The 288,358-nt window shown below is 44.0% G+C and overlaps 6 protein-coding genes and 2 non-coding genes across 9 annotated transcripts; 3 read left to right on the top strand and 5 right to left on the bottom strand.

Annotated features, from left to right (window-relative positions):
* The first annotated feature begins 15,880 nt into the window (after window positions 1-15,880).
* NANOS1 (nanos C2HC-type zinc finger 1) lies at window positions 15,881-16,654 on the top strand. The gene has a single exon (XM_075717979.1). The coding sequence runs from the start codon at window positions 15,881-15,883 to the stop codon at window positions 16,652-16,654; it is 774 nt and encodes a 257-aa protein (XP_075574094.1).
* Window positions 16,655-23,298: 6,644 nt separating this feature from the next.
* Window positions 23,299-59,341, bottom strand: EIF3A (eukaryotic translation initiation factor 3 subunit A). Its single transcript, XM_075717370.1, has 22 exons — window positions 59,260-59,341; window positions 55,100-55,290; window positions 54,763-54,899; window positions 51,436-51,599; window positions 49,941-50,140; window positions 48,781-48,989; window positions 47,613-47,784; window positions 46,478-46,582; window positions 45,570-45,668; window positions 44,748-44,864; window positions 43,520-43,705; window positions 40,403-40,750; window positions 39,750-39,854; window positions 37,858-37,971; window positions 37,452-37,574; window positions 36,302-36,455; window positions 35,077-35,261; window positions 33,223-33,311; window positions 28,201-28,982; window positions 26,577-26,751; window positions 25,967-26,136; window positions 23,299-24,590 (listed from the first exon to the last, which is right to left on the bottom strand). Exons 1-22 carry the CDS (start codon window positions 59,306-59,308, stop codon window positions 24,346-24,348), a joined length of 4,119 nt encoding a protein of 1,372 aa, XP_075573485.1. The 5' UTR covers window positions 59,309-59,341; the 3' UTR covers window positions 23,299-24,345.
* LOC142594499 (small nucleolar RNA SNORA19) lies at window positions 45,069-45,201 on the bottom strand. The gene has a single exon (XR_012831451.1). It is a non-coding gene; the product is annotated as a small nucleolar RNA SNORA19 (small nucleolar RNA).
* LOC142594500 (small nucleolar RNA SNORA19) lies at window positions 45,865-45,988 on the bottom strand. The gene has a single exon (XR_012831452.1). It is a non-coding gene; the product is annotated as a small nucleolar RNA SNORA19 (small nucleolar RNA).
* Window positions 59,342-63,249: 3,908 nt separating the features above from the next.
* DENND10 (DENN domain containing 10) lies at window positions 63,250-73,294 on the top strand. Its single transcript, XM_075717585.1, has 9 exons — window positions 63,250-63,295; window positions 63,877-64,073; window positions 65,694-65,773; window positions 67,324-67,472; window positions 67,664-67,775; window positions 68,132-68,232; window positions 69,412-69,519; window positions 70,094-70,188; window positions 70,893-73,294. Exons 1-9 carry the CDS (start codon window positions 63,250-63,252, stop codon window positions 71,067-71,069), a joined length of 1,065 nt encoding a protein of 354 aa, XP_075573700.1. The 3' UTR covers window positions 71,070-73,294.
* Window positions 73,295-78,140: 4,846 nt separating this feature from the next.
* Window positions 78,141-91,513, bottom strand: SFXN4 (sideroflexin 4). The gene is made up of 14 exons (XM_075717899.1): window positions 91,475-91,513; window positions 91,329-91,418; window positions 88,972-89,046; window positions 87,988-88,014; window positions 87,840-87,894; window positions 87,042-87,067; window positions 85,567-85,617; window positions 85,416-85,481; window positions 85,232-85,300; window positions 83,787-83,877; window positions 82,004-82,119; window positions 80,927-81,012; window positions 79,719-79,833; window positions 78,141-78,519 (listed from the first exon to the last, which is right to left on the bottom strand). Exons 1-14 carry the CDS (start codon window positions 91,511-91,513, stop codon window positions 78,442-78,444), a joined length of 984 nt encoding a protein of 327 aa, XP_075574014.1. The 3' UTR covers window positions 78,141-78,441.
* A 2,270-nt stretch (window positions 91,514-93,783) lies between these two features.
* PRDX3 (peroxiredoxin 3) lies at window positions 93,784-99,128 on the bottom strand. 2 transcript variants are annotated; one of them, XM_075717295.1, is made up of 7 exons: window positions 99,081-99,128; window positions 98,944-99,010; window positions 98,695-98,836; window positions 97,618-97,753; window positions 95,707-95,810; window positions 94,481-94,646; window positions 93,784-93,974 (listed from the first exon to the last, which is right to left on the bottom strand). In XM_075717295.1, the coding sequence occupies exons 1-7, from the start codon at window positions 99,126-99,128 to the stop codon at window positions 93,921-93,923; spliced, it is 717 nt and encodes a 238-aa protein (XP_075573410.1). In that variant the 3' UTR covers window positions 93,784-93,920. The 2 variants fall into 2 exon arrangements, with proteins under 2 accessions (XP_075573410.1, XP_075573411.1); XM_075717296.1 differs by having other exon boundaries at window positions 99,093-99,128.
* A 9,192-nt stretch (window positions 99,129-108,320) lies between these two features.
* GRK5 (G protein-coupled receptor kinase 5) lies at window positions 108,321-281,660 on the top strand. Its single transcript, XM_075717417.1, has 16 exons — window positions 108,321-108,372; window positions 186,622-186,717; window positions 223,522-223,634; window positions 232,373-232,450; window positions 252,351-252,451; window positions 255,400-255,492; window positions 258,554-258,617; window positions 259,159-259,299; window positions 260,437-260,627; window positions 265,479-265,516; window positions 266,341-266,430; window positions 267,711-267,919; window positions 277,068-277,205; window positions 279,650-279,787; window positions 280,620-280,751; window positions 281,562-281,660. Exons 1-16 carry the CDS (start codon window positions 108,321-108,323, stop codon window positions 281,658-281,660), a joined length of 1,773 nt encoding a protein of 590 aa, XP_075573532.1.
* The last annotated feature ends 6,698 nt before the right edge of the window (window positions 281,661-288,358 follow it).

Genomic DNA, 288,358 nt, shown 5'->3' with positions numbered 1-288,358 from the left:
ACAGACAGACAGCTCCAGCCGCCCCACAGACAGATAGCCCCGGCCCCCACAGCACTGCCAGCAGCCTCCCCACACCGTCCCTCAAGGCTGCAGGCCATGGCCGCCCTGAGGGCCTGAGGGGACCGGGAGGAGATGCCCCGCTGCGGCAGACGGCCCCGGCCCACGGGTGGGCTGCGCCGCTTCAGTGAAATCAATATCACATCAACTTCGTCCAGTCCGCACAGTTCCACAATAAATGGCACAGGGTACCAACTGTATCCTTTAAGCACCTTCTGTGCAAAAGTGTTTGCTGTCCTCCCATCATCCTGATTCAGAAAGATTACCCCATCTGCTCTGAATTGCTTCAAACTGTAATTTTTTTTTTTTTTTCCTGGCTTCTTGTCACATCTCTCTCTCCTCCCTTTTTACACATTATCCCCCAGTTACACAGTATCCCCCGAGTAAAAGCCAACCCAGATTTTCATATTGCACACACCTTTTTTTTTTATTTTTATTATTATTTATTATTATAAACCACTTCAGGACTCCCACTGTCCTGGGATTAGCCCTGCTAGATAACTTGTGCTTTTTTTGCAGCCGCAGAACAAAAATATTATGGTTACATACAAAAACAGGGCTTTCTGTCGGCTAACAGCCACGGGAAGGGAGGAGGGCAGAGTCCGGCCACCGTCGCAGCCAGCGCCGCCAACATGCTTCAAACCACGCTCAACCCGCTGCCAACGTGGGCAGCTTCTGCGTCCACTGTCTATAGCTACAGTAACTTAACGACGAAGTTATGGTTGCAGAAAAATTGCTTAAATAATGACAGGTTGTCACGGGATGGCCGCCACCCAGAAAGAGCAGAGGGGCACCTGCCCCGGAGCGGGGCGGGCGGCATGGCTGGACGGGCAGCCAGACCTCCCGACTCGGCTCCCAGGCTCGCTTGCAAGGCTCGCGTTCCTCGTTCCTAAATGCAGGTTGATTTCTGACCTTAAACTGCTCTGACAGGCTTCCCTGGAGTATCCACTGTGGTTTCCATGGAAGTCTCCTCTTTACAATGAGATAAAAATGTGTCTGATCTCTTCCTAACATGTTAGCAAACAGTGAAGGAAAACAGAAGCCTACATGAGAAAATATTTCAGCTGTTTTGCAAAGACATAAAAATCAGTGATACCAAAAATTCCATATTAAACATCTTAAAGATCCATCCCATGATCCCTCTTCTCATTATGAAGAATATTTTACAAAGCAACCAACCTCCTTCAAGCAGATGCCTCTATCTGTAGCTAGTGAGCAAGGGGTATAAAGCATTTCAGCAGCGTTTAATAAAATTCCAAAGATTTGGGTGCCATTTGCCACACCATATAGCATTTACAGGAGTGGATCTCTCCAAACAACAGATTAAAGATGGGCTGGATTTTTTAAACATCTCTGTCCCATCTAAAAAGCTTGAAATGCTGAAAGCGTGGTTACGTTTTATCTGACGTGAGTCCGAGAAGAAATGGGAAGAGGGGCAGGGATGGTGTGAGCCAGTAAGTAACACAGAGAAAACCAATCACCACCACCTAGACAGTCCAGCACAGATTATACAGCTCAGTTCTGGATTTGCACAGATCCTGTATACATTAAAATATTAGCATAGTGTCTCCGGCAAAGTTAGTTCAAGGTAAATCAAAGACTCCCATAACCGCTTGCACAGGAGTCCTGGAATTTAGCAACAATTAATTCAATTTCTATTTGTTTCATTTTGTAGTAACTTTGACCCTCATGTATTATTACATTTCAAAGCACATTGAACGTCTTTGAATTCCAGCGTTGTGACGTTTTGTGACATTGTGGAACAGCAATACAGCGGCTCTGTCTGCTGTCTTAACTGGTAACGGTAAAAAAGAAGGGCTCCTGGCACTTGTTAAAACTCCACTAATAAGAAACAACCCTGTTCTAGGAAGGATTTCACCTCTCTCTTCATTTGCAGATGAATGAAAACCTCCCTTGTTCCTGTTCCCTCTTTTGCCAGCGCTGTCATTTCACTAGCATTCATCCACACCACAGCGACGGCCATGATCGAAGTAACTATCTAAATGAAACCATCTGGATTCTGTGCGGGTGAATTTATGTTGTGAGTTTTTCATGAGTGACAGCACAATATATCTGAGTCAGATGAACCTTGGCATGTGTCAGAATAAAATAGTGAAATTTTAAAAATGTCTCACAATTTCTGGGAAAAAATCAGAAATGTTAAAATGAGCAGTTTAAAAGGTTTTATTTCAACAAGGTCAAGACACTCCAGCTTTATAGTTCTGACAGCTACAGTTGCTGAAACAACACTAAGAAGCATTTTGAACTAACCAGAAGGTTTTAAAACTGTTGTTCAAATGCTGATGAATTCCACATGTGTGAAACACTTACAAGTATACTGTATTCAAGAGGATACACTTTGGTTCCAATACACATGTAATGCGTATTTAGGCTCTCAGAAGCATCATAAATTTAAAGAAAAATCCAACCAAATCTCAGCACACTTCATTTTTTATCATCATTGCTATTTTATAACCTTGCATAAAATCCGTTCAATAATACCAGCTTTCAGTAGCATGCACTTTCAGTTTTTATAACATTTGGGGTTTAAACTTAGAGGAAAGTTGTTTAGGAAACAATGATGTTTATTCACATTCTCTTTTTACCAAATGGGAAGAGCATTTATATTCATCTGGAAAGCTATAATAATTTGGTACCAGGACAAAACTGCTGAGAAAATCAAGACAATCCCTCCAGAAATTTGAATGGTAGAGGAATCTTCTCACAACTAAACATACTTCTGAACAAATATTTTGGCTTTCCTCAGCTGCTCAAACAAAAATCCAAGTGCCCAGAATTGGCAAATTACCTGAAAAAAGGTAACAAATGGATAAAATATTTATATAAAAAATACCAAAAAAAACCCCAACAAAACCAAAAGTAATAAAATCCCAGGAGAGGTCCCCCACCCTGGGGCTCCCCACCTTCCTTTCTTACACCAGGGGAAACAAGGCACAACTAGAGTGCATGGCACTCACCCTTCCCTAGCAGCGGGAAGTTATGACTGTGATTTTTGCTCATTTTGCCTGAGTAACAAGACAAAAAAGTGGAATATGTTGTCACTATGGCTCTTCATGTCTCAATTATCTCAATAATATGATTACAATAGATGAATAAATAAGGATAGAACTAGCAGGAGCCCTCCCATTAATTTCAGTGGGACAAGAATGTCAAGAGCTCGTCTTTTTAAAGGATCGGGATCCAGGGGCATACTGGAAATCTGCATTTATATTTGTGCATGTAAGTTTACATCTTCTAAGTGGCCTATAACATCAGTTGTTCTGCCTATTCAGAAAATGGGATTTAAACATTTTTAAAACATTTTTTTTTCTCTGTGTCTCATCTCTACATTCTTGCTGGCCTCACCTGGCTCTGCTCTTACTTTCAGGTCCTTAAAGCAATGGCTTTTCCTGATCTCCTTCCCCAGCAGTAAAACACATTTCCTCATCACCAGTCTTGCCCACTGCTAGCAAGTATGTCTTTGGTTATCTGCACGCCAGCAACAGCTTGAAACGCAAACATATCCATTTCTCCCTCTAGCACTGACTCTATCTTCAGAAATCTTGCTTTTTGCATGGAAGCTTCATAAATAAAATTCCGTGACACTGGATTATGCCTTATTTTAGTTAGTCTGCTACTGGAATGGTCCGGAATGGTCCAAAATGTTCCAAATGGTCCCCTTCATCCTTCCAGCAGCCCAAGGGCCATAGTAAGACAACAGTGCCTAAAGACAGGGTAGGTGTTCACAGAAAGTACATCCTACTGAACTAGCTTGGTATCTTTTAACCGTAAGATGGTGAAGTGTGTTGATATATGTACTAATGTCAATGCCACAAAATGCTGCGTGACACCCAACCTAATACACTTCACTGATTGAGAAACTAGAACGGCACAGAACTAACCTGGCACACAGCAAGTAACCTGAAAACCAGCTGACAAATCTCCAAGTGTAATTGTAAACAAGGAATCATCACCCGGTAGTTTCCAAGAAGCTCCACGGTGATCTATTCTCAGCTATGTAACATCTTTACTGGAAGAAGACATGAAAACATGATCTAACAAAGTTACAGATGACACAGAGAGGCAGAGTGATAACTGAGGGAGAGGATTTATCGCTGCCAGGGAGCTGGCCGGGTCGCGTGGCGGAGTGGAGGCAAGGAAGCCCCATGTGCTTTGGTGGGACCAAGTCAAGTCCCACGGCTCCACATGCACAAGAGGCAGGGCTTCGTCTTGGGAGGCAGAGACACCACAACAGATTTGGGGATCACAGTGGTTCATCTGCTAAGCACAAGCACAGTCACTACAGACAGGGAGACGTTAAGTACATTGTATTAACTCCTTCCTTGGCACTCAGGCGGCTGCTGTCAGAGCTCCAGCAAGCCTGGCAGGGACCCACGTTTGCTCCTGATGCCTTTTTGGGGTGTCAGCCCCTGGCATTGCAGCACAGCCGTCAGGCGCCGAGGGTGGCAAGGCAGCCTCCGGCGAGCACTGGCCCCGGGGAGCGGGAACGCGCTGTCCCTCCGTCTGGACCACGGCTCTCGCCCTGCCTTCTCAGGGCCCTGCTGTGATTTAAAAATATCCTTTCCCAGACTCTTAGCAAAGACACAAATCTTCTGGTTTACAGTTTAACTCCTTGGGCAGCACATGATACAAATTCTGAAAACCGACAGGCGCAAGAGGCCATTTAGACACCAAAAACATATAAAAACCAAGGGCTTTGTATGGAATTTCAGACTGTGTCTTTATTTTAAAAAGATAAGGAGAGGGCTACGCAGGGAAATATCATCCTTCAGTATCCACCCACTACAAGCTACTGTCAGAATTAAAATACTGAGCTAGATGAACCTTTGGTCTGAACCTATTTTTATGCTCCTACTCAGTCATACACAATATTTGAGTATTGTACTGTAGCAAAGAATGCAAATCTTCCTGTGCTCCTGGTATTACTGGTGTAATTCCCGCTGGAGGGCCGTGTTAAATTTAGAGCCCACAATTCATAAAGGATGTTGACAAGTTGCAGAGAGTTCAGAGAGGAATATGAAGGAAGGAGAAACAGCCTTTACAGTTACAGATCCAGGAGCTCAATCTATTCAGCTTATGAAGAGAGGAGGTTAGGGATGAATTGGTTAAAGACTATCAATGTTTGCAGGGAGAATGAAATTTTGAGATCAGGGTCCTCAATTAGCATAGGAAAACCTTGACATTCAAAACAGGCAAGTTCTGACTGGAAAGATGGGGCACATGTTTAACAGTGTAAATAATGCATTTATTACCGAAGCCAGAGCTGGAGCAGACAGGATGATTCTTCATTACAGGTTATTTTGAATAACATTTGGGTGGGTTTTTTTTCCTAAAAAGACATGCTGAAATTCAAACACGTGCAAACAGAAGCAGCCTTGTGCCCTGTATCATCCAAGAAAACAAACAGTAATGCTCCCTTTTGCTTTTATAACATTGACAGTCTTTTCTCCCTTCTATCAGCAGTCCTGGCAGTAATTCCAAGTGTGTAGCGGGTGTGCATGTAATCCTGATCACAGATCCTCCTGGAAGATCAGGTCTGCGTTTGTGCAAGCACCAAGTAGCTCTCTGGTCTCTCACCTGCATGTGCCTTGAACCATAAAATAACATCGGCGTGGTGGCACCGGTGCTTCGGCTCCCCACCGCCTGACGCCAGGAGCAATCGCACCCATGCCGCCTCCACCAATGCCTCCTCACCTCTTCCTGGTGCCTGCCAACAGTGGAGAATCCTCCAACACACCCTGGTCCAAGCAACTTCAACCAGTCCTTAATTATCCATTCTGTGTTTCCCTAATACCCCATGTCAACTGCCGTCACTGTGCTTTAAGCCCATTCCTCTGTGTCCTATCCAACAGGATCATGGAGAACAGATTATTCCCTTCTTTGAAGGTGTTTAAGACCATTTTCATGCCTCACTGCAGTCTCCTCCCGACTCGACAGCACCAATTCTTTCTACCTTTCCTGAGAGGTCACAGCTCTCATTAATTTTACCGCTGGACTCACTCCAAGTGCACCTTCTCTTGCTTGAAATGCGACCCCCCCAAACTCAACACAGGGCTGGAGGCGTTCCACAAACACACACCAAAATCCCAAGACCTGTCACGTGTGTCTGAGAGCAGAACTTCGCCCTCTTTTAATCCCATCTCATTTATCAGCAATATAACGTTTTGCACATTATCACCCCAATTATAAAGGCTTGTAGGTGATAATGAGATTCCACTGGATATATTCCAGCAAAGCACATTCTAGGTTTTACTAACTTCATTAACCAAGAAAAGCTGGTTAATGGCTGAAAAGTGCAATGATGCACATAATCATACCAGTTGCTTTGCTACTACAATTATATTATTAAGATGGATCTTTGAGGTACAATTTCCATGTATAATTAGTGGTTTATCCCTTCAGGAAAAAAAAATCAAAAGCACCCAAAGGTTTGAATAAAATAGTTCTTACTGAAAACACAAATGAAGTCATGCTCTCAGGGTCAGACTCGGAATGGGATTTGTGAGAAAACGGGAGCACAAGAATTTGGAAACTTAACACCCAGGGGACGTGAAATGCTGAAGTGCAAATTGCAACCCACTCGCACTGCTGTGCACAGAGACGTGCACACGGGAGCGCCCAATCTCACACGTCATCCGTGGGCATCCGTGCCCAGGGCTCCCAGGGGTAAGGAGCACAGACGGGCGGGAGCCAGCTACGCCCCAGCCCCTGTGCAGGAGGGACCCCATAGTCCAGGGAGTGAGGGAGAGCCCTGGGGGTGGACAGGGTTTGTGTCCCAGCCTAAGCTGTGAGCATGGGCATGAGATGAGCTGGGAGAAGGGCACGGCCGAGGAACAAGGGAGAAGCCCTTTGGACGCACACGCCATGGTGGAGAGCAGCGAGAGGTGGCCAATACCTTCTGCGCACGTGGTCCTGACCAGGCACGGGGGTGGCTGCCAGTTGCATGAGCACCATTGTACATCAGGGGAAACACCAGCCCCACCACTGCCCCGGGGCCTCCCCAGGGAGAGGGCTCTGCCACGGGACCCCCCTTCTCACCTGACACAAGCACCAAGCCTCAGAGCAGCAGGACCCGAGGCGCACAGCACTGCAGCCCAACCCTCAGAGTTCTCCAGGAACCCTCCCCAAACACAGATGTGTTTGACCCGAGATGTTTACATCAACAGTCTGAGGGGCATTCACCTTCTTGCGCAGCATGAAATGCTCTGAGAAACAACTTGCTGAGATTGTGTCTCTTTTCCCATGAGCTCGGAGGAGGTCAGACTCCAAAGCCCAATCTCCTCTGCTCAGCTGGAGGATACACCCAATGTCCCCAAACATGTTTGCTGGAAATCTCAAGGTGGAGGTGCTGAATCTTTAATGAAGGCCTCCTTTCCCCAAAATCTTAAGTCTTGGACTTCTGAGAAGACAAAAAAACCCAGAATATATCAGAAAAGTAAAACATTTAGACTGATTAAAAATTCTTTCCTGTTGTTTTCTTGACTTCAGTATTCTTCAGTTGTTTCACTGTTTTCTTGGTCATGACTGTTCTTCCCAACCAAGACAACTTCAATTTCAGATTAAGAAAACCAGCACCACCAAGCAAGCAGAACAAACCCTCTGTTTACTCTTTTTACCAAATAACAAAACAGAAAACGAGAGGGCTAGTTTTCAAGTGCAAGCCTGATTTTCTCGGTTGCTTTTCTCTTACAGTTAAATCATACTTATCAGCCTGACAAAAACCGCAATGACTGTTTTTCACTAGGAATTTTTTACAAATTTAATCAAGTTGTCAGGAGAAATAGTATTATCCTCACCACGTGAAATTAATATATCAGGAACTTATCTACTGTCTTGCATGTGTGTATGACATTTATATGGATCAACTAATATATATATGTCTTCTGCTTGGTAAAATTTCACACAATAAAAAAAATCTTCAGAACTGAATTTGCGGTCGTCTGAAAGTCCTTGATGTGGCTGGCTCTGCCTAGGAGCTTAGCAGGAGCCTTTGCTGGATTTAATCAGCCAGGCAGACCTCAGAAATTCTGCTGGAATTCTTGTCGCTATTAGAAATATGCACTAGCATTTGCTAATTCAGGTTCGGAACCGATTCAGAAACTAAAAGCAATAAATCCTCATGCAAGTATCAAGCTCTCTCAAGTATATCCTGCAGCAGTAATTTTTGGAGAGGAGGAATACATAAAGGAATGTAGAGTGTCTAGCCAAAATTTTATTTGAAATACGCTTTTCAATGAATCCAAAGACTTCTCCAAAACGGAAAGCCTCTGGCTTTTTCCCAAATGCATTGGCTTGGCCTTCCACTTCCATGACCTCGCACAGGAGACAAGAAAGCATGGGCAGCACGTGAGGCAATCGGTACGTAAACCCTTGGCCACCCCCTTTCCGTAAGCAGGAGTTTCATCCCTGAGATCAACTGAACAGGGTTTTACCCTGCATTGCAAGTCTCCATGCTTTAAAAACTCTTCAGTCTCCTGAAATCTAACAGAAACTGCCAACTTTGAGAAAAACTGCCAGTACTGTAGCAAGGCCTGTAACGGTAATGGTAATGGTAAGCACGTACTTAAGTGTTTGCTGAGCTGGGTTTTCATTTATTATTACCCTGGAGTAAAGCGTGAAACAGCATTACATGCAAACGAAGCCGACCGACACTTCAAATTTAGATGTGTGAAACCTCCGAAATACCAGACCCTCCAAGAGGCACTGACAGCACGGGCCCCTGACACACAGCTGCTGGGGCAGACTCTGAGAGAGGCGCACGATAATAACCTGCCAGCCACAAGAAGCTCCAAAGATGAAACCCTGGCTGCAGTGGAGACCGGTGAGCCAGGATTCCAACCTCAGTATTCCAAAACGCACAGGCCAGGTTGCAGGCTGGTGTCGGTGGGTGCAGTCGCATCGGCTTGCGGTCAAGCAGCTCAGCGTGGATCAGAGAGCCGTCGGTCCCCAAACACCCATCCCACCTTGGTCGCTATACCTGAGTTTGAGCTATCCAATAATAATAAAGCCCAATAATATAGCGTTTGACTTCATTCATTGTAAAACTGTAAAAAGAACACATTTTCTCTGCTATTTCAAGTTCACAGGATCTTTACAGAAGAACCTGCCTTTCAGTTTCAACATGAGTCTGATTTGCTGTAAGAAGGAAACCTCATTCAACATTTAGAAACCAAAATGGTGATAGCATTTATTACACTTCCCTGATGTATTTATAAAATGCATAAATGCAAATTGTTCTTAAACAAAAAACCCTTTCAGTTTTCATAAAAACTGTTTGATTTTCTCATAAACAGTATATATGAATTTCTATGCTATTCTGACATTGTTCTCCATGAGGTATTAATGCGAGTTATATATATCCTCAGGAAAAATATGCTTCTGCTGATAAACTTGATTCTTGGCTTGTATTTGTGTTCTGCGGTGGTTTGGATAGGCAAGTCAAAACCCTGGCTGGTTGTCTACAACCCTTACATTCTCCTTTAAATTCCATGCATTTGCAAGAGCTGATAGCAGAGCTGATGGTGTCTACTGCTTATCAGCCACGATAATTAGAATGGATACATTTTTGATTGTAGAAATAGTCTTGTAATGGATTTTTTTTTTTTTCTGAACAGCTACTATTTCCAGCACTTTCAGCAGTGCTCAGAATTTGGAGATTTAAAAAGGTCTGTGTCCAGAAAACACTTTACCTCCTGAAGACTAGCTCAGTTTTGGCTGACAAACTTTTTTGGGGAGAGAAAAATCAGTTTCTCTCCGCTCTGCACTGTCAGCCCCCAAAACATGAAGTCTCTCCTCCTGCTATTTGCTGTCAGCCCTGGCAAGGGCTCGCCTGTCGCCTCGGCAGCCCCCATGCATGCCCCCGTGCACGCCTACCGCTATGGCCACAGCCCGGCTGATGCTGCCAGACTGCAGTTCGGGCTCTGCTGAAGGCTCAGGTTCAAACGCTACAGGAGGCAGAAGATGCCATTGCTAGAGATAAAACACAGTAGGGAAAAGGATGTCATTTCACCGGAAAATCGAGCACTCAACAGTCAAGCAGACCCATATCTAGATTGCCCATGTGACTTTCTGCTACGATGTGCACCTTCCTTACATGATCGCTACTTGGATTCTCCATGCCATCCAAAGCCCAGCTTCTACAGTGCCCAGGTTACGAGCTAGCTTGTCAATATTTTACTCCAGGTCTTTCAACTGGTGGCATTTGTCACAGTCTGTAGTTAAATAGGATTATTCATTTCTGTATGGTTCTCTAGGAGCTGGTCTGGAATCGCAGCCCCAGTTCTTGCAGCCCTGTTCCTCACTTGAACCTTGAACAGATACCACTGCTGTCACGGAGAACTGGGAGGTTTTGCTAGGTGCCGATACCAGCGAGCCACCCATCTAGTTCTGCTTCACTGGGGACCTACACCACCTCCTCTGTTTTCACACCCATGAAATGGAGACTAACATCATGCTGTCTCTTCACCAGGCAACGATGTGCTCTTGGAAGCACCTTAATTTTTTCCCCTCAGCTCTTTCCAGTTGTCTGCATGCAAAGAGGTGGGGTGGCAGTTCTTAGAGAGCTGGCTACTGCTGTACACTGCTCTGAAATTTTCAATGGCTGAATCAAATTAAGAGACAGCTAAAAATACATGCCGTTCCCCACCAGCTCTGTTTGCCCAGGTAAACATTTGCTGCAGTTGCCTGAGGACTGTCATGTAACTTCAAAACGGCTGAAGATGACACATCCAGACAGTCACTCCTGCCTCCAGCGCGGCGCATGAAAGTTGTGGTCTACACCGTGGAGAAGTTTGATACCCTGGTACAGAAACACCAACGTGTTTGGATATACAGAAATAGCCTGCTGTGCTCAGCACGGAGCAGGGGAAAGCGAGACCGCCACCGCCTCCTTTGCAGTCGAGCAGATTTCCGCCTCCTCGAAGGATCAGCTGCTTCCACACAACAAAAACAAAAGCCCATCTTCAAAGAAATATTCTGCAAACCAAAGCCATGTTTCACAGCTGGCTTTTACTTCCTTAATCCTCGAACCCGGTGTATTTTTGCCAGTAAAAAGGGCTAGAGTCATTTCATTAGATTTCTTAGCGATACTTTCATGCCAGCTGAATACCTCCTTTTCCCAAAGCCCAGGAGCCACCGAGGCCGGAGCCCCCCACCTTCCCTGCACCAGCGACACGGAGCAGGAGCTTCCTCCCCAGAGCCCCCCGCCCACACAGCCACCCTGCTGCACTGGCAGCGCAAGCCCTTGTGCACCGTTCCCTTTCTAAACGGGAAACACTGGGGAAAGCGGTTAGCCCATGGGCGCATCGAACATTGGCGCTGGAGGCTCCCTCTGAGCAGACTCCAAGCCGAAGCTCTGCTTTCATGACCTGTGTTTGTCTCCTCTGCTGAAACCTAGCTCGCCCGTGCTAGTCCCACCAGCTGCTTCCAGTCTTCTGAACAGAAGGATCGCTCTGTGCTATAAACTTCAGCTTTGCAAACACAAGCATCAGCCGTGAAGCCAAAAGCGTTAGATAGGCTCCCCGAACGCTGGGCTGGGAGTCCAACCAGCACAGGGCGTATCTTTCCTGCCTCAGCAGACACCTAACGTATTTTTAGTGCTGTCACAAACAAACCACTCCTTGATGCTCCAGAGCGGGGGAAAAAAAAATCATCTAAAAGTGGTAGAGAAGCTAATATTTTAAAAGACCCGTTCGAGAACTCACCAGCCTCCTGGGGGAGCTTGTCAACATCTCCCACATTAAATAAAAGTCACTTTAACATCCACAGGGGTTTTAAAGAAAAGCTGGAACATATCAAAGCTGCCGGCATGGCAAGATTCATAACATGCACAATACATCAACGCTTACAGACGCTAAATCCTCCCCAGCCTCAAGGGAGCTAACAGCCCCCCCGGAGTAAGCTCTTTTTCCTAATGTATCTCTCAAACAAGCCACTAATCTTCTCTCTAAACCTGACAGCTGTCCTGCATGCATTCAAACCCCCCCTGTGCTTAAATCCTTCTATCGTTCTTGTTAAATGACTTGTTAGATCATTCTTCCTTTAACATGAAGAAAGAAGTCTTTCCTCCGACCCTATACAAAGACCTCACTGACCCGCTGTTGGCATGCATGAGAGCGGCACCACCTCGCTTTGGTCCCCACCCCAGTTTCGGAGGCTTCCTGGGGTGACAGCGATGTCCAGGGACGCCGCACCCCTGGCACGCAGGGGAGCCCTGCCCCAGACAAGCTCTTCCCATGGCGTGGTTTGGTGATCCAGAGCACCGCGGCTCCATCCCTCGGGAGCAGGGTGCCACGTACGCTGGTGTCCACTACCATGGCTCTATGGCTCCATAGTTTTCATATATATACACATATATATGTTCCCAGGAGCAATCCTGGGCTCAGCAAACTCCTGCGGCCGGCAGGCGCTCCCATACCGGCCCCCCCCCAAGCAGATTACTCACTCCCAGCAGATCCGATGGCTTCCTGCGCTCAGAGCTGCTTAAATCTGTAACATGGCTTCTTGCTGCTCTGAGGGACTGCAGAAAACTTCCCCCTTCGCTGGGCAGAGTTTGGTGGTGAATTCACGGTGCCAACAGCTATTTGTCATTTCTGCTCCAGCCGGCAGTTCTCCAGGGTTGCTGTGCAGTCTTGTCACGAAAACTCACGTAAGACACGATCAAGACAGCTGTGGTCTTACACTGTCACAGCCCTTACAAGGGTTGCCAAAAGGGTAGTTTGGGATAGAGTCAGAAACAGTCCCAACCTCCAGCTGAGGACAAAGCAGTAGTTTTTCTTTCAGTTCTCAATGTTCCAAATGAAAAACATTTTCAAAGAACACTGAAACGCCACTGCTGCATCCTTCCTAGAAGCAGCTACTTGTCCATTAGCTGTACATGACCATATTTTTTGTTTGTTTGAAACTGTCTGATGAAAGAGTTTCACCGAGACATCGATTTGTTCCAATGTCAACAGCAGCATTCCCTACTCTTGCACCAGCGCTGTGACGTGCCACCCAGCGAGAGAGGTCGGCTGAAGTCGGATGACGCCTGACAGCTCCGCAGAGACCCAGCCCCTGAGTCGAGCTGAGTCGAGCTGTCGAGCCTTTTCTCAACACCTGGAACGCAAGGGGCCATTTGCAAAAGTCTGGACAAGGAAAGCAGCGGAATAACTTTTGCAATATACCTAGTTCCGCTTGGATTGCCGACGCACACGAGCTCTGTCGGAGCTGTCAGTCAGACGGAGGGTGCTGTTACTGCAGTGCTGGTGACGGGTACCTGTCCTTCACAGTATTTTCCTAGTGCAGATATTTTTTATGCTGCTCCGTGTTCTTCACCACTCCCTGCATTAGCAGCGAGGAACAGGACCACTTTCCTCTCTGCCTCTGCTACTATACTCCCTATAGCATGAAGTGATTTGAAATTACTCACTCCCCAAGATTTCCTCTTAAAATATCTAGAGAAGAAGATGAGCAACAACAATTGCCCCAGGATGTGATGCTCGACCACTTTGACTGATCACCCTGCGCTGCTTCATCCATGTTACCTCTGCCATTCCCCGCTGGCTCCAGCGCAACCTGCAAGCGCTCACCCCTCGTGCAAATCGGGGCATCCATTTGTGTTCCAAGAGGCAGTGCCCCTGTGCCTCACTGGACAGGCCCCAAAATGCTCCACTGAAGAGAGAAAAGGCCTGTCACGTAACTGCATCTCCGAGAAGGGCTCGAGGCTGAGCCTGACGCCGCACAACTGAAACGTCCCTGCAGTCACCTGGTGCAGAACCGAGTCCCACCACGAGCGGGACTTCTTTTGCAAATGTTTTCAGTACAGAAAGGAGCCCCGTTTTCCAACCAGAGCATTCAGGCTCTGAAATGCTGCTTCCAGCCAGCTCTGCTCCCTGCAGCCGTCCGCATTGGTCCTTGGTCCTTGGTCCACCCACTTCCCCGGCACTTCACGCGGCTGGAGAAGCGTATCAAGGCCTCGCGGCGCAGGGAGCCGGCCCCTCGGGAGGCATTTCTGATATCTGAGCTTATGAAACCTGCCGATTTCAGCTGCAAGCAAACCACACTGTAACGCTGCTTTACCTGCCGGGGGAGCGCCTGTCAGACCTACAAATCAAGGCCCTGCACAGGGGAGACAGATTTACTGCTGACAAAACTGCACCCACCGTGCTCAGCCCCGCAGCTCTTACCAGGGGCTGGAAATTAATAGGATTTTTAATTGCGTCTGCGTTTTTAACTCTTCTTGCTCAAATGGGAGATCATGCATGTGATGCTTCCCAGAGCAGCTGGTTTCTGGGGGGCCAGACCAGATGGGAATCGTCAGGGGCGGGAAGGGAGACTTGCGTCTCCCCGCCACAGCCCCTCGTCCAGCAGCACGGCGGCCGCTCTGCAAGTGCCCGTCAGAGGGGCGAGAGCTGGGCCACCGAAACCCGGACTCGTCAGACTCGCTGGGTGGGTGCTGCAGGATGGATTCGCTGGGTGGGTGCTGCGGGACGGACTCGCTGGGTGGGTGCTGCGGGACGGACTCACTGGGTGGGTGCTGCGGGACAGAATTGCTGGGTGGGTGCTGCGGGATGGACTCGCTGGGTGGGTGCTGCGGGACGGACTCGCTGGGTGGGTGCTGCGGGACAGAATTGCTGGGTGGGTGCTGCGGGATGGACTCGCTGGGTGGGTGCTGTGGGATGGACTCGCTGGGTGGGTGCTGCGGGATGGACTCGCTGGGTGGGTGCCGCGGGACGGACTCGCTGGGTGGGTGCTGCGGGATGGACTCGCTGGGTGGGTGCCGTGGGACGGAATCGCTGGGTGGGTGCTGCAGGACAGAATCCCTGGGTGGGTGCCGCGGGACGGACTCGCTGGGTGGGTGCCGCGGGATGGACTCGCTGGGTGGGTGCTGCGGGATGGACTTGCTGGGTGGGTGCTGCAGGACAGACTCGCTGGGTGGGTGCTGCGGGACGGAATTGCTGGGTGGGTGCTGCGGGATGGATTCACTGGGTGGGTGCTGCAGGACAGACTCACTGGGTGGGTGCTGCGGGACGGAATCACTGGGTGGGTGCTGCGGGACGGAATCACTGGGTGGGTGCTGCGGGATGGACTCACTGGGTGGGTGCTGCGGGACACCCGTGCCCGTCCTGCTGCCCGGGGTCCCTCGCACAGCACCCACCACACACCACGGACTCGCAGCCATCGCATAGGTCAGCCCCGTCCCTTTTTAGGGTTGACTCTACCAGACCGGTTCCAAAGTGCACGCAGCACTCGAGCGAGCGCACGTACCTCATGAGACCCCCTCCAAAACTCTTATTAGCTTCAGACAATAATAACCAAACCCACTTCCTGAGAGGGGTGCAAGGAAGGAATCGCCCCCACCCCTTACGAGTTACTGGCAGCCACGGGAAGGCACCTGCTGCCCCTAAGGAGCTTGCCGGGTGCGAAGGGCTTCCCGCTTCGGGCTGCGGGTCACCGGGCCGCTCCCGCCCCGCACCCCTCCGCCGGCCCTGGCCCCGCCCCCGCCCCGCCCGCACGTGCCGCCACACCTGCGCCCCTCCCCGCCGCCCGCCAGCCAATGAGCGGGAGGGGGGCTCTGGCCGGCGACCAATGGGAAGCGCGGCGACCGCACCCGCCCCCTCCCCTCCCGCCACCGCCCCCCTATTTGAGGCGCGGCGCGCGGCCGGGCGCTCCCAGAGGCGGCGGCGGGAGCGGGAGCGGCGGCACCGGGAGCGGCACCGGGAGCGGGAGCAGGAGCAGGAGCTCAGGCGCGGTCCGGGGGCGCGGCCGGGCGCCCAGCGCAGCCCCGCACCGCGCTCCGGGGAGCCGGCGGTTCCCGGTCCCCATGGAGGCTTTCCCCGGCGGCAAGCTGGAGCAGCACCGGCACCTCCCGCCCGTGGAGCGCCTGCCGGGCGGCCGCTACGGCGGCCGGAGCCACAGCGCCTGCGGGAACGTCTTCAACTCCTGGAACGACTACCTGGGGCTGGCCACGCTCATCACCAAGGCCCTGCGCCCCGGCAAGGGCTTCGGCGCCGAGCCCCCCTCGGTGGTGGTGGCGGCGGCCGTGCCGCCGGCCGAGGAGGAGGAGGAGGAAGAGGAGGAGGAGGAAGAGGCGGCGGGGCCGTACTTCGCGGGCGCGCTGGACTTGCACGACCTGGACCTGTGCGGGCATCACCACCACCACGACGGGGAGGGCCTGCTGGAGGAGCGCTTCGCCGACTTCAGCCCCTTCCCCGGGCGCGGCGGCCCCGCCGCCGTGGTCTTCGACTGCTCGGGGGAGCACCCGGGTCGGGAGGGCTCGCCCCACGCCTGGGGCGGGCTGGTGGTGGCGGGGCGGCTGCCGACCCACCCGCGGGCCGCCTCCCGCCTGCTCAAACCCGAGCTGCAGGTCTGCGTCTTCTGCCGGAACAACAAGGAGGCCGTGGCCCTCTACACCACGCACATCCTCAAGGGACCCGACGGCCGCGTCCTCTGCCCGGTGCTGCGCCGCTACACCTGCCCGCTCTGCGGCGCCAGCGGCGACAATGCCCACACCATCAAGTACTGCCCGCTCTCCAAAATGCAGGCGGCCAAACAGCTCAAACACGCCCGGACCGCCCTGGGGAAGAAGGGTCGCTAGGCGCCGGGACCCCGCCCGCTCCCCGCGGGTCGCTGGCCGCAGCACGGCCGCGGGTGGGGGGCGGCCGGCGGGCCCCTCTGGTGCCGCCGGCGGCGTCTGGCCCGGCGCCGGGCCGCGGGAATGGCGCAGCTTGCTCGCACTGTATTTGTTTATTGTAAGAAAAAAAAAAATATATATATGTGATTTTTACGGAAACGGATTTACGGCGAGATCTGACTGCGGGGGGGAGGGGGGCACACGCGGACGGACGGACGGACACACGGCGACGGGGAGGCGGGTTAAAGCAAGCGGCGGGCGGAGAGCGGGGCCGGGGGGCCCCGGGGGCTTGCAGCGGGGCTGCACCGGCCTCTGCCGCCGGCCGGGCCCGGCTCTGCCCCCCCCAGGGCGGGGGAAGCGGCGGCGGCCCCGTCCCGGCCGTCGGGGGCTCCGGCTGCCCGGCTCAGCCCGGTGCTGCGCCGCGGGGGCCGGGCAGCAGAGCCGGGGTCTGGCCGGTTAATAGCAGGGTGTTTAACGAGGGTACGCCGCTCCGCCTTTCGGGTCTTAAAACAGCCCAGCGATCCCTTTGCCGATACTAAAACCGGGAAGCGAATCGTGATCAAAGCTGCATTTGGTAACTTGCTTGACGATTAACACCTCCTCCCCGAAATCGCAGCGTCCTACCTGGCACGATGGGAGAGCTGTGCCCCACGGCCACCCTTGAACCATTCCACTAGCAAGCGTGGAGGGCGCTGGTCTCGCAGGTCCCGTGTCCGATACGCAGCTTTAGGGAAGGTCTGAGAGGAGAAAGCATCAAAGTGCTTGTTTGAAAACCTAGTGACTGGGCCCAGGTGCGAGCTGAGCCCTTTCTGCTGAAGGAAAGGCAGTGAGCATGGCAGAGTGAGCTTTAGCGCAGTTTGTGTTTGTGGTGGAGAGCGGGGAGGTGATGGGAAGCCTTTGGAGAGAAGAGAGCTGGACAAAGCAGAAAGCCATGACTGTAGCAGAAGGGGAGGTGACATATTTTCAAGAGTTGAGAGAATGTGGCTTTAACTCGCTGCAGGGTGGGAGGGATGGACCCATGTGGCTAACAAATATCCTTAATGCCACATAGACTATATAAAATCTAAGGTTGATGCTGGACCCTAGGTGATGGCAGTTCCTTGGTACCGAGTATCAGAGACGGCTATGCTGCTTCTAATCTTCAGGAGCTCAGAAATGGCTCTTACTGTGACTCGGAGGCAGGGGGAGGAGCAGCAGCAGGTTTGTAGTTTGCTTGGGAGTCCTCCGGAGCCGAAAGGCAGGCGCCCAAGTTCTCCATGCAGAGAGGGTTGCGCCGTAGATGGCTTTACTGACACCTGGGACGTGGAGGGGTGCTGGGCCTGCGAGGGTGGCCCTGCCAAAAGCAGGGAGGTGAAGAGAGCCTTGTGCAGAAACTGCTGGGGCATCCATCACTGGGAGGATGAGGTGGGAGACAGGTCCTGATGGAAAACGGGAGCTCAGAAAGCGAGGGGTGACAGAGGCCTGTGTGGATTCCTTTTGATAAGCTGCTCAACAGGGTGGGAGATGGGGGCAGGAGAGGGGGAGAGCAGGAGGGTTGAGAATGGAGCCAAAACATATGGGGTGGGCTGGGAAGGAGGGCCTGGGGTTGGTCATTCATCACTGCTGTTGGCTCACAGCTGCAGCCATTAGGAGGGAGAAACTGATTTTGTGTGGAAGTGTTCTCTTGAATCTTCATCAAATGGCTCCAGAGATGGTGTCAGCTCTAATTACCAAATGTGACGGGGCTCACACTAAATAACACTTCATAGTGGCTGCAGCTACCCTCTCCTCGTGCCAAACATCGGTTGCGTTATTGCCTCTCGTTCTGCGGGGCTCGCACCACGGGCTCTTCTAAGCTGTTAGAAGTTAGGGGCGTTTGGTTTTGTGGTGCCTGGTCCACATGGGTTGAATCCATATCCACTGCGTGTTAGAACCAAGCTCAAGTGTGATGCTGCGGGAAGAGTTTTCTTGTGTACTTTTGTTACCTCCTTGTGGGAAGTTTGAAGATTGGTGCGTACATTTTAATGCAGTTGACTGGTACTGGACACAAAAGCAAGAAAGATGTAAGAGAAGCTTTCTCAGGTGTTCTGTGAGGGGTAATTCTGGCAGGGCTGGATCCCCGGTGCTACTCGAAGCGTTTGCCATGCACCCACCCCTCCTCTCTGCTCTGTACATTAAGGTACTGTGTAGAAACGGCCCTATTGTGACGCCTGGAAATTCGTCCAGACACAAGAAGATCCCCTGCCTTGGATGGCACCAGCCCTTCGCGGTGCCCGTCTCTTCCCTCTGCCTGCGCGAGAGGAAATCTGCCGCAGGAGCGGCCTCCGCTGCTGCCGGGCCCCCCTGGTTCCTCTCTTGTCCTATGCGCGCTTGCAGCCTTGCTGGGGGACAGCCAAGAGCTGCCTTGTCACTGTGCGGCTTTAGGCATCTGGTCAAAGTCTTAACAGGTAAGGCTTCAAAAGAGCAGTTGGGAGGGGAAAAAAAACCAGCCCAAACTACTCCAGAGAGGAGATGGCAAGATTCAGAATCAGCAAAAGGCAGCCTGAGAGAGAGCAAGGCTCTTCAGTTACTGTACGTGATCATTCAACAGGACAACTTGCCCTTTAAACTTCTGCGAGTCAGTGTCGTATAAAGACTGAACCTTTAAGGACATTTGGGGCTTTTTTTTTTTTTTTTTAAAGTAAGCTTCTGCCATTTCTTGTGCACCAGCACACTCCTTGTGGCACTGAGTAAGCAGAGACATGCTTGTTCTTGGTCGCTCTGAAAAGCTTACTACACTAGATAGTGCTGTAGTGTCACTTCGATTCCTTAAATTACTGGAAGCAGTTTACATTAGTAACTTAAATCCTAGGAGCAGCGAATAGCTGAACCTGAAAGCAGCCCAGGCTGGAAGCTGTTACATGCTCCACAGAAGACATTTAAGAAAAGCAAGCCTGATACTGTTTTCATTTATGCTACAGGTGCCCACGAATCAAAAGATTAGGGCCACTCATTTAAACCAAGTATTTTATCTTCAGAGAGAATCACTTCATTACAGGGAAGTATTCCTAAGCATGTACGTGGTGGAATCTTTTCCATAGTGATATTTTGGTAAGAGGAATGAATGCAGAGTATTGGATAGCCTGTGATCATCCTCAGCTGATACTCATCTTGGCAAGAAGCAAGCTACTCTAATTAAAAACTGCTTTCAGATGCATAGATAACTTGATCCAGCTGGAGTCGGGTAAGTCTGTACCCACCTCCAGTGAAAGCCCTGTCTGGACAGAGTTTGCTGTCAGTCTTACTGCTGACCGGAGTGCCTCAGGTAGCTGCCATAGGACAAAACCATCATGGCTATAAAATGTCTTTACTTCCCATACATGTGCCAGTTTGACCCACCAAACATATAGGTTAATGTATACTGGAGGTAGTCTGCTAATCGTCACATGGGGAGGAAGATAATTCCTTCTAATACGCCTGTAGTCTGGGCAAAGCAGAAGAGGGATATGCTAAATCTTCAAATGTGGAAAAAGATGTAGCAAAGCCAGTAAATCGTCCTCCTGCCCGAGAGTGAAAGGACTAACAAGCTTGAATTGCAGTGAGGGAGACTTTGATTAGCAAAAAGCAGTGCAATAGCTTGTAGAATCTCCAGCCTACCGTAACTAAAAGCATCAATAGTTCTTTTTCAGAGCAGGCCCAGACAAAGTGCGGAGCGTTTCGGTTCTAGCTGGTCCTGCCATGGCGAAATAGGAAGGATCAGGTGCTGCTGTTACGCCGCTTGCGTGCCTACTTCTCGCAATTCTGCAGTAAACCGCCCAGCATGGGTACCTGCGTGATGGGTACATTTTGAATCTTGCATTTCACTGGTCTAACACCTTTACGTTGTAGTCTTACTCAATTTAACAGTACATTTTAGTTACAGAAGGAAAACTTGCTTAAATGTAGCAGTTCCCATCAATGACTGCAGCCCATGGGTATTAAACCAACAAAGATACGTTTCGTTCGCTGCAAGATGAGACTCTTAGTGCTCTTCCAGTTTAAGATTGCCTCCTGGCTGCCCACCAGCCCACCTGCTCCATAGCTCCCGGTGTCCTCCTGATCCTGCCCATGGTCGCGCCCAGGCCGTGACTGTCCCAAGGTGCGGTTGCGGCTGTGCCCAGGCTGGAGCGGCACCATTTCCTTCATTGCCCCTGCCCCGGTCTGCCAATTCCCATAAAATACTGAATTTAGTTTTTAGAGCAAAGGCACTTTAGAGAAAATACAGCTAAAATGTCTGTACCCTACTTCTCCTGAGCAGGGCAAGGGTCCCCAGCCCTGCCCACCAGCTGGGGGTCAGGCTCTGGGCTGCTCCTGGAGTAGGAAAGGAACCGAACTGGTGGCACCTGGTCACCCGCCTTGCTCTGCTCTGGGAGAGCTGTCTTAACCGAGCAACATTTGCATCCGTTTAACCAGCAGCAGCCTTAAGTTCTGCCTTCTAAATATAGCGTGTGCCAGTTTGTATTCTTCTAAGGTTCGCTGAAAATTTTAGATGCTTAACTGGACGTGGGTCAGTCAAACGCAGCAATGCTTGACAGAGAATTCACTTCATCACCATCTTCAGGTAACCAAACTTTGTGCTAATGTATAATTATGGCAGTAGATGGAGGTTTAGCGGTTGGATTTGGTCAGTATTGGTTTTTGATCACTGTAGTTTAGTGTTCTGTCTAAAATGATCAAGCAGTAAAATAAACACACTGCCATGTCTGTAAAGCTCACATCTTGCAGATCTTTTCTCAAGCTGCCCGGTCCTGAGAATTTTACATGTGTTGGCCATGCTATCACAATCTCAGTGGAAGTTAAGAGGTTTGGGAACAGAGCCTTAGCTGGTGCAGTGATCACTAACATTTATCCCCATGTAAAAATGGCTTCGTTTGGATAAAATTAAAAATACGTAACTGGAGGTGTACTCTCTCACGCTTTAGTGATGACTGGAGAAAGGCAAATGTTGCACCCATCTTCAAAAAAGGCCGGAAGGACCATCTGAGAAACTACAGGCCAGGTGGTGTCACTTCAGTCCCTGGGAAAATCATGGAGGAAGTCACCTCAGAGCAAGTTTTTGGGCACACGCAGGAGAAGGTGACTGGGAACAGTCAGCATGGATTTACTGAGGGTAAATCATGCCTGACTCACCTGCCTTCTACCACAAAATAACTTCATGGACAAGGGAAGGAGCAGTGGATGTTGTTCGTCTCACCTTTAGCAAGGCTTTCAACCCTGTCTCAACCAAGATTCTTGTGCCCATGTTAGGGCATTACAGCCTAGATAGCTGGGCAACCAGGTGGGCAGAGAGAGTGGTCGGATGCTCAGGCTCAGCACTGTGGTCAGTGGGCTGGGCTGCACCTGGAGGGGCCTGGAGGCAGCGGGTTTGTGGATGACACCAAACTGGGAGGACCGGTCAGTACACGTGGGGCAGGGGTGCCATCCAGAGGGACCGGGACAGGAGCCTGGTGACATTCTGCAAGGGCAGAGTCCTGCACTGCCAAGGAAGGAGCCCTTGCAGTGACAGGCTGGGGGGTGGCTCAAATGCCTCGGGCGCCCTGGCAGGCATAAAGCTGAGCAGGAGCCAGCAGATCTCAGGCTGTTCGAACAGGAGCCAGCAGATCTCGGGCTGTTTGAACAGGAGCCAGCAGATCTCAGGCTGTTTGAACAGGACCATAGCCCGCAGGTGAGGGAAGAGAGCATCCCCCTCTACTCCACAGCCCTCATCCTGACTACTGCCTGCAGTTCTGGGTCCCACATCCCTGCCCCATACAAGGGAGGCGTTGCTGAACTGGAGCAAGTTCAGCAGAGCCCCAACGAGCTGGTCAGGGGCTGGAGCAGCTGCCTGGGCAGAAAGGCTGGGGGACCAGGGCTTGCTCAGCCCAGAGGAGGGAAGGCTTTGGGGACACCAGCAGCAGCCAGGCAGTGCCTACCAGCAAGTTATCAGGAAAATGAAGTCAGGCTCTTCACAGCAGTGCATGAGCAGGAGGATGAGAGACAATAGGTAGATGCCAAAAAGAGAGAGGGTTATGCTTTTTCACTGCGGGAGTGGTCAAGCATTGGAAGAGGTTGCCCAGAAAGGCTGTGCAGTCTCCAGGAATGATCCTGTAATCCTATGACACAGAAGGTAAGGACGGCAACAGGTAGCTGAACAGCAGCAGCACACGCTAACCCAAATCCAGAAAGCGCTCTGTTACTGGACAGCTGCCATGCTCTAGTTCCACCCTTTATAGGACTGTGTGAGGCACAAAGAAACATTTTTGTTTGTTTGTTTAGAAAACACTACTGTTCTGAAGGAATTCTGTGACTCAACAAGCAATGAAGCGACAGGCTCCAAAGGCACAAAGATCTGGCCCTCACAAGATGACTATGAGAGCAAGTTTGTCCCGAGAAGTGAATCAGACCTGGAAAGCTCAGAAGAGGACAGGAGAAGGCCAAGAGGAGCATTACAACTTTTGTTCACGCACATCAAAATAAAACCAGGTTTCTCAGGAAGAAACCATCCCAGGTGTTCTCACATTCTCCTTCAGCAGGTACAGAAACCCGTTTGCATGCAGGAAGAGCTGTTAACAGCTGCTTGCCATTAACATACACTGCAGGAAGTTACTAAAAAGTCAAGACACCATAGCAGCTAATTCCTTAAGTTGTTTATTTATCATTGAAGAAACACACAGCAGCAAGTTCTGTATGGGCTTCGGTATGACCGGATAGTTCATCGCTGTTACCAGACCCCAAAACTGAAGTCAACACAGCCATTACTACAAATCACTTTTTTTGGAAAGGGAAAGAATTGACCCTGAAGACAAAGAATTGGGGGAAAATTCAACAATTTCTCCAAAACCACACATTTTAAATATGACAATACTTATAAATCCTTGAAAGGCGTGAATTATCCAGTAATGGAAAAAGCGGCTGTGATATTGGCAACAGAAAATACATAGCCATATGCTTACCAAAACACTGAAGTTGTAAAAGCCTGAAGTTTTGTGGTTGTACACTGCAGCAGTATACATCACTGGAACAATGACGGCAAAATGGCCTCATAGGCGTTAGGTATTCAAGTAAATCTACAGAAAATATCCCAGTGTAGCTAATGCTCATAATGTTTATTGTATTTAATTCCAATTTAAACAACTTACTGAATTTAGGTAGTGATAAAATACGTCTCAGAAACCGCCTGCCCTCAAAGATACCTATGTAAAAGAGGGCTTTCATATTTTTTTTTCTATTTTTTTGGCTAATTATGGAAATCGATTTAGCTCTGCTTTTCCAATAATTCCACTGTGTGAACAGAGGTGTTTTCAAATGTGTGTTCTGTGACGACAATACCCCATTCCAAATTAAGACAGACTAAAAATAAAAAGGTCAGCCTGTTTTGGTGTGAGATAGAAGCAGTACTGAAGACAGCTGTTGGGCTTGCTTCTTTTTATTTTAGCAACAAATGACCCATGAAATAAGCATAATTTGAAATTTCAAAAACTGGCATTCAATTTCCAACCTTCTGCTGTGAGTTTTGTGCATGATCAATCTATATGAGTAAGTAATTCAAGCTCATGCTTTCATGTTACCTCAAAACATTTGTTAAAGAATTCCAATTCAGAATGTTTATAAGCACAAATATAATCCATGGATTCGATCAAATCAAAGCTAAAACATTGGTTAAACTCTGTGATTTTCACTTAACGTCGTACAGTGGTCCACCCCTCTTCATCTGTCTCGTTTTTAGTACGGCGAAGGGGCTCACGCTCCTTTTCTGTCTTCCAGGAACCTTTCTCCTTCTCCCCATCTCTTTCTCGATCTTTTGATGCTGGTGGGGGAGCAGAGGCTGGAGGAGCAGCAGCAGCAGCAGGAGCCGATCGCCGAACTGTTTCGCGTTCTTCTCCACGTTCTTCTCTCCTATCATCAGCACGCCGCCATGAGCTTGCTACAAATACGGAAAGACAATAAAACAACCTTTGTCATGCTCCACCAGCAGCCTGCAAGAGTTTAAACAAATTATGCCCGGCACCGACAGGCTGATTTACTGATTCTCAATCTTGCCAAGAGGTAATATGATGATGACAGCCAAGCGCACAGTTTAATTTGATAATGAAGTAATGGACAGGAACTACTCAAGCCTCTTTTCAGATTCAGGATTGTTGTGAGCAACCCAAGCATCATCTTTAAAACACAGTAACTGTTCTACTGATGCACATGGGTTTATGATGTAAAAATATATTCTTATGTTATTATCAGAATTGAAAGCACAAACGTGTCTCCTTAGAAATGACTGCACCCTGAAAACAGAAAAATCCTAACTTAAAAACACTCATGGAAAGTTTAGGAAAATGTTTAGGTGTTCATTGTCTCAGAAGACAGCAAATTACTCCTCAGCCTACAGAAATCAGAGGTGTAAACGGCACTGGATTACACGACTCCCACTGGTAACAGCGCTCACCATCCTTTACCGTATGAAAAATTGTTCATTTCCACCAAGAGGACATTAAGAATTCTACCCCAGCTATGTGTGAACAAACCTGCATCAAGTACCAAACCAGAGAGTCAAACCCTGAAACTTCTTGATATGTTAAACCCAATAAATCTCCACAGTGAGAACCCTCAGCCTTTCCGCCAACGGAGGTCCCATAGGACATCCTCTGTTCCAGCCCGCTCCCCGCCGCCGCCTGCCCGGCAGCTCCCTCCCAGGTCAGGAGCACCCACACCCGGGGCAGAGCGCACGTGAGATTCTGAACGTGGGAACGCCAGAATTGGAAGACGTGGTATCTCAGGCTAAATGTATTTGCTGCTACTGTATTTTTAGAATACAGCAAAGGATTAATAAATGTACATAATTAAAACAGGTCAATGTATGTAATTAAAACAGGTTATTCATCCAAATCAATACCATTAATAGTGTGAAACCCACAAGGCCTTGTTTGGAAATATTTCCCTCACATTTTAATAGTTTTAAGAAATAAGCCAGACATTACTTTGAGATGTCTATCTTGACAATTTAAGTACAAGAATTTCATTCACCCTGAACATAATCCTAGTATGGAAACTGCATACTTAAAACCTTATCCTTCTACTGCAGACGTCAAATGCTGCTAGGATAGAAAAGAGTACAACTAAAAAAAGTTAAGATTCAAGGAAAAATTCTCAATTACACTAAAGTTTCTTTCTATCACTTTACTTATGCAAAGGGAGTTTAAGTGGCTGAGAAGGTAACTTACTCCCATTTTACCACGTCCTAGCACTGTTAGAGTAGCATGAAGGCCCTATAATGAATGTAAGCCTTTAGGAACACCAAAATAAACATACGTTCTTCACGGTCAGATCTGAGTGGTGGTCCTCTTCTGAGGGGTGGATCTCTGTCATCAGCACGTCGATCTCTCATGTCACGACCACCTCTATCCCATTCTTCACGACGACTTGAGTCTCTCCAGCTAGAAGTTTCCTCAGCTGGTCCTCTTCTCCAACCAGCGTCATCCCTTTTGCCATTCAAAACATAAGACTAAATGTTAAGATTTTAGCTTTGCTACGGAAAGAAGCCATAATAAATCACAAAGCAGATATTTTTCAGGCCTAGTAGGTCTCTATTTAACTTACTGACATACTTCCAAAACCTTTTCTGTTCTTCTGGAGCCTAACATGAAATTCTCTTGATAACAGGTTAAAAAAAAAAATTAAAAGCAGTAAAGCATTTTGGAATTCCTTCTGTAAACAGTTAACCTCATCTTAAAAATAAGAAACCAAAAAGCCCCCAAAATGCCACTATCCATTTACTGCCTTAAAGTGATTAATTTCATACAAACCAACCAGTGTTCCTTTCGTTAGGCGATGTTGCATCATTTCTTTATCAGCTGGGAATTTTTTTTTTTTTTTTTTTTAACAGAAACATTATGGAAGTATTTAAACAGAGAAGTCAAACCTGGGACGCCTGAAACGATCTTCTCGATCAAAATCTCTCTCTCTGTCAAATTCACGGTCTTTCTCGTTTTCATCACGATCTTTGTCTCTATCCCATTCACGGTCTCCTGGAGGTCTGGAGTCTCGGGGAGGCCCCCAGCTATCCTCACGAGCTTTTTCTCGTTCTCTCCATCCCCCTATAAGTAAGAAACACAGTCAAAGGAATTTGTGACTGACCTCTGATCTCTCTGTAGACAAAGAATCCTTTACTTCCCTCACAGAAACTGGTTCTTCAAGTTCTGATCCCTGAGGATCCAACTCAAGATGCTTGTAAAGAGCGTGCACACTGAGTGGGAGCCACAGTCAAAACACTGTAGAAACTGCTTAATGTAAAGACAGTAATATATACCTCATCTATCAGCACTGCCTGTAACAGTGTAGCAGAGCTGGTTACACCCTGCAGTTTTCAGTCAGAAACCACAAACTCCTCAAGGGTCTTGTGCAAAACAAATGCAGGAAAAAGTGAAGGGGGTAGCTTAGACAGCAGATTCCTTTGTGAAAATCTGCAAGTGTGGAGATTTTAGGCAAGCACATTTTTAAGAACTTACTGCTTTCTAAAGCACTACGTTAAAATGTGACTACTGTTTACCATCTATTTACACAGTGCACCCTGCAATATCGTTCAGTTATTTATGAATGGGAATTCTTTATTACACAGCCTGCTTTTTCTTTAAATGGGAAAAAGGAGAAAGCTATTGGAGTGTAAGTACCAAGATTTACAATAACTTTTCTACGGGTTTGGATTGCAGAATTAGCGTAGTTGATGTGATGCCTGTGAATACGTAAATCTGAATAAAAAGAACCAGGAAATCAAAATCATATCTAAGATTTAAATGTCATCAACAGTTCTGAAAAGAATCAGAAACAGTTGTAGTAGTCACCATCAACAAGATTTGAGACTAGAAATAAACTATATGAGAATAGGATAATTCAGATTGTAAGGGACCTCAGAAGGTCACCTCGTCCAAACTCCTGCTCAAAGCAGGATTTTCAAGAAAGGTAGACACAAAAAAGCAAAAAAGGAATGGTAAAACCAGGAATATCTTTCTACACCAAAAAAAGCTTATCAAAACCAGACCCACTTGAATGATGTATCAAAATCCTCCTTAGAAGGAGGTTAATGTCAGACTATAGAGGGGCAGGGAAAGAGACCAAGATGTGCTGATCTAGTGAGGATGCTTCTCCCATCAGAGCATTCAACTTGTGTACTTTAGTTTTGCACATAGGTAAATTACCAGCATTACCACATGACCTTTAGCTATCTTCCAGGCAAGCAGTAAACACTGCTGCATTTTTTTTTTTAATTCAACCAAATTAGAAGGTTTAATTATACTAAGTAAAGGAGTGTCCACATTAACCAAATTAATCCAGACGTTTTCAGAGTTGATTCTCCCATCTCTAGGATGGCACCAAGTACATTACATCCTTAATTGGTTTAGTGTGGTCTTGGTAATGTTAGGTTAATGGTTGGACTGGATGATCTTAAAGGTCTTTTCCAACCTAAACGATTCCATGGTTCTATGATCTATTATGTACTAGGTTAACACACGCTTTGGAGGGAAGATTATTATATTACTACATTTTACCTGGTTTACCAAATGGTCTCCAAGGACCTGGCCTTGAATCATCGCCGCTACGCCACGGACCCCTGTCATCATCTCGTCTGGAGAGCCTGTCATCATCTGCACTACGCCATGGTCCCCTGTCATCATCACGCCTTGACATCCTGTCGTCATCCATCCCACGCCTGGGACCTCTGTCATCATCCATCCCGCGCCTGGGACCCCTGTCGTCATCTGCAGCACGCCAGCTGCCCCGGTCGTCATCCAGCCCGCGCCTGGGTGGCCTGTCATCATCCAAAGCCCGCCTGGGTGGCCTGTCGTCATCCAGCCCACGCCTGGGTCCTCTGTCATCATCTGCTGCACGCCAACTGCCTCTGTCATCGTCCAAGCCGCGCCTGGGTGGCCTGTCGTCATCCAAAGCGCGTCTGGGTGGCCTGTCGTCATCCATTCCACGCCTGGGTGGCCTGTCGTCATCCATTCCACGCCTGGGACCTCTGTCGTCATCTGCAGCCCGCCAGCTCCCTCTATCATCATCCAAACCACGCCTGGGTGGCCTGTCCTCGTCCAATCCACGTCTGGGCGGCCTGTCCTCATCCCCTTCGCGCCTAGGTGGCCTGTCCTCATCCCCTTCGCGCCTAGGTGGCCTGTCTTCCGTTGATTCTGTAGAAGGACGTTCCTTTTCTTCTGCAGCACCACGTCGTGGCAGATCGTCCCCTCGTCGCGGCAGATCATCCCCTCGTCGCGGCAGATCATCCCCTCGTCGGAAAGGTCTTTCATCATCTCTTGCTTCTCCTCGACGCCAATCTCTATAAAACCATAGGGAATGAGCAAAAAGTAGAAGCTGACATCCAGGAAAGCTTTATGTATTAGATCAACAGTAGCAAACCCCTCAAGGCCCTTTCTGAATGTACCCATCTGATGTGTGGTTGCGAACACATTTACAAAGCTTGCCGTTTTCAAATGCACACATTCTAATTGCTTTCATTGCTATGGGAAAGCGGTAGGTCACCATCCCTACTGCTTCAGTCAAGACTGAACAGTTTATTATCTCCTTCAAAACTACAGTTTGAAGGGGATAGCTACAGTCCCCTGTTGGTTATCTGCTGCAACACAGCAAAGAGGTTTGGCTTCTACACCAAGCCTTATTTGACAAACTCGAGCTAGGTCTCAAAGAACCAGTATTTAAAAAACCCCACAACCATCAAGTGGGTAACCCCCCTTCACACAGGTGCCAACCCTACAGTCCCATCCCTGTTCCCATACGCTGTGGCACAGTTCCAGCCCAACAGATTGGCAATACTTCCACTGACAAGTATCCACCGCTAGGTAAGGCAGGACAACGCAGTGAACTCATGACTCAATCCGCTGCTACTCCCTGGCAGCAAGCGGGGTGGGCCAGGCTCTGGCAGGCTATCGGTGCTTGCACAGTCTCTCCTTACTAGGACATATGTGGGAAGTAAAGAATTGGTGAGAATTTTCCCTGGCTTATTGAGTCATCAGTTCATCTTCGAAGTATGTTTGGATTTGTAATGCTGAAAAGATCAAACACTGCTGAACAACGGTTAGAGCCTTCCACTCTTGTCACTTCTCTGGACACACCATTTAGTTTAATGTCTACAGGATTTTACGCATATATTTAGACCATAAACCTTGGCTTTGTCACCAGATTAATTTCTTTATCTCAGGAAATTAACCTTCCTAAGCTAGTTCCTCAGCAATAAAAAGAAACAAGCAATAGTACATCATAGAGATGTACTGGTACCTGCTTCTTGGCAAGAGAAGAGAAACTGCACTGGAGTTGAATCTCATGGATTAAAAGGAAGAAAAAAAAAAAAAATCAAAACCAAACCAAAAAACCCCCACAAGTTTAGAAATCCGCTATGCTACTAAAATGTAAACAAAAGCACAGCAATGATTTGCTACAAAACAACAGATGTAGGACTCCAAGAGGTGAGAACAAAGAGGCAACAGTTTGTGACAACACTGCATCTCAAGATTTTTGAGAAATTGTGAGCAGTGTATTTCCTGTTTTGGAAGAATAAGGGAGACTGCAATTACCATTGAGCTGTCAGATAAAAACAAGGACATGGACATTGTTAACTTCCATTTAGACTCAAACTGGATAATAATCATCTTTGAAAAGTCTGATTATTTTGACATAAAAAACATGTAGAGAAATGGTTATGAAGTTCATCAAATGGATAAGTATTTAATGCATTCATACTTAGGCACTGTTTCAGGGTTTTAAGGTTTTTAAATCTATTTTTTTAACTATTATTTTTAAACTATTACTACTCTATTTTTTTAAACTATTACTTGCAGATGGAATTATTCCTCTGTTGTTTTTACATTTCTTCACTTTTGACAACTTTAGCGTTCATATTTCAGCTTTCATCCTTCTTTCCCTCTCAGCAATCCTAACTCCCACTTTAAAAGTTTACTGAAATGAAGAGTCAAACAGCATCTGATAAACTAGTAAGAACAGAGGGATGCATGAATATTAAGAATATTAAGAATGGCAATCACGGGTAGTAATGCAATCCAGTTTCTATTACATAACCCATTTTTCAATTAGCTTTAAAAACCCTACACACAGATCTGCAAGACCTGAAAGCACGCAGGCAGCGTTCCCAGATAAAGCAGAAATTTGCTGGCAAAGTTCACACTAGAGTGTCTACCACTGTTACAGGTTTATAACTTGAACAAGAAGTACCACCATAAGGTGACTTTTTCTACTAAACCAAATGGCTTTTAATTTAACTCCTACGTAGCACTTTGAGGCTAACCTCTTTTTCCTGCAATTGCAATATTGTAATGCTTTTTTCATAACAGGACTGACTTTCTTCTCTTCCTTATAAAAATTTTATTACATCTACCCCAGAAAGATCATTAGTTTTATTTTCCTCTTTTGTTTCTTACGATAACCACCTTTCTTGCACAGTGAAGGAACAAAGCAAATACTCGCAGGCTAGTTATAACTCATAATAAAGCCACGAGCTGTGCAAGATACAGACAGCCCTTGCTGGACTCTTCTGCCTTTCTGTAATCTCTTTTTTTTGTTGTAACTGAAACCATGGTATGGAAAAGACTGAGAACACTGGAACATGCTGATCGCCTGGAATCCAGCGCTCTGGGGATTGCTGCATAGTACAACTGGTTGCTCCATGACTGTGCAGAGCTGTGTACCAATATGGCACGTACAGCAGGACTGTGCCATTTCCACGAGAAGTTGTCTGCAACACAAATCTTGTAGCTTCTCTCCTTGTACTAGTATCCATAAGGACTTTTTAATGCATATATCCAATAGCTGTACTTACAGCTAGATACACGCTGCAAATAAAAGCCGATGCTCTGGCCTCTATGTAATTGCCTTTATCGCTCGATTCAGAAATACATTTTGGAATGACTTCACTCACTCACAGTTAGGTTCGCGCTGCTGTCTTTGTATCCAACACATTTTCCCTTTAGGGTTAAAATCCAACTGAAGGTAGACTAGGGGCTACTAAAGAATGCAGAATTAGACCTTTCTTCTGCAATTTTCTCTGAGCGTCATCACTTTTACTTTATTTCCCAAGTTCAGCAAAAAGAAAATAATTGAAAAACACTGCTTTACTTAAAATTCCATGGAAATACTAATTTTAATTTTAGTGTTCCTCAGCATATTCCTTTTAGTAAAAAAGAGAAGGAAAGTTTTACCGAACATGCTACATAATAATCCAAAATACGCCTAATTTTATCTCCTGAGCAGTCACTCGGCTCAATTTCTACAAAAGTTGAATGAGAAACAACTAAGACAACACTTATTCAGAAAATCTCTGTGCTATAATGATTCAAAAATTAATGTGTGTCACTTGTATCATTCTGTTGTGGAAAAAAATATCACACTGAAGCATACAAATAGATGCATTAAACAATTCTGTAATATGTTAACAGTTAAATGCTTCACCCGAGAGTTTCATCCAATTTTTGATTTTTCAATTCACGAGAAAGCGGATCACTAGCAAGAACAGCAACACAGCTTTTAAGGAAAGACTGAAAGACTTTTCTGTTTATTGAAAGATGATACCTTTCAAATATGTTGGAAGAAATTACTAGAGAGAGAAATAGTAAATTCATTTCCTACCACTGGAGTCAGAGTAAGCTGCAATGAATTTAAATTGCTGCACTGGAAATTAAGGTTAGACATTTATAAAAATCTATCTACCTGGAAGGCTAATTAAGCAATAAAACATACTGCCAGTTGGAACAAGCAGTGGTATCTCCATCAGCACAGGCTTTTAAGAACAACTAGACATGCACCACCAGAAATATTTTAGGTACAGCTCATCCTGTTGTGGAGCAGAGGGATGGACAAATGTTGAAGATCTTGTTTTCTACAACTGCGTAAACAATCTCCATTATTAGTGAACATATCCAGAACTCCTAAAATATATAGATGTGAACAAGTGGTTTGTTTGTTTGTTTTTTAAAAAGTACAAAGTACCTTCAGAATATCCTTCTCTGTTCAACACAGTCTTTCAGAACTTTTGTTTTTTACTTTATGGCATGTATTTTCCGCTCTGACTCACTCTGGGACTTGAATAGTTTAAGACTCTGAAACTTGACTTTACTGTTGTTAGACATTACTGTCAGTTTTCTAAATGGGAAATCTCAAATAGTTTCATCATCTAGGAACCCTGAGCCTTTGTTTATCATTCTTCCCCATTCTGTACTTATACAACTGACACCAATGTTTGAATAGGACAGAAATTTTTAATTTAAAAAAGAAAACAAGTAGGCAAGCTTTTTATCAGATGCAGAAGGTGTCTGCTAGCTTTCACATATCTAAGCTAAATAAAACAGGAACGTTATCTGAACGCGGTGTCAAGATAAAACCTCTCTCTGATTCTGAGATCCTTGAAAAGCAATTTTTTAATAGAAGGTAATTTTCAGAGATGTAAAGGCATGAGATATTACTCAGTTAGTGCAGCTTTAGCAGTGGCAATAAAAAGGGAGCCTACACATTTTGAGCCCAATACTACTGGTGCTTAGTAGCCCAATGATTACCTTTCCACTGGTGCTCGTCGCCATTCAGATTCTGTCTCACCACCTCTTCTCCAAGAGCTTTCAGACTCCCTATCACCCCAACGAGATTCCTGTATGTCAAAAGAAATTAGGAACATTCTCTCTGAATACTTTAAAATGAAGATTTTCAACAAACAATTTACTCCTTTCAGAACAGAACTATGTCATTAGAAACTCACTTTTTACACTGTAGAGAATACTGAAGGAGTTTGAATAATTAAGTATGGTCTTAACTGACTGTTGTTTCTGGCAGAGTTTAAAAACAATATGGTCCCCTTTGTGACACATATTTTACTAATAGGGTAGGATACATGCAAATACACCAAAAAGTTTATGAACAATAGCTACAGGGAGCCATGGCTACCACCTGTTAACACAAAAAAGATGTTTTAACAGTTTCACTTTCCTGCTGCTTAATGACAGTAGGAATGCATTAAAAAAAAAAAAATCTGGTTTTGTGCTTTCTAATCAGATCAGAAAATGTAACTGAATAAACTGAAAGCTCTCTGTAGCAGAGACCGTTTTGTTCCAGGTTTATACAATGCTTTAACATAATACCTCAATGCACAGAACAAGTGAGGTATTTGTGATTCACACAAGGTTGCTTAGATGCAGGGCAGAGCAATAACCAATATATTTTTTTAATAAAGGTAAAATGTCTCTCCCCATTGCTGGACAAAGACAAACCATTTAAACTATTTCTAACACAGCTGTTTATTCCTTAATTCCACTACAAGAAGCAAATTAGGTAAACCATATAAAATATCTGATTTCACATACACAACCTCTGGTTTTAAACTGCAATTTGAAAAGTGTTTTTGTTTGTCAAAGTCTACACATCAATATGGAGAAATACACAGGTTGCACAAGATCTCGCATATCCACTACTCCACAAGTGTCTACTCAAATGTTTTTGACAACCTGATTGTAGAAATGACCCCAACAAACAAGAGTGAGCAAAGACAGAATCCCAAAACTGCAAATGGCATTTTTCAAGTGGTACAGATATATCTCTCTCAGAACCTGAGTCAGCTTTTCTGTATAATCAAGTGCCCATGGCTAGGAGTACCTCTTATGTGAAAAACACTGGTGATGATAGCCTATCAGGTAAATAATCAAAGCAATTTATAGAAGCTCTGACCACTTATTTTCACGTTACTCAATGAAGTATGCATTAAACAAAGACAATGCTTTTGTCTATGGTGGATGAAATTTAAAACTAGTTCTCTTACTGATAAGCCTTGAAAAAGTGGGAGCATAGAAGGTTTGTGGTACTTATTTACACTTTTTTAAAAATCATTAAATATTTATTTGCAAATAACTTTCACTTTGTTTCCTGTTGTACTGGGATAATGATTTTCCCCAAAACTTGTATTTGTAAATGGAAAGTGGCACACACCTCTTGTTTCTACGTTTTAGGTTATGGCATGCTGCTTATAAAATATAAAACTATGCTTTTACGTTTAGTCTGAGATTTTCCTTCGGTATCTACTCTAATTCCTGACTTTGGCATGAGTCACTACACTTGCTTCCAATACAGCTTTCCTCTTTTGCATTAATTTTATTCAGTATTTTAGTCTTTATTTGTTCAGTTTTTGAACAGCATGGAGATCTTGGTAGTTTCTTTGTTTTACTTTATTAGACAACTACTGACTCCAGATCCTGACAGTGAGCTGAAACTAAGTGACAAGCACCTAACTATTAAATCAGCCACTTACGCTACAACTTAAAAAAAAAAAAATAGCCTACGATTTTACAGTGCTACCCTCTTCTTCCAAATAATCTACAGAAGGAGGAGAAGTCAAAAAGAAAACAAACCTGCAAGTATTTACCTACCTTTCTTGAAAATGGGTCATCCAGACCTCTCCTTTCTTCTTCTCGACGACGCTCTCTTTCTTCTATCTCCATTTCTCTCTGACGTTTTTTCTTCTCTAGTTCTTCTAGCTTTTTGAGATGTTCCTGGTATTCACGCTGTTGCTGCTCACGTTTCTCACGCTCAATGCGTTCTTTTTCCTCACGCTCTGCAGTTAGGAAAATAAATAGAACGTATTACCAAAATAAATTCCATTATTTTACTGTGTGCACAGAAGGGTTACAAAATACAATCTCTCCCCTTTGACTCCTTTTTGAGAGAGAGAGAAGTTGGGGGGGGGTGTAAATAAGCATTTCACAGGATGTGTTTAACCATCAAATCTGTTTTCTGGAAGTATCCTAACTCCAAAGCAATAGGAAAGGAAACATTGACATATCCATTAACCTGACATCCTTAACGACAGCTGCTAGCAAGGAAAAAAGAAAATGTTCCAATAGCTGTACGTTTATTTGACGTACAGACCACAAATGTGCCAGCTAAAACATCAGTAGCTGCCTCAAGCATGGTAGAGGATCCCTGCCTTAGAAAATGTTTAAAAAAAAAAAATCAGCTAGCAGTGTCAGAAATTTGATATTCAGGACTGCTTGGGTTTTGTTGGTTTGATTTTTAAATATTGCACGATTTTGAACTCTGACACATAAAATCTTCATCCACCAAGTGACAAGTAGGAATGAAATTTACCTTCTAAAGCCTTGAAACAGGCTACCAAAGCAATTCACAAAGAAAGGTGTGTGAGTCACAATTCTTGAGTTCTTGATCTGACACCAGTGTTCCCTTTCTACTCTCTTTAAGATGTGCCCAAACAAGTGGCCAGAACTCAAACTCAATGACTAAAATCAAAGACTCAATTTTTCATTAGCCTCCCTTACTTTATCTCCTCCTCTATTCATGTCTGGGAGAAGGGGGGGGGGGGGGGGGGGAAGCGTGGGACAGGAAGCATGCATTTGCTTTCATTTTCCCTTCCTCCTATAAAGCTTTACCTTCATCTCTATGCTGCATGTGTAAGCATTCAGAAAGTAAAAGGTAAAGATACAGTGTCTAATAGCAACAAACACAGTCTTCACCGCTGACTGAACATGAAGAGATTTCCTCCAATATAGTGAAACAGGGAAACCAGAATTTAGCTGCGTACACATCTGGAACAGGTCAAGGATGCAAAAGATAAAATAATCATGTTCTCAGTTATACCTTTAAGCAGCTGTTCTTCTCGTAATCTTTGCTCTTCTTCCTCCTTCTCTCTGTAATAAGTAATGCGTCTCTCCTCTTTGCGTTGTTTCTTGCGTTCCTCCAAACGATTACGTCTCTCTTCTGCTAACCGCTCCTGGAACTGCTTGAGTTTATCCTGAAATACAAAGAATACACATGAAACCACCAGAACTGTAATGTTTAAGAGCTAGACAGTTACACAAATTGCTAAAGAATCCTGCACAGAAGCACAAACCAACTGCAACGTATTAACTTTGCTCCACTGAAAAACAACTACCTGTTTGCCATTTCAACCTTTTCTGCAATAAATTTCACATAAGGGAATATACTTAGAAGACAATCAGCATGCACAATTTTAGTCCTTCATCTGCTTTTTCAGGGAAGTAAATACGTTACCTAAAATTATCTATAATGTTGCAAAGAATCATATGCAGTTACTTCACATGTTAAAATACATATTTTGCCTTTTTTTTTTTAAACCCATACTCACCGCAACATAGCCAAATAATCAAAGCTACAAACAGCCTCAGCAAACGTAGAACTTTAAAAATGTAGAGCAAGGAACAAACGCACAGTTCTTTCCCTGTTCTCATGCTCTAATTTGCTATTAAGTTTTGCAAACATAAAACATAACTTGGAAGTACCAAATACTTGGACTATCAAAATAATCTCCAGATTCAAACAAAATGATTAAAAAAGCAATAGACACTTATTCATGTCTACTTCTCAGCTTCAATATTATTGTCAGTATTATTCCATCACCACAGTAAGTCCAAGTACTTGTACAGATACAGCTGGCTGCTCATATGCTACCCAATGATCTCTTACTAATAGCTGTACTGAAATAAATATTTTAACTATCTTTTAGACAACTATTTTCCATACACGCTATTCCACAAGTTGTCAAAAATTGTAAGTGATAATACCTAAGAATGGGTGCAAGTTTGGGTTTTGGGGGTTTTTTTTTGTTTTGGGTTTTTTTTTTCTTTTTAGTCAAAGCAGAAAAACAATTCCATCATTCTGAGCCATTCTAGATATTAATTTGTTTCTAGTTTTCATGAAGAATCATGAGTCATGAGTTTAGTTCCTCACTTTAGGGTAGTATTTTGTTACAATACCGTATCTCACGTACCTCGTAAACTGTTCGTCGTGATGCTTTGAGCCTGGCTTCAAATAAATCTCTATCCTCCAACATCCTTGACAGCCTGTTCTTATGCTCAAGGGCTTTCTCACGCTCCAACTGCAAAGTGGTGATCTAAAAATAGGTAATATAAAAAGTATTACAAAGTAAAATCTTACTGTATATTTGTATTCAATCTACCTCAGCTACTAGAAAGAGAAATTTTTTCCTCTTTCAGATCCAAGCCAGAAGAAACTGCTGTCCACTAGCACAAAAAAATTGCAAAGTTAACACTTTATTCTTCATACCAACTTTTTCTCTTCTTCCCTTGAATGGAGCTGGGAAAAAAAGACAGTGAAAACCCACTATTTTCCATTCATTGCTAATGGATTTTATCACCTGAACAAAAAATTCTTACCCTTTCTTCTTCCTGTTGCTCCCACAGCTCCATATCATGCACCCTTTGCTCCTCATATGCAGTCTTTATTAAAGGAATTTCTTCTAAGCGCTTCGCTCTTTCAAAATAGTCAATCTAAATAAAGATAACACACCTTTAGCATGTCATAACACAAAGACCAAATCTGGAAGACTCAATCTTCAGCATCCCCCAGAGAAAACCCCAGTATCTGAAGGCTTCTCCAATATATCTGATCTATTATTGTTACATAAGAGCAACTACATTGGACCACATCAAAGGTCCACCTAACCAAAAACCTACCTCTGGCAACTAAGTGTACTCCTAGGCAAGGATGCAAGAATAGAGGCAGGCATATATAAAATACTCTCTCAGCATCATCAATTTTCAGCTCCCAGGATTTCCTGATTTAGTAGGGATTGGTGGATTTCTCCTCTTGTCCTTTTGAACTCAAAGAAGCTTTTCATATACAACAACATACTCTGGAAAGAACTCCTGTGTGCCTATGGCTCACAGCACGAAGACCCACCTTCTACCTACAAATAGTTCTGAACACAGCTCCGCCTAGCTTTGTTTGATGCTTCCTAGTTCACTATCCCTTGCACTCAGTACAAGAACTGCTCCCTGTCATCAGCTGTTGCAACAGGTATGCTGTTATAAACTGCCACCACACCCTCTCTCCAGAAGTCTTTCAGACATAGGGGTACTAATTTACATAGACATTTCTTACACAGAAGCCAATTCACATCATTGATAATTCTTGTTGGCCTCCTCTCAAACTTCCAGTTCAACTGCATCCTGTTTGAGATAAAGAGACTAGAACTGCACACAGTGCTCAAGATGCAGAACCACGAAGTTCTCACTGCTGACTAAGAATGTTAAGTTTGGAGTCCGTGATTTAATATGTAAAGCTAAAGATTGGGGCATTTTTTTTTTTTCCACTTTCCCTACATAAAATATTTTACATCTAAACTGAACATCATTCAAAGACTCTTCCTTTTATCCCACAGCTGCTAAGTTTTCTTTGGTGAAGAACTTTTTACAAAGCTTTTTTGGAAAATCCAACTTAGTTACACTAACCAGATCACCCTTACTCATGTGTTTGTTTTGACAGCTTCAGAGAACTCCAATAGGAAGCCCAAGCTTACAATTCTTTTATAGAAACTGTGCTGACATTTCTGGGTAGATCATATTTACCCAGATGACGACAAATTCTACTGCTACATTTTCTACTACTTTGCTCAGACTTACAGGCTTGCAGCATAAAAGATCCTCATTGGAACCTTTTTAAGCAACTTGCCACTTTCTAGTATCAAGCCAGTTTTAAGTGACTTGAATTACCAACTGTATCATATAACCTCCATTTCATTCTTAAATACTGTTGGAAGTCCTGGCTGAGTTTCACCTTGCCTAGCTATATATTTCTATTTACTACAACAACACGTTCCTCACACTTTTATAGTCACCCAAGTTTCAGGAAGATACTATTCTGCCATCTAGAAGGCCTCTAGAAGTGGAATTTCCTCTGCTTCACTGAGGACTAATACAACTAAGTAAATTTAGCTTCTCTGTAATGGCCTCACCTTCTGTGAACACTTAATCTTCCCTGAACATTCTCCAATTACAAGTCTTCCCAACTAAGACTCAGTTCACGTACAGCTTAAAGGGTCCTTTTTCAAATCAACTCCACTAATTAGAACAGATTTGTGCACTGATACTAGCAACTCAGTTGTTTTTAACACATTTACCTTTTGTTAGTTTCATACAATAACATTTTCAACACCAATATTATACACATGGGTCTGCGTGTATATACATAAATATGTATCAATACAGGAATTCACAATCACTAAAGTGTTGTATAGACATGGTTTTGTACCCTTCCTACTTTGTACCTTTTTCTCCTGATTCTTCAGACGTTCCTGAAGTTCCTTCTTTTCTTTTTCAAGCTGTTCAACTTGTTTAGCCATAATGAAGTCAGGATCCAATTCTTCAAGATCCTACAACCAAGTAAAGTTATCAATACAAAATAAAGCAAACATTTTTTCTGTTATAGATGTTGTTTGTTTATTTATTTATTTAAGCTTCTCTGCAGTTTTCCTCTTAACTTTTAAAGTAATTTGCTTCAGAAACAGTCTCAAGTTTCTTCTCCTCTCTTCTGGATAACTTGTATTTTATTTTTCAAGCTCTCAAAAATCAAGATACAAATCCTTTAAACTGAGACACAGTCCAGGTACTACAAAATGGGATCTGAAGGTTTATTCTGTATTTCAGATATTGTTTAACAACAAGGCAGAGGGGGAAACTAGCTGGATTTAATTCCTCCAGGTACAGAAAGGTCCTATCCAAACTCAATATTAAGGTTTACTTATGCTGTTGAGCAAATTAAGTATTTCAGTGTCAAACTGTCCGTCTCATTTTTAAGAGAGACTGCTTATAAGACCAGTTACAGTATACAACTAGTAAAGAACATGAAATTCGGGCAGCCTAGCAATGTAACCAAAAGGATAAAAAAAAGCCCAGAAAACTTCAATAATAAATTGTCTACCTCAATATCAATATCTTTAAATGCTTTGGCTCCCAGTTCAGTCTTCTTAATCTGCTCCAAGCGCTCACGAACAGTCTTCTTTTTGATTTGTTCATGCTCTTGCAGGATACGCTCCTTCTCTCTTTCCTTTGCTTCCTGGCGCAGTCTCTCTTCTTCAGCTTTGCGGACTTTTTGTAATTCAGCTTCACGTTGTTCCAGTTCTTCTTTTTCACGCTGAATGTTTAAACTTTCAAGGCGCTCTTTTCTTTCCTCTATCGTTTGACGACGTGCAAGAATACGCTGATGCTCCTTCCTGGAATTTTTCAGGAAGGCAGTAACTGCCAGCTGATGTTGTTCTTCCTTCTCTTGCTGAATTTAAATTAAGGATAAGACAATGATGTAAGCAGCACCTCTTTAAAAAGGCAGAAAGCATAACAAATGCTTCTCAAAGAAAACTCAAGGTTAGTTTTATTCTCCAAACTTGCCAACTGCATGGAAATACAACTGTAATGGCAAATCTAATCACTCATCCAAGTGGCAAAACAAGGTAGTATCAACTGACTAGAACCACATGCAAATGGAAGAATATTGTCTGTATCAGACAATATTCTACAACACATCTTAGGTATGATATTTTCATCCTTTTTTCTGTCCAAAACTATTGCTCACCTGTACGCTAGTGATATTTAAGACTCTAACTGAAAAGGGTAGGGCGTCAACCTTGTTTGTCTCCGCATGAGTGAGCAAGTATACTATCACATGTACTGTACTTCACCAAAGCTCCCTTGTTTTTAAAGTGTTGGTTTTTCCAAACACACTAACATAAGAGAAAAATAGCCTAATTGACACAAAGCACTATCTGGGGGGATGATAAAAAAAAAAAGATGAGTCAACAATTTAGGTATAAACATTGTACATAAAACAATTCTAATGAAATTATAAAAAAGCACTAGACTTCTAGACACTAGCATATAAGACGATTCTTTAAGCAGCCTTCTCACCCCCGCCCCATCCTCCTCCAGAGTACCTATACAGCTCTTCGCAGGGATTCATGCTGTACACATGAAGAGGTATAATTGTGCCAGCTCAGGGAGCTGCCCATTTTAATCAGTCCAGCAAGCAGCAAAACACTGCAGCCCAATCAGCCTGCTACACCCCCTCAGTCATGCTGCTCTTGAAACGTGAGCTAGCTCAGAGGTATTTTTAGTAATCCGTCACTTCTAGGGCATTCAACAAAAACACTGAAACATCCACACTTTGTTGCAGATTTGCAAGCACTTAAAGATAAACAGAGGTGCCAGAAACACAAAAATGAAAAGTTTTTGATGAATTTAACTATTTTGTGAATTACAACAAATTTGACAGAAATTAAGTTTTTAAGCACCTGAAAAAAGTGAAAAGTTTTGATCTGAATAGCAAAGGAAAAAAGGATATCAACTTGTTCTGCAGCTTCTCTAACCACACAGATCGATATTAACCTTGATACGGTACTCGAATTTTACAAGTGTAATTACTAGAATTTATGTCTTATTCAGCTAATTGTACTAACATGTCAAGTATAAGACTATTTGTCATTTCTATCTATGAATGTACAGATAAAGCATGTTTTTTTCTTTCAAACCACCAATCCATCTGTCTAACACCAATCACTAAAAGAATCTTCTTAGGGGAAAACCTACATGGAAGTATTTTTATCTTAAAAGCTATGAAACAGCTAATATATGTTCAAGCTAACATAAGTAAGCTAGCATTACGTGTCAAGATACAGTCCTACTTTGTGTGTTTATATTTTAAGAATATTACTTAGTATTTCAACCCGGATAAAGATTCTAACATGGCCATCCTGCTATCAGCCTTTATTCCATACGGAAAAATTATTTGGTATGTTTGCTACGAAATCTTTCATAAATATAAAGCAAAAGAAAAAATTACCACTGCTCTTTTAAGAGAAGTGAAGGTTTAGCTTGCCACAACCAAAGCATGCTGGAAATCCGAGAGTGATTTACACCTTGCTCCAAAGGGCTCTGGAGAACCTGAAATGTGAGCTCATCGGTGAGTCCAACCTTGAAGCCAACAGCCCCAGCGAGGAGGACAGGGAGTGACAAGGACAGGTCAGTTCTTGAGTTGTGGGATCTTTTGTTCATGTTTTTAGATTCCACTATGAAGTTACATTCCAGGTTCTTCACAACAGCAGTTTCTCCAGGAAGAAGAAAGCAGGCTCTTGGATTTTCAAAAACGCATGCAAAATTTTAAACAAATCCTAGCTCTGCAGTCCCATCTATGGGTAAGTTATTATTTAGTATATCCTAAACCTGATATATGCAAGACTGGCAATTTAAATTCAGGCCTCTTGTGTACATTTTGACATGATTTTAGTTATGGCTAAGCACTAACTAGTTGAGTGCATTTAAGAATGACTTCTTCTTCTTCACAAGCACAAATAGCTGACTACCACCAGGCTGAAAAAAAATGAAATTAAAAAGTACATCTAATGTGAGAAAATACATTCTTTGAAATACAAAGCTTTGAAATAAAGTTATTAGCTTGTTTCTACTTAATCCACAAGTATATAAATGCAGCCCATCATTACTGTCAAATCAGATCAGAGATCGTTACCACAATGCTCTGAAAAACAGAGCAACACACTTCTGAAAATAAACAAATGTACAAAAGCAACAATCGCCCCCTACTCAAACCCTTGCAATGTCATGTTAAATTAGTCATTAGATAGCTCAGTGCCTTTCCTAAGTCAAGAAAAGGTAAACCAAGTAACTCCTTGGTGTAATATTCAAGTATGATCTCACAACTTCAAATAAGGTTGTCTTGCTAAATTGGAGAATTTAGATCTATTAGAACAGGTGAGTATGTAACAGATGCAGAAGGATACTTTGTCATTAATAAATACATTAATGCTACACTACGTGTATATATTAACACCTCAAGTATCCATTATTTGTTCTGAAGGGAGGGGACAGCAGTAGCAATACTGATTACCACTGCACTGCAAATAGATTACTGGAATAAGCAGTTGATCAGCTAAGCAAAAAAATAACAAAAGGCTGCGTAAGGACAACAGATAAGCATCACACAACATTGTTTGGGTTTGTCAAGATTTTCAGAAGGCTTAAAATGACTTACCAGTAAGTGAGGAGGCTTAATGACTGCAAGAGCCTTAGCCAGAGCTGAGGACATAGCAGTCAATTGATTTCTAATTTGCTCAGAAGGCATGCTTTGTAGTTGAGGGCCTAGTGGAGCATCTTCTCTAGTACTGTAATTCAAATCCGAGCCAAAACTCAGTGTCCGGGTAGTATGATCAAGGCGAACCTTTTTAAAAAAAAAAAAAAAGAAAGAAAGAAAGAAAGAAAGAAAAGGCTTGTATTATTTATTACTTTTAAATAATTTCTCTGTTGCTCTGCCTGTGACCAATGAGTCAACAAAAGCTCTAAGCAGAAAATACTTTTTTTTAAAAAAAAAGTTTTAGCTATACCAGAAATGCCAAATTAGTAGAAGAAAAATAGCACTCTGAATAAAATTTTGTTTAATTTCCATGATTTAAAAAAAAAAAAAATCACTAGCAGAGGCTGAACTTTTAATCATCCTATGAAATGAGCACTGCAAGACAAATCATTCTTGCCTCTTCCTCCACATTAGCAATACACAAAACAAGAATCCTGACCTTAATGCAGACAATTTCAACACATCTAAAATATAATCTAAAGTTGTGTGTTAACTTAAATGCATTAACTTAACTTTATCTAAAAACCTAAATGGATAATTACCAAGCAATCTCAACTAAAAACCTAAATGGATAATTACTAAGGGATCTCAACTAACAACTACTTGTATCTCATGACTAGCTTAAACATTTCATTACAGGCTGTCGTTCATTCAATACAGACAACTTTACCAACAATGCAATCTTCAACAGCAGCTGAAACATCTCAGACATTGGTGTTTTACTTCAATCGCTTGGTTAGACAAAACCCAACATCAGCAACTGCTAGCGCGTCTTGCACAACAAATTCAGCAGAGTCAGAAATTCGCATCCCTGTTTGTTAGAGTGGCTTCAGGATATTCTGGACTAAATGACTGGGGCTCACAGGGCAAGTTTCAGCACATTTTATTTCAAATTTTACTTCTACTGGACTTATGTTAATGGTTGTTGACCTAAATAAAAAATACACACCAGAATGCAAATAATCATCAGTTCTTAATATACTGTCACACACATCATTTACTCTAGTTTATCTCCATCTATCAAGAATCCATTGTCTTCCTTGGTTTCAACATCAACCAGTTAGTTTTCATCCAATGTAATACACATGAATCCACACTCATTTTACAGAAATCTTTTTACAGCACTTACTTGTAAGTCACAATGTCTGGCTGCATCAACAATACTACGTTCCAGCTGGAAAGCATCAACAAAAGGAACTAGGCTAGCCAGACGAGCAAATTCAATGCTTTGATAAATCTGGGCCACCTGTATGTGAACAGAAACATCAGGTATTCTTCCTCATTAAAAAGAGATCAGAAATAAAAGTTGTTGTACGGGCTTTAAAGCTAACTTAAATTGTCAATAAATGAACTTATACATATTAATACAATTACAAATACCCTTTCAGGATTTTATTTCTGTACTGTATTCAAACTTAACCTAAGATTAAATGCCATTCCTGAACGGCTTCTTTGTATGAAGGAGACTGGCAGCAGTAACTACATACAGCTATGCTGCTAATTAGCCTTCAACTATTTCTTTAGCACATCAGAAATAACACTGCTCGTCACTTGTAAGGAAAGCAGGTCAATGAAATGTGCATTTTATAAAACACCTAGACACAAAAAGACCCCAAAACCGAAATAACCCACCCAGAGCTTACCCCCAAAAAAAGTTTTAAGAAACAAATTACCTTACGTAAGACATCATAGATCCGTAAGGAAGAAAATCTAGGCAAGAGGTTACACCACTGTATGCAACCACTATGAAGTTAGCTACTACAGCTGTCCCTAAGTGATGCACAAACCTGAAGATACAGGTTACAGACTGGAAAAAAGTATTCAAAAATCACAATGGTCTTCTATTTGATGGAAAACATTTACTTCAGCATGGAGGTTTCCAACTTGACGTTCTTCCAAAGCATTTCCTAACTTACGTATACTTATGAACATACATTTTCTTTACTCATACCTGCTGCAGAAGGCGAAGTATGGTATTGTTTTGCAGGTGGGGAACATACAGCTGCAGCTCAGGTTCCTTTTCAGCTTGGTCTTTCACCCAGTTCAGAACCTATCAAAATTCTGAAAAGTTACTCTATCTGCATCAACCCTTAAAAACTTCAACATTAAAGTACAAAGCACGGTTCTTAAAATATTTCCAGTTTACAGCTCATGAAACAACAGCACTTTTGTCCAGATACTACATTGTTTTAGTGAAGGGTATCTTTTGATCAGAAAACTTTTATTTATAATGGATAGTTAACATTTTTTGTATGAAGGCGACTGACAGTACTGGCAACATTTACCACACTGCTAATTTACCTTCAAGTTCTTTTTAGCACCTCAAATATCTTTGTTCCCACTATTAAAGAAAAAGAACATGATGTGCTTCATCAATTGCAGAATTCACATTAACTTAATCAACAGCTCTCACATTATTTTACCTCCCAATACTCTGCATTTTAATAGTAAAAAGTCATTAGTATATTTTTCCACTTCCCACACAACCCACTTGCACACATATGCACATGTGCGCACACACAGTTTTCTCATTTCTGCATCTTTAAACGAAATTTAACTCGGTATCATCTCCACCAACAAGACCTTCTGATTCGTTCCCCAAACTCTGCACCTCTGTAGTGACCCTCTGAACAGCACCCTAGAGACCTGAATGAATTTTCATTCTATTTCAATAATCCAGTGTACTATGTATATCCGATGTTACGTACATGTCATTGTAATGGAATTGGACCAAATAAAGCCTACCATTGAAAATTCTGGCAACAGAAAAAGCTAGTTGGTTTTTACCACAAATCATTATTCAAGTAACAGACTATTAATCAAGACCAATTACTGTACACACAGAACTACAAAACCTACCTTGCTGACACGGCTACATAACTTGAGTGGGTGAAAGTCTACTTCAAGCCAATTGTAAAGTTCTTTCACTTCCGGAACAACATATTGCACTACGTTGAACCTTACCTACAATCAACAAAAAAATACAAAGATCTCAAAATAAATACAATATTAACAAAAAGTTATGCTTTAAGAATTTTATGTTCAAGAAGTTAAATAGGACCACATGTACCTTTTAATATAGGAGACTACTTGTTTATTACAGCATTCTTAATTGCAGTGACAATAACCCTACGCTACATCACTTAACTGTATTTAAAAATGGAAAAGTAGACATAAAACATATAAACAAGATAAATATTTAGACTACAGTACCACCCTCAAACTTATTAGCCATTTCTAAGACACAAGTCCTACTACACCGATGTAGGCCCACATCCAAACTAAAACCACACATCTCAGTTTGTGAGTAAACTTCTTAAGCTTTAAATTGTGGTTTTAAGGCAAACTGGAGAGGTACCAGAAGACGAATTAATGCAAATTGTAAAATGAACCTTGAATGTAAGTTTTAGGCCTGCATGCAAATGACTGCAAGAAACTCAAACGTCCTCTGAAAACACCTAACTATGGTTGAATGCCTAATTTGTTTATGAATATCCAGAAAGGTCTGAAGATGGATAAATCTAGCCTCCCTTCAAATTAAACACAAGGAACTTTTCATAATCAGTGGGCTGTAAGGACCTAAGTATCTGATATCTGACCCATGCTTATCCAAAATACATTTAAAACAGAAAAATAAACATTTGGTTCAGTTAATTACACACCTGAGAGTAGGGAAAAAAACCCAAAGTTCTAGCTCACAAGCCTTTTCAGACCCCTCAGTTTCAAAACAACACTCGTTGCTTGGGTGACATAAAGGACAATATTGAATCTGACTCTTTAGTGCACACAAGCATTCAGGCCTCCCGTTATTGGTGCCATTTCCAAACAGTCCTTCTTGTGAATCTGAAATTTTAACACTATACCGTAAGTCATATAATTAACCACACAACTCTTTTAACTTCTAAACTGCTGTCCCATAACTAAGCACAGAAGGAAAACAGCCCCAAAGAGGACTCGATGTTTCAAAGCTGCTCATCTGAGCACCACTACCTACCATATCATTAATGAGACTGCCACGTGTAGGTGGGGCCTGAAGACCCAACAGGGTTGCCAGACGTCGCTGTTTCTCAACAATGATGCCATCCATATCCAGAAGGCGAGCAATATCAGTTCTCTCAGGAGTTATAGGAATTGACAGAGTAGCCAAAAGGACACGAGTAGACATCCTGTTGACAAAGTATAACCACAAAAGATGAACTGCAAGAGAACACTAATTAATGCCTTTTCATATACGTGCCAATTCAAGAGCAGGAATGAATAGCATTCATGATGCAAAACTGTGTAAAAATACCAGCAATAACAGAAAAGACGCCAACTGCGCAATAACAGTACAGAACGCAGTGTTCTTCAGTAACCAGCGGAAAGATTTTGATAACATCTTCTCATTACTTACATATGTGTGTATATACATATGTATATATACACAGAAACGATAAAGAAATTTAAGCCGCCTCTGTAAATATCCAAATACTGTAAAATAATGAAAGCAGCGCCTTTAAAAATTTTAGCTGCAAATCCATACCAGTCATTTTGATTGCATTAATCTTTTTAAATTTACTGTGCAAGCCAGATGTACCTTTTGATGTAACGATACAAATGACATTAAATATTTAAATTCTGACGTTAGTACCCAAATGAAAAGCAATATAAGAATTTCCATAGAGTATTTATTCCTACCAGATTCTGATTATATAAAGGCCTGTACATGACCTTCAGAGGTTAATGCAGTCAGTGATACTGCATGCCTCAAAAGCCTTGCCAGTATCATACTTGTTACCAAAATATTAAAGGCCATTTGGCTATACAGACTTTTATATATTACGGAAAGTTTATACTAGTTATAATGAAATCTTGTGAAGTAAATACCACCACTCAGAAGAGAAAAAGGAAGCAAAAGACACATTATCTTGCTTAGCTTCCCACTCAGTAACAGAGAAGGAAGCTTAACTAAGGCGATCCTGATGTTTACATTATTTACACTGTAGCTTTGTAAAATATCCTTCTTGCTCCACATTTATTTTAAGGCAATTAGTACAGGCCACTAAGCAGAGCTGCTCATAGCCATACATGTCATCTGCTTCTTTTGGGGTACAATTTAGTTTATGTTTGAACCTATGGGGTTAAAAAGAGAATCTAAGATCACATGAAGTATCTTTCCCCACCTCTGCATCTCCTCTTGTGTGAGGTTCTTTCGCATTTCTCTTGATAAGTGATAAAGTCGGTGAAGTGTGGATGCATGAAAAAGAGCATTTCCTGATTTCCAGAAGACAGTTGAAACTTTGTGATAGTAATTTGCCATCAGTTGTGGTTTGGGTGGTTTCTTAGACAGTGCAAATAGCCCATGAATATCCTCCACTGCTTTGAAAGCTTCCTAAAAAAACCCAAATACACTACTTTTAGGAAGTTTTTGCAATACCCAAAAAAGGGAAAAATACACATTCACTAAAGGTTATAAGACTATAATATATTTAATACCACCGAAAGCAATGATCTTCAGTTGCACCAGCTACACGAAAGGAAACACTTCTTTCCTAATAAAGAAATTATTTGGACATATTGCAAATCCATTAACTATCTGCTTAGAATTTGGTAGTTAATGATCAGTTTGCATAATTTTCTGAAAACCGGTTTCTTTCAGATTTTCAAGCTACAAACCAAGGGGGGAAAAGACCCCCACCTACAGAATAACAAAAATTTTACTATTTTACTATTATACCAATTATACTATTTACTGGTTTTACCATTTTTCATAAAATCAATTTTGTGATAAAAAATGGGTATAGTTTTCCTAAAAATATATATAATCTTGGAAATGCCTTACACGTAATTACTTACATACCTAAAAAGGAAACAACGCAACAGAGAACATTCTCCAAATTCACAAAAGCAAAAAATTACAACCTTGGCTTTTTAAGGAATTTAACATTAGAAAGGTTGGAAAAGCAAAGCACCTCTTCGAAAAATTTGTTTTGATAGTGCCCTCACTTCCCAGTGATCTAGTTCATGAGAATGCAAGATGGCAGAGGTGAAGGTGTCATCATCAACTTCTCATTTTCACAACTCAAAACGACTTCAGCCACTTTACCATTTACTACTACCAGCAGAAGCTTGGTTTGAAATGCTATGCGAAAACAGCAATCCCAGGAACATCAGACTAAGCATTCAATATACATGTAGTACCACATTCTAGATATTAAAACTTTATTCTTCAGCTATTATCCTGTCTTTACCTTGGAGTATATACCATGAAACATGATCTGCATGGAACAGATTCTGGAAAGGCTGTAGACTACAGTGCGATTACAGGAGCCCTGCTGCATACCTGCCACAGCTCCATGCTAATAGCACTGTCAAGCTGCACAAGCCTGGTCTCCAAGTGCATTGACTGGCTGTCAGGATTGTTGAGGTTGATTGCTGTGCTTTGGTTATGATGACGCTGGATCTGCCCCAAATGCATCCGCAGGTTATCACAGAGTTTACGGAACTCAGCTTTACGTGTGTACTGCAGGCAGAACTTAAAAGCTGCAAAAATGAACAGTATAAATCAAGAATGCTCGCTAATGGTGACTTCATGGTAGTTCTAAATGGCATTCAAATATGTAAATCAGTACATTTAAAGAATCTTCATTTACAGTCCAAAGACATCTCAAACAAGATGCAAACTATCGCACATAATGAATAAATGACAATGCAGAGCATTCCCATCTTGACCTCAAAAAATGAACACGCTTCTACCTAATTAAGCTGAAGGAGCAAAGGGAGTACTTTGACTCTCTTTAAAAATGTGCCAATTTAAGCAGTGATTCTAGCTTTTATTTTGAACTAAGTGCAAACAAAATTCTGTGAATGGCATAAATTCAGGTTTTGGCTTTGTAAAACGTGGGAAAAAATTCCTAAGTCATCTAAATATGGTAAAGTTACATGAAGTTTTCAAACTGGAAATGACACAGAAGAAAATTGTCTTTGACCCCATAGTTCCTCTCAAAAATCTGTTGTTGCTTTGCCACTGTCACTCTGAAAATTCTAAAGTATCTCTACCAGAAACAGGCAAAAAAGGAAGTCCCGACACTGTAGCACCCTTAAATACACTAGAGCACCTAGAACTCATCTGACAGTCATCTTTCCTAATTTACTTTCACAATTTGAATCCAGAGTTAAAAATCTAAGAGTCATTTTTCAAAAATACAGAGCCCTAAGTTATACATACAAAGACATTTTTCTGCTCATCTCTCACCCTTAAGAAAAGATTAACATGCAAGTATTCATTCTTATAAATTCAATTTTTACAGAATAATGCCAGAAAGAATCAGACTAGGCTTCTTCCTATTACCTTCTGCATAATATTTTGCTGAGTTACGTCTGTGTCAAAATTGACAGTGCATTGTAATTTTACAGCACCTTTTTGTGTACATTAGTTTTTGAAGTGAGCTCACATGGAATACATTAATGGAAGACACATTTGCCATTCTGGGTAACAAAGTGAAAACATGACTAATTTTGATCAGTAAGTTAGAAAAAAATAAAGACACAGCACCAGTAATTCTCATATTATCAGTATATCCAGGAAACAAAAAAATTTTTCCTTGCAGGTTCTATTACAAGAAAGATCAATGTCCAGAAACCTCAGTAATTTTAAGGAACCTCTGTAATTTTAAAAATAGTATGTGTGCCCATTCATATGCTTAAGAGATTAATGTATTTCCAACTCTGAAGCAATATCCAAATGGAAATAACCTTTCATTTTCTAGTTTTACAGGATGTAATATATAGAAGTCCTAGATCTCATTATACTTTAAGTTTCCATCTTTTCAGCTTACCTTGCTGTGCAATATCATGGTACAGGCGTTCCACTCGAGAATTATTTCGGAGAAGATCCAAACATTGCCTGTATGATTCCCATAGGAATTTAACCCAGGGTGTCAAAAGCAGTCGGTCAGTACGATCCTGAGTGTCTTCTCCACTTACAGCACTCAAAAGAACGCTACAGTCGGAGGGGGGGTAAGGAAAAAAAAAAGTGGTTTATTCCCCACAATTCTCACCAACTTTTCTTATCAAGATCTAAGATGAGACTGGATAAATCTGAACAGCTAACTGGTCCTGAACAGCCTACTGCTTACTTTCAAATTGGTCCCTCAGACTTCTCTCTTTTCCTTTAAAGGCTGTAGATAACTTTTCTTGCCGTTAAGTTTCAAACTTTGGCCCCTGTACATATGACAGACATGTACAAGCTCCAGAGATAGGAGACGTCAGGAGCTTCTGTATCATTCATGCGAGTAAGCCAAAGGAAACTAATTCCAGGATTGTCACCTTCCCTCTTCTACCAGGGAGCTGCGCACTGTACCTCTGTTAGATTCAAATATCACTGTCTACTCAGATACTTTCCTACTTGCTGAAACTTCCTTTTTAGTCACCAGCAATGCTGCCAGAGAGCTTGCTTCTTCTTGACATAAGACACACAAGCAACAAGTGCCCTACGATCTGCAGACATCGAAAACTAGAATACTTAAAGTATCAAATCCTTTAAAAATTCTGACATGAAAAAGATGCTTAAAGATGTCAGAAGGTATGATAATCTTGCATTTAGGGGCCATAACTGCATTTCCTCACTCACAGAAATACAAGATTGGAAAGGATTCCCAGGACACTGAGACAAATTCAGTACTATGGCCCACATGATCCCTTTCTGCTAAACAGTCCGCCCAGCATGACAAACTTACAAAGAAACATCTTCCCTAAGCCTTCATTTTTAAAATCCTTTTTGAACTATGCTCTTAATATAAACTCTCAACTCTTGTCACTCTCTTCTACTATACCGCTTCCAGTTCTAATTTACTTCCTTGAGCTCTAGTACTACATACAATATTAAAGATGACATTTCACCAGTGCCTTCGCCAACAGATCAAGCAGCGAATCCAGCAAAAAAGTATGAGAAGTTGAGAAAACAGGACCTAAAAAACTCTAAAGAAACAGTGGTTGTTCAGATAAAGAAGTGTGACTGAAAAGACACATTTTCTGGTCCTCAGTTCTATAAAAGAGAACAAGGAAAAAGAGTGGTTGGTCAATCTTCAGTGTCTAACTATTAGTGGGATTCCTCTGTAATGAAGACTATTTTCAGGCACTGGAAATAACAGGAATGGCGCTGCCATCCTGGAACAACGACTGAAGACAGGTCTGTACCCTTTTCATTATTTGCAACCAATGAGTTGGCAACTTCTACCAGAGAGCCTTGCTGTTAACATGTAAATCCACAGCCTTCTACTCCATGTTTTTGTGAGTTTTATTTGAATACTATAACTCTGTTCCTCACAGTCGCCTACACAAGACAAAATGTCCTCTACTTTGACAATTTCTTCCAATTTTCTATCACCAGTAAATTCGACTGACTTTTTTTGTTTCTGTGCCAAGATTTTAATTGAAAGAATTCCCACTAACTTCACTCTTGCTTCCTATCTCCTTTCGTCATTACATGTCATCAGTTTCTCACTGGGCAATGTCTTAGTCCCCTTCCAATTAAACTGCAAAACATCCCTTCTGGTATGGTATCAACAGCTTTACTTTTCCCCAGGTTAGATCTCTGGCATTTCTTGAATCTAAAAAATTAAATTGCCAAATAAATTCTAACGTAATCAGATGTCATCTACCCTTCGGCAAGCCTCTGCCGAATTTTATCTTATTTTTAACTCCATGTACTACTTCCTTCCTTCAAAACTCATACTAAAGACCTGAATCTTATTATGATCAAGATAACAACACATAAGCAACTCTTCAGACCAATACTCAGTCCTGCATATGGATGATGAGAAAACACACCGTCTGCTCAGATGGGTATCTGCAGAGCTTTAGTACCCAAAGTATCTGCTGATATTTTTAAAAACTCTAGGATAGAAATTATGCTGTCACCCAACATGAAGAGAAAGCTGACTTTCCCATTCACCTCAGAGAGGGTAATTTCCATGCTCTAAAAACCTATCTTTTTTTTATTCCAGAATCAATATTCCTACAAAAATCAGTAGCAAAGTATTGCTTTAATTTTCAGACCACCCCTAGGATGGCTAATCTCAACCCACCTCCTCAGAATTTTACCACCATTTTTCTTAGAATTCTCCACTTATGGCTGAAGATTCTTTTGTTATTTCTTTTAATATCTTCTGCAAATTTTAATTTGGTCTGGCCTTCGGAAATTTTAATTTATTCCCTAAACTTTATGATTTTTTTTTGAAAGGGTAAGGACAGATGGCCTCTTCCAAACTCAGCTGGAATTGTTTAAAACATTTCTTCACCCCCACCTTGTTACCCCTCTTCCACAGATGTCACACATACATACCTGTACTATCAGAGTTAACATGAGCATTCCCTAAATCAACAGATTCATCTGAAGAACATAAACATGCAATCAGAGCTGACCTTGCTTTGCCTGAAGCAGATTAGGATGTTCTCCCACAAACCATTCTGACAGCAGAGTAGTGACTTCTCGTAGAGCTGTAGAGTTTTTGCATCCTAACCTGGCACTACTTGCTTAAGCAAGGCTTAAGTGAAGGTCTATACAGAACCTACAGCAGATATATTTACTGAACCTTTTTTCCCCATTCCTTCTACATTCTCATGATCCATCCAATTAACTATAACACTCTGAATTTACTTTTTACACCCTTTCTTCTATTATCTCATCAGTTACCCAAGCAATTAGAAAATAACATTACCTTTTGTTTGTACATGCACAACGTGGTCAGAAATACTGGAGGTTATTACATACAGGAATTAAATTGGCCTAATATAATTAATAGCATTTGTAGATCAACTGATAATGAGCAGTTTTCAATAATAAACTTGCCAATACCATTACAGATGCAGATCTGAGCAGACACTAGAAAGTGGTGACGCAGCTCCTAGAACCGCTCCTACTGTATCTACGTTTTCTATTCTTTACTACTTAGTTTACTTTTCTTTACTTGGACTTAGGATTTTGCTCAATGCAAAATACCGTTCCTATTTTTTTTTCCTACCTTTAGAACCTCTAGAACACCACTAGTATTCCATTTCAAATCCATCATCTTTATATATCAGTTCTCTGAATTGCCAAGATCCTTCAGGAAAATAAGGATACTTTGCTGTGAAGTGCTACATTTTAAAGACAGGCCACCTACCTCTCTGGAGTTTGAATGTTATCTAAGTCTTCTATGTCCAGTACCATCTGCTGGGATTCTTCCTTAGCTGCTTCTGTTTTTTCTTCAGCTAATTTTAAATAGGCTCGAACAACATCTTCCAAAGATTTGATGTTCACCTACATCAAAGGGAGAAAATGGGAAGATATTTCCACCCACAATAGGCAGCAAGTATTTAAAATGTAAATGCTACAAAACCAGGAACATCTAAAAAGCAGATTAATTCTAACTCGAGACCAATCAGTTACGTTTAGATCATATCAGCTGACATATACCATGCTTGCTACAAATAAAAAAAAATAAAATTCAAAAGCCATACCTGCTGGCAGATATTCTTGTACTGGTACAGTCCTTCTTTTGCCAGATGACTCTTGCGGAGATCCACACAGAGTTCCAGGTACTTCAACATAATTGGCTCGTGGATTTTCTGCCATGTTCGGTGTTTTTTACTTTTCATAACATCATAGAGAACATCAAGGGCAGGCTGCTTTTTGCCGACCTCAAGGAATTCTGAAAGTAAAATCCAATTAGCAAAAGACTTGCAAAGGAGAAGGTGATGTTTTTACACTTGACACTGTAAACTTTTAGAATTTAATCAACTCTAACCAATGTTCATTGATGGTTTGATTTAGCTGGCCGTATCAAAAATGTTGGCAGATGCAACTGCAGTGGCAGTTTTTCAATGACATAACTGGCAAACGAATGCAGACATCTCCATTAACATGAAAATTTCAGGATGGCAGAGATGTGTCTCCATCCATCAAGGCATGACTGGGCACTTCATACATATTAATAAAATATACACATCCAGTTTTAAAGCTAATTTCATCAAGAAGGACAACTAATACACATGACGAGGCTTGTAGAACAGCACCTACCAATGTCATTCAACAAGATGCAAACCATCCAGTGAATTTGACTTAAAAAACAGTCCTGCCCTCAAGCCAAGAAAGAAAGAAACTTCACTCAGAAAAGTTGTTTGGATTTCTTTTTTTTTTAAACTCAGAGTGGTCTAGAGATTCAGTTTATAGACCAGTTACACTAAAAGCTGCTACGGTCCAACTGAAGGGTCAGATATCTTTTAAACCAGGCTTGCTGCTGAAACCAGTGCCCTGTTTATTCACTCCCTAAGCAGCTGCTGTTACTAACAGGATCCCTCAGCATCACAGCAACTCCCATCTGTGATATACCACACTTTCTGCTCAGTACAAAATACAGCAAACCACCCAGGAGCAAACACCTGAAGCAGCACTGCCAGCTACCAGCATAGAAACAGGCCCTACACTAAAGGCACTCTTAAATGCAGAAAAGCAAGGCAAAAGAGCTCTGAGAGTGGAAGCAAACAGGTTTAAAAGATAAACAAAAGTTGAGAACAGCTAAAAGGAAATGTGTGTATTCTTAAAAGGATGAGGGGTGGAGTCAGTACTTTCCCTGAAGTACTTCAGAAATCATTACATTCCTAAAGAAATAATGGCAGAAAGGACTAAAGTAGGGGGCCTGCCTCAAGATGCTCAGACATCAGACAGAGCTTCTAAGTTTTAGAATGCTAGAATTGAAGTTAAACGTGGCTAAAAGATGTATTTTGAAAGCAGCAGGGCTGTTTTAATTGAAGGACCACAATAGCACGTATTTGGGGCTTAGTTTATGTAAATAATGAGGTTGCGTAAGATGAGCAAGTTACTTTATAGAAAAACATACTGTTACGTTTAAAGATAATTAAAGTTACAATGTGACACTATTCAGCAGTATTTTTTTTTTTACTCACAGAGGGAGTTTTAATAAAGCTATCCTCTATCCCATAATTTACAGTGTTATTCTATCTCAGTGCTGCTTTTGAAGCAATTACTGCTCAGCTTTACGATTTTTTATTTATGAAAATAAACTTGAAAGGCAAGTTTAATCTTGCAACAATGCCAGGCCGTTCCAACCACAACTCTCAGTGGTCGATAACCAACTGGACAAAGCACAAAATTAATTCATATTGTTTTGAAACTTTTAATTAACTCTGGTTAAGCAAGTTCTTACCAGCCAGTCAAATAATTAAGGCTAGTTTAACAGACACTGTAGTAAAAGCACACACAAAGTGAAACTGAAGAGTCAAATACAGCACACATCACCATGCCTTGCAGTAGAAACTGTAAGTTAAGGAAACAAAGATTTGTAACAGAAAAAATGTAAAGCCTTAGCCCCTGAAGAGCTGTCAGAATTACAATTTTTCTATTTTTTTCTGTTGTACCACTTAAAATGCTAAAAGGTATCCAAAACGGCAACTGAAGCTCTGAGAGGACATGAACTAGGCGATACACATTGACCACTTGTCTACTGCTAACCCAAAATTCCAAATTAAGTTTGCGAACTGAGAAAATGTACATCATTACAGAGGGTGACAAAGATGTCACGCATTATCAAATATCTTTAATAGAGAGCAAACCCAGTATCTGCAACAATAAAACACTCCCAAAAGTTCCATCACGCCCTTGACTACAAAGCAATGCCAGATATGAACCACAGCTAAGGGTTGGCTTTGACCTACATGTATTGTTTATACGGAAAAACAGCCTTCCTTACATATCTGTACATATTTACAATCATTCAAGCTCTTTTTATTTCCAAACATCATCTATGTATATATTTTGTGTTCAAAAAATGGGTAGATGTGGCACTTCGGGACATGGTTTAGTCTAGTCTACCCTTGATTGGCTTAGAGTAGACGGTATTTTAGGTTAATGGTTGGACTGGATGATCTTAAAGGTCTTTTCCAACCTAAACGATTCTATGATTCTATATTGAGGTCACCAAGAACCTGAAGCATAAAGTGCTCCTAAATGCTCACTTAAGCCCTACGTATAAAACGCAAACACTGAAACTCTGGAAACTGCGCTGAATGTTCCAATTTGAAACTTCAGTTTAACATTAAACTGTTTCCTGTGACATACAGCCTCCCTTACGCACGACTTCTCACCCTTCCTTATACTTGGACAAGGTGAGATTGAGCCCCTGCAGTCTGCAAAACGACGTCGCTTATCATGTTTTCCATTCAGTCTACTGAGACTCAAGAATTGCTAGCGTTTGTCTAGAGAACACTCCCTCAGTTCAACTCTACTCCTTCAGTTTGTTAGAATTTAGTAGGCTTGCAGCAGTGCAGGAGGTGCGAATTTAAAGCTGCTCTTCAGGAAAGCAACAATAAAATGTCAGATTTAAACGGTTTAAGGTCAATAGTCCAGCAATGTGACTTGGTCACCAAGTAAGTACAACGTACTCTACCCAAGAATTCTGAAGCTTAATTGAAGTTTATATACTATGGTATGTATATCTTTTCCAGTAAAAGGACTGCTAAAATACAACTTCATCTTTGGAAGCTGACTGAAGCTGATTTTATCTTTCATCTTTTTATCTTTGTCTTTTATCTTTGTGGGAATTTTTACAATGAACTTTAGAGGAGAATACCAAGTACGTGAATTACGTATGGTCCCCAGACTATGCGGCCTCTTCAGCTGTCATTTCAAGACCCGTACATCATCTGTAATTTTTGGATGTCTTTAAGTGTCATCTGCCAATCAGCCCTGTGACAATGAAGGGTCTAAATGGTCTCGCTAAGCGCTTGAAATAGGATACTATAAAAAAAGAAGCGTCAAAGCCATATATTTAGCCTGAAAGGAGACAGCTGATAAACGTAACCAGTCCAATTTTATATGTGGCAGTCAGCGAGAGACAGCTACAGTGCAGTCCTCCTTGGTTTCTATTCCAGGGGTAAACTTATGCATCGGCCTGTGCAACATCCAAGAAGTTTAATGATTTGCATTCTCACCAGTCACATGAAGGATGGGACTACTAAATACGAAGCCCACAGGGAAAAACAGGCCCCGGGATCAGACCGGTTTTGAAATCATCCCAGAGCGGGTGCGAGATCCGGGCCGGACACCTCACGCCAAGCCTCTGGCCAGCGGGGAGCCCCTTCCCGCCCGCGGGCACGGCGCCGGCTCGGCGGCGGCTTTGCCGCGGCTCCACGGGCCGCAGGGCCGTGGGCTGAGGCGCCGCGGGGCCCGGGCCGCGCTGCCCTCGGCAGTACAGGCCCCCGCCGCCGCCGCGACCCCCCGCTTCGCCCAGAGCCTGCCCACCGCCTCCGCCCGCGGGCGGCCGGGGGCCCCGCCGGGGAGAGGGAGGCGGAGCCGGGCCCGCTCCCCGCGGCCGCCCGGGCCTCGCCTCCGCCATGCGGCGCGGCCGGCGCCGGCAGGCCTCGGCCATTTCCTCGCGGCGAGGCGGCGCCGCGCCGCTCCCGGGCGGCCTCTCCTCAGCGCCAAGGAGGCGCCGGCCCAGGCCCCCGCGCCGCGGGGCCGGCAGAGATGCTCTCGGGGCGGGCACGGCACGGCCCGGCGCGGCCGGGGCGGAGAGGAGCGGCGCACGCTGCCCGCCACGGCGGGGAGGGGAGGGAGGAGCGGGAGGCGAACCGGCGGCGGTGGGGGTGCGGCCCACACTGACCGTTCGCCCGCTTCAGGGCGTTCTCGGGCCGCTGGAAGTACACCGGCATGATGGCGGCGGCCTCTCCTCACAGGGCGGCGGCGGCGGCGGCTCGCTCCGTGCTCCAGCCAGGCAGCCTGCGAGGCCGGAAAGGGAGGGCGGCCCCTCGCCCGCGCGCGCTGACGTCGGCGGAAGCGGAAGCCCCTCCCGGCGGGGGGGCGGGGCGGCTGCTGGCGGTGGGGCCGTGAGGCGATCGTGAGGGGGTCGTGAGGCGATCCCGGGGAGCGCGGCCCGGCCCCGGCCCCGGCCCCTGCCCCTGCCGGGCCCCGCACCGTCGCTGAGAGGCCCCGGCGGGGAACGGCCGGCCCCGGTGGCTTAGCCCGGAGCCCGTCGGAGCGAGAGCCGCGATGGCTGACGGCCCGAGCAGCGGGGCGCTCGGTGAGCCCTCCGCCGAGAGCCGGGCTTCAGGCTGACGGCGTGGCCGGTTTCCGCCGCTAGTGCCCAAGTGACATCCCGGGCTGTGCCGGGCACCCCGGCGGAGGCTGGGGGACCGGGGGGTCGCGGTGCAGGCAGGCGGCTGGTTTGCCGCAGAGGCAGGGGCCGGTCCCAGCGGGTTGCCCGGGGCTGGGTGCCGCCAGCCCCGCGTACCGGTCCGTTCGAGGCAGACCCTGGCTTGATCAGCCCCTCGGTGGTGGCGGCAGCCCTCCAAATCGGGGAGCCGGCTCGCGGAGCTCCACGAAGCCGTTTGGCTTTTGCATCAACTCAATTTAATGCAGAAGAGCGTTTTGGCAAAGAAGCTGAGCCTTTGCTCTTGACAACTTGCTCAGCCGGTTCAGAAATTGCACTTTGGGGCAGCTAAGGACTTGCAGAAAGGCCCTTCTGTGTGCACGTAGTTGTCATCAGCTGCAGATTTCATTCTTAAAAATTTGGGAAACTACTTCAGAGGAACTCAGTCGTTCCTCTTAAGTGCAATAGTAATAGCAATATTCATATGAGTGTAGATGTGATAACTACTAGTGCCAGTGTGTATTTTTCAAAACTACTGATGTGAAAATTTCTCTTGGCATATGGAGAGACAATGGAAGCTGTATAAAAGCATGTGAATTATACACAAAAGTCCTGTAACAGCAGCAACAAAAGCAGCAGAACAGTAGCAAGCGAATGTGTGACCGATGGGATATTTTGGCTGAGTAAACAGAACAGTGCATCTCCACGTAAGGCATTGAACACAGGACGCTTTTCAGTTTTTCAGCAGAAATGCCCACCTCTGCAGCTTGATCACTGATGACATTCTGACTGTAGCTGTGACCCTCTGCAGACCCGGCTGTCTCACACTGGTTTCTTAAGTACATCTAAGTACGATTTTTTAAAAAAATACGTAGGTAGATGGAGAAGTCTGTTGATGATGAGTAAAGACAGCTTGTTCTTGTCTTTTGAATTTCTGTTCTGGAACATTCCATTTTGTATACTTGTTGCTTGGTTTCTTTTTGCATACTCTTCACATTAACCATCCTGCATGGCCACCAGAAAGTTTCATAACCATTATACAATGCATTTAAAAATTTAGTGTTGGCTTGTAATTACAGTTTATTGCTAAACAGAAAACCAGTTAAAACTAAGAACAAGGAAGACACGGTCACTGCATGGAAGCTTTAGTAGCACCATCAGTGTATCCATGTAACACCGATCCCTTTCCACTCTATTGCATGAGCCTCCATTCTAGAGTAAAAAAGGAGGAGGAAAAAAAAAAAGCAACTTTGCTTTTTCAGGCTCTCTTCACTTGGGAGTTTCTCCATGTCCTTGTGTCCTTGGTCCTCTTTGAGATCCGGTGACCGGTGTTGTACACAGTGTTCTCCATTGGGCCACACTATTGATTTACACGACGGTATTTTAATACATCCTGCATTGTGAAACGTCTCTGGCAGGCTAGATGTTTCTGTTTCAAACCTCGGTTATGCATTCAGTAGAGTCTTCATTAAGCTATTTATAGTGCTGAACAAGTCCTTTTCTTGTCTTCATAAAATTAATTTAGAACGCTGTCAGATGAGCACCAGGGACGCCGCCCAGGTCTGGCTGGCAGCTCCCCAGCATCTGCAGGCTGCCTGTGCCACGTTGCCCGAGCTGGTGCCTATCCTAAGGCCTCGCAGCCTTCCCTGGGGGGCATCTGCGCTCTGGCAGGGGACCACAGGTGTGCTGCCTGATATTTGTTGCTGGTTTATAGCAGCATTTGCTATCTGGGAGCTCAGTCCACTTCTCTGAATCTCTCTGAAGTTCCTGGAAGCCCTCCAGGCTTGAATTGGATGATTTTGTGCCAGGAGCAGCTTTTATGGTCTGACTCCTCCTGTCTCTTTCTACACAGTAGCTAGGTATATTAAATGTGCGTACTTTAGCTTTACGCCTTTATGAAAATTGTATGCTACACCGCCCTGTAGCGTGTCCCCTAGCCAGGCGTGATCCTTGACGGGCCTGGCCTCTCTCCCAGGACTGCACGTTTTCTTTAGCAGCTCCTGATGCTCCTGTAGTCATCCCAGGTGCATTGGAAGTTTCTTCTTCCTAATCAGTGGCTGCTCTGTGCCGTTAGCAGAGTTTGCACACTATGGCTTCCGTTTGTGGTATTCAGGTACCATTGTTCATCCAAACTTGGAAACAAGATCTTTTAGTTTTTGAGCAAGGCCAAGTGCTGGGTCCTGCACTTGGGTCACAACAACCCCATGCAACACTACAGGCTTGGGGAAGAGTGGCTGGAAAGCTGCCTGGCTGAAAAGGACCTGGGGGTGTTGGTCAACAGCCGGCTGAACATGAGCCAGCAGTGTGCCCAGGTGGCCAAGAAGGCCAACAGCAGCCTGGCTTGTGTCAGGAATAGTGTGGCCAGCAGAAGCGGGGAAGAGATCATCCCCCTGTACTCGGCGCTGGTGAGGCTGCACCTGGAACACTGTGTCCAGTTTTGGCCCCTCAGTACAAGAAGGACATTGAGGTGCTGGAGCGTGTCCAGAGAAGGGCAACGAAGCTGGTGAAGGGTCTGGAGCACAGGGCTGATGGGGAGCTGCTGAGGGAACTGGGGTTGTTCAGCCTGGAGAAGAGGAGGCTGAGGGGAGACCTTATCGCTCTCTACAGCTACCTGAAAGGAGGTTGTAGTGAGGTGGGTGTTGGTCTCTTCTCCCATGTAGTTAGCGATAGGATGAGAGAAAATGGCCTCAGGCTGCGCCAGGGGAGGATTAGATTGGACATTAGGAAAAAATTTCTTCACTGAAAGAGTGGTCAAGCATTGGAACAGGCTGCCCGGAGAGGTGGTGGAGTCCCCATCCCGGGAGGTGTTCAAAAACGGGCAGACGTGGCACTTTGGGACATGGTTTAGTGGGCACGGTGGTGTTGGGTTGATGGTTGGGCTGATGATCTTAGAGGTCCTTTCCAACCTTAATCATTCCCAGTTTTCCTTTCATTAAAAAATTATCCAGCCACTGAGCCAAGAAACATAAAACTAATTATTACTCGACCCTTAACTGGTTTAGTGGTGGACTTGGTAGTGTAGGTTAATGGTTGGACTGGATGATCTTGAAGGTCTTTTCCAACCTAAACGATTCCATGATTCGATGTCGACGCCTAGAGTGACTAACTATTACGCTGTATGAATATTCCTCGCCTTACCCAGGCCGCCTTTCAGGCACAAACCAGCCTTTGCGCACGCTCTGCGGGAGCACGGGGAGCCCCGTGTTTTGGGGCTCAGGGCAGGGGTAGAGCTTCTGGCCGTGACTTGTCAGGCGGCTGCCGGCAGGGCCACGTCGCCTTTCGCTAAGTTGTGCCCCGTGACTTACAAAGCGGGATAATAAAGGCGATGAAAAAACCCTATGTTTTTTTCAAAAGTCTTCTTTTCTTTTTCCCCCCTCAGTTGCTGCTGGCGACCAGGCCGGCAGGCAGCGGGGCGGGCAGGCGCGGGAGCGCGCAGCAAATGGCGGCCGGGGGGCGGCGCGCGGGCGGGGCGGCGGGCGGAAGGCGGCGGGGCGGCGGCGGAAGATGGCGGAGGCGGAGAGGCCGCTGCTGCTGGCCGTGGGGCTGATCGGTAAGGGCCCCTCCCGGCCCTGGGGAAGGACCGGGGGGGCTGCTGGGAGGGCCGGGGGTGCCGGGTAGCAGTGCCCCGCCGAGCTGCGGCCGCAGGGCCTGTCCCGGCCGGGCGCTTGCCAGCCTGCGGCTGTGGCAAGGGGTGCCCGCTCGCTGAGGCCGGCGTCTGGGTTTGCCTGTTACAGAGCTCAAACGTGCACAGCTCGGCCAAAGTGTCTTAAACTCACGGCTTCTGAGGTTTCTGTTATGAAATCAGAAACAGAAAAAGCAGGGAAGATCATAAATAAGCTGGTTCGGGCGCTTGTTGGTCAATACCTTGCTCATATGAATGTATATTCAAACTCCTGGTTCTCTTTTGACCTCGTGAAGCAGGTCAAGAGTGGATATTTATGAACATTTAAAAAATAAACCCCGTAGCACAAGTGCTGCCCTACAGCTTAAACCGTAGTGGCAGAACTGGATGTCTGGGGTCAGGGTAAGGTGGAATTTTAATCTGATTCCAGGAAACAAACCTGATTAACCCATCAATTTACTTCCTTGCTGCTGTTTGGCATTCTCACAGTGAACATCTTTCCACCATAGAAAAAGACACCAACGGAGATGCTTTGTGGGTTTGGTGTTATCCGTCCGTAACAGCTGAACTGAGGAGTCTATTGCTGCGAAAGTGCTGCCTTACAGATGAAAATAAATTGCTTCATACGTTTGTATTTGGCCAGTATAAAAGATTGTGGTTCTACATCACAACTGTGGAAGTTCAAGATTCTCCAGCCTTGAAAAAGGTAGGACTTGTCCCATTGGGTTTTTGGTAGAGTGCAGGGAACACTTCTGCAGAGCTGCTTCTGGCAGTTTAAGCAGTGTTTTCCCATTGTATGCTGTGAGAAAGGGAGGGGATTTGAGGTTTTGTGCGCTCACAAATGTAGCTGTTACCCAGCTGCCTAACTGGCTGCATGTTAAGGTTTTCACCAAGATGTATATTGGATGGAGGTGCAAAGAGATTGAGATACTCATTACACAATTTAGATTCTGTGTATTAAAATGGAGATGCTATTTCATGCCATTAGTTACTTTGCATTTCAGGTTCAGCAATTTGTTCTCTCTCTTGCTTTTTTTTCTTTTTGTCAAAAAAGCTCTGTAAAGGGTCTTTCATAGTGTCTGAAATCTTCTTCATACAGAACTCGATGATTTTTTCCCGAAGGGTTGAGTTACATAGGTACTTTCGGTACTTTCTTTTCCGCTGCATTGATAACTGAAAGACTGCAAATATGCTTGTATCTTCTGTACTTCTGTTATGAAGGTCTTTAAATTGTCTGTTAAGTTTATTCAATTTTCATGTTTCATGCTATGTCTGCAGACTTTCAGCCTCATGCTGTCCCAGCCCACAATCATGTGATTAAATGAGTATTAAAAGAGTATTTCTGTTTGTGCGCCTGCTATCCGTGAATTTTTTTCCGGTCTCTTTCTAAATATGTTGATGCTGTCTGCCTCCACAGCCTTCTTTGGCAGCAAATACTGAAGTTTCCTACCTGCTGTGGGGAAGAAAAATGTCTTTCTCTCTTTTAAAATAATCTCATGAGATTAAAGGAAAGCAATTCTTATAGAGTAGATTAAGCAGAAGATAGTATGGCTCAATGGAAATGAGTCACGTCAGAAATACGTTAACCAGGCCTTATTCTGCAGTTAGTATCTTGAGTCTGCTGCTGTCGTGGTTTAACCCCAGCCAGCAGCTCAGCACCACGCAGCCACTTGCTCACTCCCCCTGCCCCAGTGGGATAGGGGAGAGAATCAGAAGAGTAAAAGTGAGAAAACTCCTGGGTTGAGATAAGAACAGTGTAATAATTGAAATAAAGTAAAATAGTAATGAAAATAATAACAATGTAATAATAACAGTAATAATAATAGACAAAGCAAGTGATGCACAATGCCATTGCTCACTACCCACCGACTGATACCCAGCCTGTCCCCAAGCAACAATCGCTGCCCCCCAGCCAACTCCCCCCCGTTTCTATACTGCCCATGACACCATATGGTATGGAATAGCCCTTTGGGCAGTTTGGGTCAGCTGGCCTGGCTGTGCCCCCTCCCAGCTTCTTGTGACCCTGGCAGAGCATGGGAAGCTGAAAAGTCCTTGGCTAGCATAAGTGGGACTTAGCAACAACTGAAACATCAGTGTGTTATCAGCATTCTTCTCATCCTAAACCCAAAACACAGCACTGTGCCTGCTACTAGGAAGAAAATTAACTCTATCCCTGCCACAACCAGGACAGCTGCTATCACTCACTTTTTTTTTTAATTGAAACACCTTGTCAGAGTACTGCAGTAAGTTCAGTAGTGTGAAAAAGACTGTTCATGTGGGGTCATTAAATAAGATGTCTGTTTTTCTGTGCATGTGCCTTATCCAGGTGACCCATTTCTCCATTGTTCTGACAGCCAAAGACTTCAACCCAGAGAAATACGCAGCCTTCACTAGGATACTGTGTAGGTCTGTATAAAAGCTGTTTTGAGGTACTGCTGTGTGCATGTTTAGATCTTGCCAAAGCAAAAGATTAAATTTCATTGTGTTGTGTTTGCACTTGTTCTAGCAATCTGCTGGAAACTCAGTCCTACAAACTGTGAATCAGATTATATAAATCCTTGATTTGGGTTTCTCTTGATTCATGCAGTAAGTGTTGGGTGAATGTGAGGTGACCAGTAGGTTTTAATGTGTCTTCTCCAGACACACGCCACCACCACCCACCCACACGCTCATTTTCTCTGAGAACATGTTTTTTAAAAAGTATAAACATTTGGGAAGAGGTCAGTGCTGTGTAGTCAAAGGTCACCATGTGTTTTTGTGGACGATTTCCGTATCTCCACATCATCTCTACTACAGATGCTTCTTGCAGCTCCTCTGAGCTAAGCACAGCACCCAGGGATGTTTTGGCTTTTCCTCAAGAAAGATGAGAGCCCTCTGCCTCTCGAGGTCTGTGGCTCTGGCTTCTCCCTTCTGCCAGCCAGACTGCCATCCTCTCTTCCCTTGTCCCGTTTACTCACTTTCCTGCATGTCCCCATTCTCATGATCTGTCTCTGCATCTTTCTTTGCTTTTCCTTCAGTTCCCAAATTAGTTGGGTCCCGGTTCTTGATACCAAGAGTATTCCCTGAGATTTTGCAGCTAATTGGATGCAATAGCGAGGTTATTCTATCACAGCCTTGGGAATGCCGTCAGGCTTATCAGTTCTGCAGGGTACTGGAAAACTGAGATTGTTCTCTTTCACTGATATATGAAATACTTGTATTTGCTGTGGATCACAGTAGCTGATAACTTAGCTTTAATACTTCATTTCAAATCCAGGATGGATTCTTCTAAACATAAAAATTGAGTTTCAAATGTGACATAGCTTTGACCTATAGCTAATATGAAAAATGGATAGTTGAGAGCTTCAGTGCTATTCCTGAAGTACCTTAAGCTATAAAATCAGTTATGGTGTCTCTCTGCTGTCTGAAAGACAGCTAAAAGTACATGGGTTTTGTTAGTGTGTGCTTGTTTTGTGGTGTGTGTGGGTTTTTTTATGAGTATTAAGGACATATGTATATTTTTCTTTCATCATTTAACAGAGTACGGAAGAATGTCTAATGATGCTTGGATTAAAAAAATGAATAACTAGTCACATGGTCTGCATTTAATAACAGGAGTTACTGTAGTAGTTGCTTTTTCATGAAGCAGGTACCTTCCAAGTCTGCAAAGAATCCTTAGTCTGGACACCTGCTTACACCTTTGTACTATGTTTCTATATTGGTAAATATTGGTTATTTCATAAAATAGGAAACTCAAATAAAAATGCAAGGTAGTTTTTTATCCTAAAAGAGAGACATGTTTTTGTGTGCATGTTGAAAGACTTCTAGTTCAGTATTTAAAACCTCAACCACATGTCCAAAATAAGAATTCTTGCCAAATATTGCTATTTGTGATACTGTGGGTTTTTTTTTTTGTGTGTGTGTGTCTGCTGGTACTGTTTGCAGTCAAAATACCAGACTCTCTTCTTTTCACACAGAATCTACTTGAAGCATGGAAGTCCAGTTAAAATGATGGAGAGTTACATTGCAGTCCTTACAAAGGGGATCTGCCAAAGCGAAGAAAATGGGTCTTTCCTCAGCAAAGATTTTGATCCTCGGAAGGCTTATCTTGCTGGTTCCATCAAAGGTTAATTAATACCAGAAATCTCTGTTCTGATTTATTTTGTACAATATAAAATACAATCCAGTTTTCATGTGTACTTCAAGCAAATAGTGTTAATGGTATTATCTGTGCTGTTACTATTAAGCTTCTTCAAAAAACAAATGATAGTATCAGCATGTGTATCTTCTATAAAATAATTTTCCCCTCTTTTCTAGATATAGTATCTCAGTTTGGAATGGAAACAGTTATCTTATATACGGCACTGATGTTAAAGAAGCGTATTGTAGTGTACCATCCTAGAATAGAAGCTATCCAGGAGTTCACCAGGTACTTTGTCAATCCCTACCTCCCCACCCACCCCCAAAAGTCCAACAGATTTTTAACCTTTATTGAGAGAAATGCCCCTATTTTAGGGAAGGAAATCTTTTTTAAACCTGTTTATTGAAATCCTGCTAAATCCCTCTTAAGGCTTTAGCCCTATGTTCATCAACTCAGAGAAATTTAACTGTAGAATGAGTGATAAACTCTGCTTGCACTCATAGTAGCAATCTCTGTAGTTCATGTATATGCATGCCAAATGAAACATAGTCATACTAGTTCTTTCTTATGACGTGGCATTTCATACTGTGAAACTTTAATTAGTATAAGTAAAAAACTACCGTGTGTCAATCTAATTTCCCTAGGACTTTGCCTGCTTTAGTATGGCATCGACAAGATTGGTCAATTCTTCATTCATATGTACATCTAAATGAGGAGGAAGTGGAAGCCTTAAAAGCCTGCACAGGTAATGATGATTTATTAATCAAAAATATAAAGAAAATTTAATTTCAGTTTCTATTGCTGTAAGATCTTGCACCAGTGCTCTTTGGGGGAAAGAAGTGGTTGCTTTGATATTAATGCTATTGTTCAAAGTTAAACAGCATAATTTTCTTTAGAAAAGGCAAATCAACTAAAAAAATATGTTAGAAGATAACTAGTTAATCTGGTGTTTCTGGGTGGATCCACATCAGTCTACCCCCTAATCACAGGTGCAAAGCAGCTGTGAGACTTTTTTGATGTTGTGTTCAGAGGGATTGAAAGTCTTACTGCTGTACAGAAGCAGCTCACTTTAGATAAGCTACTTTTTTTTTTTCCAACTTCTACACATAGCTAATAACTGAATTTTTAGAATTTTTTTTTTCCAGTTCCTACCTCTGAAGTTCCAAATTTTTATTCTGACTGCTGCCAGCGAAGTCTCTGGCTCCTAATCGCAGGTAGACTTTACCAGCTATGTAGGAGTTTGACCTGTGTGACACGTTGCTGTGTACATGTAGTACTTAACGTATAATCCAGGAAGAAGCCCTTGGTTTATGCAAAGGTTGGCATGACACATAATGTGGCAATTAAGAGGCTTCTCTATACAGAACAATGAGCAAGAAGACTACTCATCTTCAATATTTCTACTGCATTACCAAGAGTGGCTGTTTCAGCTCACTAAACATCTTCCACAGAGAAAAGCTGCTCTAAGTTTGCTCACCTGGCATGCTATAAATAAGAAAATCTGCTGGTTTTATTCCTCTGTTCCAATCTAATACTTAGTGACAAGGGGCTCTGGAGTGGAGATTCTTTTGAAGAGGAAGTTCAGTGTCTTTTTCATTTGCAAATGAAGAATTTTAGTAGCAAGGTAGGAAGAGAGTTTGAAATTTCAAATTGATAACCTTTTTATATTGGTTGGAGTGTTAGTGGTTCATCCATGTTCAAGGCAATTTTAGAAGTGGATTTTTAAGCTCCTTGGAGGTGAAGCATTCTGCTGGACCCACTTGTTAAATGACTGATAATAGCAAGAGAGCAACCTCCTGGGTCTGATGAGTCCAATGAGTGTCAAATACTCTTAGAACAGACTTTAGGACTGTGACTATTCTCTAATATCTTGGTTTTGTTTTGTTTTTGAAGATCCTAATCTTGCCAAAATTCTGCTCTCTAGGTTACATTGCTGGATTTACAGATTCTGAAGTGAACAGTAGACCAGACCTCTACGATGTGCATGTGAATTTGGCAGATAGCGAGATCACTATTTCCCCTGTAGTAAAAGGTTGGTTGCTTTTTATATTTTTGGATTAAGAGGCCGTTTATTCCAGAGTTGATAGTAACTGCTGAACCTCGCTGTAGGTCAGGCTATGTTGATCCTTCTTCCATCCTGATTCTGAAAAGCCGGTATGTAAGCTTCTGTCTTTCAGTCCTGTTGAGACCCTGGAAGACTGGTGAAAGTTGAAAAGACATGCTGCTTCTTCCAGCAAATGTACAACTGAGATTTCAAAACATCCATGTTAAACAATTACATGGAAGAGACATTAAGCTGAATGCAGAGATCTTACATGAGTCTTTAGAAAAATGTTGCACTAAGTACTTGGAGATTGGGGACTATTTGAAAGAAAAGCTTGTGTGTTGCTTGTCATCTTGCTGTTCCTTGTCATCTGCTTAGGGCTGCTGTAGAGGCAGACAATTTGCCTGTGCTGGCATGGCTGTTGATATGTCGGGTTACTGCCTTTATCAACAGATTTCAAATGGCAGTCATGAAGAGGACTCCTTGTTTTGGTGTGTTACTCGTATGCATTTATCACAGAAATGGTCATTTTATGTGAATGTGTGCCTTTTTTTTTTCTCAGAGGCAATGACAATGGGAAAACTTCACAAAGAAATTGCACAACTAATCGTTCAATCTGCAGAAGATCCAGATAAATCAGACAGCCAAGTCATTAAGGTTAGTATAATTTTTTTATTATTCTTAAATCTAGTTGAGTTACTTCTATTGCTAAATCTTGGTGGAAGTGGGGAGTAGGGGGAAGATTGTCCCTGGGAATAAGTTGATCTCTTGTACCCTCTGCCTTTTTACAAATGAGCATTTTTATTCTTCATACAGGTTTTTAAGGATGATATAATTGGTTTATATTATCTCTTGGGTAACCACATTGCTGAAAAAGCTTCAGAAATTGTATTGATTACAAGACTTCCAGTAAAATTAGTTTCCTGGTTTTATTCTACAGAGCACCTGTTTTGCTCAGCACCTTGTTGATAGTATTGTCAATGCCTTTGAAAAAGTCCTACTGAGATATGGCTTCTCAGCTATAAAGCCTGATTTTTATGATGATGGTTTTTTTCAGTTCTTCCCATATCTCATTATTAGACATTTCACAACTGAGTGACTTAGTCAAAAGAGCTCAGTTAGGCCAGCAACAGGAGCCTGTGGAGTGGCAGTGCTCCCTTTATTCAGCATTGCACAAGAGTATACTGAAGAGCTGTTCAAGTTTGCCTTAAAATAAATGGGGTCTTTATTTAAAATGAAATATTTCTTTACTGTTATTTTCTTTTTGTTCTGTATTGATTTCTTTTTTTAAATAAGTGTATGTTAAAACATTATAATACCTAATAGTATATTTATGGTTGCTTGTTTTTCTGTTCTTCAAGGATATTTCTCTGAAGACAAAAGAAATCTTGGCTACTTTAGCCTCACTTACTGAAGTTTCTGATGGCAATGAAAAACCAACCCTTAACTCTGAGGCCCTGAAACAAAAGCGATTTCCACCTGCTACAGAAAACTTTCTTTTTCATTTAGCAGCTGCTGAACAAATGCTTAAAATCTGATTTTGATGTGCTTCAGTGTTATGGACCAACTCAAAAATACTGTCTTTGCCATACAGATAGGAATACCTGATACTTTATATAGAACAATTACAGGTATAAGAGTGAATGTCATATTTACCGTGATATAATGCAGAATATCGGAGCTTGATGGAGGTGTATTTGGGAACATTCCTGGTGTCATTATCTTCCCCAACTGTAACTTTGTATATATGGCTCCCATCTTTCGTATCACAGTGTGGGTGCATATGCAAGTAGCACATGCCTGTGTGTCCACACTGTGCCAGACATTATTGTAGTGGCTGTCCTGCAGGTTCCAGATGTTGGACAGCTCTGTTCTTGTTCTGACTTGTCTTCCTGGGGTCTGGATCACGGGCTGCAGCACACGTGCTGTAAAACCATCACGGTTCGGATGTGCTAGTCCCTGCACAGGCATACACTGAACATGCGGTTGGTCTGAGTGCTCATTCTGGGCTTCCAGGTGTGTCAGCCTGTCAGATACTGCTCTTGCTCTGGACTGCCTGATACCTGGAAATCCCAAATAAATGGGCAAGTTCTCTTCTTTCTACTTGAAAGTGTCTAGGTGTAAAAAAAAAAAAAAAAGAAAAAAAAAAGATGTCTGGGAAAATCTAGACGTGGTAGCCTTAGGTATATAAAGGAAGAGGTATTTTAAAGCTCAAGTGAGAGTTGAGCACCTCTTTTGGACTCTTGCCTTACAGGTTTTCCCCCCTTTCACTCCATCCCATGCCTGTGATGGAGGGAAAAGAGGACAGGATTACTACATTTAAAATGGGGCTTCCTAGAGGGGGTCACAGACAAGTGCTGCTGTACAGCTGGAGTCATTTAAGAAGTTGTTAGGGTTCTCAGCTGAGAAGATACCTGGCCATTCATTCCTGATCCATTTGACAGAAAATTCGCTGAGTTAAAGCCTCATGGACTAGAAATGTTCAAATGGCCAGGTACCACAGATGGAGCATCAACCTCTTAAACTGCTTGAGCTGTAGCAAGGGTACTATCTGATGGTGCTCTGTGTAGACTAAATGTAGATGGAAACTTTTGAAGTAATAGTGAGAACTGGGAAATAGTTTAGAGAAAATTAAAATTTCCCTACTTGTTTGGTTGCATAGCCATAGCTCAAGAGATTGATTTTTTTTTTTTTTTCCCCCATTGAGCAGCCTGAAACTATCTGCTTTGTAATCTTCTGAGAAGAACTTAGGTTCTTTGTAGGGAAATACTCTGAGCCGAACAATCTGTATTTCTTCAGAACTGTCCACAACAAATCAGTCAATTTTGCAGTAGCACTTTGTTGTAAGAAAAAAATAACCTTTTCCTGGCCTTTGTACAGATAGGCTGTAGTGTGTGATTTTAAATAGAGATTTTATACTTATGATTAAAACTTTAGTAATCAATATTTATATTGTTAAATAATTGGATGTTTACTATTCTGAAACAGAGAGCTCATCAAAAACTATGTGCAAGCAATATTGGTTTGGGAAAGGGTGGTCCTTTTGCTATACATCATATGTTAAGGAAATTTATTTTAGAATGTGGGTAAGGAATGTGACATCTGTGTATAAAATGGCTAGTTATTATAGTCAGAAAATGAAAGTGCTTCAGAATAATCCCCTATTTTCAGGGGTGTAAAATTCTACTTTAAATACTTAGTCTGCAGTTTAAATTCTGAACACAGAAGAGCGTGTGGTTTTTTTTTTTTTTTTAAACTTCTGAGAAAAATACTGCAATTGCCTTCGTTTACCTGTAAGTGCTCTACAGCTTTTTTTCCTCCATTTGCCCGTTAATGTTTTTTCCTAATGGTTCTTTAGTATTGCTGCTTCTGTTTTGGGACTTCCACAATAATCGGAATAGCAGAACTGCAAAATTATGCTGAAAATTCCATTCAGGACCTGCTTTAAAGTCCACTGAAATGGAAGTCTTTCACCAAGAAAAACCTGAACATGCTTTCAGTCGGCTGTTGTAACACCACATGGTAACGGTGAAGAAATTCACATAGTTTCTTATTAACAAAAAGCCTTAAGATTTATCATTCAGGTAGTATGGGTGTTAGAGGCAACCACAAAAAGCAGAGAAGCGCAGTTACAAACTAAATCTTGAATGCTTCCTTTGCTTTCTGTTTTGGAAATGTTTAAGTTGAAAATCTTGTTGTTGTGTTAGATCCTGTATTCTGACGTTTGTGTGAAACAAATGAAATATAATTTTGCACTTAAGGAACTGGACTCATAGCATGCTTCTGTCTATTAAAGAAAGCCTGAACAGTCTACCCTTTAATTTATGTAAATGTATTCTTGAATAGTTATGACCACTGAGTCACAGGCTTTGGCTCTTAGTTTTTGCAATAGTGGGATTAAGCTACAGCTTGATGTTTAGGTCAGAAGTGGAATACTACCCATTCAAACAGTTTTGTCACCTGTGCTGATTTTCTGTCAGTGCCAAGACAGATGTATTGGCCTCCTTCAGCTTCAGTACTGTCAAAAGATTGTCCTGATGTTCTTCCATTTTCTTAATGCCTTTTGACATAGTTTCCTCTCAAAAAGATTTAGAATAAAATAGGGAAATCTGAAAGGTCAGAACAGGGAAAGATTTCTGCTTATCTCTCACTTCCCTTTCCCCAGGATGCGTACAAGCAGACTGTGTGTGCAGTTGCTGGTTTTGCAAAGTCAGATGACATCCTTTGTTCTTCCTTCTAGAAACAAAGACTGTATAAAATGAAATCGTCATTCCTTGTTCTCATCTTACTGCCTTTCTGTTCTTGGATAAATATGAAATGGTGAATGATGGTACCTGTCAACCTGCTAAGAGACATGCCTCCAAAAGGCATGCAGCACGTAGAATAATTGAAAGCCTTGAATTCAAATTAAAATTGTAGTGCTGCTCCTTCCTCAGCTGAGGCAAAAGGTGCTCCCCGAGCACCCCGCCTTGGTCGTTGCCCACGCGAACCAGTTAGTGTGATAGCATTAGCGTAACATCTGCACTACCTTTGCAGATACTGGAATGTAGGTAGTGAACAGAGCAAAGGCTTGCGAAGGGGAGCAGGATAAACGGTCGATCCCTTCAGTTGTGATTTTGCTGAGTAAATTGGGCTAGTCCCTTAAGGCTAACTCTGTTTTTAATGCTTTCGTCCCTGGGGTTTTAGTCCCTGGTGTGAGCTGGTCTGCCTTGTTTCCCCCACAAGCAAGTGTTAGGGGGAATGTTCTGATTGAGAGCAATACTGTGCTGTGTAACCTGGACAAAAATGAATGCAGGACACCTGACAGCATCCATCTTAAAACTGTGGGCTGCTTCTGCTTTCAACTTCTGACTGCTTCAGTTCCCCAGCTACTGAAAAGGCTAATGATAATTTGTTAATAGGGTGTTGTGAGATGTCATTTGAAGCAGCTCAATTTCTAGATAAAAAACCAAGCCATACAGCTCCGTGTAGGCAGTTCACAGCTGCCTCGTTGTGCCTTACGCCCTTCCCTAGGCAGCTGTCTGGCCTCAGCTGAGTCAGAGGGGTCTGTGGGCAGGTGCCATCATTCCTCGTAGCCGCCGAATGATGTGAGACTCGGGAGGAGACTCCAAAGACTGGGCAGCAGCTCCTTCCCGAGCAACACTGCGGCACGTGGCACGGCGTTCGCTGTGTGGTAGGGAAGGAGCCGCAGCGCAGGATTCCCTCCCCGCCTGCATCCTTCGTTCCTCCACCCCTATGGCCTGCGGGGAAAAATGGCATGGCTGTGTTACAGGCTTGGGAGTAATGCGGGGACACGAGCTCCAGCAGGGGAAATGCTTTGATCTCAGTATTTCCTAGCATGGGAGTGGCTGGTTTGCTGGGTGATTTTTTTGTTTGTTTGTTGTGATTTTTTTTTTTTTTTAAGCTACGTTAAAGGAACATGGAAGCCTTATTGTATATTCCTAAATTTCAAGATGACAAGCTGAGTAGGTGGGGAACTGCTAGCGTATTGTGCTGTACTGAGACTTAAGTCTTCCTTGAAGCTGAAAGCTGCCATCTGTTGTAGTTTACCACACCTTAAACTGGTTCCACCACTGTCACTGAACAGGCTGGCCGGTGCTGAAGGCAGGAGGCAGGCCTGCCTTGGGCTGGTACCTTGTTAATCCAGTCTAAGTTACAAATGGGAAGGGTGTCCTGTAGGTGCTGACTCTCCTCCCAGTTCCTTCAAACACGATGCTCTTCTGCTTGTCCCAGTCTTGTTCCCCTCACTTAAACCTCTGGACTAGCAGGTCGCCGGTCCTGGCAGTTCTGCTCTCATAATGACTTTGTTTCAAGACTGAGGATGCCAGGGCCTTTTTAGCATCGTATTTTCCCTGCCCTGATTCAGGAAGCAGCTGAATCACCCAGGCTGACAATTTAAATGGCAGGTGCCTGCCCTCCTCTTCTGGAAGATTCTGGCTAGGGCAATAGAACCATTTCTGAGAATGGGGGAAAGGAAAGAGGTATTTAATAACCCTGAGCGAGCTGTGTTTAATATGGCAAATTTCAACTCGAGTATTCAGTAAGAAGCTGGTAGAGTTTGATAATGGGCAGCTGTAATAACAGACACTATTACCAGACCCATTCCATCGGCCTTACTCACAGAGTTGTAATGACATCAATTTGCTTAAAACATCCAAGCGTGGTGCCAGAGAATTTATAGCTTGTCTAGTTACCATGACGATTCAAAGTTCCTGAATGTGTTATCTTCAATTTGTTGGCTTTGCTCTACTGTCCGTTGTTTTGGTTTGGGTTTTTTTCCCTCTTTGCTTCCATTGTGGTTCATGTAACTAGCATTTATTGTAGCCATTCTTAAATTACGTTTAAAAAAAGGAGTGGGGAGAGGGGTTGGTCTTCATTGTAGTGCCAATTAATGTTTACTGAGAGTGGAATTAGACCCCATCTGAGTTTGCCTTTGGTATGTTATTGAAATAGAATTCATAGAGAAATGGGGTTTTAGAGAATTTATCTGTAGGATGTTAGTGGTGCCACTGTTATTAAAGATTTGGAAGGAGACAAACACTTCACTGAGAGGCAGGCTGAGACTGTAAGCCTGTTCCACCTGACCCCGTGGTATCTAAGGAAAAGAGCAGGGCAAGCCACCTTCTCCCTAGCGTCCCCCCAGCTCAGGAGAGCCGAGGCTGATGTGATCTCTCCTTCTTGTGTCTCCTTTTGGCTGCCGTTGGAGATGACATTTGGCTAGGCAGGCCTTTGGTCTGACACAGTATGTTTGCTTTTATATTGTTGATCCTGATGGGATTTTTTTTTTTTTTTTTTTTTTACTATGTACTTAAGCACATGACCCACAAAGGCAAGGCTAAGTGTTGAGTTCAGTAGGTGTAAATGATCCTTTACCTTTAAAAATTCACTGTAGTCCTCCAGTGGAGTAGCACAAACTCTTTGCCGCTCAGGTTTGGCAACTTACAGACATCCTTCTTCCTGGAACAGCTTTGCAGCGCGTTCCCCTCAAGTTACAGGTCCTTAGGGCGGGCTGCTACTCCCCTGTGCTCTCTCCTTGTGTGACCCTCCCCTGCAGTAAGTTGTTAGAGGAAGGCTCAAAAAAGGCAGAACTCAAACAAGAAACTAAACGCAACCCCCTACTTCCTGCTTTTGTTCAGTGCCAAATGCACAGCAGGAACTATTTTCCTGCAAGAGACCAGGCCTGCTGATTTTCCTTACTTTGCTCTGTGCTGTTGTCTTCCTGTAGGGATGGAGTGGATTGGGAAACATTTGGTTCCCTCACACCATGAAAAGAAATCTAATCCTCCAGCAAGAGGAGAGCAGTGACCAGTCTGTTGTGCTCTAAGGAAGTTATATTATGGCAGACTTTGGAGGCTGTACTTGTAGAATTATTTCTGTGAAAGTGATTATTACACTATTTAGTGCATACTTACCCCTGTCACACACAGCCTTAGCAGCACCTCACGTAACGTGTTCGGTCATCTTACAGCCACCTCTCCTATGACCCCCATCTATAGTTATCACAACCACAGGGTCTCCTACCACGCTTGTGGAGCTTCTTTCTACTTTGTTCCCCCAGGAGAAGGTCTGATCTTGATTTTGTGGCGGGTCAGTAAACCATGTGAAAGCAGCTGTAGCGGGCCAGACCAAAGATCTGTTCAGCCACATGTCATATCCCAGCGGCCACCAAAAGTAGACACAGGAAGAGAGTGAGAGCAGGCAAATAAGCTATTTACCCCTTCCCCTCTCCAGTAGTATGGAGCTTAGAACTTCTTTTGCTGGTGTAGTTTCCATGAATTTAGTATCTTTCAGTGGATTCCCTTTGACAGAAATGCCTCTTTAATTCATGTCAGCTTTTAGTGTCCCTTTGGTAAGAACTTCAAAGTTCACCTGCATGCTGAGCTATCTGTCACTACACCCAATTCCACTCCCAGTGTTAACAGTTCTCACAGCCCAGATGTGAAGCTGGATTATCCCCTCTGCCAAGCTCATTACTTTTCGCTTATCCATTTGGTATTTCACCTGGTTTTACATCTGGTATTGTAAGCTCTTTCTGCAGCTCTTCACAGGCAGCACTGGTCCCCTGAATAATTTTGTATGATCAGCACAACTTATCACTGCACTGATCGACAGTCTCAAAAGACAGCTTTTTGTTTGGATAAACACCGTCACCCTGCAAAAGTGGGGATTCCTCTTTGTCTACCACAAGGTCAGAAAGCCACAGGACTTCCCAGTAGTTTCAGTGTAAAAAACAAGTTCTAAAGCTCAAGGGGCATCAGGCCTCACAACTCCTTCAAGGACATCGAGAAAGCCAGGAGTCACGTTGTAGCCAAGTTTGACACCCGGTTCCTGAACATCTCTTAAGTAACTAAATTTAACCAATATTACATTGCCATCAGGGTTGCTTTGTCTAATACCACTTTAATGGCTACCTCACTTGTGCCTCATCCTTGAGACAAGTGTTACTAAATACAATGAAACATACAAAGTAAGTATTCCGACAAGAACCAGCTTGACTTTACCCAAAGGACTACTGATGTTAATGCCTTTACCAGCTGTGTTCCTGGAAAGCAGCATTTCAAAAGCTGCAGCAACAGCAGAACAAACTTTTGTATTCAATAGTCTTTTAATTAAGAAATCAATGGACGAGGAAGCATACAGAACACAGTTTGTGACAAATGCTGTGTTACAGTGCTTTCTGGTACAAATATTTCCAGCATTAAGTTAAATGTACATATCTGCCTGCGGGCTGGGGCTTGCAAGATCATTTTGCAAAGCCTGCCTCTTTACAGACCACACCACTGTACGCCGAATCTGGTACGTACGCCACCATAAATTCACGATTCGGTCAGTCACATATGCCAATTGAATTTGTTGATGCACTCAGAATTTACTTCAATCAGAGCACACATTTATATATAAAGCCAATCTCTAAATTCCTCTATTGTAGAATAACTCCGTTTCTTCTGTAGATGACAGAATTTCCGGTTCAAGGTCTGCTCGCTTTATCTGCAATGTACAGAAAAAGGGAATCAACACCACCATATCCTGGTAAGTATACGTTAAGAGCACTTGACTGCATTGAACTTTGCACAAATTGAAATACTGTATTCAGAAGCAAGACTGTATGGGATTTGGGGTTCTTTGTTTATTTGGGGGTTTGAGGGAATTTTTTGTTTGGGGGCTTTTTTTGCTTCTCTGACATTTTCTACATGTGCATGCATAAGGGAAGAAATATGTTTTATTTAATATTAGAGGTACTCCTGAGATCTGAACGGAGCATTAGTGACGTTATCTCCATTCACTGTAGAATCATTTAGGTTGGAAAAGACCTTTACGATCATTGAGTCCAACCGTAAACATATTTGGGTGACTCACCCAGGAGAACTTCTGCTGTGGGCTGAGAATTGGGAAGCTCAAAGGGAACCAGCCAGCCATACTCTCAGCGCATTTCTCCCAAGTCCCCTCATTTATGTTCAGTTTATCCTTGTTGCACTAAGAGATTAAGAAATCTAAAAAAAGAGATTACAGTGCCAGAAAGTTTAGGCAAATAAAACACTGAAAATTGCAAGAGCCCAGTCTGTGATTTTCTGAGAATATCCACACAGTGCTGATAAGGGAGAGGAAATAAATGGAGAAAAGAACCCCAGGCTCCTCTCTCACTTGGCCTCCTCCAAAGCCCAAGGTTCAAGGGCTACATCCTCCATTTAAAACCTGCCAGGAAGGCGTACTTTCCCAGGGAACAGATTACACTTCACAGTTCAGTAAGGCAGGGCGAAGAGATGTTGCATGTGAGTTGGTTTACCTCTCCGATGAGCTCATGCTGACTTTGCATGAAAGAAAAAAAATTCTCATCTACATCCTTCCTTTCTGCAGCAGGACTGAAAACAGTGCTGGAAGAGCCTTGGTTTTAATCTTTAAGATAGCTCTCCTGACCTTGCTTGCTTCAGACTGTTGTGAAAATCTGATAAATCTACATTGAAAAGTATAAATATAAATAACACACAATGCAACTTAGACCTAGCAAGTCTTATAAGCCTCTGCCTAGTACACGGGCCTTCACAAGCAGCCTCTGCGCTGCCCCATTTGAGATGCACAACCACACTAATCCTATTTTTCCTATATGGCCTTAAGACTGCTGGCCATAGTTATAGAATGATTATTTAATATAACAATAATCCTAAATCAACTCCCATGAAAGGACTTACCTCCCCACATTGTGGGAATATACTAAGTGAAACTGGTAGCATCCCTGCTAGTACTGACGTAATCATAAGCATTCTCACCGAAGCCAAAGCATGTGGAGTTTTTGCAAATTTTGCTCTGTCCAAGACATTGAAAAGTATGTATGTCAGTTTGGGCTCGAAAAATAATCTGACAGCAAGACAAAGAGCATTAGCTACTGTTTTAGTGGTTGAAATTGCACTGAAATTAGCAATAACCTAGGCTTACAAATCCTAAAGATGTTTCCTTACTTTATTTCTTACGTTCTTACTCCTAACTTCCTGTTCTTTCCCTTTGTTTTGTATTTAGCTGCAGTATTTTCCAAGCCCAGATTGCCAATACAAGATTAATAAAATAAGCAGCAAGATCAAAATGCCACAAGAAGAGAAGGTGCGTTAGAGCTTTAAAGCATTTCAGTTCTCTATCCCAGCCAAAACCAGGACATTGACTAAGATTTTTCTTGCATTACCCTCTTTCCTTTTAGATTTTGTTCCTCTTGGCAGTCTTACTTGGTCTCGTAAAAATTTATTACTTGATATGTATATAAAATTTTATATTACATCTGCATTTATGTCTTCTGGTAACAGGAGTCCCTTAAGCTAAAAAAGGGGACAGGGAATTGATTGAGGCAGTACCAAATTACATGACATAGATGATCCCTACCAATAGCTCAGGGCAGGCTAAGAATTCTCTCATAAAGCATACAATGAATTCTTCTTATGATATAGGGTTTCTAAATGTTGCAAAAGCAAGAATATGTTTTACAATATATGGAAAACTATTTGGAAGTTGGGATACGGTTTTAGTTGAAATTCAAGTGCCATATTACCTCTTCAGAAATAACAAATCTAAGCTAAGTGCTGTCAACAACCTTGACACCAGACACTGGGACTCAAATCAAGTTAGGGAACCTAGGTGCTGGAAACAGCCTGTCGGGAGAGCACAAACATGTTTCCTGCATGGGAGCAAAGAGGAAACCCTCATAGTTTTACACAACCTGCTGCAAACCCTCAAAGCATGGGTGCGGACATAACCAGATTCACTGACTTATCTAAATGAATCACAGTAGCTGAACAGAAACTTCCCAGATAATCAGTTCTACCATGAAAAAATTGGCAAGTGGTAACAGCCAGACTAAAAACCAGAATACACACTGACCAGGCACCCCCAGCCCTTTTGCAGCACCTCCTACCTTTCCACGAAGTACATAAGCACAGCTGGCAGGAAGAACGCTGTCCCAAACAAGACTGCTCGTGACAATGCTGTTTCTTTAACGGCCTCCAGGGAGAGAGAGAGAAAAATAAATGTTGTTAAAGCAGTGCCCTGTGCAGCTTCAAATACTGCATGCTTCTGTGAGCACTTTTTTGTCTAATACTCTGGAGCATCAAGCAACAGGTTAATGAGGGATAAAAACATTGGTTAGAGGAATTCTTTCCTAAACGGAAACTAAACTCCTACAAGTGGTAAATATTCCACTTGTGACTAAGGAATACCTTAGAAGGGAGGTGAAACTACTGATGTCATATCAAGTTTTCCTACCACGATAATAATTTTGCTGAGGCTTGCTTTTTTTAAGTTGTGCTGAACTTCTTCCAAATGGTTATACCTTCTGGGCATCCTAACTATCCTGTGTCAAATCTGAAGTTCTCTCTCCGGCTGTCCACAAATCTTTATGCTCATCTAGCTGTTTCCTCCCCTCTGGACAGCAGCCTAGAAAAGGAGGGTCACTGACAGCACATAGAACACAACTCCTTGCTCTAGTTCCTGTGCCAGGCTCTACAGTGGATGTTGATGAACAAGGCAAGGAGCAAATACAGAGTTGGCAACCGGAGCCCAAGGATAAAATGCACTAGCATGCTGTAGATCAGGGCATGACCCTTTGGGAGGCACAGCCTTTAAATGATACTGCCACCACAGAAGGTGCATGTGGTATGTACAACACAGGGCTTTTCCTGGAGGTGTCCCATCAGAAGAAGGTCCAAGAGTCTGCTTCTGAGGTGAGCAAGGAAAGCAGAAATGCCTGTGCTGGTGTCTCTGTGGCTCAACTCTGGCACTCGGTATATTGGGCTGCGGAGGCTGGTGACCTTTGAAGACACAAGACAGGTGCCAGCCTGGTTCCAGAGACTAGTCCAAGCCTACCCAGAGATTCAGCACCTGATCTGTGTTTCCTCATTTCAATATATCCAACTCTATCTACTGTCAGCATCACATTCAGCTCTTAGCAGGGAATGAAAGGCAAGTCAAGAGAGGCCTCCACCCCCTCGCCTACCTTCTCACCAGCCTTCTGTGACACTCCTACAACCTTGCCGTTCCTGTCCATCACTTCAATTCCATTCTCAAATTCTGGGCTTCTCGCCACCGCCACAGTAAATGCAGTCATCAAGCCTGAGAGTTAAAGAGGATTTTGCTTTAAAAGATCCAAAAGGACTATCTCAATAGTAACATTCATAATTATGTGCATTTTGCATTTCCAGTTCAACAGTTCACAACTGAATAACCTGGCAGCTTAAGAGACTGCCCCATAAAAATCTACTTGGGATCTTAATTTTTGTTTCAGAAGTTTGAGTGAGATTTTAAGGCCCAGTCTTAAAAGGTACTTTATCATTACGGACTCAGAGCTTTCAATCACTGCCATCCAGGTCAAACCAAGAGTACTTTGTTCTTAAGCTAAAGGGGAGGGGTTTGTGTTGTGGGTAGGTTTTGTACTGGTCAGCACAAAATCTAGCACAGAAAAAGAGGACCCTGAAGGGAACAGACCTGAAGTAAAGGCTGCATTCCTTATTTGAAAAGGAGGGTGCCAGAGGAACACTGGCTCTAACATGTTCCATTATTGCATTATGGCACTTCTCTGCCCAGCTGTGTGTCTGTCACAAGCAGCAGTGCTTCAGCTGGATCCTAGATGAGAATGTTTCCGTCTCCTCCAGACCCAGCTTTACAAGGTACCTGAAAACACCCATCCCACAGTCAGTCACTGAAAATACAAGCCTAAACCACTGGCATTTATAAAGGCCGTACCAAATGGAAGTTAGTCATCTAGCTGGTTTTCCCCTTTCTCTTTTCTAGGCCAAGATCCAGGCGTAACAGGGCACAGTCTGGCAAACTGACCTTGTTTGAAATAGTAGATTTCTCTGTTAGTTTTTGGCAGGGTTGTTCAATAAAGACATCAGTGTAACAGATGGCACTTTTCAAATGCTGGACTAATACTAATCAATCATCCTCAGGTTCCTCTCTATATTTAAGAAAATGGAAGCACATTTTAACACCTGCTCCAAGGGAAACAAGTCAGAAAGCTGTTATGCAGATCCTCAGAAAGATCTGGGTAGCCATCTCACATAACTTGGAACAGGGGAGATGACATTTGTTTTAATTTTACCAGCTTCCCTCTAGGAAAGGCCAAAAATTTCTTTAATGGCATTAGAAAAAGTTAATGACATCAGATAGTTAAACTTGTCCTGGTGCAACTTCAGCAATGCCAGTAGAGCTGCTCCAGTAATGAACTGAGTCCCGTTACCTTGCAAGGTTAATAATATTCTGTTGTAACAACACCTACTTTCTACACTGTCAGCAGTTAGGTAGCCAGCAGCAGCCTCAGCCCGATTAAGGAAATATGCCAGTGCACACCCAGCGCTGTGTTGCGCTCTGGTGTCGTATGTGCCACACCACGTTGTGCCAGTTTGAGTGCTACTGCCCTCCTGATCCCTCCTGGCAGTCCTGATGGTTTCAGGTATAATGTGCAAGCCAAAGAAAAAATGCCAACTGCATCCCTGGAGATCTTTGGAGAAAGAGTTGCACATCGTGCATACAAAGGTCAGAAGAGTGCTGAGAGCTCTAAAACTATAAAAACCAGCAAGCATCAAATAGAGGTCAGCTACACTGATCAGTGAGTGCTCACTCTCGCACAGGAAGGAAAGTACCCAGCACAGGCAGTCAGAGAAGGCAGCTTGGAAACTGTCAGGCCTCATCTATGCAAGGGCAAGAAAATTCTATAGTCAGATGGGGGCAGCAAACAGCCCTCAGAGCAGCTGCAGGATGTACAGTTTCTTTATGCTCACCAAGAAGAGGAGCAGGTAGAAGTTTTTTGACGACTAGTTGAGTTAACGAACTCTTCAGTGTGTGTCGATTCATGAAGACAAGAGGAAGAGCCTAAGGCATTGAGAGGAAACAGGCACCTTCTTAAAAAAAGTGCGCAGTATTTCAGTATGTGCAACAGTTTAGGAAAATAAATCTGCAACTTAGTACATAGCTACCATCTATAAAAATAAACAAATGCCTTGATTTAACATTCCAACAACCATCTATAAAAATAAACAAATGCCTTGATTTAACATTCCAACAAAATACATATGTTCTCTAGTTATTGAAGGTATTTGTAATCAGTCTTTTAGACAAGAATACAAAATATTATGATAAAAAAAAAGCATTAAACATTATTACATATAGGACAATAGCAGTGTGAATACAAAGACAGAAAAAGGAAAACAATTACCTCTGACTAATATTCCTTGGACATCTGTCCCAACTGCCTTGTGACGCATACTGCTCTCTCCCCCAAACAGAACAGCTGGTGCGCTTGTGCATTCATTCCTGATTCTCTGCACTTTCTATATTCCCGTAATACACTTGCAGGAAGTTTCATTTAGGACTAAATGGCCAGGACACCAGCTAGTGCTCTGAGTCTCCCTTGCAGGACAAAGGGGAAGAACTCCCACATTCACCCACGGGCATAGCTGCCTCCTCAGACCTCTGTAAAGTCCTGAGCACTGCGGGCCCAGCTGTTTTGCCTAGTGGACAGAGGTGAAAGTCCACCTAACAAAAGCAGGGACAGCCATAATTTTATGCCAGAAGGTTCAAAAAAAAAAAAAAAAAAAAAATTCAGTGTTTAGTATGGAGAGCAAGGAAATGCATTGTAGGGGCATCTACACTTGCAGTGAGTGTCATGAGGATACCAGCGCTCATTCTGATGTAGCAAACTCTGGAAACTGCAAGTTCCTATTCTAGCCCAGCACAGGGCTAGCTAAGTACCCCTCAGCTACCCAGCCCTCCTGGACGGCTAATTAACCTGCATTCAGTGCAGTATTTTCATGGCTATGCTGCTTCTGGGATCTGAGCTAACTCTATCCAGGACAGATGCCTGCAGTTTCCCCGCTTTTTTAGAGCTAGACAGATCTCTTCCACAGCACCACATCAAAAAATCAACTATAGCAACCCAGTGAGTTATTCTGTGTTTGTAAACCCTGGCTGTTTTCTCTCACCACCCATTTTCTAAGCTTGCAGAATAATAATGAAAAGGACAGAAGAGGAAGCATCAGAGGAAGCCAAGCAAGGTACTGGCTGACAGATGATCCCAAAAATTCTTGTTCTCAGCAGTTCTGAGGCAAGACATTAAAGTAGAGCATTAAAGCACAATCCTGAAGGATATCTGGTAGTGTGATTATCTCAGCACCTACTCCTTCTCAGGAGAGCTTATTAGGAAAGCAATCATTAAGCAAATACATACACCAATACATGCTGCATAGGAAATGGCTCCCAAGCTGTAGAACATCTGCTTTTGTTGAAGTGAGTACTCCTGAGAAGGACAGAAGAAACATACTCCATAAGAGCATTTGTAAAACACTTGTAAATCATGTTCAAAATGGTCTCGTACAATTAAGATGATTTAAAAAATAAAAATCAACACATACTTCAGCCTTTGTGGTACCATTTCCATTCAATAGGGTGAATCCTGTGGTATATGTGTGAAACACAAACTGCAGAAAGGAGAGATGATAAGCAAAAATGAATTTGGGATTGAGACTAGAAGACTTGTAAATGTACAAAGAAAGAGTTCATTACCTGACAAAAAAAAGTTTGTGTTGCCCGGAGCTGAAGAGATGAAGCAATAACCTAAGAGGAAAACCCCACAAGAAAATTAGGTTTGATGAGCCTAGAAGTTTTTGGTGAGCAGTGGTGGCCTTAGAGCACAAAGAGAACTGCTATGTTACTATTTGCAGCAGCAACAAAGGCTCCAGTCAGCACCTGAAGCCATTTGCCTTGATTCTAGGCTAACACACTTTCTTGCCAAAGATGCGACATACTCACTTTTTCTATCCAATATAAAACACAGAGACACAGTGATTAAAACATTGTGTGCGAGAATATTTGGGCAAGATGCTTTCTTACCCCAAATAAAAAACGCGTTTGTACCTGTGAAGCTTAAAGAGATGCAAATAAAATAACTAAGATGATAAAAATGTAATTAAAGTAGTGAATGAGAAAGGGTCAGATTGTTTTGGCTAGTGGGGATATAAATACTAGATCTACCTGTTCCCAGATCAAAGATTCTAGGATTTACTTCCCAACTGAGACAGTGAATAAGAACTTCTGTTTCAGTAAACCACAGCCTTTCTTGAGGTCTGGCCTAGCAGGTATGAAGCACTCTCAAAGTAGAGAGTCGATCAAGATAGGGCAAATATTGAATAAGAGGAGGGCATGGAACATCCAAAGCCTCAGAGGAGGATCATTCGTTAATTCAATATTAGTGGATCAACTACCTTTATTATTAATGCCAGCACTGAATCTAACCACATCTGTGAAAGAGCATTAAGCTGGAAATATCAAAAAGAAATACTTCTGTTAATTCTATTACTGTTCTTAATGAATTTCATGAAAGTCTTGATGGCTGTTATGCTTCCTAGTAGTGCCATAGAAGTTCATGCTGTAATCTCTGTATGGAATGACGTATCTCAGTACGTATACTCATATGCCAAAACCAAAGGTGAACACATCTAAATAAACAAACATGCATATAATTGCAGCTACAAATTTTACGAAATAAAATGGTGCAATTTTTGAGCACTTAACACGTTTATTTCTATATCTTTTGTAATTTCTTGACCATACCATTTCTTACTTGCAAACGCACAATCTACACAAGAAAAAAATCATATTCTGTGTCTGAAACACAGAACATAACGTCTGACTCCTTCCTACTGCAGTTCCAGTTTTTTGAGGTTAAACAGACCAAAACCAGGCCTTGCTCTTAATGCCTAGTGAATTTCATCTTGCATCAGAAAGCTGACTTTCATGCATGAACAATCTCTTTGAATACTGCTGAAGGAAGGTAGCTAACACGTTTGGACTTCCAATAAGATTCCCTAAGGGCTCAATTTCTACATTACTCAGCAGTTCCCATAAAATAGATGTCATTTAAAAAGTTTGTGCTGAAAATACAACTAAGAAGCCTAAAACCTTCTATTCCCTCCCTCCAACGCCTGGCTTTGGAAAAATGTAAGCCCTGTGATACATTAGCATCTTTCATGATTACTCACCAATGGAAGAGAGATGGGCAGGAAGGCTAAAAAGAAAGAAAACTTTATTTCAGTAAAAATAACTGCTGAGTCTAGATTTTGAGCAGAAAATTCCCCTTACTTTCCCCCTCTAGTTTCAGCTCTAAGTAAAACACTGCCCACAAAAAAAACACCATTCAATTCTAACCTTTGTCTCCCATCCCTCACTGAAGAAGCCAGAATATCCGGTCACAACTTACAGCCAAAAGAAACCCTTGTGAACGCCACTCAATGTGGCTACTCAGAACTATATAACCGAGTTTTGAACAGAAATTGCTTCTCCTCTACTCAAAAAGAGATAGGTGGCAACACAGGCTGTCACAGCTGTGAGTGGTTATATGAGTAAATAGCCCAAGTATGGTTGTATCTGATTAACGACCTGTGCTGTCTTGGCTCCCTAAACATCCCCCCAGGCAGGCTTTACCTGCTACCACAGCAAGTAAAATCACACAGTAGCCACATTCATGAAGTGAAAACTTAGCTTATAGTAGGTTGTTTTACATGTGAAGGGATTTGGGAATTCATTCTGTAGTGACAAAAACCAGAGACAGGTCAGACCTAGCTGAGCAAATGAACTGTGGGAAAAAATCCTCAGGAGGACCGTAGGAATAAATAAATCTTCAACAGACATGACAATGCAACTAACAGAAGTTAAGAGGTCTACTTGTTTTTCTATATGGAGAAGAGTATCACTGTAGTATCACAGTGGCTATTTACTATTTAGCTATTCCCCTCTGATTCTTCAGTCACATACACAAAACTTCTCTTAAGGGAACTTACCTGGAGGTCTAAACAAAACAGGAATTATCTTGTCTGTATCAGGATGTACACTGGACTTAAAAGAAAAAAAAAAAGTTAAATTAGACCACCTTTGCCACACTTGAATAAGAAAGAAAAAAAAAGATTTCTAAGTATTTTGTAAACTTACCAGGCTTAGCAGGAAGGCTTGTTTCATCTAAACAATTTGAAAATTAGGTTAGTATCGAGCTTCAGAAGAGACTGGGTAAAATCTTCTTTCTAAATTTATTTTATCTTTTTTTTTCCCCAATAACTTACTTTTATATGGAATGCCATATATGTATACACCCCTTGAATGATTTTTTCCCTGAATTTCTCTCCATATACTCCTTGTTGAATATAACTTACTCACATCCCATGTGCTGTGTAACAGCACCAAAGTACACATTATGGCACAACAGAAAGTTAATTTTAAAAAGTTAAGCTAGTAGGTATTTTAAAACAGAAAAGAACAATTCTTAAATATGGCTAAAAGCCTAAACACTTATGTTAAGACTTCAGCTTTTCTGGAATCACAGAAGTTTTTATTTCTCCTTTCAGACTTTGACACAGAAGGTACCAAATGCCACATGGGAAGAGCCAAGCCCATACTGAATCAAAAGAAAGACTCCACCTAACAAAGCAAGAGCTCAGCAGTACTTTCCAGCAATTCCATGAGTAAGTTTTCCACCCAAGTAGTGCTACTGCTCATTTTATGAGATGTGAAACCAAACCAACCTGCCCTCTACACGATGATCCAACATCAAAGATTCAAAATGAGCTCCATAAGTATTTTACGTATTTATCACCTACCTATATCATCCCAGCTGAGGACAGACAGGCTTAAAGCAATGATTCCTAGAGTGATCTGAGAGCATCTTTTAAACTCAGCTATATTATACACAACCTAGCATTCTTCAGGATAATAATACTGCAATTTGGCAGCAAGAGTCATCCAAAGAAATCCACATGAGATTCATAGATTAGAAAAATCTCTGTAGCAATGAGTTTTTCTTGTGTTATCCCTTGTATCTGAATCTTAGTATTCTGTCTGCTAGATCTGATACTAATAACAACTATTTCAGCCATGAAAAAAAAGACATCTCTATTTTCTATAAACTGTGCTCCAAAATACCTGACCATTCTGTATGGGCTCACTCAGCGTCTTTCCACTGTTTTGTAATAATAACCTGGTTCTTCTTATTTCATCCTATATTTGAGAAAAAAACAAACCAATGAGGAAAAAGTAACTCAGATTCCAATATTCTACAGTGCAATGTATCGGTTATAAGACACATTAAATACAAACTTAGAATGTCAAGCTAATGTACCTGTCCTTCACCAAAGCAGTTAAAGCAAGAACGCACTTCGACACACAACTAGTTCACAGTCATAAAAACTTTTAGATTATTCAGGCCCCCTTCATCCCTGTAAATATCAATCCTTCAGCCCATTACATAAATGCACCTGAACTTTAAGCACATGAAAAACCTCACTGAAATCAAAAGTGTTATTCTTGTACTTAAAGTTATCCCGCTGTGCTGGCAAATTCAAAGATTTGCCACCAAAGCAACCATCTGATATCCCCACAGGCACCTAGATGACTATTTTAAAATGAAATTCCAAACCAGACCTTTAAAATTACCAGAAATGAGTCACACCACCACTAGATGTTCCTGCACGTTCACAAATGTGTGATCAAGTTTTGCATCTTCCACTCTTCCTTTAAACTCGGCTTAAGCTTTTAATTATGAAAAACAGGTACACTTAAACAAAGAGAATAATACTGTAACCTCATGTAGTTATCCATAGCCTACATAAAAAGCTGCCCATCTTAGGAGAATTTATGAGATAATTTGACTTTTCTTCAACAGGCGCATCTCTATTTGCAACAGTGTATTTTAATTCAAGGAGGTGTGAACTAATCCCAGAGCTCAAAATCCTTGAATGTACTGTGAAATTTTATTGTTGGTGTTTACATACATATAATGTACATTTACTAAATTATATTATTTGTACATGTAAATATATAGAGAGATAAGTATTCATACTATATATACACATACATAGAGATAGATGAGTAGACACACACAACACATTAACTCTGCAGGTGACGAGGAAATATCTCACATACACACATTTTGACAGTGTTCTTTTGCTTTAATTGAGCTTTCCCTTAAAAAATAAATTTAAAAAAATCAGTCAACAAAAATTCCCTTAACATACTGACCAACCAGCTGACTCTCATACAACATGCTGTGCTTTTTTCTTTGTCACCCCTGACAAAACCATACAAAAGTGGATGGACAGAAAAGCACGTCTTCCCCAGAATTTTGCTGTCATGACAGTTCCTGAAATTTAGAAGCTACGCTTTATCACCCACAACGTGTTTAGTGTCACACTTTGAATAATTAATGTTAAAATCATAATAATCATTCTCTGGCACAAAAAGGCCCTACAAATCCGGTGTGCTCTGTCTTAGAGGAGGATTCCTTTCTGTATAGCCACTTGGAAGAGAACTGAAGAGCTTCATGACCTGCAGATTAAGCTGCACCACAAGGACAGGTATGTGGATTAGCAAGCACATATTCTGGGTGCCTGCAGTGCAGTTCAGCAACCCTGTCCTCTCCAAAGCTGCGACAGCTCCCCGTCACAAGTCCCCGGCAGCCGACTGTTTTTAAGAACAGCCTGCCCAGCTGCTCACTTCATCTCTCCCATCTTTGGGGGTTTCCTGATCGTTGACTGGGCTAACTCAACTGCTGGCACAGCAGCCACGGTCTAGACGGGACTGCTGAAACGGCAGTGTCTAGACATGCCCTTAGTTTTATGTGATTATGTATAGAAATGCATATACATACGTTGGATTTCTTTTATATATATATATATATGTGCATGTATTTTATGGTTGGACTGGATGATCTTAAAGGTCTTTTCCAACCTAAACGATTCTATGATTCTATGATATTGTTTTACGCCTTAGCAAAGTCAAAGTTCGTAAGGCCGATCGCTAACCTTCCCATTACCAGCCAGGTTTTGGAGCCGGAGCGGAGGAGGCCGTGCCACCCCGCAGAGCCCCGGCACCAAGGGCAGGGGGGGCCAGCCCCCCCCCGCCCCCATCCTGCGACCCAGGCCCCAAAACACCCGTCCGTCCCTGCTGTGACCCCTGCCACCAGCCACGGCTTTCAAAAAACAGGCAGACGTGGCACTCTGGGACATGGTTCGGTGGGCATGGTGGTGTTGGGTTGATGACTGGAATGATGATCTCAGAGGTCCTTTCCAACTTTAATGATTCCTAGTTTTTACTTTCATTATAAATAACCCAGCCACCAAGCCAGGAAACATGAAATTGCTACTCTACCCTTAATCGGTTTAGTGTGGACTTGGTAGCGTTAGGTTATGGTTGGACTGGATGATCTTAAAGGTCTTTTCCAACCTAAACGATTCTATGATTCTATGAACTCAAACGCGACGAGGCCGAGCCGCGGTACTCACGGAGGACTTCAGGAGCAGCAGGGGATCCAAGACGTCCGCCCAGAGAAGAAACCTCTGGAAAAAAAGACTGACGGAGACACGTTTCAGGTGCTATTTCGGAGCCAGCCCGCCCCAGCCGCGCCGCCCCGGCCCCCCCGGCCCCTGACCTGTCCCTCCGCCCTCCAAAATCGCAGGTTGGCGTCCATGGAGCCGCGGCACCGGAAGGCGCTGGGGGGGACGGTCCGGCTGCTGCACGCTCCGCCCGGGCACGGTGCCGCCGCGCCGGGATCCGGCCCCCCCCCCCCCCCCCCCCCCCCCCCCCCCCCAAATGGCGCCTGGGCCGCCCTCCAGCCCCGGGGCGCCGGCTGGGCCCGGGGGATTCGCGCCCCTGCCGCGGAGGAGGGAGGGAAGGAGGCAGGGAGGGAGGGAGGCAGGCAGGGAGGGAGGGAGGGAGGGAAGGAAGCAAGGAGGCAGGGAGGGAGGCAGGGAGGGAGGGAAGGAGGCAGGGAGGGAGGGAGGCAAGGAGGCAGGGAGGGAGGGAGGGAAGGAGGCAGGGAGGGAGGAAGGGAGGCAAGGAGGCAGGGAGGGAGGGAGGGAAGGAGGCAAGGAGGCAGGGAGGGAGGGAGGCAAGGAGGCAGGGAGGGAGGCAGGGAGGGAGGGAAGGAGGCAGGGAGGGAGGGAGGCAGGGAGGGAGGCAAGGAGGCAGGGAGGGAGGGAGGCAAGGAGGCAGGGAGGGAGGGAGGGAAGGAGGGAGGGAGGCAGGGAGGGAGGGAGGCAAGGAGGCAGGGAGGGAGGCAGGGAGGGAGGGAGGGAAGGAGGCAGGGAGGGAGGGAGGCAAGGAGGCAGGGAGGGAAGGAGGCAGGGAGGCAGGGAGGGAGGGAAGGAGGGAGGCAGGGAGGGAGGGAGGGAAGGAGGGAGGCAGGGAGGGAGGGAGGGAAGGAGGCAGGGAGGGAAGCAGGGAGCTGTCGGCTGGGCCCGGGCCGGGGAGAGGCAGCAGGCGGCAGCCCGGGTGCCCCCTCAGGGCAGGCCCCGGGGCCGGGGGGTGCGGGTCGTGGTTAGGAAAGGCCTGACCGCCTTTTCCCCTTCCATCGGTTTCCCCCTGCGCGACCCGGGGAGGCCGAGTCGAGGAGCAGGACTGCAGAGACCCCCCCCTGCGTCCTCCGCGTTGGCCTAAGATGACCGAGGTGAGAGAAGGAGCAGGCAGGTAAAGGATCCATCCCTGTGTCACTGCCCTGCGGTTTCACAGGCACAAACCGCTGCCGCCGACCCCCGCTAGCGTGTTACTTTGCATTACTGGGCTGCGCAGGCATTTAACTTCACCTATTGTAGGTCCAGGAGATCAGGTTTATTGGAAAAATTGTGTGGATACTTGTGGACTTACACAGAACGGACTAAAACACTGGTACTGGAAAGAGATTTGCAAGTACTGAAACCTGGACCATCACCGGGCACCGCACGATGTGAGGCTCGTTTTTTCATCCTTCACTTACACTGCAGCATTGGTACCTGTTATAAAGCTAACTTAGGAAACAGCCACTTTGCCAAGGTGGCTCCCTCGTGCTTCCATTTATCTTAAATCCCTTCCCCTGCTCAGCAGATGAAAAAACACAAACCCATTCAGTACTGCATGGATTTATCCAGACCTCCAGCAGCACGCCCACTGCTGTCTGTGGCCCACTCGCCTCGGTACGCAGAGGCAGTGCCAGCTGTTACTGTGAACAAAGGCATAGAAGAGAGTTTCTAAGGAAATGCAACTTACCCGGTTTCTTCAAAATAGAGAAATGGGAATCTTTGGGGAAAAAGTGAAAGAAAAGCAAAGCAACACACCTGCTGCTAGTCAAGGTTAGGATTTATTATTATAGCTAGAGATATGCTACATTGTTTTCAAGCAGTACATTTCACCTTTTAAGTTTTTCCTGGAGACAGATTCAAGCACGTAAGCAATGCATTAAATGACAGAAGAGCGTCATTAAGCTCCAGTAAGTACGCTATTGGGGTTCAAGTTTTTACCATCTCCCAAGCAGAATGCAAGTTCTTCATGCTTGTTAATGCTCCTGTGTGGCTGCACTGCATCTTTGACTGTATGCAGGATGAAAATGGCACATACATTTACATTCATTCGAGTTATAGTGCATTTACACACAAAACCAGGGATTTTTTGTTACATTCATCTCTTCCTCTGCAAAATTCATTAAAAACAAACCATGTGTCAAAATTCTATTTTCTGTATTGTCCCCATTGTTTCAAGCTCTTGTTACAGAATTTAATTTTTCATGTGAGAAAAGAAAACATGGGATGCTTTCTGGTCCAAAACTAGTTAAGGAAAGAAGAATACAACTGTATTTTGTGTACCAAGAAATTCATGAAAGAGAAATTTAGGTCACAGAAATTCATGAAACAAGTTGCAAAAGGGTGGGGGTGGGGGGGAGCCTTAGTTTTTACCCTTCTTTTTAAAACAAGACAAGGGAGTCATTGAAATATTTCAATATTTAATTTCTTTTTAAGCATCAGAAAATGAGAACTTTGATTTTAATTGGTTTTTTATAATCACAGCTGCTTTCTTGATGTCTTCAGTCTACGGTAACTAAGAGTCTTGTCCACATATTTCAGTATTTATGTATGCACTTTCTCAAAATATTCTTTAGAAGCTTCTGGGCTTGGTTTGATCTGTCAACAAAAGAAAGTTTAGCTATTATATGCTATAACTAAGATAAAACAAATTACAGATTTGACATTTTATCCAAGAAAATCCATGCATACTTTATAAAAGCAATAGGTTATTTCTGTTACTGCACTCGGTTGAAAGATGAAAACCTAAATGACGTACAAGCTCCTACTTGCAAATATTAAGTATATAATACATTTTTCCTGCTAAATATCAAGCAGGGCATTAAGTAAGTAAAAAACCTGAAGACAACTGGTGGAGAGTGCAAGACAAATTTAGAGTTTTAAATACAATTTGTGTCTGCTAAAAGAAAATCAGTGACTTCACAGAAATTGCACATTTAGTATCATACCAAAAGAGTAAACTGGTCCAGCCGATATATTACAGATTTATACAACAGGCACAGATTCAGTCAAGTACCTCACATTAAAGTGGTTCTCAGCCCTTCAGACATGCAAAAATACGCTAGCGTCTATATTTAGAAAAGTGGTATTTAGCAGACGCTTACTGTGGGGGAGTCTGGAGTCCAGTTTGCCGGGCAAACCTCTCCATGTGTTTCCACGTACTGGAATGCTTTCACCAAGCGGAGGGTCTCTTCCACGCTACGACCGACGGGGAGATCATTGATACTTAGATGCTTGATGATCCCGTTTGGATCAATGATGAAGAGACCTCTGTAATTGAGCAAGAATTTAGGGAACGAAATTGCATTCCAAGACTGAACACAAGAAACTGGATGAACTATTTCAGCAAGGCAGTTATTCTTAGATGCAGATACCAGAGTTAGGAGTAGCAATACAGCGTTCCATATACTGTTTGTTAGTGCAGTGATCAAAAGCCAAGAACCAGTCAACTGGTATAGTGGTGTGAAATTACAAAGCATGCATAAAGACTATTAAATCGAGACAGATGTATAACAAAGGTAGAACTTCTAATTCCACCTATATTTCAAAGTTGATAGCTGGCATCCTTCCCATGTATATTTGATAGGAAAATCCGAAGGTATTGAGTGAAGTGTTCCTTACGCATTAAGCTACTGAATTAAATCCTGTTGCATATAAACATTTGTGAAAACCAAAGTCCCAGTCCTACCATATTAATGAACTTAATTTGTCAACAAACAAATGTCAGAAGTTCCTGATCCAAAGAGATTAGGAACCAAAGGTCTCCTGAAGACTCCTACCCAATCCAATGGATCTCAGGGACCACTATTTGCTTTTAATAAGTATTCCCATGGTGGAGAAGGAAATGTCAATTTTTTTATTCTAGATAATTATGGGACTGACTGTAGTAGCCTCTACGACTACCGCTTTAGAAACTTCTCACACAGAAGTTAAGACAGTCTCTTCTCCCTTCAGAAGAAAGAAAACAAAAAAATTAAAAAAAAAAGGGGACAGACCTAAATTGTGAAAAAAATGTAAAAAAAAAATGTAAAATGCTCTTCTATCCTACTCGTTTTCCTTAGTGACACAGAGTTCTCCCACGCACTCAGAACAGAATAGGTGGCTTTCCGCTCATGCACTCCCAAGAGGCCTGCAATCATTCTTAACTTAATGGCCATCATGGCCACATGCCCTTTTCCTAGGGTGGGATCCAGCAGAAGTTCTGCAGGAAAAGTAACATCTTGCAGTCTTCATTTGCTCCTTGTGCAGTTTCCCCTGCAGGAGATAGTATGGCTCACGTTGATTTAGACTGGGTTGTGTCATAACCGAGTTATCGGCAATCATGCGTTACCTCAGCGCTATGCCAGGTCCTTCCAGCAGCACACCGTAATCACGGGAGATTTGTTTTGTGAGGTCTGACAGAACCGGAATATTCATTTTGCCCAAACCGCCGCTCTAGAGAAAGAGAGTAAGATTCCATTTTGTTACAGAACACTTTTTAGGATTATCCTGCTTGAGTTGCTGGATTCGGTGCTCTTGAGGGTGTACTAACAACAAAACACGTTCATGCCATTTGCACCATGAAAGGAACCACGGGGAAGAGGTGGGGGGTTGTTGTTGGTTTGTTTTGTTTGTTTGTTTTTTTAAAGTAGTCAGCAACATTTGGTTTCTTTGGAACATGAAAACTTCTTTTCCACTGAGCATTTCAGAATTGCTTATTTTAGTGGTCAAAGGCTACCTATGACAACAGTCGTAAGTCTTCAGAAAGATTTCCCTTGTACTCTATTCAGCAGCTTTGAACACAAAAATTCCTGCTGCACATTTAAGTGATCAGAATTAACCAAGATGACCATGGTGGGGAGGGAAGGGAAAAGCAAACCTGCATACTATGAACAGACAAAACACAAGGCTTCTAACAGCCACGCTAGGTATGTCAGAGTTCTGCTGTTCTATTTAGTGCGTGTATTTGTTTTTTCCTCCCCCAAATCAATTTAAATAATCTTTGAGAGTTAACCAAGATTTCTTTCAGTTTTGCAACATACTGGAACTGCAACAGAGATAAGCTCTCTATCCTTGAAACAAGCCCGGAGTTTGTTAGCTTTGCTATTCCTGGCATCACCAGTGAATCATTGTGTAATCTCAGTCACTCAGCCCCTGATCCTGCAAATGCTCGTCTGCAACGGAGTTCCCATACGCAGAGCTCTGAACACAGATGTTGGAGAAACCAAAGCCTTAGCTTCTCCGGGTGTCAGCTTCCCATCTGCACCACCACAGAATTTTTTGCACCCTTTGCAGCGCATTTTGCTACATGTGCACCGAGCAGTGCCTGACTGGCGTACGCAGAACAGCTTTGGCATAAAGCGGTGAAGTCAGTCCACAACCACATTTTAGAGCTTTGAACAACACATGCAGAAAATTAAATGTTCTCGATAGGCTCAGCCGAGCCATGTTAGACCTAGCAAACTCTTTCTCCTTCCCCTGTACGGTACGACAGCAGAGCTGTGCACCTGGAGGCAGCCCAGCCTGCGAGCACTACTGCAGACCGCTGTCCACGCGACCACGTGGGTAACGACTGATGGCACAGGAGCTTCCGCACCTTCCTGCCACGCTTCCAATTCTCTACAACGAGCCAAACCAGCTTTGGTTCTTTATGTGATCAGGTGCTTTATGTGATCAAAAGCGTGCATTTTTATATACATGTGAGAGATGCTCCTCTCCAGTAAAAGGCCGTCTTTATCACTTTCTTTCCCCCGAAGCAAGCTGAGGACCTCCGCTTGTATTGCGGAAGTGGAACCATTTCAGCAATAATGCAGGAATAATGCAAGTGCTCCAATAAGCTGGTTGTTCTTCTGCTTGCATTGAAGGCCCCCACTGTTACATACTGGTTAACAATAACGACTAAACAGCTGCTGTCCATTTTCTGTGAGGGTGCGCACAAATCATCAGCTCTAACAAGCAGCTTAGGACAGCGACGTATACTGAGTTATGTGTCTTTCAAGATTAACATTTAAGTATATGATGTAACCTACCAGACTATCAAGAGAGCAAAACAAAGATGGACACCCCCCCCCCCCCCGAATTATTAGGGGAAAGAGCAAGAAAACAAAGATTGAGGTCAGAATTATATCACGGAATGTAGAAATTAATCACTTCGCATATCACTTTAGGTGGTCTCTTGAAATCGGCATTTGCACAATTGTTTATTCAGCTCTTGTGAAAAGAAAACAACAGAGAAAGCCCCAAACAGCTGCTCAATTCATACCTTCCGTGGCGTATTTATCCAGGCCAGATGACAAAAATGAGAATCCACGGAAACTGCCACCACTTCACAGTTTGCATCATGAAATTCATTTGCTTTGTTGCTGAAAGCCACAATTTCTGTGGGGCAGACAAAGGTGCTGGGTGGGAAGAGAGAAGAGGCTGTAATGATTTTGCAATCTTTTCAGAGAATGTTTTAGAAAAGACTCTCCTGTTTCTAGGCACTAATGCAGCAGAACGTTTTCTTTGGCCTGATAATTTTAACCACGTTTCCCGCTTAAGATTACCTTCAGTCAGTCTCAAAGCAGCAGCCATAGCCATCTAGCTGGCACACCAGTTGTCAACTCTCAGTTCTAGACAGATTTTTGCAGAGATGGAGAAACAGTCTCTGCCAGACACTCTCCAGAGACAGAGTTTTTGGAAACTATAACAGAAAGGACTGCGGGTTAAATTCTCCCCCACGTGCCCAATTACACCAAACTTCAGCAGAGCTGCTCAGGATGCTCCTGATGATTCCAGTCATTCTGGGCAGGCTCAACCCCACCTGTGCACCTTTTGCTCTGCAGCTGTCTAGCTGCAGTTCTAACTACATCTAACGGGTAGATGTGGCACTTCGGGATATGGTTTAGTCTAGTCTACCCTTCATTGGCTTAGAGTAGACTTGGTAGTGTAGGTTAATGGTTGGACTGGATGATCTTAAAGGTCTTTTCCAACCTAAACGATTCGATGATTCTGCCGGCCCTGCTGCTTAAAAGGAGGGAGGCTGCAACGCGACCGTGAACTGCAAGGCAATGCCCTCGCCCCTGGAATCTGACTGTAAGAGGAACCACGCTTGCAAGGCCACGTCTACCTCCTGAAGCAGTCCCGACAGCTAGAAGATGCTCTCCAGCCACCAGATCCACTGCTTTAGCACACAACGGCCATTTGCCCCCAAGACTTATCGTTCACAAACAGACACATCTGCCTCGCAAGGCTAGATAAGGTGAAAACAGCCGCTTTAGGCGGCGATCATCTGCAGTGCTCCTGATGACCTTCAGCAAAGGCTGGAGGCCCGCCTGAAAGGAGAGGAACCCGCACTCACAAGTCCAGGGGGTAGAAGAAGAGGACCAGGTACTTCCCCTTGAAATCATCCAGGCTCAGCTCCTTGAACTCTCCGTTAACAACAGCCGTTCCCTTAAAAAACGGGGCGTGCTGGGTAACCGCTGGAGCGAACCGCGACGAGCCTGAGGGGAGAGAAAAACAGAGCTGCGGGCCGGGCCGGGCCTGGCCGCCTCCTCCCCGTTCCCGCCGCCCTGCCCGGGCCAAGCCCGTCCGTCCCCTCCGCACTCACCGAGGCTGAACTGGCGGCGGGCGCAGGGCAGGGGCCGCGCCGTCAGCCTCCTCCCGGCAGCGGGCACCTGCGGGGGGGAGACAGGGAGGGTCAGAACCGGGCAGCGGCCGGGGAGAAGGGGTGGTGGGGAGGGTGACTCGTTCACTCACCGCGGCCCGCAGGAGCCTTCCCAGCGCGGCGGCCATTTTGAGCGCGGCTGCGGCGGGCGGAGCCGGGCACGGAGAGGGGCGGGAAGGGCAGGGGCGGCTCCGGGGCCGCACCGCGGCCCCGGAGCCGCCCCTGCCCTTCCCGCCGCGGGCTCCGTCCGTGCCTGGGAACGGGGCGGCGAGAGGAGCCTTCCCGGTGCTGCCTGTGGGAGCTGGTTTTGGCGGGTGCTGGCACAGACCGAGCAAACGGCTGCTGCTCAGAAACCTGCCAGGCGCAAGCTTTTCCCCTGCGGTTGGCTCTGACCGTATTCAACTCGCTCAGATTAATAGTTATGTCATGATAATTAAACAATTACACTGGAACGGGGTTGCCCGGAGAGGTAGTGGGAGGCCCCATCCCTAGCAACATTCCAGGGCAGGTTGGGCTCTGAGCGCCCTGAGACTTGTGGACGTGGCGCTTTGGGACGTGGTTTAGTGGCCATGGTGGTGGTTGGGTTGATGATCTTAGAGGTCCTTTCCAACCTTAGTGATTCCTAAATTAATTAAAAAATAATCCAGCCACCAAGCCAGGAAACCTGAAATTAATTATTACTCGACCCTTAATTGGTTTAGTGGTGGACTTGGTTTAGTAGTGGACTTGGTAATGTTAGGTTAAGGTTGGACTGGATGATCTTAAAGGTCTTTTCCAACCTAAAGGATTCTATGATTCTATGGTTAAAGCTGTCCCTGCTCACTGCAGGGGGTTGGGCTGGATGGCCTCTAAATGTCTGTTCCAACCCAACCCATTCTACGATTCTATGATAGCCATGGGCCTGCTTAGCCCCTCTCGGCTGTGAGCTGATGCAAACCGAAGTCATCGCCCGATTTCCCACACAAGCACTCATTGCCGCTCATGGGCAGTGCTGCCTGAAGCTGAATGTGTGCCTGTGGCCTCCGTCTGCCCGGGAGGGTTGACCCAGTTCTGTTGGCTGCACGGATCACTGCGGGGAAACCACACTGGGCCAGCCCTAGGAGCAGTGGTTGGGGTGTACATTAGCTCCAGGGGACATAGGAGAGTCGTAAAACCCCGTCACAGGCCTCCTGTCTCCTGCCAGATGAAAGCAGCGCAGGAAAAGTGTACAGCTTGTGGAGGGGGCCACACCTGATACATACAGACCTCTTGCCCTCAAGCTGGGGGCTTCGGAGGGTCTGCTGCTGAAACCCAAGCTCCCACAACTCAAGCTAAAGGAGCGACTTTAACAGAGTCAGTCGAGCAGTACAAGGTTTTGTCAGGCTATTTTTGTTAAATAACTGATGGTGGCCCCAGCAGAGACCACCTTCACCAAGAAGCCATCAGCTGCCTGCCCTGTTTTAGGCCACGTGCTTTGGAGCAGCACAAGCGGCGTGCGCAGCCCAGAGTACTGAAAAATCAAACGCTTTCTAAAAGTTCAATTTTTCTTTTCTTAGCTTCTCTTTGTGTGTTTCTTCATCTCAGTAGTCAAATCGAGTTGAACCCAGTTTCGCTTCTGGGCTTTGGTAATTTCTGGTTTAATACTCATATTTGTAAGTATCGACAGCCTTTTATGAAGGGGAGATCCCACCTTGTGAACTAGAGAGAAGTCTGGCTCCACTAGCAGGGTGAGCTCAGCCATCAGCAGCTGGGGCCAGGGCCAAAGGCAGCCTGAGCAATGTCAGCTACATCCCAGGCCCCTGGGATGAGCTCAGTGGATCTATACTTCTGAAAGAATTAGCAAACTTATTCCCCGTACTGATCTGTTTGGCACGGTCTGGTCAGCTCAGTAATAGTAAACTCTCGGAGCCTTCAAAAGTTGTATGCAACCTGCCCGTTAGCGTTGATCACTGGCCGGTATTGTCTTTACTATGCCCAGAAACTGTTTGGGGCAGTGTTAGCTGGTGTCGTCCAAAAGCATGCCGAGACCTTTCTGAGCCTGTAACATCATCACCAGTTTCAGTTGCTACTGCCTTTCTGTGGCACTCCTGAATTTTTTAATCCAGATGTAGGCAATGACAGCTGGAAATGTGGCTCTGATAATCGTCTGAAAAACTGTAGTGCTGAGCAGAGCAGCCAAAATAACGTTATCTACTCATACATGCTCAGAAATACTGGGCGGCTGGCTGGGCTTGTGTTGAAGATGGAGGTGCCCAAAAGGAGATGATAAAGATGGAGGTGGTGTGCATGAGTGCAGGAGATGAACTGTTGCTATAGCCATGGTGAGATGAGGGGGAAGAAAATGTGGATGCTAAAGGATACAGATACCCCAGCATGGGGTCCACCTGTGTAGTAGCCTAACTGCTTCCTGCATCCACTGATTTCCTTGAATTCAAATAGACATCGCTAGTGCTTTTCATTTTGAAGCTGTTCCCCTCAGGCTCAACACCCTCTAACAAGCTCCGCGCGTGCGTTTCAGCATGCGTGCATAGGTGTGTGCAAGCGCAGTGCGGGGTCAGAGAACTGGCAGGTTCTGAGCTAAGGAGCCTGCCGTGCCCTTTGCTTCTCATTAGCACTTTGCTAAGGGAAGCCTGAAGGTGGGTGAGAGAGAAGTTCAGTTTTGACTCTTGCCAATGAACCAGGGCTGCTTGAAAGTGTGGGCTGGACGGGGACTCATCTGGGAAGGTCACTGGCTGAGCGAGCGGGGCCGGCTGGCTGAGCTACCCGGCTTATTTGCATGTCTGTTGCCTAAAAGTTAGGGGCATTCTTGCTTAAAAACCCCCTCAGAGCCTAAAAGTGGAAGCGAGTGAACTATTTGTATGTTAGAAAATACGGCAGATGCAGTGTGAGTGAGCCGTGCTGTAGCCTGCAGCCCTGGGAGGCGGAGGGGGAAGGAGCGGCTGCTGAGAGACGTGCCCGCAGGAGAGGCTGGGGAGGTCTTCGAGCCACTGCTGAGGGCCGCCAGCGGAGCAGTGAGGAGCAGAGCTGAGCCCGGGACGCCCGCAGAGCAGTGACTGTCGGTGAAGAACAGCAAAAAACCATCAGCCCTTGCCTGGGTCGATTCCCTGGACAGCAGCGCAGAATGGCACCTCTGCCTTCACGGCTGCCCGCCTGGCACATCCCCTCGCATGCAGAGATGTGCGTGCCCAGCCGAATCCCCGCAGCCGGGCAGCAAAGCGTGCACCGGGCGACGGCTGGGCCACAGCGGCTCCTGTGGGAGCTGTATTGTGGCAGCAAGAAAAGGGCTATTGCTAGGATTTCCTGAGGATGGTTGTCTCACCCGCAGATGATTATTCACAACTTCTAAGTTGATGTATTCTAAAACGATGTCCTTCCCCCCTCCCCGGAAAGTTATATTTGTTTAAAACTCTTTGTTTAAACACTTGGCTTGCAGGTGGGGAAATATTGCTCATGCTTTGTTATGAAGGCAGCATAATTCAGCTGCTCGGACTTCTGGGCAAGAGCTTGAACGACCGCCATTTAACAGGGGGTTTATTTTCCATTTTGCTTTTCACTGGGCGTCCCTACAATTTGAAGATGGACCTTGTCACTGCCAAAGCACACCTGGCAAAAAAGTTGCTCCTTTTTCCTCAGCTCTGGCTCTGGCACAGGCTGGAGCAGCTGCTAAACCTGGTTCTAATTGCCATCCGAAGGTCAAAATAAATCTACCGAGCGGTACCATATGTGCAGCTTTCTCCGAATCTTGTTGGTTGTCTGCTTTTCTGTCTCCTACAGGCCTGTGCCTGGCGGGACAGGCCCCAGTCTCGTATCTCATCCTGCAGTGAGGGGGTGCTGGTTCATACTGGTACGGTGCGAGCTCAGCAGTGCACGGACATGTTCACATGTGAAGGATTAGAGTCTTTAAGCCATATTCAAATTGAGACATCTGAAGTTGATGAAAGACTCTCCAGGGATTTCAGCAGGCATTAGGGAGAAGTTTGTATTGCTACAAGGTGCAGAGCAGTGGATAAAGCTCTTGAATGGGTAATGGGAGATGTAAATTTTATTTTTGCTTAGGATACTTACCTGCCCGCTCTCACTTTGTGCCTCTTTTTCCCTATCTGGGAATAATTAAACACGCCTTTCTGGTGAAAACTTGTGAGCTCTGTTGATAAAAAGTGGTAGATAACGCTTGTGTGTTGTTACCATCGTTTTGTAAGAATTAGTTTTTAAAGAGCTCTTTGAAAAATCATCATTAACACAACAAAATATTAGTGAAAAAGTAGCTGCTTCTCTCTAAACTTGATGAAAGGGATAAGCAAATCCCAAACCAGACTTCCTGCTGCTGTGGGTCATTGAATGGCAGATTCTGTGCAGAGTACGGGATGCATACGTCTGCTTGTTTAACAAATAAAACCTGCTCATCTTCTAGAAGGTTATTTAATTCCATGTGCTTAAATGCTGCAACAATCATTTGTCCTCTACCTTGAGAAAAGAGATAACTGAAAAAAAGGTTTGAAAATGGAAAGAAACAAGAGAGGCATAAACATTTTTATCTCAACCAAAGCAAAAAGTTCCGTTTAGACAACACGATGCATCACCCCGTGGCTGTTGGTAGATGGCAGCCTCCGTCCTTACGCAAAGGGGCTCTGGAAAAGGTTACGGCTGCCCGCAAATGCTTTCTCATAGGCCTGTGTGCTCCCACCTGCTGATACCGAATCTCAGCAGGAGGCGAAAGAATTTGCCCGTTTGTGGGAGTACGCTTCAGAAGCGATTCCAAACACAATCCAGCTTAGAGCTAATAACGAGCAGGCTTTACTGCATTCGTTGCGAATTGTAACGTGGATTTAGGGGATAGCTGCTGCTGTTAGGGTGCGTTTCCAGTTGATAAGTACAGGCAAAAGCCTTTTTGACGTCTGGTTCACTTGGGGTCTCACCCTGACGTTTGAGGCAGGCTGTACTGAGGCCAAGTGGTTTCTCTCTCCGGTGGCGGGATGAAACTGGGTGTGTTGCTGCTGTGTTTCTGGCTGGAGCCGCATGAGCCCACCCTGCCGATGACTCATCCCTTGGAGCGGCTCGGAATATCACACTCTGCCTCGCTGCTCTCCTCTTCTTATTACACTGATGCATTTGGGTCTCGCACAGTGTTGGCGTTTCATTTACAAACCTCTCTTCTCCCATAAAGGAAAGATGGCTGCCAAGCCTGCTTTAATCCTGACGTTCAGCACTCAAAAAGGTTTTTTTCCTGAGCCTTTCCTGAATGACTTCGGATGAAAATGTTTTATTTAAAAGCAGAACAACCAAACACGTCAAGCACCTTAGAAAGCACATTTTTCAGACTTTAACTGGGGTTCAGTAGCCTCCTTTTTTTTTTAATCTTCCAAAATTGGCTGCTTCTGCACATGATTCAGACTAATTTTTCCCTTGCACTGAATCGTGATCTTCAGGCCAGCAAAAAAGACCTGTGTTCCTTCCCTGCCACCCTGTCTTTGAGTCCACGCTTCAGCATTTCAGCAGCAGAGTTTACAACAGTGAATAGAATAAGACAAGCAGTGGAACGAAACGAGACTCACAGGTGTCCTGTTTCTTTCTCACTCACTCCCAGAGAACCCGACTGCTCCATTAAATCAGACGTGGATGTACCTTGAAATTAAAGGACTGTGTGGTCACAAGAGAAAACGGATATAAATAAATCTACCTCTCCCTAATTTTTTTTTATTTTTGTTGTTTTCGTGAACCCAGGTGTTCCAGGTGACACAAAAATGAAGACACCGACAGCTATGAAGAAGCCATGAGGTAAGACTCCAAACGCTGCAGTGGGTTTTGCAAAGACCAGCTGATGATGGACTTCAAGGCACGTAGGTCCGTGCAGTGGCACTTGCTCTGGCACCCATGGGGAGCCACCTCCAGGAAAGGGGCCATCCATCTGAGGCCTGTGCTGAAGCAGACCCTTGTCAGGTATCAGCGGTATATTCAGGCTTAAAAAACTGTAGTGGAAAAGAGAGATGCAGTGAGGATCGCTTGCCTTGATTTTGTTTTTCAAAGTAGGGCGTTGTGCTAGTGAACGCACCTCATTCCATGTCCTAGTGCACCACGTTGACTCAGATTTATTGGAAACAAGTTTTATTTTGTTAAATACTCTAAGAATCATGAAGAAAACCCACTCTGTTGTTCTTACCAATAAACATGAAGTCAGAATTGCTGCTCTCCGTGTAGATGTGTAACCGAGACAAACATGTTATTGCAGAATCTCAGCAGCCCGGGAGCAGAGCTCAGCTTTCCACTCCCTGCACTCAGCTGCATTTAAGTTATGTGACTGCTCCTAGCCCACTTCAATGCCAAGTCATCCAGCTTAGTTGAAATAAGCGCCCTGGCAGCAGCACAACTCTCTGTTCGATTGCTGCCCCTGTTTCTGAAGGGACCGTGTAACCGTGCCTTTGGTTGCCAGGAACGTGAAGTGCTTCAGAGCTGCGCCGCTCACGAACACTAGGTAGCCCCATGGGATTTACGAACAGCACATAGATCTGTTGCAAATCTTTTGGTAAATCTACTTACCCATTCAAGAATTAAATAAACACTCACAAAGTATACAGGACAACATCAGCATGCTGGAGTCATACTTCTGTCCCACAGGGCAACGCTGCAGATGACTCTGTGTATATGGAGGTATGTATAGATATTAGATAAAAGCGGAGCAGTAGAGCTGTCAGGTGCATGCGCTGATTTCCAGGTGCAACTCAAACTTAAGATCTTCAGGATCTGTCCTCTTCATTCGGGCACCTGTATGAAAGTTACACACCAAACACAGCCAGTGCTTACTGTGGAGTCTCCCATGAAGGTAAATCCCTCCCCAGTGAGCAGCCTGATCCTGAGATGTGGCAGGCACGCTGATTTCCCATTGCTGCCCGCAGAAGGTGAGCTGACTGCTGCAGCGAGTGCTGCTTCACAAAATGGGGGGCTAAGACGCATGTGTTCGTTTTTCCTTTGGAGAGAGGGGTTGCTTGTAGCATGAAAAATGTTCTATGTAATAAAAGGTGTAAACGTGTCTTCCAGCATCAGCCATGTTGTGATGCTGGTGTTGTCCTTGTGATGACCATTAGCGGGAGGCTGGGCAGGGACGTGACATGCGCTTAGCACCTGAGCAAAATTTGCTCTGTTTACAAGCGGGCATCAGTCCTTGCACAGAAGCAGTCAAACAACGAGCAGGGTAGACACTCCTTAGGAACCCAATCTCTATGCTAAGGCTCTGGTTTCCAGGAAGCAATTTTTCCCTTAAGAATTATTTAATCAGAGAAAAATCTTCCGGTACTTACAGACACAACTGCTGCTATATAGAACTTGGCATTACAGAGAAATTAACCACAACATAGCACGGCTTCTGGAGGCTGAACATTTTCTGAAGTGACAGGAGGGAGGATGTGGAAGACTGTCCATAGCAGTGCCACCTGCTACGCACAGTAACTTTCAAAGTTCTAACCTTTGGCACTGAATCGGGTACAAAAGGCCTTAATTACAGCCATTTTATCCTAATGCCCAAGGTATTATTCATTAAACGCACTTCTCATTTATTTCCTGTGTTCAGAAAGCGTGTTCTAGGCAGTCTGCTAGTCCTGCTATTGCAAGTCATTTCTGCCTGGCTGTAGAAATAAATATGGTACAATAAAAAAAGAAGAAAAAAGTAGTGTGTGTGCTCCACTTACAAGAAGGTGCATGTTAATTTGATTTGCTTCACGTGGATTTAATCAATGCAAATACAGATGAGGGAAGAGTGTTAGTGGAGTAACGGGTCATTTTTATTCCTCTTTCTTTGCTCGACCTGCTGAATCGATGTACCCTGTTGCCAGGAAAACCAGAATCATGCCGACATGAGCATCTGTCTTACATAGACAAAAGAGAATTCATGTTGTAATATAGCGCATAAAATTCACAAACTTTCCACAAGTGGCTGATGTCTCGCGCAACAGCTTATCAGGATAAAAAAAAAAAAAAAAAAAAGGTGCAGCAGAAAATACGGGATTCCCTCGGGTACTTCCTTCGGGGGACTTTTAAGATCTCCAGAAAACCGAAAAGCCCGTGCCTCCAGCCCGGGGAGAGAGGCGTGCATCGCAGGGCTGCGGAGGAAGCCTGCCTGCCCTCGGGGAGCCCCTCGCTCGGTGCGAGCCGCCGAGGTACGGGCCGGGGAGCCCCGGGAGGCTCCGGGCAGGGCAGAGCCGGGCAGGGGAGCAGCGGGGGGCTCCGGGCAGGGCAGAGTCGGGCAGGGGAGCACCGTGGGGCCCGGGCTGGGGAGCCCCGGGGGGTCCGGGCAGGGTAAAGCCGGGCAGGGGAGCACCGGGGGGTCCGGGCAAGGGAGCAGTGGGGGGCTCCAGGCAGGGGAGCGCCGGGCAGGGGAGCCCCGGGGGGCTCCGGGCAGGGCAGAGCCGGGCAGGGGAGCAGCGGGGGGTTCCGGGCCGGGGAGCCCCGGGGGGCTCCGGGCAGGGGAGCAGCGGGGGGCTCCGGGCAGGGGAGCAGCGGGGGGCTCCAGGCAGCGGAGCCCTGGGGTCCCCGGGCAGGGCAGAGCCGGGCAGCGGAGCCCCGGGCAGGGGAAAGCCGGGCAGGGGAGCCCCGGGGGGCTCTGGGCAGCGCAGAGCCGGGCAGCGGAGCCCCGGGCAGCGCAGAGCCGGGCCGCGGAGCCCCGGGGTCCCCGGGCAGCGCAGAGCCGGGCCGCGGAGCCCCGGGGTCCCCGGGCAGCGCAGAGCCGGGCCGGTTCCGCCGCCGCGGGGTGGCGCCCGGCACCAGGGCTGCGCCGCCGCCGCCGCCGTGTCCGCGCCGCGGGGATCCCCCCGCACGGCTCCGCGCATCGCCCCGCGGCCTCCCCCCGCCGCGCAGAAACCGCCCCGCCGGCCCGGGACGCCCCGGCCCGCCCGTGCCCGCGTCCGCGCCCTTGCCCTCCCCCGGGCGGGCGCTCGCCGCCCCTCCGCGGGCTCTCGGCTGCGCGGCCGCGGGGCCGGCGCCAGGTGCGGCGGGGCCGCCCCAGGACTACACGTCCCGGCGTGCCCGGCCCCGCGGAGCCGGCGGCGGGGATGGCGCCTGCGCGGGGCTGCGGGGCCGCTCGGCGGTGCCACACCCCCGGGGGAGGGCGGCAGGAGCGCCCGAGCCCTCAAACCGGCGGGGAGCCCGCGGGGCGGGGGATGGAGTAGCGGGGCGCGGCGCGGCGGGGGCAGAGCGGCGGGGAGCGGCCGGCTCCGCCCGGGGCAGCGCGGAGGGGAAGGGAGGGGGGCAGGGACCATGCGCGGGGGGACCGGGCGCTAGGGGCGGGTGGGCGCCCGGAGACTCCGCACCTCGGGAGTGACGTCCTGCTGCAGTGCCGCTGCCCGAGCTCGTCAATGGAGCTGGAAAACATCGTTGCCAACACCGTCTTGCTGAAAGCCAGGGAAGGTGAGAGAGCGGCGGGAGGGGAGGGAGGGAGGAAGGGGGGGGCCCCCGGAGCATCCCTGGCGCAGTCGCCCCCTCCGCCGGGCGATGCCCGCGGGGCTGCGCGCCGGTCCCGCCGGCGGCGGCTTTCGGGGGGCCATGTGGCCGAGCCGGCGTTGGAAACGGCCCCTCTGAGCCCCCGGCGAAAAGGAAAACAGCCCTTTCCCCGCTGTGCGCGGAGGTTTGGGAAAGGAAGTGAATGAGATTGCAGAGATTACAATAATTCACCCATCTCTTCCTTCCCCCTCTCCGCTCCCCCCCCCCCCCCCCCCCCCCCCCCCCAAATGTGGTCCCACAGATTGTGCTATTTCAGCGCCTATTGTTAAAGGTCAGCTGCAGATGCATTCATTCAGAAGGGCTTAGCAAATCTGCAAAGAGCTTTCCGCGCCGTGCGGTGAGACCGGCAGGATGGTAGCGCTTCAGCGTACGGCCATTGCCTTATTCGGCGTTCTTAGGTGATATCATGTCGCTGCAAACATGCCCGTTGTCGAGAGGGGGGCTGTCCCCAGCCGGAGCCGGCCAGAGGGACCGGGGGCTCGGTGTCTGTCCCCCCCCCCAGGCTGCGGATGCCCCGGGGAGCCCCGGCGGCGGGGCCGCCTCCCGCGGCTGGATGCTCGGAGCGATGCCGGTGCCGCCGGCACGGAGCACGGTGCTGAGCGCCTTAAAAACGCGCTCGGATGCCGGCTGCGCTGCGGGGCTCCCTCGGGCATCTCCCCTCCCGCCCCCCCCCGGGAGCCCGCAACCCCGGTCACCTCCAGCAGCCCGGCCCCGCGGGGCTTTTTCGGGAGGGGACGTGCTCGCCTCCCCCCGCGCCCGAGGGCGGGTGCCCCCCCCGGGGCGCTGGCCGCCGGGGGGCTCGGGGCTTGGCCCCGCTCCCCGCGGAGGCCCCGTCCCCCCCGGAGCACCCCCGGGCTGGCGGCTGAGCCCCAGGCACAAGCACCACGGCTCACGGTTGCAGCATCGCTTGCCACGATGCGAGCGTTTTTCTGCGACCCGTTTTTATCTGCGTACGTATGTATTGCCTTGCTGCCCGTTTAAAACAAGACCCTTTTCCCAAGCCTTTATTCGAACTTCTGTTCCCTGAAAATGCTTGCTAGACTGGGCGGGTTTAGGTGCGGTGTAACCTGCAGCCTCTACCTTTTTTTGGGTCCCCCCCCCCCCGCTGTCCTCCGAAGCGCCTGGAACTGCCCCGCAAGCGGGGCCGGGGACCGCTCGGGTGGACTTGGGTTTTGGTCACTCTGCGGCTATGGAAGTAGGAGTAAAGCAATATTAGTTTTGTAAAAGAAATAATTCAAATAGTCCTCCCCTGGAGCGATCCTTTTGCTGGGAAAATAGTTCAAATTGTAAAATAATGTTTATATAACTCATGGGCTCTTGAACTTGTGAGGCTTAGCTAAAGAGTAAAGTCCCGAGATCCTCCCAAAAAAGCTCTATAAATAATGAGGGCAAAGGTGTTACTCCGTTCAGCAGATCAGTGAATTACAACTTTCTGACTTCTGATGGAGAATTTTCTGTTGTCATTTTTAATGTTGTTTGGGATGCAGTTCTTGCTACCAGCAATACAATACTGGGTTAGATTTCAGTAGACTTCAGGAATACTTTGAAGGACTGGTATTAATTACAGTTATTGTGTGTTGTTTTCAGAGTGCCAATATTTTGCAAGTAATTTTAAATGTGCCACTCAGTTTTATGGTCTTTTTCTACCATCCTCAGCAAGATGGTAACAGTACTGTTGTTTTATTGTGTTAAAGTCGTATTAAAAAAGCTGTTAGCTATAATCCAAATGGCAGAACTTTATCAGGATTTACTCCAAACTATATTCCAACTTTTCTTTTAACCATGTATGAAGCTCCAACAACATTTTGTTTTTGTTGTTTTTGAGGCCTGGTGCTTATTTATTTTGAAAGTTTTCTTGGAGGGGGTGTGAAATTTTTTGAAATGAAGAACAAAGGACAAGTTAGGTACCTGACATCAGAGCCGCAAGTATTATGTCTGTATTGCCTGCGCTTCCACGTTTTTAGTTATCATCGCAAGCTGCTGTGAGTAAAGTGTTTCTAAAATTTGCAAGGAATGATGTAGGTGGATATCACTGCAGATGAAGAAGACGGGCAGCATACGGAAGACCAAGAGTAAAAGGAAATTAATGTATTGAGGATTATGGTATCTAAAAATAGTCCTGCAGACTCCATCAATAGATTTAGCTGGGTGAACATGTAGCCAAAGCCAAGTAAATGCATGCATGTTTCCACTCCTTAAGTCAAAAGTAGAAGCTATATGAGCTCAGTTACGTGGTGGTGGGTGCCTGCAATGTGGTACTTAATGTCAGAAGAAGGAAAACGATGGGATCTACTCTGCAGACGTTAGTAAAAGCAGAAATTTTATCACAGTTGCAAGGGGAACGCAAATCCAGTATCGGTATCAAAAAGGAAATTTCAGATTAGTTTCGAAGGGAGGTTTAGGTAGACCTGCAACGTTAAGTCCAATGGTGAGGACTTTTGTAAGGGACTCGGAAGTCGGGCTGAGTGACTACCACAAACATTTTCTAGCAAATATTGGTTTACATTTTGCAACTAATTTGCTTTGGCCTTGCTAGCAGTTTTTCTGTGGTCTCTTGTGTAAGTTCTTTTGTGACTAAGTTGTACGAAAGCAACCCCCCGATGCAAAGTGAATTTTTAGCTGAAATACCAGGAAGCAACTTTTATAACTGTTATACAAATACTTGCACTCAAATCCTGATGATTACAATGAGAAGCACACCCAGAATTAACTGATGCCATGTGATACATGAGTAATCTTATTAGAGCAACAAAGAGTAAATGCAGTTCACATACAAAAATGTATTTCACTGAACAATTTTGAGCAGAGAATGAACTTCAGGAAATCTTAATCTTTTTGCAGAATGTGAGGGTTTTGACACAAAATTACACATAAGTTACTTGTTATACTCAGAATTCTGCCAGTCTGAACATGTAAAAAAAAAATGGAGTTTTATTGCATTTGAAAGTTCATTTATAATTTATTAGGAATAAATTTCTGCCGTTTCCTCAATTATCATTTCTCATTTCTTGGATGCAAAATCCCATTTCACAAATCACTAGTCCCTTTTAGGACTGAATAGCAAATACATCTGGTTTAATTATAGGAACCAAATAGGTATTTGGGACCATCTCGTATTGCCTGGGGAAAAGGATAAGCAGAGAAGGGAAGACAAGAAAGATGAGAACCATAAAAAGAAAAGCCAAATAAATACAATTGCAGTCATTTCAGGTTGAGTAAGAACCCCAAATTATGAGGTGGTGAAACATTTATCTGGATCTTTTCATTAGCCTTCTTGTTTCTGAGTTTCGGCAATCACGTCCGAACCACGGGATCATCTGGCCATTGGTAATGGAGATGCACCATGCTGCTAACAGCGAATCCAGGTCGGTGAATGAATCCCAGTTCATTTTCCCAGTTTAAGGTTGTTTGACAGAGGACGTCATCAGAACCAAGGAGCCAGTGGAGGGGTCCAGGACAGACCGAGGACCGAGCCTCCCAATGTTTCAGAGGAACTTTAACAGCCCTAACCCAGAGAAGCTTTAAAACACATCTGTAAGAGTCATGCCTGTCAGAAGCAATATGCTGATAAAAGGCAAGTCTTTCAAAGAGGCCGATGATTAAACTATGATGTTTGTATGAAAACCAAACAATATGGTCAGATAAACATGACCAGGATATGGCAATTACCTAGATACTCTTCCTCATGATCCATTCCTTCCCAGCCATAAGATCAGTCTTCCCTCACGTTACCTGCTGCTTTCTTGGACAACCTGAAGCACATTTCAAAACCCAAATACAACTCGACTCTGAAATTGCAAAATCCTTTACAAATTTGTGCAGACAGACAATCCCCACCGCTTTAAAGTTTTAGTGATAACTAAAATTAGTCATCACAGTTACTAGTTTTAAAACAGTTTGGAAGATAAACTATTGTTTTTCTCAGACCTGGGGCTTCTAAAGTGCAAAGTTTACCATATAAACCTGGTAAAAGGAAAAAAAACCCAAACCTTCAACCACTAAAGCACAATGCAAGTGCTTTTTTTTTTTCTTCTTCCCCTTTTTAGGTAGACTGGAATTCTAAAATAAATTTATTTATGGCACCCAAGTAGAGCCTTTGATCAGCCTAGCCAAAAAGGGTGACCTTCTTTTATATATCTCAGAATGTTTTGGTGAGTGCACACTGATGCCATAAAACATGCAAAATGTGCCTGTTCATAAATTGCTATATTTTTAGCTTGCTTTTGCAGGATGATCACAGGAGAGATTTGTGCATGTCCTTATTGGCAAAAGACTAGCAATAAATCCTAAACAAGAAGCGTGATTGCTTTCCAAGAACTTGGCTGCAGAGCAATTGGAAAAAGGGCAGTAGAACAATGAAAAGCATATTTTGAAGGAAAGAAGGTGACTATAGCGACAGCCAAAACCCCATGGAGAATATGATTATTGCAGCTTAACTTTTAGCAGCTTCATTAACCGGTGCTCTGAATGTAGAATCTAAGGTCCTGTCCTCTGTCCCTTGATATAAAACCAAAGTATTTTGTAAGGAAAATGTTGTCTCTATAAGCAGAGGAAGCTTGCATGCAGTGACTCGATTTAGTTTTCTTTTTGGAGTTCAAGAGAAGCTCTCACCACTGCAATAGCTTAAAAAAATTTTTTTAAGTGGAATCAGCCATTACTTCAGATGTGGCAGAGTGCTTTTAAGCAGTAGTTTAAAAAAATGAGAGTCCTTTTCAAGCCTAGAACCATTTTTTTCTGGGGGGAAAAAAAAGTTGCCCCAAAGAGTCCAGAATATTTCATTATGTTCTAATCAAGGAAATAAAAAAAAAACAGGATTCTTCAGGCCTTTGTGAAAATAATGTGTAAGTCTGAACGGCTTCAAGATCTCTTTTTGCAGAAGGGACTTATTTCTGTAGCCATACCTGGCTTAGAGCAAGTATGGGGGCGTGCGTAGAATTGGCTTGAAATCCCTTTCCATGTTTTTTTTTTTTTATAGCAGGGCTGCTGCACAGCAAGTTAGAGCTGCTGTAGCTGTGCCCTTGGTGGGCACTCTGTTCTTCTGGGGTTCTCCCTGCAGCCCACTGCACCAGTTTGCAGTCATGGGCAGCAGGTCTCGGGGTGTGGCAATGCTGGAGAAACCAAGAGCTCTTCCACCCAAACTCCTGTACTGAAGAGAGAGGACTGCGCCCTTTCACGCGTGGTGTTGCTGTGGAACTGTGATTTTATAGGCTAATTGCTATCTAGCTTGTTGGGTTTGTAAGCACTTTAAAAAATATTTAGTCCTGAGCTGTGATGGTCTCTCAGGTTATTAACACATAGAAGCTATTAGCTAGTAAAACTTCTAGAACAAGTGTTAACTATGGAGGTTTGAATAGAGCTACTTACATCTGCTCCATTAATCTCATGTGATTGCTTTCCTCAAGTGCAAAATCGTAAATCTAGGAAGAGACTGCCTGTATTCATTATCAATATGTTCCTTTTCTGAGAAGGTTTTAACTTACTGTTGCAGAAATTGTCCCTTCAGAAAAGAATTTTCAGTATTTATACGAGACATAGGCATAATTTTGTGACTGTGTCTAGCTTTTTGTATTAATTAAGAATATTCTGAGATAACTTGGGCAAAACTATCTGAAAGAGGTGGCTTTAGGGATGCTCTACTGAGAGTGTTACCAGGCCAGCAGCGCTTGGAGCAAACCAACATGTGTCTTTGTGATGAGGAGTTCCAGAATGAAAGCCTCAACCGCAGCCTTGCCCTGAGATGGCCCTACCACAAGCGTCCATGCCTTTGTCACCAGTGGGGTGGCGGATGGGTGTGTGCTGCCCTGGTTTGAAGGCACTGCAGAAGCAGCAGCTAAAGAGGAACGCAACAGCTCTGACTTTGCCGTTTCTAGGCCCTGGGGTATGTTATACTTGTTCGGTGGTTGACCTTGCTTCCTTTTTCCTTTATACCTGCGGACTGTACAATGGGTTACTATTGGGGGGAAGAAAAAAAACCAAACCCAAAAAAACCACCCCTGCATCATTTCAATCTGACTTCTTGGAAGATGAGCTCCCTTTCCAGGTACTGCTTTGCTAGCTAAGATCTGCTGATGATCTCTCTTTCCCCAGCTCAGAAGGTGAACATCTGCGTGCTGAGGACTTTGATGCTCGCAGTGAAGGGTCTGAAGCCCCAGTCGTGTATTCAGACTTATTAATACACATGTGCTCTGAGCCTCATAAACTCCAAAGCTGACTGCTAGGATGTAAGCAGGGTCCTTCTGCATGTGTAGAGACAGAAGTTGTATTTTCATTGCTTGGCTGACCTTACATATTTAGGCTTATAGCTGATTCTTCTCCTATATTATTTTCATGCCAGTGTTACTCCGTGAATGACTTCTGGTTTGTATTGATCCAGAGAGAGCTACTGAAGCTCTAATTTAAGTGCAAGTAGTGGTGCTGAAGTCAATAGGATTATTTCCATGGCTAAAATATCCACAAAATCACATCAGGGTCCATATCGGTGCATTGAAAAAGTTTAAAAGCAAATTATTTTATCAAAGCAGTTACTGCCTTTATAAAATATTACTCAAAACCAACCAAATAAACAAGGGTTCCCTCTTCCTTTACAGATGGATAGAAAATATCATCCTTCCTTTCTTTTTTTTTTTTTTTTTTTTGTCAATGAAAATGGTAGCTAAGGATCTAACTCATGCTCGTCTATGAGATCTTCCTCTGGATCTCTATTTCAGAAATATTCTGTATGCTGTACAAGTTTTCTGTGTGGCAGTGGGTAAGAAGAGAATCGATTGCTCCTTATTTTTACAGGCACATAATCTAAACAATAACAAGATGATATAATCCTAACATTTCTTTAAGACCACAGGATGTGAAATTAAATTAAAAGACCAGGAAAATAAAGAACCCTGCAGTTTGATTACACTCAGCTGGATTATCTTTGTAATTATTTTGCTTGGATGATTTAAAAATGCATACTGCTTTGTGAGAAAGATTAGGCAGGGAAACCAAAATTAAAGTAAACATTCTAAAGAAAATATTGCAAAGATGATGGGTATTTTTTTCATTTAAAAAAAGTAGTCGACAGAGTTGCCTGTTAAAATGAAAGGATGGGACAAAACACAGGTGAAGGGAAAGATGGATGAAGCTGCGAAGTCTGTAGAACTGGCTCAGCTGCTTTTAGTTCACATAATATCTCTTCAGATATAGTTGAAGAAACTGTGACAAGCATTTATTTGGGGAAGAAGGGCAAGCTAAAAGGAGTAGAAATACACACAATTACTTGAGACTCACTTTGGACCTGGGAGCGAATAATGCAAATAATATTAATGAAGGAAGGGTGGCTGGCTGTGCTTTAGGATGAAAATGGTTATTCACAGCTAACTTCTCAGTGGCACAGTGAAGGCTGAAAAATTTATATATCCATCATTTCCAGCACCTCCAAGTGCATTTACTATGCATGAGTAGTCCCATGGCCTTCAGGGGGGACTGCTTGGTGGCTGGAAACGCAGCTTGTTTGTGCTCAGGGTTCAGTCAGTTCTCCCTGCTGCAATGCTGTTCCAGTCAGTAAAACTGCACCGATATAACTGAAGTGAAACAAACTACTAGGGAAAGGCCTACTGTGTCATTTTGTCCCTTGTCTTCCATGCACTTTTTAAGGTTTGAAGCAGTTTTGGTATAAAAATGACTTAATCTGTGGGTCTATCTCTTGAAGTTGTTTTTGCAGTCCAAGAAATCTTGATTTTTCTGGTTAAATTTTCCTTACTCTAATCTCCTTACTCCTAATCCCTTTTGTACAGTTTTCATTCTCCAGTTATTTTCTGTTTCTCATCAGCTAGCATCTTGCCAAGTTTAACAGCTTTTGTTCTTTCCTCCTTCCAGCTTGTCAGCTTGGATGGTCTACCTCAAAATTTTGTGCAGTCAGTCCTCAGGACAAGTTCACTCGCAGCGGTGGGTTCCTAGGAGGTGCGCCTAGAGATGGAGCTGGTCCTGAATCCGCTCCCCATCCTGGCCACCTCAAAATCAGCTGAATAAGCTGGTCGAATGGGGAGGGACCCTAGGGCAGAGACAGTACCAAAGAGGGAGTTCCTCAGGGTATTTGGGTAGTTTCCATCAGTGAGGTTGCTTATGGAGTTCCTGGTTGCGCTGAGGATGCCAAAGAGGCCCTTAATAAGCAGTAGCAGCTATTTTTGTGTTAGTTGAGTATTCTCTTGGGTCCCACTGAATGCATGATTTCACGATGAGCTTGGCTTTTCCTGGTAGGCTGAAGTTGTATTACAAGTTCTAGAAGTTACCTTATTTTTGGTACCATACCTCTTTTGCCTGCCTACTCAGAGAGCCAGTCTCTACCTTGTGTGGGCATGCAGCACGGCGACTTCAGGGATGCTGTTTACTAGGTCCCAATGCTCCTGGACCGTTCCCCTTTTCCTAGCATCATTCTCCCAGTGAATACATTTGGCTGGTTTTGTTTCCTCTCTCTGTTGTAGTAGTGTAAATTTTTCTAGACCGAAATTCCCTTATTTTATTCTTCCCAATTTTCTAATCTGTCTAGTTTATTTTCCCTGTCCTCCATTTCTGACACCTTTGAATTTGAAAAGTCTTTGATGTACTGTTTCAAACGTATTTAATTAGATTGAATTAAATGTCAGTTTACTGGACACATCTAAGACTTTTTGTGTATTTTCTCTCTCGTATTATCCTCAGTTGTTCTTTGGTCAGTGTTTAGTCTATGTGACAAGGCTCCTATCTAAAATGACTGAATCCCCCCCCCACCCCATGCATGTGTTATGGGAAACCTTCATGATTCTATAGGAAGTGTTTATTTCCAATGAAAGGTTTAGACTCTGCCTGAATGAGCTTGCTCCCTCAGTTCTATCTAGCCATCTAGTGTGTCCCAGGGAAGGGACTGCCTGCCAGAATGGAGAAACTCTGTGACGTTACAGTTGCGCTCACTTGGCAGCATCTGCAGAAGGCACTGATGGGGAATCTCATCTTGTGAAAAAAGTAAAAAGGAGCAAAATGCAGCTGGAAGAAGAGGAGATTCAGAAACAAAGGGAAGATGTCGGTGATGCCAAGTGAAAGCAACACCAGTGAGTCCTCAGTGACGCTTCTGTCAAAATCCCCCTGTAGACAGCACAAGGGAACTGGCATCTGTGACAAGCAGATGAATTGGGAAGAAAGGACGCTAGGCTAATACATCATTTAGCCAAGGTTGCCAAAATATCTGTGGAAGATATATATTTCATATTGGTGCCGTTCAATGCTTCTCATTTTATTTTGTTTGGGATTTCTGTTGATTTCGTCTTCCCATTGCTTTCCTTCCTGCTCCCTCATAGGTCTAGTTTTGTTTCTTACTGGGGCTGAAGGTTAGACTGGGACTTCCATTCGGCCAGTGTGCCTTTTTCCATCTTCAGTTTTGGTTGCTATTGATTTCTTTTTTTATTATTTCTTTTTCAGTTCTCTGGGTCTCCATGAAGTTGGTTGCCTTTGGGTCCAGCAGAAGACATTCTAGTGAGAAGCAGGCTAGGAATCAGCAGGGTTGCTTTCTGTAGGGGTGATCTTGCTACTTGCTTGGCAAACCTTTCTCCAGCAGATATCCAACGGGACAACCTGCCTTTCCTCTTTTGTTGAGAAGCATGGTGCAAAAATGCAATTGCTCACCCTGTGAGTTTTGCAGAGGAAATTTTACTTTGCTAACAGTTATGGAAAATTAAGGGAATCTGAACACTCAGCCTTAATCATCTTACCATCAAGTAAAGATTAGTTGTCCAGTGCAACATTTGGAAGCAGTGAAGAAGCTTACAAAGACAGGAGTGGAGACTAATCTATGAATAAACCCTTTCTTTCTCCTTCCGTAGCAATTCCACATCTACATTTCATCTCTGAATCATGATTTTGAGTTTTCTGAGGATGCCAAGTTATAAATCGTATGTTGACTGAGAATTCCTCAGGAAGCACACATCTGGGAAAGCTTGTGCTTTGTTTATTTCACCAGCAGCCGAGTTTTAGGAAGAAATATCCAGATGACTTACGTATGATGTAAGCTTCTCTCAAGGTTACAGTACACCTTTCCTGGAAGCCTTGTGTGTTTAGTGTGCATCTCCTTTCACTGTTTGCTCAATGAGAGACAGGAATGGCGGGGAAAAAAAAACCAACCTAGCTCTCTGCTTTGGGGAGCTGGTAATAGAACAGAAAAGCATTTGGAGTAAAGCTCCTTCTTGCCACGTGTCATTGACACTGAATAGCAGCAGGTGCCTGTGGAAAGGCACGGATAGAATGATCCTTCCCCAAGCCTTTCTTTTCAGCCTCCCACACTAGGGACTTCCTGAGCAGAAGGTGGCTTTGCCCTATAGTACTTAACAGAGGGGTCTCTCCTTTATGAATTTATTCAATCCATTTTTTGACTACATTTATAATTTTGGCCTGAGCAGCTTCCTGTGGCAATGAGTTCCATCATGTAACAAAAGCACGCAGACTTCCCCACATGTGTACTTCATGAGGGACTCTCAGCTGATGTATGACTTATGTTTTGGCAACCTCAGAAAGCAGTCATTGTGAAGATGTGGAAGTGTCTTGGAGGGGAAAGAAAGGGAATTATCCACAAATCAATCAAATAATTCTGTTGTTTTTTTTTTTTTCTTTAACATGTTGATTTCATTGCTTCTGTCCTAATTTCTATTAGGTCATTCATGATTTTATAAACCTTTATCATATCCCTTCAGTAATGTTTCTCCAGGCTGAAAGGTCCAAGTCTATCATCTTTGTCCCTTTACATCTTCTAATTCTGTATCCTTTTCGAAATGGGTGACCAAACTACGCAGCGTGTGTGCGCACCATGGGCAGTGGCACAGTGATGCTGACCGCTTCATCCTTTGTTCTTGTCACAATCTTAACTTGATGTTTGTTTGCTTTTTTCCCCACTGTCATAAGTATTCATTACTGGGCGTACTGACAGCGACCTCAGAAATTTGTCTCCTGAGCTGCAGTGTTTAATTTAGACCTCATCGTTTGGTGTATATAGCAAGAGTTGTTTTCCTTCACGTGCAATACTGTGCTGTCTGACACAGAATTTAATATCTTCCCCCGCTCCCCCCCTCACTCTCTAAGTGATTCAATACTGCAACATACTCCTGCAACTCTTTGCAGGCTGTTTGTTACAACTGTCCTGAAGAAATTCATCTTGGCAGCAAATGTCATCTTGCTATTTATCTCTTTTCCAGACCATTTATGAATACGCTGAATAGTCCCAGTCCTATCACAGATCTGTGGCACCCCACTAGCAGCCTTGCTCCACTGTCAAACTCTTATCCCCGATTTCCCATCTTGTCAACTGCTGCTGACTCACACCAAGGTCTCTCCAGGAACAGTTTAGTTTCTTAAGAATCGTTGGTGAAGGTGACTGCCAAAAAAACGCTGTTCAAAAGGCACCTGCCTGAGCAGCTTTGACTACAGCACCCTGTTCCAGAGGTGGAGAAGAAAAGTGAAAACCTGTGAATGAGAAATGTTGGAATTTGCCAGCTGATGGCAGTATTCGAAGGAGCCATCCCTGTGACATCTGGTGATTGGCAAAAAAATCAGGGTTGCACCAAGGGCTGAAAGACAGGTCCCTGGTGAACACGGTTAAAATGGGCGCTGTTTGTATTGACCCATCAAATCTCTGTCCATCTGAGGCTGTTGTAAGGTCAGCGATCACTTCTAGTGCCATGGAGGAGCATGATACATGCCAGTAGGCCACTGGCCACAATGTGCTTAAAAAAATAAACCCAACCCAAATCTCCCACCCTGCCCCCAAACCCTACCAATCCTGGGGGGAGGGGGGGAGAAGAAAAAAAAGGTGGTTTCAGGTAATTATTCTTCAGGACCTGTACACTAAATGCTTGCCCCTGTCCATGCATACGTGCACAGGATCAACCTCTTTCATGAGAAAGCCTAATCTGAAACTCTAGCAGGTCTTGGGACATTTGTTATTCTGGCTCATGCAGACCTCCAGCTGCAAAATGTTTATTTGGCTGTGAAAAGTCTATGAAGTAACGAGCTTTGATGGATTCAGCATATTGTTTTCTCTTCCTTTTTTGGGATGCTGTTTGCCTCCAGCTCTCATGGGGAAGACATCTCTCTTTCTGTGTATCATAAATATCCAACGCCTCGAGTGACTGCCAATGTGTGTAGCACAGGTTTGAGCCATGCTCTGCTTGCCACCCTTTTGTGGCAGTCTGCACTGCAAACAGATTGCCTAAAAATCATGGTGCAATATGACTGCACAACACTTTAATGTTTAACCTTGCTATGATTTCAAGTTGCTAATAGCTTATTCTTGCTTATTAGACGCTTACAGATTGAATAATACCATGATACTGGGATTATTCGTGGAGCCAAGTGAAGGAAGTAAACTCTGGCTCCGTGAGCATAGTTGGGAAAGCAGAGAAAGAAATATATTATTTCTTGAGTGACCTCTCTAAGACCTGCTTGTTGTGGTTGGTATAAACAAACTGGTAATTGGAAAGTTTAGAATAAATAGAAGGCAGCTTTTTAAAACTTATGGATGTGCTATGTAAATGACCCTTCCAAAATGAAGCTCAAGTCTATATGTTACAAATCCTTTGCAAAGGGATTGTTTGAATACATTTTTAAGCAAACATTTACCAGCTGTGTGAAGGCATGAAGCTTGTTTAGAAGCCCAGAAATATTTTACAAGGTGAGGACAGAGCATGCTTTTGTTCAGAGTCTCTGGCCTAAATTTTCAAAACTACTTAGTAATTTTTTTATATATACATATTTTGGTTTTTAGATACAATGAGTTGAGAAGGCATTAAAATTGGGAATGAAATACTGGATATTAAGCTCTGTTAAAATGTGTATTCTATGCAGGGAAGAGCCGAACGTGAGAGTTCTGCCGTGTTTCTAGGGCCAGATACCGAGGAGGGCAGGCAGCAGAGCTTAGATCTCTGCCCTTTGGTAATCTCCCTGCTTGAGGTTATTGCTCAGATGTTAGGATGCAGCATCGCATTTCGAAAGAGGGAGCGCAGAAGGCTGCAGTGCTGCCTGTGCGAATCTGCTAGTGCAGGTGCAAGCTGAAGATGCCATCCTACCAACACTAAAGCAGGTAAATAAATTTCAGACGTGAATAGTCCCATAAGGTGAACAATTTGTTGACAGAGGCAATTTGAGCAATTGCTCATCAGTGAAAGTAAATGTTTCACATCCCAGGCTCTTGCCTGCTTGTGTAAAGAAAGTCACATTTTGTGTAAGTAGTTAGAAAGCCTGATGCCTAATTCCAGCAGATAATTGTGGGAAGACAGTTTTTTAAGGAGGTTTTTGCTTGTCTCATTTAAAAACTTGATGAGATTTGCAGACGCTTCTCTTCACTAACATAAATCTGCACTATTACCGTTGGATCTTTTAATCTGGGCTGATTGCAAGTCGCAATGAATGTGTGTTTTTAAAAAAACACGAGTGATGTATTAGCTTCTCTAATATCTCATTGCAGACAAAGTTTCATTTGATCTTAGTAGATGAAGTTCAGCTGGAGGATAAAGCTAATTTTTGGGATTGCGTAATTTTACGCAGGAGTGAATTTTGCTTTTTATAAGTCTTACTGTTTTCCTCTGGGGAGGGGAAAAAGGGAAAGGAACAGCTTGACAGGAATCAGTTGTTTTGATTTAAGAGAACGTGAGGAAGTGGCATCTTCCAATAAATACAGATTTTATTAAAGTTGAATACTGTGACAAATAGTTTAGACTTAGAACTTCAGATTTGGTATGTAAGCAGAGCAACTCCGCTGAGATTTGTGTGCATTGCTAAGATTAATGAAATATACTTTGTAAAGAAGGGCAATGATTCACTGAGTAAAAATAGGCAGCATCTTAAAGAGCTTGTAAACACAGCTATTAATTTTAGGACTAGAGTCTTATACTCTTTGTCTTAGTCTGAGAATAATGCCACTGCACTCCATGAAACTATTCAGTGGGTACAAATTCAGCTCTTAAATAGATTTTTAAATAGATTTGGAAGTGGCTGCAGTTGCGTTTTTGTTCGCATGTTTTGTCCATCCTTTGAAATATCTTTATGATACTTTTACTGTATAAAATATTAATCTCTTCCATTTTAAGCCATCCTCTATGCCACAAACCCTGTTTGGTACATTTGCTGCAGTCAGTTAGTAATAACAATTACAAAAGGAACCACAGCTGATGTGCCCCTCCTTTTCTACCTACTTACCTCAGGGTTTTGCAGTCTAGAAAGTACTCCTTGGTGTGAGTCACTGAAAAGATCTTGTGATTATTTTTTTTTCCTTTATTTTTTTTTTTTCCCTCAGTGTTGATTGTGCTTAAGGCTTAGTCTGATGCTGTACTTCACTCTTGATTTGAAGGAAGGAGAATGACTTTCCTCTGCTCTTTCATAACCTCAGGTCTTGTCATTTTTATTCATTCTTTTCAGTATCAGAGAGAAGCTTTCTTTGGCTCGACGCAGCTTTGTGGCGATCTTCCCAACAGCTTCTGTCTTATTCCACTGGCTTGATCTTCTGCGTGAAGCATGTATTTGTTTTCTTTCAAAGGAAGGAAGCCTCAAAATTTGGGCGGGAGCCAAAGGCTTAATTCAAGCTCAATGGTATTAAATTTTATTTAATGGAACACAGCGAAATCACCATCATTTTCTGTTGGACCCACTGGCCATGGGTGTCTTTCTTTTTGAGCTGAAAACACAAGAAAACATATTTAGGTGCCAGCTCCTTTCACTTTTGACAAATAAGCCAAAGGCCCAGCTTACTGCTTATACAGGAATATTAGTAATATTAGATCACTTTGTATCAATGGTGTGAGGACAGAGATCACAAATACAGTTTGCTGTGGTCTGTCTGCATCAGCGACGTTTCCAGGCTGGAGCAAGCAGGTGGTATGGCAGACTGGGTATAGAGACTCGCCTGGAAGAAGTTCATGGAAAGCTAGAAGTTGTGGACAACATGAAGATCGTTACCAATTTTCCATCCTGGGCTGCAGCTGATGATGGGCACTGGCACAGATGTGAGCTTTGGCCATTCTCAGCCTTGGGGTCTCTATGAAGCCCTGTCTTATTGGCCTTGTATACCTGATGTTCTTTAAAACACTAAATATACTTTTTTGTATTCCTCTGGGAAGTGGGCGGGTACATCCAGAGCCATAGAACTGTGTGAGGTCTGTAGGGTTTTTGAATTTTCTCCTCAACTTTTTGATTTACTGCTTTTACCATTCTTGCATGGTCCTGAACCTCTGTTTTTAGACTAAAGACAAGAATCCATTAACTCATCCCTATACAGTAGCCTGCCTATAGGAAGAATCAGTCTAGTTGACCAGACTGGTGTCTGGATATTTAAAACATAATCAAATGCCTAGACTTCCATGACAAATTCTGTAACAACTGGCATAGACCTGATGGTAATTTGTGCTCTGACTCTACCTTGTTTCTAAAAATGAAGCAGTGTTATTTGACAATGTCGTGGTTTAGCCCCAGCCAGCAACTAAGCACCACGCAGCCGCTCGCTCACTCCCCCTACCCCAATGGGATGGGGGAGAGAATCGGAGGAGTAAGAGTGAGAAACACTCCTGGGTTGAGATAAGAACAGTTTAATAATTGAAATAAAGTAAAAGAGTAATGCTAATAGTAACAGTATAATAGTGATAATAATAATAATGATACACGAAGCAAGTGATGCACAATGCAATTGCTCACCACCCACCGACCGATACCCAGACAGTTCCCGAGCAGCGATTGCTGCTCCCTGGCCACCCCCCCCAGTTTCTATACTGAGCATGATGTCATATGGTATGGAATAGCCCTTTGGTCAGTTTGGATCAACTATTCTGGCTGTGCCCCCTCCCAGTTTCTTGTGCACCTGGCAGAGCATGGGAAGCTGAAAAAGTCCTTGACTAGCATAAGCAGTACTGAGCAACAACTAAAAACATCAGCATGTTATCAACATTCTTCTCCTACTAAATCCAAAACACAGCACTATGTCTGCTGCTAGGAAGAAAATTAACTCTATCCCAGCCGAAACCAGGACAGTATCCACCCCTTATTCTATACCATCTACGTCATGCACAGGCCCTCCCCTTTCCAATGTGTTCTAATTAATCACCACCGCTTTCCCTATCTTGATATACACACAGATATCATTCCCTTCGTCTATGGCCCATCCCTCTAAAATGTCCATTGAGTTCATTTAGCCCATGACTTTGGGTTCCATCTGTCATCACAGTCTTTCAGAGCAGGAGAGGTGCTGTGCAGTGTTGGATTGTTGCATGCTGAAGTCAGTTCTCATTCCAACATGGTTTCATCAAAGTTCATTTTCATTAAGCTGGGCAATTCTTACTGCAATACCATTGATGCGGCATATAGCAATCATAATATATAGTATTATATACTTAATATTAACCTACTATATTATTATATTAACATGCAGTTAAGAGATAACATATAGTTAAGAGATAACATACAGTATTATAAAGCAATTAATATTATACAATTCAGTTCATTGGCTATTTTCACCCAAAATCAAATTCCCTTGAGGTACACATTGGGCTTCCCCATCCTTTCGCATCACCCACCAAGTGCACCCAGGTCCTTGAGCAAAAGCAATCCCACGAATGGGTTTGCCTTTGCCAGAGGGGGAAGTAACCCAGACTGTCTTCCCCAGCATATTTTTCATGTGCACTACAGGAACTTTATCTCCTTCTACAGTACGTAAAAGTTTTGATTGGGCAGGGCCAGCTCGATTGGCAGATCCCCTGGTGTTGACTAACCAGGTGGCTTTTGCTAAATGCGTATCCCAATGTTTAAACGTCCCACCACCCATTGCTCTCAGGGTAGTCTTTAACAATCCATTGTATCGCTCAATTTTCCCGGAGGCTGGTGCATGGTAAGGGATGTGATACACCCACTCAATGCCGTGCTCTTTGGCCCAGGTGTCTATGAGGTTGTTTCGGAAATGAGTCCCGTTGTCTGACTCAATTCTTTCTGGGGTGCCATGTCGCCACAGGACTTGCTTTTCAAGGCCCAGGATGGTGTTCCGGGCGGTGGCATGGGGCACGGGATATGTTTCCAGCCATCCAGTGGTTGCTTCCACCATGGTGAGCACATAGCGCTTGCCTTGGCAGGTCTGTGGGAGCATGATGTAATCAATCTGCCAGGCCTCCCCATATTTATATTTCAGCCATCGTTCACTATACCCAAGGGGCTTGAACTGCTTGGCTTGCTTGATTGCAGCGCATGTTTCACACTCATGAATAACCTGTGCAATACTGTCCATAGTTAAGTCCACCCCTCGATCACGAGCCCATTTATACGTTGCATCCCTTCCTTGATGGCCTGAGGCGTCATGGGCCCACCGAGCTATAAATAATTCACCCTTATGTTGCCAGTCCAAATCCACCTGAGCCACTTCAATCTTAGCAGCCTGATCTACTTGCTGGTTGTTTTGATGTTCTTCAGTGGCCCGACTCTTAGATACATGAGCATCTACATGACGAACTTTTACAACCAGGTTCTCTACCCGGGCAGCAATATCTTGCCACAATGCGGCAGCCCAGATTGGTTTGCCTCTGCGCTGCCAGTTGCTCTGCTTCCATTGCTGCAGCCACCCCCACAGGGCATTTGCCACCATCCATGAGTCAGTATAGAGATAAAGGACTGGCCACTTTTCTCTTTCAGCAATATCTAAAGCCAGCTGGATGGCTTTCACCTCTGCAAACTGACTCGACTCCCCTTCTCCTTCAGCAGTTTCTGCGACTTGTCGTATAGGACTCCATACAGCAGCTTTCCACCTCCGATGCTTTCCCACGAGATGACAGGACCCATCAGTGAACAGGGCATATTGCTTTTCATTTTCTGGCAAGTTATTATACAGTGGGGCCTCTTCAGCACGTGTCACCTCCTCCTCTGGTGATATTCTAAGGTTTTTTCCTTCTGGCCAGTCCATGATCACTTCCAAGATTCCTGGGCGACTGGGGTTTCCTACTCGAGCCCGTTGTGTGATCAATGCAACCCACTTACTCCATGTAGCATCAGTTGCATGATGTGTAGAGGGGACCCTCCCTTTGAACATCCAGCCCAACACTGGCAGTCGGGGTGCCAGCAGGAGCTGTGCTTCAGTACCAATCACTTCTGAAGCAGCTCGAACCCCTTCATATGCTGCCAGTATCTCCTTCTCAGTTGGAGTATAGCGGGTTTCGGATCCTCTGTATCCCCGACTCCAAAACCCGAGGGGTCGACCTCGAGTCTCCCCTGGTGCTTTCTGCCAGAGGCTCCAGGTAGGGCCATTCTCCCCGGCTGCAGTGTAGAGCACATTTTTAATATCCTGCCCTGCCCGGACTGGCCCAAGGGCTACTGCATGAACTATCTCACGTTTAATTTGTTCAAAGGCTTGTTGTTGCTCAGGGCCCCATTTGAATTCGTTCTTCTTCCGGGTCACTTGATAGAGAGGGCTTACGATCTGGCTGTAATTTGGAATATGCATTCTCCAAAAACCCACAACGCCTAAGAAAGCTTGTGTTTCCTTTTTGCTAGTTGGTGGGGACATAGCTGTTATTTTGTTGATCACATCCATTGGGATCTGACGACGTCCATCTTGCCATTTTATTCCTAAAAACTGGATCTCCTGTGCAGGTCCCTTGACCTTACTCTGTTTTATGGCAAAACCAGCCTTCAGAAGGATTTGGACTATTTTCTTTCCCTTCTCAAAAACTTCTTCTGCTGTGTTGCCCCACACAATGATGTCATCAATGTACTGCAGATGTTCTGGAGCTTCACCCTGTTCCAGTGCTGTCTGGATCAGTCCATGGCAAGTGGTGGGGCTGTGCTTCCACCCCTGGGGCAGTCGGTTCCAGGTGTACTGAACACCCCTCCAGGTAAAAGCAAACTGGGGCCTGCACTCTGCTGCCAAAGGGATGGAGAAAAATGCATTAGCAATATCAATTGTGGCATACCACTTAGCTGCCTTTGACTCCAGTTCATATTGCAGTTCTAGCATGTCTGGCACGGCAGCACTCAGCGGCGGTGTAACTTCGTTCAGGCCACGATAGTCCACTGTTAGTCTCCACTCCCCATTAGACTTTCGCACTGGCCATATGGGACTGTTAAAGGGTGAGCGAGTCTTGCTGATCACTCCCTGGCTCTCCAGTCGACGAATCAGGTTATGGATGGGAATCAGGGAGTCTCGGTTGGTGCGATATTGCCGCCTGTGCACAGTTGTGGTAGCAATCGGCACCTGTTGTTCCTCAACCTTCAGCAACCCTACAATCGAAGGGTCCTCTGAGAGACCGGGCAAGGTGGACAACTGTTTAATTTCCTCTGTCTCCAAAGCAGCTATACCAAAAGCCCACCGGTACCCTTTTGGGTCCTTGAAATACCCTCTCCTGAGGTAGTCTATGCCAAGGATGCACGGAGCGTCTGGGCCAGTCACAATGGGGTGCTTTTGCCACTCATTCCCAGTTAGGCTCACTTCAGCTTCCAGTACAGTGAGCTGTTGGGATCCCCCTGTCACTCCAGAAATACAAATGGGTTCTGCCCCTCTATAGTTTGATGGCATTAGCGTGCACTGTGCACCAGTGTCCACTAGAGCCTTATACTCCTGTGGGTCTGACGTTCCAGGCCATCGAATCCACACAGTCCAGTAAACCCGGTTGTCCCTTTCCTCCACCTGGCTGGAGGCAGGGCCCCTCTAACACTGGTCACAGTATTCGCTGTTCACTTCCTGTAAATGTGAATCAAAAGTCCCCTGATCAAGGTCGGAAGTAAAATTAGCCCTCTTACTCTGTCTCGGGAACTGCTCACTGGAAACTGGAGCTGCAATTTTCCTGGGAGAACCGCCTTTTCTAATAGTTTTTCCTTGCAACTCACGCACCCATGCCTCTAAGGTTGAGGTGGGTTTTCCATCCCACTTTCTCATGTCCTCTCTGTGGTCACGCAGGTAAAACCACAGGGTGCCCCGTGGTGTGTATCCTCTATATCCTCTCTCTTGAGCATAGGGACGTTGACTCCTAATGGCTGAGACACTGGTCCGTGCAGGTGGGGAGTAGGACAGATCCTCTCTGAGTTGTTGGAACTCTTGGCACAGTTTTTCCACAGCCGAGACACAGGCCCGTAGGGAGGAAGAGAGCTTTTCTTCGTAGTCCCGGAGTTGTCTAGCCACTTCATCCACCGTTGGTGCCTCGTCGTCTTTCCAGGCTAGTATTGCCAACGAGTTGGAATACGATGCTGGTGCGCTCCGTACCACCTTCCGCCACATGGATTGTGTGCACCTGACTTCATCTGGGTCTTTGGTTAACCGCTCATCATTCAGGTCACTGTAAATCACCTCCAGCACGCCTAATTCCCTCAGGTACTGGATACCTTTCTCTACGGTGGTCCATTTGCTTGGGCGGTATAAAACATCCTCCTTGAAGGGATACCTTTCCTTCATGCTTGACAGAAGTCGCCTCCAGAGGCTGAGCGGTTTTGCCCCTTTTCCAATTGCTTTGTCAATGCCCCCTTCCCTGGAAAGGGATCCCAGCTGCTTGGCTTCCCTACCCTCTAAATCCAGGCTACTGGTCCCGTTATCCCAGCATCGGAGCAGCCAGGTGATGATGTGCTCGCCTGGATGATGACCGAAATCTTTTCGCATATCTCGCAGCTCACTCAGGGATAGGGATCGGGTGGTCACCATCTCATTTATGGGTTCTTCCTCCTCTGGTTCTCGTGATGGCCCTGGTTCATCTTCATCCCTTACTAAATGAACTGATTTCCTCGTGTATTTTTTCTTCTGTATAGGGGCAACTGATACCGGCGCAGGTTGGTTCTCTGGTTTAGCCGCAGTGTCTGTCACTGGGGTTTGTGTAGCCGCAGTGCCCATGGCTGTGGTTTGAGTAGCCGCAGTGCTCATGGCTGTGGCTGGAGTAGCCACAGTGCCTGGGGCAGGGGTTTGAGTAGCTGCAAGGCCTGTAGTGGGGGTTGGAGTAGCCGCAGGGCCTGTAGTGGGGGTTGGAGTAGCCACAGTGCTTGTTGTTTTGTCATCAGATCCAGAGACCTTCTCTTTCTTTTGAGGGTACTGATTAGCGTTGACCATGGCTCGATAGGCATGGGCCAGTCCCCAGCATGTTGCAATGATTTGTGTCTCTCTGGAGCTACCAGGGTGACAACATACTTCTTCCAAATACTTTACTAATTCTTCAGGATTCTGCACTTGTTCAGGGGTGAAGTTCCAAAACACTGGAGGTCCCCACTGCCCTAGGTACTTGCGCATACGTTCCCACACACCCTGCCACTCATAACTATCCAGCCTTGGGGTAGATCTCTGGATGGTATTTTTAAACTGCTTACTGACCTTTATCAAAACGGAAACAACATTCCCAAGAATTATCAATAGAAGTATCTTAACTGCCCAGGGGTGTTCAAGATACAGGAAAGTTGTTGTAATGAAGGAAGAAACATCATAGAAGAAAGCAGCAAAGGTGCCATTCTGTATTTCCTCCACAACAAGCCTCTCAGAGTAAGAAGTATAATTGCTAACTCTCTCTATGAGGTAGTACCCGAAGTACAGTAGTGACTTCTGTATGAAACCCAAATACCAAAGAATGCTCAAGGTCAGGGCTTTGATAAGGAGCCTCCCAAGCAAAAGATCATGAATCACTGCAGAGCATAGCACACTACACAAACTGACAGCAAGCTTTAACACGTGCTGCAAAAAAAAGAACATGGTGCAGATCAGAAGAACTAATATCGTGACCGGCAACTGTTAACAGACTCCTTAATACACTCTGGTTAATCTGTTGTTATCTCAAACCCTTCGAGTCCCTGTTCGGGCGCCAAAAAGGACTGTCGTGGTTTAGCCCCAGCCAGCAACTAAGCACCACGCAGCCGCTCGCTCACTCCCCCTACCCCGATGGGATGGGGGAGAGAATCGGAGGAGTAAGAGTGAGAAACACCCCTGGGTTGAGATAAGAACAGTTTAATAATTGAAATAAAGTAAAATAGTAATGCTAATAGTAACAGTATAATAGTGATAATAATAATAATGATACACGAAGCAAGTGATGCACAATGCAATTGCTCACCACCCGCCGACCGATACCCAGACAGTTCCCGAGCAGCAATCGCTGCTCCCTGGCCACCCCCCCCCAGTTTCTATACTGAGCATGACGTCATATGGTATGGAATAGCCCTTTGGTCAGTTTGGATCAACTATTCTGGCTGTGCCCCCTCCCAGTTTCTTGTGCACCTGGCAGAGCATGGGAAGCTGAAAAAGTCCTTGACTAGCATAAGCAGTACTGAGCAACAACTAAAAACATCAGCATGTTATCAACATTCTTCTCCTACTAAATCCAAAACACAGCACTATGCCTGCTGCTAGGAAGAAAATTAACTCTATCCCAGCCGAAACCAGGACAGACAGGCAGCTCCCTTTCTGGCTAGGGGTATTCCACATACCAACCATTACAACGTAGTGAGAAGTGATGGGAAGCGACCTGTGATTGTGAACGTGCTGTCACTTATAAATGTTCCTGTCTGTAGCTATCTGCATCGGCCTGTGGGGTTATTCTACATGTTTTTCATGAAGACATAATAATATTGTGTATCTTGTAGTATTGCAGAGGCTTGTTCCTTTGCCTAGCTGTGCTCTGTTTAGAAATTATCTGGAAACGTTTTTTTCTCTGGTAACTATTTAATCACAATCGAAACATTAATCACATTGCTGTGCAGCCATGCAGGGGATATAAGGTGTTCCCGAGTGTCGTGGACTCGTCACCTCTGCAATCCCTTGCAGAGAAGTAAGCCAGATACAGATAACTTACTACCCTGCCTCCACGAGGCAGAGAAAATACACTTTCAGGTGAGCCCTGGGGTTAGCAAAGACCGGGCTGTGACTCGGGGCTTGTCCTCCTCTGCAGCATCCATACAGCTGCACAGCCCCTGCCCCTTCCTCTGGCTGAATATTAAAGTTGTAATCCAATCCTCGGTGGATCTAACTCCTCTTTCTTCATCCTGGCTTTGCTTGCAATCCAGACGGAGCTGCATGGGGATTGTCCGGTGCCTTGAGTTGTTTGAATGTTTGCAGCCCGCTGTAATTTTGCGTAAAGCTCCCTATGAGGATGCTGTAACTGGGCTTTAGGCAGGGCGAACGGTGGAAACTGCTTTCCCTCTGCTGCATCACCGCTGTCATGCGGTGCCAGGTACCCTCTGGCCCGGGCTGGGCACCCTTCCCCAGCAGCCGAGGCGCTGCCAGCCTGGGCAGGGGCAAGGCGAGAGGGCTCAGAGGCGCGGCCCCTTCCTGCAGCCTCTGGAGAACAGGGAAAGTCCCGGCCTGGGAGACGTAGCAGGGACCCGCGGCTGTTTAAGAGGGGGCTTGGGTCAGTAAGAAGGTGAGCAATTTTGTAACCATGAGTAAATCCTGCACCTGGAAAGAGGAAAGGACTCGGGAGACTGAAACTGGAGTGGGAGCAGGCCACCAAGCACTGGTTTGAGGTGTGTATAGCACTGGCATATAAGATTTTATTTTTTTCATCTTGTAAGTCGTGATAGACGAGGCTAGAGAACAGGAGAACGGTCTCTACCACCGATTAGCTTTGCGCATCTGAGTCAACTGTTTAATCCTTCGTGGTCAAAATCTCTTCTGCAGCAGACCTATATTCTGTAAAGCAGCTGAACTCAAGGATCTAATAAAGGGGATATTAATGCAGGTGTTTCTGTTGCATGGAAAACAGAATATGCAATTAAATTCCCTTGTGCTGTAGAGCTGCATGTGTTTTTTATTTTCTGTGTATAAATCAGCATGTTTTATTGGTTTTGTAGTAATTTGTAATATGTGGATGAGTATATTCTACAGTAACTTACCCTAATTATTCAGGAATCATCCCCTACTTAATTGTTATGACTAATTTTTCAGCCTGGTTCTTCTATTAGCTGTGCCATGCAAGGAAGCAAAAATAAATGTGTGTCATCACTAATTATCTCATGGAGCAATCATGATTAATGCCACACTAATGTCCAAGCAGATCAAGGAACAGTCCTATAGCTGACATGCAGGCAAATTTCCCCTTGAAGTCACTGTAGACTTTGACTGATTAAGAACCTCAGGATTAAGTCCAGATCTTTCTTTCTTCTCAAAATTAGGTAATGTCACTATTCCAGGTGAATTCTTTCTGCTTCTTCATGATATTTTTTTTGAGATGGCTGCTTTCTTTGTTGTAGCATATCATGTTCTTCCTGAGATACTGAATGCCAGGCATGCCTCACATTTTCTTAAGTATCCTTATTTGATCTCCAAAATTTGTACTTTTTTTTTTTTTTAATAGGAATGGCTTAAATTCTTTAAAATTGTCTGAAAGCTCTTGAAAATCCTGTTTTGCCTTCTAAGTTTTGGCCTGCTCTGTGCTTACATGTGAAAGGGAACGTGTACACGCTTTGAAGTTGATACTACCAACTGCAACGTTTATAACCTTACAGTAAACTCATAATTTTTGTGTTCAGCAATAGTTAAAGCATATAGGTATGAAAAGCCTTATGTAGGCACTTAACCTTCTCTTGCAAAGTTAGCCGCTAAGGGCTATGTCGACATTTCACAGAAGTAGCCATTAGTGTTTCCTGTCCTCCTTATGAACTTTAGAAATATTCATTGTTTACTCCCAACGATAGTAGTACTGCAGATGCAGAGTCCTTTAGTGCTACTCGGTATTGGCAAGCGCAGTGAGAGATGATGCAGGCTCTTCTCTGAGCAGCATAACGTTTACCTCCTCTAGGGAGGCAGGGAGGCAGGGCGCCGGGGTAGGAGAGGCACCTCGCATGTGGTCGCACGGGGGGTCTGCGCAGGAGGCAGCAGCAGAGCGCAGGTCCCTTGAGACCTGCTAAGCCTCACCCTCGCTGACCTCAGCTCCCTGTTCCAGCAGGCATTTGCAGCCCATGAAGTTAATTCATGTTATTTCACCTCACCTCTTGACTATAACCTGCTAAGAAAGTTGTCCTCTCGCGCAGCGAAATTCTGCTTGTTCAAATTCTTGCAAATATTGCCGCAACTGTGAAAGCGTTCTACCATAGTTGCCATGACATGATGTTGTAGGAAAAAAGTATATGTTGGTTGTAGAGAGCTGCTTGTTTCCTACAGACAATTTACCCAAGCAGATTAATATCTGAGATTTTCCAAAATATAAATATGATAAAATACGGTGGAAAACAAGAACTCCTGCTACTGTAGGTGCCTGTTGAACTCACAACTAAATTAAGATGGAACATGCTGGCCACCCCATATGAAAGCAGTGGGATTCAAATGCTTGTTGATGAAAACCAAAGTCATTTACAGAAAAACCAAAAGAACTTCTCTGGAAAGCACTGAAGAAGTAACTGTTATGTGGGAACCCACAGCTTCTCAGGACTTTCCCCCCCGCCCCCTCCCCCTCATCCGTACCTAAAAATTTATCCAAGTATATCATTCATCAGCAATATTATGCTCCAAACAATAAAGCTCCTTCCTCCCATTGAACTAAGTTTAAATATTTTGGCTCTGTAGGAAACATACAGGTAAAATGTTATCTCAACTTTTTATAAAGAGTAGCAGAAATGAATACTGTGTTGAGACACTGTTGCAAGTCGGAAGGCCAGCTGAAATACCACCACTCCAGAAAAAAAAAAAAAAAAAAAGTCAATGTGCACCTTGTTTAAAACAAATGGTTTCAAAGCTGAACCTAATAATTTGATGATGTGTGTGCATTCCAGCAACACAAGTCACACGCTGAAATAGCAATGTAGGCTTGCCCTGTCAGCTGGCTTAAAATTTCTACATCTTAAGTTGGGTTCATGCTGCATAAATTGGCTTTTCAAATGCATTTAAAAATTGCAATCAAAATATTTGGTGGCAAAATGAATAAGTTACAGATTAATAAAGCAGAAGTGAATCACACTTGTGATGTGGTTTTTCACCCCCGCTGATATTTCTCCTAGTCACAGCACGTGACCAATTCCTTGCACTGAATTCAGTGGTGACCCCTCACATCAGATGCAGAAGGTATAGAAGGAAGCGAAGAAGATTTTGGCTTCATTAATGGCCTCTTCTCTCACAAGGGGTTTTGGGTGGCACTGGAAAAAGCCAGGACTCTTCAAGTCCTGGGGAAGGGTTTTGGACAAACATCATCACCTCTACTGTAGCTGGTTGAAGCCATTATAATGCGTTCTTCACTTCCGCCGGGCATTATGGTTTTTTCCAGGGTCCACAGAGCAATAACCATACTGCTGGTCACGCGCTTTGGGGACACTTAAAACCTAGTGATGGGCAATATACTCCCAGTATGGTATGGCTCCAACTAAACGTGCCAAATGTGGCCAGGCTATCTCCTGATCCATGACGCTAGGCTTTTGCCATCTCTTGCAGTAGGATGTATGGGACAAAGCGGTTGCACTGAGCTTCACCCCCTCCTCTCTGTCCCCGTGTTATGTCCCAACGTGTGAGCCTGGACAGTGCCAGCATCTGCTGCGGAGAGCCGTGGCTCTCCCCTGCTCTGCTGGCAGTGCTTCCCTTCTGCTCCGTAGCAAAGGGCCGGAGCAAAGCATGGCCAGCGGGCCTGTGGGATCACCGATGGCCTTCGTGGCATCCAGGAGAGGAACAGGTGAAGGAAGGTTCAGTGCTGGCTAGGTTGTCCCGTCCGCTGGGGTTTGAGGGAGATTACCTAATGCCCTAGTATTTTACACGCTGCAGCTTCAGTTGTGCAGTAAAGTCCCTTTAGGGTCAGGTCACAGCTCCCCAGGGAGGTCAGATTGGCCAGGTCACGGGGAGGGAGGTAGAAGGAAGAAAGACATTGAGGTGCTGGAGCGTGTTCAGAGAAGGGCAACAAGGCTGGTGAAGGGTCTGGAGAACAAGTCTTATGAGGAGCGGCTGAGGGAACTGGGGTTGTTTAGTCTGGAGAAGAGGAGGCTGAGGGGAGACCTTATTGCTCTCTACAACTACCTGAAAGGAGGGTGTAGCGAGGTGGGTGTTGGTCTCTTCTCCCAAGTAGCTAGCGATAGGACGAGAGGAAATGGGCTCAAGCTGCGCCAGGGGAGGTTTAGGCTGGAAATTAGGAAAAATTTCTTTACGGAAAGGGTGGTCAAGCATTGGAACAGGCTGCCCAGAGAGGTGGTGGAGTCCCCATCCCTGGAAGTGTTCAAAAAACGGGTAGATGTGGCACTTCGGGACATGGTTTAGTCTAGTCTACCCTTGATTGGTTTAGGTGGGCTTGGTAGTGTAGGTTAATGGTTGGACTGGATGATCTTAAAGGTCTTTTCCAACCTAGACGATTCTATGATTCTATGATTCTAAGAGAGAAAGGTTTGGGACCTTTGTTCTCAAACGAGAAAACTGCAGGCTCCGCATGTTCCTGGTCTGGGAGTTTTAATAGTATCGCCGTATTTAGTGGATTGTGCCTGTGCTCAGAGCAGTGAGAGGGATTCCCCTCTTTTTAAGTACAGCTACGACTTGTTACTAGTTACAGTTCATTACCGCGTTGGCTTCCATGAGGCTGTGTCAAATACTGGCATGTAATGAAAAAGTGGCGATAGTAAGTTTTATTTGCAACTTGCTCTTTTAAATGGACTGAATGTTTTCAGACCGTTTAGTAATGTTAAGGCTAGCTAAGCTTATAATCCACACAGGTGTCTCCCTGTGATCTGTATAGATCGTGAATGTATGGCTCCCAGCAATAATTACTGCTAGTGAAATATGGAACTAATAAATGTCTCCAGTTAGCGGCAAATTGAAGAACATATCTTAAATAGTAAGCATATTGTTTGAACTCCCATAAGGGTAGCAACGTGTACCTGTAGGCTTGGTTAATAAATAATTATGCTGTAAAATTAAACATATGGAAAATATTTCCTTTTCTGTTTTCTGATTTATAACTTAATTTAAACATTTAGGGACAATGTTCTTTACTGCAAAGGAAAATAACTTGTGTATGGGCAGGTTATTAAAGATACTTGATTTTTGTCTATGAATATGAATTTGTTCCCCAAACCCTTATGCGTGGGGAAATGTATGCATATGAATGCTTCATCTAGCTTCAAAGTAGAACTTTGTGACTTCAGAGTCAGCCTCTGAAAGGTGACTTGCAAGTAAAATCTGTAAGAGTTTCAAGAATTCATCTTAAATCGTTGTTCCATGAGGCAATCATCCACAGTCAGTCTGCATTAAGGACTAGTCTGGGACCTGTTTCCAAAGTGTATGAACACCAGTAGGTTTTGCCAGTTGGCAGCCTGGGACCCAAAATATCTGTTACTTCTTAGCGCAAGTACACCATGCTGCAGTCTGTGATTTCAAAGTTAGTGTTTGCAAATCATTTATGAAAACTTTCTTTTGTTTCATTTTGTAAAGCTTTGTAATTCAGCTGCTGCCCAGAGTGTTGTTAAGCTTGAGGGTATTAAGTGCTGCAATGGTTTTGTTTTAAAAGCACGTTTTTAATGCTTTTTAGGTGTTTTAAACTCCAAAAGCATTCTCAGAATGTGGAATATTTATCATTTCCAAAACTGAAGCTGAAATAAACTGTGGGGTTTTTTTTGGTTTTTTTTTTTAAAGTAAGTAACACAGCTCAGGCTCTGGTTTTCTATAAAATCTTTGAAGTTGAGGGGATGTAGCAGGCTTCCATATTTAGGACAAAATGTTTTGATGCTGCTGATGCTGAAGAGGGAATTCTTTCTTAAATACTTTAATGTCTGTTTAACTGGCATTCTGGCATCATTACCGTACATCGCTCAGTGTCAAGTCAGGGTATTATTTTATTTGGTTTAGTATATGTGTTTGTGCAGGTCATTGCACCTCCTCTTTATGAATGATACCATAGACTGGGTTTCTTAGCCTAAGCGTGGCTAAGACAAATACCAGTGGAGTCTGATGGAAAATGTACAGCCTTAATAGATGTGCTGTTATGCCCTGTTGAATTTTGTTGTTGTATTTATTTTGCTCAGAAAGAGAAAACAAGTAATTAGCCAAGAAAGCTCACAGCTGCATAGCATACTCCCCTCTCTCCTATATACACACAGTCTATTGGTATACACAAAACTGGCACTAATGAAACATAAATAGATCCTTTTCCTGTGTGGAAAAGACTTTTAGCATTGAATGGGAATGAAAGCAATAGAATTCTTTGGCAATCCTAGTTATTTGGGTTCCCAGTTTGGATTTTGGGCTCTAAAGCCCTTTGTGGTTCCATACGTGCTGCGATGTCTCCACGGGTTTGCCTGGGGTTTTTTTGTTTTATGTGTTTGTTTAAACCTGTCTGGAGATGGGATCCTGTTTGTGGATTTCTTTAGCCACGTTATTTGCTGCAAAAATCTAAACTTGCATTGAAGTTCCTGTTTCTAGGTGGCTAGGGTTGTTAAAACCCTACCCTGAGCATTTTCAAACCTCGGTCAGAGGCATCCGATCTGGTGTTTGCCTGGTGTTAGGGGAATCCTGAAATCATCGTTGTGAGATAAATCGATTGCCTCTGGGTCGTGTCAGGAGGTGCTTCGTTCTTGTGCCTGCGAATGGCGGTTAAAAGAGCCCCCACTGATAACGCCGGCTCCTTGCCGGGGCTGGACCACCGTGGGGCGGGCTGAATACGTGGCTTAGCCACCCCTCGACGGGAGCCTCCCGCCAGCCCCTGCTCCGGGCTGCGGTGAAGCCGGCTGAGCTCTGCTGCCTGCTGAGGAGCGACGCAGCCCAGCCTGCCCTCCGGGCTGCCGGGCCGAAGAAGTGCTGTGAGTCAGCTGGCTGCCAAATATGAGGTGAATTTTATCGTCTTTCTGCAAGCACTGTACCTCGGGAGCAAAATGACTTTTTTTCCACCCAAAAACTCCAGGAGAAACCTTGCCTTGCGCAGATGCTTGAACAGGCAGCTGCAGCCCCTCCACGTGCCAAACGTCCTTCTTCTCCCATGGATTTCAGGCTGCATCCCCAGCGTGCTCTGCTTCCAGCAACCACCCCTTGTTCTGGAATCAAAGCTCCTCTTCCTCCCGGCAGCCACGGAGCCTCCGTCCGTCAATCGTGACTTTCCACCCCTAAGATCAAAGCTAGGTCCCAGCTTTTTCTTTTGCTCTTATCTCCCCCCGCCGTTTTAACTTCTCACCTCAGTGCCTAAAAAGTGTTGCATGAGCGGCTTGGCGGGCTCCGAGCTGCGCCTTTCGGCACCATGCTATCGCCCGTGCGCTCCTCCACGGCACCTGCGCCCCTCTCCTCCTGAAGCTAAAATAGCCGCCCGCTTGCAGACCTGGCTGTGCACCAGGTCTCGGCCATTGGCAGTCACGTCTATTCTGGTCTCTCCTGCTACTCTGTGAAAAATGCCATCACATCCTCTGTCCTTTCTTCACCTACGGTTGCTCTCAAGTTTATTGTTTTGAGAAACTATCAAGCCATGCGGTGAAGTCGTGGCATTTATCTCTATGCCTCCATAGCATTTCTGCTCAGAGATGCCTCACGTTCCAGGCATAGCAGGATCTTCACCGTGGTGCCCTGTGCTCTTCAAGACCTTGAATGAAATTCAAATAGACTTTCTGCATTTTATTTTAAAAGGGGGAAAGGCGATTTGGTTTCAGATAAGACAGGATGGGTTGGCTTACACAGACTGCATGAAATGTGGTAGAATCCTACCCTTCAATACCCTCCCAGTAGGAACAAGCTAATGAATTCCCCATTGCTGTTCTCATAGAGCAACTCGGAAGAAAATAGTTTTCTCGTTTAGTGCAGTCACCCTTGCTGAGGCGGCAAAAACAAAGCGCGAAGGGCGTTTAAAAAACAGGTAGATGTGGCACTTCGGGATATGGTTTAGTCTGGTCTACCCTTGATTAGTCTAGAGTGGGCTTGGTAGTGTAGGTTAATGGTTGGACTGGATGATCTTAAAGGTCTTTTCCAACCTAGATGATTCTATGATTCTATGATTCTATGTTCCCTTTCTAATTCTTCTGTGCTTTTTTGTTACAATTACCTTTCTGTTCAGGCAGTCCCTTGGCATCAATAGGAAACCTCCTATTTGAACACCTTTGAGAAGTCCACGCAAGTGGTTAGGGAAGTGCTAGCCCAAGCTCAGCCGCATCTTTCCTGCTATCTAGCAGAAACCCCTCCTTCAGACTTTCTGCACACTGCGTGGAATTTCCTCTCCTGTCTGGCTGAATTTTTGGAGAGGCTTAAACATTGGCAGTGGCTCCGCAAAATTTTTCTGGGGAACTTGGTAGAAGTTGAGCTGAAATGGTGAATTATCATGAAAGTAAAGAACACAACATCGCGTCATTCCCCGTGAGACTCGGTTTCCGCTGTCACTTTGCCAGCATTGTGGCTCTGTGTGCGTACCTGGGGCTGCTGGACCCCCAGCTCCGCAGAGCTGCTCTCGGTGAGTCCCGAAAGGTTTGGGCTCTTGAGGCTTAAACAAAAAATCCTTGTCTCGGAAAGCCTTCCTTTTCCAGGATGTGCGCTAGTAGACTGCAGCAGGGAGGTGGAGGGTAGCTTATAGACAATGATAAATTTTCAAGAGGTCTCTCCTTCCTATAGGCGGGGGTATCATGTATAGGAATCATTAAACTGGCCCCCAGACTGTTTGCATTTAGTGGTGACGAATCTGAAAGGTACCAGCGACTAAGTTAGATAAACTTTGAAATGCCTAATTGTTCTGTTTTTCAAACGCACCCTCACAGTAATGTTCAGTGCTTCAATAACAGTTTCCTTAGAAAGTTCAAAATGTTTTCTATGTCACGACGCCAGAAAAAATAACCTGTAGGGAAACAAAACAAATATGTAATTCTTAATGGGAAAAGGTCACTTTTCTATCCCTTCCTCCTACCTGCTGGAAACAGTTGTTTAACTGTGTGTGTTTGGCCATCTGAAGTGGTGCCCCCTCAAGCTTTTCTGTCTGCGTCTCCCTTTTGGCGCGGGGAATTTCGGTCTCTTATCGTAGCCCTCGGTTCCTTTGTGTATGTGGAAACAGCTGTTGCCACATATTTGTCGTGAAGTCATGAGCGGCCACGGTGCGCAGCCCAGCAGCGGCGAGGAAAAGCCTCGCTGGCCACGGCAGATAGTACCGTAAGGGCAGCGGTGGGTGCGACGGGCTCCGCGCAGCGCCGGGAGCCTTATCTTGCTGGGAACGCGGCCAGGCTGCAGGGAGCTCTCGCCCTGTTTTCTGTCTTCAGGGGGCTCGTGTCCCCACCAAAACTTTGGACCTAAAGCGCAGCGCGCAGTCACGTAAGAAAAAACCATCAGGGAAATCTTGGATCGGGGATAAGACGAGGACGTAGGCTGGTGTTGAGATCTTAATTGTGTGTGCTTGGCAAGCTGATAAAGTGGCTGGAGCCTAATCAGAGGCCGGCCCGTCGGCTGTGCTGGGGGACAATCCATGTCCCTGGGACACAATGGGAGGGGAATTACGCACTCGCACGCACACAGAGGGAGGAAGCCTCCACTTGACAAAGTGCATGTTTTTGCATGTAGTTATTTTCTTCCAGCTTCGCCACTGTGCGTTCGGAAAGAGACTGCAGATCTCTTTAAAAGTAGTCAGAGGAAGTGAAGCTACAGAAAGGAATCAAAATGGCTAATTGCTGAACAACTGAATTTCCATACTGTCTCTGTATGACCCGTGTGTTATACATACAGACAGACCCACAGCAATAAGCAGTCACCTATGTAACAGGTAGTTGCAGAGAATTAGTCCCCTTGCACTAAAGGCTGAAACCACCCGAAATTCCTGGGGGAGACACCAATAGATTTTTCCCCGGCTGTGATTCCTCTTCCTTTGCTGCAGCCTTTCTTGGGGCCCCTAGCTGGCCTGACTGTGGTAAACTCCAGTTCTTACTTCTTTATCTCAAGGTCCGCGAGCTCTTCTCCCAGTGCCATCGCCTCTCATTTGCCTCACGGTACAGTCTGACGTGTACATAACCTTCTCCTTGCTTTGTGCCGTTTGTAGCGCTTGATTCCTGTACAAAACCCCTCTCTCCTTATTTCCCCACAGGCATCTCTTCAAGGAGTATGACCTTTTATCTCCTGCCACTTGATACGTTCACAATTAAAAAAAAAAAAAAGTGATGTTTTGCAGAAAGCTACAAAAGACCACGAAGGTTTAGGACCTCTTGTAAATGTTTTATGATAAATACTGCTCAGGAATCTTTTGAGCACACCTGCACGACATCTGGCTCTCCCGTGAAGGCTTCACTTGTTTGCCTGAAGTGTTTTACTTTTTAATTACATATATAATGTGGACTGTTTGTGTATTGTATTAGGCACATAAGAAGTGTAGGCAATTGTGCCTAAAAAGAAGTCACGTCTTGGACCGTATTACTGACCTCTATAATCTGGATATTTTTTGTGACAAGAACTAGAGCTGGATGACTGAGGAAGGCGTAATGCTTTGACTGTCCCATAATAAAATATTTGGCAAGGGGTTTTTTTTTCTTGTCGCACTCGCCAGGGATCACCGGACAGCTGAAGTCTGACGCTTAGCACGGATTTTTGATGTGTTTGACCCAAACACCCACGCATGCTTCCACATGCTTCCTAATGATTTGCTAGAGATACAGCCCAGTCCTGCGTTCTCCCTCTGAGAAGCTGAACTGCCACACCAAGTGACCTTCTGCAGGCACCTGGACAAAGGAGGTGTTGGAGGCGTTCAAAAAACGGGTAGATGTGGCACTTCGGGACATGGGTTAGTCTAGTCTACCCTTAATTGGTTTAGTGTGGACTTGGTAGTGTAGGTTAATGGTTGGACTGGATGATCCTAAAGGGCTTTTCCAACCTAAACGATTCTATGATTCTATGAAAGTAGCTAGAGAAGCAGCTAATCCTATTCTTAGCTCGGCATGCTAGTTATCTGTGAGAGGACAGCCTGCCAGAAATGTCTGGTGACATATTTGTCCAAGGGAGGGAGGTTTTTGCCAAGATGCTGTGGGTGCTGCTGCGTGGAGTTGAGTTGAGAGGGCGAAAAATCTGTGAAATGTGAATTCAAAAACACAGCTGTTGTTAAAGAAATAAGGGGCTGTTCCCAGTAACACAGATATATTCAAGATACAGATATTTTTAAAAAATTATTTTTTAAGTATCAGGAAATTAAACAGTAAATGCTGCGGTGTCAGCCAAAGTTAACTCTACCTAATACTTTTGGCTTGGCCACCAGAGGTGGTAGCAAGCTGTATGTGCAGTTAAATGCTGTTTTTATTTCATTTCATTTTAAACTTAAAGCCCTTTATGCAGGTTAAACATTCTGGGACTTGTGCTTGACTGTCACCCAGCAGTTTCGGCTGTGTATGCGTAACCCGGCGGTGAGTACGTGTTACAGTTCTCCCTCTGTGCCTGGTCTGGAGCGGTTATAAATTTGTTAACAGCTTCAGGAGGAGAGCCTGGCTTCGCAGCTTGCCCAGAAGCAGCGAGGGTCGCCCTGCAGTGCCTTTGCTGGCTCAGGGTGGCAGCTGCTTACGGATGCTCATCAGATTTTCGTAAGCCACTAAGGAAAAAAACCAAACAGCAATTTAAGAGCAATTGCAATACCTGGCAAAGAGCTGCTCTCCGTTGTCTGAAATCAGGGCTGCTTCGTTGGAGGGCCTTCTGGCTGCCGTAGGCTCTGCCAGGCTTCCCGTGAGGGCCTTTGAAGCACCCATTTGCAGGCACCCACCCCGCACCGCTGGGGACTCCTGTACCAGGAACTCCCCGGCGGGAAATGCAGCTCGTTCACTCGGTGCGTTTCCAGTGACCCCGAAGTCAGATGCTTAAGGCAGGTGGTGTGAAGCCTCCCCTGAGCTGCCTGAGCCCGTTTCTGCCCACCTGCCTTTGGCTGGGTGCAGAGGAGCTCTGCTGTCACGGCAGGGAGACCTGCCTCCTCTGCTCCCCTCCTTCCCTGGGGAGATAACTCTCCGGTGATGACTCCACAACATGGGTAGCAATTTTTTTTCTTTTTTTCTCTCCTATATTTTTTAGCAGTGGACGCCAGCCAGGATTTAGGCTAAGCCTGTAGTGGTCAGGATGACCCCGGCGGGCATGGGAGGGGATTTGGCTGTGGGAGTCCCTCAGTGGCAGCACTGTCTGGGCTGGGGCTGATGCTGGCAGGATCCATCACGCTGGAGCTCCTCCTGGAGGACCTCAGTCCTGTAGTGCTCAAGCTTGAAATCTTCAGGTGCTCCTGCTGCAAACTGGGTGTGATTCTGGTGCTGAGGGTAACACAGCTATTTAGGGTGTGGTGCCATCTGAAAGGACATCAGTGTGGAGACAAGAGGCGACTGTGGCTTCTTAAAGCCATGGATTTCATGCCTGGATATAATATAAAAAGTCACTTTAGTTCAACAGAAAAATATTTGGACCCACTAGGCAAGGAATTGTTTTTTATTATCTGTATCTTGGGTAACAAATCCGTTCTGATGAATGAGGACAATGTCAAGTCCATTGTTGTTGGCACCCAAAAATAATAGATAAGTTGCCTTGGGCAGTTCTAGTGGATGATGTCCAAAGATGACAGGCTTTTGTTGCTGATAAGTTCAAAGTAAATGTAGTTTTTTAGGTGTATAGGAGAATTGTTGTTACTTCTGAGTACTGAGTGTTCCCAGTCTAGTTACGTAAGAGAAAACAGTGACGAAGTTGGCTTGAAGCCTTCTTCAAGGTTTATTTGGATCACAAAGAGAGTTCCCTACTCTGTAAAAAGAGAAAACTGGGTTGATTTCACACTTGAAGCCATTCACTATGAATGTCTGTAGCAACACCTGGCAGAGGTCCCACTATCACAGAATGAAGGCACCAAACTGTGTATCAAAAATACAAGAAGAGCAAAGCAGCCAGACAGGACATCTCTGTCAAGGCAATTGATGCCCCATTTATTCAGCCCTACAGTATGTTTTCCTTAGACATCCTGTGCCTCCTTCAGGGTTTGGAAATGAACCATAACAACTTGTTCCCGCAGACAAAGCCTGGTGCTCGTTTATGCTCGCCAGGTCGAGCTCTTCATTTGCGTGCGGGCAGAGATCCTCCACTGAATCAGCTTATTGCAGGGGGAGCTTCACAAGTTAAAGCAAGATTAAAAAAATTGCACTCCTGCTAATGCGTAAACATGAAATGAAAAGCCAAGTGGTTAGGCTTTAGAAGTCATGGTTTGGGCTTATTGATGAGATAAGTTTTCAGGCAACTGACATTTTTGTGGTTTACCTAGATTATAGCTAGGTCTCACCTAGGGAAGTATTAGCAGTATTTAGGGAAGGGGCGGGGGAGAGGTTCGGTTCTGTTTCGTGCCCAAACTCCATCACTGCCCTGCTGAGCCTGTAGCAAGGCATCTTTCACCTTTGCCTCTGCTTCCCTGTCGATAAAATGACAATGAACCCGATTTCCCACCAGGATGGATGCATCGTAAGACATTTTGGAAGTGCTTTAAGATCTTCATAGGAAAGCTTATGCTTCTACAGAAGAATAGAAGGTGTTTACTTCTGTACGTGGTTGTTGCTGTGATACATTCTTCAGCTCTGTGTACCTCTGCTTTTTGCAGCAGTCCCTGCTCGTAGCTGTTTCTCCTGTTTCTGCCCTTGCAGGAAACAGGGCCCTCCCACATTTGACAGTCATTCTCTTCACCCTAGAGTTTATATGCAGTTTAACTCAAAGTCAATTCAATTGTGCATGGTCTTCGCTCCCTTCCACTCAGTATTGGTAAGGTGGTGGGAGATGAAGGGAAGACGTCTTCGTCTGCACAGACACATGAATGGAAACTTCTGAAAGCAGGTGGCCAAAAGTGATGGGGTCAGGAGTAGGTTTGAATACAACAATAACTTGAAGGCTCTTTTTGACACCTCACTAACACTAGTTAATAGGCATTTTTGCTCCAGCCTTTGAATTTCCTTAACCTAGGGTACAGATACTACTTCACTGATCTGCTGTGGAAGTGCTACAGTATTTGTGGCCAGTTCTGGTATCCACAGCATCATCCTTCATTCCACTGCTGTGCACATTTTCTGTGATTAACTGGCAGAGGGAGCCCTGGCCAGTCTGAGAGCTTTCTCTTGCTGTTTACTATCATTATAATAAGATATTTGACCCATACAATAACAGCATTAGCATTGGGTCCAAACCAAAATCTTTGGATTCAAAACGCTCTGAACTTTGGGAAATGGTCAGACCCAAATTTTGTGGCTTGGCTCAAGCTCTGAATGAAATGAAACCAAACGTGCCTGGGATTAAAAGTCCTTTAGAGTCAGAAGCTTTACTTTCTTTTGAAAGAGTTTCATTTTTTTAATCTCCGTTGTTCGCAATGCTTCTTAGGACTTTGCAAATGCAAGCTGGGTTTCTCTACAGATTTTTCCCCCCAGATCCTTTCATATATGTGGATACATAGAGGAAGCCGATATTTTTCCCTTTGATTTTTGGTTATGTTTTCACCTCTGCAGTGAGAGGAAGAATTAACACAGTCGTAGACTTGATGTTTATAGGCTTCAAGCCTCCTTTTTTTTTTTTTTTGTGCTGTGTAGATAGATGCATACTTTTACATGCCATTCTTAGGAAAAATACTGGTGATACGGTTTTAATTTTAAATTGGTCTGACATCTGAAGCCAAACATCTTAAGTGTCCATCTAATGCTTTCCCTGTGTCCACCTAATGCTTTCCCTTTGGAGACTTGTGTGCTATTGAATCTTTGATACACGAGGTCCGCTGCATGCCAGACTCTGTATTTTATAGATAAATCCTTAGTGTTTGTGTGGTGTTTACGGAAAGCATTAAATGCTACCAGACAGCTAGAGAAGGACTCGAGGGCCCTGGATTGAACTTTCTTGTTTTGATACTAGTTTGTTACTTGACAGATGACAGCCTAATTTCCTAATTGTTTATTTTTGAGAAGAGTGCGAGCGTTTTCAGCACTCCTCTGCAGCAGCAGCTAACTTCTGCCTTTCCAAAACGTCAGATCATAGGCATTTCTCTTAACCTTTCTGTTTACCCCCTTTATAAACAAACATTAAGGGGACCTCCCCGGGAAGTTGATGTTTAAGTCCTTTGAGGACCTCAGCTACTGGATCTGCACAAGGGGGAGGTGGCAGACGCTGACACGTCTCAGGGACGCGCGAGGCTGGCACAGGCAAAGAAACGTGGGCTTCGCTTTCCTTTCTCCTGCCTGGGTCTGCAGCACTACTCATGGCTCCCCCTTCTCCCTGCCGAGAGCCTCCCCATCAGCCTGTCTGTCCGCAAAGCCGCGCACGGCCGCCGCGTACCTTGAGTTTCAGCGTTGCCCCTTTGCTGTGCCAGCTCGGAGCCGCGGTGGGGCTGGCGCAGCACCCAGCCCCGTGGTGGGCTCCGCTCTGCAGGCGCCCTGGCAGCCCGGCTGCCTCCCCGCCGTCCCCGCTGGGATGGCAGGAAGCTCGGCAGAGAGTCTTGCGAATGCTCCGTGGTCGGGAGAGACCGCGGAGCTGCAGCTGGCGGCTTGTGGGCTGGACCTGACCCGCGGCGGGGCCTGGCTCCGTGCCTTTTCCTTGGACAGGATGGGGAACAGGAGCTTGGGCACAGCAACCCCACTGCTGCTTATTTGCAGCAGCTGAAGACCTGGCCAGGCTAACTGGAAGAAACACAAGACATTCCTGAGCTTGGAGGGGATCCATAGCTCAATTATGGGCTTAGGATCCTCTCCATATTCTTTATTTCAGTGTTTGTGAGGTTCATATTTGTATTAACTTTAGAGGGCTGTCAGGAGGAAGCCAGATCAACTCAGAGAGATCGTGGTTAGTGCTTCTTGTAACGCTGAACCCAAGTGCTCCAGTTTCTTGACATTATCACCACTGGAAAGAAAAAAACAAGGCAAAAATAAGGAAAAACCAGAGTTTGGTACATTGTGTTGATAACGTGAGGGTGGTAGACATTCATAGGCATACATTCTAGACATACCTTTACATGTCATGCCTGAAGAAAAAATGATTTCAAAAGTGTGCTTCCTAATGCATCATCCAGACCTTACAGCTGAGCAAAACAGCAACGGCTCAGTCAACTCATCTGCGCCTAAAGATAATACGATCATATTTCACGTCATTTTGGGGTGGTTTTTTAGCAAGCTCTGTGTGCATTGCTTAACATTAAAAGGCTAAGGTAAATTATTTTCCTCTAGAAATGCCAGCTGCGATAAATCTTTCCTCCTTGCCACTCCTGTAATGGAGGGCTTGGCATTGTAAAGCCCTGAGCTGTTGACTCACCTTGCTTGCAGAAGTGCCCATCCTGCCAGCTCAGCTTTCCAGTGACCAGCGCTGCTCTGCGCTCTCCATCGATGGTCCTGGGATGCTCTACCAGGGACCCTTCCTGAGCCTTCACGAGGCCGTGCTCCCACCCCCGTGACCTCCAGCTGGTCTCCACTGGCATCCGAGGGGGTATCTTGACACTTACAGCTTTTCAGGGACCCAAGCTAGCATCTGCCACATTAAACTCCTCTCTCTCATTATCCGCGGCCCCTCGAAAACCTTCTTTCAGCTGAATGGCCCATATTTTAGGTGCAGGCTGTGCCGTACCCTGTGAGTGCATGGTGTGTATATGTACTTTGTGGTATGTGCTGATTGAGCTCAGTACGGCTGCTCTCTGATACTGCTTTATACCATTAGAAATATTTGCTTGTGCGTAATGTCCAGTCCTAGTTGTCATGTTTATTCTGTGGCCGCCGTTGCCGGTGGGAGTCAGGCGGTACCTACAGGAGTGCTTTTATGCATTTGTACATTTTTAAAAACCGAGTGCACCCTGCTGTTTGTCCCTGTCCCTAGGTCTCTGCCCAGGTCTCTGTAGCCAGCGTTCCCTTACACCAAGCTGCCTCGCAATCCAGGCTCATATTCTTTCTCCAGGCTGCAAACAAAATGCCCAGCTCCTTTTTGTGAGCTACTCGCCCAGCTTCCCTTGCTGCGCTGGGTGAGCGAGGGCTTGGTAGTGCCTCATGAACTCACCCTTGAGCTCTGGCTGGTAGGGACGTTTCAGTATTATTTAAAAGAAAAAAAAAAAAAAGAGGGGGTGGAAGATAGTCAGGTTCTGCAGAGTGAGGCTGAACTGACAGTATTAAATGCTTATTTATGCTTTCTTCTCTGTTACCGCTGGAAAACGAGAATGTGAGGGTGGAGGAGAGAAAAGGGTTGTTTAGCGGCAACGCCTTTGTGCAAGCATGCAGCAGCCTTGTGCTCGAGTGCGTGGCCGCGAGCGACCGGATGCGGTGTGGTTCTGCCTGTGGTTAAGCCGCTAGGTGCAAGCGGCTTGGCCACCACCAGCCCCACATTACATAAAGGTCGTCTGGCCCAGGGTTAATTCTATTGCTACCAGACTTTGACGAAAGTAAATACATGAAACATTATATAACCCAAGGGGGAGAAGGAGGACGAAAATTATGGTGCCCACAGATCAAGTTGGGAGGGTTATGTGTGTTGGTAATGAGTAATTTAGAACATCTGCAGACTTTTTATTATTTTTTTTTTTTAAGTGTTTTCCATTTCCCTGCTTTGTGGTAGAGCCTTTTTTAAAAGGCCTGAAGGCAATGTTGGATCCAGCAATAGGTGAATTTAAAGGCTTGGATGCCTTTCATTTAGCCCAGCCCCAAGATCCAGCATTCAAAATCAGAATCCAAATTTTGCTTGAATCATCTCAATTTGCCAAGCCTATGTACATAAGGAAATTCACCCTGCCTCCTCCCAACACCCTTCCTCCCACCCCCCCCCTCAAAAACTGGAGTGTGTAGCTATAGGGAGAGACCTGCCATTTCCCGTGTCAGCGTTAGCCGGCTGATGGAGTGTTACCTGTTCTCTACAAAGGAACGGCAGTGCAGTCACCGGGGTGGACACAGCTTCTACAGGCTGGTGTATCGGCTCTGCCGTTGAGTTTGGGCATGCAGAGACCCCCAATTTCACTCTCTGCTGACACTTCCCTGCTCCATCCCTGCAAGCACGGTAACATCAGCAGCATTTACAGTGTCTTTTCCATCCAGGAGTGTTTTAGGATTTTAGGAAAGCTGTAAAAAAAAAAAAAACCCTCTGCTTGCAGAAATAGGTCTACAGGCCATTCTGGAGCATAGCAGATCCCCACTGTGTGGAACAGAGCCAGCTGGACCTCTTTAATATTCAGCTTTCAATTTTTTTTTTTTTTTTTGTTTTGGAAGAACTGATCCGTATTAGATATTTGAGCATTGCATTCCTTTGTTGTCATCTTTCAAGAGAGGAAACATTTCTTCTTCCACATCCTTAGTTTAATCAGAAGGCTGAAAATAGGTATTTGGGGATTCCGGTGTTATTTATTTTTCCCTATTAGGAAATGAGTCACGAGTAAGTGACAACACCATCTCCAATCAGAGGGAGTCAGCGCTTGTGGATGCCAAGGACTCATCTGCTAATTATGACTTCTAACTGCACAGTCTTACAGCCATTCTCTGAACCTTACCCTGTTTCAGGGGTTGCTTTTGCCTTTTATTATTTTTCTTCCCAACAAGCTGAAAAGGGCATTTTACCCTTTGTCAGTGAGGACACATCCTGAGAGGTCCTGAGTGCTTTTTCATCCCAGGAAATTGAAGGGGTGCCGCAGACAGTCAGCATTGCTCAGCACTCCCTCCATCAAATACATCGTAGCAGCCTCTATTGGCAGAAGCACTCATGAAATTACCCATCAATATCTCTGCCTTTCAGCTGCCACATACTCACTGCACTGATAGAAAGTCACGTGCGTGGGCCAGGCTGGGATGGCTTTACTGGAAAGACGGCTGAAAAGTCATTTCTCTTCCCTGGGAGGCAGGGAGTGCTCGGGGTATTCTGCTTCATGCCAGTGCCACTTACAGCCAGGTCTTGAAGTCCTGTTAAGTTTAGCATACGTCTCCAGATGTATACCGAGCGCTGCCTTAAGATGCTAAATATTAAAATTGAATGCAGAAATTCAGCTCTGATGTTTTATTTGTTGCTCAGGACCTTTGCCTCAGCACTGTAGTCCTTTTTTTGTTATGTTATTGCTCTGATATGAAGTCATTTGTTCTCCCCTCAGTGCTAAAAATCAATTATTTTTAAGAGCAGAATGAACTTTATGTTAAAAAACATTTGCTTTCTGCATTAAGAAGTATAACTGACTCTAATTCTAGGGGAAAGTTATGTTGGCTTTAAGGGAAAAGAGAAGTAATTACAAATAACTGTGCGCGAAGCCAGATGAGATTGGCTGGATCTTGAGGAAAATGTATCTTAATCCCTTGATCTGACAGTTGCCTGGCAGTCAGAGCAGGAAAAGAAAGTCACTGGGGTTTTTTTCCATCTCTGTGAGGTGGGAAATGCACATCCTACTTCAGAGATGGAAAATGAACAAATAAGTCTACTGGGCAGCATGACAATTACACACACATTCTTTTCTTGAGAAACTGCACATAGTCAGGATATTCTCGGTTTCTGATAATACGAGTATCACAGGCTCTGCCTGAGTCTCCTCTGGATCTCACGTGTGTTTACATAAGTGCTGCGTTACTAAGTTATGGAGGTTTTTACTTTGTGTAGTGTGTTCATCGTAGCTGTCACTCTAAGACCTAAACAAAACTGGAGCCCTGCCATCCTTGTGCTGTGGAAAAACATAGGAGTAAACTGTTTATGACCAGATAGTTTTCAGTCTGAGGCAGCAAAAACAAGTAACAGGTAGAGAGGAGGGATGGGATCTGTTCAAGCATCCATATGTCTGTGAATTATGTGTGTACGTGCATCCCTTGTTTGCATAGAGGAGGAACAGATGCATTGTACATATTGTCTTTTTCCATTTTTTTTTATTTTCTCAAGTTCTCATCATCCAATGGCTTGAAACCGTGGCAGGGCAAGGTGAGACATTGTCCTCTCTTCTTTTCAAATCCCAAGGCATTCCTTACCATTCTTGTTTTAGACCAGAGTTTCTTCCTCTCCCTCTCTACCCCCCAAATGGGGGCTGGAATTGCATCCCCCCAGTACAGATCACAGAGAGCTTCCACAAAATTACCAACGCCACGTGTGTCTTGGGGCTACAGAGCTAATTGCCACCTTCTGAAGCTTTGCTTCCTCTTGTAAAGAGCGAAGCTGTGGTTAAGCTGTAAAATAGCAGCTTGAACAAACGTGTGTGAAACTTCTGATGTGCACAATAGTTGCGTATAGAAAGACACCTAAGGAAGACACAGGTTTCCAGGAATCAGGGTAGTATGTCTGGGATCCTTTCCTATGTACCTCAGCTCCACAACAGCCTAACCCAGCAGCTCTTTGACAAAGCTGTAGGTTTATGTGGGGTGTTGGTGTTATTTTCTAGCTGCACTGATGCTTTTACTAATGCTTTTACTAATGCATTTGTTTGAGGCGATGGGGAGAGGCAGACTCCATGAGAGGGGATTGCTAGAGGAAATGGGGGAAAATCTCTGTGCAAAAGTATGGTTCATGAAACGTAATACATTGAGACTGTGGCTAGTACCTGATAGCTGCTTGCAGGAGAGCAGTCCTTGGGTAGAGGGATTTCAACTGCATTTTTAAGTGCTTGGGTTTTGTCCCTTTTCCATGTTCTTATAGCTCCTGTGGCTTCTCATTTTATGCGGAATATATAAACCTCCAAAGAGTGTGTTCAAAATCATCCAGTTTAGGGGGCTAGACCATTACTTACATTCTGTAAATGTTTTGTGAAACCTTGTCTTTGGTTCCTCTCCTCTCCACTGTCCCCAACTCAGTAAGCCTGGAGAACCCTTTCCTGCGTTACTGTGTCTGGTCCCTGCCACTGCCACATAATGTCCAAATACTCCCTTTCTAACCTGATGGCAGTCCGTCTTAAAACTGCTTAGATTTTTTGCCTTCACTGCTCTTACTGTTCCAGATTCTAAGTGCTTTTCTTCTTTTTCTAACCTGAATTTATCCACAGCCACTTCACACCCATTTGTTCCTGTGCCAGAACTGTCGTCTGACTCAATCCATCCTTCTCTGCCCTCTTGCTTACCCCACTGATAGGCTGGGATGGGACTCATGTTTGCAAATGCTTCGCTAACCTGTTGTGGTTTCCCTCAAATGCCCTGACCTGGCCTAATAAATGCACGTCCTCTGCACTGAGTTTGCAAGGGCTCAGGACGGAGGCTCGTCAGGCTTGCTCTGTTTGAACTTTTCTTGACCTGCCCGCAGCTTTCTTCTACTTGCTTTAGTTGTAACAGCAATTTTTCCAATGGGCCACATGTCTATGGCTAATTTGTTTTATTTATCTTTGTGTGATACCACCATGGTTTTATGACTCTACCATAACGACGTAGCGTAGAGAAATACAGGCCTGGTATGATAACAGGAGCCTTGGGAAGTGGAGACGTGGGATGTGGTGTAGAGGAGTACAGGCAGGGGATGGTAAGCAGCAGGGCACAGGGGTGGCACTGGAGACCCCACAGCCATTAACAACTCACCTGTGGTCAGCTAAAGAAAGGCAGACCTGGAGCCGGGCAAAACTGGTTTTAGAGGTAACAAAGAAATGGTATCTAGCACACATAAAAGCCATCGTATATAGCAAATGCAGATGTAACGTGGAGCTACAGACCAATGAAGAAAGAGTAAAGGTGTAAAAGCATGTTAGCAAACATATAAGAATGACCTCAAGGAGATCCTAGCATGAGGAAGAATTAAATATCAACATGAACATTATATTCCTGCTGGGGGAGGACTCTAAGTGATGGGGGATTCATTGAAACACCCCCCCACCCCAAAAAGCCAGAATGAAACCTCCGGCCTTGGGACCCAGAGAGACTGGGAAGGGGAGAGGATGGCACCAGGAGGCAGGGTAGAAACCAGGGCGGGGTGTGTGGGTATAACAGTTCTCACCGTGCTAATATGCATTCCTTTTCTGTAAATAAAAGAAAATTAAAAAATAGATCTGGACTCATACTGATTAGGGTCTTAAGACTTCAGTTATTCTAACAATAAATACTTGGCCTTTTGTATATATATGAATATATATACATACATTTATATATATGGTGTGCTTCCTCTTTACTGATAAAACAAGTTGTTGAGTGTAGCAAAATAATCAATCACGTGACATCGCCTTTCAAATTAAGGCTTGGGCTGTAGGCTTACGGCCTAGAGACAATAAAGGTCTACGGTCTGGTATCACACACATCCCACCTAAATAATTCACACGCCCTTCAGCCCAGCCTTGGCTGCCCGTAGGACCCTTGGATGTGAATACACGTATTGGGTCTCAGGCTGGGATTACGCATGTGACGGCTGTTCGGGGTGCAGTGGAGGAAGCGTGAAAACAGAAGACCCTGCAGTGGCTTCCATGGAGGCCCTGGGACCACGCTAGGGAAGTCTCTGTGCTAAGGCAAACTAACTCTTCTACAGCCCCTTTTCCCCAAGCGAGATCTAGGTGATACGTTAAAGTTTCCCTGCTTATAGTGACCAGAATAAAAACCTGTGTAGTCTGCTGGTAGGTGAGAGCTAGGCAATTTGCTTGTGCTTTCATGCCAGATGGATTAAATATTCCCTGCGTAGCAAAGCCCAGCCTAAGGGCTAGTCTGTCAAAAGGGCAGGCAGCACACAGGAGGCAAGGGAGCTCTTGACGATGCTGTGGAAGCACGCATGGCCTTCAAAAATATGTGTGTTGTGAAATCGAGATCAGATCCACGCTTGCTCTTTGCGGCTGTTGCCGTGAGTCAGACTCTGGCTGTTCTCACTTCCCCACCAAGTCTCCTGCAGCTAAAAAGAAAGTGGCTCAGGCTGGGAGGCAAGAAGGGGTTCTCCTTCAGCAGCGCCAGGTTCCATGCGGCGGGCAGGTGGGGTTCTGCTCCGTACCTCGTTAGATGAAGATGAGTGATTGCAAAGCAAGCTCTCTTTGGAACACATATGAATTGGTCACGTTTTTCTAATTCCTCCTCTAATGAATCTTGTGTCAATAGTGGAGATGATTACAGTTGTGGGGGAGAGAGGGGAGATGCCATCTCATACATTTGATCTTGGGGAGCCTATCTGCTCTTATCTTAGGTAGCAGAATAGGATATATGGCACTTGACCACTGTGCTGGGACTCTCGGGGCGAGCAGGTCAGATAGGAACCGGTCTCCTTTCAAAGCGATTGAAGGGTTCCCATTGACTTCAATACGCAGTCATCTCACATCTTCAGAGCACACCTCCTTGCTGAGGGCAGCCTGATGCTCATCTTCAGGACAACCTGAAGTGCCTTAGCACAGCGCTTGAGCAGACCTGTGACACTGGATATTCCCCATCTTCAGTTTCTCCCACTCTCAGCTGAGCAGAAAGGTGAAGCTCCCACTGTAGTCTGTGGGGCAACATCAGCGCAGCTTCTTAAAATTCCCTGAGGTCTTTACTTGCCCAAGTTTTGTCCTAGATGGCCATAAAATTTCAATGTTTGATTTTGCATTTGGTTTTATGACTTTTGCTACATCATGGGCTGGCAGATGTTGAGGGCTGAGGTAACTTGTCTTCACTTACTGTGTTGAACACTAAAAGGAAATAAAAATTCTTGTACTTCAGGCTTCAAAATGCCCTTTAATGCAGAAGGAGAACCTCGGGTACATTTAATGCATTTCATCTACAAGAAGTGCTCTTAAATGATGACTGCATTAAAAATATTTCCTAAAAATGCAGTAGAGAGCACTGGGTATTTATCAACAAATAAAACTGCAAATGAAAGAGGCAGCTTGTTTGAGGTTTATCTCTGAAAATTACTGAAGCGTTTACAGAAAGGTTTTGTCAGGTAATTTACATATTCATGAGCTGTAATTTCTCCAGTTGCTGTATTTAGTTGATAATTCCTTTTTTAATACTGTAATTAAAAATTTTTGATCTAGGTTATGCTTCAATTGTTTGCTCAAGTGCACCAAAACAATTGGTGTTTTGTTTACTTGTTGTTTTAAATACAGCTATTACATGTTAAAACATCAGTTGTAAGAAAAATTTTCATACCTGACAAGTTTCTTGAAGGACCCCCTAGGTAGTTAGACTCTTGACACTGCCATGTGAGAAGTCTGCAGCTACAGAGATGCTTAGCTTTCATTTGCCCAGACCAGTGCATGCACTCACAAAACAGGGTGAAGAAAATGGAGGCACTAAATGGAGCAGGAGGTAGGTGCATATAAATCTATTTTAAATGAAAATTCTTTAAAGTTTTGTAAAGCTGTCTGTCCTGGTTTCGGCTGCGATAGAGTTAATTTTCTTCCTAGCAGCAGACATAGTGCTGTGTTTTGGATTTAGTAGGAGAAGAATGTTGATAACATGCTGATGTTTTTAGTTGTTGCTCAGTACTGCTTATGCTAGTCAAGGACTTTTTCAGCTTCCCATGCTCTGCCAGGTGCACAAGAAACTGGGAGGGGGCACAGCCAGAATAGTTGATCCAAACTGCCCAAAGGGCTATTCCATACCATATGACGTCATGCTCAGTATAGAAACTGGGGGGGTGGCCGGGGAGCAGCGATCGCTGCTCGGGAACTGTCTGGGTATCGGTCGGTGGGTGGTGAGCAATTGCATTGTGCATCACTTGCTTCGTGTATCATTATTATTATTATCACTATTATACTGTTACTATTAGCATTACTATTTTACTTTATTTCAATTATTAAACTGTTCTTATCTCAACCCAGGAGTGTTTCTCACTCTTACTCCTCCGATTCTCTCCCCCATCCCATCGGGGTAGGGGGAGTGAGCGAGCGGCTGCGTGGTGCTTAGTTGCTGGCTGGGGCTGAACCACGACACTGTCAGAGAAACAGTAAACATCTTCTGGAGGGTCAGAGAGTGTCCTCTGAAGATGTAGGGAATCTGCAAAATGGATGTAGAAAGGTGAAATTAGAAGTGAAAGCTGATGCAAGCAGAGTGCAGTTAAATGCATTGCACTCCTTGAGCCTGAGGCGTGGCTAGCCAAGCACGTGGCTGCGCAACACTGCCCACTCTTCACCTTGCGTGGGTTAAAACAAACGCAGGACAACCACAAACCCTGCTGCAAGACACCCAGCACACTTCTGAACTGGAAAATGAGCAAAACAGTCAAGTACAGACTGTGGCTTCTAGAACAGGAAAGGGCGGGATGGAGGAGGAGATGGAGGAGGAAGCAAAAGAAGGATGAGGGCAGTGAGGCAGCAGGCAAGTTGGTTGCAGCAAAGCCCAGAACCACCGATAGAGTCCATCCATTCTTCTTTTGCCTTGAAGTAATGAAGATTTGTGTCTATGTGTGAGGGCAACAAAGGAGAAGTTTCTTCAGCAATCCATTCTGCAAATGTCCCTATCTAGTAGTCCCATGCTTGGGACTGCAGGCTGCTGTGATCTGGTTGGGACATGGAAATCCTAGTCCACAGGCAGTATTAAAGCAAATGAGATTCCAATTAGAACAAATACTGAAAACTGTGAAATTTCCCATGGACACAAATTGTGCAATTTCTTTTTAGAAAAGGTTTCTCCTTTCTCACAGTTTGTCCTTGGTTAGTATTTCAGTGAAATATTTTGATGAGGCTGAGCTATTTAGCTTTCCACCTGTATCAGCTGGTGTTCAGTTATTTGACTTTATAATAACATAGAAATCTAAATGATGAAGCTAAGATGATGCATTTTGACCTTATCAAATTGCAGTATTCCAGACTAGTCAAGTCTGAATGGTTTTGATAATTTTTAGTGAAAATGTTGACAAATTATGTACCTTCTTATGGAACACTTGGGTTTAATGGAAGCATCATTTCCCAGTGGGAAAATGTGCCATCAAACAAAAGGTCAACAGCTGCTGGGCTGGAGAACATGCTAGTGGACAATGGGAGGGGAGGGAAAAAAGACACATGTGTCATGGACACACACATACGCTGTTGATGAAATCAATTTCAATTTACTCAAGTTGTTCTAGCGTCACTTTCAATTACATACGCCAAGTAGAAAGCTCCAGCATCCAGCTGTGGGAATCAACAAGACAATTGCACAGCAGTCGTGAAAAGAACAGTCAGCAGAGAAATTATTTGCATTTGCTTTTCTTGACAGCTGATATTTTCCTGATAAATTGCTGCCCTTTGTTGTTCTAGTTGCTTTCAAGAATCGACCCACTTAAGGGGGTGGTAGCTTTGCCCACATTCCTGGCTTTGCATTGGCTGGCACAGGTTGGGGATGAAAACAGGAGGCTGAGACAGGAGGAGGAGGTAGAAGAGGTAAAGTTGGCACGGTAATTAAAGGTGTGCTGTAGAAAGGGTGCTACTCTGACGATGGTGTCATCTAGAGCTGTGAGTGCTCAGGGTTGCAGTTTGCCATTCAGAATAAGTGGATTCGGAAGCACGTTGGTGGTAGGAAAGAGACTTTCATGTCTTGGCATAAGCTGATGGCCATCAAAACAAATAAGCCCGTTGAGGCTGCAGGCTGCTGAGAGACACAGAGGAACTATAAAGTTAGACATCTTCTTCCTATGTAGTGTGGGTTTGTGCCAGTCAGAGAAGAGGACAAGAGAGACTGTCAAGGCAATTCCCATTTAAAACTCTAAACCACGTCTGTGGCTATGCCGTGGGATTTCTTTCCTTAGTGAGCCCCAGGAAGGAGGATGTAGAGGGAAACATTGGCAGCAGGATATGCAAAAGGTGCCCGTTTCAAATATGCAAAATTGTTCCCCCAGGATTTCCCTTCAGTGGGGTTATATTGTTGTTAAATGGCTCGTTAAATAGGATTTAAATGGCTTATTAAATGGGGTCCCCAGCTGGGTGGCTGTTAGTGGGCAGACTGGTCCAATTATTCTGGATTTGCCCTCTTCCTGCAGCAGCCCTGCCCTGTCTAATGCTGATATTTCAGCAAAATTCACTTTTGCAAGAATGTTATTCTAGCCTTGGATCTGGGCCAGGCCTTTATTTCTGTTAATTACAGATCAGTCATTCTTTTTCTTTTCTAAATGTTGAAAAAATGTGTTTTATGTGCAAGAATGGCTGATAAGTGATACACCCACAGGAACATTATATTTTTCTAACATCTGCCTTGGTGTTCTTTCCTTAATTTGCCTGCCGCTGTCTTTGTAGAGGATCTGTCTCCTTCCCCTAGCTCTGTTCCCTGCCTTTTAGATGTTTTCTTTCTCTTCAGCCACCCTTAATTCCTACCACTGGCACATCACAGTTTATTGCTCTTCAGTCCTTTATCAGTTGGTGACTGTGAATTTTCTCTTGATTTCGGTCATTCTGTGTAAATCTTCACTAGGGGTTTAACTGTAAAACCTCCCTCCCCTTTCTACTGCATGAGTGGGCTCATGAAGGGTAGTGGTGGTCCTGGTGAGACCAGAGCAGGGCCAAGAGTGGCACACCAGGAGCACCACAAGTACCATCTAGCCTGTTTCAGTAGGTAATCTTATTCTTAGAGCCTCTTTAGGGTGTTTTCTGTGTAGTATCTTCATGATGTCTCCTGTTTATCTCAAAATAACACCTTTGGTCATTGAATAAGACTTTTATGAGTGCTGAAGTTAGCGCCTGGGTTTTCTAAGTTACACTGAAACAATAGCAGGAGGCTCTCTGCGTTAAAATGATGGTCTGCCAGTCTGAACTGGCTTTATACTGGTGAAGATGTTGCGTGTCAGCACTGGTGGCCCTGACTCATCCAGTCCTCTTAAGAATAATCTTTGAGGCATTGGGCAGCATGTTCAAAGTGCCTCCGTAGGCACAGAGCCCGCATCCCCTCCTTGTCACCGAGATTTAAACTACAAAGTGCTGAAGTCACCACACACGACGACCATACTACGCAAGTCATGGTGTATGAAGTGCTTGTTGCCCTTTCCCTGTGACTGAGTATTCATTATGGTGCGTGGGCTCTCCTAAAGTGTGTGCCTTTGGTTCAGGAATGTGATGCTGAAATCTCAGCAGGTGTTGAAGGCAGCACCATAGGAAAAACACTTCCTTTGTCTGGGACCTGTTCCTGCTGCCGTACATCTTAATGGGGGACCAGCAACCAAATGCTCTCCTTGAAGTGCTGAATCTGTCAGCAGGGGTTGAGCTGGATCAAGACAGCGCAAAGCACCCATTTTGCCCTCAGGCCCAGGGATGAAAACAGACCTGGAGGGAGCTGGGGCACTAGGTGCAGCTTGTCACACTTGAACTTTTCATGTGGGAGCACCGCTTTGTTCCTTAGGCTTACCAAATCGGCAGAAATGGTGTTCCTTCCCAAGACGACTATTGAGGAACAGCCTAATGGCCTGTCTTCTTCAGTCTTGTGTCTGGTGTCCTTTGTATACCAACAGCATTTCCCTTCAAAATAACCCCTGTAAGAGACAAATCCCTGGGCAGCTTTAGCAGGTTGAGCTGGTTCTTCTTCACTCCGCGTGCTCCACTTCTTCATAATCAGCCTGAAATCTCCCTGGAGAAGTAAGGTCCACCTGCATTCATCCTGCCTGCCATTTCAGACCTGAGACTTTATTGGTTTTTTGAGTCCCATATTTTAAAACCCCCATTGCCAAATCTGTCCTAGCCTGGGAGGTCTGAAGACACGTCTTTCCATGGGATGACGTATGTTTTCTGCATACGTGTGGTGGAAGGAAGGCCCATTGCCATGCTGTGCCACAGATGAGGAGCTGAGATGAGCAGTCACATCCGACTTGGCACGCCTGGCTGGGGACAGGCCTGGAGGGGACCTTGCCGTTCTCGACGGCGGGCCTCGGCGAAGGCTGCCAAAAAACCACTGAGGAGCATGAAATCTGTTTTCTGGGGAAAGACCTCACACCTGGAGCTAGAAACACAGCTCTCCTTCCTGATCTTTTGTGGCTGTGGCCATCGCGTGTCTGTTTGAACTTGCTGCCATCCAGCAGCGACTGTGCGAGTCGCTGCTTCTCCCTCCTGGTTTATCTGGGCTGCAGCGGGGAGCTGTCATAAATCCTTCACCAGGCTCTTTGAGCTTGCTGCGGGAAGTCTCCCTTGCATCTGCCTGCAGTGAGCCGCTGTGGCCTGGCTGAATGTGGCGTGAAGACATCAGCGGAGTGTGGAAAACTCCTGAGAGCTTCTGGGAGCAGACGGGACACCGCTGCTTAATGTGAAGTGTGAACAGAGCCCCGAAGAGCTTTCAGCTTCTCTGTTGTCTGTGTGTGGTACCCATGTCTCAGCCGAGGACAGGCTGGGGATGAATTCACCCTGACTGTCACTCGGCTGAGGTGAGAGTGGCACCAGAGATGAATACGATGCATAGTGTCATCTCCACATTCAATAACAAATAAGACCGCACAAGTTCTTGAAATAGCCCTGCTTGGGTTTGCATCAGGGCATTCAGGAGAGTCTCAGCCAAGGATGGATTATGGTGGCCTGGAAGCTTCCTCACTTCACTGACCAACATCCTGCCTACGGGATGCAAAGAGCTCTCTACGGGACACAAGATGCTAATAAATGATGAACAGGAAATTAACAGGAGTGCAATTATGTTTCCCTGCAGGGCTTCACATAAACATGCTATGAGAAGCGTACTTCTGTGACTCGGGAAAGGTATCGCAGCTGAGGGGTTTTAGACGTACGCCTCTGCACTGCTCCTTCAGGCATTGCCCCCTAAAGCAAGCCCAAAGGGTGTGGAAGGAGCACTGCCATCTGGAAGGCAAGCCCTTGGACAGGGAGGAACTGATAGGCCATCTTTTGCTCTGAGCTGTGATTTCGAGCAAAGTCACCACCTCAAATACGTTATCTCCCTTTGCCTTTTTGACCATCACACTCACAGACGTGCTGCAGTGGGGTGCTTTGGAGGCCATCCCAATGGCTGTGTCCCACCTTCTTGGTGGTGTTTGAAGGGTCATGTTTCTCAGGGTGTCCTGGACATGTGGGTTAAGAGAATACTTGGAAATACCCAATACATACATATTTGATTCTGTACATCTTGAAGTACTGTAACTCCCACTTTCCGAGACAGTTATTTCGCAGCTGCACAACGCTTCACTCTTTGAAGTATGGCAACAGTAGAAAAAAGTCTGAATTTAAACATCTGGCTTTGGAAGGCCTGAAAAATTCACGTGATTCACAGAAAGGGTTTTCTCGATCAATACCTGCTAGCCCTTGACCAGGGTGTGGGTGGCCAGCGCTGCCCTTTGAAACTTCATGTTCTGCGTAGCGTTTGTTCAGTCATGGCCTTCGCTCCGCAGCGGGCACATCTCATGGCACTGACCAACGTGTCAGGAGAGAAGCTGGGGAAGCACTACGGGAAACCTCCTACGCTGTCAGGAGGTGCAGTGCTTGCAATGCCTTTCTCTTGCAAAGGCAAGCGAACTGGAATACAAAAAGTATAACCTGGTGAATGACTTTACTTATGGGATTTCTGTAAATCAATGAGGGGCCCGTCTGATGCCCTGTCCTTCCCGCTATCACTGTCTGCATCTGTCATGTTCTGGGGAAACAGGATCTCACCTGTGGCTGAGGGGATTTTAAAGCAGAAGGGAAATGTGGAGATGGGTACAATGTGGATTCAGATCTTCCCCTCCCCGGATCTGCACTGTGTTGGTCCCGTCCTAAGGAGCAAATTAGAGCAGCCCAAGGGCTGCTCTGCTGAGGTGTGCCTGAAGCATAGGTCTCTAACAGCTGAGGTGCAAGAAGAGCAAGTGTGAAAGAGATGCCGCTGTGCTGCTGTGAAGGCTCTGTGCCCTCCTAAGATCTCCGTACGTGAGGTAGATTTTTCCACTATGAGGCAAGCCAGCTTTTGGGCAGCTTCTTCCCGTGCAGCGGTACACACACTGCCCTACTTCAGGGGCTGGGCTGGCCCCGGATTTTGAAATGTTAAAAACATTCATCTTTTATTTCTCTTGCCGTTCAGTATTATGGGAAAAGATGTTATCACAGCTAATCCGTGCGGTGTCTGTGGAATTTCTTGGCCTGTGAGGGTTTATATTGCATTCATGTATTCCATGAATTGGGCACAGGTTTTGCTTCCGACAGCAGTAGTTTTTTTTCAAGGGCATCCCAATAAGATGAAAGTGTGGTCGCTGACAGAAACCACAGTGTCAGACTACGGTCTTGAGGATGTTTTGGATGGCTCTGTATTTTAATTCTTGATTTCCCCTGGCATCTAGACAACCAGCAATTTATGTGAAATCCTAAGGGGAGGGAAAAAAAGGAGAGCTGGAGGAAATGCCTTAATATAATTGATCGGAATATTTTGGAAATTCATATGTGCCCTTTTTTTAAAAAAGGGGTAACTAGAGAATAGACAAAGTAAACTGCATAAAATCATACTGAAGCTTTAGCATCACATTTTTTCCTTGTTGTTTCAGTTTTCTAAACATATTCCTATATGCTGAAAAGAACAAAGCGATACTTAATGGTTGAAAAATATTAATACGTAAGAGCAGTCAACCCAGGGAACTCACTGCTGCAGCTTTTTGGCAGGGAGTCATATTTTTGTAGGAAGATTTTGAAAAACCTTGGTGCTATCATGATTTATAAAGTTTGTGGGTTTGCGTAGGAAGAGTAAGAAAATGAAAATGAGATCTTGTACTACAGGATATGATCTATCATTTGTCTTTCCCCCAGCTTCATATTAAACACTTCAGTAGGCATTTTCAAATGCTGTTTTCTGCAGTATCAAGCAGAAACAACGAACGAATGTTGTGATCGAAGCTGAGAAACCTTAACCGATAACTTACAGCTTTGTACGTGAATCATCTGAAAACCACATCAGCATTGTCTTATGTATATCAAAGCTGATCATTTACTATATTGTTCTAACATACTTGCCCCAGTCTATCTAGGCTGGAGGAAAACAGGAAAGGAGGAGGCTCTCCGCTGTAAATGAGTATCGTGTTCCTTCCTTTGAATTGCTAAAACATTTATGAATGAGCTTTGACCCTGAAGTAGGCTGAGCTGGTAAGGGCCTTAGAAGTTTCTGTTTCATATTTCATTCACAATGTTTACCTTTTGTCTAAGCAAGGGTTTTTTTTTGCTTTGTGGAATATAATTCTTCCATGAGCCCATAAATCAGCCCTGCTTCCTGGTCCTTACAGCCTCTGACAGCACATGCGAGGTTAGCTGTGCTGGTATGTAACACCAGAAAGTCCGAGAGGAAAAGATTCACCTTTTGTCTATGCGTCCTCACTCGGGGTTTAAGTGTACAGTCACTAATGTTTCTTAAATTCTGTAATGTGATACACCATCTTCACAGACAGGCATCACCTTCTTCAGGGGTCCTGCCTAGGCTTCATGTACAGAAATTTCTAGTACAATATTCCACCAGGTACAGTGGTCCAGCCACGAAAATCACTGGCTGTACTTGCTGGCATACTGACAGCATTCCCTTCCCTCCAGATTTTGTTACAGAAAACTGGGACTGAGCTATTATATGTGCATCTTTTCTAACGCATGTTGTCTCTTCCTGTGACCAAAACTCGCAAGTGATGTGCAGCTGTTATAACTTTACAGCTACAGTGCCTGTAGAGGTGGCACGTGATGAGGTGAAGATAAAACAGACCCGAGTGATGCTGCAAAGCAGCACAAAATAAGTGTGAAACAGCATTGCGCGTGAGAGTATGGGAAAGCTTATGCACAAACTTAACTTTCGATAATCCTGGTTAAACGTACACCATAGCGTAATCAGATTGTGCCATTGGTCTGTTGTTGCTGTGATGATATTTGTAATAAGCAGCTTTTCTCAAAAGACTGGTGCTCGTCCAAGTGCTGTATTCTCTGGGTGCATTTCCGAGGGTGCTGGGGTATGTCTAAACTGGGCAACTCAAGGTCGTCTCCCAGTTCTTGGATCCCGGAGGAATGAGGAGCGGACACAGTGAGGCTGAGAAGCTCTGCTGCAGAGGGAAACACGCTGGGAGGTGAGGCTGTTGTCCCTCTGCTGACGCTGGGCACGTCTGCACATGGAGTGGAGCACGATGCAAAGATCCCCGACCCCACACGGACCAGGTGTGCTGCAGGCATACAAGGAGCAGTGCCACATCGGGGTGGCGGTGTGCCCAGGCTAATTAGCGGGGGCTCTTAGCTAGCGCGGCTCCGCTCCCGGGGAGCCCTCAGTGTGCCTGCTCTGCCCCGCGCTGCGCCGCACGCTTAGGGTACGGGTTCACACCGAGCTGATCTGCAGCACTGCGCTGAGCCCCATACACGTGCCCCTTTTTTCTCTCAGGAAAGCAATGGTTAAGACTGGGTATAAACCCCCCTAATTTAACCCATGGGTCTGTCTGGCTTAAAACCTGCACCACAAGCAGGATGTAGGTTTTCTAAGAGCTCCTCAGAGCTCACAGGTGTGACATGCCATACAGAGAGCTGTCAGCGACTCCCCTCCGACACAACCCTTTTTACATCTGACCTGCTTTTTTCAGATAATGGTGGTTTTTGCCTTGCTCAAACAGTCGGGATGGGTTAACAGCAGAGCGCCCTGCGTGAGGCAGCTTTCTGATAGCCAGGACTCAGCAGCTGAATTTCTGTAATAATCCCACCGGCTTTAATCAAGAGAGGAGACTGCAAGAGGCTTGTAAATTCCTACAGCAAAAATTCCCCATTCTCGTTCGCGGAGCAGATCTTGCCTTCAGTGTGCTTATCTCCCTCCCTCCGTGTGCAGAGCCCTTGACGTCAATGGAAGATACGCTCTTTCAGGGCGAGTAGAAGACTGAGGTCACGCTCTGCCCTGCAAACGGGAGAATTATGTCCCTGGCGTTGAGGCGAGAAGGCTCTATGCTTTTGCACAAAAGCAAAAAGACTTGAAACAATGGCATGCATAGAAAAAGGTGGTGGTAGACGGCTCGCAGGAGAGATATTTGGAGCTGTATCAGCAGGCTGTAGAAGGATGCAACTCTCAGTTGCGTTTAAAAATGTGCTGTTTGGCAGCCGTGAACGGTGTGGAGGCTTTTCATTCATTCCCCCTTACGGATCTGGAAAGGGACATCTGTCAGCGCTGAACCCGAACAGCAGTCAATGGCTGCAGCACGCTGTGCTCATAACCCAGGACGTTTAAATCAGAAACCTAGAGGTCAAGCTCCGCACCTCAGCCATCAGTGGCCTCAGTGATATTTATAGATTACATTACATTTACTGCAGCTTTTATGAGTAAAAGGTACTCTGTATGGTTAAATTAGTAGAGGTTAAGTGTGACCAATTGTATTTAACCTAAAGATGGATGTTGCTATTTGATATTTTTTTTTCCCTTGTATTTGAGAGGACCAAGTATATAGGTTTAAGAATCTCTGAAGAAAAAGGTTTAAGAATCTCTGAAGAAAATATTAGATTTCTTATTATCAAATTCCATTTATAAAGCTCCTTTTGTTGAGGAAGTGCTTTGCAGAAATTAACGTTTTACCTGGCATAAACTTTGGAACAGTATCTAGCTCATGCAAATGAAATACTGCCATTTTCTGCAAAGAACTGTTTATTCCTTCTTTGCAATAAAGGAAGCGAGTTCCTAACTCTGCAGGAAACTTATCGCTCTGCGAATGAGGTTTGTAGTTGTACAGAAATATACCATAGTTCATTGAGGCCAAAAGCCAAATGAGGTGACCAAAGCCGAAAGAGGTGTCCCGGGGTGCTCCCCGCAGCGCTGCGAGGGAGGGTGGCTTCTGCAGGGCAGTTTCCTCCTGGGGTTGGAAGTCAATCAGCATGTGGCTCATGCCATGAAGCCTAGAGCGTAAATGGGTAGTTTGAATTGCTTTCATTCTGTCTCATGTTGCTGCCGAGGCTGTTATTATTCACCATTTACCTTCTCAAAATATTGAGCCAATTAGAAAAACAAATCTCTCTTTTGGTGAATGCCCAAGGGGGAAGCTGTAATGATGTGTGTTCTCCGCAAGCCCTAATCGCGGGTGTCTCGGTTGCGCTTGGGACTGCCGGGCTAAGCAAAACCAAATTCCTTTCTGATATATTTTACGCCTCGGCCAAGCCACGCTGGGCGGCTGCTTTTGTCCGGCTTCACAAACTGGGCAGCTGAGGCAGGTCAGCACCGGGATGGGAAAAGCAGCAACAGGGAAGGAAGAGATGGTGCTTGGAGAACATCACCCCGAGCGGACAGCAAGTGAAGGTCCTGGCTATCGGATCGGGCTTCGTTGCTTACAAACTGTAACCTGCTAGTGCATTTATTGAAATGGTGGCTGTAATTCCGAGTGTGAGATACAGACAGATAGACAGAAACAGACAGATGTTTCTGGGTTTTTTCCTTGTTAATTGTCAGAGAGGTGAGTCATGGGAATTATTAAAAATAACTGAGACAGGACTACTCCTGAGTGCCATCAGTTAGATTAAATATTAATCTAAGGTCCTTGTGTTGAAATCCTACATTTTTATTGTTTGTGTTTTCTTTTCTGTGGTGAATTAAGCGACAGAAAAGTTTGCATGCGGAGGGTATGTATGTTGGGTGAGAGATTTGAAGCATATGAAGGTTTTAGTATCAAAAGTCCAAGAAGCTCCTATACTTTCATTTACATGCCAGCATTTTTGACCCCATGCATAATGACAGCACATTGCTAACTTTAGTGAAGCCCTTTATGAAACCCATCTGATGGTTTAGACTGCCTGCTATTAGTACTGTTTCATACATGATAAGTGGTCTTGCTAAGCCTTCTAAAATGAGTATAACAATCTAACTGGTGCCCAATGGGATATCCATCTTGTGTCTGACTACGAGGAATAAATTATGCTCTTATACTGATAATTGCTCATGCCTGGATTTGAGGATTACAGTCCTGCGATGCTGGTGATTAGAACTGGTCTCCGTCTTTGTGCACAGATGCTCCCTGTGATCCATGTCAGTGTCTGCCTCAGCTTTTCTAAATTGATTGCTCTTTGCAAAACAGGGTAGACACAGTATCCAGTATTTCAGGCAGCTAGGACCTGATTTAAATTCTGTACAAGACAGGGACTGGAGAACATATCTTCTGATGTCCTCTAGGTAGTTTAAAGAAGCATTCTTGGGCAGTTTTGGTGGTTCTGAAAATTGGGTGGGTCTTAGAAAAACAATATTTAGGAAGAAATAGATTCAGAAAATTCAGAAGTATTAAAAAAACTGTAAAAATTCACATAAAATTTAAAAATAAGTCTATTCTGAACTGAAGAACCAGAGATAACTATGAATTTTTTCTCTTTAAAATAATTTCTCTGCGTTCCTTAACAAGAATGGTGACGAAGCAACATAATAAGTTATGCTCTATGCTTCACTGCCTACTTTCTCACCCTCAGCTTAAAAATAACAGCTCTGTAGCACCTTCTGTTTTCTCATGACGTCTGCACACTCTTTATGAATAATCTTTAGGGGGAACACTGTGCTTGATCTCTGATTGGGATTTTCCCGTCTTACCCAGTGTTGACTTAACCCTGCTTCCACAGAAGTCAAGAGTAAAATGCCCATTGATTTCGGTGTGAGCAGATTTTGACTTTTCAGAAATGCTCAGCCATATGTGTTCTCATTTTGGAAGTATCATGTGGTTGCATTTGGCCCATGTCGTGTTTTAGTCACTCAGAAAGAACATGCGGAGTTCCAGCCTGTCCTCACCTGCCCTCGAGACTGCAAGAGCTGAGGGCCTTAGGGAGGTTTTGGGGGCCAAAAGTTTTGCCGTTGTCCTGTTGTGGGGTTTTGCTTGCTTGTTTGTTTTTCTTCCCAAATTTCAAGAAGACATATTTCTATTCTAAGCTAAAGGGAATGCAAACATTTCTAATTTGCTGTGAAAAATAAATGTGAGAAAAAATGTTTGAACTCAGCCTATAGGTTTCATTCTGTATGATATAATGCAGTGTTTTAAAAGGGGTGAAAACCAGTTTAGAATCAAAATTTAAAACAGTCTATTTTAACCTTATTGAAAACCTTTTTAATTTTCTTCTTTACAAAAAAATAGTTATTAGAATTGACCAATCTGTGAAACATTTACTTATGGCTGATTGGTATTTTCTGGGGTAAAAATGTTCCACTGAAAATTTCCGTCTGGTATTAGGGCTTCCTGGTCTTTAATGTATTTACACCCATCGATATCAAAGGGAGGCTTAGGAAATACTCTTGCTTCATGTTATGTGCTAGGAACTGATTGAGGGCAAGATGAAGGGCTCTGACTTGAGATCGTAGGTAGCTTTAGCTAGGATGTATACCTGCAGTCACGGTTCATAGCCTGGTGTGATAATGTGAATTTCGGCAGCTGTGAACTAGGAGCCCAGCCCCTGAAATCTTATGGGTAACAGCCCCTGGCAGAGGGGCTGGGGGAACAGACCCGTATCTGCTTCAGCCATCTCACCTGAGTCCCTCTGTGATCTTGAGCTGGAGCCCTGAGTTTCACAAGGTATTTATATAGCCTAACTCTTTGCTTAAAATGACGTGAGAAATCTGTGCTAGAAGAAGGACTTCAAACTAATCCTCCCTGGGTCTGAGGTTGATGTCCTTTCCTCTGGATTATCTTTCCTAGTAGCATCCCTATCCTCCCATCTGCTTAGTCATTTGTAAGGTAAGCTGAACATGCTAGGGAGAGCTCTTCCCTAGTGAAGGGTATAAGCAAATTAAGGAGACAAATGCAGTTAATCTGTGCTTTCTCCCACATTTCTTGTGCTGTGTCCTGCTGTCACTGTGTGTTCTCCACTGTAGTCAGTGAAGGATTGGCATGGGACATGCTACAGCCTTTAAGCATGTTTCCTGATCTAGATCTGCCAGTTAAAGGATTTGTCATCCCCCTAATGTAACTGCACGTGCCGTCAAGGTTTTCCATGACTTTATGAAAAGTGAATTGCTTCGTGTCACATGGTTGTCCTGGTTTAAACACACTGGTTTGAGCAATGGGAGTTGGAAGGCGAGTCAGCTTGTGACTTTGACAATGTGCAAATCATGCGAAAGAAATTTGTCTCAGACATTTTTATGGTATTTCAGCTGAGGTTCCATGAAAAGTGCAAAAAATAACACTCCTTTGCCTAAAAACAAAGTCCCAAAACAAACCAACCCATAATAAATAAATGCTTGCCAAGAGTCATAAAAATCTTAAACTGTGATTTAATATCCTGTTTCCCTTTTGTCTTAGTGGAAAAGGTCATATAGATGAAAGACATCTGCTGTTGTATCTCTCTTGGATTTCAGGACAAGACTAAAGTCCTATTCTTGGCTTTTTTTGTGTGAGCAAATTGCCATGAATTCCTTCCATTCAGTTGTCTTAATGTCTCAGCTCTTGAAGAGGATGAACAGGCCTGTGGCCAGTGATTTCAAATGCCAGGCTGCATCCCTTACATTTTATTCTTCAGAGATGGATGCATGCCTGTGTCAACATTGGGTGAAAGATGTCCAAATACGACTGGGTTCAAGTCCTGGCAGCAGCTTATGGTGAAACTTTGGCCAGAATCAAGTCAACCAACAATGGTTGGACTGGATGATCTTAAAGGTCTTTTCCAACCTAAACGATTCTGTGATTCTAACCAACAAAGGATTTCTTCTTTGTATCACAGAGGACATCTGTCTTAGTGAACTAAGTATAGCCATGGCAGGAGGGTTGAGCGCTGGCACACAGTTGTCCGCACTGTTTGTTGTTAGGGCATTTTTTGGCACAATTTCAGCCTACGCCATGGACGTATAGGGCTTAGGCACAACTTGTTCAATACAGGCCAGGAACCGTTTCTAAAACCCCCTACTTATGTATCAGTTGTTGGAGCCTGCATGCAGGAAACATGAGATATTGCCTCATCCTGGTGGGAGGCCTAAATGTCCTAGACACCAGAGGGCTGGTCAGGCTGCTGGTGCTGATAGTGAGGGTTTCCTGGTTGCTGAAGGTGTGCACATACGCAGAAGAGAATTGAGGGTTCATGGGCCAGAGAAAGAGAGAACAAGTGAGAGGGAACAGGACTTTGCAGTCCACTCCTAGAGGCATTTCCCTGAAATGTGGGAGAAGAGCTGCAACAGGTTCAGGGTCCTTATTCACAGGGTTGCTTTCAAGAGTTGGAAGGATGTGGAAGGGCAGCAGTTCAGCTTGCAAAGGTCAGAGACAGAAGGTGGCATCAAAGGCTGGTGGATGTTGATAGTCAACAAGAGTTTTGAGGTGAGAAGACGACAAACCTGGAAAATAGAAATAAGTAGTTAATGCTTGATATGATAGAGATGGACAGAACTGGGAAAGACAGAAAGACAAGAGATGACAGGGTAGAAATGAAGGAAAACAACTGGTCTGACTCACCCTTACTCTTCAATGTTCTTTCCATCTTCATGTTTTTATTAAATCTATTTGAAATGTAATCATGTCAGCTCTGGACAACAGTGCATTTACAGTCCTTGATTTTTGCTGGCAACTTTTTATGTTTTTTCAGTAATACCACCCCATTTTGAAAAATGGGTCTTCCTCAGAAAAAGCAGTTGTGTTGATGAGTGGGAAAATTGTGACCCTCTGGAGCCACGGGGGTGAAATCCTAGCCCTTGCTGAAAGCAACGGCAGCGACCCCAGTGACAGCAATGGGCTCAGGATGTCAGGGGGAGAGCTTTTGGCTGCTGCACTGTGAGCTGGAAACTCTGGGGATGGGATCTGTGTTCATGCGTTGCCTTGTACAAAAGAGGTCCTGAATTTGTTGGCCTCCAGGCATTGCAAAAAAGCAAATGCTAAACAAGTTGTCCTGTGAGCAGTGGAAGTAATGAAACATCAGCGCCCTCGGGTTCTCTGGCGTCTGGTAAAGGGTTAGTGTCAGCCTTTTTTCTCAGCAGGTTTTTTTGCTCTCTCCAGCTGCTTGTTCTCCTCCTGGCAGTAGGAAGGTGGTGTGCAACCCCCCGACAAGTGACCGACAGTTCAGAGTTGTGGAAGGGATCCACAGCACACCTGCATGTGCACGGTGCACACAGCAGCAACCTGCACTTTTCCTCTACAAAGCTGGCCTGCTTAAAACCAGCAGAGTAAATAGAAAATAGAGAATGCTTTTCGCTCTAGCATCTAGCAGTCCTACTTATCTTAGGTCCTCTGACAATATCAGCTGGAAAACTTTTCAAGAAGAATGGGTCTGGTTTTATTTTGTTTTTTTTCTAATTAAAGCCGTGCATTTAAACTGTCTGTGACAATTGCTTTTCCCAGTTGTACGTGTGGAGTGTCTCAACAGGACTGTAAAAATCGTGCTAATTTATGTGAGGGCAAAATTCATCTTTAAGCTGGAAAAGCTTTTGCTATTTTTGTTTGCAAAATACTTTTGGGTCCTTAAGTAGAGGGCACTGCTGAAAAGCCAAGGGATGTATTTGGTTTATTATTTCTATTAATATACTTCAAAAGCAACTCAGAAATGTTTTACTTGATACCTGAAGCCAAGGCAGCAAAGTGCAAACCGCGTTGTCATTTACTAACATGGAAAATGTGAAACAAAGTAAATGCACCTTCTACTTTTTTCCCCTGTCTTTCCTTCTCTACTTCTGGGAGATAAATGTTTCTTTTTTTAATAATTCATAACACTGCCTTTTTAGGCATAAAATACAAATAATTTATATTTATTTTTACTATCACTGTAAGCACTCTTCCTCGTCTCCCATGTTATCCTCCCATGTAAAACTTCCATACCAGGAAGCCTTAGAAACCAGCACTTACTCCAGAAACAGTCCGCACTTATAATTTTGTGCAGAGGGGACTCCTCAGGTAGGATCCTTATCTCTCCCTCTCTCAAGGGGCTTGTTTAAGGGCTTGCTGGCATGCGTGGCTCCTGATGAAATCAGCTGGAGTTGTAGGTGCTTGACATAGCTGGACTTGAGGCTATTGTGGTTGAGAACTAGTTCTGCTCTTGAGACACTAGTCAGGCTGTAGGGCAATCATTGCCTGCATTTCAGGAGGATTAAATATACAAAAGCACGGAAAATAACTGAAGTTCCTAGTATGGTAAGGCTGAAGCCCTTAGCTTGAAAAAAAATCCCATGTCTTCATGCATATCAGCCACTTGCATGGATGGAGACGGAGGGAGGCCATTAAATCCCGTCATTCCATCAAAGGCAGAAAAGACAACCAAGGACAATCCTGCTTCCACCTTCCGCCCCGACGCCCCGTGTCCCCTGTTGCTGTGGGAGAGGCCGAGCGCGGATCCGGATCCGCGCCGTGCCAGGTGCAGCGCGTGTCTGCAGGCGGCGGGAGAGCCCGAGCCGCGGGGGCAAGGGGCAGCCTGAACTTGAGGCTTCCTCCCTCCTGTTGTTTCTGCGTGTCTTTCCCACAAGCACTGTTTTCAGCTGGGGTCCTTTGTTGTCATTCAAAATGTAATTTGGAACATTAACTTCAGCCAGCTGAAATTATTTCCTTTTTGCCCCCTTACTGAGAAGGTTTATAAATATCGAGTTACCCAGGAAGCAAATTCTCTCGTTATCAGATTGTTCTGTAGTCACTTTTCTTTTCCTCAAAAGCATAATGGTGAACTTTATCAGTGCTCCGTCATTTGTTTCCTATTAAATGCAAGTGATTAAGATACTGTTTGGCTCGCTGGGAAGAGTTACTGACCTGTTCTGTCTGTAAACGTAGCTTTAAATTAGGAGACACCTGAAGCGGGTAGGAATTGAGTATTAATTGGGTTCAAGTTCCATAAGCACAGATTGCAGTTTCCCAGTGGGATGTGGTAAACAGCCATCACCAAAATAATATTAATTACATTATCTCCCAGAGCGGTCCCAAGAGGTGCTAAAATAGCACATGTGCCACTTGGGCTTAGATGCTTAGACACGAAGAGCGGTGTTTGCTGCTGCGTCGCTTTGCACAGTGCAGAGCAGGCTGCGTCACTGGGGGAGCTGAACGAGATAAGGAGGCTTGGATTTTCTGTGTAATTGCTTGGGGTTTTGCTCGCGTGAGTTTAGAAATCAGAATACCATCTAAAGCCATGGCTGAATTTCTTTTTTCTCCTGACACCCTGAAAGGAGTGATAACAACAGCGCCAAATACGGATTTTATAAAACACCTGAACAGAAAATGTTTCTTGCAGCACGGGCTGTGTCTTCCCTGTAGGCTTGTCCAGCTCCAGAGTGACTCTCGGTGCCACACAAGCAGCGTACGCACCTCGGTCATCAGAATCACGCTCTGCGCGACCAACTTGATGCTTGGTCGAGCCCCTGGCATCGCAACGATGCGCTGCCCTGTACTACCCGCGCTGTCACGGGTGGCGTGGGCTGCACGCCGACCACTGCCCTTTCCAAAACCGCAGCTTGCAGACTTTTGCTGCAAAAGCCCCTCTCTTAATTTTGCTCGGCTAGTAGGACGTGGGCGCCGGGGCCCGCGGGGCTGGCCAGCTGGCCAGCAGAGGCCGGGTGGGCAGGTACCTCCGTGCCGGTCAGAGCGCTCTCGCACCAGGAGCTGCTCTGCAGCGTGTCAGGCAAACTGGAACTGCTGAGCCAGATGCCTCCCTTAGCCCTTTAGGACCGTGTTAAGTCTTTGGGGAGACTGTTTAGCCCCACAGACCCAGCAGCCTTCCTCCCCTTGGGTATTGATGAGTGGCAGAAGTGAGAAGCAAGCGAATACACAGTTCGGTGACAGCTTGCCACTAACTTCGTTGTGAATTGAAGCTCAGCAAGCTGGATTCACGTGGGATGTAAGTACGCCGGCCTTGGAGCTAGAATTGACTCTAACCTGATGATCAGACTTTTCTATCTGGGCTAGAAAAACATGAACCTGGTGGTTTGTTAGGGACGTGCTGGCAGACACTTAGAGACAGCGATACTAAAGGCACCATTATAATTAGCTCAGTCAGAGACTGAGCACATAGATTTACTTGAAAACCAGTGTGTCTGTTCCCTGGTCGACGTGACCTCTGTGGAAATACATTGCTGAAAGAATATTTAGACTTTAGTCACCTAATTCAGCGTTACACATCCTTGTGGACAGTGTTACCTATTACCGCTATTAATTAAAGATATCAGCATATACCATATGAGGGGAATGACTTAACGACGTAAGAAGTCACTTTACAGATCTCAGAAACTGACTGGGAGGTTGATACTGGGCTTTTTAAAATTCAGGAGGTGCTTGTTCCTTGTTTAGGTAGCTTAAATTAAACACCAGAGAGGTTCACGTATCTTCAGATGAACGGGAAAGATGTGCCCTTCAGTCTCTTTCACAACAGCTCAAAAGTAACACAACCACCTTAAAACAAAGGGAAGCTTTCATCCTTGTTCCTACAACTCCACATGAAAATCTGAATTGAAATGACATTGAGCAACAAGAAGAAAAGAAGTAAGTAGACCTCTTTCTTAACTGTGGAAGAAGTTGTTTCAATGGAAAAGTGTTAGCCAGCTTCACAAAATGTCACTAACTGGATAAAAATGGTCCCCTAGCGTTTCCCAGTCTCATCATTCCTCCACGATGACACTTCTCAAAGATGCTTTGCTGAGCAGGGGTTATACAGGACAAGAGGAACATTTTCTGGAGAAGGAAAATATAAAGAAAAATTTTGGGGTTTATCATACTTTTTTTTTTTTTCTGTTGCTCTGTTTTTCTTCAAAACATTAAGAAACAAGCTCCGACTGATTTTTATGGTGCAACTCACACTCCTCCAATTTAACTTTTTTTTAACACTTGTTATATTCAAAGATCTGGATCTGATATTTTTTTTTTTTAAATATAAGCAAAGAATCTTTCTCTCCAAAGCGAGCAGGATAACCCGTGGCTGCTCGACTGGGCCCAGAAGGTTCTGCTTTGTGCTGGAGTCAGCAGCTGTTCCCTACAGTGACTTTGTTTGACCCACGCTGCTCTGATGGGCTGGGGCTGGCAACAATCTCAGCTTCAGCCATCAAAACATTCCTTTGTGGCCAAAAGTGCCCTTCTGCTTTCTCTGAAATATCTGGTGTCAGTTTTAACAAGAGGGGAAACAGACGTTCGTCACCATTAATTCGTCGGACAATTAAGCCGGTGATCTCTGACCTCCTGCCATTATTGGCTTTCAGAGCCAGGGTAAAGACCCTGCAGATATCTGTTCTCTGTCATTCCTCAGGAGCTGCCCTAGTATTTTATTTACTCAAAGGCTTAACTTTTGCCCACCACCAGCCAAATGTATATGCTTCGTAATAAAAATTGCTAACAAGCTGTCCCAGACAGTGACATTAATCTCTGAGCAAGGATAACAGAAAGCAAAGGGAAGAGCTGGCTGTCAGGAAAGCATGTGAGTGGGAATTATACATTTATTTAGATTTATGTACGTGTTAGAAAAGTCTGTCCCTGGCTGCAGCTGCTTTTGGTGCGTTGGGCTAGTTTGGGCATTCGGCACCGCTCTGAACCAGAGTCGGGGTCTTCACATGGCGGCGTGGGTGGTGTGGGATCGCTGCATGGTGATGTTTTCTTCTTCTTCCTTCATCTTCCAGGCTATGACAGTACCTAGGTTTTGCTCTCTCCTGGAGTCCCTGGTGGTAGGATCATTCAGGCCATCATCATCGTCGTGGCCTGTTTCCACGCTGCTCCCGGGGGACCATTGGCCCAAATCAATGCCTTGTTTTAATTCTGGCCCCAGGGCTGCAGGCAGAGCAACTGGAAGTGCAGGACTTGGTGAGCAATGAGGAAATAGTTAATCCAGCCCTGGCACAAAGCTGCTGTTTTGTGTTTGTGAGGATGGTGCTTACCCCCGCCAGCTCTTGGGGTGGGTGAGAGAGGGGAGACAAGAGCGGGCCAGCTGCTTGCATCATCTGATGCTTACGCCACGCAGCCTTCAAGCCTCATTTTTCAGTCGCTGCTTTTGAAGCACTTCATTGGCTAATCAGAGGAACCCTCTCCTCTGGCTTTACGACGTTTCCTCTTTTTTGTCTTCTACCTCCTAATTTTCTCTTTTTATTTCTGCTTTTCTTGTTGAGTCCTTCAACTGGTAGCTATAGTAACACCCATGAATGAGTGACTGTAGTACACCGCTACGACCCACTCCCCTCGGTAAAGCTCTGCCGGGCTTTCACACGCCTGCGATGGCTTGGCACCCTCTCTTATAAGGGTTTCTCCGAACAACAGGGACAGTCTTAGCTTGGGAGCCGGCTCCATCCTGCTTGCTATTTGCAGCTGCAACCCGCAATATATTGTGGCAGGAGGAATGAGTCACTGGCAGAGCAATCTGTTACATCAGATAATCACAGATTACCTCCATTAACCTGAATCCCTTCTGTAACCTTTTACAATAATGATCCTAAATGCTGACGCATACAGTTGTGTTACCATCATGTCTTGGGCTGTCAGTGATTTTTGAGGACAACGTTTTCAATGATTTCAGGGGTGATGTAGCAGGGTGTGACAGTGAGATCTGCGGAAAGGAGCTGTTGGTACATTGTTGCTGGACAAGATGATGGGGCCAAAGCCAGGCTTTGTAGCTAAGTAAGGGGGAGAGTTTAGGTGAAATGCAGAGTCAAGCCTCTTTGCTTGGTTTTGCCCCCACTGTTCTCGTTCCCCTGTGATCTTAACCCTTCCATCCTCCTGGCACCAGTCACACCACAAAGTCCTGCAGTGCTGCAACCTCGGTCTCCCCCAAAGCTGTCCATGTCCATTTGCATCAGCCCTGTGCACCCTCTTCCACCCTTGCCCTGCCATCTACCTTTTTCTTCCAAAGCCAAAGCGTGTGCCAGCACCTCTTCCCCTCTGCCAGCCAGTCACTGCAACCGTAACCAGGCATTTCAGGGTGGTTTCATCCCCTCTCCGCATTTCCTCTATGGAGCGTGTGAAGGCTTGTCATGTATCTAGGGTTCAATTTATGCTTTATGCATACGTTTATAGGTGAGATTCTGACTTGGTATTCAACCAAAGAGAGCTGGGAAGATGGACAGGGTCATTATCTGCTTTTGTTGTAAAGAAAGATGTGGCTGATCCTGATCTCAAACAGAAAGTGACCCAATCTAAGACACGTTACGATGCTGTACTTTTCTTCCTGGCTGACTCTGGAAGCAAAAGGGCTGAGGTGTCACAGAAGAGATGTCCCCCTAAACCAGTTCTGGCAGTATAACTCATACACATGTTCTCAGGAAGTTCCCAGCCTAATTTTCACAATTTTTAGCTGGTTTACATCAACTGTCTGGAAAGTGTTGAGAGAGGAGGGTGAATATAGCTAGGCATCATTGAAGGACATTTCTTATGGCTGTTGGGCTATCTTCTCGCACCACAAGACCGATATAATGGTCCTCTAGACCACTGCAAAAATACAGAAACACCACAAGATCAATATGTACTGGGCACCTGATAACACTTCCTCAGTGCCCTCCTTACTCAAGCGTCCACATCAGCACCTTTGCTGGGCCAGGATCTCTGGTGGGATTAAATGTGGGAGGAGAGACTGTGGTAATGCAGCGATTCGGTAGACTATTTGTATGCATAGGCAGCACGAAGAGGCTGCAGAGTCACTTCGATTTAGGCTCTGTATAGCTGAGACCTGTGTGTTGCATCTCTAAACATTGGCCAGAGAGCAGGACTGAGTACTCAAGTGGACTATCTAGATGCCCGAGGGACTTGCTCCTCTGCCTCCTTCATGGAGACTCTACACTGTTTCTTTCTTGCTTTTCTGGTGGCTGTTTTCCTGACTCAGACGTAAACCATCTAAACTGAAAGAGTGTGCTGTTATTTATGTACGGAAAGCAAAACACATCTGGATTTCTGGGTTCTTATCAGAGCATCTCAAAGATTTACCGATTCTACCAATTAGGTGGAACTAATAAATCAGTCAGGCCTAATAAAACAGCCTGTCTCAAATCATTAATTTTTCATGACTTTTAGTAAAATTCTTTTCTTTAGCCATGTTGGCAAGTTTATTTAGGTGAGGGCAAAAAACCAGAAAAGAACATAATTCTTGGAGCTTGGCTACAGACTGCTGATAGGAACACACTTGAATTCTCACCTCCCATCCAGCTGGATCTCCTCCCCACAGTTCAGAAATACTCCTTATAAAACTCAAATGTCGGGAACACAGAGGCTAAGTTCTTTTTTTAGAGACTGCAGAACTATTTGCAGGAGAAAAAGCCCACACAGCTCTTTGACAGGGACAGAGCGAACCCACATCGTTCCCTGCTCAGGGCTGGGTTTTTGCATGTTCTTCCTCTAGAACTGGCACCAGAGTTTTCAGAAGAGCTGAGCCCCATGTATTTGCCTGTACCGGGGCCAGGTTTCCTTGTGCGTTCCTTCTGCCTGTCTCGTGCTGCCTGTTGTGCCGTTGTGTTGCTAAACGTCAGAATTGCACAATGTGGAGCAGCAAATCGGCAGAGCTGCCTTAGACTTCTAGTCATTTCTCTCAGTGTCTAACTAGGACCCACAAGTCCCTTCAAGGTATTTTGGCTTTAGGGGCCAGCCCTAAGAACATTTGGGTTGCTTGAGGAACGCCACTGAATCCAGGAGTGCTACACATGCTCCTGGGAAATCGGCAATACGTGGACTATATGTGGGTGACGAGTTGCATTTGCAGGTTTGGGTTTGGAGGCACTGGTTAGCAGCTTGCATACATGGTACTAAAACAGGTTAATAAATATGTAGAACAGGTCATAAGTTTAAAAAGCCATTGCTTAAAGAGGAGTTTCTTCCTGGCAGTATGTTTTCAAGCCCTATTCAAGCAGGATTTCTGGAGCAGTGATTTGCATTCTTTCTGTGGAAGAATGGGAAGCAGGTCTCCTGCAGTCAATGTAAATCACAGCTGTGCAGATTAACTTAAGGGAACCGGTAAGGGATGTGGGAATTTAGATCCACTTGAACATTCAGATATGGGGAGGCCACGTTCTTTGTTTGATTCTTGTGTGCTTCAAAACATGTGATGGTTGAGAACATTTCTGACAAAAGAATATTCCTTTCCGAGAACGAAGTTTTGTCAAAAATGAAAGGGTTTGCAGGAAAGTGTCTACTTAAAAGAAAAAAGGATTTGCTTTTTCTACCTTCTTTTTGACAATATAGAAACATGATTTTAACAAAGTAAAGAATCAATTTACCGTACCCATTTTGTTCTACTGATATAATATATCTTAATACTCTATTTGATATGTTCTATGATAATGTTTTGACGTTAGAGAACTGAGATGACTCAAATGTTATCAAAATGAAATGGTTTAATGGCTTTAAATCAGAATTTTCTAGAACTTTGAAATACTGACTCTCAGCTCCAGTTTGGAGGAAAACTCCACTGAGATATTCAGCATTTGTAGCAAGGTGATAATGTTGATTCTCAACAGCTCTGTTCAAAAGGTTCATCTCCCATAGTAATCATCAATACTGAAGTGTTACAGACAAGTGTTTTCTGTTACCTACACCGTTGATGGACAAAATCTCTTAATGCTCCCCAGGTTCAGATATCATAGCCTCTGCATGTTCCTCCAAGAGACCTTACAGGTCCAGAAACAGCTTCTAAAGGAGCACAGTGGCTCCAGATTCACTTGCTGCATTGTCTCTTCTGCTCTTGTTACCAACTACAATGTCAAATACTATCCAGGCACCTTTCCATTTGAAGCCATCAATTTAGTTCATCTCAACAGCCTGTGGAACCACCCAATACATGGTAATGCATTCCAAACACAACTGAACTGCCTGGATTTGTGCCAGTAGCCTAGTTTACTTTGAGGTCAAGAATAAGAAGTTAAAATTTTGGGCTGTGCTTAATTTTACTCTTTTAGATGAGAGCTGGTTTTACTTTTATAAGATTTACTGTTTGGTTGGTTTTTAATAGATTGTAAATCTCCAGTATATTTTGTATCTTCTGGATTATTTTTGTTTGTGGCATAAAAGCCAGTGTTCTCCTTTTGCTCATTCATCAGCTGCAGACAAACACAATGCAGTTAAAATACAAGGCATAAAAGAGAGAGATGCCATAATAGACAAACTAAAGGTGGTTACGCAAGGGAAAATTAAACTGCATCCAGGGAAATCACATCACCAAACAACTCCCCGTTAACATGCGTAGCAGTGAAACGTACGGCCAGCATATGTGAACTGGCCCACAAATCCCAAGGACAACTTGTTGAAAAAATCTCAAATATGCATTAAAAATACCCAATGGAGGATGTAGGCAGACTTGTATGGAGAGTGCCACAATTTGGGATGCCCACTCGAGACCAACAGAAAAAATTAAAGGTGTGTTTTTTCAGTTTAGTTAAGATCCTTTCCATGTGCTCTGACTAGGCATAAAGGTAGCTTATGTAAAGACTTCTTTATATTCCTAGAGCAGTACCAAAATGGCCTTGATATATGATAGTCAAGCCCTGAGGATCAGTCTTCAAAGACTAATCCCTTAGCTTGCTCTGTCCCTTCAGGGCAGTGGATGTTATTAAAGCATATTATTAACATACACAAATATTTGTTTATGAACAGTGACTTCTGTAAGCCAACGTTAATAGGACTTTAGATGCCAGTTGTATACAAAATGTTTTGCCCTCAGGTCCTCTGGTAACCAGATTGCAAAGCCAGCCTGACTCTGTTGGGGAGAAGCTTGCATTTTTGCTTATGAAATTCCCATCTCTGTGATTCTGAAGGCTTAAACGTGAAATACACCTGCTGTTCATTTCCACAAAGCAATGGGATATTTTACACAGCGGTTGTCAGCCTTATGTATTTGTAGCAACATGCAGATGATTTATGTGCAAACATGCCGTGACAGCAGGGAAGATGGGCACAAAACCGTTATCACAGTCTGTGACTATTCAGAGAGTCACGTTCATCAAAAAAGGCTGCAGGAGATAAAGACAGATTACCATCGATAAGAGGAGCTATGTAACGTGATTCTCTTTTGAGAGCATGTTGTGGACTTTGTCGTATCTTATAAACAAGAACCTCTAAAGACCGGTTTGCAGAGGCATTGCGTCCCAGTGGATGGTGGGCACCTACCTGCTTTTGAAAATCCAGCCCTCGTATTCTTCTCCTTTTCCTTTGGGGTGACATAGAAAGGGATCCATAAAGAGATTCCTAATGGTCTTGTAAGTGCTTGTTTTAAGCACAGGTTAGTCAGGAGTATCATCTGAGATCTTGTAAGGATACAACAGGGTTCCTGGGTTTTTTTCTGTTTTCCCAGGTGAGAAGGGCAGGATGAAGGGCAGGGAGCAAGCAATGTCTTTCATTCTTTGAAAGCAAACCGGTTTTATTTGCTAGCAAAGCTGAGCGTAGGTGGGACTAATATGGAAGAAGAGTGGTGAACCTGGGTGAACTTCCACGTGTAGCAGGTCTGAGAAGGGTGGAACTGTTTGCCTTAGAGGCTAGATGTGTTAGATATGAAAAATTCTTTGGGGAAAATGATGGGCTGATAAGTTTTATTCGTGCTGTCTCATTAGGAAGAGACACTCCAGGAAAATGAGGAGTTTAAAATTGGTATTCTTTTCCTTCACAAATACATGGTTAATTTCTGGGACTCACACCCACATGAGGCAAAAGGGCATTCAACAGTCCAGGGCATTTACTAGGAGCATAAGAACAGCCTGAATTTCAGTAGCATAGCTTCTAAAAAAGAAGAAATTTTTGGAAGCAATATACCTTCATGTTTTGTTAGCCATATCTAATTAATTAGGGTATAGAAGAAAGTTCCTGCTCTCCAAATACTTTAGAAACAGCTTTCTAAGATCTTCCTCTGAAGTTGCCTGTGGTCCATCCTGTACTAGACAGAGTATTATTTAATCTAATATGGCAATTCCATATATACGCTATAGCTGCATACACTTTGAGAGAGTAAAGGAAGGCTGGCAAGAAGAAGAGGAGAAGAAACGTAAACTTCTTTTGAGTGGAAATAGGACACTAACCATGATTTTGGGACTTTTAATATATTTGGGAGTTTGTTTCACTGCTTTCACGTGGTGTGTAATCAAGGCCTTGCAATCAGAGTGTACAGAGCTCTGTACTCTTGTTGGGAAGGACTTGGATGAGAGCCTAGCTACTGTTGCGAAATGGAAGACAAACTGTAGTCGTCCTTCAGTGATCTGTGGATAGTTTACCTAAATTGTGGATTAACTAGATTGCAGATAATACAGTTGAAGGCAACGAAATGTTTGGCTATCTTGGGTTAGCCGGGCCTGGCAGCATGGGGTGTGATGCAAGCTTATCAACTTGGGCAAGAACAGAGCAAAAGTACGAAGCCAGCTTAGCCATGCTTAAAAGCCACCTTGCATGGTGGCATGAGGCATGAATGGAATATCCGACAGGCATGATGCTGGAATGAATTCACCCATCATTATGTTTAACTCTGTGTTATGAAATATCTTTAAACAGCTGAGCAGGAGCATGGCTTGATCCTGTTGTTAGCAGGATTAACGGGCTCAAGGCCTTGGCTTCAGCTCCTTGCTCTGTCTCTGATTTCTCATGTAATTTTGGACAAGCCATTTAATATCTCACTGCCTTAACAATATGCAGGTACTTTCCTACCTCCTCTAGGTGTTAAGAGCGTAAGTGTATCCTGAATAATGGAGGCAAAAAAAGTAGGCACCTTAGGCTATGGGTAGCTCCTGCTTGCAACTGTTTTACATGTGTGCCTCTGGTTATGTCTCTCTCCTTGCACGCAGACATCAGAGCTAGATTTGCCGTCCAGCATCACAAGATGATATGAAAAATGCCATGTATTTTTCAGTAGGTAGGATGTAGAGCAAATGCTTTTGTTTCCTGTAGGACATGTTAGAGAATTAGCTTCAATCCTTGGTTTGCAAATGCTGAGTTGTTAAGTGCATGCAAAGGAGTGAAGCTGAGATTTCATGCTGTTGCCGGGAGCTCACCTTTTGTCATCATCAGCAAACCAATATTTTAAAGCAGTCAGACCCTCCAACACCACGTGATGGAACCCACATCTAAAACATGGCACGTCTGTCAAGTCTGGCCCTGAGAAGCTGCCTTGAGGATTGCAAATCCTCCTGTCCAGAACAGACAGTGCAAAGGCAGCAATCAAAGCAATGTGTGAAAAGCTTCCTTTTGCAACCTGCACAATTACTGACCTATTCAGAGAAACCTCCCCTTTTAGCTTTTAGCTCTGCTAGACAATTTACCCTGTCTCAGCTGTCTCGCTGCATTACGTCCTTCAAACCCCCTGGAATTAACGTTTCGAGCCAGCAAACACTGCTGGCTCCACACAAAAAGCTGAGAGCGGAAAGGTCAGGTCGATTAAAGCAGTTGATCAGAATCTTTAACATAAAGACGTCACAGGCAAAACAGTAACGCTACTTCATGCTCAGCTAAGAGCAAATGATTCATCAGGCAAGGCTGCTTATTTTTGGAGGATGGCCACAAAAGAGAAGAGAACGCGCTGGCTGTATCGATCACGGTGGTAACAGGGGACCGCAGAGCCCTTCTCCAGTTTTGATGGAAATTTAATGTCAGAAATACATCATCCAATGTAAATATATCAATATATATTTTACATCGAATGGATTTTAAAAACGTTCTGGCCCAGCTTAGCAGAATCATTTCATCTCTGCACAACTCTCAGAGCTGTCATTTAGAGCAAAGGGCTATTTTGCAATGCTCTGCACAGCTTGATGCTGCTAAAAATGCAACCATTTTGTGAGGACTTTTGTAAAGGTGGCTGGAGAAGCAGGTGTGCTCTGAAATCTCCAGTGCTTTGGTCTAGAGGGTAGACCTTCAGTGGGTGAAGATGTACCAGTGTTGAGCAGATGCAACCTAAAAGACGCTTTCATCTCCCATGCTTCCTGTGTCCAGAAATGACTGGAAATCCTGTTCTAGCAGGCACCACTGCCCAAGCAGCTACATATGTCTTGCGCTGCCTCCAGTGCCCGCTCATACCTTTAGCAGAGAGCTGCTGCCTGCCCCCTTGTAGCACCCCTCTGTTCCTTGGTAAGAGCAGAGTGGGTCTCTGCAGTGGGAGTGGCAGCAGGCACAAGTGAGAGGCACATGTTTGGACGTGGAGGTGGGATAAGCTGCTCTGGGAGCTGGCAGCCTGAGGAGGGAGGGGATCCAGAAATCCAGATTCTGTGGCTGTCAAAGGGGGATCATTCTGCTCTGATACCAGCCCAGCTGTTTCCCTCTCTCCTTGCCCTCCCCTTCCTTCCCATCATTCCCCCAGGGCTAATAAATATGTATTTAATTCATTTAATTCCCATGGAGGTTTGGCATCAGGGCGTAGAACTCAAAGTTTACAAGATAAATGAGTGTGAGGAAAAACATGAAGCAATAGTTCAGGGAAGAAAATGAAGCCAAAGAGAATGACTGGTGAAGAGTAGGAAGCGGGAATTCCTAGAGGGGCATTCTGCAGAGGAGCATGCAAAGGGAGGGGGCAGAGAAGTGTAAGTACAGTGCAATGAGGCATAAGGGCAGGAGCACCAGGGAGTGTGCAGGAAGGCCCCTGGAAGAGGTGGGGAAGAGGAGCGAGTGGAGGTGGCAGCTTAGCAGGCAGGAGCAACTGTGCAGGATTGCAGGAGTGAGCTTTCAGGGAGACAAAAGCCAATGGAAGACCCTTCGGGTTGCTGAATCCAGCCCCTGCAGTTGCTGGGGCAACCAGAGCAGAGCCATGCACTCTGGAAAATAGGTGAACGGACCATCACAGTGCCCACCCCAGCCCACAAAATGCTTCTCAGAGCCTTGTAGCATTCTTAAGGCCTTCAGCCTGGAAGACCGAGGGTTGTATGCTGCAAAAGGAGAGCAAGACAGCTTCTCTGATACTGTGGCTGGAAGGATGGGAAAGGAAATGACTTTAGCAGCAGTGTTTAGGATGCACTGAAGAGAGAAGGTTGAAGCAGAGTTCATTATAGACCCAAAGGGTACATCTGTGTTGCATAATACTGTGTAGCATGGAGGCAGTCGCAGCTTTCCGTGCTTTGCTGGAGACTAATTCCTGGAAAGGGTAGCATAGCTGTACTCCTGATACTCTAAACAAGCTAGTTCCTTTATGGCTAGTGCAGATATCTGTGCTCTGCATTGCATAATGTAGGCATACAATAAATTCCTGTCAATAAGGAGTTTAAAATAATTCAAGGCAAGCTCTGCAATAACAAAACCATTGGTCACCAGAAGCAAAGGAATAAAAGATGAGATGCAGAAGGATCAGAAACGCCCCACAGAGAGCAATACTTTGCAATTTTGTCCAAGGTTGATGTTTTCTCTCTAATGGTCTGCTACCTTTTGACTCAATGCTCTCCTAATTTAGCCTGCAATATCATGTAGTACCCAACGCACCCTCATTCTGCAATTATGACTCTACCAGCCCCTCTACAGAATTAATTCAGCTCTGAATTAGTCATTCAACGTGCTAGTGCATGTAAAATAGACTCAAGTGAATCAGATTTTGTGTGCAGGGACTGAATTGCAGTAAATACAGCGACTTGGAGAATCTCAGTCTCCATCTGGGCTTTCACATCCTGAGGGATACTCTTTCTCCAGTGGCTGTGCAGCCTTTCTGAGCAGGGCAGGCACACAAACAAGCTTGGAATGAAATCCCCAGCGCCACACCGCACCTCCTGCCCTCTGCAGTAATGCTGATGTGACAGCATAAAAAATGTGGAGGCATGAAAGAGAAACCCAGGGGAGGGCTTGAGTAAAAAAGTGCCCAATGATAGTGAAAAAAAAAAAAAAGACAAGAAAAATCTAAAAATGTCCTCTTAGGCTGAGCTGCTTCAGATCTGAGTGCCCATCTAGCAGACAGTGGGGGATAGCACACACAGCATGTCAGCATGCATTAGGCTTGCTTGGGCTGAGGGAGCCTAACCCCATAGGCATTGCGTCATCTAGTGATCCCAGCAAGGAGCAAAGTGAGGTCTTATAACGGTAATATACCATTACTGGTCGGAGCCCCCTGCAGAAGGCATCCCCCTTGCAAGCTCAGATGTGGCACCTAGAGATGCCAGTGATGCCTGCAGCAGGGTATTTATGAAGGGACATTGATAAGGGAGATTCATCAGCATGGAAGGGTTGAGGGTCTTGGACCTCATTCAGCCAGAGCTGGAGGAAGCCAGCCAGGTCATTCATCTTGGGGACAGTCCAGTTCAAGAAGTCTCAGGGAAAAGTGAGAAGGGGGAAAAAGAACCAGAAAGAGATTTTCTCTTCACGAGGATATTACATTAATTTTCTCCCATTGTTCTCTTCCTGTGGAAGCAAGCAGTGACCAGATTGTGTAACATCAGCGGTAATGCCATGTTGGCAGTATATGTAATGTGAGGGATGGGTGCCAAGAATTGAATTTTGGTCTTCAATTTCCAGCAGTTCTTTTGGGATGGAATCAGGGCTAATACCAAAACCAGAAGGGGGAGATCCAGGTTGAAAAGATGTGAGCTGTAATTTTGCAAGATTATTTGACTCGCGTGGAATGGCTGTCAGTTGGGTTGGAGATGATGTTGGAGATGCTTAGTTCAGCGCTGTCATCTGAACTGGACCTGATGGGCCCATATGAACGCCCAACCTTTACCAACGTGGTCTTCTGCCAGGTGCCACCTCCTTGGTCTGTGTCAGCCCGGACAAGTTCGGACTTGATCTGTACATCTACCCACAGTATCTCAGCTTTAATTGTTAATGATATCCGTAAGAACTGCGACTGGGTTGGTAAACTCTGGATGGGGCTATGACCCCAGAGCAATCTAATCCTGATATTTCTTTCTCTGCAGGGGGTGGAGGGAAACGCAAAGGCAAAAGCAAAAAGTGGAAGGAAATCTTGAAGTTCCCTCACATTAGCCAGTGTGAAGATCTCCGAAGAACAATAGGTAAGAGCTTTTCCCTTCTTTGGAAGTATTGCATAAATAAAATGTGCTATCAAAACTGGTTCAGCAGAATGGCATTAAAGGTACTCATCATTAAATGGAATCAGTTTAGAGATGGGCATGCAATACACATGCCTCCCATGATGCTGCCGTGCAAAGTCAGCATTTTCTGGTTCCTAAGAAGGCACCGTGGATCAGGCAGGAGAGACTGGCATAATGCACTTGCAAGGCAGGGACTGGGGCTGGAAGAGGCCAGGCCCTTTGCTTTGCATGCACAGGCTCTAGGAGCCAAAGGGACTTTGCAGTCGGACAATACCTGGTGTGCAAGACATGTGCTTCGACTTGGTGCCTGCCAGGGCCAACGTGGCTGTAAAAGGACATTCAGAAATGAATCCCCTCATCACATCCTGCATTCCCTTGTAATAACTAGCTCTTTATCAGGGAGGAAATGAGACTTGATGAAAGCAGAGAGATTGCTGGTGTAGTTGAAGGTTAACACTAATTATACGCTGGATATGATGTTTGAAGCGGCAGCCACTGCCCTGTGCCAGGCAGGTTTGCTCAGCAGTACCATCCTCTATTCAAACCACAACACTACTTTATGTAGGTTTTTTATAGGACATGTAAAAAAATGTTGTTTAATTACTTTTTTTTATTAATGTGGGCCAAACACTGCAGATTGGGAAGGGAGCTTGCAGTGGCTATTTCCATACCACAGCATTTCTCCTGCTCATACCTGCCAAAATTCAGCATTCTTTTGGCTGCTGCCTTGGCAAACAAGGCTAGCAGCTATCTCCTTGTGAATTCTCCACTGAAAAGCACAGTATTACTGATCTCACCACAAGAGGTTAACTTCAGCAGTTGAAGCTCCTTTTCTCCCCTACACTGACATAAAATCCAGCCACTGGCAATGAATGAATGAAAGGCAAGAAACTCAGATAACGGGCAGCATAATTTGTCTAACTTGGGTGAACTCTTGGGGTCTGAGTGACAGTGCCCTGGCGCTGTGTACCTTTGAAATTCATAGCATGTTTTTGCAGAGAAAATATGTGCAATGTTTTGAAACTCTTTGCATGGTCTCCTTCAGTAAACTTTGCTTCCCTCATCTTCTGCTGTAGAGCTAAAAGGAGGTAAAGAAAGGAGGGGGAGGCAGGAGAAAAGAGCATAGGTTTTCCCAGTTTATGGCCACTCGACAGACACACAAACCCTGGAACAATTTCTGAAGGCACAGAACCTGCTGGACGCAAATCTGACTTAATATATTGTAAGTTGCGTAGGGAAGTCTCTCTGTTGTTCCATCAACCTTGGTTCCTACAGGGGAAAACGGCAGCAGATAAAATGCTTGCTCTTTACAAAGATGTAATATCCTAAAATGAATAGCCTTAAAAAAATTAAGTCTGCCAATGTTTTCTGTTTCTGAAATGCTGTTTCTGGCATTTTTTTGGTGTCAGCTTTGTCGTAAGTGTAATTTGTTTTGCATTTTTTTTGCGAATGAATTGGTGAAGTAATAGGGCAAGAGCCCTTGTGATGCTCTTGGTGGATTTGGCTTCACTGCAAAGATTACCTGTTGACTGGGAATTTTAGCTACTGACTTTTACACAATGGGAAATAAGGTCCAAATCCTTGTTCTGTGATTCTGATTTTTATTGAGTAGCCTTCCTGCTGAGCTGGATGTGATTACACAAGGAATGAGGCACTGCTCAGCCCGAGTAAGGTCATCTGTCCTTGCTGGCTCTAGCATTTTTCAGTTAATCTAGCTGAGGTTGAAACATCCCAGACAAACAGTCGCTGTTTATAAATTTCTCCTTGCTCACACAGGGGATCAGACACATCTTGGATGAGCCAGACCCTCTGGGTCTGTAGCATTAAGTTGTGTGCACGTGCGTGGTTGATCTGAGGTGCTCAGGATGGATCTGTTGCACATGCAGGTCCATTGCACCGGGCTCTGTGTGGCTCATGGACATCCAGGGGCAAGTCCGGGCATCGCAGTCTGGCCTTAAACTGCTTCTTTTATTGTCTCTGCTGAGGAAGAACAACTCTTTAGCCCATCTTCAGTTGTTATTTTCTGCAAGTCCTTTAAAAGGATCTCACAATTTCAGGTGACAAGGTTTCTCCGCAGGTGATTTTGTGAGGGAATGTACTGAAACATCTTTCTTGAACCATCAGCTGAACTGCTCTATGATTTGCAGGGGTTCCAGCCGCTCGGTGTGTCTGCCCATCAGTCCCTCCTCTAACAACTTCTTAGCCCACTGGTCAGCGTCAATCAAATTTGAAAATGAAATAGAGGCCCCAGAGTGGCCCTTTCCTGCAATCTCTATGGAAATAGGCAACCAGCAGAGAACAGCTTTATACAAGGAAAAGACTACAGCCTCAGTTCAATGTGTTTAGAGATCAAGACAAATACTGGTAGGTTCTGCTCATCACAGACCTCCTTGCTGTGTGTCAGCCTCCCAGCACTTTTGGTCAGACACAGTCTTGCCACTTTGCCGCATGTTTAAAAAAAAAAAAATCACACCAAGCCTTAGAGGGTTGCATGAACGGGAGGACCAGGCTGTTGAGGTTTTGTTGTACTCCTCTTTTCTGGATGCTTCCCAAGAGCCTCCGTGGAAAAGCTGGAGGCAGGGATGGGATGGACCTTTTGATTTAGAGCAGGCATGGGCTGCTGTGAAGAAAGGCACGGCTTAGTTTAATGCAGCCGTAAGCCATGGATGGAAAATGCTGCTGCTGTAATTGTGGCAATACAGCCTACAGATGTGTGTAGATGCCCACGTTTTGGTGTAAAAACGTGTGTGCTCTTGCGCCCCACTAAGGTGTACTGAAAAGCGTCTGTGTCTCAAAAAAAATAGTGTAGTGTGAAAAGAAATCTGTGAAAAACAGGAAGGCTGAAATAAACCAAGGGTCTGCGACCTGTGTTGACACAATTATGAGTCAGTTCATACCTTTTGGTTCCCTCTATGTTTACAGGAGACTCTGTGTTTGACTATCCATCATCTGGTGTCTTACTGAAAGACTTGCTTAGTAAAGCCCTTTTTTCCCCTCCTTCTTGTGCACAGAAACAAAAATCAAAACACCCGAGAGAAACACTGGGTTTTGACAAATAAACAAACACTGGAAACATCTTTATTAAAAGTGCCATTTAGCCAAGGAGCTATTTTTTTGGACTGCACTTAAAAGCAACTTCTATTCTCCTTTCTTTTTTGTCCAAAGTACGCAACACCTTTTGCAGGGAAATTCAGTGGCCTTCATTGTGTGCTAATTAAATAGGCAAGTGGAACAGGGATGCTATGCTAATACCTTTACTGGGCTCGGAGAGAGGCTTGTCTATTTATGCTTGTATACTATGAATGGCTAATGTACGTTTCTGTTTGCAGCCCTCTTCCCAGCTGTGCTTAATTGTATTAAAACAGCCAGCCCTTTCCAGGTTAATATTGGCATTCGCGGCCCCTTCAATTGATGAAAACTGGTGTTTGAGACACTAGTGGCAATGACTCATGTGATGGATGCCGCTAGCAGCTGGTGTTCTGCTATCTTTAAAATTCACAGATGATAGCTTAGCAAAGGAGAGATGTTTCAAGGGAAGGGAAAAAATAGCAAGGCGCAGCTTTAAAAATTCCCACATTTGACAAACATGGCATGAAGAGATGCCACAAGTTAGGGATACCCGCTAGTTTAAGGCCATCAGTAAACAAAAATATAAGAAAAAGTTGTAATTTTAAAGGCCAGAGTGTCTTTTTGATGATAAAAGATTCTGGATGTCTGTAAATATTTCTGAATGACGCAAAAGGTTCTGTTGGTTAAAAGTGTGGAATTTTTATTTATTTTGCTCAGACCCATTCTGTGCTTTTTTCTTCCATAAAAAACCTGCTTGGGTGAAAGAGTTGATTATTCTGATCTTTGGCAAATTTTCTTTCGCAACTGTCCAAATGCTATATAATAAATCAAGATTTTTTTTTTTCCCCATAGATTGAAGTTTGTGGGGAAACTGCTACAGAATGTGCCTGCTGTTTGTTGCATAGAGTGATTTGTTGCATTATTGCAGAAAACTTTAACTCCTTCAGTAAAGCAGTTTCTGGTTGTGCATTGTACTCGGGTAGAAGGAGAACTCTGGTGATTTCTCTTGTTAAATATTTATATTCAGTGAGATTTCACAGTCAGAAAGATCAGCCTCATTAATACTGATTTTGCCATACTTGGTTTAAAAAGAGGAAAAAATCCTCCCTATGCCATTTAACCTCTTACGTGACGTTTGCTTCCCATTTATCCAGGGTAAAAGTAGCTTGCGTTTCCAATTCTGGCAAGTTCTTCTCAGCGTTGTTAAAAATACACTTCTGTGTGAGAAACACTTTGTAGAGATGGTGAACAGAGTAAGTGGGACAAAATCAAAGCCACAGAGTTCACATGCTCACTTTTTACAAACACTTTGTAGAGATGGTGAACAGAGTAAGTGGGACAAAATCGAAGCCACAGAGTTCACATGCTCACTTTTTACAAAAGCTGGCTCTTTTTTCCCCCACTTTTTTTGTATTGTACTTTTTCAGACACGATCAAGGCCTTCACCTACATGACTTTTTTTCAGTCACTTTGGAGTTTGTCTACCCGGAGGCATATTGATGGTGCCAGCTCTGCAACGGGATTCAGACCTCCCTAAACGAGTTCCTTTGAGCGGCCAGCATGGGCGCTGATAGCAATCAAGAAGCAGCAGTATGGACATCAGTGAGAGAGATGCTTGAGTATTTATCCAGCTTCCTAGGAATGCTTTGCAGCCTGCACTGAGCTCCATCCTGTGGCAGAAAGACTGCTACTATACCCCGGTTATCTCGTTTAAAGGTAGCTCGGGCACCTCTGCTCTGCTCCACGGTGCTGGGACACCCTTCGTGAATTCCCACCAGCAATTCTCGGGTTCCTTAGCTTCAGAGGTTTGCCAGCACTGCAGAGATAAATGCATGGGTGAGGGGTCTGGGAAAAGAAAAGTGTGGGTTTCCAGGCTTGCTCGTGAGGGAAGCTGCCTCTGAGAGATCAGGTGACAACCTGGCATATCGATGTTCATGGTGGGATAATGGGGCTGTGTGGGACCCTGCCCTGCTTCAGCTGGGGACGGTGTCAGACGCGGCGGGGGGTGTCCGCTCAGGGAGCGGAGATGGAGGCAAAGAAATAACAGTGCGTGTGCAGATCCCAGAATCGGAGACTGTGTGGTGGTGTCACTCATAAAGCTCAGGCACTGAAACTGGGAAAGAGAAGGCGTGAAAAGCCCGATCTGATCAAAACCACAAAGTAGTAGCCAATTTTCTCTCCACCAAATTCTTCAGCTCTGATGTTTACAGTGATTAAAAAGCAAGGTTTAGAAATGTAATCCTGAAGCCAGCAAATAGATCAAAGGAAAGAATTGCAGCTTGCCTTCCACTGTAAATAACCGAGCACAACTGGTCATAACTTCTGTGATTGTCTTACAGTATTGGTCTGAATTCTACACCTAGGGCTGTTCTCGTGTTTTTGGCTAAAACTAGAGTTTGAGTTTTTGAGAAATATTTTTTTTGTAGAAAGCATCAGCTTTCCTTGGAAAAAACCTTACGTTTTTATTGGAAATAGTTTTTCAACAAGTAGTTAGGATTCCGTGGCATGAAATAACAGCAAGGGGTATTGTCTCCTATTTTCTATCCAAATGTGGAGGCATACGGGTAGCTGTGTCGGAAGATGCTGGTGGTGCGTGTGTGCATGCAGCCAGAGCTGAGTACCCAGCACGGAGCTCTACAACACCTCTGGGAGGCACTAGGTTTTCTGCAAACCTGGGGAACTGGAATCAGTGGAGCAAAAAATACTCTCTAGTAAAAAAAAAAAAAAAAAGGCAACGTACTGCATTATTGTTGTACTGTTCATTGAAATATGTTTCCAGAGAAATTCATATCGTTTAAGGCCCAAGCTGATAAACACATAGGCTCACCATTTTTTATCCACACAGGGAGTCCCTTTAAATTCATTTGACAACAGATGGGTTTTTTTTTTTCAGCAAGCAGAATTGTGCTCTGTATGAAAATAGATTTTCCCACGTTGGTGCCCTTAGATAACTGCAGCATAAGATATATTTCAGTCACTATCAGCAACAGCAAAGTGATATCTTGCTGGTGTTCTTGCATCACCCAAGGGTTGGCTCCTAACTTCGGTGTGTGTTAGCAGCCCAGGCTGCCTGTGCTTAGGGGATGGAGTGGGGCTCCTATGCCGGGGCTCGGCATTGCCCCTTATTCACTTATAATATGAGTATATATATTCACTTATATATAAGTGTGACTTAAGGGTCACACTTATTGCACCAGGACTCAAGGGCTAGTCGTGATGCTGTGGTGTGGATAGTCCCTTTGATGCTGGAGTGGTACCTAAGAGAAAAACTCCTCAGACAAGTTGTCCTCCGTGGCAGTTGTCTGCGGGGGGAGTACAGAAAGAACACAGTGAGAGGGGAACCCAAAGGACTGAAAGCAAAATTGGAAGAACTGCTGAAAGCTGTGGATAGGATTTATTGCTCTGGAAAAAAGTTATGCAGATTTTTTTGGATAATATTAATGCAGAAAAAACCCCCCGCAAACTGATTTATGTCTAAAGAAGAAACAAAATCCTTCCCCTCGACAGTCCCCACTCTGTACACTTCCCTTCCCCCTCACTTTCTTTTTTTCTTTCTTCTACAGTAGACACAGCTTTCCCCTCTCTTCCTTGAGCCAAAAGGTCTCTGTTGCTCATTCGAAGTACAGTTTATGCAATCTTTCCAGCATAGACCTTGCCTTCAGCAGTACCCTGTAGTTTCTTGGATTTGACGTGCTGTCCCATATCATGAATACATCTAAATTAAAATAGATACTCTTCAGGGGCAGGAACTGGCTGCATGATAGAAAGTGTTCCAGCACATGAAATGATATGGCTGATGTCAAAACCATATTGTTTGTTTACAAACCCACAGTCGGTTCAGTTCCTTTCTTTAAAATCCTTCAGGTTCAACTATAATTCTATCATAAACATAGGTTTCTAGTGCTCTAATGATGGACAAACAGAGCAATGTTTGGTGCCCTTGCAAGATTAGCTGTATCCAGTTTATAGCGATGGGTGGAATTGAGAAGGGTTGGTTTTTTTCTTGCAATTTTTTTTTAATGCCATCACAGAAAGTATGTGAAAAACAAGCTGGTTTATGCATCTAGTGAGACTCAAGACTAACACTGGGAGAACAGGCTGCTTGCAGGCTGCTTGTACTTGACAGCTTCCAGGACGGGAAGGGGACGCAGGGGAAATGAGCTGAAATGATCTCAGCCCACATTCTATTTACAGAACTTATTTCACAAGACTTAATCCATTAAGTATTACCTTGGCAGTGGCAACCCAAAAAGAAACCGAGAAAGACGTTGCTATTCTCCATAAAGAACAGGCAGCAAATCCACATCTCCTTACGAGACAGTGAGTCCACACCAGTCATCGTTCAATAGAAAGCCTCCTAAGGAAGAAATATTATCACTAAACCTCTGTGTTTTTATTTTGTGGCAAAAGACTGTATTTGGTGCAATAAATTAGTCTTTGCAAATTAAGAAGAAAAAAAAATGCCACGACACACTTTGAATTATTTCCAGAAGCTATTACAGGGATGTGCAGAAAAGGAATTAGGAGAAAATATATCCTTTTAAAAGATCCATTTCATCTCTCACTGAAAATAGAAGTAGATATTGTGAGCTGCAGGGTTTTTCATTATCTTATTAGGTAATATGAGTCATTAAGGCTAATTAATACTTATGCAGTGATTTGGAATTGTAAAATGCTATAGAAGTGCTCACGGGTCCTGTTAAATAGTAGTATTTCGTTGTTAAGGAAATTTATTTTAAAACCAATTTAGCATTTGCTGGATGTGGTGAATGAGAGGTAGGGCTACATTTATGATAAAAACTTACTCTTCTCCCTGCTGAACTCACGTGTAACTTGTAACTGGTAGTGGCGTGAAGAAGGTGGCAGGGCAAAGCAAGCCTCTGGTTTGGTAACTGTTCAGCTCTGCTGGAGTCAGCGAGAAAGTTTCCCTTAAATTAAATTGTACAGGAGCCCTCTTGCAATGAGAGGAAGGACCTGTGGGGAGGGAAAAGAGAGAGAAGAGATCTACCAGACCTACATAGGGATGCTGTGAAGTGCACTCATGGGATGAGCAGCCTGAAATCCTCGCGTTTGGGGATGCATTCAGGATTTTAGGGAGGGATGGGATTGACCTAAGTTAACGCTTGTCGAGGAAAATAACTCATTTGGAGTAGCTGGTAGACGAAGCATTATTTTGACTCAGCTTCTGCTGGTTGTTATAGAGGCCTTTAGGATTGCGGCTGGGCTCTGGTTTAGGCTTTGCTAGAAACAGTCATGCTAGAGTACGGCTCGCTCAAATGCTGCAGGTCAGTGTAGCTGAACAGAAGAGACTGAGCCCTTGGTTGAAACAAAACATGGCTTTTTGAATGAAATGTGTGCAGTAGAAAAGCGGAGTTACGATTTTGGTTAAAACCTGAAACCCAACATTTTTTTCTTTTATTTCCTCCTTCCATGCCCTTCTTTGGTGGAAGAGGGGCAGGAGAAAAAGAAACATCCTATTCTTTACTTAAACCCAGAAAATAAGTGTTAGTCTTTATTTATATGAAAGTCCCCCAAAGTCCGTAAAATATTTTGAGTGAAGCAAAATTCACATTTTTTATATATATCTAATACGCAATTTTGAATATCTGCAAAATATGAAAACAATCTTGTACTTCTTTTCTCAACTTCATTTCTATCTTCGTAGCACTTCTTTTACTGAAGCACTCTTTGCCACAAAGTGTACTTCTTCAGCACAAGGTGTGCTTCTTCCTTCGTTGTGAAGGTCCTTGATCTGTGCACTTCAGTTCCACTGGTTTAGTTTGTTTTTTCCTGACAGTGCAAATGGACAATAAAATGAATGTAAATACAATATTTCAGTTTTAGATATAATCTAAGGCACTGCAAATTATTTGAGGGGTTAACAGGGTTGGTATTCATACTCCTTGTAAATCTGTGTCAGAGGTGAGACCCCAGATGAAGTGCCTTAGTGCAAATCTGGCCCACTATTATCCTAGCACCCTTGATTTCTGGCTTTTGAGGAAAGGAGAGGTTGAGAGCTTTTAGGGTAATCCCACACATAACTTTTAATTCTGGTTTTGAGACATAGTGTGGGGGAATTCACGTGGGGAATGTTAAAAGGCTGATTTTCAGTGGTTTGGCTGAATCCCTGAAGTCATTGAGAGGTTCCATTTATTTTTTAGGTAATCGCTATATGCTGCTTTGAAAACACTTTGGAGGTGATAATTGGAAATATTTCTCTGTACTCTGTAGATCATAAATTGGGGCATGGCCATGAGTTCTAAAGATTGATATTAAAATAGAACCCCCACTTGGCAGGGTTGAAGCAGGAGTTACAAGACCATTTCTGAATAGAGTTCCTGGTTATGCCAGTAATTTTATTTACTTATTAATCACATTTTTACCACGCTAAACCAATGCCAGGGAATTCTAAGACAAGTAAAATAAAAATACTCTCTACCCTAGACTGTTGTTTCTTAGCTGAAGTAATGGAAAGGATGACTGAAAGTCCAATGTAGGGAAGGGAAACAAAATTATAGAGCAAGATGGTATAATGCAAACTGTGGAAAATCTCCCGAGTTTGGGGAAGAAGGTAGATTGGTATATGATTTTGTGAAAGAACCCCCTGTTGTCCTGGAATTGGTAAAATTCACTGTAAAAACGGCTCGACAGAAAGTCTGAACTCTTTTAATCCTTAAAAAATATGTTATGGACCAAGACATTTAAGTCACAATTAAATTTACTATATTGAGAAAAATGTGAAGGTTTTTACCTTTCTAGAAGAATAATTGGTTAATTCCAAAAGATGGGAAGTCTCTGTGGTATTAAATGACCTATAAAAATATAATCTGTGCAAAGTTACAAACTTCTTTGTACCTGCCTGTCATGGTTTAACCCATCAGGCAGCTAAACACCACACAGCCTTTTGCTCGCTCCCCAGTGGGATGTGGGAGAGAAACAAAAGAAAGGTAAAACTTCTGGGTTGAGATAAAGACAATTTAATAGGAAGAAAAGGAAGGGAAAATAATAATAATAATGATAACAGAATATCCAAAACAAGTGGTGCACAACGCAATTGCTCGCCACCCGCTGACCAATGCCCAGCCAGCTCCCAAGCAGCGGCCCCTGCCTCCCCGGCCAGCTCCCCCCAGTTTTTTGTTCAGCATGGCATCATATGGTATGGAATAGCCCTTTGGCCAGTTTGGGTCAGCTGTCCTGGCTGTGTCCCCTCCCAGCTTCTCATGCACCTCCAGCTTCCTCGCTGGCAGGGCAGTATGAGAACCTGAAAAGTCCTTGACTTAGTGTAAGCACTGCTCAGCAACACTAAAACATCAGTGTGTTATCAACATTATTCTCATCCTCAATCCAAAACACAGCACTATACCAGCTACTAGGAGGAAAATTAACTCTATCCCAGCCAAAATCAGGACACTGCCAGATTAAACCATCCTCCTGCCCTGCACCAGCATTATATTTGCACAGTGGCACTTTGAGGGACTCTTCACATCACATTGATTTTCTGAGCTCTCCCTTGGACAAGTTAGGACAAGGCAGTATTGACAGATTGGTGAAGGTTGTTCTCATGAGCAATATGACCTGGCTCAACTACATATAAGTATTTGCAATGTTGAAACAGCCCTCTATAAGTAAGTGCTTCCAAGCTTTCATAACTCCTGGTTCAAAATATTTTTGGCATTTGTAAACATGGCTTATTGGGAAAAATGGTTTTGAGCACAGGAAGAATTTGGTGTAAGTCACTTCAGAAATATTCTGATCAGTCTAAACAATATTCAGCACCTGAGTATCACGTTCATCACATTTGACCTTTCCGCATAGGTATAGTTTGTCTCATGAGCAGTGACTTCAACACACTGAGCCTCAAGTGAGGTCTAAGTAGTAAGTAAGGACACCCTGCAAAGGTACAACACTGACTCTAAAACACAAAAGAGAGAAACCTATGGTGGGGAACTTACTGAATAGCATGGAATATTTGATTTAATGCAGCAAAGTCTGACATATTCATGCTGATCAGCTCTCCAACAGCCAAAGCCAACTGGCAGCCGTGCCACTTCAAGCAAGATCCTTTTCAGATCTCTTTGGCTGAACCTGCTCAGCCTGAGCATGAGTTGGGATGTCTTTGGGAAAGACCTCCATGCTGGTGACAGGTTGGGCACCACATGGCAGGGAGCTAACCTGTCCCTCGGGTGGGAACAGGCCAGCACTGTTGGCTGCTGCATGCCCCAAGTCTGTGCCCAAGGAGGATGGAGAATGGAAGACAGGAGAGCAGGTGGGCTGGGGACAACAACTCTGTAGATGAATAAGGGTACACCCCCTTTGCATAGTCCGTGGGAGTATTCCTGAGGCTTGTACTGCTTGGGAGAGGAGAAAAAAGCAAGAGTGGAAAGAGCAGCTGTTAAGCAGCCCTTGTGTTGAAATTGGATGTCATGACTGTCCTTAGCTCCACTGAGGCGTTCTTCCTCCAAGCTAGAGATTCTTTCTGTCTGAGACTGCTTTCATCCCTGCCCAGGAGACTGTGGGTGTCCCTGGGGCACCATAACCTCATTATCTTCTATGGAGAAAAAAAAATCCAACCTTCTAAAAATATTGTCTATGCCAGTATTGTCTATGCCAGTGTGACTATGAATCAGTGGTCAGAGCTGCGAGGGAGAATTACAGCCTTTTCTCCCTGTTCTTTGCCATGGACAACCCCTAGTCCTATGACTAGGGCTAATGTCTTTTTTAGACTCTACTTCAGAGTGTCATTGGAGGCCGGAGCCTTTCTTATGAGTTAAAAATCAACTTGTTTAGGTAAGATCTTAAGGAGTAGAAGGCAACAATGCAAAGTTTCAAACTCCGCAGAGGAGCCGCCAACGCAAAGGTCACACAAGGTTGCAGTTACTCCCGCTGCGTACTGCAATGGGCTTCGTGCATTAGTACAGACTGGGATTACAACAGGGCCAGCCCAGAGAGGGAAGACATGGATCCATCCTGTAGCCCTGTGGTTTTCGCAAGTTTTCTGGTGCTGGTCTCTGTTCCAAATCCTAAAGGAGCTCTGATGGAGACCTGCCATCCTGGTTCAAAAAAAAGGATAGGATTTTATTCTCAATAGCACCGCTGAACTATGTGAAAGATAACCATCACCCTCAATCAAATGCTAGTAAGCACCTATAGACTGCTTGAAATCTATAAGGAGCTGTGTAAGTGCTCACTGTAACTCGTAGCATAGGTCACATATTACTTTATTTTCTCTTTTCCCATATGCTATAAGACCAGCTGAAAACTTGTCCTTCTCTATCCCCAAAGAGAGATTATAGTTTTTTTCCTAAACCCTAGTGATATTAGCCTTCTGTCTCACTAGTTGCTGGGGAGTGATGGTGCTAAATCATGTCTCCCAAAAAGCCTTTGTCCTTTGTGTAAATTAGCTGATAGCTTCCTTCTACTGATACAAGTCAAAACACTGTTTTAGCTGGCAAAATTATGTGGAATTCTGCCTCATCTGTTTTTTTTTTTCCTCCCATCAGCAAACTAGTATTTCCCTAACAAGTCCCCAGATCTGGCACTTTTCCAGGGTTTCCCTTTTTGGTAGGCAGCAACAAGGAAGGGAATCTCATCTTGCTGCCAACTCACCCACTTACAACATGCATTGAGGAGGGATCAGATACCCTTTCCTTTGCCTGCCTCAGAGCAGAGATGGCACTGGGAGTTCCACTGGAAGCTCTGCCTGTGAGATACGGATCATCAAGACTTGAATTAGAGAGTGAATACACCCCTTTGCTTTTCTTTCTCTCTTTTTTCCCTTCATTTAGGTGAATTTAAGTCCTGGTGACGGGTAATGCACAGATAGCCCTTGAAAGGGAAATGTTGTGTTTATCTCCCAGACAGGTGCAGTCTGATTTCCCTCGCTCTGCTCAGGTCCCTTCCAGGGTGGATTTCCAACAGCAAGAGAGAATATTTCAGCGCCCCTGATCGCTCGCGCCTGGCTGGCTCTGCCAGCCTGGATGCCAGTTGTGGTGGTGGGTTTTGCATAGCTGTGGGTTTGATACCAGTTTAGCTTGCCAACAGCCAGCATAAGCTGTGTAACTTGCAACTCCACAAATGCCATGCCAGCATCTGTTTCTCACCCTACAGCATTTTAAGTAATGCACATTTCCAGCTGTCTTCCCCTTCCTTCCCAATTTCAAAGCACAGTTTGTTGGTTTCGTGTACTGCTCTGAGATGTGTTTCCAGGCTGCACTGTCTGTGTGCAGGGCAAAGCCGGTTGGGGGCTCTAAGGTTTGATACAAACTGTCCATGCCCTCATCCTCCAGCACGGTTGTGTGTCCAAGCAGAAGAAATCCTCAGCTGTGAGGAGTCCTACAGCTTGTGGAATGCGTTAATTAAACAAGCGTCTCTGGAAGAGGTAAAATGGTGGAGGACCTCTGCAGATAACTTGGCAGCTCCCTAATGCAGTATTCACAGCTTCAGGTCTCTCAGGAAAAAAACTGAACAGCCTTTATAGAGGGTTTTTTAAAGCCCTACTTTCCAGTAGGAATGTAATTGAAGAATGTGAAGGCCGTGGAAGCATGCTGCTCACAAGCAGAGGAAAGATTAAATTCCAATGCTTTGTTTGGGGTAAATTGCTGACCTTTGTCTTCAGCATTAAAGCCATCTGAAGAAAACCATTTCTAGCATACAGCAAGATGAGTTGCTTTTGCTGGATTCTTTCCTGTGTGCAGTGTAATAGTCTAGTGTGAATATAGCAGGAAACAAGGAAAATTGAAAGTATAATTCATTTTGAATGGCATGATGTAAGAGGTGATTTCTTTTAAGGAGCTAGAAGGCAAAGGGATCAGCGTTAAATATTTTAAGTGGGCTCTTGGAACAATCCCTTAATGGATTTTTTTCTTGCCCCTCCCTTTTATGACTGTTAGATCTATGTTTCCTGCTAGTTCTCTTTTTTTTTTATTTATAGACTTTAAAACCTTAATCAGAACAATTTTACTTATCAGGTTATAAAAATCCTCTATCTTCTGTCCCACAAAGTCAATAAGTGTTTGTTTCTTCAGCTCAGTAACAGTTCCCCATTCAGCTTTCTGGGCAGATTTACTCAGTATCAGTACAATTTCTACCCATTGAGTCAATGTCTCAAGGCACAACCTCTTCCTGCCATGCTACGGCTAAGCATTTCCTATAGTAGCCTTATAATTTCCCAAATTTCTCCTCCCCCTTCAGAGCCTGGGAAAGCAGATGGACCCTAAAGGATGACCTGGAGGTCACAAAATCCAGGCTGTTAGAGCTGAAGTGGGGAAGTGCATTCCAGAGGAGACAACCCTTCCACCAGGAGTGTCTGCAGCTCAGGCTGCTCTCCAGCCCACACCACTGAGCTGATACTGAGCTCTTCAAAAGATTGCAAGTGACATGGCCTGGGGCACAGAGACAGCAGCTGTCTGGTATTTAGGTTGTTATGGCTCCGTGTTTTCCACTCAAGCTGGAACTCAGCTGCAAGCTAATGACAGTCACGGGGACCCTATGCAGCACACCTCTTGAACAGGGGACCCAGGAAGAAAATTCCATTGAAAAGCGTCGTGCTGCTCTCAGTCATTTGAAAGGGGAGATGGCGTGCGGGAAGCCGTCAGAGGCATGAATCACCGTAGAGAGGTCCATATTCAAATGTCAAGCCCACAGTTTTCTCATCAGTCATGAGAAGAAAACCACTTGGCAAATCCAACCCAGCCCTGAACCTGAGTAACAAAACAGCCTCCTTCAATTTGGCCTCTCATAAATGCTGGCTTTTTCATTATGTTTAAGTAAATCAGTCTTGTCTCTCACCCCAGGCTTATAAGCTCCAGTTATGTCCCTGAATCATGCTGGATTGGCCTGCCACTCAGCTGCCCTAGAACATATCCAGCGCTGTCTAGATGTGATGAACCTTGTGTCCCATCAAAGCTCTAAACGTGGAAGAGAGCTAGGAATGACGTGGATCTCCCATGGAAGTCTCTGGGGTCAGAGCACTGGTGCTTGGCATTGCTCTGCAGCTTCTGTCGCTGAAGAAGGGGAAGGCCTTGTGGTCAATGGCCTGTAATGTAAACATAGCTGACCTATCTGAGCAAATAGTGGACAAATAGTTATCTGTGGCCTAGAGGAGGTTATCAGTCAACACAAGGAATGCAGCCTCTGGGTCATATTCAGACCTCGAATCAAACAGATCGGGGTTCAAAAGTCTGAGAACGACAGAGCTATGGCTGTGGTAACAGATCATGCTCTAATTCAAGGCAATGGAAAGCGCATACAAAAACTGTAATCTCTCGGGCAGCATGAGGCTGTGATGAGTGGTAAAAAAATGAATGCCGCCATGGAAGCACATCATCAAAAGACAAAACCAAATCAAGAACAATACCAGCACCGCAACAGGCACTCTGGTTTTGGACTGGTGGAAGCTCTTGTGATCTCTTGGTTGGGTAAACAGAAGCCATTTCTCCAGAGCCCTTCCCAAGCAGTCCATGAATTACAGGTGTAATTGCAGGTGGTTTAATGCAGTGAGCATGGGAACAGCCAGAAAAGAGTGGCAGCATAGGCTCATTAAGAGATAGCAGGAGCAACTAATGTCCCTGAAAGGTTTCACCCAAAATGATGAACCATGCCATGATGTTTCATGCCGTTGCCTGTTGCAGCTGGGATAGCCTGGTAGGCATTTGCTATCTCAAAGTGTACTTGCACTGTCATTTCATGGTGTTGGTCTATTCTACTTAAATAGAGTGCTACAAAGTAGATCTTACGTGGACCTCCTGGTCTCTAATTTGCAGCAAGTGTAACTTATGCCCCTATTAATTTTAGAGAAAGGATATTTTGAGGCTTCATTTCACGCATTTGTTGTTATTAATGACCTGCAGTAGCTCTTTGAAACTGCTACTCTTACCCAGAACTCAGCTGGCAACTACTCATAGACACCAAGAATCATGGGATCCAAAAATGAAGTCAATGCTTTCAATGTAGCTGGACTGATGTAGAGCTGTGCAGCTATGATGTGATACCGGATGCAAGAAATGAAAAGTGGTTTGTGTCTTAACTGTGGGAAGTAACAAACTCAGAGTTTGTTAATCAGTGGCTTCTTACCTTCCCTTGATTTGAGGAACCCAGATATATTCCAACTGTAATGTGGATACCTACACGGGAAATTTAAAGCTTAGTAAGCAAGGCCCTGGCCTTGCTTACTGAACTTTTAGAGGTCTTTGGGCTCCTCTGACTACAGGCTGAAAGACATGGTTGATCTCAGGTGATTTCAGTTATTTAATCAGAAAATTATGTGAAGGCTGGAGTGAAGAATACAGGAAAATCTGTAGAGATCACAAGTTAAAATGCCACACAAGAATGAAGAATTGTGAAAAAAAGAGAAACAAACGATCTAAATTAGATGAATTGTCTGATCTGGAGAACTACACAGTACCACTGTTCCCAATGAAATCAATGAACTTTGTATGAATCCTTGGAGTATCTTGGAATATGTGTAAAACTTTTCACACTGATGGATGCAGAGGAGAATTATCTAAATACAGAAATGTGAGTATTGTAATACCTTCAGTGGGGCTGTGCCAAGGGTAGGCCTAGGCGACAGAATGGATGAAATCAGACTGTGTGTCTATGCTTCCTCCAAGGTCCTCACAGAATACAGCAATTTGCCAGAAATGGTGCCATGTTCACAGCTGTTCACTTGGCAATGTTGATTGAAAGTCTACCTGTCTTGACAACATTGGACTCTTGCTACTGCAAGTGCTTCCTTGTGCCTAGAGAGCTCTTCAGAAGTCACCGTATGGAGCTGTGCCATGCAGTGGGGCAGTGGAGAAGAGCAAACTGCCCCTTACTCTGTAAGATGAGTAGCAGTCTACCATTAATGACTAAAACCGGTATCACAGAGCAGGCCATTTAGCCTACCTGGCATACAGGAAGAACTGACTGGTACCTTAACTCAACTGAAGCAGTCAGCAGTAGCCATGTGATGAATTGTCATCTTAATTCACCTATTTGCCTGATGGACTGTGAAGGCAAACACGTAGTGATGAATGTAGTGGCAGCAATTAGGTGTAGCCACATTGAGGAATTTTTTTCCTTGAACATGTGTCAGCAAACCCATGAGTTTACTACTTACAACTTTTCTGTTCTTCACTTTAAATAAATTAAAATGTAAATGCATATTTAAACATTTTACTTATATTTGACTTCTGAAACTAGCTTTCCATAATCTTTTTGGTCAGCTAGCAGCAGTCAGATAGGAATCACTCTTCAAGAGTGTTCTGGAAATACTCTCCACCACCTTTTATCACACAGTCTCTTGTACTGATTGAAGCCTATGGTTTGAATCCTAATTTTCTCTAAGTGATAAACCTACTTGCCTTTGCTTGAAGAAGCAAAATATATTGTTACCTAAATGTAAATGGTGTAGAATGCATCTACATGGATCCAGAATGAATGTGGGATGCTGACCAGCATCTAATCTTGTCCATTGTTGCTTTCTGGTTTTGCTCTACTGACAGCCTTTTCAAACACATTTTGTTTGCTAAATCAGTATATGACAGAAAGCAGTTGGAGTGTTGATAACACTTCAGCTGTTTTTTGCTTCCTAACACACCATTGCAAAACCGATGCATCATGCAGGAATGAACACTATAAAATAATTATTTTCAGGATATAACAATTTGTCTTCCTTTCTCCAAGGACCAGTCCTTTGACATTAAGAGTGTTGGACACATAGGCTCGATACACTTTGATGCCTTCAATTCTTACTCCATGATTCAGATATTTTTATTTTCCAAGGCATTGATCATAGTGAATATTGCACATTTCTTCGATCTACACAAAATCTCACTACCTCTTCTGTTGTTATTTAGGCCTTATAAGTAGTGTACCTATTGAAAGTGCTGTTTGATGCCATCGTGTCTAACAGAGAAGCATACCAAGAGTATTTAGTTCCATTTTTAATTCTCCTTCTAAGGTGTCTTCTGATAATGGTGGCCTGAAATAACTGGGGACTGGACTTACTGACTTTGGAGGGCCTTGACAAGCCTATGAGTAGTAACAGTCTAAATGGTGTGTTACTCTCAATAGTAACAAATTAATTATATAGCCTACACATTTTTAATAGTAGATTTAAATGTAGATTGCTAATACTTACAAGAAAATTATATATTTCTTACGAGTTTCTCCATTAGATACAATTCCACAGTCTAACCTCAGCAGATGTGGAATAGTGTCTCCAGATGCTCTTAATATTTTCCATTCCAACTTCACTGATAAATTGAACATTCCCTTGTACAGTATAGTGCTACATCTGTTTGACTACCAATATTGCTGTGGGCTATGGCAGACAGAAGTTAAAGGACTCTGTTTTACTAAATGCTTCATTATGATTGCAATGATCAGTATTTTAATATCCTTCTGGGACTTAAAAGTGTTAAATAAGTCAATGATATGGCAGAGTCACTGGCTTTGCCTGCAGAATGTCTTGAAGTCATTTCTGCAAGGTTTTTCAAGTCTACTTCCTTTCTGTTTAGCTTATATCTGTGGATGGGCTATTTAAGGAAGATTGTTGTCTAGATACCAAACTTCAAGATCAGTGAACTTCCTTGAGCTTAAGCAGCACAAGAGATTTACAGCTAATTTCAGATAGTGACATTCAGAATAGCAATAGAATTCTTGTTAGAGACCTTCAACGGTTATCAATGGAAAATAAATGGTTTGGCTAGTCCCTGTGAGTTTATAGATAGAACAGGATGGGAATATCATGGTATGAGTAAAAACAGGCACACACAAGGCATGTCTACACTAGTTTGCAAATGCCTGTGGGGTTCTGTCTGGAATAGCAGAGGTCACACAGAATAAGCGAAAGCCCCAAAGCCTGTTCGGTTATCACGTTTTTCCAGTCATTGCAACTCTGCTGAATTCAATGGAGTTAGACCAACACAATTGAAGTAAGTACCATGATGAGCCCAGCATTCAATTTTTATCTTCATAAATACCGTATTATCTCTGTTGGTTAGTGAATTGCCATAAGGCACACTTATGTGTGTATCTTAACTTTGAGGTTGGAAGGAGCCAACCTGTATTCCTATTTGAACAGGAAATATGAAAAGGGGTATAAACAAAGGAAGAAAGAGGAGAGATTAGATTAGATTAGGAGAGAGGAGGAGACAGTAGCATGCAAGAAAAGTAAAGATAGAGGCAGATAGATAGGCAAGACCAGAAATAGTATGGTCTGAACATGTAAAGTGACAGTACAGAAAGAGAGCAGGAAAAAAGGTGTGTAGAAGAAGGAAAAAGAATAGACAATTATGAAATTCAGTAAATGTGCTGTAAATGCGTTTAGTTTTGTCTTAAGGCAAGTCAGCCGTAGTCACCATGTTGACTATATGATTCAAAAGTGGTTTGGCCGCTCCTAAAAAAAAAGGAAAGAAAATTCTCCTGGTCTTTGGCAGAGGATAAGGTGACAACCTTCCAAACACCCTAATTTCCTTTCATTTAAAGTCTGGCATCCAAAAAATGGGGAGGTTGTCGTCACATTATGAGTGAGTTCATTTGAGAGCACGATGGTACACACAAGGGAAGCTGGCCAACAGAACAGGGAGAAAGAGAGGCCTTTTGCAGACAATTTTTTTCTTGTGGAACATACCTGGGACCCTCCAAGGCAAAATACGCTTGCTTTCATCCACAACAAATGTTCTCCAAGTGCTATACCACATTTGGCAGTTGCAGCCAGGGTCAACTCAACACTTTATGTTGCCCAGGTCGGTAAATTCTGGTCTTTGTAGTTGCCGTGTATGGGACTATCGGATGAGATCTTTTACTTAAGCTTGTGTCTGCTCTTCTTGGACATTGCAGCCTATATGGCATTTCTTATTAGGAGTAGGATGTAGGATGTTAAATGTAGTGTCCTGGCCAAATTCCAGCCTGGGTGTTTATATTCTGCTCACTTAAATGCCGCTGTTGAATCATTATATGAGAGCAACTGTGGAGCTTGTCCTTTGCTAGTAATGAATATGCCCCTAAGACCTGCTTTATGGGGAGGCACATCAGCTCTCCTCTGAGGACCGTGAATTCATGATTCACGTTAATAATGATAGTGTGCACCAGACCAGACCTTGTGGATTTTTTTTCTTTTTTTGTCTTTGTAATCTCAAGGTTTATTTGCTTACTCTTGCAGTATCGTTGATTTTTCTACAGTGTTAGTGTCCCTGAATTATCGCGTGATGTATCTCCAGCATGCGGCTGTGCCATGGGTCCATGTAACGGGTGAAGGACACAAAACATATCTTTTAAATCAGGGCAGTTTCTCAAATGCATATTTCTTCAAGAGTCTTGTTTAGTCTGTTTCTGTTTTTCCAGAACGTGTGTTTTTAGGGATTCTCCTCCTTTATCTGAATAAATCATGTTTCTCTTTTGCTACATCAGTAGTAGCTGTTGAACCTGAGAAGACTTGGAAGGTGTCTCCTACAGGCATCCAAAAGCAATGAATACTTGTTCGTATTCTCTAAGCCTTTCCACTCACCAGGGCAGGACTGCCCTGTTTTTCTGTGTTTATTCAGTGCCTAGCACCATGCTCCCCCTCATATCATCTTGGTCCTGTGCCATGATTAGGCATTAGCACAGTAAAATAATCTTTATTAGTAATAATGTTATGAATTAATAACAGGAAGAGTGAATGAGGAGGCAGGACTTCACTTTCCCTGCTTTGCTCCTCTGGGAGATTTGTCAGGCAGATCTCTATTCCAGCAAGGCAATTCTGCAAGGATGGAGCAGAAGTCTACTCCTCTTTTCTCTAAGTCTCATGTCAGTGAAGTAGCCACTGATTTCCCCTCATAAAGAGGCTGAGTGGGGTACCCAGTAAGCTGTACCCACTGCTCACACTACTTTCAATATTAAAATGCATATGTAGGAGTGCTTGAGTATTCCCACTGGAGTTTCCCACTTAAGACTGATAGATAAACCAAACCATACCTTGATGAATTACAGAGTTCTTCCTCCACAGAGTCTGCTTTGCTGAACACTTTTCCGTCTTTGCAGGCCAAAACCAGGTATTTATTTAATTTGTAAAACTATTGATTGAATTATCTTACTTTCTAAGTGCAAAGAATGGTAGAAATTACTGAGCTGCAGAACAGTGGCTTGAATCAGCCGTGTCAGGCATACTGACCTGTTGAAAGGTAGCAAGATTCTGGGTTTCACATAAAAGAGATGTGTGCCATGGGGTGGAGAAGCAGTTATAGATCTCATTAAGGCCAAGTACATGGGCGTGCCATTTTATATTTCAGGTTTATTTTTACCTGGAACATAATTAATTCAAGAAGCTAGTTCCACAGGTTATATTTTTAGGTAGTCCAGGGCCCAGCTGAGAAAAGGAAAACTCATCATTTCCTCATAGCAGGGTTGCAGCGAACAGAACAAGAACAATAGTTTCTAAGGGGGGAACTGAAGACTCAAGCCTTCTTACATAATGTAATTGGAGGCTGAAGTTCACACATGAACAACACGTCTTTATATGTATTCTGAAAACAACACAACAGAAATATTGTGTTGGAACTTGTATAACATGTAACTCTATTTCCCATCAGTTTAGTGCACACTGTTACTAGCAGAATGCAACACCATAGGTTTGATACCAAATTCATTGTGTGAATTAAACACGCCCAATGAACTTCAAGTTGCCTTCGGATCCCTTGACTGACAAACAGGAGAGCTGAACATCCATTTTTCACAAGGGGATGGCCCCATTAAGAGGGTCAAAGTTATGTTAAGGCTGATGTTGGTCATGCAACAGGCAGAAGAATGATCTTGCCCTGCAAATGCTACTTCCTACATTTTCTTCTTGACTTCTTCTCCACAGATGAGATCAGTGGAAAGGAAGATGGGAAGGGAATAGCATGGAGATTGCAAAACATACTGGGAGAAATGTACTTTTCCATGCATGTCTTGCTTGCTGGACTGCACATTCCTCTTTCCCTGATGACAGTATTATGTGCTGGGTTTTGCTGGTAGCTAGGCAGCTACCCAAAGCAACAAATCCAGGTGCCAATGAAACTTTCCATTGACTGAAGTGGGTTCAAGGGCAGCAGTAACAACTCACAATTCAGTCTCTTCTGAGGCCACAACACAAGGTCCCATACAATATTTTTAACTGCAAATTATTCCAAAATCTCTCTCAAAACATAATCTGTACTTCATGCTGCATATCTGTACCAAGGACTTAGAAGGAAAATGGGTTATTAGTACCTAATTTACATTTTATGTTTTATCCTTCCTGGCAAGTTAAAGCTGTGGTCAATGGTTCGGCCCCAAATGGCCTTTCATTACTCAGGCTGTCCAGACATTCATAGCCTTATGAGTCCTTACCAAAGAGGCTCATATTTGTGCCAGAAATGCTGAGAGAAGAGGGCGCTCATGTGGAATGTGCATAGTGTAAGAACTAAATGGAGTTCAAGGAAAGTAAGGTAATATTAATCCCTGATAAGCAGGTTGAGATGCTTCATTATTACAAATCATAAAATTATACAAAACATTGCAAAAATCTTATAAAGTCTCTCTTCTTTTTCCTCATATTCTGCTGATTTATGTTTATCTATTTAGGCTGAAAAAAAACAACTCTGGAAAAGAAGCTGCTTCTGTTTTGATTCCTATATAACCCTCAAAGATAGCATCCTCTTTGAATTTTCCAGTCAAGCCATCTGAATTCAGTGAGACTACTCACAGGTCAAGGTCCTAAAACATCAGCAGGCAGGACAGAACTGGCCCTGTAACACATCATAAATAATAAAGACGCTCCTCCCAAAGCCAAACCTTCTGAGTAAGGGTTGCTGTTGCTAGTGGGCTGGGTAGCACCATCCTAATGGTTGCCTAATATTGCACATTATAAGATTAAGATTTTGCCAGACTTATGTAGACTGAAATTTTCCGTGCTGGATGTTTTCTGTGCTATATTTTTTCTTTTTTTTTTTTTTTATTAAAAGCAACAGGCTGAAAGTGGGAGCCAGAATCAGAAAGACAAAGCAGCAGCATCAATCCACTGAGGGAATGAGCACTGGTGAATTAACATCACTATAGCTATTCCCTTAAATATTCAGGCTAAGTGCGAGATAGTTTATTCCACTTTCGGATGAGGCTAGTTACATTGCATATTGCCGAGGGAGTTCACAAAGGTTAACTGTATTTTGCTGCGACTTGTCTACCTATACATCCTCTTAGTCAAAAAGGAAAGAGGCCATCTAGGGTGCATTTCAGGGAATGATCCCGTCTTGAGGATGTCTGAATGCTTTTCCCTCCAGTGAAAGAAACTAGCCACTTCTGACTGAGATGCAAAGGCTTAGCAGATGTCTCCCAGAGGATGCCCACTTGGAGAGCTGTTGCCGAGTTGCCGGTATGCAATAAATTCATATCCCACTTGTACTGCTGCTTATTATATTGCCGGTGTAGGACAAGGTACAGCTGCATACTATCTTGCCAGTGTGGGACAAATCCTGGGGTCAGATGGGGGGGCAGGGATTTGGGACCCATTATCTAGAAGGATTGAGATTTAATGTAGGAGTGGAGGGAACTTGCTCGTCTTAGGGGAACTAGAATGGAGAAGCAGTGCTGCTGGGAAAGATGGTGAGAAGTTAGGGAGGCAATGTGAAAGAAAAAAAATGGGAAATCATGGTCCAGAGAGACCCTGGAACTGAGGATGACCAGGTAACTCAATTACAGCTCCTTTCCCAGCTCCCAACAGCACAAGGGGATACAGTGACATCCCTGTTTCAGCTCTGCTGGTATGGGTATCAGTATGGGTGTCAACATGATGGAGTTTCTGTTTCAAAGGGAACTTAAGAAAGAGCTCAGGAAAAGCTGTGATAAAAGAACATTCTTCAAGTTGCCAAGTCAAAAGTTTCCAGCCTTTTGTGTGAGCTCTTCCTAATGAGCAAGGGCTTCTCTGTTGGCCCACGGCAATCTTTTTCTCCAGTTCTCCAGTTCCTTAAAAGCTTAGGAAATTAAACATGCAAAAATATGTGTTAAAATGATGAGCACCTAAAATGGACTTTGAATTAAGGCTACCTATGCAGCTTAAATTCATCTCTCTGTATGTATCACATGCTTAATTTTCTTCCCTGGGAGCCCTAATGCAGTCAGTTCAAAAGACTGAGTTAGTCTGGGGATGAAAGTGGGTTGTCTAATAAAGAAGGATAGAATGACTGACTCATTTATTGCATGAGGTAAAAGGTGTGTGATAAATTTAAATAGGGATTTGCTGCATCAAAGGAAATTGTCTCATGGCCAAAGCAGTTGAATAACGCACTAGGGAACTGGACAGGGATACACTCTGGTCAAACTAGGTCTTATGTGATGACAGGCAAGTCACTTAAAATGAGTTTTTCACCGTTGGCCTCTAATTGTGCATTTTTCATTTTCTGAGTAGCTGCCTTGAGATTTTTGGGTCTCAGTAGTAACATCTGCAACTGAAGCAAATGGAAGATTGGTTGTGAACAGAGAGAATAGCATATAAAGTTAAATACCTGGAAAATCAAGTTGCACCAATCAGTGGATACTTTTTACCATAATCTTCATATGTTTAAGTGCCCCATCCATAAATTTGGACTAATGACATCCCTTCGTCTCCCAGAGGTGGTGTGAAAATAGATCCATGAATACGTATGTGTGAAGTATTGAAAGGCTACAGTGGAGAATGCCACAGAAAGGTCCATGGGGAAATGAATCATTCTGTCTTCAGAGCAGGCCTGACTGGTGTGCAGTAAATAAAGTCTAGGGCCACCCATTGAACCAGAGGAGAAAATGAAATACTGAATAGCTGCTCATTAAGTAAGCACTGTCCGTTCTGTGTGTTGAATGAGGTGAAGGTCCTGTGGGAAAAACAGTTTGCAGTGATGTAATTAAAGACTGTACCAGAATGCACACACAGGGAGGAATGGCATTCAGGCTACATGAGCAACATTAATTTAGGTGTTTCCTAGGTTTTGAGGCTTAACTTTGCAACCTCAATCACGTTCCTTTAATAATTTAGGGTGTGTCAATGTAACACTACAGCTGAATTCTTCCTTGTGGAATATTATGTCTTATAAAAAAAAAATTCTCTAATCAAAAGTGAATGTGTTGCATTACTTCCTGTTTGCTTCCCATGCTGCTACGGTTAATTGCTTCTTTCCTGCGGGTGGAATGAAGACTGTTGAAGTCCAATGGCCTCAACCATGGGCTGCTTATTCAATGCGGCATGTAAGCAGCAGGGATTTCCTTGTCCCTGGCTAGAGACCTGCATACTTTACCTCTTCCATGCAAGTAGGATGAAATTAATCAGTGTTGGTTTTCTCAGCAAGCAATGAAATTTCAACCGCTGCAATGTCGGAGGAGGAAGACTCCTCAAAGGGGACCAGGAGAAAATGCATGAATGAGAAGTTCCTGCCAAGATGTGAACACTACGCTTGAGTGTGTCTGAAATGTTGGGCGCAGAGAGTAAATAAGCCCCATGACAGGTCTAGCCTAAATACCCAGCACTTCCATGGCAAGTAGCCCATACTTTCACCGACCTTGGCATCGCGACGAGGATAATATTTTTGCAAGGATGAACTGCACTCGAACAATGTCTCTAATGTTTCAATGTCGTTGCAAACATGCTTTCCTTTCAGATCGGCCATGTGGCTCTTCTTTTCCATCCCTTTTTTCCCTTTTCGTTTCATAGAAGTACATTTAATGTGTCTGCTGAAGAGGAAATCCCTGTCTTCTGTGCAATTCCTGGGCTCACCTGAGGACTCAGAAGACAGTGCACCTCAGTCCTGGGAATGTAGGTGTTAACCCTTAGCTGATAGCTCTCTTCCAGCCTAGCTCACTGTACTTAGTGTTCCCATACCTCACTCTCATAGGAGAATCTGCGTATCTCTAAGGGTATAATTTCACAGGGCAATCTTGACTTCCATATTTTGTGAACTCCTCCCAGCAACTGTTGCACTCACTAATGAAGTAACAGGAGCAGTCTGGCTGTGCAGATGGGCCACAGAATATTGCTGATGAAGTGACAGCTTGCTCTAAACATCCAAGCACCAAAAAGCCATGTACAGCATCTACCCTACCTGTTCTGGAGGTCAGCATGAAGGTACAAGCACAAGAGGCTACTCTCTTTGGTGGTAGAATTGAAAGGGCAACCAGAATCTAAGTGGCTGCCCCATAAGTGATCCTTTTCCCCAGGAAAAGGGTCCTAAGAGCACTTTATCTCTAAGCATCACTTCACATTTATGGACACAGAGCTGATGCTTCATACAGAGAGAAGATGGTGTCACCCAGCTGAGAGGGGTGTCACCCAGTTTCCCTATGACAACCCAGTTTGCATAAGAGTGAAGAGGAAGTTGTCTCTATATTTGCATTTTTTTTTTCGACCCGAGTAAGACTGTTCATGGTTGTTGTGTCTGGACACCAGCTGCCACACTTTCTACATCCATCTCAATAATTTGGTATAAAGGGATCCTCGGTACTGCAGACTTCTGTCAAGAAGGAGAAAAAAATACTTTCCATTGGCAGTCCCCCTCTCACACAAGTTCCTTTTAGTGCATTTGGGGTTTCTAAATGACTTTGAAATCTCTTTTCCACTATTCATATCAATTTTACTCAGCAGCTCAGCTCCTTCACGCCCACTCAGCAGCAGCTGTCATTCAGCAGGCAAATCAACCTGTGAATATAAAACAAGTCAAAGTCAGTGTCTGTATTATTACAAACAGACCACTTGTACTTGGGCCAAAGATCCAGTTAAGTGGTAATTTAGCAGTATTGCCAAAGGTCAGTGATACCCCTTAAAATTGCTGAGGATCGATTATTTTTTTTCAGTGTGTTATTGTCTCTTTGATTATTTAGGTTGATGGTTGAGCTTATTTTGCAATTTTTTAAAGGTTGGCATTGACAAAGCACTTAGAAAAATAACTTACCAGTGTAAGATTGTGGAGTTTTGTTGTACTTGAAGTTTGGGGTTTCAAAACATCAGGAGAAAAATTGAAAGGAAAAAAAAAAGTAAATTTAGCAATGAAGTAACAACTGTAGCATCTAGTATTTTGTTAAAGGTCACTAATAAAATGGCTGAGATGTTTAGAACTTGCAGTGACTATTGAATGGCATGCAGAGTTAGTAATCCCCGTGAATAGTTTTATTATGTGCCTGTCAGCAACGTATGCTGCTTAAATATGCATTCGCAGAGTGACTGTGCTGGTGGCTATATGCATTCTGCCATTTTATTGAGCTGGTAAAGGTTTAATCTTGACGGCTGCTTCGTTTTCTAGCCAGGCTAGTTTAGAAGTCAAAGAGTAGTTTTGCAGAAGTCTTTTCGTCTTAAGAAAGCGATTCACAAGATGTCTCCTTTAGTTTCCTGGAATCGAGATGTTTATTTTGTGCTATGTACAACAGCAGCAGTTCTGTAGATTTCATGACCTTAAACATTCAAATTGCAACTTTTACTGAAATTTTCTTTCAGCACATATTACTCAGAATATCACCAGGCAGGAGTCTGAATAACAGCACTAGACAGAAAATAAGTTCGTTATTTCAGTTAAAATCTTTAAGACTGGACATAAAAGTCCCAAATAAAAAAAAAAATCTCAGTAGCTACCTTCTTTGAGGACAAGTCATCCAGTTCTGTCTTCCCAATCCAAAGCAGAACAAAATGAGAACAACCAAGTGTTTGTTTCGCAAATTTCCCAGGGTGATTTTGAGGTGAGCTTTCGTATTTATTTGGGGGATTTTTTCCATTCCTCTGGCCTTGCTGCAGAGACATTGTTGAAAGTCATTTCAGAAGATAAAGACAAACTCCTTTTCTAGTCGGGGTGGTGGTCATGGTTATGGTGTAGGCAGCCCTTCCTCTGGGGCTGCAGAACAAGCACCACATTCAAGTGCTGGGAAATTTTGGTGATGGCGCATCTTCTGTGATCAATGGGAAGTAGTTTGTAAGTCTGCCATGCCCCAAATACCTTTTTGACCAGCCATGAAGACAACAGTTCAGACACTGCACTCAGGAAACCTCATCAAAGGCATTTATCCAGAGGCATGTGCTTTTCAAGTGTAATTTATGGGAATGGTAACCAGCTTAGTACTAGTCATTTGAATTTTTTAACCAGAAGAAGTGTAACATACCTGTCCATCTGTCTGTCTATCAGTCAGTCCACCTCCCTGCTCTTTTTTTCTTTTTCTTCCCTTTTATGCACTGTTATTCTAACTGGTAGCCAAATGCGAAAGAAAGGATGTGTTTAAGAACCTGGTACCTAATAATTTCAGTTAAAAAAAGATTTTAAAATATTCCTGCTGCACATTCACGATCCAGATTTCCTGACTATTAATCACAGTGCATGCATTTCCACTGTCATGCCGATGGTGACTGTGGAGCTGAGAGACAGACTGAGTGTTTTATTCATGTAAATTGTGCGTGACAGAGCTGGGAAATCTAGGCTTGATCAAAGACCCACTGGAATTGATGGGAATCTTTCCATCCACTTCAGCAGACTTAAAGATCACCTTCATTATTTGTAAGAATTACTTGTCGTCTTTCCCTGCACCCCATACTTCATGCAACAATATATGTTTTTGCTTCTATGATTTAAAGGGGCTCAAACATTAATGGCAAGCTCCATCTTCTCAAGCTAAACCTACTCTTGACCCTGCAGTATCTGCAATCTCCTTTTGAACTCTGGGCTTGATCGGTGACCCACATGGAAAGGATGCAGTTGCCTGAACGAGTAACTTTTAGAAGATACCAGAAGTGTTGGAGGAGGGCTGGAATAACTCAGCAGAGTAACTCAGATTTTGTTAGGATGAGAATTTGTCTTCCACTGGCAAACAGCCTAGTCTCAGGGCAGAGCATGCGTTCTTCCCCATTTGACTGTGCTCCTGGCACAAGGCTGGGTGACAAAATGTCTCCCCTGAGACAGCTGAGGGTCCCTCCCCAGGCTCTGGACCTCACTCGTGTTTTTCTGTGCAGTGACTGTATTGAGCTCACAGGATCTCATTTGATCTTCCTGCTGCTGCTACAAAAAGGGTGGGTGGGTTGTTATCCCTCCTGCCAAAATCTTTGTCCAAAATCAACAAAGCCACATATGCGTTCTGGTTCAAGTACTCATGCAAACATACTTATGCAACTGTTTGTGGGATTTGACTTTCAAATAAAACTCCATGAGCAAAGCTTCAATATAGCTGCTTTCAAAAAACAAATGACAAGATCCATACATACCACCGAAGTGTGTTTAATTGCGAATTTATTACAATATTCTCCAAACATTTTTTCCGTATTGGTCCAACTCTAAGGTTTGGATAGTTTCCATCGTCAGTGTAATGCTGCTGTGATGTGTGGAGTTTATCCCTGTAGCCTAATACCATGAAAAGGGTGGAAATAAGGAAAGTTGTACAAAGCAAACACTGTCTGCATCTGAATAATTACATTAGATGTTCGATGATCAGGAGATTAAATTTTGTTTGTTTTATAAAAGGCAGCTGACAAGCAGAGAAAATTAAGTTGGCAGGACTTAAAACCAGTTTGGGGTAATTCCATTGTCTCAAGTAAGCTTGACTGCATTTGTATTTTTAATTAATTAAACTTGGATAGCCAGTGCCAAAGCAATGCTCACTGTAACAGCACAGATGAAGGTCTCCAAGGTTTTTTGTAGAAAATCCTAAATTCAAGGGGGAAAAAATCAACCAAGGCCAAAAAATGTGTTCTTCCCCGGGGCTTCATGTGTAAGGTCTAGAGCTTTCTACAGCGATGAAGTCCTGGTTTTAACTGCAGACCGGGACGAGCTGCTGCTTAAAATAAGGAATCTATCAAGCCATTATCCTGTCATAAATTGTAACGATTTCCATGTTTTATTAAAAATAAAGAAAACAGATGAAATATTTATTGTTAGAGCGAGTGTGCTTTTGCCACCAGCAGCACAACTTCATCACAGCCCTTGGCTTCAGAGGTTTCTGTCCTGCACCTGCGCACCTCTGGCCCTGCCAAGATAAACACTCTCCAAGACAGGGCTACGTCATAATTTTTAATCTCTCTGAAGTGCCAGGTGAAGTTATGGAGCAGTATAGCGGTTAATGTATAAAAAGACTCTGCTGTGCTCTCTTGGACTAAATTTCCGCTCCAGGGGTTTGCATTGCAAGTAAATAGCAAGGAGCCACAGGGCTATCCAGTAGCACTTTGGGCTCACCCACTTTAATATACTTATTCTGGCCATGCTGCTTTGAGGTAGGGCAGTGCTATTAGCCCCATTTTATAAATACAGCATGCCACTGAGGTCTGCAGGACGCAGAATATTAGTTGCACTGGTAACTGAATTCCCACAGGAGCCTAGATGCTTGTATTAGGCTTTTATAACATAACTTACTGCCACAGTTCCTGGGAATTTTTGAATGAACTGCAATGAGGCATTTTTATTCCTGTCTTGTGTTCTCTAACCATCTGGCTTGCCTCACTTTTTAAATGCATTGCTGGAGACAGGGCAAATGGAGAGTCCTTAGCATTTCAAAAACAGGTTTCCATATGAGAAAAAAAAAACCCCACCCAACCCAACCCCAGAAAAAACAGACAAAAAGAAACTCCCCTTCTGTTGCTTCCTCCCATTCCTGCAACATTCCCAAGTAGTCACCATGAAAAGGAGATGTCTTACTACCTTACTGTACGTGTACTTTGCCAGGTTCTACAGTTTAACAGCAATATCCATGTTTCTTCATCAGAAATGGGCCCATATTTTCAGTTTCTTAAAGAAAGAAACCTGATATGTTTTTCACTGCAAGTACATGGGTTCCCAGCAAAGTTTATGAAATTCTGACTGGCCGTGACATCTCCAGTACTGAAGGCCATCGAAAAATCAGAAGGTAATGGGTGGGTCTGCAGAAGTGTTAACATGACCGATCTCGGGATCTTGCTTTTGAACACAAGGATTATCTTTTGTATTGAAACATATATATTAGAGATGGAAAACCATCTTTTGTAGAATGCAAGAGCTAATGTTCCAGCTTTCCAGATTATTCTGAAATACAAGAGCAACACAGACACTGTTAATAATGCAATCAAAGCAATTTAAATCCTTTTAAAGCATCCACAAAGGATCCTTTGATAAGAAGCAACTTTCATCAGCCTCAAAGACTAGGCACTTTAGTATGTACTGTTTATTAAGTTTATACGTAGACAGTGGTAATTCCACTTGCGGCTGGAGAAGAGCAGCAGTAAATTATAAGACATATCTATAAGCATTAGTGTTAGACTTGCTGGTTTTAAATGAAAAATGTATTTATATTAATATAGCTCTAAATGGGGTTATTCAGTGTTTAAAGACGGAATTTGTTTTCCATTAGTACCCTGACTGGACACAAAACAATCCTGTAAACTTTAAAGGCTTTGGTCTTTTTTTTTTTTGACAAAACAAAGGAAATTGTTACAAGTGCACACTGTACGATGGGCTGTGAGAGTCTGGTTAGTTCAGCCATGCCGCATATTTCTTAATTTTGCTTTTAGTTCCTGCTTTTGTCCTCCCTTTCATTGTGTGCCCTTGTAAGGGAACTTACATGTAGAAAGCAAAGATGGGCAAAAAAACCAGAAGTGGGTTTAGATTTGGGCTGGGGTAGTTAGGAGCATCCTAACTTGAGCAGCATCCCCCCGACTTTGAATGAGGAGGGGGGTGTGCGATTTGGCAACATCTCTAGCTCACATTTCCATCCATCCCCGGGCTAGTGGGCATTGCTTTGACAGGCCTCAGCCCCTTGGAGAAAGGAAGCTTTACTTTTGGTGTGCCAGCAGTCTTACAAACTGACTAGTAGCCCCTTCTGGCTCTGATGCTGCTCCCTATTGTCCACCTTGAGCACAGGGACTGAGGGTTCCCTTGTATTCGAATGCTTTCTTCCATGAGTTTGGTGTGCTTCCTGTTGTTCTGGACTAAAGCAGGCTAGAGGAAGAGAACAGCAGATAAATAATAGACTTGGAACAATGTCTGTTTGAAAGATTTTGATTCACTTTAAAGAAAAAAAAAAAATTAGGAAGGGAAGATGAGTTCTCGTCTTGGGTCATTGAGCATGAGCAGGAAAAGAACTATTAATTCTTCCTACATCTACTTTGGGGTTTCCAGGTGTTAAGGAGAGGGTTTTTTTGTTTGGGGGGGGGGGGGTGTTTTTGTTTTGTTTTGTTTTGGGTTTTTTTTAGGCAGCAGAATTACATTGCATTTGGAGCTTACTCAGTTTTAATCCAGGCTGATTTAATGCCAAGGAGAGCAGAGATCCAGAGGCCAAGTCCAAATTTTCCTGTGCAGCAGCATGGTGCATGTCTTCTTGGCGATTCTCCAATGCATTTCTTTGAAATACCTTCTCTTGGGATTCCAGTATGTTAAAAAGGAAAATAAAATGCTACTTAATAGATAGTACAGAAGTGCAATCATTGGCCACACCAGTAATGATCAAAAAGCTGAAAAGATGTTCCTGGCTTTTGTAGACTTGAATAGGGAGATTTAAACTGAGCTCATCCCTCCCCACAGACATCTACAGGAGGAAGCCTCACCAGCTGGTTGCAGGTGTTGGATTAGCAGCCCCTTCAAAATGAGGGCTTCTGCCCAGAAACAGAAGTACAACTTTCCATAGCAGTCTTGCTTAGACACCTGCAGTTTACACTGAATGAAACAGCGTCAGAAAAGACTGATTTTCAGCCAAGAGCCCTCACCCAGTCTTGTAGCTCACCACTAACCCATCAAAACCCACAGGTATACTGCAAATGGGAAAGAGGAGGCGGGACCTGGTCTCTCTGCCGACCACTGTTTCTCTCTAGAATTGCTAAGGCGGTATTTTGAGCTGGAAAAAAAATGCTAGGTATTTAAATGGGAAATTAAGGTGAAAAACACCTTCACAAGGCACAGAGAGTTTTTTATCTAATTAAAATATTAGGGTTTTTTCCCTTTTACTTGGAAGTCAAAGATTTTATCGGCAGCAACTTTCTTTATTACCTTGTTTTGTGTTTTTCACTTCATCAACGGCATATTTTGATCAGTATGAAATTTTACTAATAGGACTAGTTTTGCTAGGCATGTGCTCAGATATTTTTCAGAACCTTACCAGAATATCTGTCAGGGAACAAATTTGGCCATAGACTTTGAATGGTGATGGCATTTTCTGTATGCAGGTGTAACTATTTTGGTGAGTGCTGTGTACGGGTTGCTCTTTAAAGTAGTATTTCAATACATAAGCTACAAAGAAAAGGGAAAAATGAGTCAGTAGAATTTAGAATAAATATTATTTATCTTTGTCTTATGAATGTTTATGATGGCATTTCATATAATACCTTTTCTATATTAATCTGTGTCGTTACTCTGTTAGGAATGTAAAGAATTCACTTGCATGCGCACATTATTTGCCAGTGATATTTTCTAAATAGTTTGGTGTCAGTGAGAAGTGACTGCTTTCCTAGGGCTTTGTCCCACCCAGCTTTTCACCCCCTTTTTGGGTGACTTTGCAGGTGTTAAACAGGATTGTGCTGAAGAGGGAGGATCTGACTACCAAAGATATCGCTCTCAGAGCTGTTTTAGTTACACTTCATCATCATAAGCATATGGTTTCACTTCCAAGTGTTTAACATTTCCATTTCCTCAGGAAATCATTCTTTCTATTTTTTAAACTTTTGAAACTAGATGGATATTTTTACTGGCAGGCGGACCGCGAGCGACACGACGATTAGCCCCAGCCCAGGGGAGCCCCTGGCCACGGTACCCGCCTGGCTCTCCATCCCCGCCCCTCGCGCAGCAGCTCGTGAGCACGGCTCGGGGTGCTCCAGCCAGGTCTCCGGGGTGCAGCACGCTGTTAAAACACTTCTGCTTTCCTTACTATAATAAAACTTTCCACTCCTTTTTTCTGCTTTAGCTGAGAGAGGTGTTTTTCTTTCTTAGTCCACTGCAGGGCCCATGCATCCCAAGAATTAGTTGAGAGCAGACTTAGTGAGGCCAATGGCAAGATCAGGGCCTAAGAAAATATTTTGTGTCACCTACAAGGAATGAAAGCAGTTGCATCATATATTTATTGTCTGTATTGGTATATCCAGCACTCAAACGAGCATGACCGAGGAGTGGATGGCTCCAGGGAACTGCTCTGGCTCTTGTGTTTTCAGAGATTATTTCTGGTATTTCCTTTTCCCTCATTACAAACGGGTCACCCTTCTCACATGTTGGCCAGGTTATGTACCGTAGGAGGAAGTCTGTGCTTGTGTCTTCTTTATGTTTCATTTACCCACATATGTAATAGTGTTTAGCTGCTTGTTTTCTTTTCCTGTTATGCTACAAAGTACAGTTATTGGATGTGTAATTTGCACACTTGCTTAGCTGATATCACTAGCCCTTTTGTTAGAAGAGCATCCTCTGCTACGGTGAGTGTCACCATATCATAACAACTTTGATAAACTAACTGCATTTTGTACAACAAGCGTTGTCACCGTGCTGTAGAGAAAATATAGGGCAAACTAGCTGATTAATGTATGTGTTCCTTTGTGTTTTATTGTGTTACAAATTCTGACAGTCACATTTTTTACACTGCTTGTTTAACATGAGGATGCTTGCTGTGGGTTTGAGCTTCCGGAGGGATTGAGTCCTGCCATCAGGCAGGCTGTGTGCTACCAATATTCAGGGTGTATATTTTATTCATACCCTCAGAAGAGTGAGTTCGTCAAGGTAGCAGAAAACAGCATCAGGCAGATGTAGTTCAACCTCCAGGCCTCCCAGGAGAGCTCACCTGAGCTGCTCAGCCTCTGGCTTCGTGCCAGCCTCTGGGACACTCTGAGTTGCTGTTTCGATCCACTCGGGCTCTTCCCTAACTCCTTTGCTTATCTAAGCACTGTGCGTGTCTGCACATCCCTTCGGCAAATACTTTCTCACTAAAAAAGCTACTTGCTCAAGCAGCAGAAGCTTGGACCACATGCAAGGACTCCCCCAAAGCTGCTCAGTGTCCAAGCGAGCCCGCTGGCTTTCTTGTCATACGTGTCTGTGTCGTGGTGTTCCACGCTGGAGGCTCCAGCTCATGCAAACAAACCAGTGCCCTCGTAGTTACGTAGCCTAGAGGTCAAGTCAGGATTTACACAGGGATTTCGATGCAGTTTTATTTGCTACAGGGTATCAAAGCATTGCAATCTTCTGGATAGCTTGAGTGATATCCTGATCCAAAATGGACTGGCAGTGCCAGACACAAAATGGTGCTGGTACGTTGTTCCAGACTGCTTCAGAAGACCGTACCAGAGCAGGACCATACTGAACTAAAAGCGCAGTCCAGCTAGCCCCAACCCGTGTCTCCAGTGACCACCCTGTAGGTGCTTCAGGGGCCAGTTCCTGAAGGACAGCCATACCTGCACACAGGCGCAGCACTGGGCAAGCACCCTCCTTCCTCTTACAAGAGGCAGCCTGGGGTGCTCCTGCCCACCTGCCACCCAGCTGCAGGTCAGCAAGTCCAACATCTCGTATAGCATTTTCTCTTCAGGAAGGATACCCTGGTTTTGCAAAACATGGTCCCCAGGGCGCGACCCGTGACGAGCGAGCCCTTGGGCTGGGTGCCTCCATGGCAAAGGCGAGCTCCATCGGAGCCGTGTGCCTGCAGGTGTTCTCCGTGGAGTGGATGGAGCTGAAGGGTGCCGGGGGCCAAAGAAAAGGGGGAATAAAAGACATTGCAGGAGCAATTCCAGGCCTGAGAGAGAAGTAACCAAGGCACTGACAACTTGTGTGGGTTTCATATGTCTGTTTGCAGTGCTATGTTATGTGTTTAGAAGCTGGTTGTTTCCATAATAACAGCAAGTGCCATATGGCAGCGAGGAGGGTGGTGAGAGAAACGCTCAAGGAAACACAGTATGTTGTTTGACATGTGTGTGCTTCTGGAGGAATAACGTGTCTCGAGCAAGTACTGCTGCTGCAAACAGGCTGGGGGATTTGCTGCTCTCACCAGAAAAATATCCAAAGCCCTCTCAGCATTTGTACTGGTGCAGTGCCAGTTAATGATGTCTGCCCTTTTCCCATATTTTCCTGCAGACAGTCCCTGTGATGAGTAGAGGAACTTTTGCTTTACTGGGAGTGATGGTTCTGGATGCACCAGCACAGGGGAATGGCATTTAAACGTGGCGTTTAAGAGGAAATGCAGTTCTGTAAAGGAGTGCTGCGTGAAACTGAAACCAGCTAGATACCGTATGCTCCATCCATTCGTTAATGCTCAGCAAGTAAATAGCAGAAAATTTGAAACCTTTGAAAATGCATAGTTTGCAATAATTGTTTAGTAGAGAGTGGGCTGAGCATTTCCAGAGATTAAGGGCACTTTATTGCATATCTAGGAAGCATCCAGGAAGGTCTCCACAAATTCCAGCTTTTCCTACCCTTTAATGTATGACTCACATTTCAAGGACTTGTAATTTGCTCCCCACATTCCCACAAACACCACCAGTCTGAGCGGTACCTTTGCAGAGTGCCTATATTTCCACCACAGAAAAATGTGAAATTATTTTTTCATAATAGCTGAATAGCTTTTGCGGGACTTTTACCAACATCAGCTCTATAAAATTGACCATCTCTTGTTTGAGTCTTAAAGCCATTAATTATATTTGTATTCGGATACTTGAAACATGGTGGCGGGGAGAAGGCGGCAGTTGTGATTTGGGGTCATAGTTCTGCACTCACTTGCAATACTTTAAACTCCTAACCAACCCAAAAGGGAAAGCTCTTCTCATTTTCATGCTTCTCTTCTCTTTATTGCCTCTAGAGAGAGATTACTGCAGCATATGTGAAAAGCAGCCGATCGGAAGGCTTCTCTTTCGGCAGTTCTGTGAAACTCGACCCGAGCTCGAGTGCTGCATTAGGTTCCTTGACTCGGTGGTAAGTCAATTCTTGTGATATTTCGGGGTGCTTCACAGCGCTCTCCTGACAGAGGAGACTCCCTTGACCCCAGGAAATCACTGTTTCATGGGACGTGATTTTGTGTCTAACGCACCTGAGCAAGCAGCGGACAGGCCTGACCCCGACGGCATCCCAGCACCGTTGGCGGTAGAGGGGCAGCGCTGCCCGCGGGGTTGGTGCCAGCCTTGGGGAGCGCGAGCCACCGGAGCGGGAGAAGGACAGGCACCCCGGCACGGTGCGGGCGTAGCCTCCATTCATGTCAATGATCAAACAGCTGAGCTGCTGTGAATAACGTCTTTTGATGTGGGTGAAGCCTGCAGTGCTGGGAGGCACTGGGAGGAAAGGGCAGATGATGAATGGACTGACAAGAGAGGATGAGGAGTATGATAATACCCATGTCTATCTCTTACCAAGCCTTTTTCATCAGTAGACTTCAGGGTGATTTACAAAGGACATCCTGATTGTTATCCTGGTTTTTCAAATAGGAAAACAGAGGCACAAGGTGTAGAAGTGACTTGGTTGAGGTCACCAAGAAACAAATCTGCTCCGCTTTCCACCCCAGTGAGTTATCAGTTAACCTGGCCACTGAGCAACACCCCCCAGCCCCGGGGGACCTGACGCTCTTTCCAAGTCTGGCAGCACTTGGCCGTGTGCAGTGCCAGCAGGAGAAGCTGCTCACAGTAGAAAAGTCTCTCAATGGCTTTCTTGCTGGGAGCTTGCAGGCATGTAGGGTGTTGATGAGCCAAAAGGAAGATGAACTTGTCACTGCTGGGTGTGAGGGTCGGGGAGGCTTTGCTCTCTGGCTGACACTGACAGTCAAAAGCAAAACGATGCATACCCACAGGAATAAAATGGTTTTGTTTGTCCCATGGTGAGGCTATTCTGAAGTATAAGGAGATGTGAGGATTGCACTGAAGTTGTAAAAGTAAGAGTCTGGGAGAGGACACGTGGTCACTTAAAGTTTATGTTAGTACTGCAGTATCTACAGCAAATCTACAGCATCACAGAAAGGGTTGGATAAAGTCCTATTCAGGTCAGTCTTAGCTGGTCACAACTTCTACCTGATATTCCTAGCACTGGTCGTGATTTTCCTCAGTGAAAGGTTTAGCCATCGAGGTACGTGAAACCGCTAACATCTGACAAACACTCTGTGCAGCCGTGCTCAAGGCCGGCAGGCAGGAGGGCGTTTTGGGTACCCTGGATGTGTTTATTCTGCACCCAACCAGCATCGTCTAGTGAGGTGTCTGCCACCGTGAAACACCACGCACCCGTCTGGGGGGAGGCATCCCCGCAGAGATATCACATAAGGTGTGACGCCCGTGGGCCTGAGGAGATGGGCAATGGCCATCCCTCTAGGAAGCTGCAGAAATCCCTTGGGAGACAGCCACAAAAGCCTGCTTCCAAGTGGTTTTAACTTCAGACGGAAGAGACGGAGCCATCCTCAGTTTGGAGAGGGTCAGCGAGGCTCTGTTCTTTTCTCACACCTCCTCGCAGCGGCAGGCGTCACACGTTGGTTCCAGCAGCGCCCAGGGGCTGCAGCGAAGAAGCCCACATTGTGCGAGCCCTGCACACGCCTGGCAGCAGGCACTCAGGCCGTGCCGCTTCAGCTGGCAGGGGTAATAACATCTGGGCAGAAGGAAGCATTGCTGTCCCCCCCGTGTGCCCCCGACAGTGCCACCAGCCACAGAGCATCACTTGATAACCTTCGCTGCGGCGCTGCCCCGAGCCTCTGCCAGCCTCTCCCGGCAGCGCCGGCTGCCCAGCCCACCTCCGGCTGCGGGAATGGAGGGCACTGTGTCATTTCGTTCTCCTGAAGCCCTGTGGAGCCGTGCCAAGCACTGAAATTCCGTGTCCTCCCAGCATCCGTGCAGCACAGGCAACACCGGTCCTGCGAAAGCTTGTGGTGGGACTCGCTTTGTTTTAAAGCTCCCTCTCCGAGCCATCCTGGACTGATATCCCCAAATCCTTTTGCGAGGGTGCGCTTTGCACCCACCCCCGGGTTGCTTTTGCAGACTGGAGCTGCCCTGCGTACCTTGAGCGGGCCAGCGATCTGTTCCCAGTTAGGCTCAGAATGGCAGTATGAGGATTTCATGAACAAAATGCCTGGCTGCGTGGTGGTCTGAATATTTACTCTTTCTCTCTTCTTTTTAATGCTAATTAACAGCAGTCTCCTTTGTTTATTGATTTCAAATTCTGTACAAGCTTGCTCCCAGCCCATGAAAATCCCTGTATTAGGCAATATTAAGGTCGAGCAACACAGCCCGTAGCCATTAAATTGGATGATTGCTGCTGAAATTCGCCCAGCAGGGTCACACTGCATCGAGTGAGTAGTGGGATTCAGGCCAAGTCCTACGTTAGGCAAAAAAGCCGTATAATGAGACCAGAAGTTTGACTTTACAGCCCTATTCTGAGACCACCAGGAATGTGAAACCTTTTGGAGACCACCTGCTGTAACAAGCCCCAAGCAGAAAAAGCCACGAGCCTCCACTTTCTTTTGACTTAGTTATTTTTCTAACATGAGATGCAACATTTAGCTTTTGGGTAATATCAAATAAAAAGAAAAAAAATAATAGAGGAAAATATTTAGCTGTTCATGAGAGGCTCAGAGAGCTTTTTGCACAGAGGTAAGACCACCTCTCTTTTACAGAGCACAGCTAAGTGACTTTACCAGGTCACACAGTAAGTCATTGGCAGAAGCCAGTAATTGATGCCTCCCAATTTTTAACAGTTTTTTAGCCAGTGCACTCAGCTGCCTGCAAAGAAAGCAGTGATGGGGGCTCCTGGGAGGAAACCAGAAGCTGAGTCAGACACTCAGCAACCTCCATTCCCATACTTATGTGAGATTAAGTTTTGCAAGCTCTCCCTCACACCTTTGCTTCCAAAGACTGGTAAAATCAACCAGACCTTGCAGACAAGAATACGTAAAGAGGAAAAAAAAAAAAAAAAATCCCCTCCTTGCTGGACATTTATTTCAACTATTGGGTGAAATAACTAACCAGGCCTGATGTAGTCTCCTGCAAATCTAATTATAACAGCATCTGGGTTTTTTTTCCTGTATCGTTGAATAGTTGTTAGGCTGCTTTCTGAAGAAAAAAGGATTTGTATCATTAAATTCTGCATGCATGCAGCTGCGTATCTGTCAGTTCCCTCTGAAACCTGTGAATACCTCGGCCAATTTCAACTAATAATTGCGATTCAAGTGCTCAGAGGCATAAAGTTTCTACATGTTTTCTGAGAACAGTACTCGGGTAATTAGCCACAATCTACCCATTGTAAAACGGACTACAAAGATACGTGGTTTGTGAGTAGTAGGCCCCAATATTAAATGATAAAAGCCATAAAAACGAAGAGATGCAGAGCTTTGCAGTGCAATACGGGTGGAGCTGGGGGTGTTTTGTTCCCACCGCTGCTGGGGGACCCGTCAGTGGCCATCGGTGTGGCTGGCTGGGGAATGGGGCAACAGCAACCCCTTCTCCTAGCCAGTACGGTAAAGCGGTAAAGCCAGAGCCATCTCTTATTACAGATATTGTGCAAACAATTTCATGACAGAGGTCCTGATTTGACTAGATAAAATATCTAGCAAGAAGTACCGATGGCTGCAACTTGTGCCTGTGAATGCGTTGCGTGCTTATCTGCGTGCATGTAAACACAAAGATCTCATGACCAGTTCACCAAACCCTTATGTAGCCATTCAGATGAAGGAACTATGTGAACATAAACTATTATCATTAAATGGACATGGCTTATGATTAAATAAGCTTCCCTACAAGCCCTTAACAAAGAATTCACACACAGCCCTGAAGCACGCTTTGCTGTGCTTACAAATATTTTAGCGACATCATACAACTTTGGAGCTGTTGGAAGACAGCCATTAAAATAAGGTGTTAGGGGATACATTTCCTGGGCTGAAAGGCAGATTGGTGAGCAGGGAATCAGCTAGCAAGAGGTTTTTCCTTCCCCGCAGCCCATGCCTCCAGCACAAGAAGGCGGCAGTTCAGGGCAGACCTCTTGCCCCATCCCCTTCTCAACAGGACGTTCCCAGGGTGCTGGCTCCTGACATTTCCCTCTCCTCTCCTGTGATTTTTGTGTGCTGTTATAATGAAGACTTTAGCTTCTGGACTCCCTTTCCTGCTTTGTCTACTCACATTCATAATTTTTAATTTTTTTTTTTCCAGGGGAGGGCTTTTAACATTTTAATGTGGACCAGATTTAGATTGACTGGAGGAGAACATGGTCAAGGAGAAAATAACCTGACATTATTTTCTCTCTGACCTGTACAATGTTATTTCTTTGCACTGAAGTCACACAGAAATACGTTCTCTGGAGGAAAATAGCCCTGCTGCCTCTCCAGGTTGTTTCTGCTCGTGCTATCTATCCAGGCACGGGGGCCGGGGGTGAGAGGCACAGTCTCCTCAGGTGGACTTTTCAGCTGAACGCTTCACTAGACATTACACTTATCTGGGGTAAAAGGATGAACGAGCATCCATTTAATGCCATTTGTAAAAACCCTGTCTCACTGTTAGGGAGATTTCATTTGGTTAAGTCCCTTACATGGTGTATAAACCATCTGTGTATGTGTGTCTTAAAGCTGTTCAAGGCTTTTTCCATCAGAAATGCCAGTTTGTTGATATCAACAAACTCATTAACTCAAAACGTGTTTTTAAACAGTCAAAAGGGCTCTTTTTGCCCTGCGTTTAAATATGAAAAATGTGGTTTCAAGTTCACTTTTCATTTAGAAATGCGAGTTATTATGAATCCCAGCTGTTTGGGCTTTGCCTTCCAATTTTCAGTCACAGATTTTAAATCTCCAGCGGAGGCAAGTGGAAGGGCAGTCGCTGGGGCACAGAGCAATAACAGGGCAGAGCCTGGAGTCCGAGGAAGGAGTGAGCAGGAGCTGGAGCAGAGAGATGCTGGGGATAACAGAGGAGGGAGCTGAGAAAGCAGAGGTGTAAAATTGGGACCAAAATGCCAGTAGCCTCCTGCAGATGCTCAGAAGGTCACTCCACTGCTCCTGACTTATACCAAGAGGCCGAACCCGCTCTGGTGGGAGTGGCTGTTCCCATCTCCATCTCCTGGTGGGTACGAGGGACCGACTCCCGTGGCCATGCCACGCTCCCGCAGGCAACCAGCAGCTACCTGCCATGGGAGAGAGTCCTCCCAGGTCTGCAGAGAGATCCCTTTGGCTCCATTTTTCAATTTTGACATACTTTTAAGCCATAGAGTTTCAGGAGCTCAAAGAATATTAACATGAAAATCAAACACTAGATAAAACGATGTGTCAGAATTGAGGTTGCTGATGCGGGCCCCCGCTGGGTCCCTGTGCCATTGCCCTGGCAATGCTCTCCATCGGTCACTGGCACCCTCCACCCCCCGAACTTCTTGCTTGGCTGTCCTTGAGCCCACGGCCCCATCCCACAGCCAGCGATGGCTGGATGTCGCTCCCTTTCCCAGTGGAAGTGCGTTTTCCGATCTCGCTCAGCCCATCCGGAGGGCAGCTGCTCCGAAGGGAAGGACGCTTTCACCCCTGTGCCCCATTCAGCCAGGGTTGCTTCTAGGGAAGCAGGAGCCACTGAAATAACTACTACCTCCAAAACAGCCGCCAGAAGAAAAGTTAGCAACAAACAGCGGCCAGCCCACATCCTCTCGCCATTTGGACTGAAGGATCAGCGCCTGCCCGCAGAAAGAGCCTTCCCTGCAGCTCGTCCCATGCAGTCAGGGTGATCGTAAATCCTCCCCTCATTTATGAGCTATGAATAGGGCCCTGTCTGACCTAACTAGGGCATGGAGAAGCTATTAGACTTCAGAGCAGGAGCCTTGAAACACATGCCTGGATTCATCAAAGGAATAATGGAAAATATTTTGTTCCATATGGATTTTAAGTAATGATGTTATTTCTAGCAATTAGGGATTTGCAAACTGTAGCCGTGCTTTTGAGTATTGTGGAAGAAGGGGATGCATCTTGTGATTTAAGCACAAGACTGAGAGTTGAGGACCTTGGTATGCTTCCCAGAGTGAGCATGGGGAAGTCACTCTCTCTCTGCACAGGTAATTCTTCCTGCAATGGCAGTCCATGGCTGAAAATGTACCAGTATCTCTTGCCGAATAGCTCAAATGTGGCACTGAAGGGACAAATAATAATGAAGTTAGAAACAAAATTAAACGGGCTTCTAGTACTTGAGCTACAGTGAAATCAACACTGTTCACAGTTGGAGCTTATGGTTCCTTCTCACACCCTCACTTGTCTGTCACTTCCTACCTTCACCACCACAGTGTCGCATTTTCTGAGGATGTCAAATGCAAGTATAATTAAACTTTCCTTTTATTCCTTCCCAAGTATCTTGAGATAGATACTCTGTGTATGCGTGTGTGTGTATGCATTTAGCTCTGCATATGTTGGATCCCATCAGGAACTGCATTTCAAAACATTGATCCAATTCCTGCTAAACTTGTGTCGTCTTCTGGTCTGTCCTGATTTGCTTCCTGTTGTACAATTCAGATGGGATGTAAATGTAATAGGGTATCTGTGGCAAAAAGGACGTGGAATTTTTTGACATCTCCCTGGTGCATTTCAAATGGCAGATAATGACTTTGAATCAGGTCTTATTTATATAAAACCAATATATTACCAGGATCCAGAGTCTAAAAGCAAATGGAGGAGATAGAAATAATCAATATTGGATAAATTGTAAATAGCACTGAATGGAGGACTCAGAAGATCTCCTAGATGCTTCCATGCTGAGTCAATGCCAAGGAGTTCTCCTTTCTTTGCAGTCTTCTGCCCAGACAGTTATATTTAAGTACAATTATTTTCTTTTATTAAAATACATTATTTCTCTTTTCTTTTACATGAAAATCACCTAGTTTGTCTGTGAACCTAATCATAAACTGTAAGGTCCAAATAAGATGCAACCTTCACCTTTAAAAAAAGTGTTCCTTCTGTTACTCTTGCCATTGCTTTATCCCCTAGCAAGGAATTACGAAGAAAAATGCTGTTAAGATGCTGTAAACATTCAAGAGTGTCTGTGCTTTAAGAGCTGAAATGACCCATACTCAGATACCATCTAAAAGGACAGGAAATTGGATGAAAGATTTTTTTTAAACCCTTGTCTGAAGTTTTACGAGAATGTAATCAGTTCATCCCCAAAATGGTCACTAAAAGAGAAGCACTGCATTTGTGGATTTTAGCTTTCGGTGTATTTTTCATCAGCAATACAGGTATCTCTGTTATTTGGAGTCGTTGTCATTTCCCAAACCAAATCAGATCGTAGTTCTAGATTGTTCAACCAACCTGCTATGTATGTGTATAAATATGTAGCTTCAGACTTAAGCTGCAATAGCTAAATCAGCACTGGCCAGATAGATGGGTAATAGCATTATTACTACATTGTGGTTTTCATGTCATTCCTAGGTCTGCTTAGCGAGGGTATCCATTACAGCCTGCCTTCGGATTTATTGCATCAAGCTCGGAGCAGTACATACGTCTTCCAATGGGCAATAGTTCTGAAATTTGTTCTTCCAAGTATTTGCCAGTTCAGTCCGATTTACCTTTTTTTTTTTTCTTTTAACTTCCTCCTCATTTATCATCTCAGACAGCTTGTATTGGACCAGGTTATTTAATTGGTTTGGCAGAACTTTCTGGGATCCTTTTTCTAATACAAGCAGTCATGAAAGCTGTTAGGCTGTCTCCTTTTTTTATTTTTTTCTGGAAAATATTTTGATCCTAAGGCTGAAGCTTTGTGTCCTGTGCGGTGCCAAGTGGGAATGTCTCTAAGAACTCATCGTCGTCATTTAGCCACTGGAGTCCCACGTGGCGCGTGTTTCCTTCGAATGCCTGCCATGGATCCAAAATTCCATGGATTAATGGCTTCATGGTGCACAAGTAATGTTTTCTTTGATTCTTATGTAAAAGTTGTCCTGAAACTCATCAAAAGTCAGTAATGCTGCAATACATTGACTAGTGAGAATTTTGAAATGTAGCTAAACTTTATGTGGGGGAATGTGGGGCTCTCTTTTTTAATGCACTGGGGAAGTTAAAGAGAATTTTGCCTATAGTGTCTATTCCTCTAAATGGTCTCTCCTTTTTTATCTTGGTCCTAAGAAATCCACCTAAGAAATTGTCTTTTAGACCTGCCTTCTGGAGGGAATGGGTCAAGGATCACTAAAAGTGATGGGCAAATCTCTCTACTTTGCAGAATGGGTGTTGTTAGACCAAGGGGAAGTGTTAGACCAAGGGGAAGACGTAAATAAATAGGCAGGATGCATTCAACCAAAAAGACAATCTACTGAAGAAGTTCACCTGGTGCTTGAAATACCACTGTGGCAAGAATGAACAAATATTCACTTTCTCTACTGCTCAAAGAAATAGTTTTACCTTCTGTGTCCATCTTCCCTTTGAGCAAAACCAAATAAAGTTACTGTCTCTAGTCACTGAATGCTTTCTGAAAGCTGGCTTGGCAAGGCTATAAATTATAAATTAATTACATGTTATTGGTGTTAATTAAGAGACATCATCTCAGAAAATGCACCACTAGGGTTTGGTAAAAATATAGTGGAAGATTTTTAATAGGATTGTGTGTATGGGTTTTACTTCTATTAGAAAAAGGTATTTATCCTTCAGATTTTTCAGACAGAGCATTCCATTAAGGTCACATCCAAAATGAAGTTATAATGGTGAAATATGAGTGCAAATATTGACTTTTTTTTTATATCTGTTCCAGGCAGAATATGAAATTGCTCCAGATGAAAAGCTGGGAGAGAAAGGAAAGGAAATCATGATGAAATACCTCACCCCAGAGGTAAGGGGCAGCCAAAGTGGCATTACTGAAGGAATGCTGCAAGGCACACCTTTGCTAAACAAGGTTGTTAAAGGCTTTGTAAACTGGAGTTCTAAAATTTATGGTGGCAATCTCCAGTGAAGAAACCTGCAAGTCTGATACAAACAGTCAGAGAGAAAAAAAAAAAAAATTATAATCCAATCCAGCAGTTGACTTCTAAGGATGAACTTGAGCTTCCCAGGGGCTTAATTCATCTGTGGATGAGCAGGGGGCTTCTCCGGTCTCTTCTCAGTGTGCAAAGCTCTATGTCTGTGGTGTAATGCAAGAGACCTCAGCTGTTTCCAACAGATGCCACAATTATTTCCTATCCAGCTCAAAAGAGGTGGTGGCATTTCATATACTGTTGTGTAGAAAGCACCGGGAAAAATGGTCTTTGGTAACAGACAGTGTGTTTTGGTGCAAAAATTCCCACTCCCATTCCCACCACCATTTGCCCCGGGGACATGCAAGACTGACATGGGACAGCGTGTTTTGGAGCTGAGGTGCTATCACCCATTCTTGTTTCCACCACTGTCGGTTCCTCAGTGTTGCATGTTGGGGCTGTCGGAAGGAGAGGAGCTCATGGTAGCAGCTGTGTCCACAGGGTGGCACTCCAAACAGGACTACAGATCTGCTGCTGGAATTTTGGACAGGCTGCACTGGGACTAACTCTTGGCGGGGGGGGGGGGGGTGTGATCATTTGCTGACCACCTTTAGCCTTTGCAACAAAAGTCACTGCCAGTAAGTAATAAACATCCAACTTCAAACACAAGAACAATACTAGGATTTTTCCTAAGTTGCTTTCATAAGAGTAATCAAGATGTACAATTGCTGCTTCCACTGTTTTACAAGAGAAATACATTTGACCTTCAGAAGAATGAATTGCATTTTTGGCAGATGTCTTTCTAAAGCGTTTAAATGGTACAATATGTTTTGGAGGTGCAGGAGCAGAGCAGACCACTTTTTTTCCAGTCAGTCATTTTCCTACAATAAATTTCAATGCATACTTTCGGTTATCTCAGACTGCATTTTGGGATCTGGTTTCATTTACTAAGCCTGGCTAGTTTCATGTGCAGCTATTTAGCACTGCCAATATGAGTTCCTGCTGCCCATTCATTAGGGGCATGAAGTTCCACTGCTTTTTAAATCCACCGAAATGACCATTTGTCTTAAATTTTCTGTCAACAGAGGAACGAGGGACAAATACGAAGGGAGAATATTTCCCACTGGTCTATTTCTCATCTGGAAATGGAGAAAGGCATTTTGCTGATAGCAGGGCTAGTAAAGTGAGAGAAGGATAGTACTGCTTTGTTTCAGATGGTCTTGGTGCAGGTTTCCAGACGCCAAATCCCTTCCCTGTTGTCCCATGGCACTCCTGCCATCCTTGTCCATTTGCCAGCAGCCTCATAGTGCAGCAGAAGCACATGAAATAGTTTAGCGAGGTAAGTGAATGTGCAGTGAAGACCAATCTGAGAGCAGCTGCTTCTTCATCAAGAAAAAATGGTGGTGTTACAGGAATGGAAATTACTGGGACTCCAGAGCTGGAGTTTCCATTCTCTGCCATGCTCTGCACTTCATATTGGACCTGTATACCTGGTTTTGCAGTACATAAAATGGGCATAGGATATTTACAGTCTGTTCTGAAACTTTTCTGGTATTTGCAAGTTACCTTAACATCTTTGGGTAGAAGGAAACACAAAGTTGTGCTCCTTCACTTGTAATCTAAAACTGCCTCCCTCATGGTGGTGCTTTAATGTCTGCATTGGTCTCGCTGCACTTTTTTTTCTTAATGGGAAACTTCTGCTTCTTCCCAGAGGGATGTTTAAGCCCTGTGTAGCAGAAAATACTTCTTAGAGGCGAGGTTGACTGTGCCATAGCAATGGGTTGAATGCTAGATTCTCTAACAGGTCTCCCACGCAATAAGTACTTAAAAAAACTAGAGCAAGGCCTGGATTAATTCCATTTCTTTTTAGATACCTAACTAGGGTACTCAGATCAGGAGTTCAGATGGCCTACTGTCCTTTCTTGCCAAGAAAGAGAAATAAGAACCTCCAAAGGACAGATTTTAAGCCATTAGAAGTCAGTGATTTGAAGCCAGGTTAGATGCTTGCAGTCAAGAGGGATGAATCTGGACCCAAATGTCCTAATGGAATATCATCCTGACCAGCAAAGAAACCTTCTTTTCATTAGGAGCCGCATTTCTCCATTTAGTTATCAGTCCCTTGAAAGATACAAATTGCCGCTGATTCCAAAGTCTTCTGCTTTCAGAGGAATGCTTCTTTTAAGTAGGTGTGTGTCTGTGCTTCAAAGAACCTGATTGTCTTGATATAAAAATAGTGTGACATACAGCTTGACTGATAGAATAAAATTATAGGTTTAGTTCTTGGACAGATAATTCAGTCTTATAATGTGAGGAGTATTTTTCTGAGAGTGCATGATCAGAAGCAAAATGAAAACAAAAAGTAGACTTCATGCTCTTTAATATTTATAAATGATTTTTAGTTCTTGCTTAGATTTTTAAATGTCATACATATTTAACATACAATGTGTCAGTATATCATCATTCTAAAGTACATTCATTTGCATAGGGAACATGCACTTTATTTAATAAAACATATACGACTTGCACAGCAGAAAGGAAAACACTTTCCCAGATGAATAGACATCATACCAGTACTTACAGCCTCATGTGACTCACGCAGCCACTGTCTGCAAGATGGTGCTACACTGCACAGTTAGCAGACTCAAACGTGTGGGAGCGGTGAATTCCCGCGTGGAGAGCTCTGTGTGAGAACATTCAGCGTCAGCCCCGAGGCTGCTAAACAAGCTCAGCACTTGCCAAGATGGTTGAGGGGGGAGGCACTTTTTCAAGTAATCACAATTCAGGCTCTTCACAGCTTTAGCATCCTGAACAGCCCCTATGTGCTCCCTGGGGAAGTTGAGAAGAGGTCTAGCAGCCTGTTGTCGTGGTTGACGCTAGCGATGGCATAAGCAGGTCAGGCTTCCACCATCTCCCTGGCCTACAGGCAACAGCGATGACAAATTCTGAATGTGTCCTTGCACCTGGAAGGGAAAACAGGTGGTTTAGGCCTCTTGAAGAAGTGGCATGTAGGAATAACCTCCCTAGGGATGTGGTAGAGTCCTTATCACTGGAGGTTTTCAAGATGCTATTGGACAGGGTGCTAGATAATCTCATCTAGGCTCTCTTTCCCACAAAACGTTGGACCAGATGATCTTTAAAGGTCCCTTCTAACCTGAGCTGTTCTTAGGATTCTGTGTACTCAGGTGCTCATCTAGGAAGACATTAGTATTCCCTCTCTCTTGCCTAAAGTTTGTTGAAACATTCATATCCAGAAGGCCATTCTGAACTATTTGATGGGAGGGAAATGTAAGGACTATACATGATCTTCACTCTGAGGATGCCAAAATACAAGTGTTTTTCATGACTTCCTTAGCAGCTTCACTTGAGTGGTGAGCGGGAGAGTTAAAACCCACAGAAGAGGTGTCCTGTAGCTGAAGACACCCCCCATCCTTGAAACATACTCTGAAGAATTGTTAACTTACTTCTTCGAGGAGGTCTAACTGTGAGCTGGCTACTCCTCAGGGACTATTTGGGGATGAACACTAGTGAGAGGGCCTTGTCCGTTAAGAGGGAGAGACCTAACGAGACATGTGCCACCTTGACTGTTAAAAGGAAGAGACCCAACGAGGCGTGTACCACTTCAGTACTGTAATCTGAAGGGAACTCCACCTGCAGGCTGCCTTTGCTTCACAGGCGCAGCGCAATGGTTGCCATACTGGCAAGATCAATATTTCTTGACTAGAGTCTTGCTTCTTCATGAGAGGCTTTAACAGTTTCCATGAAAAAGGCACTTAAAGCTGCCTTCTTGACTTAATAAGCCCATAGGGCAAAAGTCCAACCCACAGGAAGTCTAAGATTTCTGAGGTTGTGAAATATGATGGTAAAACTGCTAAAATGAATTGGTCACAAATATTTCTTTCCTGGCTTTTCCTAATCTCAACGGTTGAGTGGGAATGTTTCAGTTTTAGGTTCCAGTTCTGTCTGTAAATGGAAAAGCCCTCAGTGCTTCGTGGAACAGTTGAGTTAAGCTGAACCAGGCCTGGCTTCATTACCTGGCTGCTTCTTTTACTGGAAGAGCAAAGAGATATGTTTACCTTTTTACTGCTTTTAAATTAGAGTTTTGCATCTCCACGCAGCATTTTTGCCTTCCTGCCTGACAGCTGCCATGCCATACGCTACTAAATCACTAGCCCATTATTTTCTTTTTCACTGTAAATCACCTTGAGATACTTTGAGAGATGCTATATAAAACTAAATTGATTTGAAATGGCTCTTAAGACAGTCTCCATATGCCATTATAGTTTATATTTGGACTCAGCTGGGTACTAAAAATGTTACTGAATAGGATGTCTAATGTGTATTGTTATCCCCATTAATATACTTCATGGAATACGAAGAACAGCAACAGCATTAGTTTTCTTATCTGAATTCCTGTTCGGTCACCTTTCCTCCAGGAAATGCACAGAATAAAGGCCACATTTGCAATTTCTTTCTTTGCTGCAAGAGGTTAGCTGGACACAGCAATAACCTCCTTACTCCAGTCTAAGGCTAGCAATGGGTATTTTGCTAAATGAAAATATGTCTTTGTTTTTATGAACAATTATAGGATAAGGAAGGGAGGGAAAAGTCCTGTGAAAGGGAAACTGGCTGATCAGCAGTGCCTGGCCTTCTACTTGTCTACTGGCTAAAATGTGCTCTTCTCTCTGTCGTGGTTTAACCCCAGTCAGCAACTAAGCACCACTCAGCCGCTTGCTCACCCTCCCTGCCCCAGTGGGATGGGGGAGAGAATCGGGAAAAAAGAAGTAAAACCTGTGGGTTGACATAAAGGCAGTTTAATAGGACAGCAGAGGAAGAGAGAATAATAATAGTAATAATGATAAAAGTATATACAAAGCAGGCGATGCACAATGCAATTTCTCACCACCTACTGACTGATACCCATCCCATCCCTGAGCAGCGGTCGCTGCCCCCCGGCCAACCCCCCCCCCCCCCCCGCCCCCGTTTCTATACTGCCCATGACGCCGTATGGTATGGAATAGCCCTTTGGGCAGTTTGGGTCAGCTGGCCTGGCTGTGCCCCCTCCCAGCTTCTTGTGCCCCTGGCAGAGCATGGGAAGCTGAAAAGTCCTTGACTAGCATAAGCAGTACTTAGCAACAACTAAACCATCAGTGTGTTATCAGCATTATTCTCAACCTAAACCCAAAACACAGCACTATGCCAGCTACTTGGAAGAAAATTAACTCTATCTCAGCTGAAACCAGGACACTCTCAAATCAGTTCTTTATGGAGAAGAAAACATCTATGTAATATGGGTGAGATGAAATTAAAATGATATATGAGCCCTTCTGCTGGACACAGGCATGCAGCTGAGTCCAGGCTCCTGCTCACAAACACCCTCTCTCAGCTCTGTGCATTGGCAAAGAGGAGTTTTCTTTTTGCACACCGCTGCTTTAATCTTGATGCCAAGGATCTTTACCTTCGGTTGCTCTCTCCTTGAGATTTCTTTCCCCCCTCCTATCTTCACCACCAAAATAAATGCAAACTTCAGCACTCGCGCTTCTGAGTGAGTCATCTTTGCTGATCGCTAAGCCTTCCATCTGCCATAAGGAAAGTTTCATGTATCACTTTGTAATGATTCTGGCTCAATCCTGGAAGGGCAGGTCATACCGTACCAAAAATTTGATTCAAGTACTGAGACCTCCTCATCTAACTGTTTAGTTTTCCTAAATGCCTTCTAGGGAATGTGTTATAATTAGTTTTTGGAATGGCCAAACCAAAAGCTGAATGTCACTGTAAGGGAAGAAAGAAACCTTAAGCTTCTGTAAAGCAATCTGCAGAGTTTAATACAAGACAGAGGCTTTGTGTTTTGAAAGGTGAGCCTTCAGGGACTGTTTTCTATATTGTTACTTTTCTTGTACAAATTCAGCTTATATCACTTATATCCAGCAGGTCATCTCCGTCCCCCTGTAAGCTTATTATCTTGCTGATAAAAGGCCAACACAATATCATTTTTCACTGGCTACAGTGGATGGTCCCTTAGGCTTGGTCCAAGAGTTATCTCCACAGCTGGTTTTCAGATTTTTCAAAACCCTATGCATTTCATTAATGACCCAATTGAAGTAAGCAATGAATGAAGTGCTTGTCCGAATACAGTGTGTTACATGGATTCAGGATGGGCGAGAATTATTTACTTGCTCAAAGCGTTATTCACTGTGTCCTTTGGGTTCCTATTACGAGACTTTTCAGGATGCTAAATACTTAAGTAGAAATCATGGCCTTACTTGAGCCAAGGAGAGTTTTGCCATTTAATTAATTGCCCTGGGACTTTACCCTTTGACTCGATGGATTTCTCATCTCCCCTTACTATTGACTTCGCTACTCTACGGGCACCATTTTAGCCAGAGATGATAGCATTACTTAGGCCTCTGCTTTGCAGCTAGCATAATCGATACATAATCCAGTCTCCAGAGAAATCAATACATAATTCTTGTTGTTGTTCCAGAGACAGCACGATCAATATCTCTGCTGATCACTATGTCTTAGTCCAGGAAAGTACCTTCTCAGCGTACTTTTTGCATAAGCTCATCTTTCCAAAGTTCAATTCTGGGAAAATATCTGAGCAGCAGAACAGAAACCTTGTTACTGAAATTAATGCTTTCTAATCAGAATTTATTTTAATAAGCATTCTTCTGTCACTGGGGCCAAGCTGTAATACAGTGTGGCAGAGGAATCTGAAAAATCACAGTGTTGCCTTGATTAGGAGTCCCTTTGCTGTGGTCTCAGACTAAAAGGCATTTTCTCACGGTTTGCTCAAGTCCTATTTCCTCATCCTTTACCCACTGTTTATAATACAAACGTTAGTTAGCTAAACACTTACTGAGGATTTCTGTCTCTTGCGATGGTGCCAAACTGCATGAGAGCCTATGGAAACAACATAGAGTCTGCTCTGTCCCAGTGATGCTGTCCCAGAATAGGTGCTTGGGCAGCCCTGTGTCCTGTCCTTTAGACTTAAGGAGGGCTGTGTTTGCAATGCATTTGCTCAGACTGGTTGAAGGTTTGGGCTGGAGTCATTAACTACACCGGTTTTATGCTAAGCAGTGCTATTAGTTGAAGCTTTGCTTTTCCTGCCGCCTTGTTTTGGAGAGGTTACACTCCCAAGTTCACATGCTTCCTGACTGTCATTTGTGGTCAGGAAGATCACTGAGATGATTTGGTCAGTGGGCAAAAGCCTTCTAGCTTCCCTGTGTTTGCTGGAATAACTCTGAGTTGACCCTTTGGAAAATGGAAACTTCCTTCGGCTAATTGACGTTAACCACACATGTAAACCTGGCTCACATCTGTCTGCTGAGGCAGGGCAGGCCCCCCAGGCTGCTCTGACTCCTCTCGGAGACTAGCCAGGGCACCCGAAAGGGCTGAGGACACTGTGCAAATAAAGGGCCGTCTGCTCAGGATTATCTGAGAATGGGAAGGATGTACTTGTCTGCCCTTGGCTCCTGAATATGCTCATTATGGTTTCCCCCTCTCGTTTTCAGGGGGGTTATCTTTTCCTCTGCATACCCCTGCATCACTTAGTTCATATGGGTTATCCAATGGCCAGGGAAGTTAATTCTAAGCCTTTAAGGTTCATTCAGCTTCCCCAGAAACAGCCTCTTCTGCCTGAAAATTTCGCCTACATGGGAAAAAAGGAATCAGCCTTTTCCAGCTGTCTGAAACACTGGCTTGCAAGACATCCAGAAATCTTCAGGAGATGGCTTTTATGCATTTGCACAGAATGACATTAAAACAGACCTCTGGTGAGTCCAGCCTCTTACACTCCCAACACACACATTGCAGCTTTGGTTCTCCGAACGCAGGGAGGTATCCGGATAGGAGAGATGGGGTGCCTCTTTCTGTCCACTCAGGGAGCCCAGGGAGACTTTGAGTGTCTGGGGTTTTAGGCAATTAAAGTCCAATGAGGTGAATTCCACGCTAGGTGTAATGCAGAGCACATTAAATTGCACTGGATGGCATATCCACACAGGTTTCTGTGCACAATTTCTCAGTAGTATGGGAGGCCTCTGAACACCTGACCTCCACAGCCCTTCTATCCACCCACTGCGACTTGCGGCAACTTTCCCAGTTGGTTCAGCTTTGGATTTCTGAAGCTAAAAGCCTAATGGGTCAACAAATGTCTTTCTGAGCTCAGGATGCATTGTGCTAAACTCGGAAGCACTAACAGGCAACTGTACGCTTGATCCCAACAAAGAAGAGAATGAAGAGGCACATGATGAAAATAGAAGTTAAAAATACCGTATTTCTCATCTGATTCCCTCATAATGGGAAATTAGGATTCTGGAAAAACAGCTGGAGACTTCAGCAGCTGAGTAGCCTCACAAGGGTGGGCCAGGCAAATTCAGATGAGATGCCTGAGGCTGACACCTTTGGCTGGGATGACGCAACTAGAAGAATCACTAAGCCAATAATGTTAGAGTGCGTTATTTTAACTTGGAACCAGGAATCACAGTGTTACCATAAGGAATGTTTTAAGTTTCACAGATAATAAACATATTTCAATTCATTAAAATATCAGTAGATAACTAAAAAATAAGAAAATAAGAATGATTTTTTTAAAAAATCTTTTTATTATAATGGGATTTTAAAATAACCAGCATGTTTAAGTTGTGGAAATGTGGCACTTCAAACTATTCACATTTAATTTTTTTTTTCCCAGTAATGCAACTACATTTACAAAACTCACTTAACCTGCATGCCAAGCCTCAGCTTGTATGATAATTTATCATTTTTTAATCAAGCCAGACTCTGACCTGAGTCAAAAATCAAGTGTATAGCAAGTTTATTATCCTGGCACAGATGCTGTTTGTCCAGCAAGCAAAGCTGAGGAAGAGCGGAATAGGCCACTGCAAACAGTGTGTCATCTCCTACAATAAATGTTTTCTTTCTCAATTCTTTGCCGATGGCTATTACCATATGATCGTTAATGGATCGTGTGACACAGGTGATTAGGGAATGCCCTGTTGCCAGCAGTGCTAGGTAGGGATTTTCTTTGCCTTCGTGGGTGTTTTCAGTCTTTCTGTGAGTGGGCCACTGGTTCCTGCCTGATGCTTATTTAATTCACTTCCTAATCCTTTTCAAGGCCATCCCAAACTCTCTTTTGGATTTTCATTTCTTCATACAAGTGTTTCCTCAGGATTTTGACCCGCTAATGGAAAAATATGAAGGCAAATTCTGCAAAATCCCCACTGCAACTGATAGCACTACAGCCATTGACTTGAGTGCAGCCTGGATCAGGTCTTCATGCATGAGCTGCCTTCATGCAAAGCAAATAGCTCGTGGGCTTCGGTGTGAGGATCGCTTGCAAGGGAAGGGTTACTCATGTTTACAGGCTTGTGGCTCAGAGGAGTGAATTCAAGCAGGGATCTGTTTGTTTTCCTGCAAGAAAGCCATTCAATAACGTTGAGGTTGTAAATGAGTGTTTATAGATTTAGGGATTTTTTTTAATGGAACAAATGACATTTGGTTTACCAGAGGAAGCCAAGCTATGACTATTGCAACATAAGGTTGCTTGCTAATGTTTAGGCTATCCATCAGTGCGGGAGGACATTAAAAGGTAGTAAGGTTCTGGTAAGAAGCTGGACACTGGACGCTATCCAAACCTATTAAGCACACGTGACAAGAGAAAAAAAAAAACTTTCTGAGAACAGAAGCTTTCAAAATTGTCCTGTCATCTTTGTTGCCACTAATGGTGAGAATACTGTTCTTTTCCCAAAATGCTTTATCAAACATCTGGCTGCTTGTAGGAATGCACTATAGCAATGATTCAGTTGGGTTGCTAAGAAAAGAGGTTACCTTTTGAACTAATGACGCTTCCAAGGATTGTGTGAGTACCCTAACTTTTGGGTCGCTAGAAAATCCTAGTATTAATTAGTCTTCTTTTCTATTCTGTTTCATAAGCTACCCGCCCCATCCTGCTGACAGCTACTGGTACTGGTTATTTCATCTGTGTTTTCCTCCTTTAGTCTGTGTGCAAAATGCTTTTAAAGCAGGAAAAAGGAAAAAAACATACTTTCCCTTCCCCCACTTTAAAGCAAGTTTATATAAAACAATTTCAGCTGGCTAGTTTATGAGCATCCCTACACCAATAAACCTATGTGTCTACAGAAAGGAGGAAAAATTTGATTCTTTGGTAAAGAAGTGTCTATGAGCAGTTTTCCAAAGAATTATTAAAACGGTATGGGTGGGGAAGGACTAGGGTTTAAAGATACTGAAAAATATCTTGCCAAGGACTTCTTGTGAGGCCCAGTTTCTCACTAATTGAAGTCAAAAGCATAGCTTCTGTGGTGACCAGTTTAGGTTCTTAATTTAAGCTGTACCAAAAACCCCATAGCTGGTTGGGATTGCAGTGAGTGTTTGTATTTAATTGAAGAGTATGAAGTCTGCAGCTGATTCACTGGCCTTGCAAAAGAAGATGATGAAACAACTAAATTTTGTCTCATGGGATATTTTGTTATTTCAAAATTACTTTCTATGGGGCTTTGAGTGTTTAAGGTTTCCTCTGGTCACCTATAGGAGCCAGGAAGAAATTTCTCCTTCTTGATCGAGGCAATCTTTTCTTTTTCCCTTCTTGCTCTGAAACTCATGTTGTGGTTACACCCCCAAATTTCTCTGAATCAAATAATTTAACATTCCAAGGAAACCACACTTTGAATAGAAGATCTCTATGTAGGAAATGTTTTGACTCACAGCATTTGCATGGCAGTTGCTTGTTTGCCACCATCAGGAACAGAAATGTAGTTTCTAGAAAGGAGCATTTTGCTTTCAGTGACAGCAGCTACAAAAAGGTCTACTAAGAACAGGAAAAACAAGGTCTAGCTTGATAGCAGATCCTGTTGCTGATTAACAGGAGAGCCATGAAAAATGCTTCATATACTTGTCAGAAGGGAAACCTCAGTGGTTGCTGAGTTTCTCCAAGGAGGGGCATAGTTCAGGACTACAACTTGTACCCCAGCACCAAAGAGGAAGGATGCTGGAAACCCAGAGAAGAAACTTACCCTTTTCCGACCAGTGGGCTTGCTGAGGCCTAAGAGGCAGCGCAGCAAGGCTGGAGCAAGCAAGTCAGCCTGAAGCTACATCAGATCTACTGCAGTAAATGAGTTCATAAACTGAGGTGGTTAGCGTTGCCTTTTGTGATGGATTAGTACAACCTCTCCAGGCAGAAGAACATGTTCAGGTGTTTGCTGAGGGCTCTATTGTCTTCAGTCATTGTATTTTTCTGTGTCAACATGTGTTTTGATAGTTCAGTAGAATATGAGGGAAAACAGATTTATCATGACTCCAGATCAGCTTGCAGCTACAAAAAAAACCCCACAGTTGATAGGCACTGCTGATTTGCTTCGTTTAGCTACCAGCAAGTGATCCTGCCCTCAGTACTGAAAATACCATTTGATCAGAGAACAGGATCGGGTTAAATTTTTTTCTCTGTCATTGACACACTCGATAATCCTGGGCAAGATATTTCATATCTTTGGCCCCCGTTCCTGCTCCCAGGGCTAGTGTGACTGGTTTGCTTTCAAGCTTTAGCTCTTACGACATGTGTATGTAGTGCCTGGCATTACGGGCCCCCATTCTCAGGTATAATGTCTACACGCTGTCCTAATAGATAAATGGCTACTAATAACACAGCTGCTGCTCTCCATGCTCCCCGTCCACCTCACTGCCAATTCCTACATCTGTCATCTCAAAGCAAATATCCTGGAATTATGAAGCCTTGTGCTTTACTGGTTTGCCTCATACAGCCCCAGATGATTTTGTGATAGGAAAAAAAATAAAAAGAAAATGCAGAAGTTGATTACTTAAAGTGTTGCAGCTGCTCCCGATGTAGAATTGTCTGTTTACTACATATACAGCTAAAACCAAACAGACAAGATCAGACACAGGGCAAGAGGAAAGAATGTCCCAACGTTTTTGTGCGTAACACCAAAAAGCGTCAGGAGGCTGTGTTTGCTGTGACAGTGCTGGGAACCTTTCCCTCACCAGGTTGAAACGCATGCCTAACCCAGGCTTCCCAAAATCAGAGTACCACCAAAACACTGTATCTCCTCCTCCATTGCTTTCCTCTGCATTTCTCACCGTCAGCCCCTTCACACTTCCCCTCCGTCGGTCATCAGCTGCACGGTCAGAACTTCGCAGGCAATAGCTCAGGCTGAATCCCAGTTGGCATTGACCTGCCCCTGCCCAAAGCGGGGAGGTGGGGGGACATCAGAGTCACCCAAAGTGGCTCCGGGTGTCTCCCTGCGGTGGTGCAAGCAGAGCCTGCGCTGTGCCCTGTGCTGGCGTGTTCCTGCTCTGAGGGCAGCAGCGCAGACCCCAGTGGAGATACCACAGGCCAGTTCTTGGGGTGAATCTCTAGCTGCAAGTAGCAGATCAGGCTTGGAGGCACAAAGAGGCACAATTTCATGGCCTCTGTTTTGCCTTCCATTAACTTTCCCCTTTGAACATATGCATTACCTGAGCACATAAATTTGTCTTTCCCTGATTTTGCACCTACCAACATGACTTGCATATATCTACCTATTCTCCCTTTTCCTAGTAACTGCTCTGACTACAGTCCTCCTTAGGACTCCTTATGAGCGTTTGCCTCAAAGGACGGAGGACAGTCACCACCGATAGTCATACCATCGCTACCTGTCCTGGTAACTACTGCCCTGCTAGCTGAGCCTTCCTCAAGCATCTGGAGAAGGATGTGACCCTGCAAAAGCAACAGCAGGAGTGGCGTTGCACGTGGCAGTCTTCCCACCCCTGACACAAACCATTGCTCTCCCTTGCTGGTCTTGGGTCACGGCCGTGTGAGAGCAAATCAAATGCAGCAACTTAACAACTGGATGAAGCCAGTATTTCCAGGTTTTTGTGTATGAACTCTTCTCATCCCATTATGCACCATCTCACACCAAAGTTAGCCTGTTTCTTCCATATTTTTGAGGTCTCTACTAGTAGCAAATCTGTGTGGAGATCTGCAAATAGATTATATGTGGAAAATTGCTGTCAACATCTGAAAATACACATATCATTAAGACAGAAGTGCTTGGGTCCAGAGACAGCTCAAGAAAAGTTATGGCTTGAACTTTTGTCCATTGACTGAAACGTTTTTAATTGTTTTAAGCTAGTTTGTTGTGGAATGTTTTCATAACCTCAGAGATAACACATGCTGCACATTATTTGTTTTATGCAAGTGACTTTTAAAATAACTCATCGCATTTCAATATCATGGCTGCAAGTCAGAAACTTGCCAGGAAAGCAGTTGTGTTTATGACAAAAGTTTGCATGAAGTCTATTCATTCTAAAGAGTGTGGTATCTTTCTGGTTCATGTAATTTTTTTAGTGATGAACAGTCGTGTTTTAAGATACTGTGATGACTCACACCCACTGGCAAGAGTTGGTATAAAATGAAAGCCTGTATTTCTAGGTTTCTGTTCCTTATTCACTAATTGCAAGCTACAAATGGACTGATTTGAGGAATCTGAGCACCTCTAGCTTTCATTTATCTCAGTGAGACTTCTTTGATTTCAGTCACAGATGATGATCAGCTCTTCTGCAAAACACAACTCTTAACCTCCCTGTTCACTGTTCTGTAAAATATTGTGAGATTGCCACCTAGCTCATGAAGACTTAATCATGCAATGAAGCTTTAATATTTTGAGGTTCTCAGATGAAAGGCACTGTGTAAGGATAAAGAATTACCTCCAGACTAAGGACCTGCTCTGTTCCTTGCAAAGTCAGTCTGACCAAAGTCAATGCTATCCCTTTTTCTGATCTGAAGTTTGGGGTTCTGCAAGCTATTTCTTTTTTGTAGGAGACAGTGGTGATTGAGACAAGTGTCTTTGAAGAGGGACTGTTCATTTGTAAAGATACTTATTCCCTTGCTCCAGGTTTCCTTTGGTGAGCACTCAGCATAAAAACTCGCTTCCTCATCTGTTCTCCAGGCCATGCCATGTGCCTGTGTTTTACAGAGTCCAGTGTTTTGCAAAATCGTTGGTACAAAAGGACTGGGAGAGGGCTCAAGAGCCTCTTGCACTGGGGAGAGATCAAATACACTTAGATCATCAACAGATGTCTGTCTGCCCTCAGAGGTCTTTCAGACTTCCTAGAACAGATTCCACAATATTCGTATGCCTGTTCTTCCCTGTGTGGAAAATTAGAAAAAAAGTCTTCATGTCCAATTAAGTGGATTCCTTCTCATCATTCCCCCAGTGTAGAGCAGAACATGCAGAATAATTGATCCCTGCCCTCTTTATTAAAAACATTTCTATATTAAAAGACCTTTATCACATTTCACTCTTACTTTTCCAGACTAAACAAATCTAGTTCCTCAACATTTCCCCTTGGCATTTTTTCCCCAAGCATGTTTCTCAACCCTCCAGACACCTCGTGCTGTCATCAGCTCTCCATAGCTTTCTCATAAGGTGTTGGCCCCAACTGGATATGTGTCTCTAGCTGGAGTCTCAGCACATCCTTCTCAGTTCCCTTTGTCATTTGGGTACTTTTCCCACAGAAACAGCAGTGTTGCACACAATAACCAACATGCAGGTTTGTGTTGTATGTGCATCTGCTCCGGGCTTCGCACAGCTATAGGAAATAATCAGTCGGTTACACAGAGCCACCTGCTGCTCACCCCACCCCAGTTTCAGAAATGCGAACCCCACCTGCTGAGCTGTCAGGAAAATGCTTTTGCTCATTGAAGTTGCAAATCTCTGCTAGCTGGCTGCCCGCTTTCACTTCCACAGATTTGGAGGCAACACCTATAGTGCATGACATCTTGACCAAAGTCACGCATCTTTAGACATTTGGAAGTTCTGGCTTAAGGAAAATTAGAACAAATAACATGTTTTAATGGAAAAGTAAAATTATCAGGGAAGATCTTCTGAATGCCTCTCTTGGAACTGCCGGCATTTCAGCTTGTTTTATAAAGAATTTGATTAGCTGATAGACAGGCAAAAGGTCAGGTGTTCTCAACACAGTCACAGGGGAAACGCCATCACAGAAATGTTGTAAGTACCATGGCAAATGTATAGAGATGATTTTATGAGAAGGCTTATTTGTTTGCTGTCCTGTTCAGTGAAGGTCAACAAATACTGTGTCTTGAAGGGCTGAGTGAAGTGACCTGTAGCCAAACTTACAGAGCTGTCAAAAAAGGAGAGTTTACATTTTAAAGTATAGTGATGCAACGTGATGTTCAAAATAACAGATAATGGGGAGTTACGCAGCCTGGAAGCTTCCACCTGATCTGGATCAGATTTCGCTTCTTTTCCGTACTTCAGCGAGGTGCCGAGTGCCGGGACGTGGGCAGTACCAGGCGCAGCACAGACACAGCTGCCTGGCAGGGCTCTCCCGGCATTCAGGCTGCCAGGGACAGCTGTGGTAGCGCAGGAAAGACCAGATTGCATTCGTCTTGTGATGCCTTCAGCTCCCACCAAGAACCTGGTATTTATGGGTGATATTGCATCCAGCTTCAAACCTAGCCACTGTGCTGTTTATCAGTGACTGCATCCTAGAGAACAGGAGAGGAAGGGGGAGAAGCTGCGATCAACCTCTCAGCAAAGTCTGGGAAGTATCTTGCAGGCCCAGAGGCTTGATTTAGAAGGAACAGCTATCTCCAAATTTTTGTGGACACAAACACAACTAGCTTTGAACTAGTGTGTGACGTCTCAGCTGTTTTCATGCCATTTACTGAAATGGAAGAGCAGCTGGGAGGATCTCTTTTGTCTTTTAAATTAGAAGAAACAAAATTTAGAAGTGGAGACTTCTTTCTCAGAGTGTGTTAAAGGCACTGGGAAGTAACTGAATATCCATTTCTTGTTTCTCGGATAATCACTAATCCAATTCCTAGTTGCGTTCTTTTATTAAACAAGAGAGCATCATAAAACTGAGATATTGCTTTGCCAGCAAAATATTTATACGAAGTTTTTCAGTTTCTGGCCATAAATGAGAAGATACAGGAGTTAGAAGATTTTGATTAAAACCTGGTGAAAGTAGTTTGGACTTTTGGACTTTTATTAAACTGTCTGGTCAAAAAGGGTAAGCGATGAGAGAAATTTTTGTTGTTGGATCAATTTAAGCACTTTTTGCACTGCCAGAGTCTTGAGCCGTGAATCTGGTTTCAGTTCTATCAACTTTACACTAGTGTTACTCTGTTGACTTGACTGGCATCGTTTCTGATTTACATTATCATAAGTGAGATCAAGAATCACCTCCTTTGCCTTCAGGAAACAGAATAGCCATTAGGGAAAATACAGGACCGTACTTGTTAAAACTACCCAGTGTTTTGTTTTGAATACAGGAAAACATTTTCTGCAGGTGTTTCTGAAGAGTTAGCAGAGTATTTTTTTTTTACCCGCTCAGATGTAATGGTCTTAATTACAGTGTATGGCTCTCCTAGCTGTCACAGGACATTTAGTATGTTCAAAAAGGTGTCTCTGTTCCCTTGTAAAAGCCGAATTTGCTTTTACAGCCATTACCCATAATGCAGTGGGAGAACAGCATTAATAACCATTTCATTGGGGCAGCAGAAATCTTTTGCACCTCTCCAGGGAAGAAGCAACTTTTTCTTCCATAAGAGGCGAAAGTGTTACCTTTGGAAGCTTTTGCTCTTGGGATCCAGATGCTTTCTTGCACTTATAACCTGCACTACCTAATTGTTCTCCAAGGGAGCAAAAGTAGGTTGGTGGGTTGGGTTTTGGCTTGTAATTATTTTTGGCTTTGTTTGAACATTCGAAGGCTGTAGATATGCACAATACTCAAACAGGGGAAATGGCAGTCATGGGTGTTTAATGGGAGAGGTGGGAACTATGAAGTCTCAAAGAAAATCCCAGGAAGGATCATACAAAGGCTCCCTAGAACTGTATGCAGAGTTGGGAAGGGTTGAGTATGCTCCTCCCATACACGTGGTGTAGCTGCTCTGCCCTCAACGCTATGAAGGGCTGCATAATGACACAAAATGTTTTACTGGTCCTACAAAACCTGTGGAAATGATCAGCCTGTGAAAAAAGTGGGGTTTTGGTACAGAAAGTGTAATGCTCTAGTAAAGTGTTTGCACTACGCTGTAAGGATTTAGTCCATGTACAAAATGTCAGTGTATTTAGGTCTTTACCTACCTTGATATTGTTTGCTTGCTTTCAATTTTCCAGAGGAAGAAAGGTTCAAAGGTCAGCAATGAGTGGTTTTGAAAAACCAAGTGATGACTGTATCTCCCGCAAACTTGGAGAAAGGAGTCACAGTTCCTGCCATTTTTTAAATACTTCCCACGTTGTCTTACAGTTTCTTTTGCTCATTCTTCTCCCCTTTCCCTATAAGAATTTTGTTTCTTCTTTATGAAAAAGACTTAGCTGATGCTTATAATTTATTTTTTAAATGTACTTTGATCTCAGACAAAATTTGGTGGAATTATTACTATAATAATGCATCACGTGCATGATCTTCAACACTAACCTCAAGGTAGCTTACCTCTTATTGGGAAATGAAGTTGCCTGGCGTGAAGAAGAATCAGGTCACTTGGTCTAAATGCCTAATTATGGGGTTTAGTGCTTCGCTTTTGGATCCCAATTTTGGCCTGTAAATGTTGAACAAATCCTAGATTTAGTTAGTAGTTACTTCAGTTAGAGGCCCTAGTATCAATTTTAATTAAGTGCAGCTCCATTCACGTCAGAAAAGACACTCCTGATTCACAGCAGTACAAAGACTACGGAGTTCAGTGGTGTTTCTGTACCCTATAAATCAGAGAGATGTTCAAGATAACCAGATCTCAGAGCAGCCATCTACAAGCTTTGGGTTGCCAATGAGTTTGTGTAGCACACCACATTGAGTAAGCAAAGTATAAAGTACAGGCATTAATTCATATGGTTCCTAGCCCAAATCAACTGAAATACTGCTAATCATTAGGCTTTGGTTCCTATCTGAATATTCCTTTAAAAGCCTTTTTTTCTGCCCGCCCCCACTTTTTTTTTTCAGTAGTTTCAATGCAGCAGCTGTAAGACTGGAAAACAGGACTTTTGAGGGTTTTTTTCCTAGTTCTTTCACTGCTTCACTCTTGCCTCTACTTACTCTCTTGAACTAAAACTGGGACTTGGATTCAGTCATGGGCATCTACAGTTAGGAATTTCTGTAAGTTGTCTGATTTACGGAGACTTGTTCTACAGTTCTCAGTTCCTGTCAAACTCAGTGGCCAATCAAGCTGAGAAAATCTGGCTTTGTCTCAGTCTCTTCATCTTTTAGATGATAATGTGGGGGCTCATCTACCTCTCAAGAAACTGTGAGACTTCTTAATTGTTAGCAATATTCTCTGTCTGCGATTAAAAGTGAGTGTTCCCTAGATATTTTTTGCTGAGGAAATGGAGGAATATATGGAGGAAATGAGGAAATAGTTCAGTGAAGTCAAAGATATCCAGCATGTTCTGCAGATTGTCTGTCAAGGTTGAATAGTGACACTGCATTACGCAGCATGCACAGAGAGTTCTGTAAACCATGTTCCTATTTAAAAACATTCAAGTGGAACAAACTTACTTTTTCATGTCACAACCAAGATCATATTCACATTTCAGCAGTGGGAAGGAAAAGATAAAAGACTTAATTCAGCTTTCACCATGCTGGAGATTTTCTCTGGCTCCACCTCTGCCCCTTCCTCTGTCCTCATTCCCAGTGTTTTTGAACTCTGCCTGCAATGCATTTCAGTGCTCGCCAAGATATCCCCAACTAAGGGTGAGTTAATGAGAACATCTGGCCAGGAATGAGTGATGATGCTCTGTGACCCACCTACTCAGCACATCTGGTGGTCATGGCCACGGATGGGGAACCTTACTGAGTGTTAAGGCTTCTGCAAGGAAAGAGGATTTTGTCATCTATGGCTAGATTTATTGGAAATACCCAAATCCAGTTGGTTATATAAAGAGGCTTTCTTGTCAATGGGAGAAATGTCTATAAATAGGTGCACACACACACACGCATATACACTTTTTTATATAATTACAGTATACTGTCAATGAGTAAGAATGTGGACTGCCTAAAAACTGTCTTTACAGATAATTAGTCCCAAAGGTCCTAAACTGGTTAACCATCAGGGCATACTGCAAAAACCCTCTCTTTGGAAAAGGCTTTTTGAAGGGGCTGGATGTACCTTCTCTCTAAAGGGAGGAGCGGATGAAGAGAGTTTATGTGCTTGGTTGGCAGGGTTCCTTTTTGAAACGATATTTTAAAACTGCTGGATAATTTTTGTCCTTCTAATGATGAATTAAGTTGTCCAGACACTTTTGCGAGCATCTTTTCATATTATTTGTATATAAATCAATAAATACTCTGCTCTTGTCTTCCTTTGTTGGTAAAAAAAAAAAAAAAGACAACGGATTTTTTCAGGCAGCACAACGAATCATCAATGAAGTGAAAACACTGAGCAAATTCCCTTTTGTTTAAGAGAATGGCCTGTACACAGTTCAGGCCAGCACATTTTTCATGGGATGCAAGGGAGCAGTTCAAAGAATTGGCAAGGAGTGGGTCCTGCATATTCATGAGGCTGGGCAGGGAGGTGAAGGTACAGGAGAAGGCAAAAAAGCAATGTGAGGATAGAGTGGAATGTGGAGCGAGTTACCACGGTATCCTATTTTACTGCTGTTTGACGTAAAGCTCCCTTGCTTTTACACAACCGCTGGAATTGAATGGAAGCAGCTCAGGGCATAAATAATGAATGTGTCTTTTACACGTTAAGAGAGGAGAATCTGCACCTCATCACAGAAATAATGTGCCCCTCTCTTCTCTCCCCAGTCTCCAGCCTGCGTTCCTGAAGTCAGTCAAGATCTTATCCAACAGACAGAGGAGAAACTCGAAAACAGCCCCTGCAAAGAGCTGTTCTCTCCCTGCACAAAGTAAGTATAACTCGATACCCAAAGATCGCAGGGCTGCAGTCGGCAGCTTGCAAGGAATGTGTCAGCTAAAGAGAGACATTTCAATTTGAACCTGAAGCATGCATCTTCGGTTTATGTTCATAATGCTAGAGGCATTGCTGACAAGCAGTGAAGTCATTTCATCTGAACAAAATAGAATAAATATTTCCGTGCCATTATATACACTACACACAGGCACTTAGTGTTTCAGGTATTTGACAGAGTGTTCTAGCCAAGTAAACCAGCCATGGATTTCATGCTGTGTGAAAAGAGCTACAATGATAATGTATCCAAAGAAAACATCTCTGTTTCAAAGTGAATAAAAATTAAGTGGCTATACAGTCCATTTAGACAGGGGAATGTGCAAACTTGCTCCGCATGGCTTTTCCAGAAAATCTTCAGCAGGAGAACGGGGCTTTTTTAATGCTTTCTGTCTGTCTGTGGCGTTCAAACGAACGTGCACTATTTCATCCTTTGTCTGGGAAAAGGCTTATCAGGTTTTGTTGCAGTGAGGTGATTTGTGCTATTATGCGCTAAAGCTCCAGGTATGCAATTTGCATTTGCAAACACTGACCCGAGTACGTTCACACCAGTAGATCATAAACCAATAAAAATGTGAAAAAGAGGGATCATCGCAAGCTGGCCCATGTGGTTTCTGGCTGTGCACGGTTTGTTTTCCCTGGATGATGTAATGGGGATTTGTAAAATTCGCTCCACTGTCATTCATTGTTTTGACTCATTTCATTGACCTTTTCTGTTTTCAGTTATTCTTTGCGTTGGTAGGAGATGTGGGTTATTTCTGGCCTTCTCTTATAACATAACCAGTTTCCTTGCATTGGCCTGGTGTCATGTAGAGATGGTCATATAACTCGCACCCGTTGTGTGTGCCAGTCCCAATGACAAAGGCAGAGCTGTGCTTGACACAAACCCCCCTGATGCCTGTTTCCAGTTCTCAAATCGGTTTGCAAGCTGACAGTTCCCTCTAAAATGTACTTTGTTGTTGCCAAAGAGGGGAAGTAAAAAGCAAACAAGTGGTGAAAAGCAGCTATTGTTCTTTAAAATACGTGCAGCTTTTAATTAACTGAATGGAATAGGCTAGCGTTGGACACCACTTCATTCAGGCTTGTATTCGCCAACAGCCATTCCTTCGTCTCAGCTGAAACGGATAAATGAGCCAGGTTTGAGACCTTGTTAATAAATATGCTGGTCATTTCACATGGACTGAAATGGGGTCAAAAGGAAGTTTTAAAAACTTGCTGTTGGTATTTACTAAATGTACTGAATAATGTTAATTTTGGAAGAGTTCACAGTCAGACCAAAAAATGGAGGCATACATACAAATGTGAAGCTTGCTATCCTGTAGGAGCAGGAATGGGGATGAGTTTCAGACACGTCTTCATAGATAAGATCAGTCTGTGGAAAAAATGCATGTATAACTAACTTCTGCATTGACCTTTAATATTTTGACTGTCTGCCTCTGCCCCCCTCCAATTTCCTCTATAATTTTGGCTTTGAATTGGGACATTTGTTAAAGCTCATTAAGAATTACTTTTTATTTTATTTTGTAAGCTTGAATCCACTTAGGGGAAACCGTACGATCTGTGTCCAACCAAAGCTAATGAAGACAACAACAATTTGACTTTCTGAATACTGAATATGTGCAATTACCTGCCTGTTCCAAACTGATGGTGCAAGAATTATTACCCAAAAAAATTCAAACAGCTCAGAAATTCCAAAAACTTATGAACAGTAGCTCATGAACAGGGAGGAACTAAACTGAGGAGACATGTTATTCATGGTGAATTGTTTGCTCAGGTCTACAACTGCCCCCGGGTAAGACATAGGTTATCCATTCCCAAACCAGAGTAGTCCTTCAGAGAGGATTTCCTCCTCCAGCAAAGTCTAGAAATGTGCCTGTATACCCTTAGATACAGACACAAAAGTGTCTGTATACACCAAGACAGAAATACTCATGTCTTGTGCGCATTTTTCACCCAAACCCAACTTTTGTCCCTGCCAGCACTACCAGCAGAGGTGGATGCAGTAGCCCCAGTAAGCAAGGCAAGAACCAAAACCAGCCGGTCACCAACCCCCTGTTAAATGTGACCACCTTCATCTCAGGCAGCTCTCTCAGCTCAGCCCATCTTCTCTTAGCTCTGAACCCTTGGCCTTCCTTATGGGATGTCTGTTGGTCTCTGGCTGCTTGTTGCCTGTCACAGGCAACATACTCCTCACATTTGCAGACTGGCCCTTTGATTCCTTTATTCCTTTGATTATGCAAAAGACTTTGCATCCACTGCATGAGCCCCAAAATTCTTTTCTTGATCCAGAAACAAATCCACATCTCTGTTCAGGCTTCTTTTCCTCTGTTTTACTCCACAAAGCACATAGCTGTTAGGAAAAACCCTTTGACTTTAATGACAGTTATTACTTCTTCTGTATAGCAGGAATTGAAATTGATTTTTTTTGCTCAAAATAATACTTCTGATGGTCGTTCTTTGACAGAAATGGGCTTCAGCCAGAAATTTTCAATCCGGATGTAAACATCCCTCAAAGTTTAGGAGCTCAGTTCCTGAGGGTGTTGTGTTAAGGCAGTCTTAATTTACTAACAGAAGCAAAGATATTTGTTGTCTAGTGACTAACAGCCTTTGTAAAAGTCCATTGAAGCCAGTGGGAGACTCCCTGTTAATTTTCAGCAAGCACAACCAGTACATATTACTATTCAGCTTGTATAAGGCCTCCTGTTATGAAATCCATCAAACATATTACTTTGTTCCTAGATTGAAACCATGAGTAAAATAAAGTAGAAAATAAAGTAGAAGGAAAATGGTCCTACCATAGAAGTCTGTATTTTCTCCTCTTGTTTTGTTTCTCTCTTGCTCCAAGTTCAGGATTATAAAATACTTATATATCCTTTTCATCTGAGATAGATCTGTCCTTGACCACCTCAGTGGGGAACCATTCCAAGAGTACCTAAACAGCATGTACTTCGACAGGTTTCTCCAGTGGAAGTGGTTGGAAAGGTAAGTGTCACAATGTTTTTGTTAATTAAAAATGAATGTAAAAGGTTTATTTTCACTTTCCATGCAAAGCCTTTAGCATATGGTCAAAATCTGACAGCTGAGATAGTACGTGTTTGCTCCCTTTGCCTTCAAGAGAAAGACAGTTTGGCCTTTCTACAGCATTACTGTGCCTCATCCTAATGTTTGCCATTTATGGCCCTCTCTGTGCAGCGATTCTCTCCCTCTTTTCACTGTTCTCCTTCAAGAAGGTCCGTCAAGACTCATTCCCCATTTCCCTGAGCTGTGCTCCAGGGAAGCTCTCCCAGAGAGCTCCAGGGAGGCTTTCCTAATTTTAGCATTTGTTTGTAAGTGTTCATTGTTAGAAGGCTCATGAGAGGTAATGGCTTTAGCCACAGGAAGATGCCATGTAGAAAAGTCACGGTTCTGTTGGCATTAGTCTCAATTTAACCATGAGCTAAGTCTCCATCTGTGACCATCCAATGAGCACGGTTGGTGTCTGGGATATATAGTGCTCCTTCGTCATCCATGAATGTGCTTACACCCATAAATACTCTCCAGATGCTTCCTTCTCTCCTAGGGACACAGCACTCCTGAAGGTGACATGCTCCTGCAAGGAGCTTGGGCACCTTTTTTGCACAGTATGCTTGTGCATGGCAAGTGAAGAGAGCAAGACCTACAGCCTACAAAAAATAGGAATCCAAATCTCCTGCAGTCTGAGAGGATTGTTGTGAAATTGTCTGTGGCCAATTTCATTGTAGGCCTTGTCAAAACGAGCTACTTGTGGCACAGCTTGAAGGACACATTGCACTTTTTTATAACCTACCCTTGTGCATCTAGAATGCTAAACGTAAGATACGCATCAAGCCTCTGGCTTTTGCATTTGCAAACACTGTGCCCAAGCAAGACTGAAACAGATGCTGCTTGCTAGGGAAGTAAAGAATAAAACAGCAATCCACCCCAAAATACCAGGGAGCCAGTCTTGGCTTCTAAAGCTCAAGTGTTCAGCTGTTTAATGGTACATTAGGCACATTAGGTATGATTAAAGTACATTCGGCAACTTCAGTTGTCCTTCTGTTTAGCTGCACTCTGAATATGGTGACTTTTTGTCTGGACCAGTTACCACAATTATTAAATCACTGTAAACAGACAAAAATACAGCATATAGGTCCTCGTACCATATTTATTGGCTAGACATTTCTGAGCACATTTAATAACTAGGCAGCCTTAGTGAGTATTAATTTGCAAGAAGAGGGGCCTTTGCCTTCTCCTTGTTGGTGAGGGCTGTAGCAGACATACACTGCTGAGTAACAGTGACCTTGAGTTGAGAGAAGCCCCAGTTTGCACAAATGGAATTAATTACGGCAGCTGAGTTAGGGCCAGATCCATGAGCGGTGTGTATCAGCATGATACCTCGGAGATCAAAGGAGCTGTGCCAGTTCCTCTCCCTGGAAAGCTACAAAGCTGCTGCACAAGAGGGAAGAGAAGCGGTGAGCCATTTCATGCCAAGACGTGCTCCACATGCCAGCTTTACTGAATCCAGCATTTACTCTTCCATTTCAATTAAAAAAACACCAGGTGATTCATCTCTAGCCAGGCTATTTCCTATCTATTGTCACATTTGGGATAAGGAATTTTCTCAAATGCTTTGAGGATTTGTTTTTTCCATTCCCCCAACAAACATGACAAGCTATTGGATGTGCCTATCCGGCTTAAGAAGCTGGGACAACTGCTTTTAGGATTAGCAAAGAGATGTTAGTAGCAACGAGTGATCAACAGCTCCTGATAGCCTGCTGGCTCCAACGGAGGAGTCAAACAGTCCATTTATTCCAGGGACATTGCTGAGCATGTAGTTATCTAATTGTTGCTTTAACCCCAATAGCATTTGCAGCATCTTCACAGAAGCCTGAAAATAGCATCTTTTCCTCCTCTAGTTTTGGCCTTCTGCGTATTTTTCTTCCCCCACTTTTAAAAACAATAATGAACATAAATGAAATGATTCACTTTAACATTCATTCCTTATTGTCATCAACCTCATCATCACTGTTGTGGGAACAGCCACGTTATTGTGCTCCCTCTGCCGACTGGCTGCCCGCCAGAGGAAAACAAAGCTGGTAGGAATATTCATATCGACTGCTAATATAGTTGTAAAACTTCGGTGATGGTGCGGTGGATACAAAACTGGATCTCTCCTAATCTAGAGTTCTTCTTCCATCACATTATAAAACTTTGATGATAACAAATGTGGTATAAGTTAGATGTAGGGCTGGAGCCCTTTTGGTAGAGCCGCACTTTGTGGGAATCCTGTACGATGGTATAGTGATTGTGTCTTGTGATTGTTAGGGAGCACTCTGCCCTCGGAAAGACAGACAGACGTATTTAACGCTTAATTTGGCCCTTAAAAGGAAAGAGATGCTTTCCCTCCCTTCCTGCCCACGATGCTCTCCCTGGAGGCAGGTACCCCAGGGCTTCCTGCTCTCCCCTCCTGCGAATGGGACCTAAACCCGCCTCTCCGGTTCCCGGGATTGTTTCTTTCCTTGTTTCACATCAGTTTCCTGTTTTGTTTAAGGTCAAGAAACCAGAAATATTTTCTGGTGGATTGAATTTTGGATCTCTGTTTCTCATCTTGAAGACCAAGCAAAGCAAGAAAGTGTTAGCCCAGCACTACCCTTAAAAAATTCCTATATATCATGAGAATTAATACCTTGTTGGAAGCTCTCAGGCCTCCTCTTTGCTTAACAAAGGCCAAAGCTATATAATGGAGATTCAGAACCCGCCTTCGTCCTAAGATGCTAGGAGAATTTATACTGATGACTCACTAATGTGTTGTATTTTATTACAGCTTAATATGTTGGAATTGAAAAGTTCAAGCCATACATAGTATTGAAGTAATGTAATAACATAATTATATATTATATTATATAATATGATTACCTTGAAATAACGTGATTATATAATATTTATCTATTTTGCTTTTCAAAAGTATGCTCTGAAATAAATAAATCACAGAGAGTGCATTAAATGTAGTGTGTCTTTTCTCTTTTTTTATTTCCTTTTCTTCCAGGCAACCAGTAACGAAAAACACGTTTCGGCAGTACAGGGTGCTAGGGAAAGGTGGCTTTGGGGAGGTGAGTAATTCTGAAAGTTTCTGTTAAGAGCGTTTCTTACTTCTCAGGCACTGCAGGTTACAGGAGCCTGATGCGACAGAGGCTGATTTTCATTAATTGCTGACAGTTTTACTTAACCTCTCATGACACCGTAATCTCAAAAGAACACTTTTGAGAATTATTTTGTATTTGACTGTGGAACTCACAGTGGAATCAGGGTCACACCCTTATTTCTATTTTACTGATGGCTCGAGGTCGCTGTGGAGGCAGCAGAGTCAGAGGAGGCACGGACGGGCTTTAGCCGAGAAGATTACAATCTGCACAGACAAAAGGAGGTGGGATAGGAAGCAGGCAGAGGAAAGTGAAATAATTAAACCAATATTACACAGCAGGTTTGGAAACAGAAGTCGGTTCCCCAGCTGCCCCCGCCTATGCCTTATTTGCTACGCCGCCGTCTCTAACCTTAAAAGGACTAAATCAGATCAGATCATGAGGAGTAAAGTGCAACCCAGACACAGCGTTTGCTTTGACTTACCCAGCAATTGTTCTCTTTAATTCGCAGGTCTGTGCTTGCCAAGTCCGAGCGACAGGGAAGATGTATGCCTGCAAGAGATTAGAGAAGAAGAGAATAAAAAAGAGGAAAGGCGAATCCATGGCACTAAATGAAAAGCAGATTTTAGAAAAAGTCAATAGTCAGTTTGTAGTGAGTATTGAACTCCCTAGCGCTCAGCTCCCTGCTCACCTGCTGAGCACTCTTCTTGTTGAATCCGATGCCTCCTCCTCCTCCTGCTACAAGGAAGGTGCCAGAAGCTGAGTCCCTTCGCTTAGCACCTCAGTCCTGCTCCATGCACCTTTACCAAGTCTCATTTTACTCTCTGGTCTGTGAGAAATGCACCAAACAAGGTGCCTGTTCCTACCATGGGAATATGATGCATTTTGCAACCCTGACTTGCATCAGGGCTGCATCAGGCTGAGCTATTTTTATCCAGCTTTGATTACCTGAATTCCCAGTGTCTGGGAGAGAGGAGCTTGGAGGAGACTGAAGGAGATTCAACCCAAATAGATCAGAAGAGATTGGCTAGTAGAAGCATCTAGCCGGTGACGTGGAGCTGGTCTGCTTGACGTAGGGCTTTCCTGAGATCTGCCAGCTCTTGTGTCTCTTTAAAAACTTGCCTTAGATTTTTAAAAAAAAAAAAAAAAAAGGTGTTGTTATCTCAGCATCTGTCATGTTCTTTATAGTTATTTTAGGAAACATTATGAATACAACAGATGCAAGATGTTTACTTACCTCTGGCAGAAGGCCATGGCACACATTTAAAAGTGATGGGTAGCTTTTGGCTTGTCTGATCGTTCCTGGGGCACCCACCAGAGCCTCACAAGGGTGATGCTGACCTTCACGGCTCAGTGATGGTCCCTTTGACCACCGCAGGACTGGGCTACCTGGGTCTTCCTGGGAACCTGCTGAGGTGAAGGGGTTTTGACAGCTATCCAGCAAAACAGTGCAGCTCAAGGTGTAGATTCCCTTGACTATTAAGATTTCTCTTATGTGGAAAAGTATGTCTGGATTTAGTATGTTTGTCCAGCCTGTGAAGCTATCTGAGCATTAACCTTGAGGGGTTCTGGTGATGAATAGGCTGGATTCAACAAATTAATCTATAAAATCCTAACACCTGATTTTTCTGTACTTTTAAAATGTATGTTTGCTATTGTAATAAGGCCCATATCAAATTCAGTCAATGTATTTTTTTCCTTTTCTACAGAAAATCTTTAATGAAAAGTTAGTGCTTTCTTCTTAGCAGCTAACTGAACTGTCACAACTATGCTACAAATCTTTTTCTAGGTCAATTTAGCCTATGCCTATGAAACAAAGGATGCACTGTGTTTAGTTCTGACCATAATGAATGGAGGTGACCTGAAGTTTCATATCTACAACATGGGAAACCCAGGCTTTGAGGAGGAAAGAGCATTGTTTTACGCAGCAGAGATTCTTTGTGGCTTAGAAGACCTACATAGAGAAAATACTGTGTACAGGTAAGCACTCTCTAGAGCCTTAGGACATCTTTTCTGGGGAGAAAAGAATTGCCTGCATCCTCACTACTCATTGTGGTGCTGTACAGCTTAGACGCCTCAGTGCTTTGGCTGAAATTTCACAGAGCCCTGTAGAAATACAGTATGATTCAGTAATTATGGAAGGAAGCAGTTGCTTCACTAAATACATCCTGTCTAAATTATACAGAACTACCACAAAGCTCCCCAAACCCTACCTCAGCGTGCACTGGGTGACATAAGAAAATCGTGAAAGTTTCTTTAAAGGGATTTCATTAAGGAATCCAGTTTCTAGTTGGTATGAAATGGAGATCATTCTGTTCAAGCCTCTATTTTAATTAGTTAGGTTATACTGCATTAGGGGCTGCAGCACGTCAGATGTGGAAAAACCATGTCTCCTATCTTAGGGGGAGCGCAGTTGGAACAAGAGGGTGTTTGAGAAGAAGGCATGGATTTACGCTGTAGGACACCAACTAGTTTGATTAGCTGGCTTGCATCGTGATGGTGGCCGTAGCATGCCAGCCGTGGAAGAGGCACATTCACAGCCATGCAACAGAGGCGTCCTGCTGGCAGCATCCCACCCGCTGCGGGTGCAGCCATCGGGCAGAGCGCTGCCCGGCGCGGTGACAGGCAGCCGGCTTCCAGGACAAATTTCTTAAGTTCTCAGCTTCCAGTCTGGCTTACAGCTCTATACAAGCACTTTTCCAGGGCAACAGAGAGTTTACTTGCTGGATAAGCAGGGTGACTGCAGAGTTCTTGTGACTCCATGAGGATTTATCTTTTTTAATCAACGACTAATGTAGTTGTAAACAACATTTAATGTTTGTCTTCATCATCCCTTGTGAAATCATTATTGCTGGCATTCACAGCAGAAGAGGTCCTGTAAATGGATGAAAGACCTTCCAAGGACAATGATTAATAGACAATAATCTGTTTTTAAAAACTAAGCCACACTTTAAATCATTCGATAAGCCCCTGTGTAATAAGCATTCTGCATACGCTTGTACACACAGAAATTACAATGTTGTTGTTCCTTGAAGGAGATCTCTAGAAAACTGCCACTTGGCTACCTCACTGTGACTCAGATCTCGCTAGCTGGCATAAGGAGGGCAGACAGATAACATGCTGATTTAGTTGGCGCTGGCCCAAGAAGGCAATTTTTTTCCCAAGGAACAAAATGGAATTAAGTGTTTAATGTCAACTGAAAAATCAAATAATGAGTGACGTGTCTGGCTTCCCTTTTCTTGAAAAAACATCCTACCACATTCAAAAAAGTTTTAGGAGGTATTATAGTGTTTCTTTAAAAAGTACTAAATCACAAGCATACTTTATTGATGAAAATGACTGGTACATTCGTAACAGGCCTGGTAAAATGCCATACTAATGCCACTTTCTAATAAAACAAATTAGATCTGGCCACCTAAAATAGTATGTGGCTCTGAGAGAATGGCATCCTACTTCCTTAAGCAGTTGTTTTCGTGTTACTCTTAAAGGAGCTGCTAGTTTACACCTCAGATGGCACATTCATTTGATGATGAATGATATTTTATCCTTGTAGGTGATGTTTTCTAGCAGTATTTTAGGAAAATCTGCATAGACCCCTAATTTGTAATACCGCAGCGTGTTTTGGGACCCTTGAGGAGTGCTATATAGGTCAATAAAATATAGCAGCTAAATGCTACCGCTTTCTCAAGGTGAATAATTCATCACGAAACACTTATTCCTCAAATTTAATTTCATTTTCTATGAACAAAATGCTTCTGAGTAAATCACAGCATCGGAAAATACATCCCCATCTTGTGGGCCAGTGACGCATGCTGCGGACATGACCCGAGAGAACAACCAGGCTCAGAGTCAGATTTACCCGATACAGAATTCCCTTGCCAAACATGGCGCTTATGTTAGTAAAGGTCAACGGGTCCATTGTTCATGGAAAGCAAACATAAAAAGCTGCTGGTTCTCCTTGAATTTTTTTTATATATACCTATAATTTTTATTTTTATATGTATTTTATATCTATATGTGAAGTATTTATATATATACTATAGCCATGCCTGGAAGCTCCAGTCAGCATCAAGATCACATTGCCCTATATCACAAATATACAGTAAAGCCTTGTTCACCATAATTAATTGAGTTGTTTATGCTGTCCCGTACAGCCAAACAAGGTACCATCACCTTTCTAGCGTGAGCGCAGTGCCAGCAGTTTAGGTTTCAGTATAGTTAGGCAAGGCTAGTTTATATAGTTTGCATACGGGAAGCTGCGCCACTGGGAAGTAGCCTTACATGTAACTCTGTCCACCGGGGAGTTTTATTTCTCCTAGACATTTCAGTACAAAAATCACATTCCTCCTTGGCACTTGGAAGTGTTGGCCGTGCAAAGGAAACCAGCCTTGGTCCTGAGGAACCAGAAATCTGAAGAGAGAAATGACAACTGATGTCTGGGGGGAAGGAAAACCTCCCTAATTGCCCTAAATCACTAGAGGACTGTAAGGACTGAGCTGCTGTTCTCAGACTCCTCGTGGAGTCTCTCATTTTCTCATTGAAAGACAGCATTTCCCAACTTGCATGCAGGATTCTTGTCATTTGGCCACAGTCACACCTGTAAGCGGGACTAATAACTACTGGTGTAGAGGATGAAGTAACTAATGAAGCTTGAGTTCTTCAAGGAAACATTTCTTAAGGGAATTGGAATAAATTTTTAAAAATAACTTGGAAATGCCCTCGACCGTGTTGCTCCAGTATTGGAAACTTTCTGCTGGTAGGCAGGGAAAGCCCACAGTGGTATGTTAAACAAAATCACAGCTTCTCCTTAGCATTTGGCTGCCCTTCACGTATTTCAGTATTGTTTATTTGAAAAGTAGGCTTGGTACCACTGAGCACCTGGTGAAGTTTATCTTGAGAGGTCAAGAAGGTCTGAAGCAAGCAAGAAGACGAGATTGGTCACAGTGCTCTATGTTCTTGCTTGAAATAATAAATAAAAATGAGACAAGTTTTGAAATTTTAATCTCGGCATTGTCAAAACTATGATACACCCCTCTCCTTTCACAGGAAAATTCACAACACCAGAGTGATGCAGCTTGAAATGCAGGGCGGGCTCCTGCACAGACTCTGTGCAACGCACTGATCTCCTGGTGCGAGGGTTTCTCTTGTACACCCCCCTCTCTTTGCTCTTTGAAAAGAAATGCATCTTGCTGGGAAGCTAACGGGATCAAGCTGGTTCACAAATGCAAGGAGGCCTTAAAACAAGATGAGGCCAAGCGCTTCTTGGATTTGCACCAGGCTAAACGCTGTGTTTCAGTAGGAGTCGATCAGCTAAATGTCAGGGCATGATGTTGTGAATTGCAGCAATACATTTTTCCCTGCCTCTCCCAGCTGCGCTGGTGCCTTATTCAGGCTCCTGAGCCAGCACAGCCTGCTCCCATCACACGGTCCTTCTGGGACACTCCCTGCCCAGCACGTCCCCGTCTTCCCTCTGACACTTCCATGTCCCATAGAATCATAGAATTGTTTAGGTTGGAAAAGACCTTTAAGATCATCCAGTCCAACCATTAACCTACACTACCAAGTCCACACTAAACCAGTCAAGGGCAGACTAGACTAAACCATGTCCCAGAGTGCCACGTCTACCCATTTTTTGAATGCTTCCAGGGATGGGGACTCCACCACCTCTCTGGGCAGCCTGTTCCAATGCTTGACAACCCTTTCCGTGAAGAAATTTTTCCTAATATCCAACCTAAACCTCCCCTGGCGCAGCTTGAGCCCATTTCCATCTCCCAGGCTGGCTTCGTTCCCGCTCTGCACTAGCAGCAGGCTGTGCCTTGTCCCTGCTTAGTGGCATGGGGAGGAGGGGAAGGAGCCCACCTGGCTCCCACCTCGACAGCAGCCCACCGCATCCAGGAACAGCAGCGGCGGCAGCAAAGGTGTGCTCAGCTCCCAGGTTTGGAAAATAGCCTTGGCCAAGCGAGGGGACTTGAGCACGGCTGGCCTCGCAGCATCTAGAAGCAGCAACTGGTGGAGCGGGTTTGGTGCAGACAAACCTTTCAGAAGAATGACCTGCCAAGGCTCTGCTCAATATATGAAAACTGGGATTATTTTTTTCAAAAGTTTATAACTTGGCCAGATTGGGGAATTTTTTTTCACAGGAGCAGTAAAAGGCACATCTTTGACATCAGAGTGACCACCTTGCCAATTTTCATGGCGTTGCTCCAAACCACATAGCCACTACAGTTTCACAAATGTTTGTAAGAAGAATCTTAATCTGGGCACAGCATTCCCCACTCTGCCCCTCATTTTCCAAACTCGCTGAAATTATTACATATGTGCACAAGTGCATGTATACACATTTCATGTATTTGGTCTGAGTCAGATGCCAGGCATAGAAAATTTGAGCCCAACAGATTGCTATTTCCATTTTCATATGCAAATAAAATATTTTAAAACTTAAATATCATTAAATATTATTATTATTAAATAAAATTTCTTTTTAACAAAAGATTTTGTAACAGAAAATGTTACAGAGATTTAACAACACCTAGGACTATAGGGCTTGGTTTACAGGGCTTAGTGGACTAGATGGATGAGTCCATTATAGAGTGGATTAGGAACTAAAAGCTTGGCTTAGTGAAAAAATGTAACTCCAGTTTAGAAAAAGACATATGGTTTCAGTCTATCTATGAAGTGAGTTGTAGAAAGTTGTATTGGTTTCATGAGTTCCTTGCTGTTTGAGTTGACACTCAATGGTTTATTACTAGTAATAAATGCATTCACACACTGTCGTATGGTTATGTTATCAAAACCAGCTTCATACAAATAACGGCTATCTTTCATTTTCAGAGATTTGAAGCCAGAAAATATCCTGCTAGATGATTATGGTAAGTCTCAGAGGTTTACAGAGATGCTTTCACAGTAAAGTAGATTAAGTTAGTTTTAGGATATATATCGCACAAAGACAAATAATGCTCTGAAGTGACTAAGGGGCTCAGCATGCATTAATACTTCAGTCTTGGGGTGGGTGAAGCACTAGAGCTCACCGCACGGGTGGAATGAAGCAGCCGTGCTGCTCAGCAGGGTCTGCTCTCAAGAGCGCGGCTTTGCTGGCGGTGTCTGCCTTTTTCCATTGGTTTGCCATCCTTATTCTTGCAAGGCTGACACAACACAGAGGAACTTGGGATTGCCAAATTTGTGCTCCCCGCTCCATTTTCAAAAGTGCTTTCATCCTTTGCTGAGCTAACTCTCGTTTTATGCGAACCCAGGTACCCGTTTGTTGCTGAAGGCAGCGATAATCAAATCTCATGCTGACTTACAGACCAGATGTAGCCCCTTCAGCCATCAGAGAGTTACAGAATTATGTCTGCCCATCTATCCCCTGTGCTCAGTTCAAGATACTTCCCTCCAGCGTGCTCCTCATTGCCTTTTTTCAGTTGGGTTTAAAATACCTAACTCAATCCACTCTAGTCCATAGCCTCACTGTTAAAATTACTTTCTCTGCATTCTAACACCCTTAGTTATTCCTCTTTTCCTTATCAATGAAACTGCTCCAACTCAGTGATTCAGAACAATCTTTTCTTAAAATGTCTGAACAGTAAATTGCAAGAATATTTTACCGATGTGTTTTGTGTGCGGTTGTGGTTTTGAACTGATTTGGGTCATATTATTATACCTGTTTTGTGTTGTTTTGTTTCTTTTTCCTCTTTAGGCCATATTAGAATATCTGATTTGGGTCTAGCTGTTAAAATCCCTGAGGGCGAATCAATCCGTGGAAGAGTAGGAACAGTAGGATATATGGGTAAGTCTTCAGTAGCTTATCTTTTTGATAATTTTCTGAGATTACTTGAGTGTTTGAGACCTTTCTGCCATGTAGGCTTAAGAAAAAGAATAAAAAAAGATTCACATTCAGCTGGGTCCAGTGTCCTGCAGCAACCCACCATGGAGTCATGATAGTGGAAATCAGAAGTGGGCGAAAGGATGGACCACAGCAGCTCTTAATGAGACTGGTCTATAATCCAAAATCAGCAAAGAAAATTAAAAGGAGAGAAAACAACTGGGATACTAGTGATTTTAGCGTAGATTTATTTTAGGAGGGTTATGTGCATAAAAGAAAGGTTTCTTTCTAGTTGCTGCTTTGTATAATAGTTAAAATGTATTTGTATATTTATGATAAAATGGGTAAGTCTGCACCTATGGAACCTTGACCACAGCCATCTTGAGACCCCCCTAGGTGCAGGGGAGGCTGCACAAAAGAAGTAGAGTTTTGTACATTGGTAAAAAACACACTCCCTGTTTTAACTAGATCTGTTTTCTAAATTCAATGTAATTATTTTCATGCATTCTCTGGGTGGGCATATGCCTTGGAATAAAAATTGCTTATACTTATTTGACTAAATAGAAAATACCTGATATGAGCCACTGTTAGACCATATGGAGACTTTAATGAAAGCAAGCAAATCAGTTGTCATTTCTAAATTTTGTTATCTCAGTGTAAGCTTGTGCACACACTAAGACTGTACTTGTGAGCATGTGTGTGTGTGTATGTACCCACATATGGAAGTGAGGATGCCTGCAAGACAGTGACCATATGCCCAAAGCACACTGGATTGGCTGCAATGCAAAATAAATGGATTTGTTTTTTAAAGGGGGAAAAAAAAAGTTTTAAATTGAGCAAAACGACAGAATTTGCTTTTGAAGAAATATCACTGCTGTTTACAGGATGTGTGTTTTTATGTCATTTCTTCCCTAAATGGAGAAATCTGGAACGACACTTAAGATTAGGCCTCTGCTTAATACTTCGCTTCAACTTCTTTTTGTTTTTTTTAATTGGTCTGACTTGGTAGAGAAGTCAGAAGACAGCATGCACAGGGCATGTAGCATGTAGAGAAAAAAACCTGGCATGTAGCATGCTGCATTTTCTGCAATGCCATCAACAGAAATCAGGAGGTGTTTTTATATTTTACCCACCATTCTCTGTGTATGTGTATTTGGTCACCAAAATGGAACTTCTAGAAATTTAATTTTTTTGCCTATGTAAATATCGAGCATTTCCACAAGACACATCTTTCTCCTTCACAGCTCCAGAAGTGTTGAACAACCAGAGATACACACTCAGCCCTGACTACTGGGGGCTAGGCTGTCTCATTTATGAAATGATTGCTGGGCAATCACCATTTCGTGGAAGGAAAGAGAAGGTGAAGAGGGAAGAAGTGGACAGAAGAGTGCTGGAGACAGAAGAGGTGTACTCCCATAAGTTTTCTGAGGAGGCCAAGTCCATCTGTAAAATGGTAAGGGGCTTGAAGGCCCAGTGTGGCAGCTTCATTAGCAAGCTGTATATGACACAGTTTGAGCAGTAACACGGTACCATAGAGGGGCTGCAGAGACAAGGACTAAACAGCTCGTCTGTTGATGGGGTGACTGCATTCTCTAGTCATTCAAGTTGTGTTTATTTGGGCTTGCTTCTCCATGAGATTCATCATGGTCATCTTGAGTCCTCGCCAAAGTTTTATGGCCAAGGGAGTGGTATCTATTCTCGTGAGACTTTGAATGCTAGTTTGCAGTCAAGAATGCATTTCTGTCTTTTATAATCTTGTAGAAAAAATAAAAAGGACTTGATGATGCAAAACTCTGATTGTCTCCTGCAAGGAACTGAAAACCCCATGCTTCCATTGTCTTTGGTGAGAGCTGGGGGTAAGCAGGACAAAGATTATGCAATGAAATTATTGTGACACTCAAATGTTGTCCCACCCCATCTCACTAACTTTGTTAGCAGCTTTTCCCCCAGGGTGCCAGGGTATCCAGCTTTTTTTAATACTGTTGAGCTGTCCTTTAAAATGTTTTCTCACTCTTTCAGCTGGGAGTCATTTTCGTAGTACAATAGCCTTGTCTGACAATGGAAATCCTCAAACCCTCTGAGAAATCTCAAAGCTGTGTCTGAATTCATCTATGTCTTGTCGACATCCATCTTTAGAAGGCTGAATTGTAATTTGGAAAGGGATGTGGCCTTTTTTCTTGATGTTGTTTGCTAAAGAGTGAAGTCTCCTTTGGAGACAATGACATATCTGTGTATACTGGTAGAGAGAGAATGAAGGGAAAGAAAGGTCAACAAATAGGTAGTGAGAGTTTCACCACTATCTTGTGCAACAGGCAAGGAAACAGCAGATCAACAACATTCTGGTTGGCTGGCTTCATGAAGAGACGTTGAAGTCCCCTTGCAAAATAATAATGGTAGTACTGCCAAGTATCATGCCTGGAAGTCATTAACTCACAGTGCACCAACTCATTGCTGAATCCCAGGGGTAGTAATTAACTGACATCACTCTTGATAGATACTCTAGGCCATTCATTGCCCTTAATCTGCGATTCAGAGCCCCCAGTGAAGTCGGCGTGGGAGGATCTAGGACAGCCACAGGCTGTTACAGACCATTTAATGTGCTCAAACAGCCTGCCATCTCTTCTCTAGCAGCATCTCCACTCCCACCAGGTGAGGAGCAGTGTCTGCGGGAGTGGCAGAGAGTTTGTGCACGTCCTGTTGGTAGCATGAAATGAAAGTGTCATGAGGCAAAAATTATATTCTTGTTGCTTGTTCTGTAGTTAGTTGCAGGCATGAGCCATCATAGAATGAAAGTATACTTTGAAAATAACCAAGCCCATGAGAACTTAAAGCTGAGAAGAATTAAATGTAGCATTGATGGGAGAGTGCTGGAGATGACCTACCACTCCCAGGGGAGTAGACAGTGGAAGTCATTATACTGTAGTGGACATTTTCATCTTCAAGCCATAGAGTCTATGGTTTCAGGGAGTCAGGGACCTCAGGAAGTCATCTAGTTCATTCCCTTGCCTCAGGGAACCATGAACTGTATGTAAATCATTCCTGACCGCTTGATCATTACTGCTTCACTGTCCAATCATGTGGCATGTTTATTTAGGTGGTCTGTGGAAACTCTTAATGGATCCAAAGATAGCCCTGTCATTTTTGAGCATTAATGCATTGAAATTACTGTGCCTTAAGGCTGGAAGATCCTTACTTCTGATAATGAGCATGATGGCATTTGTGGTTTTCCATCCAAAAGCCATTTATTTTATCAAATCTTTATTTTATCAAATTTTATTTTTAAAAGTCCGTGATTCAAATGTATTTTCTCAAATACTTTTTGCTCTTTATATTGAAAACCAGAACTTTGTTGCTTTGTATCAGCATCTTAACAAGGAAACAAAAAAGTGATAATTAAGTATCCATCATACCTGCAAAATGAAGCATGAAGTTGCAGTACATAAATCCAACTTGAGCCTTCACAAAGGTCCAACACAAGAGGCTTTCCTGTTGTGGACTCTTAAGGGCAGGAGTGAGAAACAACATATTTTCCACCATGTCTCCTAACCTTCTCTTCAAAACTTACTCCATGAGCTAATAGCGTCTCCATCAGGAAATGTATTGTCTTCGTTAATTTACTCATATGAAAAGCCTTTAGTGTCACCCCATGTCAGCCTTCCCCTCGTGGATGTTTATTTTTGCAGGCACATATCATAGCTCCCATTAATCATCATCCATCCCATATTTCCATGTTTCATTTTGTAAGTCATTTCCCATAAATCAGCCCTCATTTTGGACTGAAACAGAGATGAATAATAAATAATTAGGAACAGGGGCAGCTGGCTTTCTGGGAAGTTCCCCAACCCATAGTTCCCATATAACATAACTGCTTCATGGTGTGTTTTTTCTGTGAAAAAATCTAATCTTTCTAGGAAATGCTCCCTGATTGTTGTTGTTATGACTTGTACTTCATTGATGTACATGCTTGTTTTCCCTGACAAGTGCAGTCTTGCATCCAAAGATGTGACTTGAAGTGCATTCAAGTCAACAGTATTGGAGAGGCCCGTATTGCTGTGCTCTTCTGTCACTCTGTCAGTGTCCTATTTGTCTACGTTTCCTGCAGACTATCTTCCCCGCCGCTTCTTATTCCTGCAGCTCCCATTTGACTCCACAAAAGGGATCTCTGGTTGGAGATGGAGCCAAACTCTTGGTTTGGTGCCCAGTGACAGGATGGGAGGCAATGGGCACAAACTGAAACACGGGATGGTCCCTCTAAACATCAGGAAACACTTTTCTGTGGTGAGGGTAGTGAAATACTGCAACGGCTTGCCCAGAGATGTTGTGGAGTCTCCACACTTGGAGACATCCAAAACCCAGCTGGACACAGCCTTGAACAACATGCTCTAGGTGATTCTGCTTTGAGCAGAGGGATTGGACTAGACAATCCCCAGAGGCGCCTTCCAGCCCCAGCTGTTCTGTGATTCTGATCTCCATTTCCTTCCCAAAGCCCCTCCCCAACCAACTAAAAGATGATGGAATTTTTTTTTTCTCTAAAAGCAGTTTTTTCTCCTTCTCACTCACCACCAGAAACTGCGTCATCATACTGCTACTACTCCTGCCTGATTTCATCCCTCCTCTCTGCTTTCACCCCTGGAAACCAAATTGTTCGCACATTATGACACCTTCAAGTTTATCAGTGCTGCCTGAGAATAACTGCTCTTTCATCTATCTTGAGAGGCACCTCACACACATCAAGGTGCTCTTCAAACGATTATCATTGCTCTTGGTATTGCTAATAATAATAATAATAAAAAATCTTCTGTAGTAAGCCTTTGCAATAAGCTTCATTGTCACCCATGCCCGACACAGTTTTGACTCTTCAGGTGGCCAGACTGGGCTGTGATTTCATAAGCAGCAGCAGTGCAATATACAGCCATTTATGTCATTCTGGCATCTACAGTTCCCACACCACTGTCTCGTCCCATTTAGTAATTGAGAGGTGACCATAGTATTACTTCTTTATTCTCTAAAAATTGTTAAAAATAGTATGTTTACTTCTATTTCAGGTTTGAAATTTATCTAGGTGATCCCTTAAACTATTCAATCAGCTGGATCAGTGGAAGCAGTTTTACCATTCGCTTTTCTCCTTTCATGAGCAGCAATTTTTTGTACTCTTACCCTACAAAAAGTTTCCCTTACTCCTATAATTTTAGGACTAACATCTTAGGACTTGGACTTATTTATTACATGGTATGATCTGGATATGAACCGATCACATGAAGATAAATAAAGCAGCGCTTTGGGGACTGTTGGCTTTTTTTAGCAATCCTCACAACAGTTGTTTCTTTTTGTAAAGGAAGCAAAATGAAGTCGTGGAAAAAATCTCAGACATTGCAGAGTTTGTATCCCCCACGGGAATCAAATGAGTGACATGAAAGCATCAGAGAGTTCTTTATACCAAGAAGATGACCTTAATGTAACTTCACTGCTGCTACTCAAGACTCTTCTTTGAAAGCCCTATTCTAGTCACGCTTTGCCCATAACTCTGTAGACTAAATCCTGCCATCATTTACACACACCCAGTGTCATCTGGAGCCTTTGTTACCAAACATAAATGTCTGCTGCTTGGCATCAACTTCATGCATGGTTGGATGGCCTAAGCCATCTTCAGATCTGAAGCTCTGTGAATTCTCCATAGGCTTTGGCTGTAGAATAACACTTAAATAATGTTTGATTGGGTCATTGCACTGCTGTCCCACGAGGGCTTGTCATCAGCCTGATGTAGTTGCTTTTGTTCTGCTCTCTATTCATATTAAATGCATCCTTAGAAACTGAATTAAACAAAAGTGTAGAGATGACTCAAAACATATAGCTGTTATCTCTGTTTTCTTTCCCTTGTCAGATTCCCAAACAGGATGCATATTTCAGGTTATTACGCAGGTTTACTATTGCAGAGAGCTGCTGGGGCTGCAGGAAATGGTACAAGACTCATTATTCCTCGAGAAAGGAAGGACTTTCCCTTCTGAAAGATATTCTAGTTCATGCTGTCTCTTGATATCCACAACAGAAGCCAGGAGAAGTGTCTGGTTTCATCTGTTGCCATCTCTAGAGCTGGCTGCAGCTCCAGCTTACCAAATTCCATTAATTTCTTACTCTTTCTCCATTGGGACTCTCCTCAAGAGGCAGGCAGCTGCTCCCCTGCAGCAGGGCTTTGCAAGAGAATCCTCTCCTTTCTGTGGTCTTTCAGGCCCAGCCTATTCCCAGTGGCCTCTTCCCTTTTGTGTCTTTCAGCCTGCAGCGGCCAGCAACCCATGACCAACCGCACTCATGCTCCATAGACTTCCTTCTTGCACCTGAGGTTACTGAATATTCCCTTGTTTATCACAGAGGAGCCTAGGAATCCCCAGACAGCCCTTTTCTATCCTCAACTGCCCTATCCGCTGACAACGCACTCCAAACAACTTCTAACATTTACAGCCTGGCAAGGGCAAATACCCAGATTAGCTTGGTCTTCCCACTTAGTCCAGAGGCAGGAGAATTACTGGCTGCACAAACAGGAAAGTAACCCCCTTTCTTCCCTTCACAGCTGACTTGTAGAGCAGAAACTGCAGAGGTCTCCTTTATCATCTACAGGCAAGTTGAAATCTGCCCCTTCCTACTACAACTTGCTCCTCAGCAGCACTGCTCCTGAGAGCTTCAAGGCATTACTTCCAAAAGTATATCAGAGCCATGGGTAGTAAAAGTGGTCCTTCTGCCTTCAGATTCTTCTTTGCACTTGTCACAAAAGTCCTCTCAACATGAGAATAAGCCATCAAAAGAACTTTTGTCTTTTCTGCCCAGCCACAATAGAGCAAACCAGATCTTGACTAGAAATTCCAAAGCAATCTTCTTCACATAGGCTAAATCCATATGCCTGTTGGGATTTAAAAACAAAACAAAAGAAAAACAAAACACCACCCCCCCCCCCCAACAAAAAACCTTGCCTCAAGACCATGAGAGCTGAAAGTCTCATGAAAGGATTTGAAAGCAAAACATCCCTTCTTCCTTGTACCCAGGGAAAGCAAACTCCAGAGAAGTGCCCTGAGAAAGATCTTTTTCTACGAGCTGGATCCGTATGGTGCTGTATCACATGAATCTATGTGCTCACAGGATGGCAAGGCGTAGAGATGTTTCTTCAAGTCTTTCTCCAACTCTGTGAACCAGCCAGTAGTGGTGACCGGTCAGACCAGATGTCACCACCTAGCCAGCAGCAGAGGCAGAGGAAACTGTGAGGAAGAAAAGGATGTTGCTATCCGGAAGCTGGAAGTTGCTGTTGTGGCCAGAACCGCTATCTTTTTCCCCCACCCCTCAATCCATACTGTCTCCTCTGGCCGAGGCCGAAGTTGCTGAGCAGAAGACTCTTGTGTCCCACAAACCCCTTCACCACCTCTTCTGGCTGCCTGGCCTCTGCCGTCGCAGCTTGCTCGGGACAGGCTGGAGCATGGTCTCTGCGTACACGGGGCACACTGGTTGCCGAAGCCATTTGCTGTCTCAGGCTGGAAATGAGGCCCCTAGCAAAAAAAATGCAGAACTGCTAAGGCTGTGGAAGTCAGATAAGAAAACCACTGATGCCCAGGGGGTAGGAGAGCATTCAGAGAAGCCTAAAGAGCTGTGACCCTGTAAATCTGTGATGACAAGAAAACGCAGCGCTAGCTAGGCACCAGAGGAAAGATTACCAACCTCCCATTAGGAACAAACTGTTCTTTCAAGGTTCCTCCTCATTGAGATGATGTGGCTGAGACGGCAACACAAGCAGAGGGTACTGGGGCATACCCTGAGCTGGGAAGCCTACAAGCAACATCTCCAGACAAGCCTGCCTTAGCAGGGGAGCTGCCCGGCTCCCCATCCCAACGTCCTGCAGGGCTGCACCTCATTGCCCGCCTGATCTCCTGAAACGCTTCTTTTCCCCTCGGATGGTCCCAGAGCTTTTTGCCTCCCGCTAAGCGAGCCCCAGCCAGGCGCTGCAAGGCACGGCTCGGGGTGCTGACCCCCCTGGCTGGGTACAGCTTGTGGGATGCCCGGGGACTCCCCGGGGGGCTCCCAAGGTTTCGGTCCCTTCACGGACTCGGACGCTAAGAAAAGCCAAACCACCCCACTGTCCTGCATGGGGGCCGAGCCCCGCGTGGGCAGGCAGCCCCCGGGAGTTCGGCTGATCATCTCCGTGCCACCGGTCCGCACAGCCCCCCTGGGGAGGGGGCGAGGGGAGGCCGCTGCTTTCCAGCTCCCCCTTCGCAAGCTGGAGACGGAGGAGGCGGCGAGGCGTGAACCCTGCCCTTCCGCGGGCACCCGGGCACCCAGCCCCCCCCCCGCCCCAGGGAAGAGCCGCCACACAGCTCCAAGGCCGCTTCCCCCCGGGACCCCTCCCCGCGGGAGCGGGAGGCCCCGCCCCGCCCCGCCGCGCGCTGCCCGCCCCGCCGCGCGCTGCCCGCCCCGCCGCGCGCTGCCCGCCCCGCCGCGCGCTGCCCGCCCCGCCGCGCGCTGCCCGCCCCGCCGCGCGCTGCCCGCCCGCGCCGCCCTTTCCTCTGCTGCCCCCTGGCGGCCCCGCGGGGCCGCGCCGAGCACCGCGGGATCCTGGGATCGTTGAGGTTGGGAAGGACCTTTAGGAGCATCCAGTCCAACCATTAACCTGCGCTACCAAGTCCACCGCTAAACCACCTAAAGGCAGAGTCACGATTTCGTGTTTCCTGGCTCGGTGGCTGGATTGTTTTTTAATGAAAGCAAACCTAGAATGGAATCATTAAGGTTGGAAAGGGGCTCTAAGATCATCAGTCCCGCATCAACCCAACACCACCACACCTACTAAACCATGCCCCAAAGTGCCACGTCTGCCCGTTTTGGAACACCTCCCGGGATGGGGACTCCACCACCTCTCTGGGCAGCCTGTTCCAACGCTTGACCATGCCTTCCATGAAGACATTTCTCCTAATATCCAACCTAAACCTCCCCTGATGCAGCTTGAGCCCATTTCCTCTCGTCCTATCGCTAACCACATGGGAGAAGAGACCAACACCCACCTCACTACAACCTCCTTCCAGGTAGTTGTAGGGAGTGACAAGGTCCCCCTCCTGCCCCGCTCCTGCCCTTCCCCAGCCAGTGGTGGGGGTAGCGGTGGGGCCAGCGGCTGCCACGTAGCCTTGGTGTCAATGCAGGCTGGCACAGCCCCTTCCTTCAGCAGCCGTTTAGAAACCAGGGTACCAAAAGCGCCGAGTGGTGGGGTGTCTGCCTGGCTGCACACCCGGCTCCAGGAGGCATACCCTTCCTGTGGAAAAAGGCTGGTGTTCTTATTTCCTCCATGATGTTGCAGTGTAAGTATGCAGTCTTTTCCCCCAGAGTGGAGACTGCAGCAAAGCTGGCCTTGACTGTTTTCAATGCGTGTTTGTTTTCTGTTGTCTTAAGGCACATGTTATTCATCTCTTTAATAGGCAGTTGAAATCTCTGGGCAGATTATGGTGAGTTTGGAGTTGTATTTTCCCTCCTCTATCTAAGAGAGCATAATGAAGGCTTCCTCAAAGATGAATGGAGGGAAAAAAAGGAAACAAATTTGCAAACCTTCACTTTTCAGCAGATTGTCTGAAGTCAGTGGTACATTTAGAAAAGTCCCTGTCCCAAGCAATGGCCTTTTTGCACCAGTCATTTGCATGCTGAGCTCTGCCTCTCTTCAACTGTTTAGACATGATCTCTTAAGACATTGATTTAGCCTACTTGATTCTATGCATATGATTTAAAAGAAGAGGCATTTTGGTGAAGATTTGGCTACATGTTCTGTCTCCACATCCACCAACTAGTCTGTGCCAGAATTGTTTCTCCATTGAACTGGTCTCTTGCAGATCAATTAGTCCATCCATACAAGGTCTTCCAGGACCTACAACCCCTGTGTTTGTGTTCATGGACCTGCTTATCTAATAGACCAAGGATGCTGAGTTCAGTTAGTGTCCACTGCTCCATTACAAGTACCCAGGAAAGAGGCCGGACTTGCTGTAGCAGGTAGAGGTGGTGCATTGCCCTTCTCTGAAAACAAACAAGGCTGAACTGGATGGTTACCAGTACTGGTTCCATGGACAAAACTCCCCTTGAGTTCAGCAGAGATAAGCCCATGAGCACAAAGGGTTGGTTCAATGTGTCATGTGATGTACTGGAATATACTGCAATGGGTGGAGGGAAATAAAATTTGATAGTGAAGTCATTCAGCCTAAGCAACATGGGGAAATCATTCTTACAAGAGTAACAAGAAAAAAAAAGAACTGAGAAAAAGCACATGGGACTTATGAATATGCATCCATATACATTATTAGGATATGTCAGACCTCTTCTTGAAAGTGTTCACTGAAAGTAAGCAGAAGCAACTGTCTCTATTTTGACTGTAAACACTTTACAGCAGGTAATTTTCAAAGGGCTTCACCAGCATGTAGAACAGTGCAGTCCTAATCTATTTAGCTTCAGCTGTTAAGTAACAGCAATTACGATTCCCCTCTGTACTTCCCTCTGGACGCATTCAAAACCAACTGCAGATAAAAATATCTTTGTGAAGCTCTTGCTTTTCTGACATCCTTTCCATCTTTACCATTCCTCTTGGCATGTTTCAGCTCCTCACCAAAGATGTGAAGCAGCGGCTAGGATGTCAAGGGGAAGGTGCAACAGAAGTGAAGAGGCACCCCTTTTTCAAGAGCATGAATTTCAAGCGGTTAGAAGCAGGAATGCTGGATCCTCCCTTTGTCCCTGATGTAAGTATGATAGGAAGAACCCCCAGTGGGCTCTTTCAAGAGATTTGTTTCTGAAATAACTTCTCTCTCTCAGAGCTGTCAACACCCTCTGCATGAGTAGCTGCCCTAGGAAGATGTGATAAGTGGTAGGGCTGGACTGGGGAGGCTGGGAGGAAGAGGAGAGCTGCTCTGTAGAGACACGTGCGTGCAGGGTGGGTGGGCCTCCACGTAGGGTGGTAACCTGGGGCTTGATTCGTTCCCACTTGCTTTACCACAGTCTTCTTGGGTGGCACTGGAGGCACCGCTTGGTCTGTTCATGCCTCAGTTCCCAAACTTTAAACCGGGAACCTTTGTATTCCCTTATCCACGGTAGTATTGTGAGAAGTACGTGCAGTACCAGGTGGTGCTTGGAACAATCAGTGATGAAAGCCACATGTATGCATATGGATGTATAGATATATATGCTGAGGTGGAACCAGAATTACAAAGTCCAAAGCTCTACGGAACTGAGGAATGGACTGGATCATCATGAAAATAGGCATTTGTCACAGAGAATCTGAACCAGGTTCAGATATCAAGTGTCACCTCAAGCAGAGGAGGTGACTTGGACCTGAGAGAGCATTTTGAACTTGTTAGTGTTCATGGGGTGCAGAACCCGGCACTGAGTCCTTACGCAGGTTTACACACCAGTCTTGCACACACTGAAAGTCTTCGTTACATTGGCAAGAACAAAACTTTTTCCACCCTTTTGTGGTATCGGTCTCTACCCCAGTGCACAGGGTTATCTGATTATTTTCTTCCTGCAGGGCTCTCTTTCTGGCTAGATCCTCTATCCTTAAAGTTCCCATATGGTTCTAAGTAAACACTGCCATTTTAACGTATTAAGGAAAGTAACATCTTGGCAGCTCTCATTCACATTGCTGCAAACTCAACCAAACCAAAGTGGTTTGAATGCTACAAAAGTTTACTTTAGCTGCTCTGGTTTTGCTTTACATTTTACTATGTGGCCTAGTTATTCCTGCCAATTAGCCCATGGTGTTACGACCTGCTTTAGTGGGAAGAAATAGGAGACAAGCTACTATTTCTTTCTGATGTAGAAAATTAGAAAATTCTGGGCTCAAATCTGGGATCCACCAGAGTGTATTAAAAGCTTAACTGTGGCATGTAAGGCCTAGAAGGCACCTCTTACAGACATATTTGCTAAAGCAGAGGCACATAAATTTTTATGGCTATTTATTGGGAACTCCAGAGCTGCCTCTAATTTAATTTATTTCGCACTTCATCCATAGATTTCCAAGTCTTCACTGAAGTCAGCTGCGTCACCCAAAGCTATATAGCCAATGGCAGAGGTTGTAATCCAACCCATGTCTCTCCATCCTCTTCTAGACTATTCTGTCTCCACAAAAATGTTGTGGATTGCAGCCGTCAGGAATGCAGAGGGATGCAGCTTCCAGCAGCTAGGACTTCCGTCAGGAATCAGCTTGATTTGTTTGGTCGCACTGCTCAGATCTAGATAAAATACTGCATGGTTGGGCCCCTGGGCTGTGCAGTCATGGCACCATGTGTAGACGGTTGGATTCAACACGATTGAGTTCAGTGGGTCAGGCTAGTCCCACAAGCCACCCCTCAATTATTCCTGCACATCAAAGGGTAACTGTGTTGTTGATGGGCACATCAGATGACCACGCTAACTCTAGGCAAGCAGATGACCACACTAACTATGACAGGTAGCCAGTGATGACTATTTCTGCTTTCTGTGGCTCACTGCTGGAATATGAGCTAAAAGCAGCGTCACTGCAAAGAGTCCTGTCTCTGTCATCCCAGAAAATTAAGCAGTTTAAAAAGGCAAAGCCATTTGACCATTTGCTTGAAGAAAGGCAACCGAGTTAAAAGAGTTAATAGAGGTGATTCTGGACAGCTTCCAGCAGCTGAGCTATTAACAAAAACAATGGAAAAATGCCAAACCTCTTCTGTTTTCTTTAGCAATTAGTATACATACCTTTAAACTTTTAAGCTGCAAACTCCACAGCTATCTGAGCAGACGGACACTTCTACCTGAGGTCCCTTTTCAGGGCTGTCTCCAGTGTGTCACTCATAAACATTCTGGTTTTCTGTTGTTCCCTCTCTAAAAGAAAAGACTACTGAAGGATTTGATTTTTGTTTTCTTGCTCTTTCTGCCCTTTTCCCTTCACCTCCCAGCCATATGCTGCATGGATGACTAAAACCCACTTGGGCTGCCCTGACTCTTTAAGGACTTCAAAGTGGGAAGCTTAACGTGCTTAAAGCGAAGTCAGCCATTGATGATAAACATGCGGGCAGAGCAAGTCTAGAGAAGCAGGATGCAGATAGTCGCTTGTTGTTAGGCGTTCTCACTTGACTGAATCTGTGAATGAAAGCACATGGTCAGACTCAGAAGTATTTTTTCTCTTGCTGTTTTTTTCTTTTTTTTTTTTCTGCTGAGATAGCCCAGAGCAGTGTACTGCAAGGATGTGTTAGACATCGAGCAATTCTCCACAGTGAAAGGAGTTAACCTGGACCAAACAGATGATGATTTCTATTCCAAGTTTTCCACAGGATCAGTGTCTATTCCATGGCAAAATGAGGTAAGGATGTATCAGAGCAAAATTACTCCAATAAAACCCCTAACACAGGTGGTTTAAGAGGAGCTGTATATTTCCAGCAATATATAGCTACTGGATAACTTGCCAGACTCTAATACTTTCATAAGTTACAAATGGCCTCTTTCAAGATCTATAAGGTACCACAGATGTCAGGTGCAGGTGACTGTATCTGTTGGCTCTGCATATTTGTGTAAATTGGCAAGGATCCTACTGTACTTCCTTCTCCTGGGTTCCTACAGAGGTGTTTTGACAACAGCTCTGAGGAACTTCCGCGGGATGGCTGCAAGTCCTAATGGAAGGCGCCTTCACTGGCAATCCTGATCTCACCCATTTTCTTGTACCTGCAGCGAGTCCCAGCTGCAGCAGTCAACTCTGGACCTTGAACTGCTCCAGGGTTTCCAGATCTGGGTCTTTGTTTCTGTTTGATGTCAAAACACAGCCAACAGTGGATTTCATAATCCAACTCTGGATCAAACAGCAGATTCACTTGGGCAGAGGGGTGCTAATAACTGGGATTTTGTGAGCGTGCCTGTCTTTACCCAATATTCTCTACAGTGCTAACGAAAAGAACAGAAGGCTTTATGGGGCAACTTCTAATAAGACTGATATGCAAACATGCAGCGCAGACTCAGCCTCTCTTTTTCACACATCCTATTTACCTTCTATAGCCACCATCAGGAATTCAACTGTTAACTCTCCTAACATACTGCTCAAGCTGCTGGTCCTGTTCCTGACTTTGAACAACCCAGCACTACTGGAATATATTTAATGCAGATGTCTTGTTTCTTTTTTATTTCTTATTGTGTCCCACTAGATGATAGAAACAGAGTGTTTCAAAGAACTGAATGTATTTGGACCAAATGGTACTATTTCACCAGACTTAAACAAAAGCTACCCCCCAGAGCCACCCAAGAAAGGATTGCTACAGAGAATATTTAAACGACAGGTGAGACCTTTTATGACTAAGACAAGGAACCTTCCATAGATGCCCAGTGTCACAGCCATGTTCTGGTAATATTTTTGTAGGAGAAAGACAGTATGTCTTACAGGGAGCTTGCTGTCACAGTTACCTGGTAATTTCCTGGCTAGTACTGCCTATCCCAGGTTTCCCATCTACCTCTCGTGATTTTTTACCACCAGAAGTTCCAGCATTTTTCATCAGCTTCGTTTCCACTGTTGAAAACTTCTTACCCAAACTATTTTTCAGTGGTATGCTGAAATGCCTTTTGAAATGGTTATATGGTTTTGATAAGTTCCTTGTGAAAACCCTTGATTTATGTGTTAAAAAAGAAGAAAATGCAAATGTTGAGTGAGGTAGTCATGGCAGGAAAGCAAGACACTAGAGAAGAGAGCAGACCAGACATTACACGATATACGACTTTCATGAGGCACCATGGCACCATTTTCAAATCTAAATAACATTCTTAGACCCATTTATTTCTGCATGGTTAAAACCATGCCTCAGCATTGGCAGGTGTCCTCTGTATTAGTCAGATTTAGCAGATACTGACATTTTGCAGTGAGTCAATTTGACTCCTGGAACGAGAGTGAGTCGTCTTTGCTGCATTCCTCAAGAACTGCTATGGTCCTCCTGACCTAGAGAGAATACAGGTAAGAAAGTGAAGACTATTTTACATCCAAAGATCTTCAAACAGTCCAGTCAGTGTGTTATCACCATAAAATGAACAGTGTTGGCCTAAAAGAAAGCATGGCATGTTTTGGGAATCTAACTGTTACTGTCTTCCTCTTTCTACAGCATCAGAACAATTCAAAGAGTTCTCCAAATTCAAAGGCCAGTTTAAATCACCACCTAAATTCAAATCATGTAAGCTCAAACTCCACTGGAAGCAGCTAGTTCCAGCTCAGTTTTATGAAACAACGTTGCATCCTTCCACTATAATCTATGGAGCTTCTATGGATGAGAGCGCCTCCACCGTTGAGTGAAAAAAAGGATCTCTCAAAAATGGAGATTTTCTATCCATTCCTTCCAGTGGAGCCTCGCATTTTAAGAAGAATTTTCCACTCAGGTCTGTTTTTGGAGGTGGCACTCAAGACTGTGTGAATCAAATTTGTTTATTTAGAACATTGCAATAGAAATTCAATGAACATGACTACTTGCACGTATTTAAATAGCATCATACTAGAACTGAATTTTGTCTTTATTATTTTTAAAGAAAAGTTTTGTAAATTTCTCTATTGTCTCAGTTTACATTTTGTACATTTGTATTTAAATGAAAGTCAGACTTTGGAGGTGTATATTTTCCAAGCAGCAGCTGTAAAGCCATGTGTTTTAAGACATTTTTTTAAAAGAAAAAAAATGTGACTCAAGACTTCCAGAGCCTCAAACGAGAAATCATTCTTTTTAGTAATTCTAGAAAATTATTCATAAATCACTTTATCAGACTGGGTTTTATTGACATACATTTTTATGGAACAGTTTATTCTTAGTTATTTTACATCTGTATATTTGGTTTACAGCAACACTGCATACATTTCTCCTCTTCATTAGTTTGTAATGTCTCGCATTAAATGCTGAAAGACAAGATTCTGATGCATTCAAGAATGCTACTTGCTATGCCTAAGGTTTGTGATGTCATGGGACCAGCACAGCTGAGATTTGCACTTACCTTGTTAGCTCATCAAAAACTTTTTGGTTAGAAAAAAACCCTATTTTCAGGCCTTCTCCATCACTAATTTTTGTGCAGTTTCTAATGACAGCAAGAACAAAACTGAGTAAGAGGTGACCAGGAAAGCAAATGACCATTTGTTTTTCAAGGACTTGAAACCTGCACCTGCTGAAACGAGAGCAAAACTCGAAGTGTTCCCCATGCTGCCGTCAACAGTGCAAGGCCTTTCCACAGTTGCTCATATCAAACAGGTAGCAAGAGAGAAATTCAATAGTCTGGTTTGTGCTGACCATGAGATTCATGTCAGCTTTCTAGAGCTGAGCTGTGGAGGTTCAGAGTGGGATCTGAGCTGCTTTTGAGCAGTAGCAGAACCTGTAGGTTGTGTCTGCACTTAGAGTTCTTCCATGTGTCGTGCCAAACACACCATGACTTGTCCCCTCAATTAGGTCCTCAACTTAATTGAATAAAATTTCAGTAATGAAATAATACATCCCACTTTTGGTTCCATCATTCTTTGTCCAGGATCCTTTAATCATTGACAAAAATATTGTTCCCACTAGTATAAACAGGATCGGTCAGGATCAGTAGCAGTACTGCAGGCATCAGAACCATGCTCTTCTCAAGTATGCCAGTGTCTATTATTATTAACACCAGATCAAATATATGGTTACTTCCCTTCGACAGAAATTGGAAAACCTTTGCCCCGTCAAGTGCAGACAGGATCTCCATAACCCAACATGTTCTGTAAAACAGGTTGGTTCACCATGCTCTTTACAATGTCGGCTAGAGTAGACTGATGATTTTTTGGATCAGTCAGGAACATCTGAAGGTCAGTCTGGTGTGTCTAAAACCCTGTTGGCTAGTACTGCAGTTATTCCAGGGTACAAGGAAGCACTGTCCCAGTGCAAGTCTTAATAGCCAAAATTCATTAGACTGTCATGTGTATGTTCTATCTGGCCAATGCAGAAGGGGAAAAAAGATGCAGGTTAGTAGTGACAAAGCTCTGAGTGAGAGTGTCACAGGAATTACATACTGAAACAGCTTGAGTTTAGGAGGGAGAGAGACAGAACAGGGCCAGAATTTGCATAAAGCAGCTGACAGAGAAAAGTCAAGAAAGGGAGATGTGGCTTTGGCACCTTTATCAAGAGTGAAGTATCTTAAGATGCAAGTCCACATCATTCCAAAAGCCCCCAGTTTTTCTGGTTGCTAGTAGACATGCAGTGAAGCTGTGTGAGTGTGCCATAATATCAGCAAGAAGTTGTTCCTCTTTTTCCTTCAGATCAGCATGACCCAGAAATTCCTTTTCCCTGTATTGGTGGTGCTCAGGGAGAGCTTCAGCCACTCTCCCATGTCAGATGATGACATTTCAGATCTTATGGAAGAGGCAAAATTTTAGACACACAGTAATAGATGAGAATTTTGAGTAATTTTCTCTCTCTGTATCAGCTGTAAACTAAATCTATAATGGTTTCAGCTTCCTAACAGGAGTGGAATGAAATATTGTAGAGGTGAAAGCCACTATGCACAGATGGGGCTCTTCCCTCCAGTTCTGTTCTCATGCCCTGCCACAAAGCTACCTATGTCAACAAGAATCTGATCAGTCCCTTTAGCACCCTCTGGACGAAGACATACTTGTGCTGGGAGGTTTTCACAGGCCTTCTTCAATAACATGCAATTCCACCTGATTTCAAGAAATGTAGGTGAGAAGTGGAGGAACAGATCTTAGCCAGACAACTGATGTATATCAGTGTATCAAGACAAGACAAGACAAGACACACGGCTTAGTTCTTCTTGGAGAGCTGCAAATGTTGTGCAACTCTGATCTGTTTCTCTCACTCCAAGACATCACCTTCTAACAGTTTTGTATACAATATTCTTGTGCACCCTCAGCTGATTTCATCCTGTGCACTGATGCTAGGGGAAGGGGGTGCTGGATGGGGGCTAGAGTGAAAGATTAAGCTATTTTTCCACTACTGCCATTATCCCACTTTGCAGGAACAGACAAGCATGTTTCCCCATCAGAGGAACGTGACTGGTAATATCTACCTGCCACCATGAGGAAGGAAAAAAGATGACTGGGGGAAGGCTTAGCTCATTAATGTTTCATTGGATGAATCTGGTAAAACTGATAAAACTGCAGCTATTGGCCCAAGGGCTTAATCTCCTACATGTTACCAATTTGGCATATGAAGACTAAATTTTCTTTCTTTAACATCTCCCACTTGGGAAATAAAATCCTAATAACAACAAACTCCTCACTGAAAGCTGGTGAACAAATTGCAAATGCAGATTGTAGATGGCCTTATACCTCTTAGATGCTATCAGCCTTAACTAGCGGTGGATGACTTTTTTATATGACAACAGTGAATGATAGCAAATGTGCCTTCTCCTGCTCTCCTTTCAGCTGGGACAGTTTCTTACTCAGCACGTCTAGGAATCTACCAGTGGAGACACAGGGACAGCGCAAAGTCCTCAAATGATGAGAGCTGCATTCAGTGAGTCCTGATACTTGGAGGACATTATGCTAGGGTTAGCTCTCCTGAATCCTCAAGATGGTATGGAAGAAAGATGCTTATGTGCGCTTGAAGCTTCAAGCCTGGAATGAGGTCTCTCTGGATCCCAGCCCCTTGGAAGCAGTGAGTGAGGAAGGGGAGAGACAGAAAACAAGACCAGTTGAGGGAGATTTCATGCTGCATCCCTGAAGTGTTGCTATCCTGCCTGACAAACTTTAAACAGTGTTACAATGCTGGGGCAGCAGAATTGTTGTACTTTTTCAGTATCCAAGCCCTGAAAGATGCAATCAATATCATACATCACTAGTGATAATGAACAGTCCTAGGACTCTTCTAGTCAGGGTTTGCCTACAACAACAAAACCCACAGGATTTTCTTTTTTATTACTTCTTTTTTTTTTTTATTTTTATTATTCAGCCCACCTTGCACCCAAGACTGGAGCAGGACCACAGTCCTCTCACTTCCACTGTGTGACCAGGTGCAAGCTCAGCCCAGAACGCAGGGCTGAAGCCCTGCCAAGGCAGTCCCCTGCACAGCCAGGCTCCCACAGACACTTGGCGTCTGGCTCCATGGAGCCAAATTCAAGAAACACTGGGAGCCGTGGTTGTTCAGGAACTCTGGGAAAAAAAAAAAAAAAAAAAAAGGCTTATAGTTTCATGACACAAACATGGAGAGCATTTGCAATGGGATTTTTAGTATTTTGGTTCAAAGTGAATAGTTTTTGAGGTGGGTTTGCACATAGCAAAGGACCAGAAAGGAGTAATTATTTAATAGCTTTCCAGACTGATTAATTTGCTATATCTCCTTTCCAATTACAATACAAATTCTTTCCAAAAAATGCATACGTTCAGAGCTGGTTGCTTGTTTTAGACAGACAGATGAGCAAACTTAGCTCTTTTTAAGAATCAGAAATCTTTTGCAATCTGATCCTGAATTGTGCAAGCATGGTTTTTATTTTTAAATCTTTACCGAGTAGTCTGATGAACACTAATTAGTTTACAGGCTTTTATGATTCAGATGTTTGCTATTCGTTTTCTACAGTGTCTCAAGGTTCACTTAAATCTTGTAGCATTTTTTCCCGTTCTCTGGGATGATGCGAGGCTTTTTTAAACAAAGGCATAATGAAGGGAAAAATAACAAATAGTAAACTCTTAGGTGTGCACCCTTGACCTGGATTATCTAAAAAGAGATTTTTTACAAGAATGGCCATGACTCAGATGTTGTTTCTGAACAAAAACCTGCTTGTGAAGCTCAGAAAGGGGTGAAAATAATCAAACCAAACAGGTACTGGAGATCAAACTGAGCGTTAGGGAGCTGCAGACTTCAGTATCGCAGCATTCATCTGGCCCTGCTGATTAGGAATGCCTGGTAACTGGCAGTTCAGAGGCAATACCAGTTAGCCATAAGAACAGTTTTGATACCTTCTCAATTCGCAGTCATCCCCGCCCCTAAACTACGGCTGAGTGCCATCAGCAGTAGGGAATCAAACTTGGCTGACCCAGTAAAGCATCTGATTCGAAGACACTGATTCTTAACGTCATTCAACCAGACCTCAGGATCCAGCTTGAATTCTTTGCTTCATCTGTCAAACCCTCGCATTTCAAATCCAGTTGCTGTTGGTGTTTTTCAGCAGAGATGCCTCAGCTAAAAAGAAAACCAGGAAACCAATCTGTAATACTGATAAAACCACGGGCAGGACAAGGAAGACAGACAAGCTGTGAGCTCTAGAGGACAGTGTGAAAACTACCATAATGTGCATATCTTCAGCAAGTGTCCAATGGCAGTCATCACACATTGCTGCACGTTCTTCTTTGTTTCATCCTATGTTGCTCACAGTTTTTTGAGTAACCTCAAAATTGCACTCACAGGGTCGTAGTAAGCATAGTGTCTGGCCTGTGGCTCAGAGACATCGTCTCTATAAGGGTCAGATGTAGCAGTTTGAGGAGGCAAGTAGGTGTCCACTCAGCCTGCATGAAGGTCTCTGTTCCCATGTACCTGAGCCTCAGTCGGGAGGTCCCTATGTAGACTTTTCTGGAAGAGCAATAAATGCACACCCTTATAGCACAGTTGCTTCTCCTTACAGACATCCATGGAGCAGGTGGCTGAAGGACCTGACTTCGTTGTGGACAAGATATGAGTGTTTTAACCTCTGCTCCACAGTTAGTTGTGATTGTTTGGTTTTAAGTTTGTATTTGTAATACTCACTTGTTAAGTCTCTCAGTGCAGATGAGATCATTCATCAGGCATTTCTAGGCATTTCCCATATAATTTTTGAAAAGACTGGACTTTGCTTTGAAAGAACATCCTTGGGTTAGTCTGCCCCTTGGGATGTAGACCATCCCACATCATGTGTGTGGCATGAAGCACGAAGTAGCCTGCAGGAGCTCTAGAAGTCCAGGCTTACAGGCTCTCCTGCCTGAGGATGGTCCTAGCCTGTCTCAGGCTGCGGGGAGGTACGTTTGGCAGTGAAGTCTGGGAGAATCTGTCTGTTCAGCGGCTCCATGGAAGACAGAAGGTTCCAGAGTTGTCTACGTCAAGCCTTCTACAAATATGACCTGAAATTTAAAATACTACTAATTATTTAGAGTAAGAATAATAATGACTAACACCCTCCTGCTAAAGCTGAGAGAAAGACTGCATAAGTTTAAAACCATTCTTCACTTTTTTCTGCTGGGCAGGACAATCTCCTTTTAAACTAAAGAACATTGTTTATGCAGTGTTGGCTGGTAATCACTTTCTGTCCTTAACTGCAAAAAGAAAAGAGAAAGAAATTGGTTCAGAAAATTTTGCAAATTATTTCCTTTAGGGAAACCACCGAAGAAGGTGAAAGCCAACAGTATGCTACAGTATTATACACTCACCTCCCCCAAATGTCTCTGTGATAACACAAATACAAGCTGCTGCAGTTGGATCAGCTTAGCTAGTGTACTGACAAATGGGCTTTATGAAAGAAACAATTTTCAACAGATTGCTGCCTATTCACCAAAATGAATATTACTGCTGGCGCAAATGTATTTTCCTTGGTTTATGTACTGGAGCCAGAAGTGGTGGTTTGTATTCCCATTCTGCCCATGGTTTTTTTCTTTCACTGCCTTAGGCAAACCTCTGCGCAATTTTGTTTTCCCATTCTTAAACATGGAGGGATGCTCTCTGTCTGTCAATAGAAAGCACTTTGGAGTCTGTGCATAAACCAGATCAATAGCAACTCTTTGTATTATTATTTAAGTGAAATAGGCTTAACATAGCTGCTCTTATTTACGTGACTAGGGAGATGACTCTTGTAAATTAGGGCTCTTCTTTATTATTGGTTTTTCTTAGTTCCTTAGAGATATTGAAACAGACTGCACTTCTGTAAAGACATCTCCAACAGAAGATGAGACAGTGCAAATGTTAAAGTATTCATTTCTTACCTA

This window comes from Pelecanus crispus, chromosome 10, assembly GCF_030463565.1.
Source record: "Pelecanus crispus isolate bPelCri1 chromosome 10, bPelCri1.pri, whole genome shotgun sequence".
NCBI classification, from domain to species: Eukaryota; Metazoa; Chordata; class Aves; order Pelecaniformes; family Pelecanidae; genus Pelecanus; species Pelecanus crispus.
The sequence above is the reverse complement of the archived record's forward strand: the minus strand, read 5'-3'. Positions and strand labels throughout refer to the sequence as shown.

Coding starts and splice junctions, on each gene's coding strand:
- NANOS1 (XM_075717979.1), top strand. CDS start 15,881: ATGGAGGCTTTCCCCGGCGGCAAGCTGGAGCAGCACCGGCACCTCCCG.
- EIF3A (XM_075717370.1), bottom strand. CDS start 59,308: ATGCCGGTGTACTTCCAGCGGCCCGAGAACGCCCTGAAGCGGGCGAAC. Junction 45,669..46,477: donor TATGTAGCCGTGTCAGCAAG/GTAGGTTTTGTA, acceptor GAATTTTGATAG/GTTCTGAACTGGGTGAAAGA. Junction 24,591..25,966: donor CAGATCTGACCGTGAAGAAC/GTATGTTTATTT, acceptor CCGTATTTGTAG/CAAGCTCATGGCGGCGTGCT.
- DENND10 (XM_075717585.1), top strand. CDS start 63,250: ATGGCGGAGGCGGAGAGGCCGCTGCTGCTGGCCGTGGGGCTGATCG. Junction 63,296..63,876: donor GCTGGCCGTGGGGCTGATCG/GTAAGGGCCCCT, acceptor TTTCCACCATAG/AAAAAGACACCAACGGAGAT. Junction 70,189..70,892: donor CAGACAGCCAAGTCATTAAG/GTTAGTATAATT, acceptor CTGTTCTTCAAG/GATATTTCTCTGAAGACAAA.
- SFXN4 (XM_075717899.1), bottom strand. CDS start 91,513: ATGGACGCCAACCTGCGATTTTGGAGGGCGGAGGGACAG. Junction 89,047..91,328: donor TGCTGCTCCTGAAGTCCTCC/GTGAGTACCGCG, acceptor TCTCAAATATAG/GATGAAATAAGAAGAACCAG. Junction 79,834..80,926: donor CTTATGTACTTCGTGGAAAG/GTAGGAGGTGCT, acceptor TGTCTTGGACAG/AGCAAAATTTGCAAAAACTC.
- PRDX3 (XM_075717295.1), bottom strand. CDS start 99,128: ATGGCCGCCGCGCTGGGAAGGCTCCTGCGGGCCGCGGTGAGTGAACGA. Junction 95,811..97,617: donor GGATAAATACGCCACGGAAG/GTATGAATTGAG, acceptor CTCTTTCTCTAG/AGCGGCGGTTTGGGCAAAAT. Junction 93,975..94,480: donor GGACTCCAGACTCCCCCACA/GTAAGCGTCTGC, acceptor TTTTGTTGACAG/ATCAAACCAAGCCCAGAAGC.
- GRK5 (XM_075717417.1), top strand. CDS start 108,321: ATGGAGCTGGAAAACATCGTTGCCAACACCGTCTTGCTGAAAGCCAGG. Junction 108,373..186,621: donor CTTGCTGAAAGCCAGGGAAG/GTGAGAGAGCGG, acceptor CTTTCTCTGCAG/GGGGTGGAGGGAAACGCAAA. Junction 223,635..232,372: donor TTAGGTTCCTTGACTCGGTG/GTAAGTCAATTC, acceptor TATCTGTTCCAG/GCAGAATATGAAATTGCTCC.